The sequence below is a fragment of the Schistocerca serialis genome, chromosome 9, assembly GCF_023864345.2.
Source record: "Schistocerca serialis cubense isolate TAMUIC-IGC-003099 chromosome 9, iqSchSeri2.2, whole genome shotgun sequence".
In the NCBI taxonomy this organism is placed as follows: Eukaryota; Metazoa; Arthropoda; class Insecta; order Orthoptera; family Acrididae; genus Schistocerca; species Schistocerca serialis.
Window position 1 is genome coordinate 328938723 of NC_064646.1, and position 288358 is coordinate 329227080.

The following is a 288358-nucleotide window of genomic DNA, read 5'->3' on the forward strand; positions in this document are numbered from 1 at the left end:
TCTTGTTTATTAATTCTTGCTTCAGATTCATCATTCCCAATAAAACTTACAATCTCTCAGTTCTGAGGCAATTAGCCTGTCCATGGTATTATTACTGTTTCCAATAGTTCAGATGTTCCATCACATTTATACACATTAACATTTGTTCATAGTGTTTTGATACAGTATTAGCAGACTAATTTGCAAACAGTCGTCAGGTCCTCTTATGCTAACACCCAAATTTATACCTTTCCGTTAACTTGTGGTGGTGATGGTGGTGGTGGTAATGTTGGTGACAGTGGTATGGAAGGCAAATGCTGACTTCTTCACAATGAGTTTCTTTACAAGAAACAGTACTTATGGTTTAACAGTTACACTATCTAGGAACTTGATTTCAAAACATATTAAATAGTCTGTAACTTTGGGGCCCCTAACTACAAAAGTTCCAGTTACGGAAAGTTTATTATTTGTATCCTTGATTTCAATATTTCAAAAATCATTTTATCAACATCCTACATCTAGGAAAGCATCCATAGGAGGCATATGCTCAACAAGATAGAGAATTAAAGTTCTCAACACTTGACCTCATTGTAATGGAATAAATGTTATAACAATTACAGTTTTTTAAGTTTACACTATATGTTAAAGATAAATAACTTGTACCACTTCTTGAAAATGCGATACTGTGTATAAAACAGCTACTTCATACATACCAAATACAACAACTTTAGATTGATATTCAGTAAAAAATGAATAACAGAAAAAACAGTAAAGTGTTGCTGGGGGGAGGGGGGGGGGGAATTTTTCTTTGAGTCATAGAAATTGACATTTGAAAAAATCTGAGTGTTTTGTAAATCTGACACAACTCCCATTTTCAGATCAATAACAAACATGTGAAAGGGTGGTAAATACAAGTAGTTGGAATGACTACACAACAAGGCAATGATAAGAGTGCTGTACAGATATTCAAAAATCAACTGCATGATTACAATACAGTACCAAAGTTCAAGTTTCCATCACACAGCATACCTTTCTTTCCTTATTCATAGAACACAGCAGAAAATGGAAACTTGTACAACAGAACTGCAAACAAGTCTTTTATATTAACAGGAAAACTAAGTAGGAGTTCACAAATACTGTACTCAACAAATTGTATAAAAACAGTGCATAAGCATTGATCCAAGTGTAGGAGACCAATGAAACAGTAGGCACCTTACTGTCATGGAAACTGCCTTTACATATTGACTGACTACTCATAACATGAGCACTAAACTTCACTTACTTCTCTCATTAACAACAACATAATTTACAGTCTCATATCATAATTTACTCATGAAAATACAGTGACTCACTATTAAGCCCAACATTTGAACATTTGTTTGTGATAAAAAAACTTTTTTGTCCTGTGAAAATTTCATTTCCTTTACAGGATGTCATGATACAAGTACTCATAAAACTACAAATAATAATAAAATATATAATTGTGAAAGACGATTGTTAAACAGATCATTACATATAAATTTCTCAGTTGCCAGAACTAAGTTGAGCTGACTCAATCTTGACCAGAAACATGACTACTGTGAGAAAATCTTGAAAGTGAAGATTTAAAGTGCACTGTTTTTACACTAAATCTTGTCAAAAGTCATTAAAAAGGAAGGCATCACAGATGTCAGTTTTATTCGCTACACGCTGTAAAAGTGACACTACTGTTAGATGCAAGCTTTAAGTATGCAGAAGATACAAGAAGTTACACAGGTTATTCATTTGATGAAGGATGTGCTGATTCTGATCTGCACCACAATGTGTGACATTATGGTAGCAAATAATGAGCAATGTACCACATGCTACATACAATTAATGTGAGACAATGACTCCAGACATGCCGCACTACCAGTGTCTCTCATAAAAATAGAAAATTGAACTTTGTACACAATCTTTCAATGCAAATGGCTGGCTCTGGCACAGGGAACCATAGGATTTCTCTAAGTAGCAAGCAAATTCACAGAAAAAAATGTCCACATTAAACACTTCAATGGTTTGAACCAACAGTAACAGCAGTAATTTCATTTCCACCACTGCACTGTGCATGAGCAACTGACACTGTTGTGTTACTACCGTTCAAGAATTCTTCTCTTATTCTAAGAGCCTGGCTCATTTTGGCATCAGGTGCAGCAATAGCCTCTCCCAATGAAACATTGTCCCTTAAGCCAATGAAACTCTCCCTCAGGCAGCCGGGACCAGGAGGAGAATCCGCTGAAGAGAAATCGGGTACCTTCGAAGTTGGGGATGTTGGAGCATCTAGCAGTGGCCGGAATTCCTCTGTCGCAGCTGCTGTTCCTTGTAAATATGAACTTTCACTTTCTTCCGAACTGTCTGATGTTGTGACACAGGATGCAGGAGCTGGAGGATGTACAATAGTAACCTGCAAAGTACTGCCACTTTGGTGTATCAAAGGGGTGGGTCCTGTTGCAGCAGTATTAGCCAACAGTAAGTCAGCCTCATCGGCAATCTCCACATCATCATCATCTTCAGTTACTGGCACAGCAGCAATAGTTCTTGCAAGGCTTTCACGAGATGCATAAGGAGGTGGAGGACCTTCTCGTGGAGGTGATGCTACCACTTCACTATAGGGAGGTGGATCCACAGGTCGCCCTACAAACTGAATACCATTGTTAATATTGTATGTTACTAAGAGAGATCCTGGACCAGGTGATGAGACATCAGCTGTAGAATAAGGAGACCGATTCAAGAAGACATCCAAGTCATACAGGGGGACATGATGATGTGGATGTCCCACACCACGGAGAGGAGGAGGTGGGAAACCACCTCCTAGCCTGGACCCCGCGGGGCACCGGGAAAGGAGCGATCGCTTCATATGCACGCGACAGATGGCTATCACCAGGATACTCACGATGAACATGAAAGCTGTTGCACAACCTGTAAACAATCAAAATAAAAGATAAATATCAACAAAATAATCAATGTCTGAAAATATAACTGGATATTTAAACAAATTTACTCACTATTCAGAAGAAGGAAAAAACAAACATAAAGGATATGGAAATGCACAAACTTTCAGAGCCAGTGGTTCCTTCTCCTGGCAGAAATGTTGAAGGAAAAGGGATGAAGGAAAAAGACTGGTGAAGTTTAGGGAATAGGGACTGTTAGAGAAAACTCCCTCACAACACCCAGTCAGGGGAGGCTTACCAGACAGGATGAGAGGGAGAGTCTGATATTGTTGACTAGACTTGGATATGAATTTAAAGGTGGAAGATATGATAATAAGCAAGATAGAATACTGAAATATCATGATCCAAGACTCAATAAAAATGGAAACCTACGTACATTATAAATGATAAGACAGGTAATGGGTGTGGGGGTGGGGAAAAAAGAGAAGCTCAAAAAATAGAAGATATAGAACAATAAAAGGGGAGCAGGAAAAAAATAAAACTACAACCACAAAAATTAATGTAAATTTAGTTCAGAGGGGTGGCGAGAATGAGTCATATGCAGTAAAGCCAATTCCTTTCTGTGGATTTCTGAGAAATTGAAATCAGAAGAGATAGTTGAGATGGTACATGTGGTGAAACAGGCACCAAGATCACAAATGTCATTTTGTAGTGCATGCTCTCAATAGGACACTGTGTGTTTCCCATTCATCCTAACTGATAACTACGTGGTAATTATACCAATATAGAAGGCCTAACAGTGTTAACATAACAACTGCTATACAATGAGTTGTTTCACAGGTGGCTCTCCCTTGATAGTATATGTTTTGCCAGTTACAGGGCTGGTACATGAGATGGCAGGAGGTTGCATCAGACAAGTCTTACAATGTGGACAGTAATAGGGATAGGAGCCATCGGGTAGAGAAATGTGTGCTGGAGGAACATAGGGTCTGACCAGAATACTGCAGCCGGAGATTGAAAAGGAAAAAGGCAGTGGGGGAACAAAAGCTATTCCAGGTGGAGTGTGCAAACATGTGACCTCATTTCAGGGCATGATTTTGGGGAGTCAGAGCCTTGTTGAAGTAGCTGATTAATATTCAAGAGCAGGATAGTATTGAGTGACAATAGGTGTACCCCTAAGGTTTTTTTTTTTTTTTTTTTTTTTTTTTTTTTTTTTTTTTTTTTTTTTTTTTGAGGGATCAGCAGTACTAGGATTGGATGTGGTGGCCCATGAAGTCTGCTTTTGAATATGCTGGTGGGATAATTACGTCCAGTGAAGGATGAGGTGAGGATGGTGATGTATTGCTCTGAAGTCTGCACCTGAACAAACATGTTTGTCTCAAATGCAAAGGCTCTAAGGGAGAGAACATCTGACATGGAAAGGACCACAACTGACAAAATGTAAGTACTGTTGTTTGTTTGTAGAGTTAATGTGAAGAGAAGTGGTAGTTGACCTTCGTCAGAATGAGGTTTACATGAAGGAAAGTAGCATGGGCTTTGGAATAGGATGGTCTCTGTGGTCACAGAATTTATTTTCAGTAACTATTCCTTTTCTTCAATACCCTTTTATTATTCTGCATCCTCTACTTTCTGACCTGTCTAGTTTTCCTCATCCCAACCCCAAACCCCACCCTCCTTACCTATCTAACATGCATAATAGACTCAGCTTTCTGCTATTACTGATTCATGCATAATGTTTTTTCAGTAATCTCTGTCTGGCTTATTACCCTGTCTTCCACTTTTAAGCTTTCTGGTTTTCAAATCTCATCCCTTGCAGGCACTAACAGTCAGTCTTTACTTCTCATCCTACCTAATAACCTAATAAGTCTCCCTTGACCCAGTGTTCTGGGTGACTCTTCCATAACTCTCCCCATTTCCTAAACCTTGCCAGTTTTTTCCCTTCATCCCTCTTTCTTTCCCTTTATCCCTTCTGCCAGAAGGAGGAGGCATTTCCACATCGTTTAAATGTGTTTTCTTCTGCTGCCGCTTGGTGAATAGATTTTTTTTATCTATCCAGTTACATTATATTTTTAAAACAAAAGATAAGTAACATTTTATTTGGACTGGAAAATTTTCTTTAAAAATTAATATTTAAAATCAGTTTCTATTTAACCTAGCTGTACAGTAAATATCGGGAGAATATTAAGACAACACTTCACCAAGACAACACTTCAACACTTCATCAATGTGTCCCCCCCCCCCCCCCCCCCCACACACACACACACACACACACACAAAGGAAAGTCCGTGTACAAAGTTTACAACTGATCTATTTTTCAGTAACTATGACATGTGCATTTTTCTGTATATACTAAACTGGTCACTTCAGTATGAAATTCTGTCATTTATATACTCCAAGGAAATTAAAAATGCCCCTGAACAGGATGTATAAGCATACAAGGAAAAAACTCTCAGATTTCCTTCGATTTACTTGTTAAAAATATACTTCTGACTGCATTAAAATACACTTTTTACTGGGTTAAAATACACTTTTAACTGGGTTAAAATACAGTTTTCACTGGGTGAAAATACACTTTTCACTGGGTGAAAATACACTTTTCACTGGGTGAAAATACACCGTTCCCCTAATGAACATACATATTTTCCATGTTAAGTGACACTACACTTTCCCTGGCAGCTGTAAGACTTTGCAATCCCTTGAATGGTGAAGGTTTGTACACAGACATGGGACTTCATGGCAGTTTAGGAAATTAAACCAAGCAAAAAACAATGTGTTTTAAACAGATCTTTGATGCATGGCAACATTTACACTGCATATTTCTGTATTACGAAACTATAAACACAAATTCCACCAAATACAGCACGATAGCTTCTGAAGCACAGAGTTTGAGATCACAATGCGCTTCTGTCACTCAATGATAGCTCATTTATGTGCTCTTGCTCAGCAGATATTCAGAGCATAGGATACATGATGTAGTCAGGCAATAGCAACATCACTGTTACGTAGAGCGAACACACAAAATGGAAAAGTTGATGGTTTAGATTAATATACATACAGTATAGCTACAAGAAAAACTAGGCTGTCACATATAATATTGGTCATAAAAAAATTTCTGCTGCTTCCCCTCCCCTTCCCTGAGGGTTTGCTTCAGTTGCAGCAGCTAAATATTTCTGACAAGCACGATTATAAATTTCACTGTTTAGCATCTAACATTTCATAGGTTACCTGGCTGAATACATGTTCCCTCGAGCATTTCAACTCTTCCATAAAAAAGTCTGTCATGTGGAAAATAGCTCAAGAACTCACTTCACACATTTTTGGAAGGATAATTATACTTTTTATCATCACTATTGTATAATTTGTGATCAATGAAACAACTAAAATTGGAAAAATTAACTCTGAAGCTTAGTCTTTTTCTTTTAGCATGTGCTACCTGTTAAGATATAGCAAACCCAAATGGGTCAGTGAAATTTTAAATAATGGCATAAATGGCTGGTCTCCTGGGCCCAAAATTATTCTAAGTGGCTGGTCCTCAGTGTTAACTTTTGAATGAGAGTCTAATGCTATGTGATTTACAAAATTCATCACACATTCTTACACATAATTCATCTTGCAAAAAAGAAAATTTACTTACAAAGGAAAGCTTCTCAAACCACCATTCGCAAGATCTTCCCATGACCTGTTAGAAATGTAAACACTTGTGACAGCACGCACATCGATTCGAGGCCCACAATCTTGGGGGGCCTCCATCAAAAGCAGTTTTTTGTTATGAAGTATTGCATAGTCTTTGACACTCTTTGGTGTTGGCAGACGCTTGTGTGCGCACTGTGTTTTGTTGTTGCAAATGGCTCATTTTCTTTGCAACTAAAGTTGTATTTCAATGTTATTCTCTTGTTTATATTTTATTGGTGCAGCATTTTTCAGCAGTACTGGGCTAAAGTAAAATTCTTTGTTAGAGTACCAGTCAAAATTACAAAAAATTAAATGAAAACTAAATCAATGTAAAATTCCCAGAATTCTAAAAAATTCCCAGGTTCTTACATGATTTCTCCAGGATGAAAAAATTCTCAGTTTTTCCCAGGTTTCCCAGTTGTCTTGGGGCATATACACCCTGTTGAAGTGTTGTGCTATTCCCATCTGCCAATAAACAATCCTTTTTTTTTAATTACAAGCTTCCAAGTGCACTCCAAAAATCCCATGCAGCAGGTACACAGCATATATTGGACTGGCCTGAATATAAGCTGCATCTAATTAAACATTGCACCAGCAAACCTTCATTTTCAAGAGGGGAAAGGGAGAGAGTAATATCAGAGGAAAGCAGTAGAGAAAAATTTCTCACATTACCTATTTACAAAAACTGTTCAATATATTGTCACTCTTTAATCATATTCCTTTATGATCTGATGTAGATAAATCATACCAGCCTTCCAGTCCAGTCTACCCTGACATTACTGTTAACTACTAGTATTGTTACATCACTATCAGTATTTTCATCATTTTTATCCCAAAACAGGTTGTCCTTCCTATCAACCAGGGCACAGGACACACAGCACTTCATGAACCGTTTAATTACAGAATCTGGTGATATTGTGCACCGTGAAAACACTGTCGTAAATAAGGTTTAATTTTGGCAGATGGATGAGTGCCTCACACTCTTCTAAAAGGCGGCCGAACCTGCTCCGCAAGGGGCCTCCCGGCCAATGATGCCAAATGCTCATTTCCATCTTTTCTGAAAGTCAAGGAATAGTTTTTTTGGAGACAGTTTTTAAATGGCTTACATGCAATGGCATCAAGGGCCTTCAGTTATGAAGTCTCACCTCCAAGTATATGCAGCTCCTTTATTATTTATGTCAAGTGCGTGGTGACCTTTACACACATCCAACACAAGCTTAGCTCTCTTACTGAGAAGTACACCAGACCAAAATTAATTCTGTTGTCTTTTTCTTGGCAACAAATCACAAATGCTTAGAGGAAATTTTCTTTGGAGAAAGTTCTATGCTTCAGCAAGTGCTAATATCACAGTCAGTCTTTGTTGTTTTGAGTTCTTCTTAATGACTTACTTTCTATCACTTTACAGTTCACTTATTGGTGAAGATTAAATTTTACACCTTAATTAAAGGAAAACTCTGCCTATCCTACTGTGCAGAGTAACAGAACTGTGGGCCCGACAATAGTCAATACACAAATGTAACATCAATTAAAGATGATAACCATTCACTTGACTATTGTATTTTCAGTGAACAAGCTGAGAGCATATGAGGACACTCAGAACATAGTTTCTATCCAAGTGTTTCCGAGTCGAAACTACAAATGATGTTCGAAGTCACAGACATATGAATTATTCAACAATCTTTCTGCGTTCTGTATTGACCACAAGCTATCCACCACTGGAAATCTCTTATTTTTATATTTACAGGACAGTTAGGTACTATTATTTTCTGCGATTTCACTGAAAATAAATTATGCTTAATAACATGCATATTGATAAAGAGGCCGAATCACAACAACAATGATTAATTTTCAAACACTAGCAATACTACTGCTCCAGTCTGAACTAAGAAGCAAGCTCTACCGATGAAGTTTCTATGATGTGCAAAATATCAACATTTCCAAGGTAGCACAAATAAGCTGTACCTAATATTTTGCAGGCGAATATTTACAGAAAAAGTGTGACTTATATTTAGGAACGTATGGTACTATAAACATAACAATTTACTACTCACCAATGACTGTGTATATAGTAGTTTGGAGGAAACCCATGTCATTGAATCTCATTTCATCATACATTGATGGATCATGGTCCATAACTGAAAAAGAATGAATAAAAAAAACTTTGCAACAAATATAATCAAACAGATACAATGCATGAGATATGAAATGCAATGAATTCACATATTTACAATAAACGTCCCTGAATTAAAAAAGTCTTTCATTATATGTGAGTAAAATAAAGAAGGAAAATAAGAGCTTTGAATTACATCCATGAAGAAAAAAAAAGTACAATAACGGCATGGATGACTAACTCTGAGAATAGGTTTTGTTCTTTACAACTAAACTTTGTTTTCTGTCCCCTTTAATATCGCTGATAACAGTGGCAGCAGAGGTGTGGAGGAGGGTTTGACACTGACATTCTGGACGATCTGTAAATGAGATTCTGGCACTACATAACTCATGAAGCTGCAGTAACACACATGTAGTAGCGAGTGCAATAATTAACTGAAATTTAAAGCATGGCTGCTACACTGAATAATTATAATAAAAGAAACACCTAGCATAGTGTTTCCAGATAATAATTGTATTGCCAAGTGCAAATGTGTAACAGCAGTCACTAACAGTTATTCTCATGAAATCACAACAAAGCTGACTGGTCACTGGCATTCCTTCAAGTTTTCATTTGATTTTTTAGTGTGCAAGACTCTAGGTGATTTGGTTAAAAATATAAATGGTTTCTTTCGAGTTGCATTTATGGTAATAACAACCATAGCTCACTTATTAGAAAAGAATTCACAGTCTTGATGGAAAGATTTAGATCTGTCTCATCAACTGAGATGCTATTTAAAGGGACCAAACTTGCACATTGTTAAAGTTGTCATTAATTTCGTGCATAAGTTGTAAAGAGCAAAATCAAATGTTGTCCTGAATTGCTTGTAAACAAGTAATCTTGCATTGAGATGAAGGAATTGTATTCTGTTTTGTGTTAGCTAATAAGTATATAGTAATACTGCTCTTCCAAGACAATTGTGCAGTTTGCAGAACAGGTTGGCAAGCTGAGTCCAAACTCCCAACATACAGTAAACTACAGCTGCCAACCAGTGTATATCATATGAGAGATGTCCTCTTCAACAATCACCAAGCCATAATGCTTAGATGACGGGAAAATGGCCTTGTTAATAATGTGTTAGACTAATGTTGCTTTAACCTTGTAATAATGAAACAGTGTACCTATTTCACATTTCCATGTGGAAAAAGTATGTAAATGCTATTTTCTAGGTCATTAAAAAGAGTTCTTCGTATGACATAAAGAAGAAAATAAGTATAAGGAGAGCAATGACATAAGCATTCAATGATCTGGTAAGTAAAATGTTGTCAAGCAATCTGAGTAAAAACCCTAAATGGTTTAGGTCTTATGTAAAATCAGTAAGCAATTTGAAATCCTCTGTTCATTCACTCAGAGACCATACTGGCACTAAAACGGAAGATAACAGAGAGAAGGCCAAGACATTGAATTTGGTCTTCCAAAAAGATTTCACCACAGAAGATAATAACACAGTCCTCCTTTCAACCATCGCACAAATGTCAAAATGGCAGATACTGAGATAACCGATCACGGAATAGAAAGGCAACTACAAGTGATTAGTAGTGGAAAGGCATCAGGACCAGATGAGATAAGTCAACAATGACCATGTGAAAGAACTTGGTCCCCTTGTAGCAGCAATTTATTGTAGATCCTGCAGCAATGAAGGGTACCTAATGACTGGAGAAAAGCACAGGTCATTCCCATTTTCAAGAAGGGCCATAGGACAAATGCACACAACTATGGACCTGTATGTTGACGTCAGTTTGTTGTTAAATCAGGGAACATTTTTCGTGCTCAAGAATTATAACTTTTGGAGAACTAAAATCTCCTCCATAAAAGTCAATATAGATTCCACAAACAAAGATCTTGCAAAACTCAACTTGGTCTGTTCCTCCAGGAGGTCCATAGCATTGTAGACAACGTCCCGTACGGCTGGTTAATGCTTTCATGACTTCCTTACGGACAAAACTCGACAAGTCACTCTTAGGAGTGACAGACGTAAAGGAAATTTTCGGAGTACATCAAAGAAGTGCAATAGGACCATCACTGTTTACAATGTATATCAATGATCTAGTAGAAAGCAACAGATGCTCGCAGATGATGTGGTTGTTTATAACAAAGGAGCAATAGCTGAAGACAGAATCAATTTACAGAATGACCTGCAGAGGACTGATGATTGGTTCAGGCTCTGGTACTTTACCCATAACGTAAATAAATGTAACATATTGAGCATACACAGGAAAAGAATGCCACTACTGTACAATGACCCTATTGATAGTAAACTGCTGGAAACAGTATCTACCACAAAATATTTAGGAGTAATTATCCACAGTAAAGCAAATAGTACAAAAAGCAGATGCCAGACAGATTCATAGGCAGAATCTTAAGGAAATGTAACTCATTCTCAAACGAAGTGGTATACTGGGTGCTTTTTCAACTGATCCTTGAGTATTGTTCATTTCATCTAGCTGGGATGGTTATCAGGCACGACTGAAAGGAGGGTGGGGGCAGGGGAGAGAGAGGGTAGAGGAGAGGGGTAGAGGGGAGGGAGGGAGGGAGAGAGGGAGAGAGGGAGAGAGAGAGAGAGAGAGAGAGAGAGAGAGAGAGAGGGTCCAAGATCCAACAAACAGTGGCACGTTTCATCGCAGAATAATTTATTTAGTGGGAGAGCGTCACAGAGATGCTTAACAAACTGCATTGGCAGATGTTACAAGAGAGGCATTGTCATCACAGAGACTTACTACAGCAATTTAAAGAAAGCACTTTCCAGGAAGAGTTGGACAAAATTTTACTTCCTCTCTCATACATCTCACGTGGTGACCACGAAGTGAAAATTTGAGAAATTAAGAGTCTTATATGGTGGCTTGGCATCAATCATTCTTCCCACACACTGTTCATGAGTGGAAGGGTTACAGTTAGTGGTACCAGAAGTACCATCCGCCACATACCATTAAGTGACTCGCAGTGTCTGATGTAGTTGTAGATGAGTTAGAGTTGTTATCAAATATTTCCGAAGAGTGTAAATAAAATCTCAATGTGCATAGAATACAAATCTTAAAATCAATTCCAAAACAAAGGGAATGCTGTTACTTGATGCATCTGTACAGTTAATTATTAAATTAATAAGAAGGAAAGATTATCATTAAAAATATAAGTGAGTGCTCATAGCAGTTCTACAAATCACTGCAACGAAAAAGACTGTGTCCGTGACAAAATCAAAGTTTTTAAATAAACACACAAAAAATGAAAACAAACTGAAGCTATAGTTTGTCTGATGAGTAATTACCTATGGCAGTTATGTGAACTAAGCTTTTAAGCAGCAAAGAGAGGGAGAAAGTTACATGTTATGTATGACAGATATAGTCCACACATGGAATGTATCAGAATTACTATCTTTTGCAGGCTCACTACTTGTTACATAATTTAAAACTTCGGATATTGGCCACGTTGAAGAATATCGGACCTACAAGGAAAGCAGCCATTTATGCCTCTATTTAAAGCTTTACTGGAGCATATGTAATTGATGCAACTTCAAGAGAAATACATACTAAAAACAAACCAAGCTTCAAGATTTATTTTTCATATTTACTTTAGTTCTTTGATAAATTACAAATTTTAAAATAATGATGACAGAAAGCATAATTATCCTTCTGAAGAAGTAGTACAATATGAGTTATTGGGCAATTTCTTCTCTCAAGCAACCAAAACTTCTTGCTCACTCCACAAACACGATGTATTTGTAGCAGAATTATAGCAAACTGTGAAAACTAATGGATACATGTGCGAAATTATATCAATGCAATCATACTGCCTCAGCCATTCATGGCAGCAGCTGTTCGTTTTCTAATGTTTCTTTCAAAATAATTCCAGAAATTGACGACAGAAGGCAGCACCAGTGAAGGGACAGCAGCAAAATGTCCAAATACGAGGTGCGACAATAAAGTAATGAGACTGATGTGAAAAAAAAATGTTGCTTACCGTTTTAGTCAAGTTTAGTGTTGTCTCCTTCAAAGTAGTTCCCTTCTGATAGCACACACTTTTTCCAGCACTTCTGCCATTGATGGTAACATTACTGGAACTCATCTTCTGTAATATCCTCCAAGACCCTCCTCATAGCGTTTTGGACATCTTGTGTTGTTTGAAAATGGTGTCCCTTGTGCGCCGATTTGACTCTTGGAAATAGAAAAAAGTCACACGGAGCGATATCTGGTGAATAGGGTGGCTGTAGTAGTACTGAAATTTGTTTTGAGGTTAAAAATTGTTGTACTGACAGAGCAGTATGGGATGGAGCATTATCGTGATGCAGAATCCAATTATCAGCAATTTTGGCACAGACACGAAGAACTCTTTTACAAAGTCTTTCTAAAATTTCTTTGTAGTAATACTGGTTAACTGTTTGTCCAGGAGACACCCAACAATTCCCTTGGAATCAAAGAAGTCCACAAGCATGCATTTCACTTTTGACTTTGACATGTGAGCTTTTTTTGGTCTGGATGTTCCCTTTGAGCACCATAGCGAACTTTGGCGTTTTGTCTCTGGATCATACTGAAAAAACCAACTTTCATCACCAGTGATAACACAGCTCAACAATTCTGGATTGATATCCGTTTGCTCAAACATATCGGCTGCCACATTTTTCCGCGTTTCTCGGTGTTGTTGTGTGAGATTTTTGGGGATCATCTTTGCATAAATCTTTCTCATGCCAAGATCTTCAGTTATTATCAGAGGAACCGTTTCTCTATTGATGTTCATTTCTTCTGCAATCATTTTTATGGATAATCTTCGATCAGATCGTACGATTTCACGCATCCTGGCCAAACTGACATCCGTCCGTGAGGTTGATGGTCGTCCACTGCGGTCTTCATCTTCAACATTTATTCTGCCTTCATTAAACATTTTATGCCAACGAAAAACTTGAGCTCTTGGCATAACCTCCTCTCCAAAAGCCTTCTGAAGCTTACCGTAAGTTGTCATCATGTTTTCACCCAATTTAACGCAAAAAGAAATGGCATATCATTGCGCAATATTATGCGGTTCCATTTCTGTGATGTGAAACTCAAACACGTGACAACTTATTACAGCACAACTCACGACGAGCAGTTGCATCGATGTGCCGCTTGGACTAGATGCAGCTTATAGGCCAAGGTCAAAGATATTGTGCCTATGCAAGCCTGTAGGGTTGCCACATCTTGCAAAGAAAATCAGTCTCCTTATTTTATTGTCGCACCTCGGAATGTTCTCACATGCAATGAGTCCAGTTTCCGATGACAGATAGCTGACACATGTTTTCTTTCCCACGCACAGTTGATGTCAGACTCAAGTTGACAGAAACATTTTGCTACTCACATGCCTTCTTTGCCAAGAGTAGTTCATGCTGGCTCTATATTTCTGTATTCCTCCAATTCCAGTGGCCCACAAATTCTCACTTTTTTTAATTTTTTACAGAAACAAAAGTAGCCATCCTTCATAGCTTTAGATGCACTGAACATCAATATCGAGGTTAAAATTCTCTCCTAGCTCAGGGTTACAAGTAAATAAGGTGTTTACATCTCACAGTCACTTATGGAAGAGCTAGGCATTTGAAAGATTTCCTCTGTCATTAATTGAGTAAGGTGGGTATTCCCAGTACAATTAGGCAATATTGCTTTACACTATGACTCATGTGCGCAATATCCAGACACGTGATCATTGTAGAATGTAGAAACTAGACGTGATTCTGATGTAATTTGTCACAGCTGCATGCTCTTTTGCTGTGTTAGTTCATTTGTTACTGAAACGAGTGTCATGTCAGTTGGCATTAACGTGTGTGAAGTGAACTGTTGAATCTGAAGAATTGTGTTATTGTGGGTGTGTATGTGTCTACAAAAAAAGAACCTGTACGTGCAATAATGAACCTGGTAACTTTTGTAACATTTGTGCAGATGTTACTTGTGGTTCAAGAAGGTGGCGACAGACTAAAGCAGTAAAACAAGCATATGCCTTGTATTTCAGTTGTCAAGTTGGAGTTGGGTTGGATTGTTTGAGGGAAGAGACCGAACTGCAGGGTCATCGGTCTCATTGGATTAGGGATTAGGTAAGGACGGAGAAAGAAGTTGCCCACGCCCTTTCAAAGGAACCATCCCCGCATTCACCTGGAGTGATTTAGGGAAATCACGGAAAACCTAAATCACGACAGCCGGACACGGGATTGAACTGTCGTCCTCCCGAATGTGAGACCAGTGTGCTAACCACTGCACCACCTCGCTAGGTGTTGAGTTGGAGACTCAAGATAAACAGTGGGTTCCATACATGTGTTGCACCTTGTGTTTGTCTACAATGAATGCTCGGATGCATGGTAGAAGTGTCAGCACGGTGTGCATGCTGTTTGGCATAAATCCATAAATCAGGCATCGAATTGCTATTTTTATACGGTACCTCCCTTGAAGAAAGGAGTCAATACCAAGAGGAAGAGGAATATTCAATACCCTGACATCTGTCATTCACTCTGTGGTTCATGGTGAAGGACTGCCAGTTACTGCTTTCTCACTGTGCTGGACTGACACATACAGCAATCATTCATCAGTGACACTGATCCTACATTTACACCAGCATCATCATCTGGAAAACAACACAATATCTGCAGAGTGGAATCAGCGATCTGATTGCAGATTTAGATCTTCCAAAGTGTAAAGCAGAACTCTGGGCCTCATGACTTCAGCAGCGGAATCTCCTCGCTGACACAGTACAAGTGTCTGTGTTTCAAAATGTGAGAAAAACTAGAGTGTCACTTCAGTACTGAAGGTGGCATTATATCCTGCAGTGACATTTACGGTTTGTTGGAAGACCTGAAGATTACATACAAACTAGACACACTGAGAATCTTTATCAATGGTTCAAAAACGTGCTCGGAGGCAGTACTGTTTTACAACAGCAATGGAAGTGCATCCATTCCTCTCATTAAACTGCCTTAGCTTGAGAAAGTTTTACCACACTGAAACCCATTGTAAACTGTGTTAGTTACAATAAGCATGAATGGCTGGCATGTGGAAATGTATGTCACTGTGATGCTCTTGGGTTGGCAAGTGGGTTACACAAAGTAGTGTTGCTACCTGTGAATGAGGCAGTCGCGCAAGAGAAAAACAAAACACATAGAGGGAATGGTTTCCACGAACAGCTCTGGTGCCTGGGTCAAAAAATATTGCCGAAAGACCTCTAGTGAATCCAAACAAAATTGTTCTCTCATTGTTGTACATTTATCTGAAGCTCATGATTGCATCTGTTAAGGTGGTGCACAGGAATGAAGCAGCATTTCAGTATCTGTGTAAAAAATTTCTATGAATGAACATACAGATGATCACAAAGGGGATGTTCCTTGATCCACAGATACGCCAGCTTTTGGGGGGCATACACTTTGAATCCATTATAACCACAGATAAGCAGCATAGCACTGTTTTCATACCATCACAACACTGTTAGTAGGAAATAGGAGAGCAAAAAGTTACAGAAACCTTATGGACGAAATCATTCATGCTTATAAGGCCACTGATTGCAACATAACCTTGAAGGTGCACTTCCTTTACTCACACCTCAGCGTGTTCTCAGAGAAATGTAGTCATTCGTTATGAGCACAGTAACTGGTTCCACCAGAATACTACTTTCCAGGAGCAGCGGTACACAGGATGATGAACTTCTGCTATGTTGGCTGATTTCTGTTGGATCCTACAGAGAGATGCTGGTGAATAAACTAGTACATTCAATTAATTTAGATGTTGGGGAATAAGAGACTCTTATGCAATTTGTTGTTGTTGCATACAAAACTGTAGACTGTGTGATTTGTTGGTGTTGCGCACAAAACTGCAGACTGTGTTTTGAATTCCTTCAAATACTACTGAGTAACAACATTTTTGTGCCAAAGCACGGGTGTATATGAAGAGATTAAATGCTACTACACATTCAAGAGGAATTAACATCGGTGGAGATGATTTTGAGCAACTTAAATCTCAAAATATGGTCATGCCACGCCATGTTCAGCACACACAGGTAAGTCGCATAATTGCTGTATTAAACTCAAAAGGACATTACTGATTATTTCTGGTCACTTGGTGCATACTTTCTGGTGACAGAGCAATATTGTTTATTTCGCATAATATTTACATGGTACAAAGGGGACTGCTAAAGAATTAGTACACTGCAGCACCATACGTTAGCAAGAACAAGCATTCCTATGGGTTGCTAATGGTGAATACTGCATAGCAGCCCCATCTTTTAGCAACAGCAAACATCCTGTTTTGGAGTGACTAGCACAGACGCACCCCTGCAGCATCCCAGCAAAACACATCGTGGCAAAGGCAGCAGCCATGATTCTGTCAAAACTGTGATGCAAGCAGACCACTTTACACTCAAATGCTACAGGTTTCATGAGCCAGATAAATGCGTTCAATGTTTCTACACCAACAGAAGTAGTTGGACACTGTCAGGAGTGCCTGTAGGAAACTTAGAAGAGCTCATCACAATCAAAGACTCAATACAGGATCTGCTGGTTGACACAGAATACGAGGCCTACAAAGAGGCTTGTGAATACTTCACTGACAAATGCCATCTGAAAGGCGAAAGGGCTTTAGGAGTAGCATGTTCAGGGGTATAAAAATGCACTTGATACACATTTGCCAACCTCAGCAGCTCACCAGCACGCCTACATAGACATCAACTGAATTCTTTCTCAGGTGACACAGAAGCATGGCCATGATTCTGGGAGCTGTTCACAGCCTCCATAGATGAAAATCCAATGAGATCACTTATGAACAAGCACATATTGTTCTGTGGATATTCAGATGTGCAACCCAAGGATTTGGTCAATGGGACTGCTGTTGCAGCTGATATGCAAAAGATGAAGCAAATTTTGAAATCCAAGTATGGGGATAAGACCAGGATTACACAAAGCCACCTTGACTTCTTGAACCTTATGTTTCAACTTCAAGCAGTCCCCAGTTTCTCCAATAGCATCTACATTGAGTGCCATGAACAGATTCATGCGCTAAGAGCAGTAGGAGAGGATGTGGATTCTTATGGGAGAACACTTGCTTCCAAATTACTATGTGCATTCCGAGAAGAAATTTGCGGAAACTGGCTTATCCATCCAAGAAGGCAAAAGATCCAAGAAAGAAATCTCACATACCTCATGGAGTTTCTAGCGTTAACACGAAGGTTGACAAAAAGAAGAAACAACAAAATTCACACTCTTCCTATGCGTACTGTGAAGAAAGGGAGCACTTGGGTCAAGACTGCCGATAGGCTGTAAGCTTACAGGCTACAATAGATACCATGAAGAAACGAACAGCTGCTTCTTATGCCTTAGACATGGCCACAGCAAAAATCCGTGCTTAACCCTTTAACATAGTTTTTTTTTCCAAATTATGTTTCAAAAAACATGTTTCCATCAATGAAAAACATCCTATAATGAATTAAATTACATACAGAGAGAGCATTTTAAGCTCAAAATAATGAGTTACAATATTTTGAAGATCCCCAATAACAAAAACTCAAATATACTCAAGCACTGGTCTTTGACTAAAATATCCTGAAATCTGAAGTAGTTTCTTAATTTCTGCACAGCTATAAATCTAACCCTGTATCTCACTACGGTTTCCTGTGAAGATAAATCTTGGAGGAGCTGGCTGGAACACAGTGAATGTATTTACCTCCTACCACTGGCGAGAACTCATCTCTCAACTGACAATATGTTGTCACTTTTCTCTCTAACGAAATGACATCACATTCTTCTTCATTTTATGAGCTGCTAAAATCAGTGTCAAACTCAGAATCACTAGAGCCACACATTTTTGAACGTATTGCCCAAACAATAATACAAGAGAGAGGGTGAAAGCGCATGTTTTGTTGTTGAGTATCCAAAGCTGCACACAGTAAAGACGAAAACCAAAACACGACAGCCAGGATACAAATGTATGATCAGATGCTCTCACGCAGCCCAACACTTGACTATCAGTGCTGAAATGGATGCAAGCAGGTTTTTAGTGTTTAGAAGTTCTGTTTTTCTTTCTGTTGCCTAAGAATACACGGGATTTGAAGTTTCTGTCACAATAATAAAAATGAGACAACTGGGGTTTTATGTTAAGGGGTTAAGCAGGTAAAGGCATTCTCTGTGAAATGTAAGGGTAAGCACCACATATCCATCTGCAATACCCCATAACAGTAAACAAGATGGAAACGACAACTTCCAATTTCACAAACTTACTAACTCCTTACGTAAGTATCAGAGGACAAACTGGTAGGAGTAAACAGACACGTGCCATCTCAGACACCGGGAGTCGCTCATAGAATCTCTCGAACTCAATGTCATGGAACGGCAACTATGGAAATAACAACATCTGAGTCATCCTGTACTTCATCCCTCTCAAGGAGAAAGATTCATTTCGATATGATGGGATACTTCCACCAATGCAGACATATCATTTACAGTTTCTGAAAGCAGCAATAAATTCTCGCATCAGCCAACAGTACCACAAGATGTAGGAGATATGGCCTTGATAGAGAGTATGCAGCTGGCAGATCCAATTGGAGACACTGAAGATCTACCTATTTAAGTCCTCTTTGGAGCAGATTATTATTGGAAAATTGTTACCACGGAATGACCAATTAAGGTATCACGTTCATTGGTTCTCCTTCCAACAATCCTTGATTATGTTCTTAGTGGAAAAAGAACTGGTACTGAAGTAAAAAAGGCAACTACCAGCTTCAATGAGATATCCGAGATGAGTCAGAGCACTGCTTTTGGGATTTGGAGACAACCGACATAACAAAACAACAACGGCGAGCAATGTCATCCTATACGGCAAGCGTTCTGAGAGTCATCCTGCAAGGAGAGTCGCTGCAGAGTTCTATGCCTGACTCGGGAGGAGGATGTACTTTTCTCCAGTAATTGCACTACTACTGAAGCACATTTTTGCTCCTTACAAAATAAGTTGTAAGGTAGAAGTTGCATCTGAGGCCTACACAGCTGGAAACGTATTTCACCTGCCACACCATGCAGTGAAGAAATGCAACAATGGAAGCATCAAATACAGGATTGTGTTCAATGAATCATCAAACGAACCAGACACTCAATCTTTGAATGACATCCTTGAAACAGGACCAAATTTACCCCCAGACATACTTGTAACCTTGTTACATTTCTGCAAACCTCCAATGGGACTAGTCTGTGATGTGGATCAAGCCTTCTTACAGTTGGCCTTGAACAAACAGGACAGAGATCTCACTAGTTTATTTTGGTATAGTGTTGAACAAGCTGAGAATGGTGCCTACACCACCACAGATAACGCGATAACATATCGCTTCACATGTTTACCATTTGGTTTTGCACCAAACCCATTCCTTTCATTAGCAGCTATGAGGGAGCCATCAGCACTAAATAGTGACCAATACCAATGACTGCCAGCACTCAGTGACAATTCTATATTAATAGACGATTTTGTATTTAGTGTGAGAGAGAGTGAGGATGCTGCATCTGTTTACCACGAACAGACAGTACTCTTCCTGCAAATAAGCCTTCTCCTTTCCAAATGAGCAACTAATAAGAAAGAACTGAAGGCAATATGGTGTGCCAAAGGCCTTGGCATCAACCCCACTACATAGCCTTGGGAAACAATTTAAATGCAGAATACGATCGTTCAACATACATGGCTGAGAGGTCTTGCATGGGAGGAAGTTTTGCCGACAGATCTTGCACATAGTTGGCACTCTTGGGTCGTAAAGCTTCTATCACTTGTCCTCGTTGCACATTCGCAAATAGATAGGTATGACAGACACAAGTGACTCTGCAGAAGTGCATGCGTTCTGCAATGCATCACCAAGAGCCTAAGAGCCTATGGTGCTGTTTTATATGCATAGACAACAACTGAAGTCAATTACATAGCACATATTGTTTGCAGCAAGAACAGGTTGTCACCAGTCAAGAAAGTAACCTTACCTGGGTTGCAATTGTTTTGTCACATTGTTTGGTTCGTAACTCCTTCATTACTTCTGCCAGGATACAGTGTCTGATGGCAACAAGGCTATTTTGTGGAGTGTTTCAACAGCCATCTTGGAGTGTATACGAAATGATCCAAACAAACGGAAAACCTTCATCTGCAACTGGGTAACAAATAATGATGAACACTACACCCACTCAATGGAGACACTATCCTGGAGGTCACAATCTCGCAGATACCTCGCACGGGGACTGGAAGCAGATTTGCTAGTAACACTTGACATCTGCTGGTGTGGTCCACCATGGCTTTCAGAAGACAGGGAGTTATGGCCACTGGACATCCGAGCTCCACCTTACACTAGGCACAAATTAAGAAGCTTATAGCACGTGTGGTACGGCACAGCACGGTGTGCATTTTTGTAACTTCAAAGATTCAAATGGTACCGCACAAATTGGGACGCAACGCGAAAGGGACCTGACACGTGCCTGTGCCAAGTCGCGTGGCATTGTGTTTGTGTCACAGTTTCTCGCACTGCATGTCATGCGAGCACTCCGGGAGAAATGAGGGAGGGAGCAGGAAGGCAGTCCTGTCATATACTCACTTTGGTATGGTGCATATGTGAAAAATACAGTCTTACAGTACACTGAATTTTATTGTCACTGAGTAGTGTTTCATTTTTTACCATTTGAGCACTCCATCTCTCTTCGTTAGTACATAATAGTCTTCAGTTACATACATGTGTATAGTTTTTTGTTCTGTTTATTCTTTTGTCAAGAACAATACACAATTCAATAACTGATGAGGCATTAGCCATTCGGATTATATCTTTGGCCTCCACAATGTTTTCATCGTAAGAACAGACAGACAATTCATCATGGGGACAGTGAATAAGGAAGTAAGGAATATTATAAAGTCATGTGATCTAGAGCAAGGCACGAAAGTAAAACAAGGTTATCTACTTGCTGCCTGTTATGTTGGCGTATCTTTAAAATCTGTTACAAAAAGTTGAAAAGGGGTGATTTCCACAGGTATGACCCATTTGTGCTCCTGGTAAAAAGTGTCCCAAGGCCTGAAGTACATAAGTTTCACTGAAATTATTTGGATATGAATGTAATAAGAGACATATTATGTACATGTACATTTCCACTGCAAGCTAGAAACAGTCAAAAAGTCCTCACAAATACCAATGTTTTCACTGGCTTGTCGTGACTAGAAAAAGCATTTCAGTGGTTGCATACACACTATCAGCATTAATAAACTAATTATACAAGAGGTTACAAAACACGAGAAGTGGACGATATTATTCCAAAAGTATGAGTATCCTGAAAGAGTGTGGAGATATCACGTATTTAAGAAATGTAATGGTGACAAATGCAGATCTACTTTCCTGACAATCTTTTTCGAATGATAAGAACTCTTCCTTTCACAAGGCACACTCGGCTAGCTTCCAGATTTCTGGCATGCACATTATTCCCAGTTGCTGACAATACACTGACCATTGTGTTGTGCTATATATCACTTGTTTATTTTTCTCAATAAGAACTATTTTATTTGCGAATCACACACTGTCAGTTTGGCAAGCTGTAGGTGAGTAACCAGCATCTGACATGAGCGTGTCATTCCACCTGAAGGGCATGCTCATCATTATTTTAGTACTATTCAAATGAAGAAAAGGAATAAAATCCTTTGGTAAGTTTCCATTCCAGTCATTCAGCATTAAAAATGCGATGATTTACGGGGATTCAACCAAAATTCCAACAGAACTGGCAATTTATTTTTGTGTGAATTGTTAACCTTTTCTCATTCGAAGAAGCATCACAATTTACACGTAACGGTCACATTTCTCTTGTTGACAGGTTTAATTGTACTTCTTTTGCCAAAACACAGTATAATTTTCACAAACTCATCTTGCAGCAGCTATTGCGACAGAATTCTGAAACAGTGTGTCTCATTAAACAAGTAATTGGTGACCAGAGAGCTCAATAGCTTACGACAAACCTCATTCTATCGGTTTGTAATAACATAAGAAATTTCATGTTATCTTCATAATAGAAAACTTTTGTTTCACTAGCTGTTGATAACTTCAAAAATTACACTCACAGAAGTGAAAAATAACCAAGTTAATAAAGTAGAAAGTATAACTTATGATATATTGCCAGAGATAAAAAATGTTCCGCATGTTTACGAACTCGCAAAATACTCTCCTCCTTGTGTGCTCTCATTCACCAAAATCTCATTTCGATCTCTCAAGTGGTTTAGGAGATATTAGAGATGTTGTGAATATTTCATTCTCACGGGCATGAGATCGGGAGTGAGCGCACTAGATAGGATCCATTTTCTTGAGATCGGAGACAATAGAGGCCACCTCCCAAGTCTATAGAAAAATTCAATATGTTAGCTAAATTTCATATGCACCAACATGTGTAATACGCACCAAACACAAAGTCATAGCAACTCCTATGTTTGGCTGCAAACTTTTTGAATTCTATGCATTGTCTTAATAAAGTGTGTACTGTCACTGTAAGTATGACCATTAGGAGATGATGGGCACTTTGCCACAAAGCTGACATATAACACTACAAGTATGGTAAAAAGCAAATACTTTAACAGAATAGCTTTTGAAAAATCATTTGAGAAATATTACAGAGTGCACACGCTTCAATTCTGCATGCTCTGATTCTGCGGCACATGCAAAATCTGTGTACGCGTCTCAATATGCACAAGACTAGCACGGTACATAAAATGTAACTCAGATCAAAATTTAGTTCCTACTGGCAAATACTTCACACAACTGCCCTTGTATGTTGTTTTGTTGACAGTACAAAGAGAAAGATTAGAAATACTGGTAGCCTGAGTGTTCTGGAGTCGCACAATACCCAAACATACTGGATCAGAAGAGTTCAAGAGAAGTTATTCACTATCTAACTCCGTGCACTGCGTGAGAGAGAACATTATCCAAAGTGTGAGTGATAGCTCGATGCAATCCTTTTCTGATGGATGCCATGATTCAGCTCAGTGGTAGGCTACAAAGCACTGCATTTTCAAACTCAGAGGAGGATCCAATTATATTGAATGGAGGTCATCATTTCACGCAACTTCTCATCAAACACACAAATGTAAAGAGTGCACCATCTCGGAGTATGCATTGTACTAGGAGGACTGCTATACATTGCTCGAGAGGTTCATTCTTAACTGAATAAAACCCACTGTTGAGGAGAAGGTACCAGCTGAACATGCTGGCTTTAGGCCTAAAAGGAGCTGCAGTGATCGGGTACTAGCAGTAAGCACACGTATTGAAAGGGGCTCTGAAGAAAAGAAAAAACCCACAGCTGGATTTATTGATCTATCATCTGTGTATGACATAGTATGGCAACAAGGAATGCTGCTGAAATTCCTACACATCATATCTTATAAAAAATTGGCCACAATACTTAACAACATGCTGGCAAATAGACACATCGAAGTACACCTTAATGGCTAGAAAAGCTGCAGCTACTAACTCAATGATGGCCTTCCCTAGGGATCAGTTCTTTCACCTCTGCTCTTCAATACATACGTATCTGACCAACCAAACACCCACTCTAAAAAGTTCATTTACGCCAACAACATATGTTTAATTAGACAATCTGTTGACTTTGATACATCAGAAATTACTCTTGAAAACAACCTGAAAAAGATGGATGAATATTTCCAAGTGTAGTGAATTAAACCCAATGCCATGAAGGCAGAGACAGCCTGCTTTCATCTAAACAACAAGCAGGCACACTATGCACCCAGAATTGCTTTCAGAAACCAAATGTTGAGATACAACTCTCAACCATGAACTATATTAAGTGGCACCAATACGAAAAGTGTAGTGACGCTTCTCTCTCGTTAAAAGGGCAAAAAATGAACAGTTCTTCGTGTAGAGAATGTGAAAAGCGTGTGATAAAGGGTATTCAGCGTATCAAATGCAACTACTGGTTACACGAAAAGTGCGTGAAAGTAAATATAAAATTCGTCAGCGATTATTTTCCGTGGACACGTAACGGTTGTTTACATGACGAAATGGCCGTTCTTGTATGTGAAGTTGATACAAAAAACGAAATTATAAAGTTACTACAAAGTGAAATTGAGGCATTAAAAATTGAACTTTCTACCATCAAGGGGGGGAAAAAAAAAAAAAAAAAAAAAAAAAAAAAAAAAAAAAAAAAAAAAAAAAAAAAACGATACATTAATACAAGAAAATAAGTCCTGTGTGTGTAAAAGCCATCAAACAGAAAAGCAAGAAGATCGCAAAAATATGACTGACCAGACTTTAAAAACAACATTTCAAGTGTTCCCGTTGATGTCTCAGTAAACTCAGTAAGCCAAAAACCTGAAGATAAATATAAACGGAAGGTGGTGACATGCAGCAAAAGGAAAAACAAGGCGACAGATACGCAACAAAAGGAAAATGACTTTTTAATAATTGGCGATTCGCTGCTGAAGAAAATTGTTGTCCCCAATTGCAAGACCTGGAATTAGAATGCAACAACTCTGTAAACATTTTAAAAATATGGTAAATGCAATACAAGATACTACAGAACCAGATTCTGAAACCAGACATAATTATAAAGGGGTGTTTATACATGTTGAAACGAATTCGTTAAGGAGCAGCAGTGAGGAAGAAATAACAAACGAAACAAGAAACATGATTCGTTCTGCAAGAAATATGTAAGCAGGATCTCGGCTGAAACTTAGTGGAATCATAAACAAAGTCGGTGAGTGAAAAATATATCGGCAAAATAAACTGTGCTCTTAAAGAACAATGTGATCGTCTTGGGGTAATTTTTATAGACCCAAACAAATTCCTATGTGAAAACTCACTAGCGAAGGATGGCTTGCATTTAAATAGACTGGGGTCTGTAACATTCAGCAGAATGTTTCCAGATGTCTGCAAAATCATTAGAAGCAAGGGAAACTAATATGGCCTGTAGGGGGTGAAAAGTCATACACTCTAGCTGGAAAAGAAGAATATAAGCACCATACAAAAAAAGATGAGACTAAAGAATTTGCCTCAGAATACAGCTCACAACATGTAAACCAACAAAAGAAAAATTACATAAAAATACTTCATCAAAATATTCAATACTTTGGAAACAAAAAATTAGAAGCAGAAGTACTCCTGAGTGAAGTAAGACCAGACATATTATGCGTAAGTGAACATGGACTAATTGAAAGTAAAATACATAATGTTGCAATAAAGGACTACAAACTAGCTAGCTACTTCTGCAGATCTAAATATAAGGGTGGTGGCGTTTGTGTAAAACAGGTACTCTACTAAAGAATGTAAACAGTGAAACTGTTACATTGCCCATATCTAGAGAAAAAGACTTTGAAGTTACTGGTATAGTGACAGAGGATTTTAGAGTGTTTTGTGTGTACAGGTCACCATGTGGCAATATTAGCATCTTTCTGAAAAAAATTGCTAGCTTATTGAGAATGAATATGAAGAGAAATCTTATTATATGTGGAGACTTCAACACTGACATGGGAAAAAGACACAAAAATAAGACCGGATTTTGAAGAATTGTTAATACAGCATAACATGAAAGTAACAATAACTGCACCAACATGAGTGACTTCACAAAGTGAGACAGTTATTGAAAACATAATTACTAATATGTATAACTTTTGAGTCACATGTAGTTCATACAGAAATATCTGATCATCATGGACAACTAATCAGCTTTTGCAGAAGTAATGACACACTATCAGAACAAAAACAAACAACCAAAGAAATTAGAATAATAAGTGAGCAAAATATCAACAACTTTAGAACAATGTTAAGTAAGGAAACCTGGAATGAAACCCTACAGGCCCAGAGTGTAAATGAAAAATATGATGCATTTATTTCAACAATTAAGTACCATTTTAATGTAGCATTTCCCAAAGTAAAGAGACAAGAAAGGCAGCAAGATCAAACACAGAGGATTACCAGTGAAATACTAGAACAGCGAAGGAAGTTTCAGGATCTGAGACGGATGGGCGAAGCTGAAAACTATAAAATGTTAAAAAAGAAGTATAGAAAAACAATAAGAGAAGCCAAAGCAAGAGCAACTGACACCACCATAATGAACTCAAAAAAACAAGGCAACGGCAGCTTGGAATGCAATCAATGCTGAAAGAAAGGGAAAAGATGGGTCAAACAAAGAAGAAGGTATTAGGTCAATTAAAATAGACAACACAGTGGTCACAGATGGTATGGAAATAGCAAACACACTGAATAATAACTATATCAGTGTAGCACAAAACTTAAAATTGGAAAGAAATAGTCAAAAACAGAAGGATATTAAGGTACCAAAAAGATCATGCAGTACTATGTTCTTAAGACCAGTCACGGAAGATGAATTGCAGAAAACTATACAGAAACTGATGTCCAAGAAATCAGCTGGTGGTGATGAAATATCAAATCATGTAATAAAGCTGGTAAGTGAGCAAATAATAACACCACTGCTGAACATAGCAAACTGTTCTTTCAGAGATGCAATTTTTCCAGAAAAACTGAAGATAACGAAAGTAGTGCCAGTGTACACGAAAGGGTGTAAGGATGATTCCAACAACTACAGACCAGTTTCACTTATATCAGGTTTCTCGAAAATCCTAGAAATGCTTATGTATACCAGATTAGTTAATTATTTGGACAAACACAACATTCTCATACCCTCACAACATGGTTTCAGAAAGGATAAATCTACAGAATCAGCAATTGCCAGTCTAACAGAATGCATTTTACAGTCATTAGATGAGAAAAAGGTTGCCTCTGCAATGTTTCTGGATCTTTCAAAAGCATTTGACACCACTGACCATGAAATGCTGATACAAAAATTAGGTAACTATGGCATTCGAGGGCAACCAGGTGAATGGATAAAATCATACTTGTGCAACTGCGAGCAGTATGTATCATTAGGAAACTCATACCAATCAGAAACCAAACCCATCAAATATGGAGTGCCGCAGGGTTCGGTGATGGGGCCATTGTTATTTAATGTGTTTGTTAAAGATATAGGTGTTGAGGAGGAAGAAAAGAAAATATTGTATGCTGATGACATGACAATACTAAATAGTGACCAAAATACGGAACAGCTTGAGAGAAGAGCATACATGTCTATCTGCAAATGTCACAGCTCAATGACTGTTGGAAAATGAACTAGTTATAAATCTAAAAAAGACTATGTATGCAGTGTTCGAAAACAAGGAGAAGGCTGTAGGCATGGATTTAGAGGTTGATGGAACAAGGCTGGAAGAATTAGAATCTGCTAGATTCTTAGGTATTCTTGTGGATAATGAACTGAAATGGAAAAAGCATATTTATAATGTCTGTAAGAAGCTGAGCTCTGTCATATTCTTAATGATGCAGCTATCACAGTATTCAGACAAGAACCTTCTGTGTATAGTGTGTCATGGACTTTTCGAACCATACTTACAGTATGGAGTGACTGTGTGGGGAAACTCAAACAAACAAGAGACAAAACGAGTGTTCACATTACAAAAAAAAAAAAAGCAATTATGACCACTTTAAGAAGAAAGACCTCTGAAACGTGCAGAAACTGTTTCAAGAAGTTAGGTATCTTAACTTTTTCATTGTTGTATATATACAAAACAATAATGTACATCACAAAAGGTAGTGAGGACTGGATTACAAATGCTAGTGTACACACCCACAATACAAGAAGGAAGAATGAAGTACGGAGCATACCCCACCGACTGGCAATGCTAGAGAAAGGACCCCAGTACTCTGGTATCAGACTCCTAAGAAGTCTGCCTAAAAACCTGCAAGATAGTGTACTTGACAATGACTTTCCAAAGAAACTTAAAGACTGTTGTTGTTGTTGTGGTCTTCAGTCCTGAGACTGGTTTGATGCAGCTCTCCATGCTACTCTATCCTGTGCAAGCTTTTTCATCTCCCAGTACCTACTGCAACCTACATCCTTCTGAATCTGCTTAGTGTATTCATCTCTTGGTCTCCCTCTACGATTTTTACCCTCCACGCTGCCCTCCAATACTAAATTGGTGATCCCTTGATGCCTCAGAACATGTCCTACCAACCGATCCCTTCTTCTGGTCAAGTTGTGCCACAAACTTCTCTTCTCCCCAATCCTATTCAATACTTCCTCATTAGTTATGTGATCTACCCACCTAATCTTCAGCATTCTTCTGTAGCACCACATTTCGAAAGCTTCTATTCTCTTCTTGTCCAAACTATTTATCGTCCATGTTTCACTTCCATACATGGCTACACTCCATACGAATACTTTCAGAAATGACTTCCTGACACTTAAATCAATACTGGATGTTAACAAATTTCTCTTCTTCAGAAACGCTTTCCTTGCCATTGCCAGCCTACATTTTATATCCTCTCTACTTCGACCATCATCAGTTATTTTGCTCCCCAAATAGCAAAACTCCTTTACTACTTTAAGTGCCTCATTTCCTAATCTAATTCCCTCAGCATCACCCAACTTAATTAGACTACATTCCATTATCCTTGTTTTGCTTTTGTTGATGTTCATCTTATATCCTCCTTTCAAGACACTGTCCATTCCGTTCAACTGCTCTTCCAAGTCCTTTGCTGTCTCTGACAGAATTACAATGTCATCGGCGAACCTGAAAGTTTTTATTTCTTCTCCATGAATTTTAATACCTACTCCGAATTTTTCTTTTGTTTCCTTTACTGCTTGCTCAATATACAGATTGAACAACATCGGGGAGAGGCTACAACCCTGTCTTACTCCCTTCCCAACCACTGCTTCCCTTTCATGTCCCTCGACTCTTATAACTGCCATCTGGTTTCTGTACAAATTGTAAATAGCCTTTCGCTCCCTGTATTTTACCCCTGCCACCTTTAGAATTTTAAAGAGAGTATTCCAGTCAACATTGTCAAAAGCTTTCTCTAAGTCTACAAATGCTAGAAACGTAGGTTTGCCTTTCCTTAATCTTTCTTCTAAGATAAGTCGTAAGGTCAGTATTGCCTCACGTGTTCCAGTGTTTCTACGGAATCCAAACTGATCTTCCCCGAGGTTGGCTTCTACTAGTTTTTCCATTCGTCTGTAAAGAATTCGTGTTAGTATTTTGCAGCTGTGACTTATTAAGCTGATAGTTCGGTAATTTTCACATCTGTCAACACCTGCTTTCTTTGGGATTGGAATTATTATATTCTTCTTGAAGTCTGAGGGTATTTCGCCTGTTTCATACATCTTGCTCACCAGATGGTAGAGTTTTGTCAGGACTGGCTCTCCCACGGCCGCCAGTAGTTCCAATGGAATATTGTCTACTCCGGGGGCCTTGTTTCGACTCAGGTCTTTCAGTGCTCTGTCAAACTCTTCACGCAGTATCATATCTCCCATTTCATCTTCATCTACATCCTCTTCCATTTCCATAATATTGTCCTCAAGTACATCGCCCTTGTATAGACCCTCTATATACTCCTTCCACCTTTCTGCTTTCCCTTCTTTGCTTAGAACTGGGTTTCCATCTGAGCTCTTGATATTCATACAAGTCGTTCTCTTATCTCCAAAGGTCTCTTTAATTTTCCTATAGGCGGTATCTATCTTACCCCTAGTGAGATAGGCCTCTACATCCTTACATTTGTCCTCTAGCCATCCCTGCTTAGCCATTTTGCACTTCCTGTCGATCTCATTTTTGAGACGTTTGTATTCCTTTTTGCCTGTTTCACTTACTGCATTTTTATATTTTCTCCTTTCATCAAGTAAATTCAATATTTCTTCTGTTACCCAAGGATTTCTACTAGCCCTCGTCTTTTTACCTACTTGATCCTCTGCTGCCTTCACTACTTCATCCCTCAAAGCTACCCATTCTTCTTCTACTGTATTTATTTCCCCCATCCCTGTAAATTGCTCCCTTATGCTCTCCCTGAATCTCTGTACAACCTCTGGTTCTTTTAGTTTATCCAGGTCCCATCTCCTTAAATTCCCACCTTTTTGCAGTTTCTTCAGTTTTAATCTACAGGTCATAACCAATAGATTGTGGTCAGAGTCCACATCTGCCCCTGAAAATGTCTTACAATTTAAAACCTGGTTCCTAAATCTCTGTCTTACCATTATATAATCTATCTGATACCTTTTAGTATCTCCAGTGTTCTTCCATGTATACAACCTTCTTTCATGATTCTTAAACCAAGTGTTAGTTATGATTATGTTGTGCTCTGTGCAAAATTCGACCAGGCGGCTTCCTCTTTCATTTCTGTCCCCCAATCCATATTCACCTACTATGTTTCCTTCTCTCCCATTTCCTACACTCGAATTCCAGTCACCCATGACTATTAAATTTTCGTCTCCCTTCACAATCTGAATAATTTCTTTTATTTCATCATACATTTCTTCAATTTCTTCATCATCTGCAGAGCTAGTTGGCATATAAACTTGTACTACTGTAGTAGGCGTGGGCTTCGTATCTATCTTGGCCACAATAATGCGTTCACTATGCTGTTTGTAGTAGCTTACCCGCATTCCTATTTTCCTATTCATTATTAAACCTACTCCTGCATTACCCCTATTTGATTTTGTGTTTATAACCCTGTAGTCACCTGACCAGAAGTCTTGTTCCTCCTGCCACCGAACTTCACTAATTCCCACTATATCTAACTTCAACCTATCCATTTCCCTTTTTAAATTTTCTAACCTACCTGCCCGATTAAGGGATCTGACATTCCACGCTCCGATCCGTAGAACGCCAGTTTTCTTTTTCCTGATAACGACATCCTCTTGAGTAGTCCCCGCCCGGAGATCCGAATGGGGGACTATTTTACCTCCGGAATATTTTACCCAAGAGGACGCCATCATCATGTAATCATACAGTAAAGCTGCATGCCACTTAAAGACTATCTCATTGAAAAAGAGTTTTTACAGTGTTACAGAATACTTATGCCATTAAATTTGTAAATATTGTTATTCATTATCAATTATGTAAAAATGTAAGCTAAAGCTGTAGAAAAATAAGTGATAATGAGTGTTAATACAGAAAATGGCTGGGGAATGAATGCGATAACCCTCAGGACATCAGCCCTTGCTCTTGTGTATTCAGCAGCAGAATACGTAGTTACGTACGTAGTTAAATGTGCCCACACAAGAGCAGTAGATACTCAACTCAATAATACTATGAGGCTGATATCGGAAACCATAACTCAAAAGCAACACAGTGGCTCCCTATTCTGTCCAACATCCATAATCCACACTTACAAAGACAGCCAATGAATCCCTTTAAGGAAATTTCAAGGCGCCTTCCAGGACCTTCATTTGCTTAGAGGAGAAGCTACTGCCTGGCTGAAAGGATTGGGCATCCATCCTTGAGCATGGTCCTATTCACAGGCACCACAATATGCGCAATTCAACTGAACTTGTCACCGATACGTCCGCCAACAGATTTATGATGACCATGCAACACTCTGCAGGACACAGAAGCCTACTACTCACTGTTTAATGCTACAACATTCCATATAGCCAACACAGAACTATCTGAGCTCTTCAAAACTGTCCAGCATGGTGACATAGTGCTACTGTGCCCACCATGGAATCATCTGGATGTACATACCAGATGCTCCTTGGTGGGGAGGAGGGTGGGATCGCATGATAGGCTCTGTCAAGCGCTGCTTGAGGAAGGTGCTTGGTCGCTCTCAGGTGGATGAAGACAGCATTAACATCATTTTGACAGGAATAAACTCAAGACCCATCACTCAAGAAGAGATTGATATGCCACTGACTCCACCTCACTTCCTAAATGGTGACGAACTACTAACCATTCTATGTGGGGCAGAACCAGCAATTAGAAGGAATCTTACCAATGAGTTCTGAGTACGATACAAGAACATTTGGTGTAGGTGGAAAAATTAATATCTTCTGCTGTTAAGAAACTACCACAAGGTGAAGAGACATGCCTCAAGAAGAAGACCAGGAATTGGAGGTGTCATTCTACTCCAAGATGACATCACTTGTGGAAGAAAGCAATGCTGGAGGAGGTGCAGCAAAGCCGAGATGATAATATTAGATGGATCACTCTCCAGCAGCCAGATGGCATGAAGATCTATTGACCAGTCCAGCCCGTCATCCCCCTATAGATGGACAAGAACGGGGAGAATGTTGCAGAATAAGAGACTCTTACACCACCTGTTGGTGTTGTACACAAAACTGTAGACTGTGCTGCCCTCTGCAGCATGCGTGCATGATTGTGACTGAAGCTGTAATGGATGCTGTGAATAAATTTGTGAGGTGAAGTTACTGTGTTGAATTACTTTAAATACTAGTGAGTAGCAACAGTACAAATCCAACTGATTACAGCAGCAATATAGTGAAACGTTAAGTCCCATCTTACTTGTAACCCTGAGCTTGGAGACAATTATAATTGTGATACTCATGTTCAGTGTGTCAAAATCTACAAACACCATCTATGTTTTGTTTCCGCAAAGAATTCACTGTGGACCAGTGTTCTCCATGTCTGCCTCAGGTCGAGTCTTCAGTATTTGTAAGCCTAAAAGCTTCACATCTACAGTTTACGCTGTATGGCAGATCATCAACTTTTCATTATCCTGTGGCCAAGCTACAGGAAGTGGTCAGAATACAGCAATTGCAATCTTGTTAGCACATGCTTCCATGCCTTGCTGCAGCAGAGGCTGGGGGCTGCAATAAGGCAGAACGGTTGTAGTGAACTGTGGGAGGCAATGGCAGTTTTCAAACAATGCAGTAACAACCACGCAGTGAGCAGTTGTCATCTGTGCTACTACTAGCTTCTTGATTGTATGTACAGGTTCTTGTGAGAAAATCGATAATGTAATAAACTCCTCTGGTATAGGAAATGCCAATGTTACGGGATAAGATTACAAACACAGGCTTGCAAACACTTTCTGGATATGAAAAAGATAATAAAAATGACAACATTTAGGAAAAAAGTGACTGGCTTTATTTAAAAATAGATCGCTACTCCTATGTAAGTGGCCAGAGACAGTGGTCGTGTGTGTTGTGCTTGTGTGAACGTATGTGTAGGTTTTCTACTTTGGAAGAAGGCCTTCTGGCCAAAAAAGCTCAAATGTACAGCAGTCTCTTTTTGTCCCTATCTGCAACTCTATGTCTCCTCTATACAGCAAGCAGAAATCTAGCCTTTTCATTATAGTGTTGTTATTCCATACTTGTCTTTCCATTGTTTGATTTAACTTTATTAAGATGCAACAAAATGTATTTCAAAAATCACGTGATTGACTTAAAGAGAAATATATCTCCTACCAAAAAGGCAGTTAAGGTCATAATTAACTGTTTACAAATAGTGAAGACATCATCTTTTTAACCTTTATTCTAATATCGGTCAAAAGCCACATGCTTCATTCTTATTTCATCTTTTTTTAACTGTATAAGAGGAGTATTAAATTTCAATGCACTGCACAATTATTGATTGTCAAGGCACAGCATTGGATGTGGTTTGGCCACTATTTACTTATAATTAATTACACTGTGGAGTTTACAAACTTTCTAACTAATAACGTTTCATACCAATTGAAAGTTAAGTAAGATAAAAAAAATAGGCATGTAACTGCATAGAAAATTTCACTGGGGTGATTAAAACACTTTTAATTCTTTGATTTTTTGTAAAAAATGATATTATTAAAACACTTTTTCTTTTATCAACTCTGGAGTGGAGAGCATATACATCTTATTTCTGATTCTGAACTTCTTTCTGAACCAGCAGCACACCTATCAACATGCCCTGGGCGAGTCCTGCTTCTTGAAGGGGTTTCTCCTGTAAAGAAACCCAAGTCTTTCACTAGCTTCAAAGAGCAGCATATTGGCTGCAATAAGTTTTTCCTGCTCCCATTGCCTTTTTTGTTTAAATATTTCTTATCTTCTGGTAAACCTTCCGGGATGTAAGGTCGTGGTCCATGAAACTCTTCAGCTCGTAACGTTTCGTCCAGAGCTGCGCTGGACATCTTCAGAGGGGTGTTTCTCCTCCGGTGAGTCTTGCCGACTGACGGGTCGGACGTCTGAGAGCGACTTATATATCGTAGAAAGTGGGCGTGACCAGAGTTACACGTGATATGCAGAGGTAATCTTTGTCAGAGATAAAACTTAACTATCGATCGAGATTACGATCGATAGTTAAGTTTTATCTGTGAGAAAGATTATCTCTGCATATCACATGTAACTCTGGTCACGCCCACTTTCTACGATATATAAGTCGCTCTCAGACGTCCGACCTGTCAGTTGGCAAGACTCACCGGAGGAGAAACACCCCTCTGAAGATGTCTGGACGAAACGTTAGGAACTGAAGAGTTTCATGGACCACGACCTTACATCCCGGAACGTTTACCAGAAGATATGTCATCCGGTTGTGAAAGCTTTCATACTAAATATTTCTTCTCGTGATGAAATCTCTCTTTTCTCCATGACAAGTTTTTATTGACTTCCTTCTTCCTGAGCTGCTCTTTTTTCCTTTTCTCACTTTTGTTTTTCTCTTTCTTCCTTCTTTCTTCATCTAGGTAGTTCTGGTAATTTCCCCCCCCCCCCCCCCCCCTGAGAGTTATGCCTGGTCCTCTGTAAGATATTTTCTCAATGCAGAAAAACCCCTGTCAAACTTCATCATTCCCGTGACACAGAGCTAGTTATACCTGCCTTCATCAATGTACTTGTCGGGAGATATTATGGTTCTAATTGTCTGGGGATGTTATGGTTCTTCTTTCACACATTTCATATTGATGCATTGGTTCAGCTGTCAATTGGAGTTTGTGTTGTACTTGAACTTAAGTTGGTTTCCATCCGGAGAAGCTTCCATTCATCCACTAGCTCATTGCAAGTAATATCCAGCAGAAATGCTTCTGCATGGTTGCAATATCAATGACACTTGCTGTGAATGTTCTGACAGCAGAAATTTTGCAGATTCCTTGATGCAGCCAGGTTGGTTTGAGCAGACTGTATTTACAGGCCTCAGTAAAATACTTTTTAACATGCAACAAGCTGCCATAGTACCATTTTTGTACAAAGTAACTGTTCAGATCTTCATGTCACCTCATGTAGGTTCAGAGCATGAAAGTGAAAGCCTTTCATTTCCACATTTATGACAACATCAAACATGAGATTAATTCTACTAATCTCACCACTCAGCTCAGAACACAAGTTAATCTTACAATCCAACTGAACACTTTGTAAGATAGGTGTACCTACTTGATACTGGAGAAATACGGTTCCCACACACATCACTCACTCCACCTATTGCCCGTGCATGGCTTTTGAATTCATAGGACAGGCATATTTCACATATTACAGTTTCCATGTACTGCGAACTAGCTGCATTTCATATCTGCAATTGACTATTTCCACATACTGGCTAAGAGCTGGATCCAGCACTTAAAACAGTGACTTGGCCGACTTTTTTAACAATTTTATTTCAATGAAAGTATGTCAAATTGATACTGGTATTGGTATCTTAATAAATGCTTTATTTTTCATAGGAGGAACAGATACTTCAGCCTATTTATTATGTGCAATTTTTCACAGCACAACACTTCTCACTCGATTTCGAATGAAGTATAAACTAAAACACCTTGTTTTTTTCACATGTGATAAGTGAACATCTTAGCTTTGTAACTAACACCTTACCTGATAATTGCTTATCATGTTCTTTGTGAAATCTCACAATTAGTCAACATCAACACCTACAGTCCACAAGCCACCTTGGGGTGTATGGCAGAGGTTAGTTTGTGTGCCACTGTCACTTCCTCCCTTTTGTGTTCGAGCCACAAATAGTTTGAAAGAAGATTGATTGCAGGTAAGCCTCTGTGTGGGCTCAAATCTCTCACATTTTAACTTTATAGTATTTTACAAGACATACATAGAAGGAAGCAATGTATTTGTTGACGTACACTCTCGTAATTTTATCAATAAGCCACACTGTGATGCAGTATTCCTCTCTTGCAGTGTCTGCCATTACTCTTTTTTGAACATCCCTGTGACACTTTCATGCTTACTAAATGAAGATGCAGTGAAATGCACTGCTCTTCTTTGGACCTTCTCCATTTGCTATGAATTCCATACTGAGAAGTAATACTCAAGAATTGGTCAAATGTATCTTGTAAGCTACTTCCTTTGTTGATGGACTACATTTCCTAAGGACTTTTCCTATGAACCTCAGTCTGGCATTTGCCTTACTCGTGATTACTTTTAGGTAGCTGTTCCATTTCGAATAGCTCTGTACACATACTCCTAGATATTTTACGGAAGAAACTGCTTCTGCAAGTGTATACAGTGAAACCCCTATTTTACGTTTTCTTATGGTCCAGACTCAAAAAAACACAAAATTGAGGAAAATGTTAAAACCCCACAAAATATGAGCAAAAACACTTGCAATTGGCATATATGATTACAAATCACAATCCTCTCCAATACTTTGTATAAAATCTGTCTAAGTGAAGGAAATTAAATGTTCAGTGCAATGTCTATACAATAATATGTGGTAATGAATTTCATCAATTCTTAAAAAATCACAGATGTGTAACCCAAGTATAATCTCACCGAAAAAAATTTCTGATATGCTACGCCTACAAATTACACATTCAAAACACACATTTTTGAGGGATCATCCTTTGTGCTCACCCAGAGAAAAGCAAAAATTAATGAGCATGTTGAATTAAACCCAAAACATCACAGCAACTAAGTGGTTAAACCATAAGCATAAATGTGGACATCTGCTCAATGGCATACTTTGTCACCACTGTTATTATTCTTTAATGCTTTTCTTATGAGTCGCACTTCATATGCAAACCACTGTTAAAGTGTTATTTTAGGCTTTATGAGAGAAACAGAGACACAAAAAAGTTAGCTTACTTCCCCAATTGATGTTATAAGCTTATCAGAAGTCGGCTCAGTAAATTTTTGTACACCGTGTAAAACGTAAATTTGAAAGAAAGCTCAGGTGCTACAATTTCACTTCATACCCTCTATCACTGATGCCAATCTTTAGGATCTTCAGTGTGCGGTGTGTGTGGTGCAAAGTATACAAATGAGTAGTGTATGTAGTTGTTCCAACTGCATCATGTCAGATTTGAACACGAAAGTCGTTAAAATGTGCTATCAGAAAACCCTCATTCTACTTCCGTGTGACATCTCTGTCACAGTACATCGACAGAATTAAAAGTATATTTTCGGCACTTCACAAAATGCTTTCACCCCTACCTGCACTCCCGTCGCTGAAGGACCACTCCCCCTCTCCACACGTCCTGTAGGTGAGTTCATTTTATATGTGTTAGTGTGATGTGGAGGCTGCACTGGCTATTGGGTGACTTAACAAGTCATTGGGTGACTTAACAAGTCCGCAGCCAATAAGAGTTCACTCTCCGGAAATTGATGACATTTCCTCGATTATGACTGAGCATATTCTTCAAGACTCAGTATTTGAATTTAAAAGGTTGACAATTGATATTGTTTCTGAATACAGTACATGAGAAATACATGCAAAAAGATGAGACTGAGTTATAATTGGCACAAGAAAAGGTGGCAGCACGACCCCGTCATCATGTATTGGCTTGGTCCAGAACACTTCACATCGGCAGTCTTGTTTTTCCATTACCACTGCAATGTAGCAATAGTTGTATCATAACTGCAGGGTGAAGCTAAATGTTGCGAGCTATGTTGGCAACAACGATTGTGGATTACATCAGTTTTTCCTCCCTCACCTCTCCCCTCTCCACAATAGCCTAAAATATTCCCTTAATTCCACCACCACCTGTGGTGCAAACCATCTGTCTTTTGAGCCACTTATAACTTGTTCAACCACATCAAATGTCAATAGGAAGAAAAAGGGATGAAGTAGAGTGAGATATCGAGAAAGAACTTAGAATCAATGTAAACCTTACTAGGAAGAAATGTAAAATCGGGGCATTTTCAAAACTGATCATCTGTGTTTCTCACGGGGCTATGAAGTTATGGTGCAGAATCACGAACAACAAAAAATTGGAGAACGTAAAATCAGAGTTCCCCTGTAATCACACAATAAAAGGTCTTTCTGTCTATTATTCGCAATATGTTAGATACAATTACCAAATATGCAGCAACCTGATGCAAAATCATTTTGCGACTGGTTGCTGCATATTTGGTAATTTTATGGTTTACGGTCGCTGCATGACTTGGGAGCCACATGGAGCCCACCATTCATATGTTAGATACGTTTATGTCAAGGCTGAAGGGTCAAGCACTGATCTTCTACAAGTCTTCCTACATTTCACTACCATTTTCTAGCATTGCAAATTCTCTGTGTAGATTATCATCATATGCAAAAAGCCTCACGGAACTTCTGAAGTTATCTACTAGATCATTTATATATAATGTGAAAAGTAGTGATTCTGTAACACTCTGCTGGGGTACATACGACATAATTCTTACAACTGAAGATCTCTCTCCATTCAGATCAATATGCTGTGTCCTGTTTGCTAGAAATTCTTCAATCCGAATCTGTCTGCTGATATTCTGTACACTCATTTTTTTTTCATTTGGCAGCTACGTGAAACTATACCGACTGCCTTCCAGAAGTCAAGGTACACAGCATCTACCTGGGTACCTCTGTCTACTGCCATCTGGGTCTCATGGATGAACAGAGCATTCTGTGTTTCACACAATCACTGTTTTTGGAACCAATATTTTTGGTTCCCCAATATTTTTGGTTCCCAGAAATATCGTAACATGAGCATAAAACATATTCTACAATTCTGTAACTGATCGACGACAGAGTTATAGGCCTACAGTTTTGTGCATCCTTTTGACGACACTTATTGAAAGCAAAAATGACCTGTGCTTTTACCCACTCACCGTGAACACTTGGTTCCTCCACTGACCTATGGTACACTGCTCCTAGAAGAGCGGCAAGTTCTTTCACATACTCTTTGTAGAATTGTAATGGTATCTTACCAGATCCAGTAGTCTTCCCTCTACCAAGCAATTTCAGTTGCTTTGTATCCCATGGTCACTTATTTTGATATAAGCCACTTCGTCATTCATGTGATGATTTAAAGAAGGCCCTACAGGACAATTTTCCTCCGTGAAACAGTTTTGGAAAAAGACTTAGTACTTTGGCCTTTCTTGTGTTGTCCCCCATTTCAATGTCATTAAGGTTCAAAATGGTTCAAATGGCTCTGAGCACTATGCGACTTAACTTCTAAGAACTTAGAACTAATTAAACCTAACTAACCTAAGGACATCACACACATCCATGCCCGAGGCAGGATTCGAACCTGCGACCGTAGCGGTCAATGTCATTAAGGTCACAGAGTGTATGGATAGCTGGCTTCAATCGATTAACTGATTTAACATAATATCAAAACTTGTTAGGATTTCCTGTCAAGTGGATAGACATAATTTTACTTTTCAATTCAATGAATGCTTCACGCATGGCCAACCTTTTGCCAATTTTGACCTTGTTCAATTTTTGTGAAGCTCTGGCTATATTCAAATTTACAGCAAAGCTAGCTTTGCATTTGTAGCAGTTTTCTAACAGGGCTGTTGAAGCACAACAGGTCTTTTCATCCTTCACAACTCTGCTCGGCGCATACCGGTCTAAGTGTATTGTACAATGATTGGTAAGTTAAACTCTCCATCTAAAATTATAACATGACCAGAAAATCTATGCGAAATGTTCTCCAATTTACCCCTCAACTGTTGTGCGACTAATGCTGCTGAGGCAGGAGGATTTATAAAAACATCTGATGACTATTCCTGATCCACCTGTAACACCTGTCTTCTACCAAATTATTTTGCATTCAGGATCTATATAAATCTCACTAGATTTTATTGTATTTTTTTACATCTATAAACATGCCTTCGCCAGCATTGTTCAACCCACCTTTGCAATACATATTCCAAAACGAATTTTGAATTTCATTACTAATGACGTTTGGCTTCAGCCAGACTTCAGTCCCTAGTGCTATGTGGGCACTGTTACTATTTGTATGTGAGATTAGTTCTGGCACCTAGCAACAGACACTCCTGCAGTTAACTAGTACTATATAAACATTTTCTTTCTCTGATCTGCTATGACAAATGCTACTCTTTCTGGACTCAGAAGGCATCTGGTAAGGCCTGTGAAGGGGTTTCTTCACTCTAAAAACGCACATGTGCACACAACACGTACTCCATTACCCTAGTAACAGCTTGCTGCACACAGTATACACCTGACCTATTAACGAAAACCTTTCAATTCTACACTCAATAGTTGAGGTCAAAAAATTTGTATCCGACACCATCACTGAATTGTCTGAGCCTCTAGTTTAAATCTTCCACTCTGCCCCAAACCAGAGGGCCACTGCACATTTGATTCATAAACATTGTACTGAAAAAGGAGAATTTCTGGCTTGTGTGTTTAATTACTGTGCTACCATCCTGTAAATTTGCTAAAAAACACGAATGTATCCAAATATACCCGTGTTCAAAGTCATGTATCTCAAAATGGGCACCTACCACATTACAATCATTAACACCATTCAACAGAGCACATTTACTTCTATTAGAAAAACTTATTTTCATTTTGGTGTCTCTTTGGATAAGGTGCAAAAATGTCACTTAAAATTTGGAATTTTGTTGATTATGTTTTCATTGTTTGAATATTCATTTTGCTGTTTATTCAGTGATTTTAAACCTGTTTGTGACAGGTTCATAGCTAAATTTAACCATTTAACTGTACTAGAGACTGCTACATAATTTTTGGGAAGGTGAATCCTTATTAATTTTATTTCTTTTCTTTATTTAGGACTCTACAATTTGATTTTAGTGTCTGAAGCATATCAAGTTGTTGCTAAAATGGAAGAACAAGATCAAGTTAATGTATGCAGTTTTGGAAATACTGATTCCCCATGCCATTTAACGAAATACTGTGCCTTAAAAGAACTTAAAGCTGTAAAGCAACTTTTGTTAGAAGTACAAGAATTACTTTCTAGATGGGGTGATTTACACTCTACTGAAAATACTCAACTATGCTTCCATCATGAAGCTTTACTCCTAAAAAGATTTGAATTTTTGCAAAGATCATGCTGCAACCCATATGGCAAGAAAAACCACACTGCACGAAAAAGCTTGCGCTCAATCAACATAGAAACAGCTGACCTACTAAAAAGGATAGCCATGTCTGATATTAAACCAGCCAAAAAATGTGCCTTTCCTGTAGAAAAGAATTTGATACACTGAAATATTCACAAATGGACGTTAAATATCAGTCAGATGAAGATGATGAGACTAATGTTGGTCACAATTTGAATACAAGCTTAACATTTGTTGGAATATCACCATTAAAATTTGAACGAATTGGTGCAAGGAATACAAAAGGATATGCAAAGCACAAAATACAAGTTGTGAAGTGCAATTATTAAGAAAATTGCAGAAGTGGGAGGACATGATCCCAGTGAATTGGAGCAACCATCCACAAGCAAGGTATGATCGACTTGTTTAGATTACATTGAGTTGGTCCAAGAATTGAAAGAAAAATATACATATATCAAATAATAATGAGAAAATTCAAATTTTGACCTTTGTTCCCCAAAGCTGGTCTATCAAAAAGACTATGGAAGAATTTTGTGTTTCAGAAAGAATGGTAAGGAAGGATAGAAAGTTAAAAGGTGAACAGGGAATATTGGCACAGCCAAACGTAAATGTGCGAAAAAGCTTTCTGAGGATGTGAAGGAAAGAGTCATAGAACATTTTTATGATGAAGAGTTTAGTCGGGTTTGTCCAGGAAAAAAGGACTGTATTACTGTTCGGACAGATGGAGAAAAGGTTAAAAAACAGAAATACGTATTGCTGAGCAACTTAAAAGAAATGTATGTTGAGTACCACAATAAAAATGGGCCGGAAATTGGATTTTCCAAATTTTGTGAATTAAGGCCAAAGTGGTGTGTGACTATAGGCACAGCTGGTTCACATTCAGTTTGTGTCTGCACAATACATCAAAATGTGAAACTAATGTTGGTATATAGCCCAATAAAAGAAGATCACAAAATTTTACTGAGCAAAATTGTCTGTAATTTGGAAACAAAGGGTTGCATGCTTCATCACTGTGAAGTATAACCAGGAACAGAAGCTCTAAATGAAAATTTGGAAAGCACTTTTGCAGATATTGATCCTGAGGATACAATTCAGTTCAAACAATGGACTCACACTGATAGAGATACACTTGAAACCAGAGAAATGACAGTTGAACAATTCACTGAACTATTAGCTACAAAACTGTTGGCCTTTTCTACTCACCACTACATTGCAAGCATCAGAGCAAGCATTTGCAGTTCACTAAAGAAGGTCTTAAACCAGAAGAATTGATTACATTAATGGATTTCACAGAAAATTACTCCTTTATTGTCCAAGACGCAGTGCAGGGATTCCATTGGGAAAATAGTCAAGCTACAATACATCCATTTGTCATTTACTACAAAGGTGATGAAGACCAAAGAGTGTCAGCTACTGCATAATCAGTGATTGCCTCCGACATGACACAGTTGCAGTGCATGAGTTTTTAATGTACTTGATTAAATCCCTTAAGTGCATTTTCAAAGAAATTAAGCATATTCATTATTTTAGAGATGTTCTGCAGCACAGTACAAAAATTTTAAGAGCTTCCTATATCTTTGCCATCATCAAAAAGATTTTGGCATTACTGCCGAATGGAATTTTTTCGGAACAAGCCATGGGAAATCACCGTGTGACGGAATTGGGGGCACAGTTAAGCGTTTAGCAGCAAGAGCTAGCCTTCAACGCCCAATTGACAACCACATCTTAACACCAACTGATCTGTTTGAATATTGCAAAAAAAATGTTAATGACATTGAATTTATTTATATTAAAAAAGAAATTATTGAATATGCAAAAACTGATCAAGAGACATGTTTTGAGGATGGAGGTATAGTGTCTGGTACAAGAGACCATCACCATTTTGTGCCAACTGATGAAAAGCGACTTAAGATTCACAGAGTATCAAATGATACATTGTCCTTTACAGCAAATGTTAACCGAAATGGTAAAGTTGCTACTAAACATGTTGCCATTAATGAACTACAGCCTGGTCAGTACGTTGCTTGCGTTTATGATGGAAAAAGGTGGATAGGAAATATCTGTGAAGTTTCATGAGAAGAAAAAGATTCCTTGATCAATTTCATGCATCCTCACGGAGCTGCTCAATCATTTCATTGGCCTACTAGAAGAGACATATGCTGGATCCCAGAACAACAGATAATTGCAGTCATACCAGTCCCAGCTGCTTCAATGATGGGGCAGCAATACCGTTTGCCGAAAGCAATAGTTTTGGACATCAGCGAAAAATTTAAAACATTTAACAATTGAAGAATTCTGTATTACGTCTTGGGAACCACAGAGAGACCCAAAAAATGCTTGGGAACATGCTAGATACCCACATTCAGACTTGGGAACCTGCTAGACACCCACTTTCACGCTTGGGAACCTGCAGTAAAGAAACCCATCAGTAGCTGACCTTGTACGGTTATCGGGCGTGGCCCCTTGGCGATGAGGTCACCAGTCTTGAGATTGGTAGTGGCACAGCCACCATGGACCTACATAACAATTTTCCGAATTACCAAAAAGTCAATAGTTTAGGCGAATTTTTTGCACCTTGCCCAAAGAGACATCAAAATGAAAATAAGTTTTTCTAATAGAATGAAATGTGCTCTGTGAATGGTGTTAATGAATGTAATATGGTAGGTGTCCATTTTGAGATACATAACTTTGAACACAGGTATATTTTGATACATTCGTGTTTTTTAGCAAATTTGCAGGATGATTGCACAGTAATTAAACACACAAGCCAGGCCAAAATTTGTGATATACTAAACCCCCAGACAGACAGTAGTTTGGCAAAAGACCAGGTCCATAGCGCACTTTCTCCACTACTTATGCCTCATTAAACTATGGGGCAAATTTCTCGCAACATGATTTGTTGCCCACTTTGAACTGAGATTATGCCAAATGCATTGCTTTCTGAACTCCACTTGCAACATTTGTGTGTAGAGCACACAAAGTTCTACCACTATACCCAGAAGCAAGAGTCTAGTTCCTTCACATTAGGAACAGTTGAATGCCAAACTTGACGATTTCTTCACTACTTCTCGGTCTCTGTAAAAGTGGTCTTCACAAAAATGGCTCTAGCACCTCAACCAAGTTACAGGTGAGCCTGAAACTTTGCATAAGTTCATGTAGGGCTCTCTGAAGATGGTCGAGCTGGGATCATCTTCTAAACTGGAGCACTTGACATGGAATGATGCCATTTTAAATACTGTTGTGTAGAGTAGGCATACAGTAAAGGCTGTCCTTCCTACAAACTGCATCGATATAACATTTCTTTTATTGTTGATGTTAGAGGTAGGCGAAATGCTACGCAGACAGCGGAACTGTACAGAGAGCGATATTCTGACAAGAACCCACCTTCCCAACAGATGTTTTTTCATCTTGTTGTGATGCTTCAGGAAACAGAAGTTTCAACTCATGACAATGCAATCATCGTAGCACTCACACAGACGAAGCTGCCGAAGTTACTGTTCTCGCTTCCGTTGCTATGAATCCACATGTGAGCACACAACAGCTTGAACACAAGATTGGCACTCCTAAAACAAGTGTACATCTTATTCTTACACGTCACCAGTTCCATACTTATCATGTACACCTACATCAAGAATTGCATGGGAATGATTTCCAGAATCGGGTACATTTCTGTCAGTCGGCACAGCAGCAAATCCTTGCCAAAGAGAAACTTCATCTCCAATGTTCTGTTTACTGATGAATGTTCCTTCTATTATTGGTTCAGCGACAATCCATGATGGTTTAAACAGGTAGAACATCAGCATCAATGGAGAGATAATGTCTGGTGTGGGATCCTTGGTACTACAATTATTGGCCTCTATTTCATCAATGGCAGTCTAAACGGCATAGCATATGCCAACTTCCTCAGACAAATTCTTCCTCCTCTTCTGTATGAAGTTCCCCTAAGAACCAGAATGCTTATGTGGTATCAACATGATGGATGTCCAGCATATAATGTCTTGTGTGCACGTCGTGTTCTGAACCGAAGGTATCCTGCCAGATGTGTTGGTCGAGGAGGAACAGTTACTTGGCCTGCTACGTCTCCCAATTTAAATCCTCTGGACTTTTTCCTTTGGGGATGCATTAAAGACGCTGTCTATCGCGATATTCCAACAACTCCAGAGGACATGCAGGAACGTGTTGTGCTTGCTTGTAATTCGCTTCAGCAGGCAACACTGGAAGCAGTAAACAATTCTTTCTGTCAACAAGTGCACCAATGTATCGGTGTCCTGGGTCACCACTTTGAACTCCAGCAAGTGGACGAGTTTGTGATCCCAGGCTCAAAGTCAATGTTGTGTTATGTAAATAATAATGTTGTGTTTCCGTGAATGGTACACTGTGACACAGTTTTGAATAGGTCTTCAGGAGAAGAAATGAATTACTGAACAAAAAATACAAGGTGCATTTAAAAAAGTCGTACCGCTGTTCATATCTTTGTAAAAAACAAAAGCTACGACGACGGCAATCATGCTGACTGATGTCCCCCTGATGGCTAAAGAGCATTTGCTTGAAACATTTTGTAATTTGTATCTGGACAAACAGTTATTTAGGGTGGTCAAGATAAAAGGGACACCCTGTACATTAGTATTTTGTGTAGTGTTTGAACATGTGTTATTCTGCGTCTCTTGTACTGTAGCCTTCCTTTTGAGGTTATCAGGTACTGTGCCTCTTCAGTAATGTAGAAAATCACAACACACAAATTACCACTCACATTTTTTGTTTGTATCATCACAAAAAATTCATATGCAAATAATGCATTTGACAACAAGAATAAATCGTCAAAACAAGTTTTGCTCAGCATGAAAAAAAATATGTTACCGGCGCTGTGTTTAAACTAAAAACATTTGAGTAATGCAAAGTGAATGACTGCATCAACTAGCACTACAAGTGGCCAAATGCCGAAACACACTAAATATGCTTCAACAAATGTGTCACGATGATCACAACAATCACGAAACTCCGTTTGCGCTGTAGGGTCAGTCTGGAAATGGTTGTGGCTGGTCGTAATATCTTTATTCGAACGAACCTAGTTACTCCCATCAGCCATCAAGCTAAGTAGAGCTTGGTAGCAGCGAGAGATAAAGTACGAATTGTTTCAACTTTTATACGTTTATCATTTCAAATCCACTGAGTAGAATACCCTGGTGCGAAGAAACTTAAAACACTACTGGACGGCCAACATCATGCCAGCGTCATTTTTTTCTCCACAAACATTTTTTCATAATGCGTAAATTGTGGGAAAATTATAAACATGTTGACACGAAATTGGGTGCAAATTAACATTGTGGACATAGGAAATTTGAGAGGTACAATAAAACATGTCATAAACTGTGGGAAAACGTAAATTCTGGGAACGTAAAAGTGGGGTTTACTGTAGATTCTTCTTAAAGCCAACCTGGCAGGGTCAAGGAATTTGAAACATTTCTGGTGTCTTCATAACTATGACAGATCATCAGCAGAAAGTGTCACTGATATTTAAGTGCCTCTAAAGCATTATAGCTGCATACTGCTTTTGATCTGCTAGTCGATGAATGGAATCTACTCCAATTGGAAACCAGCATAACTTCAAGTACAACACAAACTCCATTCGACAGTTATTGAAGCAAGTGATCAGTACGAAATGTATGAAAGAAGAACCATAATATCCACAAACAAGTAAAGTGGTGAACGTAGTCCCAACTGTGTCTCATGGAAATGATGGAGTTGAAAGAGGTTATCCTGCATCAAGAGGATATCTTACAGGGGAGCAGGCATCACTCTCAGAAAAAACCATCAATTCAGTTATGACAGTGTATGATTTGTACGAACCTTTGCCCACCAACCAACCGCCAAGCCAAACCATTTGTTACCCCCATTTTGTGAATGGTTCTTCATGTACAATCAATGGTCAATATAGACCAACAGACTTAAGAATTGAGTTTGAAGTGCAATTGTTGTGCATTGCTCATGATGCAGACTGTGTGATTTTTCAGAGAAGAGCCAAAAAAACAAAAAAAAGTGGAAATTGTGTCAACAGCATACTCAGAGTAGTGTGTGTGTGTTTGGGAGGGGGGATATAAATATCTGTGATCTTCATTAACAACAGAAACAAGTAGAGAATACTTTGTAACAGGTATGTGCTTGAACAATACCTAATACATAAGGTACAAAATTTAGTCATTATTTTTACAGCTCTAATACTGAGTCAAAAGGAATTGTAAATAACCCAAGCAACATGTAAAAGCTATTAAAAAAACTGAAAGCCATTGAAAAAATTTGAAAGCCATTGAAAAAAATCAAATGTCTACTAACTTAAAAGACCTTCAGTCATTTCTTAGCAAAGTCAATTAGTGTGCCAAACTCATTCCAAAAGCTTGATCACCAGACCATTCAATAATTTACATAAGCAGGTTGCAAAATATGAGTGGTCCCAGCAGTGTTGGGATGCCTTTCAGAAGTTAAAGCACCATCTTCAATCTGCTGTGCAAATGAAGATCTAAACTTGTGTTACATTAAAGGAAGATGGACAAAAGGACATTGGGATAAACGAACACATATAAAAAATGGCTAATTGCTTTCTTAAAGGAACGTCTCCCACCCAATTCCCTTGAGGAGCCCCATACCTATTTTTCTTTTAAGAACAGAATCCATATCGACACAGTACATGCGCTATCGATGCTGACAATAGACAACTACGATGATGATGATGAGTGCCGAGCGTGTCATAAACCTCATGCACACAGAGTACTAGAGTATGGGAAGACATGCACAAATGTGCTCACAAGTTAGCATGTCTACTGACCCGGCATCCATGATGACAAAGTACACATCCCACTCCCGCATATAAAATCAGTCAGCACCACGGCAACAATTCGACGTCTGACCAAAGGTGCAGTAGCCAGGGAAGTGCATACACGTAGTTTTCACCAGTCCATTCGCACGAGAGATGTGACTCATTGTCAGCAATGCCTGTTCAAAATCCCTTTCTTTCATTTGAATACCTAATACCACAGCAAGTGAAAGTACCAACATCTTGCAGAAAACATTCACCACTGAAAAGACCCCAGAAAAAATAGTTTTGGAGAATGTCCCTCAATTTCCTTTTCACATGTTTCAGCATTTCTGTTCTCAGAATGACATAAAAAACAGCACTGTTCCACCCAGCCTCCAATGGTGGAGCCACACCACTGTCGACACCTTCAGTTGCAGATGTGAGTACCTCAGCCTCAAGTAAAGCCACTGAAATGGCACAGTTCCTGCCATACTACTGAATCACCTCAATCCAAAGATACATTCCGGCAGACCTGGTGAGTGGCCACTAACAGCAGACAATCTTTGACCTCCTGCGACCAACGAACACCCGGGTCAGTGCAGACACCACCCCTACTACTCTCTGTGGGTAGAGGTCAGGGCTCGCATCCTTGGAAGGGTACCTGTACAGCTACCCAGCATCATTAGAGCCACTCAGGGGAAGCTAATGGCACCATGCTGGTATGGCAAACAAACCAGCTGCACACAGACACCAGCAGATTCTACACTGAGGCAACCACCACCATCCCCGGAATCGGCTCAGCATACCTTCAGATGCCATATTGAGTAAGATGACATCTGTTGGACCGTCAATGTCAAAGTTGGTCCACCATGAAGTGGGGTCCTTTTCCATTTCCAGCACCGATGACTCCAAGCAGGGAGGCAGAAATCCAAACACCACCCAGCTCCAGCATCAAGACAGTGCCCTTGCAGCAAGCAGAGGACCGTGTAATTACAGACCGGCAACCGTCAATACCAATGAATTTAAAGATGACAATCAAACACCTTATGAGCTGCCAATCAACATCTGTCCCCTGCTGTTACAACAATACCACTACCAACTGGGACACATCCAGGTCTACAGGGCAATTAAAGTGGGGAGGGATGCTATCTACATCTGGTCATCTAACAGAGAAGTCAATAACCTGTGATCATGGCCTCCTTCTTCAATATTCTCAGAATAGTTAACTACACTATGGCTGAAGGACTTAGCGTGACGGCAGATCTATGGGTAACTCTCTTGGCTTGCTTTCTATGACATGACAGCTAGGCACAGATTGGTTTTTGTGAACTGTCAATTTTACTTGTGCAGTGATCCAAACTGCACAATAACGTATATCTGTTACACCATAGCAGGTATAATAAAAGTTGTTTTTTTTTTTTTTTGTCATTAATCCACTTTTCAAAATTTCATTATAAGGTAAATGAAGTTAGGTAAAATTTAGCACATTCAATTGTTGGATTCAGACTGTACCTCTAATTGTGGCTGTGTATCACATTTGCAGGCATGAGAAAAATAAGGAATGCAGGAATCAAGATTTTCACTGTGGGGAATCATGATTTGCTGTAAATAAAATCCGGGAACACTTTCAATTATTTATTGCACAAGAACCAAACATTGTACAGATATTATACATATGTCATTTTAAAAAGAAACCATGAAAGTTTCTTTCATGTATACCGCCACAGCGCAGTTTTGTAATCTGCTGAATGTCAGCGCTAGTCGCAAACATGGCGAGTTTAGGTGCGGAGCAAGCTGTTTCATGAAATGGTCTCACCGATCACCAGATCTCACTCTGTGTGACTTTTTTCTGTCTGGTGTATATACCGCCTCCACCACGTGATGTAACAGGGCTCCAGGAGAGAATACGGGAAGTGCTGCCACAGTCGACGATGCCATGCTCGAACGGATATGGCAATAATTTGATTACCGTACTGATGTCTGCCGGGTCACTCATGTTTCGCATATCGAATGTTTGTAAAAAAAATTTAAGAGTTTCTCTTCAAAATACAATATGTATGACATCTATACAGTGTTTAGTTCTTGTGCAAAAAATAACTGAAAGTGTTCCCAGACTTTAAGTGTTCCCAGACTTTATGTACATCCTGTATATTAAATATATATTTTCAAAAATCATACAAGTAGGACTGTCAGTGGCACATATAATGCAATCAATGGGGAAAAGCAGGATCATCCACGACAGGACAATATAGCAGAAACTAGGAATGAGGAAACATGGTAATGGGAATAATAAAGAAATTATGTGGAAGGTATCATCAGTTCATGATAGGAAAGAGACATACATACAATATCTTCAACATTTGTTCAAAAATGGCTCAAATGGCTCTGAGCACTATAGGACTTAACATCTGCGGTCATCAGTCCCCTAGAACTTAGAACTACTTAAACCTAACTAACCTAAGGACATCACACACATCCATGCCTGAGGCAGGATTCGAACCTGTGACCGTAGCGGTCGAATGGTTCCAGACTGAAGTGTCTAGAACCACTCGGCCACACCGGCCAGCTCCAACATTTGTTGTAAGCATATTTACTTACTGGTCTTTGGACAACATGAGGGCTTGATGCTAACATTACAGTTTGGATCTTGATATTCATCACAACACCACGCACTAGGTATGCATCGACCATCATCACACTGTTGTCTACCCTCACAAGGATCGGGACCTGCAGTATCACAAGTAACAAGGTACATTCACAAAATTAAGAAAGGTGATTATTTAAAGAACTCACTCTGAATCCTGATCACATATCAATTGATCTTATTTTATTAACAACAGGAGCCATAAAGAAAGTTTGTGAAAAAAGGGGAGGGGAAGGGGAGAATGGTACAACCAATTTACTTTATATCAACATCAGACACTGTTAAAATGTTACTGCTACAACCAACTGAAGATACCAAAGAGATGTCTCTAAGAAAAACTTATGAGACTTACACAGTGTTATGCAGCTGCAAACCTGATAAGTGTATTTATGAAAACTGATTTCCTACTTTCTTACTCCCACATTACATTCATCAGCACCTTCAAGTTTAAAAATAAAGTAACTTCGAAAACTATAATTATGCCAGCAACATTTTTGTGGCCAACTGTGATAAAAAAAACAGACATGCATCTACAAATATAGACTCTTTATGTATGAGAACTTGCTGCATGAAATGCTCAATTGTATTTCTATTCTGCAGTATACAGCTGATTAGTGTAAAAATTTCAGATCCAACAGCAGCCTGCAGTAAATGCTGCTAGTCCGCAACGGTACTGACTCAACAACCAAATCAATTTGGATTTCAAAAGGGGAAAAAAACAATAAACACCATTAGGGAATTCACTGAAAAGATAAGCTCTGCTTTAAACAAGGGTAAAAAGGTCACATGTATTTTTTGTGATGTGACCAAAGCTTTTGACTCAGTCAGTCACTTACTACTTTTACACTGGGATCGTGGATAAGGCATTGCAGTGGTTCAAATCTTATTTGTCGGAAAGATAACAGATAGTTACTCTAAATTCAAATGGAAAAAAATCATTCTCGGACTGGACAAAGATTTGTGCAGGGGTTTCACAGGACTCAATTTTAGGACCTTATCTTGTTCCAATGTATATAAATGATTCACTGGTAAACATTGATGTTCACTCAGTTTTATTCAAGATGACACCTCAGTTTTAATTGAAAATGACAATTTAGAACAAATTCACAATACTGTGGAAAACATAATGGGGAAGCTAGAATTATGATTTCAGCACAATGGATTAAAACTCAATGTCACAAAAACACAATTAGTGCAGTTCAGTGCTTAAAACATTAGCAACATCTCCCATACAAACAGTGCACGACAATCAGGAAATGACTGAAGCAAGTTATGTAAAATTTCTAGGTCTAAACCTTGACAAAAGTTTAAATTGGAAGGCACATGTAGACTTCTTAGCACACAAACTAAACAGACTAGCTTATGCGGTGAATGTCTCATCTGGTTCCACCCTTATGGACACCAGGAAGATAGTCGTCTACCACAGCTACTTTGGGACTATAATTCAATATGGAATAATTTTCTGGGGAAACTCTATAAACTGCCCAAGATTACTTACAATTCAAAACAGAATCATGAGTAACATGTGTTTCGTCCAAAAAAGAACATCATGTCACCCATTATTTAAAAAATTAAAAATACTAACCATTCCTTCTCTGTACATCTATGAAACTTTTATTTTCATATATAAAAATCAAAACACACTTGACAATTTTCATTTCAACCACAGTTACAGTACTTGCACAGACACAGCTTCCAACTTCCCTCTCATAATTTAAAATCTTACACTCAAACACCATTGTATATGGGATTAAAAATTTACAATAAATTAAATAACACAACTCTATTAAATATGCAGTTTGGCCCACTAAAAATATTGTTATTTAATATACTAGTGGGAAAATGTTATCATTCAATTGAAGAATTCATGCAGGACTGTTTGGTAATTTGAAAAGAAAAGAAACAATAAAGATTATGTATTGTATAATAAATTGTGAAAAGAAAAGAAACAATAAAGATTATGTATTGTATAATAAATTGTTAATGTAGCATATAAATTGTACTGCAAGCTGCAAAAAGACCACATGTGTTACATATGTTATTGTCAAATTGTAGATGTGTAAAAATGTAGATATGCCTGCTGAAAAACGTTAATTATTATAACCTTTTTAAGTAATCTGACATGTCTTCAGTACAAAAATCTTTGATTTGTAACTGTACATTACGAGACAAATAAACTACATTCCACATTCCGTCAACAGTAAACTGCAAACACTGCTTAAACATTGCTTACGGAATTTTAAAAACACATTGCTAAACATCTGTTTTAAAAATCACAATGTCCAAGAGTTCCAAAATCTGAAGGGTAGATAGAGGAGGACTGCAATTTATTCTGCAACAGGGTTCGACAAAATGTTTTGGCAAAACATATTCCACCATAAGGTGACTTAAGCACCAAAGTCACTTTGTACTTGCCCAATCAGTTTTATCACAAGTAATCATAATGTGTGTGTCACCATAAATCAGCTAACTTAGAATAACTTCATTTGAATTACATTTTCTGTGTGTGAATTTTGCCCATCTCCTTTCAATATCTAAATCTAATGGATTTATTGATAAAACCAATGGTTTATAAAAGAAAAAAAATGTTGTTTTCACATTCTATAATTGATTATGTAAGTATACTGACCACAATGAACTGGTGACTCATCAGCTCCATCCTTGCAATCAATTCGACCATCACACACGTATCTTCTCAGAATACACGCACCCGATGAACACAAAAACATTTTGTCAGCTGAACAGTGTGACTTTTCTGCAATTGAAAAAGAATGGATATACAAGAAGCTCCAAACTACTGTTGAAACTAGAATTGTATATTGTCAACTTAAATGGTAACATATAACAGAGTAAATTTTATAAATATAATGGCACTGTCAAGAGATCTATAAAATTGAACAAAGAAGTGAGGGAAGACCATTGGACTAACAATGGATGCAGAAACACAAACAAATCAAAAGGTTACAAAGTCAGGTCTGCCAGCCAACCATAGGTAGCCACAGACCGTCAGGGGATGAGATTATGGCAGGAGGAAACCAGACCCCAACTCTCAGGCTGGCAACACCATATTGCCTGGCCTCCAGATACAATCACACAACCCACACTGCCATACAAAATGTAAAACTAGTTTCGCTGCTTGGATGTTACCAAGTAAAACTGAAGGTAAGTCAGCTAGCTTCTAGGTTTGCTTTATCATATTTAATGGAGTCAGACACATCCTTAAAATGTGTGCCACTGATAAATTAGTGCTATAACTGCAATAATGTGGAATGGCTTTTTTAAGAATAGGATATTCTTGTGAGGGTAATGTGAAGTCAGGTTTTCTGAACAAAAACATCCATGCATGGGTTTCTTTAGCATACTTAGCTGCTTGGTGGCAGCTACAGCATATCACTTTCTATTCCAGGAGACTTGCTATCATTAGGATAGGACATCCACAAGTCCGGACCTGGTGTCTCCAATTTTAAGATATCCTTTTTGATAGCCTCCTTGGCCAAACGACCTTTGCCCTCTTTTCCTGATATTCCAATGTGACTGGGGGGGGGGGGGGGGGGGGGGGAGGGGGGAGGGGGGGGCGTAGTCCAGAGAAATACCTGTACCAGGGATAGTAGTGGGCTATGGCAATGCCATCTAGGTTAAGAAGGCCTGTGCACTGCCTGCAAGTAGAGTGATGAGTATGCAGAGAGTAGTCATAACAACAGCAAATGACTAGTGTTGTGTAGCATTGCACTGAACTTGCAAATCGGTCATTCCATGGCAAGTGGCCTGAAGGTCCCCACTCGACCATCTCCAATTTCGATGAAATTTTTACAGGATGTACATATAGACCTTACATGAAGCACTGCCAAATTACAGCCACCTTTCCGTAAAGGCTCGTTTTTTGACATTTCAACTGAAATGAATAAATGATCAGCTTTGTTTTACCACTATTCAGGATCTAAGAGACTTGTGCTGAAACTTTGTGATCCTGTTCAAATTTTTGGGTAGTACAAAAGGTCAAACTACGGTAAATTCATCATAGTGTGCAATCAAAGTGGCTCATAAATCTTATCGTACCAAATTTTGGCTATACTTTATTGCCTTGTATCTACTGAAAGAGTAATTTTCTGAAGCTAATACTTTAGTTATCTGCAGCCTGCCAGCATGTCATAAAGCTCTGCAAGTGGTACCCAGATTGCTCAAATAATAACTGAGTTATCGAAGTTCCAAGTGTGCTAAAAAAAATTTAATCAGTCAATTTTGACTCACTTTCAAAAAGGTCATCTCGCAAAAGGGGTCACTCAAATTTTTCTCGGCACCATTGAAAAGAGCTCACCTTGTTTGATCAGAAAAATTGTTTTTATTTTGGAGACTTTGCATTTAAGAACAAATAAACTTATATTTTCATTACATTACATTTCTCGACATTGCGACTTAAATGAATAAATGATCAACTTTGATTTACCATTACTCAGGATCTAAGAGACGTGTCATGTTGAAACTTTGTGATCCTGTTCAACTTTCTGGGTACAAAAGCTTAGCTGTAAAACAAAGGGTCCGACTATGGTAAATTCATCATAGTGTGCTATCAAAGTGGCTCATAAATCTTGACATATCAAATTTTGACTATACTTTATTGCCTTGTATCTACTGAAAGAATAACTTTCTGAAGCTGATACTTTAATTATCTGCAACCTGTCAGTATGCCATAAAGCTCCGCAATTGGCATGGAGATTGCTCAAATAATAACTGAGCTCACCTTGTTTGATCGGAAAAAGTTTTTTTTATTTTGGAAACAGACCAGTTTAGTGTCAACAGTAGAGTTTGGTAACACGCTTCAACAATCAGTCTGAAGCACACTGTTGTGTAGTGAAGTGTGTTCAGATGTTGTGTGTGCCTTATTAAATGATGTGAAGTGTGTTGTCATTACTGGATAAACATCTTTTTAGTAAAAATTGTTTCAAGATACAGGGTGACTCTTTAGAAATGTTTATCAGGTTATTTAATTTTTTTCTGTTGTATTCTCAAAGAAATTCCCTTTATCTATGATTGTTTAATATTTTTCAGTTGGAAATATACATCACTTCTGCTTTATCTAATATTGATACAAACAGCAAATGGGCGCTTAAATTTAATTGTAGTGTAATGGATATCAACGAGGTTTCAGTACCATGTGTCATTGGCCTTGCAGATAATTCTGCATGTCATCTGAAAACATACACACATCAACAAGGCTTCATTCTAATCAAAGAATTTTCAGTAGAGCAACAGGAATTACTAAACCAAAGAAGTGAGATATGCCTTACTGAAAATGCAATACTTGTGGACAAATATGACTTTCTACAGAGATCTTGTAATCGCTTTGGTGCACAGAACCATTCTGTTAAAAAGGGTTTATGGATTGTCAATGTTGAAACAACAAAACAATTGCAAGCCGTGACTAAGAGCAATGTGAAACCTGGTCAGAAGATCTGTCCAACTTGCAAAAAACAATTTTTAGCAACGAAAGCAGAAAAATCACAATCAACTTCAAACCAGTCAGAAGACGAAGCATATCCAGAAGTATTAATCGATTAAAGTCTAACTGCTTTTCGGGTCTCCCCTCTAAAATTTCAGAGAGCATCAGAAAGGCATGTGAAAGGTCATGCAAAACAAAAAATAAGCGAAGCTCAAGAGGCAATTGTGAATAACAATGCTGCTGCTGGAAGATTCGCCCCAAAAGATCTTCAAACACCTAGTACAATTACAAGAAATGTCCTGATTGTGAAGATTATAAGCAGCTGATTAAAGAATTGAAAGAGAAGTTGCAATTGTCAAGGCAGCCTAAGAAATTGCAAATACTGACATTAGTACCACAAAGCTGGACTATAAAAGAGACAATGCAAGAATTTGGTGTTTCAGAGAGGATGGTAGGAAGTTACAGGCAGAAAATGGTGTATTAGCTCTGCCAAAGAACAAATGTGGCAAGAAGATTCCAGATGCCGTAAAAGAAAGAGTGGTAACATTTTTTCAGAATGAAGAATTTAGCCAAATTTGTCCAGGTAAAAAAGACTGTGTGTCAATTAGAATAGAAGGAAAGAAATGATTGCTGCATATCGACTTCAGCATGGGCCTGAAATTGTATTTTCCAAATTTTGCGAATCGAGGCCAAAATGGTGCATCACTGTGGGTGCTGCAGGAACCCACTCAGTCTATGTTTGCACTTTACACCAAAATATGAAACTGATGCTTGCAAGACTCCAATTAAAGAAGATTATCAGAGTCTAACTGCTAAAACAGTGTGTGATTTGGAATCCAAAGACAGCATCCTTCATCGCTGTGAAATCTGTCCGCGAAAAGAACTACTGGAACAGTTTTTAGACAGTAGTTTTGAAGACAGTGATCCAAATGATACCATTGAGTTCAAACAGTGGGTGCACACTAATAGAGATACATTAGAAACCAAGTTGAAATTTATACTGAAGTTTGATATCATAAAGACCTATTAACTGGTAAATTTTCTGGTTTTTATCTGGCCCCCCAACAAAGCTATCGCAGGCCACAAAATGGAAAAGTTAAAAAAAAGAATATTTTTTAAAATAGTGTATTTTGTAAAGTGTAAGCTGCTCACCATTGATACTCTATAAAAAGTAACTATACTATACAGTGTAATACCAGAAAAAATATTAAAGCTGAGAAATTAATCTTTATTTGGAAAACTACAGTTCAAAAATTGAGTTTTTTAAATTTGTGGCTGATAACTTAGAACTATCAAAAATATATTAAAGAATACGTTCACCTAAGTGATAATGATGTTAATTTGTAGCCCAGAGCGTGTTGGACTAAATTCATTTTATCTTAAAGGCTTAGGACAATCCACTACTGAATAATTGTAAAAAATGTAGATGCTTGCAAATACGAAAAAACTCATGCGGCCTGGAACAAATATGGGGGAATTCACTCAGCAAATATAAAATTTTTCTCAGATAGTCAAGCAACCAGTGCTGGACCACTTGGTACAGATTGACCCTTACAACATGTTGTTTCCCATTCCATTTTAGTTGCTTGCTTGCCGTGAAAGTCAAGCTTGATATGGAGTTCACTTGACATGAAAGTGAAACCTGATACAGAGCAAGAGTGTATCACTGTGTGCTTTGGCTGCTCCACAAAACATGTTTAGAGCGACTGTTTTGTTACTGATTTAGAATGCTGCATATCTGAGTGGTTATTACTATTCCCACCGAGCTGCTCATAGAAATTTAACGAGGTGTTGTGTTTACTTGTGCTGGATTAGTGGTTTAGCATACTACTGGCAAGGTTCTAAAATCTCATTTGAAAGAAAGGTAGAAAGAGTAGAGGGGTTTTCCTCTTACCATCAAGTTATTACAGCAGCAGCTCAATTTTGGTGTTTCATTATCTGACCATTTCAGAGTAACAATCCCGGTTTTTTTTTTTAATAATGTGGCTTGGGAGAGAACATGTACCCTAATATGAATGTCCACACACAAAGAAGTAGTTAATATAATTCAACTAATAATTCATAAATTACACGAAATGTTCATTTGGGTACGATGCTAAAGCAAGAAACATATATGGACAGTATCTACATGAATCTCTGCACACGTTTTTACAATGCTAGGGGTGAAATTGATTCTAAGTCATCCTGAAAGGCAGCCACACCTTTCTTCTGGGAAAGGCAACTTCACCCACCACAAGTGCTGCTCATTTTTCAGACAGACTATACCTCCATCACATTTCCTGTCAAGTTTTCTCTCGTGAGTACACAAAATAACTTCACTCTGGGGTTTTGTTTACACAACATAGTTATTAAATGAGTAATTATTTTTGTATTAATCAGGTGTTGTAAATAAGAGAGCTTACTGTCAAAAATAAGGCCCAGTAACATGGCAGATATAAGTTTCGAAAGCATTATTGGAAAAGCAGCGATCTGATCAGATAATCTGAAGTAATAATCAGTCTCAATCACAATTTTTATTAAAAATACATGTCAGTGCTAAATGATTTCAGTTGCATCTAGATCATCAGACCATGTCTTGGGAATGCAAGAAAATACTTCTCCTTAGAGGGTAACAGGTGCAAAAATTATACAGTTCATCTACATAATAAAACACAATCCCAACAAAATGGAAAGTTTTAATACAATTAGGCACTGAGTAGAGACAATGAGCTGAGCACTGACAAGTGTCAGAGGACACCTCTGGCACACTACCACCTCCACGGCAACAGCTCGTGTCTCTATGCTTATGTTTGCTTCCACACCTTAGTTTGAATGGTCACACATCTCCCACAGATGGCACTTTAGCATTTTTACAACTAATTCCATTGGTTGTTTATGCATGTTTGTAGTTATGTTTTACAAACGTAAAGTATTTACTACTATGGACACCTTACATTTATGTAATCTTTCACATCACATTCTATTTGTATCTAGATTGATATGTTCAGTTTTCACGTGTCATCATTGTATGTTAAGTACTATTAGCTCCCAACAAAGTCATGCAGTAGGTGATGGGCAGAGCTTCCCCTTTATAATATGCAGCATTCTGACACTATTTCACAGTTGCCGGAGGTGTCTTCCAACATTTACCAGTGCTCCACTCATCGCCTCTGCTCACCACCTAATGGTGTAAAAGCCTTTTCTATTTTATTATGATCATATATCCACACTTTATTATGTAGATAAATTTTATGATTTCGGTACCTGTTACTATCCAATATTAATTATTTTTTTGCATTCCGGAGGCATGTCTGATGATGATTGTGATATGACTGATATTTGTTACCAATGACATGTGAGTTTCAATTATTAATGAAAACTGCTTTCACAACTGATAATTATTTTAAAATAGGCAGGTATGTCACACTTATTTTCAAGGCAGATCAAGGCAAATAATGTGTATCATGCAAGCATTCCTTTGTGTAAAATATCCAAATTCAATTCATAGCATCCAATTGTCTAAACTATGTTATGTGAGTTGTAACTAATGTGTTGTGTTGCATCATTCACAAATAGGGAACACTGTACTGTCTTCCTTGTCATGGAAGTTGAGACACTGACTATGCTAGTAAGTATGCAGATGTTTAGGATACTGCTCAGTGGGACACCATTCTCCTGTTTGAATCAAGACTCATTATCAAAATACCACTGTGACATGACAGACCATAAAAAGGGAGGGAATATATACTTCATAGTATCACAGGTAAAACTATCCAAGTGCATTACGCTTCCTTGCATTTTCATAAGCGTTCTCAGGATCAAGAAGCATGCCTACAAATGTTGCCTGCATAAGAAAGAATAATATACAGGGTGTACAAAAATTGTGTTACGAAATTTTAACTTTGGACAGCTGATGCCAGTAGGAACCAAAATTACTTATGTTGTGTAGGTCAACAACGCACAATTTTTAAACTACGGAAACTTGGCACCACCCGCTCTGATTGGCTGTGGGATTGCCCTGTTGCGATTTGTCAGCTGACGGGCAACACTATGGTTGTCGGTTTACACGTACAAATGTCCCTTGCCCCAACATGATATGCACACGTGTTGAATAGGTCTTTCAGTTTGTCTCCATGTCACCTCAGAGGCATTCACATGTAAGCTTCGCTTTGGAGCACACACACATCACCTGTGATGTAGTCACACAGTAGGCATGGTGGCACAGTATTCATTTAAAGAACAAGATATGATTTCTGTGTATGGACTAGCTGACAGTAATGCGCATTAAGTTCAACGGTTGTGTAAGGAACAGTACCCAGCAAGACGCCACCCATCCCCACAATCATATACAGCAATTCACTGACACCTTGATGAAACAGGCTCATTAGCGGGATATCATGGTGATGCTGGAAGACTTCGAACACGACGGGATGCTGCATTTGAAGAGACTGTTCTGTAGCTCTTCGAGGACGCACCTACAACAAGTGCTCAAGAGGTTGGACACAATATCAGTTAGTCTGGGAGGTTTTGAGGGATGACGACCAGCATCCATTTAGTTTCCACCCTGTCCAAGACCTAAATCCTGTGGCAAACTATGAACACGGCCTTTACAACACTGGAAACATTCATCACTGGACAAGGGGAAATCCTCACATCAAGTACATCCATGGACACCACGAACGATTTTCATTCAATATTTGGGCAGGCATTGTGGGTGACCATCTGATTGGACCACTCCGTCTACCACTTCAACTTAACGGGCAAAATTACCTTCACTTTTCACAAGAAACCCTACCCAGCCTCCTGGAAGATGTTCCCCTGGGCATATGGCTATGCATGGGGTTGCAGCGTGACGCGGCACCCATACGTAAGTCGTGCTGTGTGCAGATATTTAAATGAACTCTTCAACAGCCAGGTAATTGACAGAGGTGCCTGTAGGACATGGCCCCCGCGATCACCAGACCTCATGCCACCAGACTTTTTCCTGTGGGGGTTCTTCAAGGCTCTAGTTCACCCACCCAGATGCAGACCACATAGAAATGAAGAGGAATTAATGAATCGCATTCAACATGCCGCCAATCACATCAGGGCAATGCCAGGAATCTTTGAAAGAGTTTGGCAAAACATCGTTCGACATTACCAAGCTTGTGTCGTGTCAGAGGGTTGCCAGTTCGAGCACCTGCTTTAAGTAAACAATGTCCTAGCTACAAAAATGGCTCTTTTCAAGGCTGGCACAATTTGTAAAAGATTTTCTGTACGCAAACTAACAGCTGTTGACAGGTTCGTTCCTGGTATGTCTTATCATGAAACTACAATGGATGTGTCGAGACTCCGGCGGATTCGCCACCAGGCCCCCAGAGTGGAAGGCTGACGCAACCACCACTGAGCCTTGGAGACACTGCGATCTCCGGTAGGCAAAGCATTCGCGGTCATGCGTTGTCCAGAGCAACTGGCAAAAGGGCAATTCTACGGCCAATCGAAGTGTGTGATGCTGAGTTTCTGTAGTTTCAATATTGTCCACCTATACAACATTAATAATACTGGCATTAGCTATCCAAGGTTAAAATTTTGTGACACAATTTTTCTCCACCCTGTATAATTGCCTACACAAGGTTATCAATGGTGGAACAATAGAATACATATGGGAGGAACTGCCAGTGGACTACACAGAATGTACTGTGTGATCATCAGCAATAGCAAACATTTAGGTCCACAAAAAATTATCCTGAGCACAGCAGCTGAAAGACAATACAACAGCCCACGCCTCTGCCCCATCTCCAAACCCATTGCTATGTAGCAGTGAGACAATAACTGCTGCATGACTTCTGTGCTTGTCATTCCTGGCATATATTTGAATTAACTTTTCGAATCAAACTGTATTACATGGGAATCCAGAAGAGTTGCAAACAAGAGACCCATATTCCCTGATGCCTATACAGCTCCATGACTACAGAAGGCAGAGAAATATTACTAGAGGACTGAAAATCACTTATCTGGGCAGATGCATCATATATCGAACTGCATGTCCACTATTCTATTTTAGATTTCAAGATGCCTTTTGTGACAAATGCATGGTGAAAGCTTAAGGAAATTCTGATGTTCCGAGAACATTTTAATGACATTGAAAAGGTTTCTTTGGATGGGTATAAAATTTTGCTAAATCAAAAGGGCCATATCAATTTGCTACCAATGCAGGTATTCATGGTCACACATTTCTTTACAGGGACAGTAAAATTGTCAGCCTACTGAATCTTAGAAGATGACAACATTCATATCCATCACTCAGTGCATATAATTCCAAAGCATTAGAAATACTCATAAGCAGACACCTATCTTGAATGACCCACATGGATTTAAAGCATATTTTTAAATGGCAACATTTATCCTCTCCAGGAATCTTTGAACTATCACACTTACATGGTAATACATGCACTCACTGATTGTTTCTGTGACTAATAAAGAGAGTGATTTTAGGTTGAATTATGAAATACACAACCACAATACTTGAAGCAAAAATTATATCCATACTGACTATGCATTTCTGTCTAGCATTCAGAGAGAAGTCTTATATTCTAGTGCAAAACTATTGACGAGACTGCTAGGTAAACTTGGACAGGAAACTGGAAATTTCCACATATCTAAAATTAAGACTGTACATTATTACATCTGCAGTCATGTTTGGATGTCTGCTTGTGTGTGTGAATGTGTTTCCTTTACTAGACAAAGCTAGTGTAAATACTATTTTCTGCTGCATACTTATATGCCACACATCAGTCAGCTATAGATGAGAGAGGAGTTGTGTTACCTTTGTTGTTGTTGTTGTTGTTGTTGTTGTTGTGGTCTTCAGTCCAGAGACTGGTTTGATGCAGCTCTCCATGCTACTCTATCCTGTGCAAGCTTCTTCATCTCCCAGTACTTACTGCAAACTACATCCTTCTGAATCAGTTAAGTGTATTGATCTTTTGGTCTCCCTCTACGATTTTTACCCTCCAATACTAAATTGGTGATCCCTTGATGCCTCAGAATATGCCCTACCAACCAATCCCTTCTTCTAGTCAAGATGCACCACAAATTTCTCTTCTCTCCAATTCTATTCAATACCTCCTCATTAGTTATGCGATCTACCCATCTAATCTTCAGTATTCTTCTGTAGCACCACACTTCGAAAGCTTCTATTCTCTTCTTGTCTAAATTATTTATCGGCCACATTTGACTTCCATACATGGCTACACTCCATACAAACACTTTCAGAAACGACTTCCTCACATTTACATCTATACTCGATGTAAACAAATTTCTCTTCTTCAGAAACGCTTTCCTTGCCATGCCCAGTCTACATTTTATATCCTCTCTACTTTCACCATCATCAGTTATTTTGCTCCCCAAATAGCAAAACTCCTTTACTACTTTAAGTGTCTCATTTCCTAATCTAATTCCCGCAGCATAACCCGATTTAATTTGACTACAGTCCATTATCCTCGTTTTGCTTTTGTAGATGTTCATCTTATGTCCTCTTTTTAAGACACTGTCCATTCCATTCAGCTGCTCTTCCAGGTCCTTTGCTGTCCCTGACAGAATTACAATGTCATCGGCGAACCTCAAAGTTTTTATTTCTTCTCCATGGATTTTAATTCCTACTCCGAATTTTTCTTTTGTTTCCTTTACTGTTTGCTCAATATACAGATTGAATAGCATCGGGGAGAGGCTACAACCCTGTCTCACTTCCTTCCCAGCCACTGCTTCCCTTTCATGTTCCTCGACTCTTATAACTGCCATCTGCTTTCTGTACAAATTGTAAATAGCCCTTCGCTCCCTGTATTTTACCCCTGCCACCTTCAGAATTTGAAAGAGAGTATTCCAGTCAACATTGTCGAAAGCTTTCTCTAAGTCTACAAATGCAAGAAACATAGGTTTGCCTTTCCTTAATCTATTTTCTAAGATAAGTTGTAGGGTCTGTATTGCCTCACCTGTTCCCACATTTCTGTGGAATCCAAACAGATCTTCCCGAGGTCGGCTTCTACCAGTTTTTTACATTCAGCTGTAAAGAATTTGTGTTAGTATTTTGCAGCTGTGACTTATTAAACTGATAGTTCGGTAATTTTCACATCTGTCAACACCTGCTTTCTTTGGGATTGGATTCATCTTGAAGTCTGAGGGTATTTCGCCTGTCTCATACATCTTGCTCACCAGATGGTAGAGTTTTGTCAGGGCTGGCTCTCCAAAGGCTATCAGTAGTTCTAATGGAATGTTGTCTACTCCCAAGGCCTTGTTTCGACTTCGCAGTGCACTGTCAAACTCTTCACGCAGTATCATATCTCCCATTTCATCTTCATCTACAGCCTCTTCCATTTCTATAATATTGTCCTCAAGAACATCGCCCTTGTATAGACCCCTCTATATACTCCTTCCACCTTTCTGCTTTCCCTCCTTTGCTTAAAACTGGGTTTCCATCTGAGCTCTTGATACTCATGCAAGTGGTTCTCTTTTCTCCAAAGGTCTCTTTAATTTTCCTGTAGGTATTATCTATCTTACCCCTAGTGATAGGTGCCTCTACATCCTTACATTTGTCCTCTAGCCATCCCTGCTTAGCCATTTTGCACTTCCTGTCGATATCATTTTTGAGACGTTTGTATTCCTTTTTGCCTGCTTCATTTACTGCATTTATATATTTTCTCCTTTCATCAATTAAATTTAATATATCTTCTGTTACCCAAGGATTTCTATTAGCCCTCATCTTTTTACCTACTTGATCCTCTGCTACCTTCATCATTTCATCTTTCAAAGGTACCCATTCTTCTTCTACCACATTTCTTTCCCCCATTCTTGTCAATCGTTCCCTAATGCTCTCCCTGAAGCTCTCTACAACCTCTGGTTCTTTCAGTTTATCCAGGTCCCATCTCCTCAAATTCCTACCTTTTTGCAGTTTCTTCAGTTTTCATCTACAGTTCGTAACCAATAGATTGTGGTCGGAGTCCACATCTGCCCCTGGAAATGTCTTACAATTTAAAACCTAGTTTCTGAATCTCTGTCTTAACCATTATATAATCTATCCGAGACCTTCCAGTATCACCAGGCTTCTTCCATGTATACATTCTCCTTTTACGATTCTTGAACCAAGTGTTAACCATGATTAAGTTATGCCCTGTGCAATATTCTACCAGGCAGCTTCCACTTTCATTCCTTCCACCCATTCCATATTCACCTACCACATTTCCTTCTCTTCCTTTTCCTACTATCGAGTTCCAGTCACCCATGACTATTACATTTTCGTCTCCCTTTACTATCTGAATAACTTCTTTTATCTCATCATACATTTCATCAATTTCTTCATCATCTGCAGAGCTAGTTGGCATATAAACTAGTACTTCTGTAGTAGGTGTAGGCTTCATGTCTATCTTGGCCACAATAATGCGTTCACTATGCTGTTTGTGGTAGCTTACCCGCATTCCTATTTTCCTATTCATTATTAAACCTACTCCTGCATTACCCCTATTTGATTTTGTATTTATAACCCTGTATTCACCTGACCAGAAGTCTTGTTCCTCCTGCCACCGAACTTCACTAATTCCCATTATATCTATCTTCAACCTATCCATTTCCCTTTTTAAATTTTCTAACCTACTGCCTGATTGAGGGATCTGACATTACACGCTCCGATCCGTAGAATGCCAGTTTTCTTTCTCCTGATAACAACGTCCTCCTGAGTAGTCCCCGCCCGGAGATCTGAATGGGGGACTATTTTACCCCCGGAATATTTTACCCAAGAGGATGCCATCATCATTTAACCTTTATTTTACATATTATTTCACCCACGAATGTCTGTTGTTGGTGTGCATTATTAGTTATTCCTCTTATAAAGTATCTATCGGAATAGTTAGATTCCAAGATCTTAATTTGGAATTATTAAACAATGCAGTATGCACCAATAGACATCAAACACCAACAACACAGGGAAGATAAGAGCCTCAAAACACAGCCAATGGTTGACACAAAAGCATCATCAAAACAAAAACCGACAAGTTTGTTAATGGAACTTTCAAGGCACAAGGGATTATTGGGCAGGGATACTGCTGTTATTAGTACCTTCAGTTGTTGTTGTTGTGGTCTTCAGTCCTGAGACTGGTTTGATGCAGCTCTCAATGCTACCTTATCCTGTGCAAGCTTCTTCATCTCCCAGTACTTACTGCAACCCACATCCTTCTGAATCTGCTTAGTGTATTCATCTCTTGGTCTCCCTCTATGATTTTTACCCTCCATGCTGTCCTCCAAAGCTAAATTTGTGATCCCTTGATGCCTCAGAACATGTCCTATGAACCGGTCTCTTCTTTTTGTCAAGTTGTGCCAAAAACTCCTCTTCTCCCCAATTCTATTCCATACTTCATCATTAGTTATGCGATCTACCCATCTAATCTTCAGCATTCTTCTGTAGCACCATATTTCGAAAGCTTCTATTCTCTTCTTGTCCAAACTATTTATCATCCACGTTTCATTTCCATACATGGCTACACTCCATACAAATACTTTCAGAAACGACTTCCTGACACTTAAATCTATACTCAATGTTAACAAATTTCTCTTCTTCAGAAACGCTTTCCTTGCCATTGCCAGTCTACATTTTATATCTTCTCTACTTTGACCATCATCATCAGTTATTTTGCTCCCCAAATAGCAAAACTCCTTTACTACTTTAAGTGTCTCACTTCCTAATCTAATTCCCGCAACATCACCCAACTTAATTCGACTACATTCCATTGTCCTCGTTTTGCTTTTATTGATGTTCATCTTATATCCTCCATTCAGACACTGTCCATTTCGCTCAACTGCTCTTCCAAGTCCTTTGCTGTCTCTGATAGGATTACAATGTCATCGGCGAACCTCAAAGTTCTTATTTCTTCTCCATGGATTTTAATACCTACTCCGAACTTTTCTTTTGTTTCCTTTACTGCTTGCTCAATATACAGATTGAATAACATCGGGGAGACGCTACAACCCTGTCTCACTCCCTTCCCAACCACTATTTCCCTTTCATGCCCCTCGACTATTATAACTGCCATCTGGTTTCTGTACAAATTGTAAATGGCCTTTCGCTCCCTGTATTTTACCCCTGCCACCTTTAGAATTTGAAAGAGAGTATTCCAGTCAACATTGTCAAAAGCTTTGCCTTTCCTTAATCTTTCTTCTAAAATAAGTCCTAAGGTCAGTATTGCCTCAAGTGTTCCAATATTTCTACGGAATCCAAACTGATCTTCCCCGAGGTCGGCTTCTACCAGTTTTTCCATTCGTCTGTAAAGAATTCGTGTTAGTTTTTTGTGTGCTGTGACTTATTAAACTGATAGTTCGGTAATTTTCACATCTGTCAACACCTGCTTTCTTTGGGATTGGATTCATCTTGAAGTCTGAGGGTATTTCGCCTGTCTCATACATCTTGCTCACCAGATGGTAGAGTTTTGTCAGGACTGGCTCTCCCAAGGCCATCAGTAGTTCTAATGGAATGTTGTCTACTCCCGGAGCCTTGTTTTGACTCAGGTCTTTCAGTGCTCTGTCCCTTCAGACACATTAAGAATCTGAAAATACCAAACTACAGTGGGAACATTGGACTTCTCACAGGAGATGTATATGTAATGGCAGAATGTGCAATGTATTAAAAAATTATTGGTTATTGCATAGTCACTGGCTTTCTCTACTTAAAGAAATCATGACCTTCCAATGCAACACAGACTGGGGGTTATGGGTAAGCGAACTTGCAGTGTTGGAGGATTTGCACTGTGTGCGAATGATGCAATTCGTTGATATTGATACTCGTCAGTCAAGTGATAGTATACAGTAGGCAAATACACAGTAGCCAATAAGAATTGCTGAATATACCGATTTCTTTTGTGGTTCATGGTGTGGGTTCCTGTAGTCATGTCCTAGCTCATGAACCACGGGCAACGTAAGTGGTCCCTACAGTCGGGATACCAGTTACTTTGGAATAAGGCTGGGCATCTCGGACATATTCTGAGTCGTGGTCACTTTTGTGCTCATACGGCAAAGACTACCAAATCCACCGGTTAGTCCCTCAGCCGTTAGGTGTAAAACCCAATGGGACTCGGGGCAAGTAAGGCTAGCAACCTGCTTCCCTGGTACTTTAAATATGATGCTGGCAACAATCAGAGCAAAATGCCTCAGACCTTTGGAGGTGACGGAGTCCCACCTCTAACTGAAAAACCAGGGACTCCTAAGATACAACCTGGCAAACAAATGGTAATGAGATGGGGAGCTATTAATATCAATGGGGGCTACTCTGGGAAGAAGGTAGAGCTGGCAGAGGCTGCTAGTAAGATAAGGACTGGACGTTTTAGCTGTTAATGACATTCGGGTATGGGGTGAGAGATAAGAGGAAGTGGGAGAATACAAGGTCTACCTGTCAGGAGTCAAAGCAGGAATAGCACAATGGGGTGTAGGGCTTTACATCAGGAAAGAAATGGAACCCAGCGTAGTTGCAATAAGGAATGTAAACGAACGACTGATGTGGATAGATTTGACAGTGTGTAGCAAGAAAATTAGGATTGTGTCAGTATATTCGCATTGTGAAGATCAAGATAAGATGGATAGTTTTTACGAGGCACTCAGAGATGTAGTTGTTAGAGTAAAGGACAAGGACAGTGTTCTGCTCATGGGTGATTTTAACGCCAGGATTGGAAATCGAACAGAAGGGTATGAAAAGGTTATGGGTAAATTTGGAGAGGATATGGAGGCCAACAGGAACGGGGAACAACTCTTGGATTTCTGTGCCAGTATGGGCTTAGTAATCGCAAACTCCTTTTTTAAACATAAGAACATTCACCGGTATACTTGGGAATGCAGGGGAGCCAGATCTGTCATTGACTATATAATAACAGATCAGGAATTCAGGAAGGCTGTGAGGGACACACGTGTATTCAGGAGATTCTTTGATGACACTGATCATTATTTAATCTGCAGTGAAATTGGAATTGTGAGGCCGAAAGCGCAGGAGGTCAGGGCCATATGTAGGAGGATAAGAGTGGAGAAACTTCAGGATAAGGAAATCAGGCACAAGTACATAACAGCGATCTCAGAAAGGTTGCCAGTTAGTTGAATGTAGTCAATTACAGTCATTGGAAAAGGAATGGACAAGATACAGGGATGCAGTACTAGAAGTGGCTAAAGAATATCTTGGAACAGTAGTGTGTGAAAGTAGGATGAAGCAAACAGCTTGGTGGAATGACACAGTCAAGGCAGCCTGTAAAAGGAAAAAGAAAGCGTATCGAAAATGGCTACATACTAGGACTCAGGTAGACAGAGAAAGTTATGTTGAAGAAAGAAACAAAGCCAAACAGATAACTGCAGCATCCAAGAAGAAATCTTGGGAAGACTTTGGAAACAGGTTGGAGACTATGGGTCAAGCTGCTGGAAAACCATTCTGGAGTGTAATTAGCAGTCTTCGAAAGGGAGGTAAGAAGGAAATGACAAATATTTTGGACAGGTCAGGAAAACTGCTGGTGAATCCTGTGGATGCCTTGGGCAGATGGAGGGAATATTTTGAAGAGTTGCTCAATGTAGGTGAAAATACGATCAGTAATGTTTCAGATTTCGAGGTAGAATGGGATAGGAATGATGATGGAAATAGGATCACATTTGAGGAAGTGGAGAAAATTGTCAATAGATTGCAATGCAATAAAGCAGCTGGGGTGGATGAAATTAAGTCGGAACTCATCAAATACAGTGGAATGTCAGGTCTTAAATGGCTACACAGGATAAGTGAATTGGCCTGGGAGTCGGGACAGGTTCCATCAGACTGGAAAAAACCAGTAATAACACCAATCTTTAAACAAAGAAACAGAAAAGATTGTAACAACTACAGAGGTATCTCTTTAATCAGCGTTGTGGGTAAAATCTTCTCAGGTATTGTTGAAAGGAAAGTGCGAGTATTAGTTGAGGACCAATTGGATGAAAATCAGTGTGGGTTTAGGCCTCTTAGAGGTTGTCAGGACCAGATCTTTAGCTTACGGCAAATAATGGAGAAGTGTTATGAGTGGAACAGGGAATTGTATCTATGCTTTATACATCTAGAAAAGGCATAAGACCGGGTTCCTAGGAGGAAGTTATTGTCTGTTCTACGAGATTATGGAATAGGAGGCAAACTTTTGCAAGCAATTAAAGGTCTTTACATGGACAGTCAGGCAGCAGTTAGAGTTGACGGTAAATTGAGTTCATGGTTCAGAGTAGTTTCACGGGTAAGACAAGGCTGCAACCTGTCTCCGCTGTTGTTCATATTATTTATGGATCATATGTTGAAAACAATAGACTGGCTGGGTGAGATTAAGATATGTGAACACAAAATAAGCAGTCTTGCATATGCGGATGACTTAGTTGTGATGGCAGATTCAATTGAAAGTTTGCAAAGTAATATTTCAGAGCTAGATCAGAAATGTAAGGACTATGGTATGAAGATTAGCATCTCCAAAACGAAAGTAATGTCCGTGGGAAAGAAATATAAACGGACTGAGTGCCAAATAGGAGGAACAAAGTTAGAACAGGTGGACGGTTTCAAGTACTTAGGATGCATATTCTCACAGGACGGCAACATAGTGAAAGAACTGGAAGTGAGGTGTAGCAAAGCTAATGCAGTGAGCGCTCAGCTACGATCTACTCTCTTCTGCAAGAAGGAAGTCAGTACCAAGACTAAGTTATCTGTGCACCGTTCAATCTTTCGACCAACTTTGTTGTATGGGAGCGAAAGCTGGGTGGATTCAGGTTACCTTATCAACAAGGTTGAGGTTACGGATGTGAAAGTAGCTAGGATGATTGCAGGTACTAGTAGATGGGAACAATGGCAGGAGGGTGTTGGTTGGTTTGGGGGATCAAAGGGACCAGACTGCCATGGTCATCGGTCCCTTTTTCCAAAGACAAAGAACACCCACAGAGAATAAAAACAAGGAACAGAAGAGATCACAGACGATACAGAACAAGAGATACTGAGACAAAGACAAGACAAAACAAACTAAAACCACACAGAGTGTGACGGTGGTTGGCCGACCATAGACTTAAAAAAGGAAAGGCCAACCACTTAGAAACACATTAAAAAATCAGTGTAAAACCATAGGCCAAAGGCCAGAATCAACACAAAACAATAAAATAAAACAGAAACACTCAGAGTAAATGATAAAATCCCCCTGCCCGAATAAAACGTAAAACTAAGTCAGCCATAGTGGAGTCGTCTGTTAAAAGGGCAGGGAGCGTAGCAGGCAGCGCTAATGTCTGCCTGACCACAGCTAAAAGGGGGCAGGCCAGCAAAATGTGGGCCACTGTCAAAGCTGCCCCACAGCGACATAGAGGAGGGTCCTCCCGGCGCAGTAAATAACTGTGTGTCAGCCGTTAGTGGCCAATGCGGAGCCGGCAAAGAACTACTGAGTCCCTGCGAGTGGCTCGCAGGGATGACCGCCACACAGCCGTCGTCTCCTTGACAGCACGGAGTTTATTGCGCATTGGCAGTTCGCGCCAGTCATCGTCCCATAGCGCCAAGATTTTGCGGCGGAAGACTGCCCGCAAATCAGTCTCCGGGAGGCCAACGTCCAGAGATGGCTTACTGGTGGCCTCTTTCGCCAGGCGGTCAACATGTTCGTTACCCGGGATACCGACATGACCGGGGGTCCACACAAAGACCACAGAGCGGCCGCAACAGGCGAGAGTATGCAGAGACTCGTGGATAGCCATCACCAAACGAGAACGAGGGAAACACTGGTCGAGAGCTCGTAAACCGCTCAGGGAATCGCTACAGATAACGAAGGACTCACCTGAGCAGGAGCGGATATACTCTAGGGCACGAAAGATGGCGACCAGTTCAGCAGTGTAAACGCTGCAGCCATCCGGCAAGGAACGTTGTTCGGAAAGGTCCCCCAGAGTGAGCGCATATCCGACACGACCAGCAACCATCGAACCGTCAGTGTAAACAACACCAGAGCCCTGATACGTGGCCAGGATGGAATAAAAGCGGTGGCGGAAGGCCTCTGGAGGGACTGAGTCCTTAGGGCCCTGTGCCAAGTCGAGCCGAAGGCTAGGGCGACGAACACACCATGGGGGTGTATGCAAAGTAGCCCGGAAAGGAGGTGGAACAGTGAAACCCTGGAGCCCAGAGAGAAGCTCTTTGACGCGGACCGCTATTGTACAACCAGACCGGGGCCGACGTTCTGGCATACGGACGACCGACCGCGGGAACAGGAGGCGATAGTTTGGATGCCCGGGCGAGCTTAGAACATGGGCAGCATAAGCGGCCAGCAAACGTTGGCGTCGGAACCGCAGTGGAGGTACACCTGCCTCCACTAGTACGCTGTCCACAGGGCTGGTGCGGAAAGCACCAGTGGCAAGGCGTATCCCACTGTGGAGAATCGGGTCCAGCACCCGTAACGCAGATGGGGATGCTGAGCCATAAGCCAGGCTCCCATAATCCAGACGGGACTGGATTAACGCCTGGTTGAGCCGCAACAGTGTAGAGCGGTCGGCGCCCCAGCGGGTGTGGCTCAAGCATCTCAGAGCGTTTAGATGCCGCCAACACGTCTGTTTCAGCTGCCGGATATGAGGCAGCCAAGTCAACCGGGCATCGAAAACCACCCACAGACACTTAAAACAGAGCCCTGTGGCACACCGTTCTCCTGGACGTGGGAGGAACTATACGAGGCCGCGACTTGCACGCGGAAGGTACGACACGACAGAAAATTGCGGATAAAAATCGGCAGAGGACCCCGAAGACCCCATCCATGAAGCGTAGAAAGAATGTGATGACGCCATGTCGTATCGTACGCCTTCCGCATGTCGAAAAAGACAGCGACCAGGTGCTGGCCGACTCCAGACTCACCAGATTGTCGGTGGCGGAGCGCCCTTTACGGAACCCACCCTGAGACGGAGCCAGAAGGCCCCGAGACTCCAGTACCCAATGCAAGCGCCGGCTCACCATCCGTTCAAGCAACTTACAAAGAACGTTGGTGAGGCTAATGGGACGGTAGCTGTCCACCTCCAGAGGGGTCTTCCCAGGTTTCAAAACGGGGATGACAATGCCTTCCCGCCATTGCGAAGGAAACTCCCCCTCGACCCAAAGACGGTTGTAAAGATCGAGAAGGCGCCGCTGGCAGTCCACTGAAAGGTGTTTCAGCATCTGACAGTGGATGCCATCTGGCCCAGGAGCGGTATCAGGGCAAGCAGCGAGGGCACTGCGAAATTCCCACTCACTGAATGGAGCATTGTAAGATTCCGGGTGGTTGCTGCGAAACGAAAGGCTCCGACGTTCCAGCCGCTCTTTAATGGAGCGGAAGGCCTGGGGGTAATTCGCAGAAGCGGAACTCATAGCAAAATGCTCTGCTAAGTGATTTGCAATGACGTCGGAGTCGGTACAAACGGCTCCATTCAGTGAGAGCGCAGGGACGCTGGCAGGGGTCCGATAGCCGTAGACGCGTCGAATCTTGGCCCAGACCTGCGAGGGAGTGACATGGAGACCAATGGTGGACACATACCGCTCCCAGCACTCCTTCTTGCCTTGGCGGATAAGGAGGCGGGCCCGCGCACGCAGCCGTTTGAAGGCGATAAGGTGGGCTAAGGAGGGATGTCGCTTGTGACGCTGGAGCGCCCGCCGGCGATCTTTAATCGCTTCAGCGATCTCAGGCGACCACCAAGGCACAGCCTTCCGCCGAGCGGACCCAGAAGAACGGGGAATGGCAGATTCGGCGGCAGTAACGATGCCGGTGGTGACAGATTGAACCACCGCATCAATGTCATCAGTAGAGAGAGGCTCAAAAGCGGCAGTGGAGGAGAACAAATCCCAGTCAGCCTTATTCATAGCCCATCTGCTAGGGCGCCCAGAAGAGTGACGCTGTGGTAGTGACAAAAGGAGCGGAAAGTGGTCACTACCACACAGGTCGTCATGCACACTCCATTGGACAGACGGTAAGAGGCTAGGGCTACAGATGGAAAGGTCAATGGCGGAGTAGGTGCCATGCGCCACACTGAAGTGTGTGAAGGCGCCATCATTTAACAGCGAGAGATCGAGCTGCGACAACAAATGTTCAACGATGGTGCCTCGACCTGTGGCCACTGACCCACCCCACAAAGGGTTATGGGCGTTGAAGTCGCCCAATAGCAAGAAAGGCGGCGGCAATTGGGCGACCAGTGCACCCAGGACATGCTGCGAGACATCACCATCCGGTGGAATGTAAAGACTGCAGACGGTAATAGCCTGTGGCGTCCATACGCGTACAGCGACAGCCTCTAAAGGCGTCTGGAGAGGGACAGACTCGCTGTGCAGAGTGTGAAGGACATATATGCAGACGCCACCAGACACCCTTTCATAAGCTGCTCGGTTCTTGTAATAACCCCGATAGCCACGGAGGGCGGGGGTTCGCATCGCTGGAAACCAAGTTTCCTGGAGAGCAATGCAGAAGAAAGGGCGAAGGCTGAGAAGTTGGCGGAGCTCAGCTAAATGGTGGAAAAAACCGCCGCAGTTCCACTGGAGGATGGTATTGTCCATGGCTGAGAAAGGCGTGAAAGGACTGGGAAGGCAATTTACGCCGCTTGTTCACTCACTGTCACCGATTCAGTACCCGTACGAGAGGCATCCATGGCGTCTGAGGGACCAGCGAGATCAAGGTCCTCAGCGGACGCTAGAATCTCGACTTCATCCTCAGACGCAGAGCGCGAAAGGTGCGGTGGGGTTGGTGCCACCGCAAGTTCTTTGGCCTTAGAGGTCTTTCTCTTGGACTTCTCTCGCTGAACCTTGGGTTTCACCGGCTGGGAAGGCTTCACCGATTCAGTCTCCGGGACAGAGGAGGATCGTGAAGCCCTACGCCCGGCCGCTGGTGAGGACTTATGCCACTGGTGGCCGTCATCCTTCCCGCTGGTGGAACCCTGGGAAGGGAGGGTCCCAAGGGAACTCTTACGGGCGAGAGTAGTCGAAGAAGTTAGACGCTTCTCCGGCTGAGAAGCGGGGACGGACGTCCCCGACGGGTGGGAGGAGGTTGCTCCTGAGGTAGGTGGTGCAGGAGCAACCTGTTGGGTAGAGCCCCCCACGGGCAAGGGGTCAGGAGGAGTCTTACTGCTTATCGAGCTGGCTGGAAGTCTCGAAACTGATGGAGCTAGCACAGTTGTTGTAGCAGCTGCATAAGAAGATGTCATTCTCACAGGATGGAGTCTGTCATATTTCTGTTTGGCCTCAGTATAGGTCAGCCAGTCCAGGGTCTTATATTCCATGATTTTGTGCTCTTTCTGAAAGACTGTGCAGTCAGGCGAGCAAGGTGAATGGTGCTCCCCGCAGTTGACGCAGATGGGAGGCGGGGCACATGGAGTATCGGGATGAGATGGGCGTCCGCAATCGCGACATGTGAGGCTGGAAGTGCAGCGGGAAGACATATGGCCGAACTTCCAGCACTTGAAGCACCGCATCGGGGGAGGGATATAGGGCTTGACGTCACATCGGTAGACCATCACCTTGACCTTTTCCGGTAACGTATCACCCTCGAAGGCCAAGATGAAGGCACCGGTAGCAACCTGATTGTCCCTCGGACCCCGATGAACGCGCCGGACGAAATGAACACCTCTACGTTCTAAGTTGGCGCGCAGCTCGTCATCAGACTGCAAAAGGAGATCCCTATGGAAAATAACACCCTGGACCATATTTAAACTCTTATGCGGTGTAATAGAAACGTTAACATCCCCCAACTTGTCACAAGCAAGTAACCTGCGGGACTGGGCGGAGGATGCCGTTTGTATCAGTACTGACCCAGAGCGCATTTTAGACAAGCCCTCCACCTCCCCAAACTTGTCCTCTAAATGCTCGACGAAGAACTGAGGCTTTGTGGAAAGAAAAGACTCCCCATCAGCTCTCGTGCAAACTAAGAATCGGGGCGAATAACTGTTACCTCCATCCTGAGACTTACGCTCTTCCCACGGCGTGGCCAGGGAGGGGAACGTTTTCGGATCGTACTTCTGAGCATTAAATTGAGCCCGAGAACGCTTAGAGACTGCTGGCGGCTGGCCGCCAGCGAGAGATGATGTACCACGCTTCATTGCGGGTCATCCGCCCTGATGCCACCTACTCCGACCAAGGGCCCTCCCCACGGGCGCCACCCAGCCACAGCAATAGCCACCTGGCAGGATGGCCATTGCCGGGAGTCCTGATGCCCCAGGGAGATGGGCATCTACTCCTTGGCATACGTGGGGAGTGAAGGGCGCAGGCATCAGTAGAGCGATCCCTGTGTTGTCAGGGGCTACAACCAAGAGGGTACATGGCGGCCCCACCACAACGGACTGGCTACCGTGCTGGATGTTAGGTGACATGTGGTCCATGGGCGTCGTCAGTGCAGAAAATGGCCCTGCACAGTGCTTGGCAGAAAGTGCACGCAGGGGCGCATCGATGCCCAAGAGATGGAGAGCGGGCAAGACTGCAATGCAACGACGAATAAGATGGCGAAAGTTCTCAACACAACATGGACACAATGCACCAAGTAAGGCGCCCTTCCCCAATCGGCTCGCTCTTCGGAAAAATTTTGAGATATGGATGCAAACCCGACAGGGGACCATCACATAAGGCCGAAACGTTTGAGACTCCTTTTAGTCGCCTCTTACGACAGGCAGGAATACCGCGGGCCTATTCTAACCCCCGAACCCGCAGGGGGGCAGGAGGGTGTCCACAATGAGGAAATCAAAGAAAAACTGGGAATGAACTCTATAGATGTAGCAGTCAGGGTGAACAGGCTTAGATGGTGGGGTCTTGTTACACGCATGGGAGAAGCAAGGTTACCCAAGAGACTCATGGGTTCAGCAGTAGAGGGTAGGAGGAGTCGGGGCAGACCAAGGAGAAGGTACCTGGATTCGGTTCAGAATGATATTGAAGTAATAGGTTTAACATCAGAAGAGGCACCAATGTTAGCACTGAATAGGGGATCATGGAGGAATGTTATAAGGGGGGCTATGCTCCAGACTGAACGCTGAAAGGCATAATCAGTCTTAAATGATGATGATGACTAATTTCTTTGCAGAAGGTATTAATTGTATACATTTGTTTTCGATATGGAGAGTGACAGAATAACTTTTACTATGCTCATTATTATCAAATTTAAGGTTGCTTACTGATTTTTGTATTTCTCTGGTGACTGGAAAAACCAAGATGTGCTGACTGTATGATGTGTAGTGAAGCCTGAGGCCTAGGTTACTTTGGAATGTGTCAGCAAAAAATCTGGTTATTGTGACAGACTGACCTGTAGCACAGCATGAGGTCTAAGTTACAGCTTAGCTCAAAGCCTAGGCTAAGTTGGAATGCGATAATCTTATAAATTATAGAGTGCAGCAATCAGTCGTCCTTTTTAGATTTTACTATGCAAATCCAGATTTCGGCTAGTAGCTATCCATTCTCAATGTGCTATTTTTTATTCTCAATGCATGTAAGTCCCTGTTGTTTGGGCGTCAGTCAGTGCGACGATTTAGGGCGCTCTTTTGTCCACACACTATTATTTGTCTGCGCAGATGTGACTATACTACTGTATACAGTAGGTATCCGGTGTGGAGAACACATCGGTTGGTTGAGAATAAAAAATAGCACATTGAGAATGGCTAGCTACTAGACTTAATCTGGACTTGCATAATAAAATCTAAAAAGGACGACTGATTGCCGCACTCTATAATTTATAAGTCACATACAGTCACTGAGTGCATCCACTTTCCAAATGGAAGGTAACCTGATGTGATAATCTGTTTGCAAGTTGTCTAAGTCAACAAATCTCAACATGAAAATGAGAATGCCATAACAGATAGAAGTGTAGTGTAGCCCTAAACATACGTATGTCACTACAATAACCTATCTGTATGTCTTATTTTTGATCTCGTGAAAATATGACAAGGTGTTTAAATTCTAACCTTATGTAACAAAATACCAGCTAACTTTAGTTATGAACCATATGAAATCATGAATGAGAATCGTCTCACTCATGAATCATCATGTTGACTTCCCAGGATTTATTACGTGAATTGTTATCAACAGCAGCTTGCAATGGAAAATCCAGCAAACAGCATAAACCCACTTTTACCAGAGCTACACTACATATCAATACGTAACAAAAAACAGTGATCTCACTGCTCACAGCAGAATGGCAGTATCACTATCTTCAATACACTCACAATCTCAGACAGACCTTTACAGGAGTAGAATACAAACTGCCACTCTCAAAGGATCATCATCAACAAAGGTCTGGTGAATAACACTACCCACACCTCCATCCACAAGAACACCTGCACTAACCTCCATTTGCAGATCTTCCTGTATGGAATAAAGTAAAGACAGGGATTTGTGGTTGCTCAACATTACTATTTTTCAAATGGGGATGCCAAACAAAAATATCACAGACAGCAAATAAACAGCACAGGGCAAAGTTCTAACATTCAAAAACTGTCACATGCTACCTCCAAAGGTAAAGTTACCAGTTTACAAAGTAACTGAGAGAATCAAACTGAAATTGATATATCACATTACTATATGCACACTTGACAGCTCCCTAAAACATTGTAATATTAGTACAACAAACACATACAATTTCATATTTATACCAGTCAGTCAAGCAAAGTAAACTATTTCATCAAATCATAAAAAATCAACATGAAGTGCTGAGAGAGGGATGACGTATGCTTTTCTCGCACACTGGGTATTGGTGGAAATGTAACAAGTATTATGAGAATAATTTTACAATTAACCCGTAGCTACAGTATGAAAACACATAATTAAAAAAACAATACTGTGCTATAAATTTTTTTAGAGATTAAGATCTAAATGAAAGAAACACTCAAGTATAAGTTTTATTATTAACCAACTGGCTTGTACAGCCGGTCGCAAGTTTCAAGTCCATTTTCACATTGCTGGCTGTGGGACAGGCTGACAAGCTACAGATGCTTCTTTTGTGTTTCTTCTTATCTATTAATAAATAGCATGAAATGTAATATACCACTGGAAAGCTGAGAAATGCATCTATTCAGTGGCATATAAGAGACTCAATTTCTTTTGATATTAACCAAGTTACAAGCATCATTTTCGAGTTTTGTTAGGTTTAGCCCCCCCCCCCCCCCCCAAAAAAAAAAAGTCCCGTCAAGAAAGCTCACTCCAGATATTGTGTAGTGTGCAAAACAATGAAGAAGAAAAGTGATTTGCAGTATGAGTGTGAGAACTGTACTTTTCTCGGGTGTATCATACAAAATAAAAATTCTGAAAAGTATTATCTTCACTCCTCATCACGTCAATAAATAATAACAGATTTATAAAGGATTCCTATCAAACAAATATAATATTTTGAGAAAAGTATGTAAGATGAAATATGCTGATTTTCGTATACTTATATAGCAAATATAGTGTTTACTGTACGGAAAAGATATTAGTACGTCAGTGGGTTAAACAGCACCAAAATAATGACAGACTGTTGTACACAGACATAGCTGCGAAAGCAGATTTCAGAAAAGTTAAAACGTAAACTAAGGAATCAGTGTTAACGGATATCATAACCAACAATAACAACACAAGCGCATAGTTTCCTTGTACTTACTGTTCTTCACACTAACAAAGGCGAATGCACTTAAGGTAACTCTTCCTAATTCCTCGACAGCTTCGCAAGTGTAGTTACCAGTATCTCTTTCCTGCAGGTTTTGTATTAGTAAATTTGCTTCGTTCCACATTTGTTTTATTTGTACTCGATGCTTACTGCAAATTAAACGAGTACATCTACGTTTAAGAAACACTCCAATGTTATTGTTCATGTGAATTACTCAAACTACTAATTAAAAGTATACACACTACACATTAAATGTAACTACATTTAGCCTCAGAGGTAGACACCATAAGAATAACAGTAGCACCTGTTCTGTGGATTGAAGGGCAATCGCCAGGTTATGTTAAACATTGGTGTTGGTTTGTTCTCTTCAGACACAACTTTGCAGCTAATATTCAGCGTGTCTCCAACCCGTACAAAGAAACGGGCAATCTCCTGCAGCTGTGCTGGGATCACCGGCGTAGGTTGAAAAACTAACTCGTATCCTATGGAAGTTTACAAATACATAATAACTAACTCTCTTACCATTGCAAAAAAATGAGTTATTCTTGTTACTGGGCGAAAATAAATGACTTAAATTTTAAAAAGTTTCATATACTACATACATAATATTAATTCCGACAGAAAACGTTGATAATAACTGATATTTACCTTTACATTGGCAAAGTATAGAGCATGTACACAACAATAACATAAATAAGGCCATGTTTAAAATCACAGCCTATGAGACAGAGATTCTACTGAAGCTGACACAAAGATGCAGATAACATACTGATTACGCCTGAACTTTTTTGCAAATAAAACTCGCGATTCAATTATGTAAATGTTTACAGATAAGAAGCACAGAAACGTAATACGCCATAAAGCTCGGAAATAATCTGAACGCTTCCATTTACATCAACGTGAAGCTACAGCATCATGGCAAACACGTAGTAGCAGATAGTAGCCTATTTATTTGTGGCAAGTAGTTTTTTGCACCGATATGCTTGTACTTAATTCATGTATTCGTGACATTTCCTTGGCAGCTCTAATGATTAATCGTAGATGCCTAATGTAAGCTCAAAGACATGCACTAAGAATAAAATGTGGTGCTCCCCCCACGACCATCTTGTAAACATTTATTTAAGGAGCGTTACAGTACATTTATTCCTTCATGAAATTTATTATAAACAATCCATTGCAGTTAAAGAGGAACCATGATGTACACAATTACTGCACAAGAAGAAAAAATGACATTCATTACTCCACACTGAGATTGTCTGCAACCACTGAAAGACAGACAGATAAAATTTGAAGAAAAATAGAAAGGTTTATCACAAAAAACTGCTTCTATATCGTAGAAGAATATCCATTATTGTAATGCGCAAAAGGTAGCGGGTTACAACATGTAACTCGCTTCAGCAGCCTAGACTTTTTATTAAAAAATGAAACGTCTAAATGTTCAGCATGTAACCTTATTTACAAATTAATTTGTGATTCGAATGTAAAATAACTTGTTCGACGCCATTATGATTTATAGGGCAAATCATCCATGGAACATGAAACTAACTAATCACAAATTGGGCAACAGATTGCTGCATTTCACAGTACAAGACAGATCCGCATGTAACGACTTGAAAATGCCCGCCCACATGTCTTCCGCACCACAGACTGACGTTGGGTGTGGACAGGAGATTTCAGCAGATACGAGACAGACTTCAAAGCTGAATGAAGAGGTTAGCAAAACAACTCAAATACGTAAATGTAAATCGCATCTGCGCAGGCAAATAATAGTGTGTGGACAAAAGAGCGCCCTAAATCGTCGCACGCACTTTCGTTGTCGCAGAATTACTGCAAACCTTGGACGCTGTTCCTCCACCATCCCTGAGTTCGACCCAACAATTACTGATTCCATTTCGGTTCTTAGAATTGAGAAAAATCTTAAAAGGTACTAGCGATGCTGCTCCTGGATATGACAATATACACTATGGGAAAGCTAGTCGATCTGCAAGACAAAGCTTTACATAACCTGACTGACATCCACAATCAGATATGGGAAAACGGCAAATTACATGGCGACTCGCACACTTATGTAATTGATACCATACTCAAACCTGCCAAATATCCTGATTCAGCCAGTTCATATCGTTTACGCACTCTTTCTTCGTGTGCGCTCAAAACTTTAGAAAGAATCTTGAAACGCCGATTGGACGGTTATTTGAGAGTAATTCCCTTATTCAAGGTTCGCAATACGTATTTCGAAAAGTAAGAGGTACAATTAACAGCCAAAGTCTATTACTTATGGACGCAGAATACAATTATGCTTCTAATCGCTACTGTTTTCCGATGTTTCCAGTGTGTATGACAGCCTGAATTTGAACATTTTTATACAGTAGCTCCAGTCGATGGGTGTTCCATATTTCATTATCTGTAAACATTACTCCATCTTTTGGCAACATCTAATATCTGTTAGACAATAGGACAATATCTTGTACAGACCACACGAGGTCTGCAGAAGAATGCTGCAAGGCTCCATTTTGAGTCCTGTTCTCTACGCACTGTAAAAATCCTGAATTAGGTTGAAGATATCTGTCTGTACACTTTAGCTCTCAGCCTGATAATGACATTATTACAGTTAGACTGAGTGCAGATGTGCTTTTCTAGTACACATGCAGATCTGCTAGGCACCAAGTCTTCAGTGATTATTTTTATACTGCAGTGATGGACAATAACAACACCCGAATACAAGTAGGACCTTTTACTATTCACTTTAGAAGCACAATCAAAAGGACTGGGCTCGATGTTGACAGCAGACTGATGAGGGTGTACCACATATTTATTTATCCATATACAAATTTCTTTGTATCGATGTCATCATTATACATACATATGTACATTATTTTGTCACATAAGATAATGAAATACAAGCTATATATCATAAATTCATTATATATATATATATATATATATATATATATATATATATATATATATATATATTACACACACAATTTATCATTGAATTACATAATGCAGAAGAACCTGCTTCAATCAAAAGAAATAGATCACAAGACTCCTCTAATACTTGTATGGGTAAATTACAATCTAAAATGTTCACTTAATAATTGATTAACCTGATTATTTATTTATGCCAATTTTATGCTGCATGAATTCTCTAATCGAGTAAAAACTATTTTTTAATAAATTATCTTTAAGGAATGCTTTAAATTTCCTTTATGTTTTAGTTTTATTCATTCTGTCTGGGTACAGGCAATTACTGTTTCTGGTTTGGTGATCATGTATGCAGCTATGCAGGAGAGCTTCTGTAAAGTTTGGAAGGTAGGAGACGAGGTACTGGCAGAAGTAAAGCTGTGAGTACCGGGCGTGAGTCGTGCTTCGGTAGCTCAGATGGTAGAGCACTTGCCCACGAAAGGCAAAGGTCCCGAGTTCGAGTCTAGGTTGGGTACACAGTTTTAATCTGCCAGGAAGTTTCATGTATGCAGCTGTTTGCTAAATATTAGTCAATATTTTTGTGAATAAAAACAGTAGTTTGTGAGATATATTCACTTGGGTTTGCCAGAATACCCCATTTTTTAAATAGCTCACTGCAGTGTGCTCTTTTGTGACTTTTGCTCATTATTCTGATAGCTCGTTTTTGCAATCTGAACACATATTTCACATTTTGGGCATTTGCACCCCAGAATGTTATGCTGTAACTTATTATAGAATGTATGTGTGCAAAGTATGTCATTCTCTGGCATGAACTATTGCACACAGTAACTAATATTCGTAAGGCATAGCATGTTGTGCTGATGTTTTTTCTCCAAGCATCCTAATATGTTCATCCCATTTTAATTGTTGATCGACATACATACCCAAAAATTTTGTGCTGGCTACACACCATATGGTTTCATTTAGAACTTTAAGTTTTATCATATTTGGTTTTTTCTTTATATAGAAGTTTATGTTATTAATCTTTTTCACATTAAGGGTTACTTTGTTGTTATTTGACCAGTTGTTAACTGACATAAGTGCCTTTTCAGCTTTTACATTTAACACTTCTGATGTCCTGTCCGTAATTATTATATTGCTGTCATCAGCAAATAACACTGTTTCACCTTGCGTTATCCACTGTGGGAAGTCATTAATATAAATAAGAAATAGTACTGGGCCTAACACACTCCCTTGAGGTACTAGTGTTCAAATATTCTTCATCTGAAAGGTTTTTCACTAAATAATTTTAGATACTTGAAATTTGAGATATCTCCACCCTCTAAACTCTGTCCACAAGGTAAGATCTAAACCATTTAGTTACAACCCCCCTGATTCCTAGTACTTCAAGTTTACCTAGTAGTATTTCATGGTCAACTGTATCAAATGCTTTACTGAGATCTAGGAAAATGCCTGTTACTTGTTCTCCTTTATCTAGAGCTTCTAGAACTACTCTTGTAAATTTTTCTGTAGCTACCTCTGTTCCCTTTCCAATCCTTGAAACCAAACTGTTCTTTGCATAGGAGTTGGTATTTATTTAAGTAGTCCATAAGTCTGTTTTTCATAATAGTTTCCATTATTTTTGAAAAAGAAGACAGCAATGAAACTGGTCTGTAATTCTCTATATTTTCTGTTTCACCTTTTTTGTGTATGGGAAGCATTTTTGCGTGCTTGAGATAATTAGGGAAGCAACCTGATGAGAACGACTTATTTATAATGTCTGCTAAGGGTTCTTTTATGCTGCTAGTGCAGTCTTTTAGTATACACATTGGAACTTCATCTAAACCTGTGGATGATTTACTTTTGAAATGATTGCCTCTCCATTGGTGGGTAGCAGTAGCATTATGTGAGATACTTAGTTGTTTGCTATTGTGTGTTGTGTTTTAGGAAGCTTTCCTTGCAGTTTTGTTGCTATATTACTAAAGTAGTTGTTTATAAAGTTTGCCAGGCCCATGGGATTATCTATTAAACTACCTTTATTTCTACGAGGGTTGTTTTTTAAGTAAGGGCCGTTCGCGCGTATAGTCCCGCAGTTCGCGCGGACGCCGCAACAAGCCACCGCGCCACTTGCTGGCATCCTTCCCGTTCACACTGATGCAAGTTGCAGCTCTGTAGCTGACGTGTACGCATTGCTGTACTACTTTATAATGTTTACGATTATTGGATCGCCCGCCGCGTGTGAGATACGGTCAGTGATACGTTTTTGACCGCGAGAAGCCTATATCAGCTGCAGAAATTCATTGTCAGTTAACAGAAGTTTATGGCTTGAATGCAATGAGTGAAGGTAAAGTGCATCAATGGGTTAGAGAGTTTAAAAATGGCCGTCAAAACGCCTGTGACGAGGAACGCTCAGGCCGGCCCTCTGTGATCACTGATGATTTGGTGGCTGCAGTCGAAACAAAGATTCGTGAGAACAGAAGATTCACAATTTCCACTATTTCTTTGGAATTTCCACAAGTTTCAAGATCGGTTTTGTACAAAATTGTGTCTGAAAACCTAAACTTTAAGAAACTGTGTTCTCGGTGGGTACCCAGACTCCTCACAGAGGACCACAAAGGGAAGAGATTTGCCACTTCATTGGACTTTTTGATTCGCTACAAGGAAGAAGGGGATGACATGTTGAGTCAAATTGTCACTGGAGATGAAATGTGGGTATACCATATCACTCCCGAAAGCAAGCGACAAACAATGGAATGGCGACACACAACCTCACTCGTCAAGGTCAAAGCCAAACAGGCGCTGTCAAAGCGTAAGATTATGGGAACTGTGTTCTGGGACCGGCGCGGTGTTTTGCTAGTGGACTTTATGCCACGAGGAACGACAATCAACTCAGATGCCTACTGTGCAACTCTAAAGAAGCTCCGCAGAGCAATTCAAAACAAAAGGCGCGGCATGCTGACAAAAGGAGTTTTGCTCCTGCACGATAACGCTAGGCCTCACACCTCTCAAAAGACTCGGGATTTGATTGATTCTTTTGGCTGGGAAGTTTTGGACCATACACCGTACAGCCCCGACCTTGCTCCTAGCGATTTTCACCTTTTCCGGTACCTGGAACACCATCTTGGCGGGCAGCGCTTTAGTGACGACGATGAAGTGAAAGCGGCCGTGAACTCTTGGCTGTCGGAGCAGGCGGCCGAATTCTTTGAAGAGGGAATTAAAAACTTTGTTGTACGGCATGACAAGTGCTTAAATAAACAAGGCAACTATGTAGAAAAATAGGTAAAAGTGTATAGAATCAGAAAATAAAAGTTTTTTTACGAAAGTATTTCTATCTTTTTTTAAAAATAAAAACGGCCCTTACTTAAAAAACAACCCTCGTAATTTTAAGTTCATCTGCTTTGATTTTGAGTTACCAGTTTCTTGTTTTACTATATTCCAAATGGCTCTGCTTTTATTGTTTGAGTTCTGTATGGTCTTTTCATTTTGAATTCTCTTTGCTCCTTAACAGTTTTCCGTATGTCCTCTTGTACCTGAAGAAAAAACTATAAGAAGGCTGGGTCACTCTTATCATTTTTGATAGATCTAAGATATTTGAGTGTTTCAGAGGATTTTCTGATACCCTTTGTTACCAAAGTCTTCCTACTAGATCCTCCAACAGAAAGTACTACTTTAGGAAATGTTTCCTCAAATTTTAACTAGAATATATTCATGAATTTGTTGAATTTTTCATTTACATGTGTTCCTGTTTATACTTCTGACCACGTCTGACCAGTCATCTGTGTTGCAAATTCACACCTTTTTGATTTAGAAAAAACCCTTCTGTAGCTAAGCACTTTTGCTTGTAACTTTGTAGATATTTTAAGTTTTGCACTTTGACCAAAGTGGTCTGATATCCCAAGGTTTTTATCAGTTAATTCACAGCATTTGTGGTTAATATCTATTAGAATATGGTTGATTATTGAAGATGAGTGTTTGGTTACTATTGTTGCATTTGTTACCCATTGTGAGATACCATAACTGTACAAGATATTCAAGAACCTGGTGCTAACTTCACCCACTTTCAGCGTATTGATATTTAAATCTCCTCAAATAATAATATGTACTTTAGGATTACATATTTTGTCCAACATTTGTATTAATTTAGTGAAAAAGGTTTCGACATCACTATTAGGAGACCTATATAAACACAGTATTACAATTTTTAAGAATATTTTGTTCTTTTAACTCTACTACTGAAAGTTCAAAATGTTTTTCTTCACCCAAAGAAATCATATCACTCCTAACTATGAACTTTTGTCCTTTTTTCACATAAATACGTGAGCCCCCACCCCTATTTAATATTCTGCTATAATAACATGCTAATTCATGAGAAGGTAAAGCTATGTATTCAATTTCAGATCCTTTGCACCAGTATTCAGTGATGTAGACTGTCAAGCTATCTATTGCTTCTAGTTCAATTTCTAACTGTTGCACGTTGCTCCTTATTGACTGAACATTCCAGTGAAATATTGTTAAATAATTATAGTTACTTATCTTGGGCGCTTCTCTTCCTTCCTTCTATTAAAAAATCCTTTAGATGGGAAGGAGGCACAGATCTTCTTTTGTTCACACTGCTACATGAGATATATTCTACTGTTGCTGCTGCTGTAGCTGTTGCTTCCTGACCTGTTTGTGGTAATGACACAGCTCTCATCGCTACTGTTGTTCTTATGTTCACTTCACTGCATCCTGAATCTTCTGTTACTATTGGTTTTGCATTCCTTGTTGTTACTGCTGTCGTAGTAGCTGTTGATGCTGACACTGATTCCTCTTCTGCCAATGTGATCAAAGCTGCTCCATTTGCAACTGTTTCTTCTGTGGCATCTAAATACTCAATATCCTCAATGGCCAGTTGCTGTTTGGATGTTTGAGTGGAATGTCTTCTATCTGGATGTTCTGCTGCCTCTAGTGGAATTGGGTTATGTATTTCACTGTTTATGGAAATAGTTTTCATTAACTCCCCAAGCTTTTCACATAAATATGACTTGCCTTTCTTGTTTAAGTGCATTCCATGTTTTGTGAAGCACATTATTTCCAAATCAGCTGTATGAAGAAAGAAAACATTGTCCATGGAACTGCAGATTTTTTGGTAGATCCTGTTGGCTTTCTGGATCTCTTTATTTACACAGGACCATTCTGGTAGATCATGCCTGTGAGTTAACCCTATAACAATAACATTTTAATTTTTTTTATTCTGTTTAGGACTGTCTTTAGTGTTCGATTAGCTTCTCTTAGCTCGTTTTTATAGATATCATTTGCACCACCGAATATTACTATGCACTGATTTTGCCATGTCTGATTACTATAATTACAGTCTTTTAAAATTTCTTTCATACAGTTGTTTGATGAAACCTGTAGCTGTGAGTCCATTCTGATATCGTATTTTTTCTGCTAACCCTCTTCCATTACAGTAGATAGCTGATTACCAAGATTGATGGATTAGTCAACACAATATTAGCGGTTTTCAGTGTATGATGGAGAGCCAATGCTGCCATCCTATTCGCCCACTACCGTGGCGTAATTCGTTCTGTATTGGATTATGTGTTACACGTTATATGGTAGTGCCCCAACATCTGTACCAAGTAGGATCGACACTCCACAGTACCACACTACGTGGGTTTAAGTGGGAGAAATGAATTTTTCATCTGCAAATGCACTTTTGATGAAGGTAAGAGAGTTTCCCCCCAACAGTGAAAAGGAATTTCTTGTCTCAGAAATTGGTGCTTAGTAGATCAGCGATTACAGACCAGCCTCTCCTCATAATCTGTTTCATTGAGGACGATGGGCATGATGACAGAATTTGAAGGAAGACGACACCCTATTAGTTCAGAGTTATAGACAGCAAAGAAAAGTGACACCTCTCATACCAAAACATTCTTTCCACCTGCATTTAGCTTGAGATAGAAAGTATTGCATAACCAATCCAAAACCTAACAGCATAGAGGGTCAGATACATCATCCACTTTTACTACTACAATCTCCCAAATGATTATATTAACACATCACACACAGACAGTTCCACCCCAAGTGAGGGCGCTAGCTTTGCTTACTTTTTGGGGGATATACTATACCGGACTCTGTTTAAGCTATATCATTAGCTTGCATCATCACTGCTGAATTTCTCACAGTTAAGGTGTTCTTTAGATATGTGGCAAATCAGTTTGGTGAGGAGTGCACAGGAAAATCTAAAAAAAGAGAAACAGGACTTGAAAACTAACCATCATGTGCTCGATCTACTTATGTTCATCTATCAGTGTGAAATCCATCGTAAACGTATCCATTACACATCAAAGTTCACTTTGGTATCTTATATAATGAGATTGTGGACCTCTAGGGGAAACGAAGTTTGATTGATGGCCAACTTTATTACACTTGTCTGCCCTCCAGATTTTGTTGTTGGTGTTAAGAAGCAAGTCTTCTACAAATTTTCAAAGATGTGGCAGCTCGCACAACTGTCAAAAGGATGACAATATGCAGAAATACAGATGAGAATTCCACAAAAGCAAACTACTTTTCACTGATAAAGCTATCTAGGTGACATACCACGACTATAACGCATGTCTAGTTGGGTCAAGGCTGTTATCCTTCACATCTGTATAGAATGGAAGTTCAGCCATCTCCATAATGTGAAGTATATGCAACTGAGGCCGCAAATGTCAACCATGTGATAATAGGGTCACTGAAGCTTCCTGGCAGGAAGTTTCATATTAGCACACACTTCGCTGCAGAGTGAAAAACTCATTCTGGAATTGGGTAATTGTTTTATGACAGACAACGGGACAAATTTGCTACAGTGTATAATATAGCAGTAATTCCACAAAGCCTGACAGATCAGTTACAGCAGCTATCCATTGTGGACCATGTCAGTATCACACAGTTTCTTCAAGAAGCAGGCATACAGTTAAAAATCAGATAAAAAACATCCAGCATGAGAAGTTACGGACATTAAGTGTGTTAAACAATCGGTGATCAGCAAGAGAGAGTTGATATTGATGTCGTCAATGTAACATTCATGCGAATTCATATGTTCAAGATACTCAAACCCAGTTAATGCAGAAACTCCTGTGAACATTTATTCCTCATTGTTACCGTCTTATTTTTCTCTAACTACAGTTGTTCAAAAGTTAAACTGATATCATGTTACTCTGAATTCTAAAACGGTTGATATGCATCAGTGCTTACTGCGAAATTTGTTGAAAAACATCTGCACCACATACATTTGTGGAAAGTTAAGAAGAAGGACAACAAAAGTGGATATAAGAAAGCAGGCGCTTATAATTCTTTAATGGAGAAAATAAGAGTAGTTGCCAACCCCCATGAACCATGGACCTTGCCGTTGGTGGGGAGGCTTGCGTGCCTCAGCGATACAGATAGCCGTACCGTAAGTGCAACCACAACGGAGGGGTATCTGTTGAGAGGCCAGACAAACGTGTGGTTCCTGAAGAGGGGCAGCAGCCTTTTCAGTAGTTGCAAGGGCAACAGTCTGGATGATTGACTGATCTGGCCTTGTAACACTAGTCAAAACGGCCTTGCTGTGCTGGTACTGTGAAAGGCTGAAAGCAAGGGGAAACTACAGCCGTAATTTTTCCCGAGGGCATGCAGCTTTACTGTATGATTAAATGATGATGGCGTCCTCTTGGGTAAAATATTCCAGAGGTAAAATAGTCCCCCATTCGGATCTCCAGGTGGGGACTACTCAGGAGGATGTCGTTATCAGGAGAAAGAAAACTGGCTTTCTGCGGATCGGAGTGTGGAATGTCAGATCCCTTAATCGGACAGGTAGGTTAGAAAATTTAAAAAGGGAAATGGATAGGTTGAAGTTAGATATAGTGGGAATTAGTGAAGTTCAGTGGCAGGAGGAACAAGACTTCTGGTCAGGTGAATACAGGGTTATAAACACAAAATCAAATAGGGGTAATGCAGGAGTAGGTTTAATAATGAATAGGAAAATAGGAATGCGGGTAAGCTACTACAAACAGCATAGTGAACGGATTATTGTGGCCAAGATAGATACGAACCCCACACCTACTACAGTAGTACAAGTTTATATGCCAACTAGCTCTGCAGATGACGAAGAAATTGAAGAAATGTATAATGAAATAAAAGAAATTATTCAGATAGTGAAGGGAGACGAAAATTTAATAGTCATGGGTGACTGGAATTCGAGTGTAGGAAAAGGGAGAGAAGGAAACATAGTCGGTGAGTATGGATTGGGGCTAAGAAATGAAAGAGGAAGCCGCCTGGTAGAATTTTGCACAGAGTACAACATAATCATAGCTAACACTTGGTTTAAGAATCATGAAAGAAGGTTGTATACATGGAAGAACCCTGGAGATACTAAAAGGTATCAGATAGATTATATAATGGTAAGACAGAGATTTAGGAACCAGGTTTTAAATTGTAAGACATTTCCAGGGGCAGATGTGGACTCTGACCACAATCTATTGGTTACGAACTGTAGATTAAAACTGAAGAAACTGCAAAAAGGTGGGAATTTAAGGAGATGGGACCTGGATAAACTGAAAGAACCAGAGGTTGTACAGAGTTTCAGGGAGAGCATAAGGGAGCAATTGACAGGAATGGGGGAAAGAAATACAGTAGAAGAAGAATGGGTAGCTTTGAGGGATGAAATATTGAAGGCAGCAGAGGATAAAGTAGGTAAAAAGACGAGGGCTGGTAGAAATCCTTGGGTAGCAGAAGAAATATTGAATTTAATTGATGAAAGGAGGAAATATAAAAAAGCAGTAAATGAAGCAGGCAAAAAGGAATACAAACGTCTCAAAAATGAGGTCGACAGGAAGTGCAAAATGGCTAAGTAGGGATGGCTAGAGGACAAATGTAAGGATGTAGAGGCTTATCTCACTAGGGGTAAGATAGATACTGCCTACAGGAAAATTAGAGACCTTTGGAGATAAGAGAACGACTTGTATGAATATCAAGAGCTCAGAAGGAAACCCAGTTCTAAGCAAAGAAGGAAAAGCAGAAAGGTGGAAGGAGTATATAGAGGGTCTATACAAGGGCGATGTGCTTGAGGACAATATTATGGAAATGGAAGAGGAAGTAGATGAAGATGAAATGGGAGATACGATACTGCGTGAAGAGTTTGACAGAGCACTGAAAGACCTGAGTCGAAACAAGGCCCCTGGAGTAAACAACATTCCATTGGAACTACTGACGGCCTTGGGAGAGCCAGTCCTGACAAAACTCTACCATCTGGTGAGCAAGATGTATGAAACAGGCGAAATACCCTCAGACTTCAAGAAGAATATAATAATTCCAATCCCAAAGAAAGCAGGTGTTGACAGATGTGAAAATTACCGAACTGTCAGTTTAATAAGTCACAGCTGCAAAATACTAACACGAATTCTTTACAGACGAATGGAAAAACCAGTAGAAGCCAACCTCGGGGAAGATCAGTTTGGATTCTGTAGAGACACTGGAACACGTCAGGCAATACTGACCTTACGACTTATCTTAGAAGAAAGATTAAGGAAAGGCAAACCTACGTTTCTAGCATTTGTAGACTTAGAGAAAGCTTTTGACAATGTTGACTGGAATACTCTCTTTCAAATTCTAAAGGTGGCAGGGGTAAAATACAGGGAGAGAAAGGCTATTTACAATTTGTACAGAAACCAGATGGCAGTTATAAGAGTCGAGGGACATGAAAGGGAAGCAGTGGTTGGGAAGGGATTAAGACAGGGTTGTAGCCTCTCCCCGATGTTGTTCAATCTGTATATTGAGCAAGCAGTAAAGGAAACAAAAGAAAAATTCGGAGTAGGTATTAAAATCCATGGAGAAGAAATAAAAACTTTTGAGGTTTGCCGATGACATTGTAATTCTGTCAGAGACAGCAAAGGACTTGGAAGAGCAGTTGAATGGAATGGACAGTGTCTTGATAGGAGGATATAAGATGAACATCAACAAAAGCATAACGAGGATAATGGAATGTAGTCGAATTAAGTCGGGTGATGCTGAGAGAATTAGATTAGGAAATGAGACACTTAAAGTAGTAAAGGAGTTTTGCTATTTGGGGAGCAAAATAACTGATGATGGTCGAAGTAGAGAGGATATAAAATGTAGACTGGCAATGGCGAGGAAAGCTTTTCTGAAGAAGAGAAATTTGTTAACATCGAGTATAGATTTAAGTGTCAGGAAGTCATTTCTGAAAGTATTTGTATGGAGTGTAGCCATGTATGGAAGTGAAACGTGGACGATAAATAGTTTGGACAAGAAGAGAATAGAAGCATTCGAAATGTGGTGCTACAGAAGAATGCTGAAGATTAGATGGGTAGATCACATAACTAATGAGGAAGTATTGAACAGGATTTGGGAGAAGAGAAGTTTGTGGCACAACTTGACCAGAAGACGGGATCGGTTGGTAGGACATGTTCTGAGGCATCAAGGGATCACCAATTTAGTATTGGAGGGCAGTGTGGAGGGTAAAAATAGTAGAGGGAGACCAAGAGATGAATACACTAAGCAGATTCAGAAGGATGTAGATTGCAGTAAGTACTGGGAGATGAAGAAGCTTGCACAGGATAGAGTAGCATGGAGAGCTGCATCAAACCAGTCTCAGGACTGAAGACCACAACAACAACAACAACAACAAGAGTAGTTGACTACAACAAACAGATAAACTGTAATTTTTTAAAAAAATGTTGTGGATTTAAAACAAATTACTATTTCTGCCTCCTTTGAACTTATAAATCTCTTTCATTATGTTAACCAGCATATGGAATTGGTAGCATACTTTCACTCAGCACTGTCCTGTGCCATAATATTTTGAACAAGTGTTAATAAAATTAAAAAAGTATCTATTCTACAGAAGAGTGCAGTCAGAACATTGTGTAAAATAGATACAGAATATCTTGCACCAGTGCCTTCAGGGGTGTAGGCATTCTCATACTTGTGAGTCAATACGTTTATTCCCATTTACTCCTTCTTCAAGACGTGTGTATAGATTACCATATGTGAGGTATTATTTCGCTCAGTGCTCGTTTGGACATTATAATGCAGTTGAAAATTTAAATCTTTGTCACTTTTGGCTATCAGTCGTTCATGTCGTGAAAATACAGGGTGATTCAAAAAGAATTCCACAACTTTAAAAATGTGTATTTAATGAAGAAACATAATATAACCTTTTGTTGTACATCATTACAAAGAGTATTTAAAAAGGTTTTTTTTTCACTCAAAAACAAGTTCAGAGATGTTCAATATGGCCCCCTCCAGACACACGAGCAATATCAACCCGATACTCCATCTCGTTCCACACTCTCTATAGCATATCAGGCGTAACAGTTTGGATAGCTGCTGTTATTTCTCGTTTCAAATCATCAATGGTGGCTGGGAGAGGTGGCCGAAACACCATATCCTTAACATACCCCCATAAGAAAAAATCGCAGGGGGTAAGATCAGGGCTTCTTGGAGGCCAGTGATGAAGTGCTCTGTCACGGGCTGCCTAGCGGCCGATCCATCGCCTCGGGTAGTTGACGTTCAGGTAGTTACGGACAGATAAGTGCCAATGTGGTGGCGCTCCATCCTGCTGAAATATGAAGTGTTGTGCTTCTTGTTCGAGCTGAGGGAACAGCCAATTCTCTAACATCTCCAGATACTGTAGTCCAGTTACAGTAGCACCTTAGAAGAAAAAGGGACCAAAAACTTTATTGGCTGAAATGGCGAACAAATGTACAACTAAATGAAACTTTATAGCTCCCTTAATTCGCCGACAGATAGTGCTTAGCTCTGCCTTTTCTCGTTGCAGAATTTTAAATTCCGAAAGTTGTGGTATTCTTTTTGAATCACCCTGTACTCTCCTTATACATATAGTTTGCAGTATTATATGAACAGTTATAAGAGTCAGTACATGTCTCCGTTTCTATCCGCAAATAATTTCACCAGGTCGTTAGGTACACCGTGAAAGTTGTGGTGTTTTAATATTTGAAGTCCGTTGTTGCTTACGGATCCACTGTCTTGAAAATTCTTTTTAAACTAGTTTCGAACACAGACCACAGCAGAATTTCATGCCTTACGAGTTAGTGGCTTGAATTGAAATTGCGAAATAGTAGCCGTTTACCACTGATGGTACGGTCCTTGCCGACAGACATCGAGCCCGTGGTAGACTGAAGGAAGAACGTAGGAATATTAGGGTTTAACATCCTGTCGACAACGAGGTCATTAGAAGCGGATAATAGATTGAAACAGTGTCATGTGGATGCACGAGATTTGCGGTGAATTATTACATGATCAGACGTCTGCGCAGAGAGACCGTTGTGTGTGGGCTAGCGTCTAAGTTATTGACCGATTCTTTTGTAAATGTCGCTAAAATGAGTACGAATTGGCGTTGGCAGAAATCGATCGATTTCGTTGTAATGATACAGTGATCTGTAGCCGAAGATCTAGGTTAGGTGGAAAGGTGATTAACTGGTTGTGAGCTGGCGAAGGTAACAAACGTGAATGTAAAATATCAAGGGGGGGGGGGGGGGCATAATGCGTACGCAGAACAGAGATTTTTCGCCGTACTGTGCATGACGTCAGCGTCGAGAAACTCCGCTCAGTTCGCGCGCGCTTTCTTATATGTTGAAGCAAGTAAGTTTTGTGTTGTTGCTGTTTGTTATCGTGTTGAATCGAGTTTATTCTTTCTGCGGCACTTTAACAATGCCGAATTGTGCCGTGGCTGTGTGTGAAAACTATAATCAGAAGACTAAATCGAGTAGTATTTCCTATCATAAGTTTCCGAAAGATTCTGAAACATGCACTCGGTGGGTTCAGCTGTGTAGAAGAAGTGGTAGTATTAACGTTAAAAATGCTACTATATGTAGCGTACATTTTAAAGAAGACGATTATTTACGGGATCTCCAAGCTGAATTAATGAAACTTCCACCAAAGAAGATCTTAAAGCCGACTGCAGTTCCTTCATTGCACCTCATTAAAGCCACATCTGCAGCTGCTGCTTCGTCTTCTGTCCAAGAAAGAAATGACAGAAGAAGAGATCGTGAAACACGTAAACGTGCACTTAACAGACTAGCTTCACTGCCACCGAAGAAAAAAAAGTGGATCAGAGCACAGAAACTGAAAAAGACTGCATCGAGGATGAAATGAAGAGGCTTCATAAGGAATTATCGCTACAGACAGAAAAAAATAAGCGTTTGGTAGCTGAAAACAACACGCTGAGAACGAGAAACAAATTACTGGCTCATGCATTAAGCAGACAGAAAAAGCTATGCCAAAGCCTTCAGTATCAACGAAGTACTAAAGTGACAACTAAAGTACACCAAGTTGTAAAAAAAAGTGTTTACGAACGCACAAATTGAATGTCTTCTGAAATCAAAGAAGAGCACCTATTGGACCCAGAAAGATACAAGCAAAACCTTGCTTCTGCACTCTCTGTCCAGAAAAACTTATATTTATTCAAGAAATATAATGGGAATACCATTACCTGGATTTTCTACGTTAAAACGATGGGTATCCAATTCTTTTCGTTGTGGTCCCGGAATTTTGACTGATGTATGGTACTTAATGAATAAGCAAGCAACAAACTTATGTCAAGCAGAGAAGCTGTGTGTGTGCAAAGCTTTGACGAAATGAATGTGGACAGTCGCATATGCTATGATCAAGAAACTGACACCATATACGGACCACATAGCCAGGCACAGGTTGTTATGGCACGTGGTTTGTGTGGAACCTGGAAGCAGCCCGTATATTGTAACTTTGATACCACGATGAATCGGGATTTACTGATCAGTATCGTCAGAGAGACGAAGGAAGTGGGATTTGTCGTAGTTGGTATAGTGTCTGATTTGGGGGGTAAAAATGAGAAAGTGTGGAAGGAATTCTACATCGACTACACAAAGACGTGCTTCATCAGCCCAGATGATGAAACCAAAAGTGTTTGGGTATTTGCTGATGTACCACATATTGTGAAATTTCTCAGAAACCACCTTTTAGATGATGGTTTCTCATTAAGTGACGGAAGAACGATAACAAAGTGCGTAATCGAGCAGCTACTGTCGAAAGATAATGGAGAACTGAAACTGTGCCCTAAGCTTACTGCTCATCATGTGACAGTTTGTGGAAGAGATCGACAGCGCGATCATCTTGCTTGCCAACTCTTTTCCAACACTGTATCAGAAGCAATTTCTTTTGTAATGCCTGAAGAAAAAGACACGGCAGAATTCTTCAAATTGGTGAACGACACTTTTGATGTTACGAATTCGAGGGTACCTGTCGGCAAACGACCAATTTCAAGTGCTTTTGGATTGTGTAAGGAGACGCAGGAGGAAGTTCTTCGCAGATTCTACTCCGTCCGTGAAAAAATGAGAGTGGGAAATCATAAAACTTCACTTCCTTTCCAAAAGGGATTACTCACCTCGATTCGGTGGTCCTCCCTTGGTAGCTGAGTGGTCAGTGTGACACACTGTCAATCCTAAGGGCCCGGGTTCGATTCCTGGGTGGGTCGGAGATTTTCTCCGCTCAGGGACTGGGTGTTGTGTTGTCCTAATCATCATCATTTCATCCCCATCGACGAGCAGGTCGCCAAAGTGGCGTCAAATCGAAAGACCTGCACCAGGCGAACGGTCTACCCGATGGGAGGCCCTAGCCACACGACATTTCATTTAATTACCTCGATTCGGTCACTGCTGGGTTGTTTTTCGGATTTAAAACATGGCTTCGGTTTGAAGTATGTATTGACCTCAAGGTTCAATCAAGACTGCCTTGAAAACTTATTTTCCCAGATAAGAGCAATTTAGGAAATGAGACACTTAAAGTAGTAAAGGAGTTTTGCTATTTGGGGAGCAAAATAACTGACCATGGTCGAAGTAGAGAGGATATAAAATGTAGACTGGCAATGGCAAGGAAAGCGTTTCTGAAGAAGAGAAATTCGTTAACATGGAATATAGATTTAAGTGTCAGGAAGTCATTTATGAAAGTATTTGTATGGAGTGTAGCCATGTATGGAAGTGAAACATGGACGATAAATAGTTTGGACAAGAAGAGAATAGAAGCTTTCAAAATGTGGAGCTACAGAAGAATGCTGAAGATTAGATGGGTAGATCACATAACTAATGAGGAGGTATTGAATAGAATTGGGGAGAAGAGGAACTTGTGGCACAACTTGACTAGAAGAAGGGATCGGTTGGTAGGACATGTTCTGAGACATCGAGGGATCACCAATTTAGTATTGTAGGGCAGCGTGGAGGGTAAAAATCGTAGAGGGAGACCAGGAGATGAATACACTAAGCAGATTCAGAAGGATGTAGGATGCAGTAGGTACTGGGAGATGAAGAAGCTTGCACAGGATAGAATAGTATGGAGAGCTGCATCAAACCAGTCTCAGGACTGAAGACCACAACAACAACAACAACAACAAGAGCAACTGGCAGAGCCTATGATCATCCCTTACCAGTGGAATTTAAAAGCCGTTTGCGTATTTTAGTTATAAACAAAAGTATTGCTGACATCCAGTTACGCAGTTCTTGTCCAGTCTCAGCGGAAACTGATACAAATTATTTGACTTCCAACCTGTTTACAGGGCGTGTGCCAGGCATTGAGGAAGCGTTGTCAATGATAGAAGGTGATCAACAAATAAGGGACATTACACTACATGTCTTAATTGTTCCACCTTTGATAGAAGGTTCAGAGTGTTCTCTAGAAGGTCTCTGGTACATCGCTGGATATATTGCCTCCAGGTGCGTCTCCATTGACAAATCACTTGGTCGTCCTAGTGGTAAGACACTCGAAGTGTCGAAAGACCATGTAAGTTCTGGGTGGATTGAGAAACTGTCTCGTGGTGGCTTAATCATCCCTTCAGATGAGTGGTTTGATGTTGTTAAGCAGTTAGAGGTGCGTTTTTTAAATTTTCATCGCAGCAGTCTGTGTAAAGACGGCAATGTGATCAGAAACCTGACGAGACTTTTAATTGGGAAGTTTCCAACTATTCCTCAAGAGGTCATCACAGTGTACGCTAAAACCAGAACCTTCATCCGGATAAGGCACTTCAACGCATCTGCAAAGGCACAGAGGGCCAAATAGCAGCAGCAGAAAGCAGCACACAATTGGAGAGCTTCTGCAGTCCCCTCCAGATCTGATTAAGGTATTTAAATTCTTCTTAAAATTTTTGAATGTGAGTTCATTAAACCGGGCTTCTGTATCATTATGTGTAGTAATGTCTCACCTAACTAAACGTACGGTTGCTGCTTAATACCTGTATGAAAAAGATGGTACCGACTGTGATGCACAAAATGTGTTTAGTAAACTGAAAGCTCTTGTAATTGTTGCGTTTCCAGTACTATTAAAAATTGTAAAATATATAAAAAGGGACTGAATCATACCAGATTGCTGTTATCTAACAAAAAATATTTCGTAATAGAATGTAAAGTTAGGGGGAGCCACAAATCTGTAGTTTTACTTTTGTCATTACCAGAGAGACAATATAAGAGTTTCACATTCGTAGCAGGTATTAACATTCAGTCCCTGTATTGGTAAGCTTCGATCGAATCCATAATTCATTATATTGCCCTTCACTTTCGTAAATTAATGTTAGTTTAAGTGCAATAGTGCCGTATGCGAACGTCTCGCTCAGCTGGCGCTTTTCGTCAATGACGTCACACGGAAGCGCCCGATCGCTGCCAAACATATTGGCCCAGCTTTCTATGTAGCAACGTTGGTAAAATTTAGGTTGTGGTAACAGTCAGATAGACTTGTAATGTAGCCTAATGTTTACGTTTGCGCCACATTTAATCGGTCGATCTCTCCCGAGCGCCAGTTGTGCCGTACTCATTTTAGTCGCTCGTCGCTTCTGGTCGTTTCAGAGGTTGTCTATACCGAAGAACACATCGAGTTGAATCGCTGGTGGGCATCTACATATTGTTTTGTTTTCTGACTACTGTCAAACTCGAATTGTGAGGGGCAGTAGCCGCCTCTTAAGGGCGATAGGATAATGTGTTGTTAGCAAAATGGTTTTGGTATTTTGATAACCTGCGTAACATGCCGCGACCAAAATCAGCCAAGTCAGTTTTCATAGAAAAAAATGATTCTTGTGTTCCTCGTATATTTCTCGAAGAGGTGAGTTTCATTTAGTTTTGTAAGTGATGACTTCGTGGCTATATCATTGTCGGTCTCCATTAGTTTTCCCAGTAGCTACTGAAGTGGCATCGAATATGAAATTAAGATATACTTAATGCAAGATGTGACTAGTGACTTGTTGACAGTGTATCCGACGTTACATTTTATAACAGTTTATTGTTGTACCTCAATTTTCTATTCAGTCAGTTTCGGGGGGGGGGGGGGGGGCGGGGCGGGGCGGGGCGGACCTTACCACGATTTGTGTTGTTTTTTCCAGTGCTGATAGGCGACGCTCCTTAGGTCTCTTTTCCATAATATTGTTTTGTTGGTAGTTTCTTAAATTGCGGTAATTTACTCAGATCAAATGAAAATAATTTAAACGACAATTTGGATAGCTCACAAGAACCCGAGCTAATTGTGCTGTTAAAGTTTTGGTTGGAGCAATCCATCCTAGGGATATGTTGGATTAAACTTCCTGCAGTAGTAACAGCTAGAGTGTGTCTAGTCTGACTGGAACTGACAATTGTCTTACCCATATATAAAAGTGGAGGTGGAAATTCAATCCAAAATTACAGTCCTATAGCAATAGTATCAATAATATTGGAGATTATTCAACTTGTAACGAAAGACCAGTTACATGGCGTTTCCTTAATTAATCAACCCATTAAGCAGGGTGCAGTATGAATTACAAAGTAGGTTGTCAACAATTAAGACATTTCAAGAAGTTACTTGGATTTTAAAGTAGGGAGAGCACTTTCGCCACACAAATAGATCTAACCAAGGCTTTTGACACTGTCTCACTTAGTATTTGAATTAAGAAATCAGAAATACGTCGAACAACTAGAACAGTTAGCGCCACTGAAATCATATTTAACAATCAGAAACTAAGTAAAAGTTTAGATACAAAAATCTGACCTATAGTCAGTAGTCTAACGAGGCTCTTTGTTGGAACCTTCTTGTTAATTTTCTATATGAAAGATTTTCTTAATTTATTAGCATGTAAATTTGTGATGTGCATTAATGATGTAACTTTCATCTCGTAACGGTGATGTAGGCCTAAATGTTGTCAGAAAAATGAAAGAAGCCGTGATGGAAAAGGAAAGTTGGTGCTTCCAGGAAAATGTGTTGACAATAACCAACAATAAAATGGAACATATCTTCTTTTCCCCTAGAAATATTGATAATCAACTCACTAACTCTGTAAAATTGTTAGGCATCTACCTGGATATTAAATTGGACTGGAACACCCACCCAGAAGGGATTCGTGATAAATTAGCTTATTATATCTTTATTGAAACTTAAACGTTGCACGTTGTATTATATTTGATCCAGTAAGTTGCATGTATGCAGTACAGCACATTGGATAATGGACAAATCAATATTTATGACTATACCAAATGTAAATGTATTATTAGAATTCAATATCTGTAACATTTTTCAGTCTGTGTTCAGAGCACATTGAGAGATGCTGGATTAGATGAGGAAGACAGTAGAAGTAAGAGATGGGATACATGTAAGTAACATTAGGCATGCTGATGATACCATCTTGAAGGCAGAAAGTGAAGAAGGGTTAAATAATTCTTATTGAAGGTGAAGGAAGAAAATGCAAAGGGTGGTGTAATGCTGAATGTCAAGAAAACAAAAACTATGGCTACTCCAGCTGTCACTTTGACATATAGGAGGAAAAACAATGAAGATAGTTTACACGTTCTATTGTTTTAGCTCAGAGATTTCTGTTGTTGGCCACAAAATAGAGATGCTTGTTACTTGATAGAAAGAGATAACCACGTAATTTTAGCACCAAAGATCCATATAGTAAGGCCGACGATCTTTCCATTTGTGACGTATGGATGTGAGATGTGGTCATAAGATAGGCTGCACAGCGAAAAATAGAATCTCTTTGAGTTGTGATGGAGGAGGAAACTCTGAGTTCCATAGACTACAAAGAGAACAAATAGGTCAGTATTGCAGCAAATAAAATAAGATTGCACTGTGGAAGGTTTGATACTGATGCGAAACCTGATTACTTTTAATGAGAAGGTATGATTCACTGAAAACGACCTCTGTGCTGTGAAAGAAGAGCATTGCAAATAATGAGATGGATTGATGACATCACACATGTAATGGATTTCAATCTGGAAAGCTTTCAGGAGATAGTGGAGAGCAGATGAAATTGGGGATTACGGGAGTGTCAGACTCCACTCGTCTACTTTGAACCATATCATCATCAATATGGCGGAAATGGGTATTCTAAGTGTCTCCATTATGGCGCCTATGATGTCTCTTTATATACATGGCAACAAACACGAAAATACGTATAAATAAGACGATAACATCTCCCTCCAAAAATATAATCAAAGTAACGGGGCAGCCACGGGAAATTGGGGGTTTTAGGGAAGGGACAAGCTAAATATAACAGTAAAAAAGACACCACTATCCCAAAACACACAAAATGATGAGCAAAAAACAATTACAAAATCTACAGGAATCGACACTTCCCTTGACCTATATAGGTCACAACGGCTGCTGACGATACCAAAACACTCAATGCCTGCAGCAAAATCTACGAAAATTGGAATCTGGCATTTCTCTTGACCACAGCTTACGATACCAAAACACCAATACCTACATATAAAACTACGAAAATTAGAATCGGTCATCTACAAACACGACCAACTCAAACTCCGTGCCGTTATGACGTCCCACACCACAACACCCTTAAGTCTTGGGTCAAAGCAGGCAGGTGAAATCGGACACTTCCGTTGAACTGAAATTGGCATGTTTTAAATCGAGGGCCACAGAGCCAGAATCATAAGGAAGGGGGGGGAGGGGAGAAAGAGAGAGAGAGAGAGAGAGAGAGAGAGAGAGAGAGAGAGAGAGAGAGAGAGAGAGAGAGAATTTACATTTATGAGCAGATGTAGAGGGAGGTGCACCGATAGTAATGTGGCACTAACAATGTTGTGCATAGAAGTGGCACTACATCGACTTTTCACATGAGCATCATCACAGATGCATCTATGGATGGAGACTACGAGGAGGTCTAAAGCTTCGAGACAGCATTTATCTTGGGTGGGGTGGGGGGGGGGGGGGCAGGGGAGTTTTGTATAGCACATAGTCAATAATTAGGGTTCCATTCACATATGGGGTGTGGGAAGAATGATTGAGTGGCTCTGTGCATGCAGTAATTCTTCTAATCTTATCCGCGCAATACCTATGTCAGCGGTATGTATGGGGTTGTATAACTGTTTCTTGAAACTTCATTAATAGACTTTTCAGGGTAGTTTGTCTATCTTCGAGAGTCTGCCAGTTCAGTTCCTTCAGAATCTCTGTGACACTTTCACATGGGTCAAACAAACCTGTGAACATTCATGCTGCCCTTCTCTGTATTTGTTCAATATCCCATGTTAGTCCTGTTTGCTATGGGTGCCTTACACATTTGAACAGTATTTTAGAACCAATAAACCAAAGGCTGCTTCACCCACAACTGAGACTATGTGATCATTCTGTTTCATATCCGTACGAAGTGTTACACCCAGGTATTTTTAGGAGTTACTGATTCCAACAGTGACTCACTTATATTACAGTCATAGGATACTATTTTTTGTTTTGTTATGTGACATGTACAGTTTTACATTTTTGAACATTTAAAGCAAGTTGCCAGTCATTGCCCCACTTCAGAAATCTTATTGATATATGACTGAATAATTATGCTGATTCTTTCAGGTAGTAATTCATTAGCGGTAACTGTATCAGCTGCAAAAAGTCTGATGTTGCTATTAATATTATCTGCAAGGTTATTTATATACAACATGATCAGCAAGGGTCCCAACACACTTCCCTGGGGTGCACCTGAATTTACTTCTACATCTGGCAATGATTCTCTGTCCAAGATGTCATGCTGTTTCCTCCCTAGCAAAAAGTCCTCAATCACAAATTTCACTTTATACCTTATATGATCGTACTTTTGACGTTAATTGTATGTGTGGTACTGAGTCAAATGTGTTTTGGAAATCAGTAAATACTGTCTCTACCTGACTGCCTTAATCCAAAGCTTTCATTATGTCATGAGAAAAGTGATAGTTTGGTGAAACATGGTTGTTTTTCTTTTTATTCCATGATGGTTGGCATTGAGGAGGTCATTCTAATCAAGATACCCCATTACTGTGTCTAGGTCATCTGCAACATGATCACTGTGATCACTGTGCTGACAGTCTGTGGTGCTAGAGACATCTTCACACTGTATGTTATGGTACTGGTGTTGCTGCAAACAACTCCATTTCATGACCCAGGGTATTGAACACGCTGTAAAATCCTGCTAAGCCAAGCTAACAATGTTTGTGTTCTCTGAGGCAATGGTTACGTGGTGCTGTTGAGTGACGAGTATGGCCATCCTGAAGCTATCGATTAAATATACTGTTGACAGTTTCAGTACGCCGCAGTCCAACCACTGTTGAATTTCAGCACTTGCTGGCCGACATTTCTCCTCTGTGTACTAGACATAACAAGGTACTAGCATCAACAAACTACATACAGATTTGTTAATGAGAAACCTGCTGCACAATTTTTCCTTATATCCAGAACGTATCCCTGAAATGCCAATCAGTTGCATATTCAAGCATATAGAGCACTTCATGCCCATTTGACTTCTGTTGCATGCTGTTGCAGTTTTAATGGCCAGAAGAGTAATTTCAATCTAGTGTTAGGGAAAAAACAAGCAGTGAGTAACTGTGAAACGGTAAATTTGGATTGGAATAACTATTGCAAGAATGGGCTGGATGATAGGTGTGGTTGCACAAATAATGCTATTGAAGGTATTATATATCCTCAGAACATAATAATTTTACTGAAATTGAGAATCAAAAGTCGATGAAAAAATGTTAGTTAAATGATTTTGTAGATCACTTGTCTCTGAAACTACAATGGTGGCAGTGCTTTATGATAAGTTTGGAGAATCTCACATGTTAGTTTTCCTGATCATGCAATGGTATTAGAAGTTTTTAATCCTCCATCTACAGACTGAGATACTTGCATACTAAGAACAGATGAAACAGGGAATTGTTCGAGATTGTACTAAATGTCATATCAGAAAAAAATTCCTTAGCATGTTCGGGGACTAATTGATCTTCTGATTAAAGGAAGAACCTAACTGCTTAATTTAGTTAAAATAGTACGAGAAGTGAATGACTACAAGGCTGTTATTGCATCGAGTACTTCAGGTATTAATAGGAATGTTGAGAAAGGTAGGAGTGTGTTTCCACTTGGCATCTGCTTTATCAGATGACACAGATAATGATGAAAGGAAGCAAAGAGTTATGTACAATTTTTCACAGAAAACTATATTTACACAGCTACCATTACTTTTCTGTACTTAAAGAATGATTTAAAACTAGTTAAATAACAAGTAAAACAGTCACATTAAAAAGATTTCTCGTATATGTGACCTGATGGGTAACACCAGAGGCCTCATGAGACGGTTGTATGCAGGGAAGCCACAGTGACAGAAAATTACAGAAAAATGTGGGGAGCCGTATATAGCAATTAGTATTGGTGCTGGAACTGACCCTTACACTCAGCTTTAGCAATTGTAGCACCCTACATATAAACATGTGGAAGGAGCTGTTATTATTTGATTGACTGATATGCAACAGTTGCAACTGTTAAATATATTGGAGTGTGCATCAAGAGCAATCACATCAAGCTAGTTGTCGGAAAAGGAGATGGAAAATTGAGATTCATTAGAATAATAATCATGAAATGTAATGAATCCTTAGGAAATGTAATTCAGCCTCGAAGGAGGTACCTTACAGAACACTTATCTGACCAATTTATGTTTATCATGTTGCACCCAAATCTGAGAGTAGGGCTGGCAGTGAAGTACAACACTAAGGATTAAAATCATGTTTACTATGAACACTAATGGAAATGATCTTCTACTGCTATTTATACAAACATCAAATGGTCCAAAATTTGCAAACATTATAAACGTAAGAAATTTTGAGAACTTTCCAGGAATGATAAATACTAAGTAACAAATAATGTCTTTTGATTGGATTTTAACTGGTGACCCACAGAACACCAGTCTGCACTGCTAAATTCTCATTAGTCTTCTGTATGGCAGTACTGCCAGATAACATGTCTTCATTGTCTCACCCTCATTTTGATGAGCATCAGAGGTAGATCCCACGTCTCCTCCCTTCTCCCATTGCAGTTCTCAAGCAAGTCATCAGCTTCCTTGAACAAGAAGGCCCTCTTGGCAATCAGCACCTCCACGTTTTTGTAGAGCTTGATACAGAGGGCATGGGTTACATCTCAGCACTTTTGTCTTTTTGATGAAAGTTCATAATCCATGACTCCGTATTGTGTCATCCGACAAACAACGAAGGATATGGTCAGGCTTAAAGTAGAGCTTTAGTAACATTTCTAATAGTCCCGCGTACCACACTGGTGTAAAAATCCATACCAAGTCTACCATTCTGTATCTCACTGGTCGATGCTTAACATTATAGAGCTCTAGATCCTTCTCCTCGACAATCAGGTCCTGTGTGCGAGCCATCTGACTTGCTTCTTTGGTACTGGTACTGGTGTTGGTGTTTCGCTTAGTCATCCCGAGTATTGTCCAACTGAAACAAGAACAGTGTGTCCATTGTCATTTTGTCCTTGTGACTGTGGAGCAGAAAGAATGGTGTGAAGCCTGTAGTGTCTTGCTTCACTGTGTTTTATGGCAATGTCAGATGGCCTGTACTGTATCCCAGTTTCTCTGTTCACCATCAGCGTATATTGAGAGTGTATTTGTCAATGTCTTGTTAAGGGGTTCTGAGAGGCCATTCACCTATGTGTGCTATAGGTAATTGTCATCCTTTGGGTGACATCGGAGTGTGAAATTATGCCTGATACTAGTCTAGAATGTAAAACTTTCCCACAATCAGATGTCATAACTTTGAGTGCTTCACAATTCAAAATGGTGTCTTCTACAAGGAACCTTGCAATTACCAGAGCTTCAGCCATCTGCACAGCTTTGGTGACAGCGTAGCATGTGAGGTAAGGACTATTATCCATCGATTATTGTTAGTAGGCTCTGTGATCTCCCCAGGAGGTTGATTCCTTTTTTTTTTTTGGAATAGCACTGCTGCAGGCAGAACTGGCACCAAGTTCCTCAAAGATAATTGTGATATGTGCTTCTGTTGATGCAATTCCTTACATTTACTGACACAGTATCTAATGGATCAGTAGAGACCTGGTCAGTGATGCCTGCATCCAATTCTGTTTAGTCTTCATGAATCCAAGGTGACGAGACTTTGGAGCGTAGTGGGAACACTGCAAAATAGCTGGTCATAGATGAATTGGTATGATGAGCAACCATTCTCGTCCCGTCAGATTTTAGTTCCTCTTATATAACATTCTGTTTATTAACTGGAATTCTCCTTCGCTCTGTCCCTCCTCCAAGGCTTCCAGGTTTTCAGCAATGCTGGATCATCCCTCTGTTCAGTAATAGTGTCATTTAATGCAGCAACGACTGAGATTTCATCCACACCGCTGTGTTCTGTTGAAGGATTCCGAGACTGTCGGTGTCCTTATGTATGCATCAGCTTTAGCATACCATTTTGACATCTTACTCCTGAAGCCTCAGTTGCCATCTTACTATTCAGCCCAGTGTATCTTTTAGGCTTGTCAATAAGCATAGAGAATGGCGGCCCACCACATTGGTGGAAGATTTATGAAATAAATACATCTAGAACGTTTTGATGGTCTTAACAACTGTATAGTTGTAAAATATTGCATCTCTGGAAGCATAAATTACCATTTTTTTTCGGCACCTTTCTGAATTTGACTAGGACTGAGCCCGTCCATAACCTGTAGCATCCATGTGAAATACTGCCTTGGCAGTATTGTCATACAGTGCAAGGACTGGAGGTGATGTTAGCACCTTCTTAAGGACAAGGAAAGATTTTTCTTGTATCGCATTCTGGGGGAAATTTGGAATCTCCCTGTAGTTCTTGCAAGGGAAATGCCTTGGTTGTATGTGGATCACTTGTAGTATGAGCACATTCCATGAAAGTTTCCCATATCACAATGCTGAGGAGTCAAAAACAATGTATGACTGCTCTTATTGGGTAAAGTGCACTTATAGTGTATTGCAGCTCTTTTGTTGTGTAAGGTTGTTTGCAATTTGTTTTCATTGTGCATAGCCAATCAGTTGATAGGATAAGGCAGACAGTGAGAATCACTGAATATAATGATTTCTGTGGGCAGAAGATATGGGTTGATTTTATGGTGAGTGCCACAATAACTTGAGCTGATCTGGTTATTATGGATTTCAGTTGCTTGTTGATTCATGTATGATGCATGGTACTTAAAAGGGAAAGCAGGAAAGGTGTGGACAGGGGCCTAATCAGTTACAGTTGGTTTCACAGAAAACACATACACTTTATTTAAAAAAAAAAAAAAAAAAGAAAAAAAAACAACTTTCAACTATCATTTTTAAGATTTTACTACGCTGGTGGCTGAAATCCTTATTAGAAGAATTGCAAGTTATTGTCAGCTGAAGGCCACAAGCAATGTTACACACAATCAGCGGATGGAGGCCTGATTAAGAAGGTTCAAAATTACTCGTTGGCTGAAGGCCAGAAGCAATTTCAAAATGCACAACGGCTGAAGGCCTGAATTACAAATGAGGGAGGCAGTTACACATTAACAAATACTAGGATATTTTCTTCTTAACAATCAAAATAACAAGCTATAGTAATGGCTGAAGGCTTATTAAGAAAAATTGCAAATTATTGGTCGGCTGAAGGCCACATACAATGTCACACAATCAACGGCTGAAGGCCTGATTAAGAAGGTTGAAAAATTATTTGTGGGCTGAAGGCCACAAGCAATTTCAGAACACACAAGGGCTGAAGGCCTGAATTACAAATAAGGTGGACAATTACACTTTTAAAAATACTAAAACCCTTTCTAATAATCTTAATAACTTGTAAGAAGCTGTAGTGACGGCTGAAGGCCTCACTAAAACAGGATTGAAAATTGTCGGCTGAAGACCACAAGCAATGTTACAAACAATTAACAGCTGAAGGCCTGATTTACAAGTGGGGAAGGCAACATGTTAAGACATTAGGGTAAATTTTTAAAAAATTATGACAATTTGTGCAAATAAGACAAGAGTGATCCACAGACAGCACTCCCTAGATCAATCTGAGGAAGGTGACTACAGCTGTGTAAGCGGTGAGACAGGCAGCCAAGAGTTGTACTCACGTAACTGGATGGCAACTCACTCTAGGGATAGCTTAAGTTCTGACTGACAGACTAACAAATCTGCCTAACGTCCGATCACCGGTACAAAAATGGAATATTTTTAGGCAAGGGCGAAGAGATGGAAAGCACCCTGTCTTCGGAAACACACCCAAGGCCAAAGGTAACACTAGAACCAAGGTAGACCTCCTAAAAACCTATGCACAGTACAATTCAAGAGGCTGTCAAACTACACGCCATGTCGGACGGCGTCAACACGACGAGGAAAGGTACACTGCCAGAAAAGTACGCTAACCTCCAGGGCAGGTAACTGGGGCGTTAGTGACCACAAGGCAGAAAATACCATTGGTTGCATTTGACTAATAAGAGTAATACTAAATCCAAACTAACATCAAGGAGTAGAAGGTGGCAGACTCCACTTGTTGCGGTTGGTCTCAACGACCTTGGGAGCAGCAACAGGCAGACAACAACGAGTTCTCAAACAGTGTATGTTTCAGTACTGGACATGGTTTACTCAACTTCAAACGTCCTGGGTTCGGTCATCGGCTACAGCCCCTCAGTCCGACAGTGCCTGCACATCGCCGGCGGTCCCAGCCTGCCCTTGCGCTGCAGACCTCCTCGCTGCTACGTCCGAAGCCGAACTGATGTCCATCCATAACTCCTCACCAAATACCCCCCAGGGGGCCCATAGTCCTTTCATGGGTATGTGTGGCACACACAGGGCCCCGAGCTATTGCAGTCTCCTTTCCTTTCCAGGCGGCATTACCATCCCTGTTCCTCTCCTTCCCTATCCTTGCTCCTTTGTCCCTGCCTCCTCATTTCCCTCTTAGTGGACTTCATGTCGACTTGGCCATCCTCCTGGCTTCTTTTTGGTCTGTGCTATTGTTTAGTTTGCTGTTTCCATGTCCTTTTCGGCATTTTTGGTCCCCTTGGGGTTTGACTCCCATTTCCAAAATTTTCCATTCAGTGTGAGCCATTTGGGGATGAACTCCCAACCTAGCTTCCATGGTGCAGGTTCCTCTCCTCCTCCCCTCCCATTCCCCTTTGCACCTTGGCTCCTCACGTGCTAGGTCACCAGCACGGTAGCCAGTCCGTGTGGTGGGGCTGTTAAGTACCACTTGGCTGAGCCCCCTGAAACCACAGGGATCACACTACTAGTACCTGAGCTGTTAATGCCTCGTGTATGCCCATGAGTCGATGCTCATCGTTTTGGGGCACCAGAACTCTTGGCAATGGCCACCGTGCCAGACGGCCCTAGCTGTGACTGGGTGGCACCCATGGGGCGAGCCCCTGATTGGAGTGGGTGGTACTAGGACGGATGCCTCGTTCATGAAGCGACAAAAGCTTCACCATCCTGGCCATCCTATGGCCATCTCTAAGTGTGGCAGCAGACGTGACACTCCTTCTTCTGATCCTCGGCCTTCCCCTCCCTGGCCACCCCCTGGGAGGAGGGTCAGGCTCGTCGACTTGGGTTGAAACCTTTCCCTCGGTACCTGGTTTGTACCAGGACAGATGACAGTACTTTTGCCATGACCAAGCCTTTGTTTTTCATGGAGACGATTGAAGATAAGTATGGTGAAGTTGAATCGATGAGTAAAATGCGGTCCAGTGCTTTGCTCATCAAGACATCTTCAGCTGCCCAATCTGACGCCCTGCATGCTTGTGACCATCTTGGTGACGTCCCAGTCTCCGTCACATGCCACCAATCTTTGAACTCAGTACAGGGCATTATTTTCCACCGAGATCATCTTCTGCAAACTGACGAGGAGCTCCGTGCTAACCTCAAGCAGCGAGGGGTTAATTTTATCTGCCGTATGCAGCGAGGCCCTCCAAACAATCGCAGCCCCCTGCGGGTTCTGCAGTTAGAATAGGCCTGCGGTATTCCTGCCTGTCGTAAGAGGCGACTAAAAGGAGTCTCAACTGTTTCGGCCTTTAATGTGATGGTCCCCTAAAGGGGTTTGACCACTCTATTTCAAAATTTTCTGTTAGTGCGTACCATTTGGGGAAGGACGCCTTATGTGGTGCATTCTATATCCATCTTGCCCTAAGATCTGGCACACCTGATATTGTCATGGAGTTGGACTTACACCGAGCTTCCGACCACATCAGCTGCTGTGTGTTCCGGGTAGCATACATTCCCTCCCTTGTGCACTTCCATCTTTGCCCCCATCATATCCATGGATATTAGACGCCCAACATCCAGCATGGTAGCCAGTCCGTTGTGGTGGGGTCGTCATGTACCCTCTTGGTGGTAGCCCCCTGACTACACAGGGGTCGCACTGCTGATGCCTGAGCTGCTACCTCTCCACGTATGCCGAGGAGTAGATGCCTGTCCCTCTGGGGCATCAGGACTCCCGTCAAAGGCCATCCTGCCAGGTGGTCTTTGCTGTGGCTGGGTGGTGCCCGTGGGGAGAGCTCCTGATCGGAGCGGGTGGCATCAGGGCGGATGCCCTGCAATGAGGCGTGGTACATCATCTCTCGCTGGTGGGCCTCCACCAGCAGTCTCTAAGTGATCGAGGTCTAACCTCAATGGCAAGAAATATCATCTGAGATCATTTCCCTCCCTGGCCACTCCATGGGAGGAACGTATGGCTAAAGACAGCATTGCAGATTATTCACCCCGGTACCTCGTCTGTACGAGAGTTGATGGTGAATCATTTCTGTCAACCAAGCCTCAGTTTTTTGTGGAGAATATAGAGGACAATTTCGGGGAGGTGAAGGGCTTGTCCAAAATGCGCTCTGGTTCAGTTCTAATCAAAACATCATCCTCTGCCCAGTCATGGAGGTTGCTCACTTGTGACAAGTTGGGTGATGTTTCAGTTACTATCACACCCCATAAGTGTCTAAACATGGTCCAGAGTATTATATTCCACAGTTACCTTCTTCTGCAGCCAGACGATGAACTACGCGCCAACCTAGAACAACGAGGTGTTCACTTCGTCCGGCGTGTCCATCGGGGTCCGAGGGATAATCAGGTAGCCACCGGTGCCTTCATCTTGGCCTTCGAGGGTGGTGTCTTACCTGAAAAGGTCAAGGTGATGGTTTACTGCTGTGATGTGAAGCCATATATCCCTCCTCCGATGTGGTGTTTTAAATGCTGGAAGTTTGGGCATATGTCATCCCGATATACTTCTGGCATCACGTGTCGAGATTGTGGACATCCTTCACATCCCAATACTCCATGTGCCCCGCATCCCATCTGTGTTAACTGCGGGGAACACCATTCCCCGTGCTCGCCGGACTGCCGGGTATTCCAGAAAGAATGGAAGACCCTGGACCACCTGACCTACACCGAGGCCAAGCTGAAATATGAGAGGCTACATCCTGTGCCAATGATGTCAACCTACGCCGCTGCTGCAGCGGTTCTCCCATGTCGTCATGTACGGTTAGCTCTATGATCCGTCACAATCCACCGGCCCCCTTGATTGTGTGGGAGGGGGGGGGGCGGCACATCACTCCCTGTTGCTCCTGCTCCATCCACTTCAGGAGCAACACACACACACACACACACACACACACACACACACACACACACACACCCCAACCATCAGGGACATCAATTCCCACTTCCCAGCCGGGGAAGTGTAAGACTTCTTCGTCTCCTCACACCAGGAAGGGGTCCCTTGGGGACGTCCCTTCGCAAGTTCAGACCAGCGAAAAAGTGGATACCCGCAAGTGGCTGAAACAACCACCGGTCGCTGGTCATAGGGCCTCACAGGTGTCGTCCGTCCCCGAGACTGACCCAGTGAGGCCCTCCCAGGCTGAACCACCGATGGCACAATGCTAGAAGCAGAAAAAGAAGAAGGTTCCCAAGAATTCAGACATTGTGGTGGCACCCATCCCACTGCTTTCTACAAGCTCAGTGGCTGAGGATGAGGTTGAGATTCTGGCATCTGCTGAAGACCTGGATCATGCCGGACCCTCGGACGCAATGGATGTCACTCGCATGGGTGCTGAACCGGTGGCAGCAAGTGACCAAGCAGCGTAATCTGCCTCCCCAGTCCCTTCACGCCTTTCTCAGCTATGGACAATGTCATCCTTCAGTTGAACTGTGGTGGTTTCTTCCACCATTTTGCTGAGCTCCGACAACTTCTCAGCCTTCACCCTTTCTTCTGCATTGCTCTTCAAGAAACTTGGTTTCCAGCAATGCGAACCCCCGCCCTACGTGGCTATCAGGGTTATTTTAAGAACAGGGCAGCTTATGAAAGGGTATCTGGTAGCATCTGCATCTATGGCCTTCACTCTCTTCACAGCGAGTCTGTCCCTCTACAAACACCTTCAGAGGCTGTTGCTGTTAGGGTGTGGACACCACAGGCTGTTACTGTCTGCAGTTTCTATCTTCCATCAGATGGTGATGTCCTGCAGCATGTCCTGGCTATGCTGATAGCCCAGTTGCCGCCACCTTTCCTGTTACTGGGCGACTTCAACGCCCATAACCCTCTTTGGGGTGGGTCAGTGGCAACAGGTCGAGGTGCCACCGTTGAGCATGTATTGACACAACTCGACCTTTCCATTTTAAATGATGGTGCCTTCACACATTTCAGTGTGGCGCATGGCACGTACTCAGCCATCGACCTTTTGATCTGCAGCCCTATCCTCGTACCGTCTGTCTAATGGAGTGCGCATGACGACCTGTGTGGTAGTGACCACTTTCCTCTCTACCTGTCACTGCCACAGCATCACTCTTCTGGGTGCCCTCGCATATGGGCTATGAATAAGGCTGACTGGGACTTGTTCTCCTCCATGGCCTCTATTGCACCTCTTTCTAATGAAGCCATTGATGTGGTGGTTCACTCGGTCACCACCGGCATCGTTACTGCCGCAGAATCTGCCATTCCTTGTTCTTCTGGGTCCCCTCGGCGGAGGACTGTGCCATGGTGGTCGCCTGCAATCGCCGAGGCGATTAAAGATCGCCGGCAGGCGCTCCAGTGTCACAAGTGACATCCCTTTAAATGGCTGCGTGCGCGGGCCCACCGCCTTATTCGCCAACACAAGCAGGAGTGCTGGGAATGGTATGTCTCCACCATTGGCCTCCATATCTCTCCATCGCAGGTTTGGGCCACGATTAGGCGCCTCTATGGGTATCGAACCCCTGTCAGCGTCCCTGCGCTCTCACTGATTGGGGCAGTTTGTACTGACTCCGACGTAATTGCAAACCGCTTGGCAGAGCGTTTTGCTCTGAGTTCCACTTCTGTGAATTACCCACTGGCCTTCTGCTCCATTAATGAGCGGGTGGAACGTCGGAGCCTTTCATTTCACACCTGCCTTCCTGAATACTGCAATGTTCCATTCAGTGAGTGGGAATTCCTCAGTGCCCTTGCCGCTTGCCCTTATACAGCTCCCGGTCCAGATCGCATCCACTGTCAGATGCTGAAAAACCTCTCAGTGGACTGCCAGGGACGCCTCCTTGACCTTTACAACTGTATCTGGGTCGAGGATGAGTTTCCGTCACAGTGGCGGGAAAGCATTATTATACCCGTTCTGAAACCTGGCAAGAGCCCATTGGAGGTGGACAGCTACTGCCCCATTAGCCTCACCAACATTCTTTGCAAGTTGCTTGAACACATGGTGAGCCGTCGGTTGAGCTGGATACTTGAGTCTCGGGGTCTTCTGCCTCCGTCTCAGGGTGGGTTCCGTAAAGGCCATTCTGCTGCCAACAGTCTGGTGACTCTGGAGTTAGCCATCCGTATGGCCTTTGCCCGCCGTCAGCACCTCGTCGCTGTCTTTTTTTTGACATGCGGAAGGCGTACGATACGACATGGCACCGTCACATCCTCTCTACACTTCATGGTTGGGGACTTCTGGGTCCGCTGCCGATTTTCTTACGAAATTTTCTGTCGCATCGTACCTTCCGCGTGCAAGTCGCGGCTTCCCATAGTTCCCTCCCCCCCCCCCCCCCCCCCCCCCCCCCCCCCCCCAGGTTCAGGAGAACGGGGTACCACGGGGATCTGTCCTAAGTGTCTGCCTGTTTTTAATTGCAGTTAACGGGCTCACTGCGGCAGTGGGAACATCTGTCTCAGCTTCCTTGTATGCTGACGACTTCTGCCTCTACTATAGCTCCATTGGCATTGCAGCTGCTGAATGTCAGCTGCAGGGCGCTATCCGCAAGGCGAAGTCTTAGGCTGTAGTGCAGGGCTTTCAGTTTTCGGCTGCCAATACCTGCATTATGTGTTTCTGCCGGCGACGCACTGTTCACCCTGAGCCGTGGCTTTATCTTGATAGCGAACCTCTTGCTGTGGTGGAGACACATCAATTTCTGGGAGTGGTTTTCGATGCCCGGTTGACTTGGCTCCCACATATTCGGCAGCTTAAACAGATGTGTTGGCGGCATCTTAATGCTCTGTGATGCTTGAGCCACACCAGCTGGTGCGCCGACCGATCTACCCTCTTACGTCTTTACCAGGCGTTAATCCAGTCCCGCCTGGATTATGGGAGCCTGGCTTATGGTTCAGCATCCCCATCTGCGTTGCGGGTGCTGGACCCAATCCTTCACAGTGGGATCTGACTTGCCACTGGTGCTTTCCGGACTGGCTCTGTGGACAGCATACTTTTGGAGGCAGGTGTCCCTCCACTGTGGTTACGGCGTCAATGTTTTCTCGCCGCTTATGCTACCCATGTTTGTAGCTTGCCTGGGCATCCTAATTATCGCCTCCTGTTCCCTCAGTCGGTCGTCCATCTCCCAGAATGTCGGCCCTGGTCACGGTCAGCGTCAGAGAGCTTCTCTCCGGGCTTGGGGTTTTCCCTCTTCCATCTACTTTCTGGGCCTCTCTGCATACACCCCCTGTGGTGTGTGCCCCGCCCTTGCCTTCAGCTCGAATTGGCACAGGGCCCGAAGGACTCAGTCCCTCCAGAGGCCTTCTACCGCCACTTTCTTTCCATCCTTGCCACGTATCAGGGCTCTGGCGTTGTTTACACTGACGGTTCGATGGTTGCTGGTCATGTCGGTTATGCTCTCACTCTTGGGGAGCATTACGAACAACATTCATTGCTGGCTGGCTGCAGCGTTTTCACTGCTGAGCTGGTCGCCATCTTTTGTGCCCTAGAGGATATCCGCTCCTGCTCAGGTGAGTCCTTCGTTACCTGTAGTGACTCCCTAAGCAGTTTATGCGCTATGGACCAGTGTTTCCCTCATTCTTGTCTTATGCTAGCTATCCAGGGGTCACTCCATACTCTTGCCCATTGCGGCCGCTCTGTGGTCTTTTTGTGTGTACCCCAGGCCATGTTGGGATACCAGGCAATGAACATGTAGACCGCCTGGCCAAACAGGCCACCAGTAAACCATCTCTGGACGTTGGCCTCCCGGAGACTGATTTCCGAGCATTCTTACGCCGCAAAGTTTTCGCACTTTGGGACACTGAATGGCGTGATCTGACCATACCCAATAAACTCCATGCAATCAAGGAGACGACGACTGTGTGGCTGTCATCCATGCGAGTCACTCACAGGGACTCAGTTGTCCTTTGTCGCCTCCGCATTGGCCACACCCGGCTGATGCACAGTTATTTACTGCGTCGTGAGGACCCGCCTCTATGTCACTGCGGTGGGGCTTTGACAGTGGTCCACATTTTGTTGACCTGTCTTCGTTTAGCTGTGTTCAGGCAGACATTTGCGTTGCCTGATATGCTCCCTGCCCTTTTAACAGATGATACTGCTATGACAAGCTTAGTTTTGCGTTTTATTTGGGCAGAGGGCTTTTATCACTTAATCTGTGTTTCTTTTATTGTGTTGAGTCTGGCCTTTGGCCTACGATTTTAGACTGAGTTTTTAATGTGTTTCTTGGTGGTTGGCTTTTCCTTTTTTTGTCTCTATGGTTGGCCAACCACTGTCACACTCTGTGTGACTTTAATTCCTTTTGTATGGTCTCTGTCTAAGTCTTTCTTGTCCTGTGTCATCTGCCGTCTTTTCCATTGTTCATTTTTATTCTGTGTGGGTGTTTCAAATTTTGGAAAAAGGGACCGATGACCATAGCAGTCTGGTCTCTTCAATCCCACAAACCAACCAACCAAACAATCACATTGCTACAGGTGCCTCTATCCTGGCCTTTGAGGGGGATGTGCTCCCAGAGGAGGTCAAGGTAATGGTGTATTGATGTGATGTAAAACCTTATATTCCACCACCAATGAGATGTTTTAAATGCTTAAGATTTGTACACATGTCTTCCTGTTGCACCACTGATCCCCTCTGTGGTGACTGTGGGTGCCTCCTCCATGAGGGGAGTACCTGTGCTTCCCTGCCAATGCCCCTCAGGGGGTCAGCAATTAGTTGCTGTGTACGGGCTTGGCGATCATGGGGTCCCTGAGCTGGGGACTGGGAAGCGCCACCAGTCCTCAATACCGTAAGCTATGAGCGTGATTCAACGACCACCGTAAGGCGCGATGGTGGAACGTTGTACGGTACAGAACCTGGGGATCTTGGCTTAACTGCCTGGGTCGCGAGGATGGTACAAACCTCTATAAAAAAAAAAACTTCAATCTGAAGGTGTGCTGCGCACCGAGGAGACACATGGCTGTTGAGGCAGAACAGTTGCTAGCGGCCGACCTCTGGGGATCCTGCCGGCCCCCGCTTACCCAGGCAAGTGGGGCTCTGTCTGGGTGGACATTCCTTCCCCTAGCTGCTCGTGGGACCACCATGAAACGAAATACGAATAGTGCGCAAGCATGAGTCTCTAAGACAGGAAAGTTCAGTGCTTTACGGTATGACCCCCAATCGTTCCCTTCCCTGTCCACACCAGGGGAGGAACGGTGGTCTAAATTACCTGGTGCGACGTATTTTCCTCGATTTCTGGTTTGCAGCTGAGCAGGTGGGGACTCATTTCTGACCACAAAGCCTCAGTTTTTTGTGGAAAATTTAGAGGACAAGTTTGGAGAAGTTGAGGGTATGTCTGAAATGAGGTCTGGACCAGTCCTCATACAGACAGCCTCCCCAGCACAGTCACGGGCATTGCTTGTTTGTGACAAGCTCGGTGATGTTGTAGTCTCCATTACGCCTCATAAGAGCCTCAATATGGTTCAGGGACTTATTTTTCATCGTGACCTGTTATTGCAGTCCGACAACAAGCTCCGTGCAAATCTGGAACGCCGCGGTGTCCACTTTGTAGGACGTGTCTTCAGGGGACCTAAAGATAGTAGGGTCGCCACCGGCGCCTTCATCTTGGCTTTCAAGGGTGACACCCTGCCCGAGAAGGTCAAGGTGATCATATGTCAATGTGATGTTAAACCTTACGTACCTCCTCCCATGCGCTGCTTCAAGTGCTGGATGTTTGGGCATATGTGATTGAGATGTGATGCCAACCCTACGTGTCGGGATTGTGGACGTGCCTCCCACCCCAACGTCCCATTTTCGCCACCCCCTGTTTGTGTCAACTGCGGACAGAAATATTCACCTTGCTCATCAGACTGTGCAATTTATCAAAAAGAATGGAAAATTATGGAGTATAAGACCTTGGACAGGCTCACTTACACAGAGGCTAAACGCAAGTACGACTGACTTCACCCTGTGCGCATTTCATCGACGTATGCTACAACAGCTTCGATGTCACCATCCCTGGCGATGAGCCCCCAAGCTCAGCTGCTTTTTGTGGGCCCTCCAGCCCAGCCGTCTATTCCTGCCCAGCTGGCAGTTGGGGGAACACCCTCTTCCGTTGCTCCCCTGTTTTCAACATCGGGAGTAACAACCCCTCCTTCTTTGGGGACTTCAGTCCCCACCTCTGAGCCGGAGAAGTGCCCGCCTCCTCCGGCTCCCCTCACGTGGAAGAGATCGCTTGTTGCCCTCCCTTCGATGGTTACTGCCCCCCCAGATGTCAGCCAGTGGCTGAAAAAGCCACCACTTGAGGGCCATAGGGCTTCCAGGTCTTCCTCGGTCCATCAGACTGGGTCGGAAAAGCCCACTCAGCCTGATAAACTGAAGGACAAACGGTACTCTACCAAAAAGAAGGAAAAGCAAAAGGACAAGGACATAAAGACAGAAAAGGGGTTCACCACTGCATGTGAAGATGATGTGGAGCATCTAGCGTCCCCTCAGGCGTTGATCAGGCTACTTCGCAATCGGTGGCGGCGAGTGCTTCTAAGGCGTAACCCTTCCCCCCCACCCCCCACCCCCCACCCCCCCCTGGGTCTTTCATGTCTTCACAGTCGGATACCATTATCCTTCAGTGGAATTGCCGTGGTTTTTTCCACCACCTTGCTGAGTTGAAACAGCTTTTGTGCTGCTTCCCTGCCACTTGTCTGGCCCTACAGGAAATCTAGTTTCCTGTTCAGCGGACCCCCTCTGTCTGTGGCTACCAGGGTTACTATAAGAACCGCATAGAATACAGCAGGGTGTCTTGTGGTGTCTGTGTTTATGTTCTTGCCATTGTTCCCAGTGCCCCAGTGCCACTTCACACGGCTCTCGAGGCTGTGGCTGTTAGAGTCCGGGCGGGAAAGGAATTTACGCTCTGTTCCCTCTACCTTCCACTGGATGAGATTGTCCCTCTTGCTGACCTAGCTGTCTTGTTCGCCCAGCTCCCCCCGCCGTTCCTCATTTTGGGGGACTTTAATGCCCACCACCCTTTATGGGGTGGGGCCCAGATCTCGGGCCAGGGTAGGAACGTTGAGGCTCTCTTGACGCAGCAGGACATTTGCCTCCTTAACACTGGTGCTCCCACATATTTTAGCTTGACTCATGGCACATACTCGGTCATTGACCTCTCTCTTGGTAGCCCAGGTCTTCTTCCATACCTCAGTTGGAGGGTCCATGATGACCTCTGAGGTAGCAACCACTTTCCTATCCTGGTTTCTCTTCTTCAATACCAACCACCTGACCAGCTGCCATGATGGTATCTTCATGAAGCTGATTGGGCAGCCTACACCTCAGCTACTATGGCCATTGCTCAGCTTCCTGGTGACACTGATTTGGCAGTGGATGAGGTCACTATGACCATTGTTTCTGCTGCCGAGGCAACTGTCCCCTGCTCTTCAAGTACCCTAAGGTGTAAGTCAGACCACTGGTGGACATCAGAGATTGCAGAAGCTATCCAGGACCGACGGTGAGCGCTGCAACGACACCAGCATCATCCTTCCCTAGAGAATCTAGTTGCCTCTAAACGGCTGCGGGCCCGGGCTCGGCGGTTAATCCGGTGGAGCAAACAGGACTGCTGGGAATGATATGTTGCCACCATAGGTTCTCACACCACCCCATCTCAGGTGTGGTCGCGGGTTCAGCGCATTTTTGGCTTTCGCCCTAATGCATCTGTCCCTTGCCTTTCTCTTTGGGGTATACTTTATATTGACCCAATCACCATCACCAAACATCTGGCAGAGTACTTTGCTCGTATTTCCGTGACAGCAGGTCTACAGCATAGAATTCCGTGCCATTAAAGAGCAGGCTGAGCGTACGCAGTTGTCATTTTGCACGCACTGTTGGGATCGATACAACACCCCGTTTAGTGAATGGGAATTCCAAAGTGCCCTTACAGCTTGCCCCGATACCTCTTCAGGTCCAGACCGAATTCACAACCAGTTTCTTCGTCATCTCTTGGCACACTGTCAGGGTGAATTACTCGCCCTGTTTAACCGCATCTGGATGGAGGGAACAACTCGTTGGCAGGATAGCGTTACCATCCCAGTGCTGAAACCTGGTGCAGATCTGCTGGTGGTTGATAGCTGTCACCCTATCAGCCTTACCAACGTTATGTGCAAACTCCTGGAACAGATGGTGAGTCGGCGACTCATGTGGATCCTCGAAGCTCGGGGCCTCCTAGCCCAGCAATAGGGGGGCTTCCGTCAGGGCCGCTAAACGATTGACAATTTAGTCTCGCTAGAGTCGGCTATTCGTACAGCTTTTACTCGGCGAGAACATCTAGTTGCTGTTTTCTTTGATCTTCGGAAGGCGTACGATACCACCTGGCGCCATCATGTCCTGGCTACGCTGCACAAATGGGGCTTCTGGGGTCCACTTCCGATTTTTCTACGGAATTTCTTCTCCAATCGCTCCTTTCGGGTTCGAGTTGGCACATATTTTAGCTCTGCTCATATTCAGGAGAACGGTGTACCACAGGGCTCGGTTCTCAGTGTTCCTCTCTTTTTGGTGGCGATTAATGGTCTTGTGGCTGCGGTGGGCTCATCGGTCTGTTCCTCTCTATATGCCGATGACTTTTGTCTTTATTACAGTTCCCCAAGCATCAGAATCGCTGAACGGTGGCTGCAGGGAGCTATCCGTAAGGCACATTTTTGGGCATCCAACCATGTTTTTCAGTTCTCAGCCTCCAAGACCCGAGTGATGCATTTCTGTTGTCATCGCACGGTCCACCTCCATCAAGAGCTCTACCTTGCCAATGAACTCCTTCATATTGAGGAGACCATCCCTTCCTTGGCGTGCTGTTTGATGCTCAGCTCACTTGGACACCTCATCTTCGCGAGCTTAAACAACGGTGCTGGTGGCACCTCAACAACTTTCGCTGCCTCAGCCACACCATTTAGGGGGCTATACGAACAACCCTCCTACAGCTCTATAAGGCCTTATTCCAGTCCCGGCTTGACTACGGGAGTGAGGTGTACGACTCAGCGGCACCTTCAACATTGCAGATCCTCGACCTGATTCTCCATTGTGGTGTCAGACTGGCGACAGGCACCCTCCGCACTAGTCCGGTGACTAGCCTTCTTGTAGAAGCTGGAATCCCTCCCCTACGATTCCACCAACAACAGCTGCTTGCGTCATACATCGCCTGCGTCCATGCCTCACCCAACCACCCAAACAGCAGGCTCCTTTTTCCATCTTCTGCACTCCCCTCCCCACGACAGCGACCTAGGTCGGGTCTCCCAATCGCGGTCTGCGTTCATTCCCTTCTCTCGTCACTTGAGTCCTTTCCCCTTCCTCCATCCTTCCGGCCCTCTTCTTCTACCCCTCCTTGGTCCCTCCCTCGCTTGCAGCTTTGCTTGGATTTGTCCTGCGACTCTGTTCCACCTGCCAGTCTACGTCAACAATTCCTGGCTCTTCTTGCCTCGTTTCGCGATGTAGATGTAGTCTACACTGATGGTTCTGTGGTCGATGGATGCACTGGGTTTGCTTTCATCCACGACAGCTACGTTGAGCAGCATTCCCTGCCTTGTGGTAGCAGTGTTTTCACTGCAGAGCTGGTTGCTCTTTATCGTGCACTCGCTCACCTTTCCTCCTGCCCTGGGGAGTCATTTGTCATATGCAGTGACTACCTGAGTGGATTACAAGCACTTGACCAGTGTTTTTCTTGGGACCCTTTGGTGTGCGGTATTAAAGATGCTGTTTTCGCTCTCGCAGAGTGTGGTCATTCAGCAACGTTTGTGTATACCCCGGGCCACATTGGCATCCCAGGAAACGAACGTGTCGATCGCTTGGCCAAGCAGGCCACCACTTCGCCACCCCTGGAGCTTGGTCTCGTGGGACGAGACCTCTGGTCAGCCCTACATCGCAAAGTCCGTGATGTTTGGAGCTTTGAATGGTCTGTTTTGAACATGCCAAATAAGCTCCGCATGGTCAAGTTGTCCACAGCCGTATGGAACTCATCCTTGAGGGGCAGGCGTAGGGACTCAGTTGTTCTCTGCCGTCTCCGAATTTGACATACGCAGTTGACCCACAGCTATCTCCTTCATCGTGAGAACCTGCCCAAGTGTCGCTGTGATGCAGGGCTGACAGTGGTCCATCTTCTGATGGACTGCCCCCTTTTTGCCCTCTTGCAGTAGTCCTTTAATTTACCAGTTGCACTTCCTTTAATTCTAGGTGACGATGCCTCTATAGCTGACTCAGTTTTACATTTTATCCGTGCAGCTGGGTTTTATCACTTGCTCTAGTGTGGGTGCTCTCGCATGATTTCTCAGGCTACATCCACTCCAGCGACTTGTAATTGTGACGTGGATACCAAAATAGTGTCTTTTATGGTACAAAGTTGTGTTGGTACCTCTATCAACGCTTTCCAGTTGGAGGTTCTTCATTTGTAGTTGAGAGGTTGACCTTTTACCTGATCCATCAACCACTGTAGTCTGTTTTACTCCAGTCAACTATTTGCTCTGCTCCTTTCAAGTGTCCTCTATTTTGTGTTACTGCGGTGTTCATTTTAGCTCTGTACCCCTTGGTGTTCCCTCCCTCTGGGCGCAGAGATTACGCTTTTACTGTATAGGGCTTTTACAAATATGTCTGTTTGGAAGTGGGGACTGATGACCTCTATGTTTAGCCCCCATCAAACCCCAAAACCAACCAACCAACCCCCGCCAATGTGTGTAAATTGTACTGGACAACATTCTCCACACTCGCCTACATGCCCGGTGTTTGTGAAAGGAAGGAGGATTCAAGAGTACAAAACCTTAGATTGGCTCACCTAGATAGAGGCTCGTCAAAAATATGACCGGCTCCATCCAAAGTCTATGACCTCTACTTTTGCTTCAATTACATCCATTTCCCCTCCTACCCCCTCCTCTTCCCAGCCACACCCCATTCACCCCATGCCTTCAGCCTCCTCCTCCTCTCCCCCCCCCCCTCCCACTCCCCCTCAGTACCCATACTCACCCCTTCGGATGCTGCTCCCCATCCTCCACTGGAGAAGTGCTCCCCTCCTTCGGCGGCTGCCTTTACTGTGCTCCCTCCTGGGAAACCTCTTCTCGGCACCCCCCTGAAAGGCGGTCTACTGCTCCACATCGGCAGCGTGATCTGCCGCCAGTGGGCGCCAAGATCGCCCAGTGTAATTCCGTGCCTGCCCTTGCTGAAGTCTGTCCTTCTCTTCCTTCCCAAGAGAAGAAGCAGAAATGCAGTAACAAGGGCAAGGCCCCTCTGGTACCCTCTGAGATGCAGCCTTCCCCTCCTACAGTCAATGAACCAAGTGTGTGACCCCACCTATATGAGTATTACCCCATCCTTATTGGTGACGGATAGTGACTCGGTGGAGTGACCAACTCCGGTCCATTCACTTCCACTTTGGACTCCGGCTTGAGAATCCTCCTGTGGAATTGAATGGATATTTGCGTCACCTTCCAGAGTTGCAGCTCCTTCTTTCCTCAGCTCTGCCTCTTTTATTGTGCTCCAGGAGACCCATTTTGTCAGTTCTTACTCACCCACCCTTTGTGGGTTCCACGCTTTCTGTCGGAACCAAATTGGCCCCATGTGGGCTTCTGGTGGTGTTTGCACCTTGGTCTGCAAGGACATTGTTAGTAAATGGGTTCCTCTCCATATCACTCTGGAAGCCATTGCTGTCATGGTCCATCTAGCCACTCCAATCACAATCTGTAATCTCTACCTGCCACCTGACAGGCCACCCACATCCCATGCCCTCTCCATCTCACCACCCTTCAACTCCCTTCTCCCTTCGTGTTATTAGGGGACTTTAATGCCCACAATCCTCTTTGGGGTAGTCATAAGACTACTGCCCTGGGCAGGACAGTTGAAGCTGTTCTGGCAGGGCTTGATCTCTGTTTACTGAACACAGGCGCTCCCACACACTTTAGTGAGGTGCACGGCACTTTCTCAACCATTGACCTCTCCATCTGCAGTCCCGGCCTTCTTCACTCCATTCAGTGGGGCATCCACGATGACTTATGTGACAGTGACCATTACCCGATTGTTTTGACCTTCCTTCAGTGTCTCTCACTCAGATCAGATACATAACCAAATGCTCCAACACTTATCGGTGGCTGGCCGCCATCGTATACTGACCCTCTTAAACTGTCTGTGGGGTGAGGGAGTCTTTCCTACCCATTGGCAGGAAATCATTGTTGTTCTGGTGTTGAAGCCAGGGAAGCTGCCCCTTCAGTTGGATAGCTACCGTCCAATTAGCCTTACTAACACCCTCTGCAAGCTCCTTGAATGCATGGTGAGTCAGCGGCTGTTTTGGATCCTTGAATCCCGCGACCTTTTGTCATCGACTCAAAGTGGTTTTCGCTGTGACTGCTCTACGGTGGATAACTTGGTCCACCTGGAGTCTGCTATCTGGTCGGCTTTTGCCCATCGGCAACACCTCCTTGCAGTCTTCTTTGATTTGCATAAAACATATTACACCACCTGGTGCCACCACATCCTCACCACCCTTCACGAATGGGGCCTTTGTGGTGCTCTGCCCGTTTTTATCCCTAACTTCCTTTCTTGTCACTCTTTTCGGGTCCAAGTTGGCTCCTCCTACAGCTCTCCCCCATCAGCAAGAAAATGGGGTTCCACAGGGTTCCAAGCTGAGTGTCTCTCTCTTTCTCAAAGCCATTAATGGTCTGATGACAGCTGTTGGGCCGACAGTGTCCCCCTCTTTGTATGCTGACGATTTTTGTGTCTACCTCGCCTCCTCCATAATGGGCGCTGCGGAACGCTGTCTACAGGGGTCAGTCTGTCGGGTGCTTTCATGGGCTCTCTCCCATGGCTTTCAGTTTTCGGTGGCCAAGGCGTTTCATGCATTTTTGCTGTCGCTGCACAGTCGATCCCCATCCAGAACCCCCCTGCGGGTCCAGGGTAAGAATAGGCCCGAGGTATTCCTGCCTGTCGTAAGAGGCGACTAAAAGGAGTTTCGACCGTTTTGGCCTTTCATGTGATGGTCCCCCTTGGGGTTTGACCTCAATTTTTCAAAATTCTACAGAAGTACGAGCCTTTTGGGGAAGGACGCCTTACGTGGTGTCTCACTGGTCCTCAGTGCACGAAGACCTTGGCACTCAGCATTGTAACGGCATTGTAACCACACCCACTATTCCTCAAATTGGGGCTAAACGCCTGATGGGTTGCACAAGTTACGCCCATAGTGCATCCCCACCTGCACCTACAATCATGATGGACTTTCCATGGCACCCGAAATCCAGCACGGTAGCCAGCCCGTTGTGGTGGGGTCGTCATGTACCCTCTAGGTTGTAGCCCCCTGACAACACAGGGATCGTACTGCCGATACCTGAGCTCCACCCTCCCCACGTCGGCCAAGGAGTAGATGCCCATCTCCTTGGGGCATCAGGACTCCCGGCAACGGTCATCCATTTACCTCAGCTCCACCCTCCCCACGTCGGCCAAGGAGTAGATGCCCATCTCCTTGGGGCATCAGGACTCCCGGCAACGGTCATCCTGCCAGGTGGCCCTTGCTGAGGCTGGGTGGCGCCTGTGGGGAGAGCCCCTGGTCGGAGTGAGTGGTATCGGGGCGGACGTTTCGCAGATGAAATGTCAACATGTATCGGGTCGCTCTGCGGCAGAGTCTTTTAAAAAGAAAGGTACTGTCTCTGGTTCTGGTTCTCCTGCCCTTTCCCCCTTGGCCACTCCCTGGGAGGAAGGACAGGCCCGCCGGCTTGGGGTGAAGTACTTCTCTCGCTATTTAGTCCGTTCTCGGACCGATGGGGGGATGTTCGCCACCTCCAAGCCCATGTTCTTTGTCCAGCACATCGAGGACCTCTTCGGGGAAATCGAGGCTCTCAGTAAAATGCGTTCGGGGACCGTTCTTATAAAGACCACCTCCGCCACTCAGTCGGTGGCGCTCCAGGCGTGTGACCGACCAGGGGACATCCCAGTGTCCATTGTCCCGCATCTTGCACTGAATAGGACACAGGGGGTTATTTTTCATCAGGACCTCCTGCTGCAATCTGATGAGGAGCTCAGGGCCAACCTGGAGCGCCGAGGCGTGCATTTTGTCCGGCGAGTCCAGCGTGGCCCCAAAGACCGTCGCATCGACACCGGGGCCTTTATCCTCGCCTTCGAGGGGGACATTCTCCCGGAGAAGGTAAAGGTGATGTGCTACCGGTGCGACGTGCGACCTTACGTCCCGCCTCCTATGCGCTGCTTTCGGTGTTTGCGCTTTGGGCACATGTCGTCGCGGTGTGAGGCTGAGCCCCTTTGTGGCGATTGTGGACGTCCTCTTCGTGAGGAACATACATGCACCCCACCACCTCGGTGCGTCAATTGTCCTGGCATCCACTCGCCTAGATCTTTAGACTGCCCCGCATATCAGATGGAGAAGAAGATTCAAGAATTAAAAACTTTGGATCGCCTCTCTTATTCTGAGGCCAGGAAGAAGTATGACCGCCTCCATTCCGTGACGTTGACAACTTCGTTTGCCTCAGTCGTGTCCACTCCTTCCACAGTATCCTCACCCCTATCCCGTCCCCCCTCCACCTCCTCACCCCATCCGGGGTCTATGCCTCTGCCTCCCAAATCCCTCCCTACCAAATCCTCCTCCTTCGCGGCCCCTGCCCCCTCTGCCCCGGGGGCGACCCTTCCTCCTCCTCCCCCTCCGCCGCCTGTGAAGCGATCCTCTTCTCAGGCGTCCATCGAGGAAATGTTCTGGACCCCGGCTTCCGAGGTCCGGCGTTCCTAAACGGATCCCGTGCATGAGGACCTACTTCGGGTCCAGCCCACCATCCCCATGCCTCATCGTACTTCCCAGAAGGCCTCCAAGAAGAAGTCTTTATCCCCCTCTCCACCCCGGCGCGTTTCGTCTGACGCTCCATCCGTGAGTCACTGCTCCCGGCCGTCCTCAGTTTCGCCGGGACGCTCTGCTGCCAGGCGCTCAGCTGGCCTCTCGTCGGCGAATGATGCTGCCCCTCCTACGCAACCCGGGAAAGCGGCCGCAGCAGGCGACGACTCGATGGAACGGGATCCGCCTCCCGCCGGTTGTAGCGTTGTTCCCTCGAAACCTGGCCCTCCACAACCGTCGAGGTGACCAGCTCTTCACCCGTTTCGTTCCCCCTTTTTTCTGACTAGCAATGGCTTTGTTACATTGGAACATCAGAGGTATTCGATCTAATCGGGAGGAATTACAACTGCTCCTTCGCCTGCACTGTCCGCTCGTCCTTGGTCTCCAGGAAACCAAGTTGCGCCCAACTGACCGTATTGCTTTTACCCACTATACCTCGGAGCGGTCTGACCTCACCCCTGTGGATGGTATTCCAGCTCATGGTGGGGCCATGTTGCTCGTTCGGGACGATGTCTATTACCATCCCATCCCATTGACCACCCCACTCCAAGCAATAGCTGTCCGTATTACTCTTTCTGCCTTTACTTTTTCCGTTTGTACCGTCTACACTCCATTGTCATCCGCAGTTAGTCAGGCTGACATGATGCACCTGATTGTTCAGCTTCCTCCGCCATTTTTATTGTTTGGCGACTTCAATGCCCATCATCCCCTTTGGGGCTCTCCTGCATCCTGTCAGAGAGGCTCCCTCTTGGCGGATGTCTTCAACCATCTCAATCTTGTCTGCCTCAATACTGGCGCCCCGACTTTCCTCTCGGACTCTACTCATACCTACTCCCACTTGGACCTCTCGATCTGATCTACCACTCTTGCCCGTCGGTTCGAGTGGTATGTCCTTTCTGACACCTATTCGAGCGACCACTTCCCCTGTGTCGTTCGTCTCCTGCACCACACCCCATCCCCACGTCCTTCGAGCTGGAACATACCGAAAGCTGACTGGGGACTTTACTCCTCCCTGGCGACCTTTCCGGACCGCGATTTTCTCAGTTGTGACAGTTGTAGAGTCATCAAAGACAGCAAAAAAGCTTGTTGGGCCTCTTTCACCAGATCCTTGAACAGTTTTACTCCTTCTTCTGCCGTCTGGAGTGGCCTGCGCCGGCTGTCGGGCATTAAGGCCCACTCCTCGGTACCTGGCCTGACTTCAGGTAATGAGATCCTTGTTGATCCTGTGGATGTCTCCAACGCCTTCGGCCGCTTTTTCGCGGAGGTTTCAAGCTCCGTCCATTACCACCCTGCCTTCCTTCCCAGGAAAAAGGCAGAAGAGGCTCGGTGACCTTCCTTCCACTCGCTGAATCTGGAAAATTATAATGCCCCCATTACTGTGCGGGAACTCGAACGTGCGCTTGCACTGTCCCGGTCCTCTGCTCCGGGCCCAGATGCCATTCACTTTCAGATGCTGGCCCACCTTTCTCCGGCAGGCAAAAGCTTCCTTCTTCGTACCTACAATCGCGTATGGACTGAAGGTCAAGTCCCCATGCATTGGCGTGACGCCGTCGTTGTTCCTATACCCAAACACGGGAAGGATAGACACCTTCCTTCTAGTTACCGCCCCATTTCTCTTACAAGCTGTGTCTGTAAGGTGATGGAGCGCATGGTTAACGCTCGATTAGTTTGGATTCTTGAATCTCGATGGCTACTTACCAATGTTCAATGCGGTTTTCATCGCCGCCGCTCCGCTGTTGACCACCTTGTGACCTTGTCGACATTCATCATGAACAACTTTTTGCGAAAGCGCCAAACGGTAGCCATGTTCTTCGATTTGGAGAAGGCTTATGATACCTGTTGGAGAGGAGGTATCCTCCGCACTATGCACAGGTGGGGTCTACGCGGTCGCCTGCCCCTTCTTATTGATTCCTTTTTAACAGATCGAAAGTTTAGGGTACGTGTGGGTTCCGTATTGTCCGACGTCGTCCTCCAGGAGAACGGAGTGCCTCAGGGCTCCGTCTTGAGCGTAGCCCTTTTTGCCATAGCGATCAATCCAATTATGGATTGCATTCCACCTAATGTCTCAGGCTCTCTTTTTGTCGATGACTTCGCGATCTACTGCAGTGCCCAGAGAACATGCCTCCTGGAGCGCTGCCTTCAGCGTTGTCTAGACAGCCTATACTCATGGAGTGTGGCAAATGGCTTCTGGTTCTCTGAAGAGAAGACGGTTTGCATCAACTTTTGGCAATATAAAGCGTTCCTTCCGCCATCCTTACATCTCAGTCCCGTTGTTCTCCCATTCGTGGAAACAACTAAGTTTTTAGGGCTCACACTGGACAGGAAACTTTGTTGGTCTCCGCACGTCTCTTATTTGGCTGCCCATTGTACACGTTCCATTAATGTCCTCAGAGTTCTTAGTGGTTCATCTTGGGGAGCGGATCGCACTGTCCTGCTTCGCTTGTATCGGTCCATAGTCCGATCAAAGCTGGATTATGGGAGCCTCGTCTACTAGTCTGCTCGGCCATCCCTCTTACGCTGTCTCAACTCCATCCACCATTGGGGGTTACGTCTTGCGACCGGAGCATTCTACACTAGTCCTGTCGAGAGTCTTTATGCTGAAGCTGCCGAATTACCATTGACCTACCGGCGCGACGTACTGCTTTGTCGGTATGCCTGCCGGCTGTTGTCAATGCCCGACCACCCCTCTTATCAGTCCTTCTTCGCCGATTCTCTCGACTGTCAGTATGGGTTGTATGTGTCTGCCCTGCTGCCCCCTGGAGTCCGCTTTTGTCGCCTGCTTCAACAATTGGATTTTGCCCTCCCTACCACCTTCAGAGAGGGTGAGAGCCCAACACCACCATGGCTCCAGGCTCCGGTTCATATCTATCTCGACCTCAGCTCGCTCCCGAAGGAGGGTCCTCTGGCTGCAGTGTATTGCTCACGGTTTGTCAAACTTCGTGCGCGACTCACCAGTCACACCTTTATTTACACTGATGGCTCCAAAACTGACGATGGTGTTGGCTGTGCCTTTGTCGTCAGGGCCAGCACCTTTAAATACCGGCTCCTCGACCAGTGTTCCAGCTTTACGGCCGAGCTTTTTGCTCTCCATCAGGCTGTTCAGTATGCCCGCCGCCACCGCCATTCATCGTATGTACTCTGCTCTGATTCACTCAGTGCTCTTCAGAGCCTTGGAGCTCCATATCTGGTCCATCCCTTGGTGCAATGGATCCAGCAGTCCCTCCATTCTTCTGATGCTGATGGCTCTCCTGTCAGCTTTCTGTGGGTTCCCGGCCATGTAGGAGTGCCTGGGAATGAGGCTGCTGATGCTGCAGCCAAGGCTGCAGTCCTCCTGCCTCGGCCAGCCTCCCATTGTGTCCCGTCATCTGACATTAGTGGGGTTGTTTGTAAGAGGCTTGTGTCTTTGTGGTGGGATACTTGGTCATCACTTCAAGGAAACAAGCTCCGGGCAGTAAAACCGTTCCCAACTGCTTGGACAACCTCCTCCCGACCATCTCGGCGAGAAGAGGTCCTTCTGACCAGGTTGCAGATTGGCCATTGCCGGTTTAGCCACCGCTACCTGCTCTCCGGTGACCCAGCCCCGCAGTGCCCATGTGGTCATGCTTTAACAGTGCGCCATGTTTTATTGTCGTGTCCCCGTTTTAGTCAATCTCGTGTTGTCCTGTCTCTGCCATCTACTTTCCAGGATATTTTAGCTGATGACGCTCGAGCAGCTGCTCGTGTTCTTCGTTTCATTACTTTGACTGACTTGTCCAAAGACATCTAACTCCATTTATTTTATCTGCATCTTTGTAAGAACTTTCTGGTGCCCCCCCCCCCCCCCCCCCCCCCCCCCGAGTTTTACTAGATTCTATGTGCTCTAACAATTGTGACTGGGCGCTAATGACCTCAGTAGTTGAGCGCCCTTAAACCTCAAAAAAAAAAGAAAAAAAAGAAAAAGCCCATCCGGAACTATTCCTTGATGGCCAGCCCCTTTAGGTGGTGGACACCCATTGCTTCTTGGGTCTGGTCTTCGATGCCTGGTTGACTTGGCTCCCTCACCTTTGCCAGCTGAAGAGGACGTACTGGTCCCATCTCAATGTTCTTAGGTGTCTGTGCAATACCACCTGGGGTGCAGATCAATCTGTTCTCCTGTGATTTTATCAAGCGTTGGTCCAGTCTTGTTTAGACTGTAGAAGTCCTGTCTATGGTTCTGTGTCGCCCTCAACACTGCAGATACCAGACCCCGTCCACCACTGTGGGGTCCGACTTGCGACTAGCGCCTTCCGGAATAGCCCCATACTTAGCCCTCTCGCAAAGGTGGGTATTCCACACTGTGAGTTTTGCGCCAGCAACAGCAGATATCTTATGCGCTCCGCATTCGCTGCACCCCAAAGCACCCTAATTATGGTCTCCTTCACCCTGCTGCAGTGGCGGCCGCAATGTGGGCTTATCATGACTGTCCGTATTCAGTCGCTGTTTTCTGAGCTCCAGCAATCGCCTTTACCACCTCTCTTCTCCGCTCACGTATGTACCCCTCCATGGTGCGTCTCTCAGCCGCAACTATGTCTTGATCTCTCTGTCGATATAAAGGATTCTGTCCCTACGCTGGATCTTCGCCACCAGTTCTCCTGTCTCCTCAGTTCTTTTCAGGGTTCAGAAGTGATCTATACTGATGACTCCATGGTTGCTGGCTGCACTGGTTTTGCTTACACCTATGCACGACGCACGGAACTTCGTTCCTTGCCAGATGGCTGTAGTGTTTGTACTGGACAATTGGTAGCCATCTTGTGTGCACTGGACCATATCCGCTCCTGCTCAGGACTATCCTTCACTATCTGTTGTGACTCATTGAGCGGTTTGCACGCTATTGGCCAATGCTTCCCTCGCCACCCATTGGTCATCGCTATCCAGGACTCCCTTTCTCTCCCCACTCAACATGGATTCTCGGTGGTTTTCATTCGGACCCCAGGCCATGTTGGGATTCCTGACAATGAACTTGTCAATCACTGGCTAAATTAGCTATTACCAGGCCGTCTCTTGCTATTGGCATTCCGGAAATAGACCTTCGCGCGACATTATGTCGTCAGGTTTTGGGCCTTTGGGATGCAGAATGGATCACTCTGTCTTTGCCGAACAAGCTCAGGGCAATTAAGGATTCTATAACTCCATGGCAGTCCTCCTTACGGGTATCTTGTAAGGCCTCTGTCGTCCTATGCCGGCTCCGCATTGGCCATACTTTTTTGACTCACGGTTATCTCCTCCATCGTGAGGACCCCTCTGTCATTGTGGATTGATGTTGACTGTGGCTCACATCTTATTGGACTACCCCAACTTAGCCACCCTATGACCGACTTTTAGCGTTCCAGATTCGCTAGCCCTAGTGTTGGCTGACAGTGCCTCGGCGGCGGATCTCGTTTTACGTTTTATTCGTGATTTGGGTATTTATCGCTTTATTTAAGGGAAGGACCTTCTTCCACCTTATCGGTGAGTGGAGGGGATGGCAGGCCCTCTTGCTTCCCCCTTCACCCCAAATGGGCTTCATCTGGGCTTGGTGGTTCACCCCAGCCCTCTGCCTTTCCACTCCTTCCGATACGGGGTCTGTTATGTCTTGAGCGTCTCTCTTGTCTCCTGTGCTTCTTCCTTCCCGCCCCTGTCATTAGTCACTTTCTTTCCCTCTCATCTTCTTCTGCCCTTTTCTGTCCTTCCCTTAGTTTCTCATTTTATGGACATTGCAGTTGCCTCTCTTAATGTGGGATTTTATTGGTTTTAGTTAATCTTAGGTCGGAGGGATTGATGACCGCATAGTACGGTTCCTTCTACACCCAACCAACCAACCAATCCTCGCCAAATCCAGTACTCGGACAGTGTTAAAATAACTTCTCAGTCAAAACCACAAGATACACACTGGTCCAGGAAAACAATTTCAACAACAACCCACAATACTGAAATAACATGGACGAATTATAAGTTGGCACAAACACAGAGAAGCCAGAAGCAACAACGTCCTTCTGTCGGACAGTGCATGTGTGCCACCAGCGGTCAGGCGAGTACTTGCTGTTCGGACCTCACTGCTGCTCCATCGCAACTCAATTCACTCGGCACACGATGACCGAGAAATACTAGAGGCCGGTCCAAAGATGGCACGACAGTACATGCTATCGATAAGTGCTGGTGCTGCTAGTCACGGACAGATAGGGCGAGCAAATGTAGTGGCGCTAGTGAACACACTAAGAAAATGAGACGCCACTATCACTATTACAAGATGCCAAGCTATGAATGTCATCAACGCGAGCAGCACACAGCTCAGTGTATTTCTTTGGTGATTGGAAAAAAACTAAATATGCTGACAGACTGACCTGTAGCAAAGCCCCAGGCTAAAAAGTTAGGTCAGAACTGGGTTATTTCATGTCAAATGAACAATTGCTACAATCAGACACTCTTAAATTTATCTGAAATCAAGTGTGCATGTAGTGCCCAAAAATCGTAATACAAAACATTTTTCAGATTCTTCTGATGAAGGATTATTGAGCAATGGGGCACAAAAATGTAAAAAAGAAAAAAATCAAATTTTTGACTCGCAGAATGCTATTGATTTGTTCATAAAGGGCTTTCATATGTGTGTAATTTTTTGTAAAAAGATCATTACTGTATTGAATTTACTAAATTTTGAAAAACTGTAATTTTTAAAATTCTAAAAAAAATTTGCGTGTGTGTGTGTGTGTGTGTGTGTGTGTGTGTGTGTGTGTGTGTGTGTGTGTGTGTGTGTGTGTGTGTTTTCAGATACTGTTTTCCTCTATATTGTGAAAGTTGCAACTTGGGGTGATTATGGGATCACTATCAAAAGTAATTTTATGTTCGTCCCTATCTGTTGATCATACGTCTCTAGAAGCAATTGAAAAATCCTTAGACGGCTTTACTGAATTTTTTTTTACAAATTTAAACAATTTACACAATATTTCTTTGTCGTCAGCCAACAAACACTTTCCAAGACAGAATGAGAAATGAACTTAGGCAGGAGAATTCCTGATTTGTGATTTAACTGCAGATCACACCTTAGTTATACAGGACCAACACACAAGCAACAGTTCATTCCTTTGTAGTTTATTGCAAGGATGGCTACAAACACATACACAAGTGTATATACAGAAAGCCTCACTTATGAAACTGTTGTTGCACATCTGTTCCAGATCTGCTTGATTGACTTTCTGACCAAAAAGAAAGTAATACAAAAAAAAGTAAATATATTACTCTCAGATGGAGCAGCAGTTTGTATAAAAATAGAAAGAACTTCATCAACCAGTGCTATAATGAAGATGATTTCCATATTGAAGCCCAGTGGAAGTTTTCAGCACCTCTCGTACTAAAGGAATTAACACTGGTATTGGTGGAAACGTCAAGTGACTAGCTGACTGAGCAGATCTGCAATGCCCATATACACTGATTGACTCATGACACCCAAACAACTTCATGTGTTTGCCAAGTATAATGCAGAAGAGATCAATTTCACATATGCTACTATGGAAGATCATGAAAATAAATAATTGAAACTTAGAGAGATTTGAAAGTGCTGTACAATTGCAGGGACACAAAGATTTCACATCTTTATTCCTCTAAACACAAACAAAATAAAAAACTATAGTATATGAGTGGTGTTTGAAAAGTCCGTACAAAGTCAGAGAGATGGCACCACTGGCACGTACTGAGGTCATGTTTAGTTAGTAGCATCTTTGGAAAGAACACACACAAAGTTTCAGCCATATTGGTCTCTTTCTTTGTGTATGGCATTCATGTGAATCAAGGAAGTCAAGTGATTGTCAAAAAAATGGACGAAAAAGAATTTTGTGTGGTGATCAAACATTACTTTATGAAAGGCAAAACGCCTCAGGAGGCTAAAGAGGAGCTTGGTAAACATTACGGTGACTCTGCACCTTCGATTAGAACAGTTTATAAGTGGTTTCAAAATTTTCAGAGTGGCCATATGAGCACAAGTGATGCTGAACGTTCTGGACCCCTGTGGAGGTTACGACTCCAGGAATTATTGATAAAATCAATGATATGGCGATGGATGACAGAAGAGTTAAGGGTGTGAGATTGCTAGTGCTGTGGGCATCTCGAATGAACAGGTACATGATATTTTGCATAAACATTTGGACACGAGAAAGCTGTCCGCAAGATGAGTTCCACGATTGCTCACACTCGACCAAAAACAGAATCATGTGAAGTGTTGCAAGGATGGTTTGCAGCTGTCCAGGAAGAATCCGCAGGACTTGAAGCGTCATTTTGTCACTGTGGAGGAAACATGGATGCATTACTATACTCCTGAGAGCAAAGAACAATCTAAACAATGGGTTACCAAGGGAGAATCTGCACAAAAAAAGGCGAAGACCATTCCTTCGGCTGAAGAGGTTATGGCGACTGTCTTTTGGGATTCGCAAGGAATAATCCTCAACTAGAAAAGGGTAAAACTATTACAGATGCATATTATTAATCATTATTGGACCATTTGAAAACCGAGCTGCAAGAAAACGCCGGTGATTGGACCGCAAAAAAGTTCTTTTCCATCATGATAATGCACCAGCACACACCTCAGCAGTTGTGGTCCCAAAATTAATGGAAATAGGATTCCAACTCATTTCTCATGTCTCCCCTAGTCTCCAGACTTGGCTCCCTTGGACTGCTATTTGTTTCCCAATTTGAAGAAATAGCTGGTGGGACGAAGATTTTATTCAAACGAAGAGTTGATTGCAGCAACTAATAGCTATTTTGCAGACTTGGACAATTCCTATTATTCAGAAGAGAGAAACAAATTAGAACAGCATTGGACGAAGTGTATAAGTCTAAAAGGAGACTATGTCGAAAAATAAAAAAGGTTTACCCCAAACACATAAGTAGTTTTTATTTTTGCACGGACTTTTCAAGTGCCCCTCGTATACTCTAATGAAAACAACATTGATCTAGTGACAGATGTTGACAGTGATCCAGTATCATTTGATACGAAAGGATGTATTGTATATGAGTATAATGAACACTGGTTGTTAGCCTGCGTAGATGGAAAAAAATCGGGAAAAGTATCAAATCACATTCTTCTTGTAAGCAGCAGGGAAATAAAGGCAATCTTGAACCCTCAAACTACTACATGGAAAACATACGTATTGTCCTACGCAGAAATGGCGATGTGCACTAAGCTGATTGGCTAGAAGCATGATGAATTGTACTGATTTGACTTGAGTCAGTAACAAGCACTAATAAATGCTGATTGTAAGACTGTCCCTGCCATTAAGCTGTATTCAGTTTTTTAAAAGATATGTAACTTTTATTTTCTAATTATACATTGATAAGGCAAATATTGATGGTTTTTTCCCAACTATCCATTATAAGCTATTTTATTTTGATTCTACGTATATAATATGAAAGTTCTTGTAAAGATATTTCAAATGCACTCAATTTCATTTATAGATTGATTAGAACAAAAGTTGTGAACAAATCAATATTGTTCTTAGAGTCAAAAATTCATTGAGTTTAACATTTTTGAGCGTTCTTTGCTAGCAACCTTTCATAAGAAACATTTGAAAAAAAATGTTTTGTACTGCTATTTACGAATACTATATACATACGTAATACAGGCCAACAAAAATTTTTTGAAAAACTTTTTTTACTTTGATGGCTGATCTCTGTAGATTTTTATAAGCTGAATCCAAATCTAGCCTTAATATTTTGTTTCACCCATAGTTTTTGAGCAATATGCTTTTTATTATACAGTGTGTCCCATTTATCATGACCACTCTAAATAACTGCTTGTCCAAATGCAAATTACAAATTGTTTCAAGCAAATGTTCTTTAGCCAACAGGGGACATCAGTCAGCAGGATTGCCTTCATTGTAGCTTTGATTTTTACAAATATATGAACAGCAGTACGACTCTTTTAAATGGCACCCTGTATTTTTTGTTCAGTAATTCATTTCCTCCCCTAAAGACGTATTCAAAAATGTATCACAGTATACCACTCACTGAAACACAATGTTATTAATTTTATGACGCAACATTGACGTTGATGCTCCTAGTGCTGACATCCACATGCTGACATCCACATGCTGACATTGACAGAGGACAAATGTAAACATAAGTAGCATGCACACCCGTCATTCCGTCAACCATAGTCAGTTGAAGAGTTGTGTGAATAGAATGTACACCAACGAAGAGAAGGTAGAAATGCTACTCATCTATGGGTGATGTAAGTTAGCAGAACAGTAATTGCAATACTGTTTTCTTATGTACAGGTACATACAAACTGCATCGACATAACGTTTCTTTTATTATTATTTTTGTTGTTGTTGTTGTTGTTGTTGTTGAAGGTAGGCAAAATGCTACATAGACAGCGGAACTGTACAGAGAGTGATATCCTGACAAGAACCCACCTTCTCGACAGATGTTTTTTTTTGCCTCATTATGACGCTTCAAGAAATGGGAAGTTTCAACCCACGACAATGCAATCATCATAGCACTCGCACAGACGAAGCTACCAAAATTACTGTTCTCACTTCCATTGCTGTGAATCCACATGTGAGCACACAACAGCTTGAACCTGAGATTGGCATTCCTAAAACCAGTGTTCAGTGTATCCCTGCGTGTCACCATTTCCATCCTTTCCATGGACACCTACATCAAGAATTGCATGGGAATGTTTTCCAGAATCATGCACAGTTCTGTCAGTGGGCACAGCAGCAAATCCTCGCCAACCGGAACTACTTCTCCAGTGTTTTATTTACCGATGAATGGTCCTCCTCAAACAAAGGACAGGTAAATACAAGAAACATGCATTATTGTTCCAGCAACAACCCATGACGACTTAGACAGATGGAATATCAGCATCAATGGAGAGTTAATGTCTGGTGTGGGATGCTTGCTACTACAATTATTGGCCCTTATTTCATCAGTAGTAGTCTAAACAGCACAGTGTATGCCAACTTCCTCAGACAAATTCTTCCTCCTCTTCTGCATGAAGTGCCGCCAAGAACCAGAATGCTTATGTGGTACCAACACAATGGATGTCCAGCACATAATGCCTTTCGTGCACGTCGTGTTCTGAACCAAAGGTATCCTGCCAGATGGATTGGTTGAGGAGGAACATTTACTTGGCCTGCCAGGTCTCCTGATTTAAATCCTTTCGGGATGCATTAAAGATGTTGTCTATCGTGATATCCCAATAATTCCAGAGGACATGCGAGAACGTATCGTGCTTGCTTGTAATTCTCTTCAGCAGGCAACACTGGAAGCAGTAAATAATTCTTTCATTCAAGGAGTGCACCAGTGTATCGGTGTCCAGGGTTACCACTTTGATCACCTTTGAATGTTCTACTGCTTGGCAATGGTACAGGAGAGTCAATCAATTTTGTGCGGTGTTTTTACTTGGTTTCATTTGTTTTCTGTCAACTCCAGCAAGTGGAAGAGTTTGTGATCCCAGGCTGAGTCAGTGTTGTGTTATGTAATTAATAACATTGCGTTTCATTGAATGGTACACTGTGATACATTTTTGAATAGGTCTTTAGGAGAGGAATTGAATTATCAAATAAAAAATACAGGGTGCCATTTAAAAAAGTCGTACCGCTGTTCATTTCTTTGTAAAAAAACAAAGCTACAACGAAGGTAATCATGCCGTTTGATGTCCCCCTGACAGAGAAAGAACATTTGCTTGAAACACTTTGTGTAATTTGCGTCTGGACAAACAGTTATTCAGGGTGGTCAAGATAAAAGGGACACCCTGTATAGTATAAAAATCCTATGCTAATCCGTAAATGGGGAAATTATAGAAACACTTTGTTACAACACCAGCATGGTTTGTATTTACAGTAAGCTACTTAAAATAATGATATGTGTCAATAGAGATTTCAATTGTCAGCTGGAATTGGTTTGTATTTTCTTTCTGTTTTTTCTTTGAAGCTTCTTCTGTGGCTACAATTCTGTGGCTACAATTAGTCACTTGCTGAACTTCTCGGTGATGTGACCAACAGTAGTCCCCCCATAATGTTGGTGTTCCAGTGGCATTGGTAGCCTGTTCCAGTTGCCTGGGTAGCCTTTTTCCAATACTCCAGCATCTGGTGAAAATCTCCTTGCTCCTCGCAAACACCCATATTTTCCGAGAAGTAATCAAGATGACCATTCAAAAAGTGAACTTACATTAAACATCCTAAAGTTTTAAACTTCTCCAACATTGTAGCTATAATAGAAACATATTCTGGGTCTTTTTCATGTCCTAAGAACTTTGTAACGACTGGCTTCAATGATACCCATACTTCTTTCTCATTTAAGGTCATTGTGGATTCAAAGTTAAGGTAAAACATCAATTTTCTAATGTCAGGTCCGGCAAAGACGACTTCTTTTAGTTTAGCTTCTGAAAGGTGTGGAAACTTTTGGCAGAGATACTCAAAACATGGTCCATCTTTAGGCAAAGCCTCTACAAACTGTTTTGTTTGGCCTAACTTTATATGTTTTTTGGATCTACAAGCTTTTTGCGTAGAATGTTCTTCTCACCAGGTTTTAAAGTCTCCTTCACAGGCCAGTTCTTTCTGCACCAGTGTTGATCCCTAGCCCTACAGTCATTCACACAAGAAACATGGAAATTTGGCAAAGTCACCTTGCTAACCAAGGAGCATACGTGTTATTTTTAGATTGCCACATATCATCCAACCATGAGCAGAATAGCCTATTTTATTTAGCATTATTTCTAGGTTTTCATAGCTTTCTTTCGTATGTACAGAATGTCCAATGGGTATAGATGCGTACATATTACCATTGTGTAATAAAACAGCCTTGGATGAATCAATAAACATCCTCCAGTCTTCCTTTTTGTATTCAATACCAAACTCATTCATCAGACCAGGAATGTCTGAGCAGTACACTAAATCACCTTCTTGTTCAAAATAAATAAATAAATAAATTTTCTCTTAATCTAGAGCCAAGCAATTCAGCTTTTTCTTTCGTTAAGCCCAGATCCGTAACCAAATCGTTAAGCTAGGTCTGAGTAAACAATTTGGGCTCTAGACTTTCTGCATTACAATGGAATTCATCATCTGGTTCATCTAAATCACATTGTACATTAGAAAATACATCTTTTGGAATAGAATGTAAATCATCTGGTGGTTCAGGAGCCGGCAAATCTACACCATGCCCTACTAGTTGGACGGACCTTCTTGTTTTTCGAATTATGACCAGTAATATAAACACTGCAAAAATAGCAATCATCAGAATGATTTCTTGACTCCTTCCATATCGTAATAACAGCAAATGTAAAGGCTTTTTTTCTCCTTTTGGGACCATTTTCTCATATCTTCAACACATACATAACATACCTTATGCAGTGCCCAAGATTTATCTTGATCACAAAGTTTAGATCCAAAGTATGATAGATAAACCTTTTTCACAAAGTCTGTAATGTTTCTTTGGTGTTTTTCTTTAATCACAAATTCACCACAAATATAACAAACTGTCAGCAGAGTTTTTACAACCACGATTAATCATTGTCCTGAGCACATGTACAGGAAACAGGAAAGTGAAGTTAGGTTGACAGTTAACAAAACACCATCTGTTAACACAAAAATAGAATCAACCTTTTTTTGCCAGCAAATGTTTTTCAGCAGTGCTACCAATGTCATCTACATTCATTACACCTCCTTATTAAATTATTTTAACTATATAAAAGCTGTTAAATTCTTTTTAAAAATCACTTAATTTAAAATATTTAACTGTAAAATGTGAAGAAATGGTGGGTGATACAGTTTTTTAAGTATCATATTTGGGTTTTCCACCCTAAAAAACATAATAAGGTATTTTCAGCAAAAAAGTTTCTCCATCGTTGGTCTGTGTAATCAGTACAATATAAAAGTAAGTGTACAATGTGTGTGCCAGTAAAACTTAGAAACAAATCCTGGTATGATCAAGGGAATTATATTGTGTGATAGACCTGTATCCCCTATCCATGAAGGAGGTTCCCATTTTTTGCCTGGAGGACATGCTTTTGAAAATATAAGGGCTGTGAAGTTTTGCCCTCTAGAAATTTTTAGAACATTCCAGAGTATTCAAGAACAGCATTCCAGAATGTTCCACAATGATCCAGGATGTTCTGGATTGCTCGGAAATAATCTGTAACATTTGGGAAGATTCCAGAATGTTCGGAAACTTCCCAGATCCTTGTGGAACATTACAGAACACTCTCGAATGTTGTGGAATGTTCTGAAACATTGTGGACCATTTGAAGCCTTTTAGGTATGTTCCGGAATTAGCCACTGGTGTGGCTACCCATTGGTAGGTGGTCTATAAAGCAAGACCGGCCATGGGCATGAACATCAGTTTCTTATCAGTGATTAAAGGAGGAACTCAAAAAGTAGTGCAGCGATTCACTAAAAACAAACAGTGAATTTTGAGTAGTCACAGTGATACAGTGGCGAAATAGAAATCAAAAATAAAATGTGAGAAGTGAGTCAAGTGTACTTAGTTTATTTGTTAATAAAAAGTTGATTTGATTTATATTTTAGACAATTCCCAAATGTAAGAGAGGAGCAGATCTTACCAATTCTGAAGCAAATCGGTGAAAACAAAAAAAAACAGCGAGAAATGAAACAGACGAGGAGTGCGAAGCATGTTTAAGTTCACAACGAACAAGAATGAGCACTGAGAGAGGCAGAGAAACTGAAGAGCAACAAAACGAAAGGATTGAAATTTCAGTTGTGACACTTTCTTATAATAAGACTGCAAACTCAAACCAGCCATGAAAATATCACCCTATGAGAAGAGTGGACTAGGGCAAGTAAACAGTACAATGTAAAAAATGGAGCATTTCACTATGACCCGATGAAAGAATATAACAAACAAAAACACATCATATTTGGAAAAATGGATAACATATGCCAGTTTTGCAATGCCAAAAAAAAATCAGTAGAGAAACACCAATGTTATGGCATAAAGCCAAGTGCCGGCACGCCAGTTGGGAACAACAGGGAAGAGTTGGCTGTGATAAGAGATCAGCCAATTGCACACTGACCAGACCTTCCTCCAGGATCACAATGCAACCACAGTGGCCCCTATGTGAAGAGGATATAAGCACCACAACTGACAGGTGATGCCCCAATTCAATAGCAGCTATACTGAAGAAGATTATTTTGTATGTCGCCATTTACTTGCGTCACATGTGTGTTATTGCAAAACTTGAGTATTGTAAATCTAATTGTGTAATAAAACTCATTAATACAATTTGTTTGAATGTTTGTCTAGTGACCCGCGTAAGCAGGCTTCCTTGACACCACAACCAGGACTGTGTTGCATGAATGGAAAAGTTCCATTACCTCCACTGAAAGCACCTTTGCAGAAATTTTTAGTTTACGTGAACAGGAAAAGATTTCCTTCAAAATATAAAAGTTTACAATGCCTGCATCAAATTTCTTTTTTGTGAAATCGATTATGTTTAATTTATGGATATGGTATCTGTTCTTTCGGACAAGTAGTGCTTGGACACATAAGGTGAGAATGTGGGTCTCGCGGGAGGCGTGCACAACATAGTCCCTGCGGTCGCACTATCCTCTGTGCCCTCGGTGGCTTAGATGGACAGAGCATCTGCCACTTAAGCTGGAGATTCCGGGCTCGAGTCCCGGTCGGGGGCACGCATTTTCACCTGTCCCCATTGATATATATCAACGCCTGTCAGCAGCTGAAGGTATTAATATATAATTCTAATTTCAGTTATGTTTGTTTCAATCAAGGGACAAATCTATCTCAACATGGGATCGTTACTATGACTACCCAACAAAGACCGTAAATTTCTGCAAGTGTGTGTAACTGGAAATGAAGAAATAGAAATTGATCAATGATGCACAAATATCAGTGGATTCAGACAAGTAGTAGTCAAAGATGTACGGAGGATCTTACATGAATACCATCATCTAATTCACATATTCAAAACAGCACTAGACAAAATGATTTCTGATGACTGCAAAGACCACTTGGAGAACATCAAATTTTGTTTTGTGCACCTCAAGATATACAAAGTTGCCATCATAATTGTGGACATTGAAAACACAAGCCATGACATAATTCTACAGCTACATCTACATCCATACTCCGCAGGCCACCTGGCTTTGAGTACCTCTATCGGTTCTCCCTTCTATTCCAGTCTCATATTGTTCATGGAAAGAAAGATTGGCGGTATGCCTCTGTGTGGGGTCTAATCTCTCTGTAGGAGATCACCCAGGAATCATGAAAACTGTTGCACTAGGCCAAGTATACACCATGCATGCGAATAATGCCAAATGTTTCTATCTGTGGATGTTTTACACAAACTACAGGGACCAACAAGTTTCACGGATCTCAAGACTGTTGACTGTTACATATGCCAGATGCTCTGAGAAGCATGCCAATGCTTAGGACTCCTAGAAAATGACAACCACTGAGGATTCACACTACAAGAAGTCTCACTGACAGCCTCATTTGACTTATTCGCCATGACTCTAACAACATGTAACCCATCAATTCCAAAACAGCTGTAGGAAACCTTCAAAGAGAGTATGAGTGATCATGAAATGAAATGTATCAAACCCAACAAGCTCATCCTGAACTGACTATCAAATTCAACAAAGACATCTTAAATGAAACACTCATATGCCTAGAAGATAAATGTTCATCAATAAACAACCAGATCATAGCACATTTTTGGATTAATGCACCACGAAAAGATGCTGTCAGTGTGCTAAAACTTGGAAATCACAAAGAAAAAAGTTACATCAACAAACTACTTAAATACATTGGGCACAACAAACCATTCCTGAATGATAATCAAAAGGAAATTTATGAGATTATCATGGACTGGATCAATGATGACACTGGCTGAATTATTTACTTGTATGCACCAGGCAGCACTGGGAAAAGTTTTGAATAAACCTATTGCTGGTAGAAACATGTGCTAAACACCACCTCATTTGCACTGGCATCATCCAGCATTGCAGCCACACTTATGGAAGGAGAATGAACCGTCCATTCCACCCTACGACTACCACTGAATATACCTGAAGAACAGTTCCCGGTATCCAAAATCTCGAGAGAATCTGAATGGCTTGAACTTCTAAAGCAAGCTAAAATTATTATCTTCTGGGATGAATACACAATGGCACACACAAAATCACTTGAAGCCTTAGACAGAACTTTACCAGACTTGTGAGGAAACACTGAAATGATGGGAGGAGCTCTCGTCATACTCTCAGGAGACTTTAGATGAACACTTCCAGTTACCACCAAGTCAACACCAGCAGACAATATCAGTGCATGCTCAAAAAAAAAAAAAAAAAAAATCACATCTCTGGCCATACCAAAAAAGACTGTGACTAACAAAAAATATGAAAGTTGAACTATCGAAAGACAAAACAGCACATTTTGCTGAACAACTTTTACAAGTAGGTGAAGGCACATATCCTACTGACCAGACAACTGCCCTAATTAACCTCAACAGTGATTTCTGCAACATTGTCACTGCTGAAACTGAGCTCATCAACCAGATTTATCCAAACATTGTCCACAAAGGTACCAATCTGAACTGGCTATTTGAAAAGGCAATTTTAGCAACTAAAAATAGTAATATCAATGATATCAACTTGAATATTTGAAAGAAAATTCCCAGTGAAGGGAGAATACACAATGGTAAATTTTGAAGAAGGCATCAAGACTCCTTCTCTTGAGGTTAACTATATGTAGTGTGCTCTTGGGTAGGAAATTTGAAAACTTTGTACATAAATACCCTGGATAACAAAATGAAAAATGTTATTTACAAACAAGTATTGCAGATAGTTAGAATATGATTTCAATAAAAATGTTTACCTCTTATACTTTAAAGTTTATCTTTTTATTCCATCTACCAGACAATCTCAACAACTCCCTGAACAAAGCCAGGTATCCCAGCTAGTGCCAAAAAAATTCATACTTTCATTTGTTGATTTCACTTGGAATGACCAAATGTAGCAATTTGATTGTGAGTTGGTAAATCCAGTGAATGTGAATGGAAGAGAATTGATGTGCTATAGACTGACCAGTAGCACAGTCTGAGGCCTAGGTTATGTTGAAATATGATAATTTGCTTGTGGGTTAGTGGAGCCAACGAATCTTGACATGAAAATCCGATTGTCATAATAGATTGATGTATAGCATAGCTAGAGATGTACATTAATCATTGCAGTAACTTGCTTGTATGTCTTGTTTCTGATTTTGCCAAAATTCTTATGATTTGGTTAAATTCTGTTCTAACAGAGCAAAATACCAGCTAATACTATCTAGGAACCACAGAAGAATATGAACAAATCTCATTTCCTATTTAACACCTGACTTACGATTCACATTGTCCATTTCTCATGATTCATTGCACAAACTGTTACCACAGGAGCCACAATGAAATAACTGCAGTACACTGTAAGTGCACTTTTAACACTTTATTTTCTTTGGATTGAGGTAGATTCCTTCACCATTAACTAGATGCTCCAAGATTTTTATTTCTCATGCAATGGAGAGCACTTTTATGGATCGAGACAAAGGCTTGCAACCCAAACAACATGTCAGCATGGTTGTAAGGTGGTGTTTGAATGGTGTATAGTACAAACGACATAACTTTAAATTTATACAGGCTGTCAGGAGTTACGAAGGCAGTATTTTCCTGGTCGGCTTGTCAACTGTGAGTTGCCAGCAGCTTCTGTGTATGTCCATAGTTGAGAAGTACTTTGCTTCTGTCAAGCATATAGGGTGTTATTTAGCATTCTGTGGTGTTATTTATGTGTAGCAATAGGTTGACATTTTTCTTCATGATGTTATTCATTTGTCAGTAGTCAGTGATGAAATGCAATGTGTCATCCTTCTTCACAAGGGCCACAGGAGAGGACCACGGACTGCCCAACGGTTTAGTGTTGTCATCTTGTAGCATCTTAACCCTCACCTACAGCTTTCATAAACCATTGTTCAGAGTGTGATGGAGGGTACCCTATACCACTGCTAGCCATTTTCTTTCCTGTTCCACTTGCAAGTAGAGCATCTTCTCCAGCTCCTCCCAGATTATCCAGTGGTCAGTCAGGGACACTCTACACTAGTGTTGTCTAATTGGTGGATGATCCCATGTTGATACAGTGTTTTACCATTGGCCAGTTGGTTTGCTTTTTCTCCAGTCTGCTTCCTCCCTTTCTCCAGCAGAAACACTGAGTTGAACAGACCCCCCTCCATTTCATCCCACACCACCTTGAGCCCTACAGTGCTCCTTTCACTGAATGGGAATTGGTGCAGACTCTTAGCTCAACACGAGACACAGCCACAGAGCCAGACTCCATTCACTATCAGGTGATTCAACACTTGATGTTCCCCAGATGCAACAGCTCCTCAGGATCTTCAATCACATCTGGCTCACGGGTGCTTTTCCGTCACAATGGTGAGGCAGTATTATAGTACTTCTGCCTGCCACTGTAATACCATAACCTCAAAGCTGGAGGTAGTTCGTATGAATGAAATCAGTTTTATTAAAGCAATTGCAGTATAAAGAAGCAGAGTAGTGTTACCCTCTGAAAGGAATTAAGTTGTGTTGACCGTGATATGCCCAATGGATGTGGCTTATCAGAAGTGAAAGTTAGAATTACGTAAATATTTAAACAGTAACAAACAATAATTTACCTATCCAAATGATAATAACAACAGTTGCCAGCCTAGTTAGGCATAAGAATGAGTAACATTCCTGTTCAAGAAACTGAATATAAGTAACTTCAATGGACAATCACAGCCTATACTTTGTCACATGAGAGTGTAATGAACTCTGGCACGTGCATATGTTCACGTTAAAGTTGGAGCTGACAGAGCTGAACAAACTATTTGCATAAATATAACAGATAATGAAACACAATTACCTTGAGGACTTAATCAAACTGAATGGTCTCAATAATGTTACTATTAATATTCACTGTAGAATTGTAAATTGGACATAGGTTCAATATTACTTTTCAAACATATTCCTATCTGACATGAAATATGGATATGGTTCACAGCAAAATTAGTTATTGTGCATAGATTAAGTCTCTCACTACTAAACACCTTTCTACTTAGAATTAAAATTAAATGGAATTCACTAACAGATTACTTCTCACTGTCTTTTGAATAAAGAAGTTACTGTTTTCATAGATAGTGGTCTGTCTATTAATCGTTATCTAGCATGAGCATGATAGACAAACTGTGGATCCTGTTACACCATTAATATGCACTTGTACAGAGATTGACTTGAATAGCAAGAGTAATTAAAATTTTCTATAATTAACTAACTTTGTGCATTTGAACTACTTTCAATGGAGGGGGGCCCTTCATCTTGACCACTGTAGCATAGCAAACTAAACACAATTTCAATACACTAGAGAAACAAGTACTTAGCAAGCATGAACATATAACTCTCAATAGTTGCAGTTCTGAACTTTTACTGCAGTGAAACACAAAATTGAGATATTTGTAAGATGCTTTCAACAAACAATATTAATTTTATCACACTCTATTGCCATATTAATTTTAATATGCACTCAATAAAGGACACTCGGTGAACACTTTAGCGTGGGAGGGACCCTGAGTGGATATGTGACTGAGGATAAATCACGATAGGTACAAGAGTTCAGTCAAATTTTACCTTATATTTGGGTATACTATAACATCCTATGAGCTGATCCTTCACTGTACATTACTATAGTTATTCTGTTCCATTACAGTGATTGCACATTGTGGTGGCGATTGCATGTTGGTAGGTGGATTTGCAGGTAGGATTGCTGGACTCTGTCATTTCTTGGTGGCGATGATAGACACCAATTCCAGAATAGTTCCAGCTCTTTATCCATCCATCTGAGGCATTGGAAAGCATCGGGAAAAGCCTCTCTTGGAACCAGCACACTACACAACTTTTACATGAGCAGTTGGTAGTTTGGTAGCTCATCCCCGACTGACTCTTAATCCACCTTTCTATCCATGCCAACCACATTTTGCGCATGCTGCGTGCTTCCGCTGCTGAGGGGAACTAGAAAACCTTCTACATACAAAATAACTAAGAACCCTAAGTGAAGGTCAGCAGTTTACATAACAGCAACCAAACATATGAAATAAAACAGAACATTTGCACATATTGACATGTCTACAAAAAATTATTTAAACAAAATTACAATTATACATATTAAGTTTTGTTCCCTCCAAATGAGACAAAGAATTTAAATGATAGATACACTACATTGCATAGAATCAAACCATGACATCAAAGTTTTTACAAATTAAAAAAACGAACACTCTCGTGCTATCAATGCAATCAAAACATTTACAGAAACTCAACGTTATAACATTAAACATCAAACAAAAGGTAAAATAAATCAGTACAGCATTAGGTCTATGGTGTTACAGTATAGTTATCCCCATCCTTAAGCCTGAAAAAATCCCAACGCCTCTTGACAGCTACTGCCCCCTTAGCCTTAAAATGTGCTTTGTAAACTGCTTGAAAGGATGGTCAACTCCAGATTATGTTGGGTACTCAAATCTCAGGTCCTTTTGTCACCATATCAGTGTGGCTTCCGGGCAGGGCGATCTCCAACTGACCATTTACTCCAATTGGAATCAGTCATCTGACAAGCTTTTACTCACCACTGGCACCTTGTCACAGTTTCTTTGACCTACATAAGACTAATGACATGGCTTGGTGCCATCACATTTGTTACCCTCCATGACTGGAGCTTCCATGGTACCCTTCAGTTTTTTATCTGCAAGTTTTTATCTTACCAGCTCTTCTGTGTTCGAGTTGGCATTTCACTCAGCAACCCTCATATTCAGAAGAATGGCTTCCCACAGGGTTCTGTGCTAAGTGTCATGCTCTTCCTCATTGCCATAAATGGACTAGTGGCCTCTGTTGGGCCTGTGGTTACACCGGTGTTATTCATTGACAGTTTTTTTTGCATCTGGTGCAGCTCCCACTTGATGGCGTCTGAGTGCCAGCTCCAGGGCTCCATCCGACGAGCCTCTACGTGGGCCACCACCCTTGGCTTCCAGTTTTCATCCTCCAAAATGCAGGTTATGCATTTTTGTCGTTGACTCGCAGTACACCCTGATCCAGAACTTTACTTAGGCAACCAGCTTCTTGATGTTGTAACACAGTCCTATTTCTTGGCCCTTGTTTTTGATAACAAGAACCCATGGCTGCCCCACATTCGCCACCTAAAGACTACATGCATGCAGAAGCTTGATGCTCTCCACCTCCTGGCCCACACATCTTGGTGTGCAGACCGTTCCACTCTTCTTCATCTTTACTCTGCTCTGGTGTTGTCCAGGCTCGATTATGGTAGTCAGGTTTATGGCTCAGCAGCTCCTTCCACTTTGAAACTTCTTGACCCTGTCCATCACTGTGGGGTGCATCTAGCTATTGGTGCCTTTCACACTAGTCCTGTTGATAGTCTCCTCACAGAAGCAGAGATTCCTCCCCTACACATCCGACGGAGCCAACTCCTTGTTTCTTACGCAGTCGCCATTCACCAATTCCCTGACCATCCTGTTTACCCTGTGCTCTTCGCCAATGAGGTATGTCTCCCTCCTAACACCTGCCCATGGGTGGGATTGCCGGTTGGCAAGATCTCCATCTGCACTCACTGGACTGCACCCTGTGTCTTTCCTCCCATACCCCCTTTTGGATGGTGCCTAGACCACGGATTAGGACCGTTCTCATCCAGGGTCCTAAGGTCTCTGTTGCTCCTATGGTTTACCAGCATCTTGAATGTGCCATCCTTGCAGAGTTCCAGGTTGCCACCATCTTTTACACTGATTATTCTAAGACTACTGATAAGGTGGGATATGCTTTCATGTCTCCTACCAGCTTCGAGCACCATTTGTTGCCAGGATCGTGTAGTGTATTTACAGCAAGAGCTTCTAGCCATTTACAGGGCCTTCCTTTTTGTTTCTCAGGCCTTCCTCCATAGTGTTTTAATTTGTTCTGATTCCATGAGCAGCCTTCAGGCTATCGATGGATGCTACTCTCGTCACCTCTTTGTCTCTGCCATCCATGACCTTCTCTCTTCCCTTGAGCATGCTGCCTGTTCAATTGTCTTCCTCTGGGTTCTGGGTCCTGAGTCATGTGGGAATTCCAGGGAATGAATTGGCTGACCGTTTAGCTAGAGAAGCAGATACTTAACCCCCCTTTTCCTTTCACGATTCCAGCTGCGGATATGTGGATCTACATCAAATCTCTCTTTGCCCAACAGTGGAATGCCATCTGGAGTGCTACTATTCATAGTAATGAACTCCGCACAATCAAGGAGTCTACTGCAGTTTGGGGCACTTATTTCCACCCCTCTCTGAAGGAGTCCACTGTTTTATGTTGTTTACCCATTTGCCATACTTGGCTCATCCATTGTTTCCTCCTACGTAATGACCCACCTCCACAGTGTGGTTGTGGCACCAGACTGATATCATCTCACATATTGGTGTCATGTCCCCTTCTTTCAACCCTTCGTTGTAAGTATAGTCTTCCTGCTTCCTTAAATTTAATATTAGCGGACGATCCACGGATGGTAGACCTGGTCCTGGGTTTCCTCTGTGAAAGTGGTCTTTATTTCCAGATATAAGGTTCTCCTTTCGTCTTGGATCTGTGGAGGGTTGGTTGTGATTGGGACTCCTTTTGCAGTCTTCACGGTCTGTGACCCCTTGACCGCCCCCCCCCCCCCCCCCCCCCCCCCACCTCCCACCTCTTTCCAGTTTTTAGATTTGGTCTCACCTTTTATGTTTATTCTGTGTGTGTTTAATGTTCATTCTTTTATATTTTGACTCCTCTGACTGAATCTGTTCACTTTTAGTGCTGTCATCACCTGATTAATTGCTCAGTTGTTGCGGCATTCTTTAGCAGAAGAGCTTGGTGCATGTCTTCTATGACTCCTTGCGTCAAGTGAGAGATTTTGTTGGCTTCTGTCATATTCGGATTCACAATGTAGCGTAGGGCAAAAACTGTATGTAAGACCTGATGTTGGTCCCTGTTCTTCAGTTGTTCTTCGGCTGGAAAAAAAAAGAAAGAAAAAAAGAGCTTCTCTTTACTGTTCTCAAACCATTGCTGGGCTGTGCTGTCAAAGTAAAATACACATTCGCCAAACATATCCTGTCATCCCATGTGTGGTATTTGGTGATTCAGTCAAATCTTTTCAGCCATTGCATCATGTCTACCTCTACAATCTGTAAACTACTGTGAGGTGTGTGGCAGAGGCTATATCCAAATGTACTGGTCCCCCTGTGGGTCCGGGGGTTAGAATAGGCCCGAGGTATCCTGCCTGTCGTAAGAGGCGACTAAAAGGAGTCTCTCACATTTCGGCCTTTATGTGATTGTTCCCTGTAGGGTTTGACCTCCATTTTTCAAAATTTTCCCATAGAGGGAGCCAGTTGGGGAAGGACGTCTTACTTGATGCATAGTGTCCATCATGCACCGAGACCTCTCGCATCCTTCATCGACACGGATCTTCACTTCAGCTCATTCTCCAATTGTTGGGCGTTGTCACCCTCCTGGGTGTGTTTTCCTCCATCCTCTGTGCGGTGTCACTTTCTGCCTTGTTGACGATAATGGACTTCTTAGCTAATTTGTGCCTGATAACCAGCACAGTAGCCAGTCCGTTGAGTTGGGGCTGCCATGTACTCCATTGGTTGTCGCCCCCTGACAACACAGGGCCCTCTGCTGATGCCTGCGCCGTTAACTCCCCATGTGTTCCAAGGAGTAGATGCCTGTCACCCTGGGGCATCAGGACTCCTGACAATGGACATCGTGCCAGGTGGCCTTTTGCTATGGCTGGGTGGTGCCCGTGGGGAGGGCCCCTGGTCAGAGTGGGTGGCATCAGGACAGATGACACGCCATGAAGCATAGTACGTCATCTCTTACTGGTGGTCTGCAGCCAGCAGTCTCTAAGCGGGCACAGCCTAACTTCAATGCTAAGAAATATGACCCCAAGTCGTTCACCTCTCTGGCCACACCATGGAAGGTACGCGAGGCTTAGGATGGAGGTGAAGCTTATTCGTCCTTGTACCTCGTATGTACGAGAGTTGATGGGGAATCTTTCATGTCCATGAAGCCTCAGTTTTTTGTGGAGCATTTGGAGGACAAGCTGGGGAGGTGGAGGGCTTGTCCGAAATGCACTCTACATCTACATGACTATTCTGCAATTCACATTTAAGTGCTTGGCAGAGGGTTCATCGAACCACAATCATACTATCTCTCTACCATTCCACTCCCGAACAGCGCACGGGAAAAACGAACACCTAAACCTTTCTGTTCGAGCTCTGATTTCTCTTATTTTATTTTGATGATCATTCCTACCTATGTAGGTTGGGCTTAACAAAATATTTTCGTATTCGGAAGAGAAAGTTGGTGACTGAAATTTCGTAAATAGGTCTCGCCGCGACGAAAAACGTCTTTGATTTAATGACTTCCATCCCAACTCGCGTATCATATCTGCCACACTCTCTCCCCTATTACGTGATAATACAAAATGAGCTGCGCTTTTTTGTACCCTTTCGATGTCCTCCGTCAATCCCACCTGGTAAGGATCCCACACCGCGCAGCAATATTCTAATAGAGGACGAACGAGTGTAGTGTAAGCTGTCTCTTTAGTGGACTTGTTGCATCTTCTAAGTGTCCTACCAATGAAACGCAACCTCTGGCTCGTCTTCCCCACAATATTATCTATGTGGTCTTTCCAACTGAAGTTGTTCGTAATTTTAACACCCAGGTACTTAGTTGAATTGACAGCCTTGAGAATTGTACTATTTATCGAGTAATCGAATTCCAACAGATTTCTTTTGGAACTCATGTGGATCACCTCACACTTTTTGTTATTTAGCGTCAACTGCCACCTGCCACACCATACAGCAATCTTTTCTAAATCACTTTGCAACTGATACTGGTCTTTGGATGACCTTACTAGACAGTAAATTACAGCATCATCTGCGAACAGCCTAAGAGAACTGCTCAGATTGTCACCCAGGTCATTTATATAGATCAGGAACAGCAGAGGTCCCAGGACGCTTCCCTGGGGAACACTTGATATCACTTCAGTTTTACTCGATGATTTGCCGTCTGTTACTACGAACTGCGACCTTCCCGACAGGAAATCACGAATCCAGTCGCACAATTGAGACGATGCCCCATAGGCCCACAGCTTGATTAGAAGTCGCTTGTGAGGAACGGTGTCAAAAACTTTCCGGAAATCTAGAAATACGGAATCAACTTCAGATCCCCTGTCGGTAGTGGCCATTACTTCGTGCGAATAAAGAGCTAGCTGTGTTGCACAAGAACGATGTTTTCTGAAACCATGCTGATTACATATCAATAGATCGTTCCCTTCGAGGTGATTCATAATGTTTGAATACAGTATATGCTCCAAAACCCTACTGCAAACAGACGTCAATGATATAGGTCTGCAGTTCAATGGATTACTCCTACTACCCTTCTTAAACACTGGTGCAACCTGCGTAATTTTCCAATCTGTTGGTACAGATCTATCGGTGAGTGAGCGGTTGTATATGACTGCTAAGTAGGGAGCTATTGTATCAGCGTAATTTGAAAGGAACCTAATCGGTATACAATCTGGACCTGAAGACTTGCCCATATCAAGCAATTTGAGTTGCTTCGCAACCCCTAAGGTATTTACTTCTAAGAAACTCATGCTAGCAGCTGTTCGTGTTTCAAATTCTGGAATATTCCGTTCGTCTTCCCTGGTGAAGGAATTTCGGAAAACTGCGTTCAATAACTCCGCTTTAGCGGCACAGTCGTCGGTAACAGTACCATCGGCACTGCGCAGCGAAGGTATTGACTGCGTCCTGCCGCTTGTGTACTTTACATACAACTAGAATTTCTTCGGATTTTCTACCAAATTTCGAGACAATGTTTCGTTGTGGAACCTATTAAAGGCATCTTGCATTGAAGTCCGTGCCAAATTTCGCGCATCTGTAAATTTTAGCCAATCTTAGGGATTTCGCGTTCTTCTGAACTTCGCATGCTTTTTCCGTTGCCTCTGCAACAGCGTTCAGACCTGTTTTGTGAACCATGGGGGATCAGTTCCATCTCTTACCAATTTATGAAGTATGAATCTCTCAATTGCTGTTGCTACTATATCTTTGAATTTGAGCCACATCTCGTCTACATTTGCATAGTCAGTTTGGAAGGAATGGAGTCTGTCTCTTAGAAAGGCTTCTAGTGACACTTTATCCGTTTTTTTAAATAAAATTATTTTCCGTTTGTTTCTGGTCAATTTGGAAGAAACGGTATTGAGCCTAGCTACAACGACCTTGTGATCACTAATCCCTGTATCAGTCATGATGCTCTCTATTAGCTCTGGATTGTTTGTGGCTAAGAGGTCAAGTGTGTTTTCGCAACCATTTACAATTCACGTGGGTTCGTGGACTAACTGCTTGAAATAATTTTCGGAGAAAGCATTTAGGACAATCTCGGAAGATGTTTTCTGCCTACCATCGGTTTTGAACAAGTATTTTTGCCAACATATCGAGGGAAGGTGAAGTCCCAACCAACTATAACCGTATGAGTGGGGTATTTATTTGTTACGAGATTCAAATTTTCTCTGAACTGTTCAGCAACTATATCATCGGAGTCTGGGGGTCGGTCGAAGGAGCCAATTATTAACTTAGTTCGGCTGTTAAGTATAACCTCCACCCATACCAATTCGCACGGAGTATCTACTTCAACTTCACTACAAGATAAACCACTACTGACAGACACAAACACTCCACCACCAATTCTGCCTAATCTATCTTTCCTGAACACCGTTTGAGACTTCGTAAAAATTTCTGCAGAACTTATTTCAGGCTTTAGCCAGCTTTCTGTACCTATAACAATTTCTGCTTCTGTGCTTTCTATTAGCGCTTGAAGCTCAGGGACTTTCCCTGCACAACTACAACAATTTACAACTACAACTCCGACTGTTCCTTGATCCAAGCACGTCCTGCATTTGCCATGCACCCTTTGAGATTGCAGCCCACCCCGTACTTTCCCGAGGCCTTCTAACCTAAAAAACCGCCCAGTCCACACCACACAGCCTCCGCTACCCGTGTAGCCGCCAGCTGAGTGTAGTGAACTCCTGACCTATTCAGCGGAACCCGAAACCCCACTACCCTATGGCGCAAGTCAAGGAATCTGCAGCCAACACGGTCGCAAAACCGTCTGAGCCTGTGATTCAGACCCTCCACCCGGCTCTGCACCAAAGGTCTGCAGTCGGTTCTGTCAACGATGCTGCAGATGGTGAGCTCTGCCTTCATCTCGTAAGCAAGACCGGCAGCCTTCACCAAATCAGATAGCTGCTGGAATCCAGAGAGAATTTCCTCAGATCCAAAGCGACACACGTCATTAGTGCTGACATGTGCCACCACCTGCAGCTGGCTGCACCCTGTGCTCTTCATGGCATCCGGAAGGACCCTTTCCACATCAGGAATGCACACGGAGTGCACACTGGATTTCTTCCCCTCCTTAGCCGCCATATCCCTAAGGGGCCCCATTATGCACCTAACATTGGAGCTCCCAACTACCAATAAGCCCACCGTCTGCGACTGCCTGGACCTTGAAGGCTGAGAATCATCCTCTGAAACAGGGCAGGCAGCTGCATCTGGCTCAGCCAGAGACAGTGCCTCAAACCTGTTTGTCAGACGCACCGGGGAGGCTTTCTGATCAGCCTCCGGGGACGTCTTTCGCTGCCTGCCACGCCTTGGAACGACTTCCCAATCAACCACAGGCAAGGGCTCAGCCCCACTGCTGGCAGCAACCAGGACAACCACAGCGGCAGACCGATTTGGGGACAGACGGGATGAGGTTGACATCCCCGTAATACCCAAGTCCGGCTCCCCACAGTGGTGCCCATTGGCAACAGCCTCAAGCTGCGCGACCGAAGTCAGCACCGCTTGCAGCTGTGAGTGAAGGGATGCCAACTCAGCCCTCATCCGAACACAGCAATCACAGTCCCTGTCCATTCTAATCGATGTTGAACAACAGTTACTGAAACACGAGTCCGTGCCTAGATAACACAAAGGAAACACACAAAGAATGTATTTACTAACCGGTACAAATTCCTAACGACTGCACTACAATCTGCCTGAATTTACGATTACAGTAACAAACTCAAAATTACACCTCCTATATGAAACTCACACGCAATTTAAGTAAGAATCTATGAAGTAAACACTAAAGCACGATGCTGCATCTCTCAAATACTATAATACGCCCGAAATTTATGAATTAAACAATGCAAGTACCCAAAAACACGCAAAGAAATTAATAATTAAACTATGTAACAAATAAGTAAGCTAGGGGTCAGTTTTGATAAAAACAGCATCCCCTTCCCAGTCCCGGACATTACTCACTTGTGGCAAGTTGGGTGATGTTCGTGTTACCATCACGCCTCATAAGAGCTTAAATATGGACCAGGGTATTATATTCCACAGAGACCTTCTTTTGCAGTCTGACGAGGAGTCCATCACGTCCCGATACTCCATGTGCCCCACCTACCATTTGTGTCAACTGCAGAGAGCATCATTCACCTTTCTCGCCAGACTGCAGGATTTTACAGATAGAGAGGAAAATCATGGAATAAGACCCTGGACCAACTGACCTACACTGAGGCTAAGAGGAAATTTGAGCACCTACGTAGCCATGACCTTCTCATATGCTGCCGCTACTAGAACAGTTGTCGCCCCATCAGTTCCTCGAATTCATGTCACCTCTCAGAACCAGGAGGCTACACCTGCCCCCTTGATGGTGGGTGTCGCTTCCCTCCCTGTTGCTCCCGCACCACCTATTTCGGGAGCAACACCCCCTCCTCTCCCCCCCCCCCCCCCCCCCAACCATTGGGGATTTCAGTCCCCACTTCTGAGCCAGAGAAGTGTAAGGCTTCTTTGGCTCCTCTCGCTAGGAAGGGATCCCTTGGGTAACTCCCTTCCCAGGTTTCTGCTAGTGGGAAAGATGACACCTGCCAGTGGCTGAAGAGTCCAAAAGCAGCTGGTCATAGGGCTTCATGCTCATCCTCAGTCCCGAAGACTGATTCAGTGAAGTCCTCCCACCCAGGGAAACCCAAGGAACAGTGCGAGAAATCGAAAAAGAATACCCCCAAGAACAAGGAACTTATGGTGGCACCCACACCACCACCAGTACCTACAAGCTCTGAGGATGGAGTGAAATTCTGGCATCTGCTGAGGACCTGGATGTCGCCTGACCCTCAGACACAATGGATATAGACTGCTTAGGCAAAAAGTCGGTGGCAGCAGGTGACCCCGAGGTGTAAACTGCCTCATTGAATGTTCCATGCCTTCCCTGTCTCATGATGATGTCATCCTCCAGTGGAATTGCAGCGGATTTTTCCACTGCCTGGCTGAGCTGCGTCAACTGTTAAGCTTTACACCTGCTTTCTGCATTGCCCTCCAGGAAGCCAGGTTCCTGACGTTGTGGACCACTGCCCTCCGCAGCTATAAGGGATATTACAGGAACCGTAGCGACTGTAATCGAGTGTCAGGTGGAGTTTGTGTTTATGTGGCCGTCAGAATATGGATGACGCGGAGAATAACTGTTTGCAATGTATATCTTCCTCCATATGGTGCAGTACCCCTGAATGTGTTAGCTGCACTGATTGATCATCTCCCTAAACCTTTCCTACTTTTGGGAGATTTTAACACCCCTAATCCCTTGTGGGGTGACACCGTGCTTACTGGCCGAGGCAGAAATGTCGAAACTTTACTCTCTCAGTTCAACCTTTGCCTCACATGGTAACATTGACGTGATGGTTGAGCAGGTGACTACCACAATCGTTTCTGCGGAAGAAAACGCGATCCCTTGCTCTTTAGGGTGCCCCTGGTGAAAGACAGTCCCTTTGTGGTCACCAGAAGTTGCTGAGGCAATTACAGTGTGTCGGTGAGCTCTACAGTGACGTAAGCGGCACCCTTCCCTAGAGCATCTGATAGCCTTTAAGTGGCTCTGTGCCCGCATTCACCACCTTATCAAACAACAGAAGCAGAAGTCTTGGGAGAGATACATCTCGACCATTGGATGCCATACATCACCTTCGCAAGTCTGGACAAAGATCAGATGTCTTTTTGGGTATCGGACCCTAACAGGTGTCCCTGGCGTTACCATCAATGGTATGCTATGTACCGACACAAACGCGATTGCCGAGCTCTTTGCCGAGCATATTACACCAACTGGCGACATCATATCCTTGCCACATTATATGGGTGGGGCCTCTGAGGCCCACATGCACAATTTTATCCAAAATTTCCTGTCGGTCCGTACTTCTCATGTCCAAGCCCCCCCCCCCCCCCCCCCCCCCGTATATCCAGGAGAATGGGGTTCCGCAGGGCTCTGTATTGCGAGTATCACTATTTTCTAGCAGCTGTATGGCCATCTGTCTCACCCTCTCTATATACAGATGAATTCTGCATTTCGTACTGTTCCATCAACAATAGTGTTGCTGAGCGGCACCTACAGGGAGCGATCCACAAGGTGCAGTCATGGGCTCTCGCCCCCCAGCTTCCAGCTTTTGGCCGATAAGTCGTGTGTCTCATGCACTTCTGTCGGCGTCGTACCGTTCATCCGGAACCACAACTTTACCTTCATGACAATCCACTCACTGTAGTGGAGACATATTGATTCTTAGGGCTGGTTTTTGACGCTCGATTGACCTGGCTACCTCACCTTCATCAGCTTAAGTGGAAGTACTAGCAGCACCTCAATGCCCTCCGCTGCCTGAGCAACACCAATTCGGGTGCAGATCGCTCTACTCTGCTGCAGTTCTACAAAGCCCTTGTTCAATCCTGCCTTGACTATGGGAGTCTGGTTTGTGGGAGTCTGGTTTGTGGGAGTCTGGTTTGTGGGAGTCTGGTTTGTGGGAGTCTGGTTTGTGGGAGTCTGGTTTGTGGGAGTCTGGTTTGTGGGAGTCTGGTTTGTGGGAGTCTGGTTTGTGGGAGTCTGGTTTGTGGGAGTCTGGTTTGTGGGAGTCTGGTTTGTGGGAGTCTGGTTTGTGGGAGTCTGGTTTGTGGGAGTCTGGTTTGTGGTTTGGCGGCGCCCTCAGCGTTCCGTGTACTCGACCCAGTGCACCTCTGTGGCGTTCGCCTAGTGACGGGAGCTTTTAGAACGAGTGCGGAGACCAGTGTCCTGGTGGAGGCCGGAGTCCCCCCATTGCAGATCCAAAGTGCATAACCGCTTGCCAGTTATGTGGCACACATTCGTAGTTCTCCTGAGCATCCAAATTACCATCTCCTTTTTCCACTCATGGCAGTTCATATCTCGCATCAGCGGTGCAGGAGAGGGCTAACGATTGCCGTTCGCGTGCAATCCCTTCTGTCTGAACTAGAGTCATTCCCTTTACCACCTCCCATCCAGGTCCGTCCACCTACACCTCCATGGTGTACACCTAGGCCACAGATTCGTCTGGACCTTTCGCGTGACCATAAGGACTTAGTTACTCCTGCCGCTCTCTGCTGTCACATCCTATCGATTCTTGACGTGTTCCGGGGCTCTGAGATGGTTTACACCAACAGCTTGATGACTGATGGTCATGTTAGCTTTGCCTATGTCCACAGAGACCAATTTGAACAGCATTCCTTGCTGATGGCTGCTGCAGTGTATTCACTGCAGAGCTGGCAGCCATCTGCCCTGCACTTCAGTATATCCATTCATGCCCCAGGGAATCGTTTCTTCTGTGTACTGACTCCTTGAGCAGCCTACAAGCTATTGACCAGTGCTACCCTCGCCATCGTTTGGTAGCGTCCATCCTGGAGTCCATCTATGCCCTGGACCGGTTCCGTTGTTCAGTTGTGTTTGTGTGGACCCCAGGACACGTCGGCATCTCAGACAACAAACTTGATGACAGTCTGGCCAAACAGGCTAAGCGGAAACTGCTTCTGGAGACGGGCATCTCTGAACCTGACCTGCTTTCTGACTTATGCCATAGGGTTTTTCGGTTTTGGGAAAGGGAATGGCATAACAGTACACACAACAAACTGCGTGTCATTAAGGAGACTACGAATGTGTGGAACACTTCCATCCGGGCCTCTTACAGGGTATCAGTTGTTCTCTGCTGGTTCCACATTGGCCATACTTGGGTGATCCACAGTTACCTCCTGCATAATGAAGACCGCTAAAGTGTCGGTGCGGTGCCCGGTTGACAGTGGCCCATATTCTGGTGCACTATCCCTCTTTGACTGCCCAGCAATGAAATCTTGGGTTACCTGACTCATTGCCGCTAATGTTATCTGACAACACCTCACCGGATGATTTAGTTTTACATTTTATTCATAAGGGTGGGTTTTATCGTTTGATCTAAGTTTTAGTGCATGTCCTTAGTCCCTGTTTGTCCCCCACCCTAGTGTTTCTAGGTTTTAATGTGTTTCAGAGTGGCTGGCTTCACCTTTTTTATTCTCGTGGTCATCCAACCATGCTAATGTGCTTTATTGTTTTAATCTCTTCATCCCATTTCTTGTGTTTCTATTGTTTTCTTGTCCCCTTTTGTCCATTTACATGTTTGTTGCCCTTCATCGTTCTTGTGATTTTTCCTTTCATTCCGTTTTGTGGTGTCTGTCTCGTTTGTTTTATTCTCACTCTTGTGGCGTTGTTTTATTCGGAACGAGGGACTGATGACCTCATAGTTTGGTCCTTTTCCGCCTCTTTTAATCTCATTGTACTGGTTTCTTCCCATTCCTTTCGCATGTGGAGCAGAGGAAGAATGAAGGTTTGAATGCCTCCATGCTTGCAGTAATTATTTTATTCTTATTCTCGCAATCCCCGTGTGAGCGATACATAGGGGATGGTAGTATATTCCTAGAATCATCATTTAAAACCAGTTCTGGAAACTTTAACAGACTTTATCTGGATGGTTTAAATCTACGTTCTAGATTCTTTCAGTTCAGTTCCTTGAGCATCTCTGTGACATTCTCCCACAGATTAAACAAACCTGTGACAATTCTTGCTGCCCTCTTCTGTATATGTTCAATATCTCCTGTTAGTCCTATCTGATACGGGTCCCATATACTTGAGCAATGTTCTAGAACAGGTCGCACAAGTGATTTGTAAGTGTTGTCCTTTGCAGAGTGATTGCATCTCCTCATTAGACCACCAATAAACCAAAGACTACCACCTTTTTTACCCACAACTGAGCCTATGAGAACATTCCATTTCATATCCCTTCAAAGTGTTATACCCAGGAATTTGCATGAGTTGCCAATTCCAACAGTGACTCACTTATTTGTAGTCATAGGATACTATGTTTTTGTTTTGTGAAGTGCACAGTTTTACATTTCTGAACATTTAAAGCAAGTTGCCAATCTTTGCATCACTTTGAAATCTTATCAAGGTCTGACTGAATACTAATGTTGCTTCTTTAGATGGTAATTCATTACAAATAACTGCATCATCTGCAAAAAGTGTCAAGTTTCTATTAATAGTGTCTGCAAGGTCATTAATATACAACATGAACAGCAAGAGTCCCAACACACTTCCCTGGAGCACATTGAAGTTAGTTCTAGTACGTATGGTGATGACTCTGTATCCAAGGTAACATACTATGTCCTCCTTACCAAAAAGTCCTCAATCCGGTCACAAATTTCACTTGATGCCCTATGTCTGGCCTAGTGTCTCTGAATACTCTGATGAATGCCTGATGTCCAGCTGACTTGCTGCTGCTTTGGAATCCATTGGTTTCCTGAAAATATGGACCTCGGGAATTGTCCATTTTGAAGTACCCTGCATTTCCACCAAAATGTGTCGTGTCATAACCACAGTCAAGTCCAAATCCAAAAGCAGGTTCATCAGCAGTGTACTGGATTTAGCACTAAAAACGTGTATATTATGAACACCAAGATACAGATAGAAAAAAATGCTGTTGGTTGTGTTTGAATTGGTAACCCGCAGCCTGCCAGCCAGTGACACCAAGCACTACAGCACACTGCATACAGCATAGCTCATGGCAGTATTGCTCAGTAGAGCCTTACCTGATAGGATTAATAAATGATATGTAGTTGATACAAAGAAGTTTAGTGTATTCTGTATCAAGATTATTAAATAAGTGTGAGGTCACCACAGAATTACTCATCCAACTTTTGTAGCACAAGCTACAAAATGGCATTTTGCAACACAGAGAGGTTTACTATTCAAATTCTGAGAGTATATGTTCAAAGAATAATCATGCAACATAGTACTTGCTCTTACATATACACTGAAGAGCCGAAGAAACTGGTACATCTGCGTAATATCATGTAGGCCCCCCGCGAGCACACAGAAGTGTTGCAACACGACTTGGCATTGACTTGACTAACATCTGAAGTAGTGCTGGAGGGAATTGACACCATTAATCCTGCAGGGCTGTCCATAAATCAGCAAGAGTACGAGGGGGTGAAGATCTGTTCTGAACAGCAAGTACCAAGCCATCCTAGATATACTCAATAATGTTGGTGCCTGGGGAGTTTGGTGGCCAGGGGAAGTTTTTAAACTCAGAAGAGTGTTCCTGGAGCCACTCAGTAATTCTGGATGTGTGGGGTGTCGTATTGTCCTGCTGGAACTGCCCACATCCGTTGGACACAATGGATATGAATGGATGCAGGCGATCAGACATGATGCTTACATATGTGTCACCTGTCAGTCATATCTAGATGTATCAGGGGTCCCATATCACTCCAACTGCACATGCCACATGCCTCCACCAGCTTGAACAGTCCCCTGCTGACATGCAGGGTCCATGGATTCATGAGGCTGTCTTCAAAGTCTATATCGATGATGTATTGCCGGGCACAGGCAAGGCATAAAGCTTTGTATCGTGCAGTCATCAAGGGCACATGAGTGGGCCTTTGGCTCCGAGAGCCCATATTGATGATGTTTCGTTGAATGTTTCGTGTGCTGACACTTGTTGATGGCCCAGCTTTGAAACATGCAGCAATTTGCTGAAGGGTTGAACGATTGTCTTCTGTCGTCATTGGTCCCGTCCTTGCAGCATTTTTTTCCAGCCGCAGCAATATTGGAGATTTGATGTTTTACCGGATTCCTTGAAATTCACGGTACATTCATGCAATGGTCGTACGGGAAAATCCCCACTTCATTGCTTTCTCAGAGATGCTTAGTCACGCACTCGTGCGCCACCTATAACACCCCGTTCAAATTCATTTAAATCTAGATAACGTGTCATTGTAGCAGCAGTAACAGTTTAACAACTGCGCCAGACAGTAGTTGTCTTATATAGGTGTTGGTGACAGCAGTGCCATATTCTGCCTGTTTGCATCTCTCTGTGTTTGAATATGAATGCTTATACAAGTTTCTTTGGTGCTTCAGTGTATGTCGTGGAATGACGATGAGAGCAGAAATTGGAAAGAAAGTTGAGTGTGTATGACGGCTTCCCAACAGCTGTTCTTTCTGCATATCATTTGCAAATGAAACAGCAAAGAGGCAGAGGAAATGACTGCCATAGACAGAGAAACCTCTATCATATGCTATGTGGCTTGTAGAATACAGATATAAATATAGGTGTAGTATTTTGTTCTTAAAAATTTCCTTTACGGGAATGTCATTGAAATCATAATGGTGGTCCCGTACATTTTTCACTGATTGTTTACAGAGTATCCACATAAGACTTTCTTACCAAAGAAATTGATGCAAACTGCATAACTACCATGTCTGCAGCATGACACATATGAGATATGTATGGGCTAGATAGTCGCAGCTCAAAGAGCTCGGCCAGCAATAGACGGATTTAAGTTTCATGAACCTGGGAGTTTTGCTCTGGGGATTAGTCAGTGTTGCTAGTCTTTTACATCTGCTCTTTTAATCCTCATGGCCTTTAACTGTATTTAGTTGAGAGTATAATCATTTAACCACACTTCTTTTTCCAGTCGCAAATGTTGCACAACTGTCAGTAAATCTCTGTACAAAGTCAGATTTCTCTTATTTTGTTGCCCTGGTTTTGTTGTGAGCCACAAGTTACAGGAGGTCTTCTGCTGCTTCATTCTTCTTTGAATATGAATTCCTGAAATTTTAACAGTAAACTTTTCCATGATACACAATGTTTCACTTGCAGCACCTCCCATTGAAGTTGAATGAGCATCTCTGTAACACTGTCGAGCTCACTAAATGAATCCATAACAAAATATGTTTCTCTTCTTGAGACCTTTGCTATCTTGTTAATTCTATCTGGTAATCGTTTCAGACTGTCAAGCAATACTCAAGAATCAACTAAATGCATGTTCAGTTATAATGTCTTGTTTAACTGATTCTTGAGGATTTGTGTGTGATCGTAACCCCCCCTCCCCTGTCTCCTACCACGCTCTTGAAATCTTAAGTGTGGTGATTGACTGACCTTTAGTGTAGCTGACACTGTAGGTTTGGTTGAAAGAGACATTTGGTTGAGATCTGGAAAAGCCAATGGTTAGGGATGTGAAAAATAGTTTATCCAAAGTATTCGAACAATGGAAAATCCAAGATGACACAGTGACAGTGTATGGAAAGAATAGATTGCTACTCACCATATAGTGGAGATGGTGAGTTGCAGATAGGCACAACAAAAGACTGTCAAACAAGTAAGCTTTTGGCCAATTAGCACGTGCATGTTCTCTCTCTCTCTCTCTCTCTCTCTCTCTCTCTCTCTCTCTCTCTCTCTCTCTCACTCACTCACGTGCACACGCGGGCGCCAACCACACTGTGTCTGGCTGCCAAGGCCATGGTTATTAAAACTTTAAAGATCACCAGTACCCTCAATACCTCCACAACAAACAATAGTCACAGTAAGCCATCCAGTACCATGACTAAATTTATCATCCTGCAAAAGAGGAAAAATTCAAATTACCACCTGCAAACACACAAAGACCATAAAGGTACCACATGGGAAGCAGTATCTTTCATATTTGCTTTAGTCCTCTCCATTGCCCAAGTAGTGATTTCAGTATTGTCAATGGTATTGTAAACAGTTGCATGTGAGTGCCGAACACACCTAAAATGACGTATCTCGTGAGTCGTTCAAAGCAGGTGCCTGTGCAGCAGCCCAATCCAGAATACCAGTGTGCACTGATATCGTGCACTTAAAATAACCTTGCTTGGCTTTATTAAAACCACCACTCCCGGCTTCAGCGAAACACTCTCTCTCCCCCTCCCCTGCCTCCACCCCGGTGACGTGTAAAACTAGTGTTGCAACAGGGGCAACTGCACATAGGGAAACTGCGCAGCCTGTTTGGCACTACAGCTCTGTGTTGCTATAAACAATTGATCTGGGACTCTGAGATGCACAGGGGTGCCTCACACAGAGATCATGCCAGGGTGCCCCTGGGAGATACAACACCAAGAATCGCTTCTCGGTAGCCAGAAATTGTGTGTGTGTGTGTGTGTGTGTGTGTGTGTGTGTGTGTGTGTGTGTGTGTGTGTGTGTGTGTGTGTGTGTGTCACATTCAGAAGAAGGCCTTTGCAGTCGAAAGCTTACTTGGCTTTTTGTTGTGCCTATCTGCCTCATTATGAAAAGTATTTAAATTCAAAATGCAAATACTTGGTCATTTTTTTTCTGTTGCAAGTGTATATACAAAATACGTATTTACACAATAGCTTTATTCAAATAAAAAACGTTTGGCTAGTGAACATTTTACATACTGTTTAGTTCACTGATTTTAACAGCAGTGATTGTTCATGTCTTTCATCTTTCTAGTTCCACCTATATGGCTTCATTATCATTCCACCAAAGGTAGGTTGGTTGGTTGGTTTTTTGGTTGAGGGACCGAAGACTGGGGTTATCAGTCCCATTGGATTATGAGGTCATCAGTCCCATCAGATTAGGGAAGGATGGTGAAGTAACTATCCCGGCATTTGCCTGAAGCAGTTCAGCAAAATAACACATTTTGCTGCATGGTAAAAATCTCATTCTGGAAGCAACCCCTCACCCCCCTCCTCCCAGGCTGTGGCTAAGCCATGTCTCCTCAAAAACCTTTCTTTCAGGAATGTTAGTTCTGCAAGGTTCCCAGAGGAGCTTGTGTGGAGTTCGGATGGTAGGAGACAAGGTACTGGCAGAATTGAAGCTGTGAGGACAGGTCGTGGGTCGGTCGTGGGTCGGTCGTGGGTCGGTCGTGGGTCGGTCGTGGGTCGGTCGTGGGTCGGTCGTGGGTCGGTCGTGGGTCGGTCGTGGGTCGGTCGTGGGTCGGTCGTGGGTCGGTCGTGGGTCGGTCGTGGGTCGGTCGTGGGTCGGTCGTGGGTCGGTCGTGGGTCGGTCGTGGGTCGGTCGTGGGTCGGTCGTGGGTCGGTCGTGGGTCGGTCGTTCAGTAGAGCACTTGCCCGCAAAAGGCAAAGGTCCCCAGGTCGAGTCTTGGTCCGGCACACAATTTTAATCTGCCACTCGGCTGCAGAGTGAAAATCTCATTCTGGAATTAGTCTCAAGGTTATATTCACGTGACAGATATATGCACCGAAGGTATCCATCTTGGAACTATTTTTGTTTAAAGAAATGGCTCATTAAATGAATGAAAACTGTGAAGTGTGAAATAAAAAAATTAAGAGAAGCATTTTGCGATTTACAATTACAAAATATGTATATTGTAAGTATTTCAGATGCCTAATAAAAATATGCATTTTGCATTTTGTATTTGCATGTGAAATACATGTATTTCACATAATGCTTATGTCTGTGGTACATCAAATATGAAAAATCCAAAGCGAGAGGGGGCACACTAAATATGTATGGTTATATGGGCATATACTTCCATAAAGAAAAGGATAGTATGTTGCCATCTGTGTCAACTAAACAAGTAGACAGATTGATGGTAGCTGAGAGAATCACGTGCCACAGAGATATATGAACTTTTCCAGTTAGCCTGCACAGACTTACGACATTCTTAATCAGTTGGAGAGAGTGGAAGTGTCATGGCATGCCATTTGTTTTAGTTCTGGTCCTCTAAAATGAGTTAATAGTGGTAATGTTTCTAATCAACAGTACTGTGAGACACATCCCTGAAAGTTTCAGTATTTCACTGAAAAGGGTCTGCCAACTGTTTCACAAGACTTAGACGATGACATTGAGAGGAGAGTTAATTACATAAAAATTTACATGAGCCTATGTCATTAAGGTCCCCAAAGAAGTTCTTGTACTCCTGAGGACTTACATCCATGGCAAGCACTCTTGTTGGCTAAGAATAGTTAAAAGAAAATTGAGAGCATATGAAACAAAAATTCTCTTGACCTTATGGCCCAATTGGAGGTAGCATTTACCAGAGAACCAGCGTGATCTACTTGAGAGATAGTAAATTTCATTCGCCAGTATCCATCAGAAGAAAGGAAAGTCAGAGAAGAAAATTCAAGTTCTACATAGAATAATTTTAATTTTATTTGAAACACAGGACAAATGTCAGAGAGATACAAAGATGCAGTTTTGACCCCCAACCTGAAATCTGGGAATATCCTTATGTCCTGCATAATGTTTCCATGCTGTCTGCATAGAAATTCTTTGGTGCAGTCAAATCACCATTTTTTCTGGCTCTTAGAATCTGTTTAAGGCTGTGGTCAGTGTTCCTGTCAACTCCAGACAAATGCCGAGGATCGGTATGCTGTTCACTGGGAACTCCAATGTTGGGCGGGTAATGGAGCTTCCCAGGAGAGTAGTAGACAGGTCAGGAAAGTGGGCCAGTGCGCATTCAGCATGTTAGCTGTGAGGTCTTGTCAGAAATTCAGAGGAGACTTTACTGGCAGCCAGTGAAGTCATGGGGAGCAACTAGCTTGCCACCTTGGTTTTCGGGGCCATCTTTGATTTCTTTAAGCAGTTGGCTGGATTGGTGAAAGCAGCTAACATTGCACTTGGGATGCAAGCATGGCTAACTGCTGTGCCATACCTAGAACACTAGGTGCCTATTGAAAGATCTAAATTAGAAACTCAGATGATATCTGACACAAATTTCTCAACCATTACTACTTGATGGAGAGTAGTAGTGCCCCCTTTTCCCTTGTGCAATATGTCAGGGGTGAGTGAATAGAAGCAAAATCCTAAATTTAGATTAGAAAACATATTGCAAAGGTAAGTAGAAATCAGTGATGTCAGTTTATTTACTGCTGTGTATAAATCAATAAGGGATAGTGAAATATATAATAAAATGTTTTCTGAACCACTTTAATCAGGAGCTGCAGTGGCAGAGCATTTTAGATTTTCCTGATCTTGTTGTTGTTGTATTTGGCGAGGTGAGGTGGGGGGGGGGGGGGGGGGAGGCAACATAAATAGACCTGCTATAGAATGAGTGTCACCCAATGAAACCTGCTGTCAGAGATGGATTATATAAGATTGTTCTGCATATCTTGTGTGTTTTGCCTAATTATTTCAAGCAAATTGATCGAGAACTGACTTGGGAGTTTGATGTCTTACATGGAGAGGTCTGCAGTGCTTGACTTGACTGCAGTCTGCTTGACTTTTTGAAACCATCTATACGGTGATGTAGGTTAAGATCCCAGGTATCACCACCTGCTGCCATTCACACTTGGGTGACCTTGTTGGTGAGTAATAGATGGAAAAAAATTCGGAATTTTATATGGTGCTCAATAGTGTTAAGATTTAAGTAGACTGGCTGTGTGGTGTAATGACTATAGTAAGGCCTTCACATGCTGAAGGTGCAAATCTCATGATGTGCCTTAAATCTTTTTTATTTTTAAGTCTTTATCGAAATGACAATGCTCATTATTTTTATTAAGTTAATTGCTTTAAATGTAATTTTTTATTTCTATTCCTTTGTCACATTTCAGTCATTGTATGAATTTTTTCATTTGTTCCCATTTTTTCTTTATATTATTGAAATTATTGTGAATATGAATTTAATTATATTTATCTGTTATAATAATTAAATATTTGAAAATGCCGATCTATTGGTTAAAAAACAAAAGGCATTTAATCTATTTATCCTGACTGTGCAATAGTGTCAAACATGTACTTTTCATTGAAAGATGCACAATTTTTTATGGTAATCATTGTACAAACATTTAAAACATAGCCTAAATTCACTCAACACCATTACAAAATAGTGGAGATGAAGATTTAAACAAAAGAAGGGATTATAAGTAAAGCCAAATTCAAGAAAAATGAGGAATAGAAATACTGACTGCAAAACATGAATGAAAAAATAGGATGATAAAATGAAAGAAATTAAATCAAAATGAATACTTAAAATCATGTGAACGCAGATTTCGAGTGGAAAAAAAATAATAGGGAGAAAGATGAGAGCAGATAGATGAAGATGCTGATGTGATGAGTAAAATGATGTGATAAAGGAATAGAAATATAAAATTACGTTTAAACCAATTAATTGAATAAAAGTAATGATCAAAATAATTTTGATAAAAATTAAAAAAAAAAAAAATTAAAAAAAATTAAAGTATCTGACGAGATTCGAACCCACTACATTCCTCCATGTCAAGGCCTTGCACTATCCATTACACCACGCAACCAGTAAATAAGAAGCTACTATATTAATGGTATTGAGTATCAAGCAATTCAGATTTTTTTTGGTCAATAACTCACAAATGAGGGCCTATCAGGATGAGTGGCTGTGGTACGTGATAGCTGGGATATTTACATCACAGTATAGATGCTTTCAAAAAGTCAAAAGTCAATCCCACCACTGAGGACCTCTCCTTGTTAGACCACCTAGCAGCAGTCATACCTAAATTTTCAAATCACTCAACATAGAGGAGGCCATCAGTGATCTTAAGGCTGTGAGAACATCAGTGACTACAGGTGTTACAAGGAATGTTGAACGAACGTAGGAAAATATCTTTGCTTAACAAGAGTAACAGGATACAAATTGCAGACTATCTGAGTAGTCAACCCTGAACACAGATGGAGAAAATCCAAAAACATTTTCAGATACCACTTCCCTAAGTCTCTCTCTCTCCTCTCCTCTTTCGTCCTTCCCACCCACTGTAAATCTTTCTGACTCTGCACCTAGCAGCCAGCCATATCCTGTCCATACCATGCCCCTGCATACTCCCACAAGCAACACATCATTTTTCTCCCTTCCCTACCCTGCTATTGCACCTCCCCCCCACCCCATGCCTCCTCCCTCCCCTCCCCATGCCCTACCCCAAATTGCTGCTCTCGTCAGCCACAGTGAGATTTGGGCCACAGCAACCAGAGAAAGTAACAATGTGTTTGCATGTTGTTCTTTTGTGAATGTGTTTCAGGAGGGGACTTTTATCCAAAAGCTTAAATATTAAGCAGTCTTTTCATTGTGCCTTTCTGTGTCTCATTGCCACCTCTGTGTTATAATAGCAATCAATCATTTCCATATTGTTTTAAAAATAAATGATTGTGTAATAGGAAAAAAACTCAAAATGCTCAGTAGTGGAATGGCGTTTGCATAGGATGAGATACTTTGAGATTCTCCATAGATTATGCAAAAGAACTTGCTCCAATTGTACCAGTAGTTTATCATAGGTCGTTGGAGCAACAAAGGGTACCCAGTGACTGGAAAAGCGCAGTTCATTTCCATTTTCGAGAAGGGTCCTAGGATAGATGGACGTACTTGCAGACTCATAGTGCTGAAGTTGGTGTAGTGTAGAATTGTGTGAGGTGTCTGATTGTCACATATTATGACAATTTTGGAGAACGAAAATCTTCTGTAAATATCAACATGAATTCTGCAGGCAGAGACCTTGTCAAACTCAGCCTGCTCTGTTCGTTCATGAGATACACAGCACTGTAGACATAGGCACCTAGGCTGATGCTGTTTTTCTAGGCTTCAAGAAAGCATTTGGTTAAATTGCGCCCTCTCACATACTCAGCGAAATATGAACTTAGTGAATATTGGACTTACCTTTCTTTTCAAGAGTACAGTAGTTTTCCTGTGTCACAAGACGTTAAAAGTGTCATTATCATTTTCACAGATTCCTGTCATTCACCTATTCCTGTCTCACACCCTCGTCAATGTTACCTACTTTCATCCCCACTCCTTTTATTTATTTCATATTGTCTTTTCTACTTGTTTACAGGTGACACTGCCTGACCTGGAAAAAAACGGGATTCTTATCGAAGTAAAAGCATGTGGCCTGCCTGATACTCAGTTTGACCACATTGCTGTAATGCAGATACTTGCAAGAGCAAACAAGAAACAATTCATGGGTTTGGGATTTGACATCTCGGGTGTTGTTCAAGCTGTTGGGTCTGATGTGACTACTTTGAAAGTTGGTGATCAGGTTGTTGGAGTTGTACCACTTGATTATGAACAGTCTGGTTGCTCAGAATATGTTGTTGTACAAGAATTTGATGTTGGTATGTATCTTAAAGTTTTAATTCTAATCTCTGGTTTGAAAATACTATAATATTCCAAATACTGCTGTTTGTTTTGTTTTAATTTATTAGTGGTACAGTGAATAAGCAGAAGCTAAAGTTGTTATAGTAGTGCGTTGGTGAGAAAATTGGCCAACAATAGGGAACTACATAATAGAGATTTTAACAACTCCTGATAGAAATAAAATAAATAATGTGACACAATTAAGTTTTAGAACAACTAAATTACACTAGTGCTAATTTAAAAAAAAAAATTGGAAATAAAAGAAATATTGAATCATATCCATAAGAATTAAGTTAAGAAATAAATGGAAAGACAACTCAATACCATTCAGAGAGGATGGAAGTTTAAATTATGAAAGTAAAATGGAGGTGTGACAGTGAGATGACATATCTGTTTTTGACAATGTCATTCTCATATCTGCTGGCATTTGATAAGTATAGGTGCATTGTGTCCATATTCACAATGATTCTATGGGATGCTTTACATACGTAATTGCAGTGAGATGGAAAAGACACACTGTGGTTTAGTAGTTGTATTAGAAAGTTACATATGCGGTGAGATTTTTGGCACAGATTTAAGCGAAGTTAAACACTTGTTAACAAAAAATATCTGAATGACACCAAGTGATCTTAAAGTGCAATGTGAGAAGGGTTCAGTTGGACTAAAAATAAAATTTTGCCAATTGATCTGACAAATGGATATTAAAAAAATTTTGGTCTTGTGTAAATCAATAAACCATTTAAAATCATCTACTCAGTAGCTTAGTGCTCTAATGGAAGATCACAGAAAGGATACTGCAATACTGAATTCACTATTCCTCCAAAATTATTTTACTACAGAAGATAGTAATCGGGTTCCTTCTTTCAATCATTACTGTATGCCAAATTGATATAAGCCATTGCGTAGCAGAAAATTAACGAAAATAGCTCAACAAAGAAACTATATGTGGACCTGATGAAGTAATCTATGTGACTCTATATGGAGTACTTGAAAGAACTCTCGCCTCCTAGCAATGGTTTATCGTAAATGACTGGGACAGTAAAGTGTACCAAGAAAATGGAGAAAAGTGCATGTAAGTCCTGTTTCCAAGAATGGTCATGGGACATAAGCTTGCAATTATTGTATAAGACTATATCACTGACATCAGTCTTGTAGTCTTATGGAACATATTCTATGCTTGCTTTTATCACCTTTTTGGGGAACAAATATCATTTTGGTAGAAATCAACATAAAGACAAGAAACAAAGTTTTTGTGTACTTTGGTCACTCTGTCCGCAACGTCCAGAGGACCATGGATAATGATGCCCATCTTGATGTCACGTTCCTTGGATTCTGGAAGGCATTTGACATAGCTGTGCATTCTGGCTGACTGAGCAAAATACAAGCTCACTGAAGAATATTTCATCCATAAAGGACAGCATTATATGAGGGCTGTGGCTGTTGATAAATACAAGTAAAACAGTTTTCTACAGCAATCCCTTATTTACTTTGTCACTATGCATTTCAGTGGTTCACATCATCTTCATGTGGAAAATTGTTTTCATAGCTGGTGTTAGTGAAGAGCAGTGAAGCATTTTCACAGCAGCAGACAAAGGGCAATATAGGTTATGTTATGTCTTTTACTAGTGATAAAAACTGTGCTTTAGGAAAGGTGCTTTTAAAGTTTGAAAACATTAACTTGTGACAGTAAGTTGTACTTACAGGGACAGTAGCATCATAAAAAGTGCATATTGCAGCTTGTTGTATGACCTCCTGTGTGCTATGCGTACACTATCACGTCAAAGATGACATACATGTTACAAATATGCTTGCTACATTAGATACAAAGCCGGCCGCGGTGGTCTAGCGGTTCTGGCGCTGCAGTCCGGAACCGCAGGACTGCTACGGTCGCAGGTTCGAATCCTGCCTCGGGCATGGGTGTGTGTGATGTCCTTAGGTTAGTTAGGTTTAAGTAGTTCTAAGTTCTAGGGGACTTATGACCTAAGTAGTTGAGTCCCATAGTGCTCAGAGCCATTTTGAACATTAGATACAAAGATGACTGAGAGTTGCCATACCTAAAGCTAGGTTATTTGTTACTCTACACTGCAAATCGGTTATTATATTAAATGGTTAAGTACAGAAATGGTTTTCTTTCATTTTAAAAAGATGAATGGGCTGCCTAAGAATATGATTATGTGCATAATTCAGCTATTATCCTAGGTGATTATACATACACAAATGTGTTTTTCTTCTACTTTATAAATATGACTGGGCTGCAACAGAATTTGGACATGTGCACAATTCTGTTATATTAAATGGTAATATTATGTAAAAAAGGTTACAACATATCGTACATATTTGTTGTAGGTTAAACTTATTGGGAAATGAAAGGGATTGGTTATGTAAATTGCTGTGCATTGAAATTGTAGATTGTGAGAATGCTTTAAGTACTTTGTCAAAATTTTGGAAATGTTGGTTGAACCTGTTCCACTATTGTTGTTGAGTAGGTTTTCCCCAAGTTTCTTTCTGTGGATATCAGTTTCTAGTTCCTCTTACAAGCCAACATGCATTCAAAAGTTAACTTCTACAGAAGATGATACATTTCTAATCACTGACGGGGAAAACAAAGGTGATGTTCAAGACATTGTCCAAACATTCAACAACATTCAGCATAGCACATAGAACTCCACACATCAAACTGTCAGACATGCAGGGACAGACATAGGTGATTGACACTTAACATAAGTAAATCTAATGTGTTGTGCATAAATAGATGAAAGGATGTGTTGCCCTTAGATTTCACTATAGACTATAAACCACTGGATGTAGAAGTTACCACCAAGAGTGGCCTAAAATGGAATGATCATATTAAGAAAAAATAGTTGCTACTCTCCATGCAGTGGAGATGATGTGTATTTCTGTAAATTTTTTCAAACATATTTCTATGTTGTTTATGTATTTTTGTGTGTTTTTACCCTCCACTGTGGAGCCTTGCTCCACAGTGCTCTGTGTTGGTATCGAAAAGTTTCCTTACACATTCTCAGAACCCAGTTCCACATAAAGAAAAATCAGCATCTCTGCTAAACGGTGAGTAGCAATTATCCTTTTCATAATATACAATATATATAATATTGAATTGCAGATACCAAGCTGAGATTCATGGGAAGAATACGAATGATATGTAATTAATCAACAATAAAAATGGCTTACAATACACTGGTTCAATCAGTTCTCGAGTACCCTTAGCAAGTAGGATTAATGGAGGAGGTAGAGAATATCCAAACAACTGTGATGTATGTTTGCCACTGGTTCATTTAGTAAGTGTGATAAGATATGGAAATGCTCACCAAATTCCAATTGAAGTTACTAAAAGAGAAGCATTGTGCATCACAGAGAGATTTACTGTTAATATTGTTCTGAGAAAGACAGACAACGTATTAATTTCGTGTACATACATCTCATGAAATGATCGTCATGAGAGAACTGGAGGAACTAGAAGTCATACTGCTGCGAACTGTGCTGTGTGCAGTGTGGACTAGCAGTAGTGTCACTGGATGGCATGCTTTGGGTCACCAGTTCAGATCTGATCACCAGCCATAATTTATCATTCGTGGATGGACCTTAAATTTCTTGTGTTTGTGCTGTTTGCATGTTCTGGAATATTTAGTGTTTGTAGAAATAGCAGCAGTTGTGTTCTCTCTGTACATTGGAGTTTCAGTGCCAAGTGTTTTACTACTTTGATGACCCTGCTTTCAGATTTTGGCTTTATTGTAGTTACAACACAACACTATCGAGGTTTCCTGACAGTCATGCTTTCCACACACCATTAGTGGATGGAACAGGAAAGGGCAGAAAATGGTGCTGTTACCAGAATTATCCTCTACCACACACAGTTAGGTGTTTTTTGGAGGATAGCTGTAGATGATAACAGATTCTCACTGTCAAAGAAGAAAATGTATAGTTGTTTGTCAAACAATGGAAAATTGGTGATTGAATAACAGTAATACGAATTATGATACATTGCTACTCAGCACATAGACGAAGCGTTGAGGTGCCTCTTATGGCTAACCCCCCCCCCCCCCCCCACACACACACACACACACACACACAAAAGGAAAAAAAAAACACTGTCGGTTCCAGACACTGCAACCCAACTTCACACACACACACACACACACACACACACACACACACACAAAAAAGGAAAAACAAAAACACTGTCGGTTCCAGACACTGCAACCCAACTTGAGGAAGGACTTAGTCCAATAGCTTGATAATATCCAAGAGCCTACTTTTAAATGTACGTGTCTGCTGCTCAGTGTATCTCCTCTATGTAATGTGTAGCAATCCATCGTAATTCATGTTGTTGTACTTTTAGGTCTGGCTGTTAAAAGTACAACCTGTTTAATATAGGAAGGAGTAAAGGTAAGAACAGTCCCTGTAGTTGATGTTTTTAACAGTCGACAGGCATGTAAGCGAGATGGAATCTGGAATGGTGACAGGAATGTGAAGGGTAATGTCCAGGTGAGCAAGAGGGAGCAGTGGAACAAGATAGCCCTGTGGCACCAGAGATTTCTTTGTGTTGAAGGAAAGTCCCATAAGTTACTTGTTATGAGGGAGCAGGAGAGATCACAGGAACAGGTCAACTGCAGAGGTAACAGTGATGGTGGTGAGTACCTGTTGGGAAGTGGGTGGAAAGGAAAGGCATGGTGACAGGGGTGGAGGAAGGTATTTGACAGCCTAGTGGAATCAGACTCCAGTGGGTTTCAATGATTAAAGGGTGTGTTGGATAGACAATTATCATCTATGCTATGCAAACTGAGAAACTGGTATTTGGAAAAGAGGGGAGGGGGGAGGAGGGGGAATCAGGTGCACTATGTGACAGGGTGTTTCAGTCTGGGGTGGTACTGCAGAATTAGGGTGATGCTTCTGAGCATCTAATAAATTGGGATGATTGAACAATTAGGAACATGTGGGAGATCAGTTAATGAACTAAGATTGGAGGACAGTGCCTGTTTATGCCTTAGCATACTGGGCAAGGCTGGGGAGTGCTTGTTGCTCTAGATGTGGTTACACTGTATGGGAGAGACTTTTTACTGTGGAAAGAATGGCAGCTGTTGAAGCTACAAGTTCAATCTTATTTATGTGACTGCCTGTGGCTCAAAACCTGGAATTGTTCTACGTATGGGTTTTTCACAGGTGAAAGACTTGGTGGTGGTACTGGAGGGAGCTGGAGTGGCTCAGGGGTTGAGTTGAAGGGTGCATGTTTTTCTTCTTTTTATATATATATATATATATATATATATATATATATATATATATATATATATATATATATATATATATATATATATAATATAGACACACACGAGGGTTATTCCAAAAGTAAGGTCCGATTCGCCGTAACTATTGAAATTTGGCGCCAATGACAAAACACGCATGCGCCGACTCCCGGCAAGCCTTGCGCGTCAAATGCCGCCATTCGCTTTGTTACTGTTGCTGAGTGTAGTTCACAGTGTCACTTTACAATGTTTAAGACAATTGATCAGCCCGCCGATTGTGAAGTAAGGGCAGTGATACGGTTTTTGTCTGCAAGAAACAATTCAGCGGCGGAAATCCATCGGCAGATTACTGAAGTGTACGGTCCTAACATAATGAGCGACAGTAAAGTGCGCAAGTGGGTGCGAGCTTTTAATGAAGGACGGGATAATGTGCACGATGAACCACGGTGTGGCCGACCATCAGTGATTTCAGACGATTTGGTCAATGCGGTTGACAAAAAAATTCGTGAAGATCGCCGATTCACTATTACAGACGTAGACATGCATTTTCCGAATGTGAGTAGAACAACTTTGTACAGAATTGTGTCTGAACATTTGAAGTTTCACAAATTGTGTGCCCGTTGGGTTCCCAGGCTGCTTACTGAGCCCCAACGAATGAAAAGAATGGCTTTTGCTCTTGATTTTTTGGAGCGATATCATAAGGAAGGTGACAGTCTTTTAGACAATGTTGTCACAGGGGATGAGACATGGGTTTCTCACATCACTCCAGAGTCTAAACGTCAGTCAATGCAATGGCGTCACACGTCATCGCCAGTCAAGGTCAAGGCAAAGCAGACAATCTCAACACGTAAGGTTATGGCGACTGTGTTCTGGGATAGACGTGGAGTATTGTTAGTCGACTTTATGGAGAGAGGAACAACGATTAATAAAGCCGCCTACTGCGCTACCCTGACTAAACTTCGACGTGCAATCCAGAATAAGCGACGTGGTCTTTTGTCGTCTGGAATCTTGTTGTTGCATGACAATGCCAGACCCCACACTGCAAATGAAACGCAAGCTCTGATCAAGAAATTTGGATGGGAACAGATGGACCATCCTCCTTACAATCCGGACCTGGCGCCAAGTGATTTCCACCTGTTCCGTTACTTAAAGGAGTTTCTCGGCAGCAAGCGCTTCGACACAGATGATGAAGTGAAAGAAGCAGTTAAGGACTGGTTATCGTCACAGGCGGCCGATTTCTATAACATGGGCATTCAAAAGCTTGTTGAACGATGTGACAAATGTTTAAATAAGTATGGAAGTTATGTAGAAAAATAGATAAAGATGTAAGGAATGTAAATAAAACAATTGTTTTGAAAAAACATTTTAGTTTTGATTTTTTTTTTATAACCGGACCTTACTTTTGGAATAACCCTCGTGTATATATATATATATATATATATATAGAGGGAAACATTCCACGTGGGAAAAATATATCTAAAAAGAAAGATGATGAAACTTACCAAACAAAAGCGCTGGCAGGTCGATAGACACACAAACAAACACAAACATACACACAAAATTCTAGCTTTCGCAACCAATGGTTGCCTCGTCAGGAAAGAGGGAAGGAGAAGGAAAGACAAAAGGATGTGGGTTTTAAGGGAGAGGGTAAGGAGTCATTCCAATCCCGGGAGCGGAAAGACTTACCTTAGGGGGAAAAAAGGACAGGTATACACTCACACACACACACATATCCCAAGTGTGTGTGCGAGTGTATACCTGTCCTTTTTTCCCCCCTAAGGTAAGTCTTTCCGCTCCCGGGATTGGAATGACTCCTTACCCTCTCCCTTAAAACCCATATCCTTTTGTCTTTCCTTCTCCTTCCCTCTTTCCTGACGAGGCAACCATTGGTTGCGAAAGCTAGAATTTTGTGTGTATGTTTGTGTTTGTTTGTGTGTCTATCGACCTGCCAGCGCTTTTGTTTGGTAAGTTTCATCATCTTTCTTTTTTTATATATATATATATATATATATATATATATATATATATATATATATATAGAGAGAGAGAGAGAGAGAGAGAGAGAGAGAGAAACATTCCACATGGGAAAAATATATCTAAAAACATAGATGATGTGACTTACCGAACGAAAGTGCTGGCAGGTCGATAGACACACAAACATACACACGAAATTCAAGCTTTCGCAACAAACTGTTGCCTCATCAGGAAAGAGGGAAGGAGAGGGAAAGAAGAAAGGATGTGGGTTTTAAGGGAGAGGGTAAGGAGTCATTCCAATCCCGGGAGCGGAAAGACTTACCTTAGGGGGAAAAAAGGACGGGTATACACTCGCGCACACACACACATATCCATCCACACATATACAGACACAAGCAGACGTATTTAAAGACAGAGTTTGGGCAGAGATGTCAGTCGAGGCGGAAGTACAGAGGCAAAGATGTTGTTGAATGACATGTGAGGTATGAGTGGTGGCAACTTGAAATTAGCGGAGATTGCGGCCTGGTGGGTAACGGGAAGAGAGGATATATTGAAGAGCAAGTTCCCATCTCCGGAGTTCGGATAGGGGTGGGAAGTATCCAGATAACCCGGACGGTGTAACACTGTGCCAAGATGTGCTGGCCGTGCACCAAGGCATGTTTAGCCACAGGGTGATCCTCATTACCAACAAACACTGTCTGCCTGTGTCCATTCATGCGAATGGACAGTTTGTTGCTGGTCATTCCACATAGAATGCATCACAGTGTAGGTAGGTTAGTTGGTAAATCACGTGGGTGCTTTCACACGTGGCTCTGCCTTTGATCGTGTACACCTTCCGGGTTACAGGACTGGAGTAGGTGGTGGTGGGAGGGTGCATGGGACAGGTTTTACACCGGGGGCGGTTACAAGGATAGGAGCCAGAGGGTAGGGAAGGTGGTTTGGGGATTTCATAGGGATGAACTAACAGGTTACGAAGGTTAGGTGGACGACGGAAAGACACTCTTGGTGGAGTGGGGAGGATTTCATGAAGGATGGATCTCATTTCAGGGCAGGATTTGAGGAAGTCGTATCCCTGCTGGAGAGCCACATTCAGAGTCTGGTCCAGTCCCGGAAAGTATCCTGTCACAAGTGGGGCACTTTTGTGGTTCTTCTGTGGGAGGTTCTGGGTTTGAGGGGATGAGGAAGTGGCTCTGGTTATTTGCTTCTGTACCAGGTCGGGAGGGTAGTTACGGGATGCGAAAGCTGTTGTCAGGTTGTTGGTGTAATGGTTCAGGGATTCCGGACTGGAGCAGATTCGTTTGCCACGAAGACCTAGGCTGTAGGGAAGGGACCGTTTGATGTGGAATGGGTGGCAGCTGTCATAATGGAGGTACTGTTGCTTGTTGGTGGGTTTGATGTGGACGGACGTGTGAAGCTGGCCATTGGACAGATGGAGGTCAACGTCAAGGAAAGTGGCGTGGGATTTGGAGTAGGACCAGGTGAATCTGATGGAACCAAAGGAGTTGAGGTTGGAGAGGAAATTCTGGAGTTCTTCTTCACTGTGAGTCCAGATCATGAAGATGTCATCAATAAATCTGTACCAAACTTTGGGTTGGCAGGCCTGGGTAACCAAGAAGGCTTCCTCTAGGCGACCCATGAATAGGTTGGCGTACGAGGGGGCCATCCTGGTACCCATGGCTGTTCCCTTTAATTGTTGGTATGTCTGGCCTTCAAAAGTGAAGAAGTTGTGGGTCAGGATGAAGCTGGCTAAGGTAATGAGGAAAGGTTTTAGGTAGGGTGGCAGGTGATCGGCGTGAAAGGACGTGCGGAATATTTGTGTACAAGGAAGTGGCATCGATGGTTACAAGGATGGTTTCCGGGGGGTAACAGATTGGGTAAGGATTCCAGGCGTTCGAGAAATTGGTTGGTGTCTTTGATGAAGGATGGGAGACGGCATGTAATGGGTTGAAGGTGTTGATCTACCTAGGCAGAGATACGTTCTGTGGGGGCTTGGTAACCAGCTACAATGGGGCGGCCGGGATGATTGGGTTTGTGAATTTTAGGAAGAAGGTAGAAGGTAGGGGTGCGGGGTGTCGGTGGGGTCAGGAGGTTGATGGAGTCAGGTGAAAGGTTTTGCAGGGGGCCTAAGGTTCTGAGGATTCCCTATGAAATCCCCAAACCACCTTCCCTACCCTCTGGCTCCTATCCTTGTAACCGCCCCCGGTGTAAAACCTGTCCCATGCACCCTCCCACCACCACCTACTCCAGTCCTGTAACCCGGTATACACGATCAAAGGCAGAGCCACGTGTGAAAGCACCCACGTGATTTACCAACTGACGTGCCTACACTGTGATGCATTCTATGTGGGAATGACCAGCAACAAACTGTCCATTCGCATGAATGGACACAGGCAGACAGTGTTTGTTGGTAATGAGGATCACCCTGTGGCTAAACATGCCTTAGTGCACGGCTAGCACATCTTGGCGCAGTGTTACACCGTCCGGGTTATCTGGATACTTCCCACCAACACCAACCTATCCGAACTCCGGAGATGGGAACTTGCTCTTCAATATATCCTCTCTTCCCGTTACCCACCCGGCCTCAATCTCCGCTAATCTCAAGTTGCCACCACTCATACCTCACATGTCATTCAACAACATCTTTGCCTCTGCACTTCCGCCTCGACTGACATCTCTGCCCAAACTCTTTGTCTTTAAATATGTCTGCTTGTGTCTGTATATGTGTGGATGGATATGTGTGTGTATGCGCGAGTGTATACCCGTCCTTTTTTCCCCCTAAGGTAAGTCTTTCCGCTCCCAGGATTGGAATGACTCCTTACCCTCTCCCTTAAAACCCACATCCTTTCTTCTTTCCCTCTCCTTCCCTCTTTCCTGATGAGGCAACAGTTTGTTGCGAAAGCTTGAATTTTGTGTGTATGTTTGTGTTTGTTTGTGTGTCTTTCGATCTGCCAGTGCTTTCGTTTGGTAAGTCACATCATCTTTGTTTTTTGATGAAAAAAGAGAGAGAAGGAAACTGCCATATGATTGTGAATTACTAAATTTATCTTCTCTACTATCTGGATTTTGGCTTTTCTGCTGTTATCAAGTACAATGCTAAAAGTTGTTTGACCATTTGTGGATAAGACATCTGTTGTCTCAGGGTAAAATAATAGATAATGAAAGCCATGTCAAGGGATGCACTTATTTTTTCCAATATGTAGAAGAAATATAATGACAAAGGAATACTGATCAGTGGCTGGTTTGAAGTGTCAATGGATTTGTTGGGTCACATTGGAAGAAATGGTGCGGGAAATCTGTTTCTTGCACAGCCTCTGTAAGGTTATCTAGCTGTAAAGTTTCTGGAAAGGTTAGTTGTCTGCTTAAAAAACTCCTTTCAACTACAGATGCTGCATCGGCAGGTGCAAGGACTGTAGAGGAGGGACTTTTTGATGTGGAATGTGTGATAGGTGGGAAAGTTAAGGTACTGTTGGTGGTTGATGTGTTTGGAATGGCCAGAGACTTCTAGGGAGATAGAAATCGGTATTCAGAAAGGTAGGCCATTGAACTGATAAAGGATGTGTGAAGCAGGCTCAAAAGTTTGTAATATGATACTGATGGAAATATACTGTCCTTGCCATGTGCCTAGGTTATGATGTTATCAGTGAATCTGAAACAGATGAGAAACACAAGGTGTTGAGGGACAGGACTGATTCCATTGGGGATGCATATGCGGTTCTGCAGGTTTATGTGTAAATTTCGTCTTAGAAAAAATAATTATGAGTCAGAAGGCATTCAACAGGAAAGATTTGGTAGAAGTTGATTTGTTTGGCATGAGGAAAGTAAGTAACAATCGAAACAGTGGGTTACTTTCCATGCATCTACTCCAAAGAAGTGAAAGACAAGACTGTCTGCACACCTGGAAGTAATGTTCAGAGTGCCTCAGAAACATGTAGTAGGGCCATAACTATCCCTGTTCTATATTAATATGCAGGTGATGACTTTGTCTCTGAAAAAGTGTTATCCTATAATAGTTATCCAGTCAGACTTTCATAAAATATTGGTATAGTTATAAGACTTGCAACTAGCCATTTATGCAAGTGTTAAATTGCAGATTTTGAGGAACAAACATTTCCTGAAACAATTCATAAATTACTATAGGAGTTAGTCGCTTTATGTAAATACATGAAGGTTGTAATATATGTGACTACAAAGAGGAACAAATCTGTAGGATCATTTGTAGACAAATAGTGTGGCAAGTTTCAGTTGACTTGCTGGGAGCTGTAATATACCTGTAAAAGGGATGGCTTACCTTTGTATGACACATAATGGAATACTATTAAATTGTGTGTAATTCATATTGACAATTTGGAAATAAATGTAAATTTTTAAGGAAAAAAAAACCATTCTCATTAAATACAATAAGTAGTTGTCTTATTTCAATAGAAGTAAATAGTAATTTTTTGGTAAAGTTATAATAATTTGTTGGGTTTCCAGTATTGAAGCCAGATGATGTAAGCTTTGTTGACGCTGCTGCCTGCATTGGGGACGCCGTAAAAGCCTACACTGCACTTCATTACCTTGGGAAACTGAACTCTGGAGACACAGGTGAGACAAAATACATGTTTCACTGTTCAGCAGAATTTTAAATGCAGTTAATGGTACAATCAGCATTTTGGAATGTAATTTTAGACTGGCAAATAATTACATACTTTCGGTAAGCTCGCTTGAATTAACACTGATACAGTCATGCTTGTTCCTTATCCTTTACTCCTTCCCTTATTTCTATTCCATCGGAACATTCCATTACCATATTTATATGGATGATATTCCTTGTTATGCAGTAGTATCATACATGCTAACAACTCAACACAACATTCTGAGATGAATGTATGGACTTAAACCAACATCTGACATGTCCAGAGCCATGAGAGGTGCATAAATAAATATACTGGTGAACTGCCCCACACAGGCCATAGCCTTACTAATTCACAGTTTTGCTTTATATTCATCAAATATTGGTTTGCCCCTGTATACAACATACATCAGTAGGTCTGTGTGGATGGGATTGACTTTCTAAAACCATCTATACCAATGGTTCCCAACCTTTCTCTGACCATTACCCCTTTGCGTAATGAGATGTTAGCTAGTAACCTCCCACCCTTTCCCCACCACCATCATTGTTAACGCCTAACTACACTTTGGAATGAAAAAGAATTTTTGTTGCATACTTTTATTTTTAAAATGATAAAAGATATTTAGTTTTTGTAGATGTTTTACTGAAACACAAACTAATGAGCCAGCGACACATCTGGTACTGCTTATTTCTAACAACTCTTTTATAGAATGATGAAGCAATCCTGAGTGCACTGCGAGTGGTACCTACAACTCCTCCTCCAAAAAGAAACGTAACTATCCACATTGAGGACAGACACTTGATGCAAAACATGCTTCCTCTGCACCAATCCTCTTCCTAGGGATCCTTGCTGCAACCCATTTAAAATCAATCAAGGTAAAATGCATTCTCTATACTTATCATTTGTAAATTACTTAATTGCTAGACGCCTTACTTCTGAAATGACCGAAATTGGAAGGCCTCAGGCTGCTGATGCTTTGTGTCTGACCACTGCCAATAATAATAATAATAATAATAATAATAATAATAATAATAATTATAATACTGTGTAGACAGTACAGCAGTGAAGTAGTCACTACAAAGTTATTGTTGTGTTGTGCTGTCAGTGTGTTCCTCTGTTGGAAGCAAATAATGAAGCAATTTTTGAAACATTGCAGGAACTACCGACAACTTAGAGAGAGAATTTCCATAAGATATATAAGCATATGAGATGTACATGTCGCATTCTATTGAGACAGGTTATGGTACAAAGTACGTGTGTAGTGGGTGGACTATTTGAAGAAGACAATATTCGTGCATTTATTTCACAAGCTGTAACCTCCACTACATTGTGTCACATGTTGATGCTAGTAATTGGAAAAAAGGTGGTTATTGGTAACACATGTACTGTAAGCAGTATTACAATCTTATGAAATAGTGGTAAAAGTTATGATCTTTTTAAAAAAATTGCATTCATGGCCAAAACACAGTCAACCCCTTTTCTTTTTTACCCCTCATAAAATTTCCTTTTATCCCCCAGGGGGTTATTACTCCCAGCTTGGGAAGCGTTGATCTGTGAGGTGGTGTAGGTATCACATCACACCCAAGTTGGCCCTCATTTGTAAGTAATCAATGAAAAAGTTTTACATCATACTCTAGAGCCTTAAAATTCAGTGTAGCACAGTGGTTAAGATGTACAGAGAGAGTCAAAAAGGAGTTCTTTACGTTGGAATGGTAGAGAAATTCCTCTCGATAACTTACAGAATCGGTAGCAAACAACCTCATGTTTGATTCAAGTAGTGGATCAGTACCCCATTCTGTCACCAGCATAGTGCACAATTCAAATGGCTACTTTCACTAGTGTGGAATTTGCTCACTGTGTGTTTTGGTTTAATGAAACGAACTCTGCAACAACTGTTCAATGTAAATTTCACACCGAATACACTAAAGAACCTCCTAGCTGGCCTATAATGTACTTCTGGCACAAGAACTTTGTTAAGACTGGTTGCTCACTACAACATGATAATTCACTTGCTACTTGATGATTATGTCGAACAGGTTAGGGAGAAACTTCCTGGCGGATTAAAACTGTGTGCCAGACCGAGACTCGAACTTGGGACCTTTGCCTTTCGCGGGCAAAGCTGTGTCGACGGGGCGTGAGTCATGCTTGGGTAGCTTGGTTGGTAGAGCACTTGCCCGCGAAAGGCAAAGGTCCCGAGTTCAAGTCTCAGTCTGGCACACAGTTTTGATCTGCCAGGAAGTTTCATATCAGTGCACACTCTGCTGCGGAGTGAAAATCTTATTCAGGTTAGGGAGAGATTTGCCTGGAGTCCACAAAAGTCAGTGTGATTTGTTTGGTGAGTACTGCATAGGTGTTTACTCTTGAAACCGTACTGAGTCATAATGGCACAGAACATTGATGAGTCATATAAGGTTGCTCATGGAGAATTCTGTGCAGAGATGTTGCATTGGACAGAGGATGTCCAGACATTCCTGAATACAACAATCTTTAGCGATGAGTCAACATTTCATATCAGTGGCATGGTGAACACTCACAACTGCGTGATATGAGTCAGCAAAAATCCACATGGAACACATTCGTGACAGCCCTAGAGTTAATGTGTTTTGTGCCCTTAGAAAATTGAAAATTTACAGCCCTTTCTTCTTCAAGGAGAAAACTGTCACTGGTATTGTGTATATGGATATGCTTGAAAACATTTGAATGCCACAGATCAGTGAAGGTGACGGAGATGGGATGGTTTTCCACCAGCAAGATGGTGCGCCTCATTTCCTCACGGAAGTTCAAGGTTTCTTCGCTAATTGCTTCCCAGGTTCGTGGACTGGCTGTGAAGGAAAAATTGTGTAGACACATTATTCCCCAGACTTGACACCACTGGATTTCTTTCTCCTGGGTTTCATTGAAGACCTTGTGTATGTTTCTCCCCTACCAAACAATTAAGCCTACCTGAAAAATCGAATCTATGCTGCTGTTGCACAAATTATGCCCAATTTTCTGCAACAAATGTGGGAAGAAATTGACTACCAGTGAGATATTTTCTGCATCGCAAATGGTAGTCATATCAAACCAAAATGACACATCTATCAGTTCTCTAGCTTATCTCAATAAATTTCTATATCATTCCGAAGTTGTGAAGTCCTTTTTCTCTCACCTGGTATTCTGACATGTAGAAGTTGTGGGTTCGATTCCTGTCAGATGCATTACAATTTGTATTTTTAAATGTTTATTGAAATAACTTTGATCATTATTTTTATTCATTTAATTAGTTTAAACGTAAATTTTTATTTCTAATCCTTTCCCATGTCATTTTAATCATTGTAATTAATTTTATTTGCTCTAATTTTTTATTCCTGTCATTCTTTTTTTCATTTGGAATCTGTGCACATGATTTTAGTTATTTCTATTTGTCTATCAAATATTTAAATGTTGGAAAATGCCAATCTGTTACAAACGAAAGAAGAGAGAATTTTTTTATCTTAGCTGTGCAGTGGCATTAAAAAATTATTTTTTGTTACAAGACTTTTTTTTAATTCTCAATCAAACATTTAAAACATAATTTCATAAATAAAACTAAATTCAAGCAATATTGTGAATAGAATTAATGAATGCAATAATGTGAATGAAAATATAAAATAATAAAACAAGAGAAATTAAATCAAAGTTAATAACGATGATGATGATGATGATGATGATAACAAATAAAAAATCTGACAGTGTGGCAAAGCATTAGAAATAAAGACATTTAGACCAATTAAATTAATAAAAATAAAGATTCAAAAATAAAAATTTTGATGCATCTGAAAGGATTCGAACCCACAACCTCTAACATCTGTGGAACATATCTTAACCATTATGCTATGCTGCTGCTCAAGGTAAGATTCTAGAGTAGCAATATCAAAGTGTGTTCTGCAGAGCCCTGAGGCTCCACAAGGCCTCTGTGAAGGCTCCACTAAAATAATGTCGACCTTCAGAATAAAGCACATAAAGTCTTGTCACGCACTGAGAAAACAACTCATAAATATCATATCAATATTGCTGTTATGAAGTTGGTTTTTCTCTCCGTGCTTAACAGGTGAAAATGAGGTGACAAGCAACATAATAAATCTACAGACAAAAGAATTTAGTTTGTAAGAGTAGATATGTGGTGATCCATTACTCGTAACTAAACACGCACACAGGAGCCGTGCGAACCCTTTCTCCCGTCCTCTCTCCCACTCGCCACAAGCATTCCACTACACTCTCTCCATCTCCATCTCTCTCTCAACCACAAATACCTGGAACTGCCTCAAAGGATTTCATCGCTTCTTCACGCTTCACTGTCCGGGTTTTATATAGCAAAAGGTGTTGACTTTGTTTTGGCCATGAAATTATTTTTTTTTTTAAAGATCATAACTATTACCACTATTTCATAAGATTGTAATACTGATTACAGTACATGTGTTACCAATAACCACCTTTTTTTTCAATTATTATCATCAACATGTGACACAATGTAGTGGAGGTTACAGCTTGTGAAACAAATGTATGAATATATAAACCCATTCCACGCAGTACAGAGTACAGTTCCAACTCAATTGCAATGTGCAGTCTAGTTTGGCACGGTGAATCCATGCACTGTTCTCAGACCCCAGTACATTTGGTTCATGTTTTTATTGACCACAGTCATAAAATTCAATGTTTGTTTGTTCTGTTGTAAAATTAAACTGTTGAACTTAAAAGATAGAATGGAGCATTGGCTTAAAAATTTTGTAGCAAGATCTTGCATCGAAAGTTCAAAGGCGATTGTCTGGAAAATGCAGCATCAACCTGCAAGATTTCTGATCAAGACTATAAGATTCAAGATGATAATGTAATGACATTTATTTCCATGGTTTCAAGCAGTGAGATATGAAGCAAGTCACTAAGGATGAAGAAAAGAAAATTCATGAATCTTATATCAATCTTGGATTTGTTGTTCCTAATGGCTCGCCTCTTTGTATTTTATGTAGTAACTCTGAATACTTCCACAGTGCCTGCTACGAAGTGCTACCGTTTAGAAACTATAAACCCTGATTGAAAAGACAAGACTGAAGATTTTTTTATATGTAACAAAGAACAATTACTAAGAAGTCAGATACCTATGAAGTGAAGTGTGCAAATCAAACGCTCAATGGAAAAGCCATGAAGACATCATATTTGGTCAGCTATCACATTGCAGAAGCAGTCCAAGCACACACTATCACTGAGAATTTAATAAAACCATGTGTGGTAGACATAACACAATGATGCTCCATGAAAATATCTTCAAATCATGAAGTCAAATTAATGACCTAACAGGCTATATCAAACAAGTACTCCAACCCAACAAATATGTCTCGCACATAGAAGAGTTGACTGATGTCGCTGGACTGGCGATCCTGGTAACTGTATGATATCCATATAGACAATCACATGGCATCGCTGCCAACTAACACTACTGTATCTTTCTTTTTTCTGTGATTAACTTCTCTCACTCAATTGTCATGATTGTGTTGATATTTGTACAGATGGGGGCATGGCAATGATGTCGAAATAGCAAGAGTGGTAGAACTAATAAAAAGTAAAACACCAAACTCAAGTTCCAGCCATTGTATCCTGCATAGATGATCACTTACGATGAAGCAGTGAAAATAATTAATTACTTTAAATCCCCTCTTCAATGTTGATTGTTTTCATGGTTACATGAAGATCATAGAAGCAGACATAGAACACTACTGCTATACACCAAGGTTAGATGGTTGTTTTGTGGTAAAACCTTAATGAGATTATATGAACTAAGGGCTAAATTACAAGCTATTATGACCAATATTTCATTCACGTTAAGACTGTTTGAGTGATGCAATTTAGTTGTTCAGACTATCTTTGTAGGCTGAGATGTCTGGAAAACTTAATTTATTAAATCTATGTTTACAAGGAAAACAGACAACAGTTTTCTGTGCTTGCAACAAAAAACTGCCATAAAAAATTATATTTTTGGATGGCATGTGATGACAAGAGAGAACTAGAAAGCATTTTAACACTGAATTTTTTCATTTGTAGTAAAGTAGAATTACCAAATAAAATATTTGAAGAATTCGTCCAATGTCTTCATGATATGCGTGCATCTTTTGAGATTTATTTTTCTGATGAGTGGATCACAAAACTGAAAATGAATTCATGGATTCACAATGTTGTATTCTCCTTTTGTACACACAGTTGGACATGGAGAACAGTCAATTGATTAACACACACATAGTGAATAAACATAACTTTTTATTTATTAATGATAGAACACTATCTTTTATAGTTCTCCTACCTGCTAGGGCTGAAGTTATCGCGTGTAGGATTATGTGTAAAATTCGTGGTTGTCATAGAGCACAAAGAAGAAGCCGAAAACACTGGGCAGTGAGAGAAAGCAAATCTGTAATTCTCAAACTCTGAATATTCTCAGTGCGGTTACTACTAACTCACACAAGCAGAACACAACTCAACACTCAATATACCCTAGTCTGGCATAAGCTCAGCAGAGTGAGGACCCAACAAGTCCATCAACTGGAAGCAGAAATGGAACTCTCCTTGCTTGTCCCATGCAGCCATGTCATTCCGCTGCACGATGGTGGCACATTGCCTTGCCTGCATTGGTGTTGACATCAGCATCTTTGCAATGGTAGATGGCTGGTGTGAAGTTACTGATGATCAATGACACAGCTGTCCTCTGGCCCTCCCCCTCTCCCCCTATTCCACCCCAACCACACACACTAATGCAACTCCTTCATAGGATGCAACATAGGCTGCAGCACAGACTGTCAGCATGGCAGCAACACTGTAAGTTGTTCCAAGTTAACATCCATCGACATCCCCAATCGAGGAGATGACTGTCCTGCAGGAGAAGACAGTTGCACCAGTGATGACAGCCGCTGCAGGCTCTGGTGACAAACTGGGTCTGTGAACCCGAAAGGAGGCAGCAGTATATCACAAGAAGCAACAGGGCAAAGTTGGTTTTGGTGCGCTGGTGCAGTCCCATCAAACTTTCTATAGTGTAAGTGGATTGCAAAAGCACCATTTTCCAATCTACAACGCTTGCAATAATCTACAACGCTTGCAATAAACTGCAAACAGAAACAGTTGCTAAGCTGAAACATAGGCATGCATGGTAGGGCATAGATCCTCTGAGGTGGATGCATACTGTGAAGTAATGTGCTATGCCGACGACCGTGAAATGTTCCACTGGCAACTTGCCATCCCTAGACAAGGAGCAGTATGATGGTAAAAACACTTCGAAGGCCTGTTCCCACAAGTGGATGGCCTGTAATGTGTTCATCTGAGCCCTGAAGATTCTAACAAAATGTTCCACACCACTACTGAAAGGACGCCGTGAGGATGTGAGCTGTCGCCCATTGCCAGACACAATGACTTGTGACAATCCTTCAATACAAATAAAGGTGAGACTAGATACGTGTCGGGAACATCATATGTATATGACAAAATACTGAAGTCAGATCGGCCACAGTATTCACGTATGTCATGGGGGCAATGAAGGGGAACTTGCTGTAAGCTTCCACCACCAATAGCCTTTCGGTACTCCAAAATGGGCTATCAAAGCCAATGTGTAAGCACTGCTGTGGTCCAGCAGGATGTGGCCAAGCAAAGTATTGCTGAGGGGAGGAGCAGCCTCATGTTCCACACACTTGGTACTCCGCACAGCTCAATACTCAGTATATTCTAGTCTGGCGTAAGCTCGGCAGATTGAAGACTTGACAGTTCCATCGACCGAAAGCAAAAGTAGAAATCTCCTTGCTCATCCCTTGGTGCCATATTTCATAACCACTGTGCAGTGCTGGCACCCTGAGGAGCATGGCAAAAGGCTCATCCAGATGGGTGCTACCAGTGATGCAGCATTCACATGCAGCATCTTTGTGTAGGTAGACTGCTGGCGTGAAGTTATCAGTGAAGAAAGACAGCACACACAATCCTTTTGTACTGAATTTACAGAAGCCAGAAAATATGTCCGACGAAATCCATGAATTGTTTTGAAAAATGATATCAGATTCAAGCACAGAATCATTGTTGATGATTTTTGGAACAAGGTTCATGATGAATACACACTTCAAAAAAAAGTTTTGCTTCACTTCAGTTCCAAGAGTTCCGGAACATGTACAGAAATTTGGAATAGAGATCAACATAAACATAATTTCCACCCTTTTTATTGCTCATGAAAACCACATATTGCATGTTGTACCACCATACAGTGAGATCTTCAGAGGTGGTGTTCCAGACTGCTGTACACATCAATACCTCTAATACCCAGTACCACGTCCTCTTGCATTGATGCATGCCTGTAATCGTCATGGCACACTATCCATAAGTTCATCAAGGCACTGTTGGTCCAGATTGTCCCATTCCTCAACAGCGATTCAGCATAAATCCCTCAGAGTGGTTGGTGGGTCACGTCGTCGATAAACAGCCCTTTTCAATCTATCCCAGGCATGTTCAATAGCATTCAGGTCTAGAGAACATGCTGACCACTCTAGTCGAGTGAGGTCGTTATTCTGAAGGAAGTCATTCACAAGATGTACACAATGGGGTGCGAATTGTCATCCATGAAGATGAATGCCTCGTCAGTATGCTGCAGATATGGTTGCACTATCGGTCGGAGGGTGGCATTCATGTATCATATAGCTGTTATGGCACCTTCCATGACCACCAATGGCATACGTTGGCCCCACATAATGCCAACCCAAAACAGCAGGAAACCTCCACCTTTCTGCACTCCCTGGACAATGTGTCTAAGACGTTCAGCCTGACTGGGTTGCCTCCAAACACGTCTCCAACGATTGTATGGTTGGAGGCATATGCGACACTCATCGGTGAAGAGAATGTGATGCCAGTCCTGATCGGTCCATTCGACATGTTGTTGGGCCCATCTGTACTGCACTGCATGGTGTTGTGGTTGCAAAGATGGACCTCGCTATGGATGTCAGGAGCGAAGTTACGCATCGTGCAGTCTATTGTGCACAGTTTGAGTTGTAACACAGTGACCTGTGGCTGCACGAAAAGCATTATTCAACATGGTGACATTGCTGTCAGGGTTCCTCCGAGCTGTAATCCATGGGTAGCGGTCATCCATAGCAGTAGTAGCCCTTGGGTAGCCTGAGTGAGACATGTCATCGACAGTTCTTGATTCTCTCTATCTCACCCATGTCCAAACAACATCGCTTTGGTTCTCAGAGACGCCTGGATACTTCCCTTGTTGAGAGCCCTTCCTGGCACAAAGCAACAATGTGGATGTGACTGAACTGCGGTACTGACCATCTGGGCAGACAACATGAGCTGTGTACTTCCTTCCTGGTGGAATGACTGGAACTGATTGGCTATCGGGCCCCATCCGTCTAATAGGCACTACTCATGCATGGTTGTTTACATCTTTGGGCAGGTTAAGTGACATCTCTGAATAGTCAAAGGGACTGTGTATATTCACAGTCAACATCTATCTTCAGGAGTTCTGGGAACCGGAGTGACGCAAAACTTTTTTTGATGTGAGTACATTCACAACTTGCCAACGGGCTGTTACTGTCCTTTTCCCATTCCCAACAATATACTTGGGTGAAATAAGATTGTTGGCATATGCTGCTACATATTACTAAAGTAGACTGGATGCTGAACCTAACATATGCCTTCAACTCTCTTCTGTTAAGCCTGACATTAAACAGTTCATCAAATAAAACAATTACTTCATACCTCCCTTTAAATGGAAACACTTTTATCAATTTACGGTGGAATGAATACAGTGTTATTTTGTGTAATGTATTATTGTGTTTTGTTTTTGTATATTGTTGTAGAAGTCAGTGGTGTACAATGCAAATATTTTTATATGATTTTCGCTAAATGATTATAATTAAAGGGTGCAAATAAAACCAGGTTTTGGTTATTTTAGGACTTCATAAAATATTTAGTATTTCAAAAGGCTTCAGTCACTAAAAAAATTTGAACCGCTAGTCTACAGTATCACGTGAAATTCTTATTCATGAATTACTAGCAGCCAAGGGACCACCTGAGTGAATGGTTGCAGTGTGTGATACAAGGGACCCTAACCTACACCACTGTACAGATGGTTGCAAAATGCCAATTCCACCCCCCACCCCCCCTGGGACCTCTCCTTGTTAGAGAGTAATACTGCATGAATGGCAGACATGATGATGTAATGTTCCTCAGTAGATCTCGAGTCACATGCAGTAAGCTGCACAAAGTAAAGAGAACTATCCAAGTCTTCACTAGAAGTGGGTCTCTCTCATCCTGGGTCTGAGTGACGTGCCCTACCTTTTCAAGCTTTGTCAAACTATCCCCCCTCTCCTACCCAAGGAAGGTAGTAATAGTTCTGCAAGCTAAAATAGTGTCATCACATTAAATTTTAAGTCTGTGTTTCACTAATGCCAACGTTTCACCTTCTGGATCAATTTTCTTTCAGTTTGTTTTCTTGACTGAATTTTTGTTTGATACAAAGCTAAAGAATGAAGTGCTTCCTAAGGACATATGTAATAATTTAAATATATCTTTGAAAGAAAAAATAATTAATTGTAAATAAATTGATACTGATAATATTTATTTGCAGTTCTCATTATTGATGGGGCCAGCTCATTTGGCAGCATCTGTGTGCAATTGGCCCATCACTGGGGTGCAAGGGTACTTACTACAGCCACGTCAGATGACGAGAAGGCATATCTGCAAGGCCCTGGCCGGGGCATTGCCCATGTTGTTGAAGTGGGAACAGGTGGACTTACAGGACAGGCCCAGAGAAGCAGCAGTACCAGCAGCCTTCGGTCTGGTATTATGCTCGAAACTGGCAATTTGGGTGTTGACATAATAGTGGACAGGGGTGGATTGCCATTCCTACCAGAAGATCAGCAGGTAAAGGCTGTCTGTTGAAGTTCCTTTGTAATACGATACAAAAGAGTCATGGTCTCATTAATATTATGTTTTGTCACACATAATGAAATATTACATGGGAAAGAACAAAAATATACTGCTATAAGTGTTATAGAAAGAGGATTGGTGTTTACAGCTGTAGTCTTCTGTGAGTTATATTTTCAGATTAATGAACAGTTGATTTTGCTTAATCTCTCCTGCTGTTTGTTCTAAATGATTTGCTTCTCATCAGTGGCCCTAACATTATCCTCTTCTTTTCTTTTTAGAATATTAATAATAATGTTTGCGACAACAGATGGAACTCTACCACAGCATATTCACCAACAAAACATGAGATAATTTCTTGCCTTGGGGTTGGGGGACGCTGGGTGACATCTAAAGCAAATCTTCAGGTAATGGTATATCTTCACTTTCCACTAACTTGACAAAAAACACACCTTGTATATGTTAATGAATATTGTAGACCTGAAATTATATACAGGGCAGAGTGTATAATATCTAGTGTGTTCTACAATAGCTTTATATTTGTGTCTACTTTTTCAGTTGGATCCACCTTATTCAAGGATGCTGTATTTACGTTGTGCTAGTGTTGGTTTTCTGTTTGAGCAGTCATGGATTTTGTCAAATGCCCAGCAAGGACGTTATCAGCATATACTGATGGACATTGTAGAAAAGATAAAAACTGGTATTGTACGGTGAGTGATTTATTGCTCAGTTACTAGACCTATTTTGATGGCAGATCTGGTTCCCTCCCTCGGCTACCACATTGTGTGTGTACTTTTTCATGTTCTTTTCCCATTTTTACTTACAGAAATATTTTAAGGATTTCACTCAGAAAATACTGAGCATTAATGAGACTATATTCATGCATAATTCACTCTTTATACATCACCTATCATGGTGAGTTGGAGGAAACCTAAATAAGAAATTAAATGGCCAGTTATTTGGATGTGAGAAACTTTCTCCAGTGCTTACACTGGGTGTCCCAGTTGGAATGGTAAGAACTCAGGGCAATGACAGGAACAATCATTCAGTACAAGAAAATGTAGTAAACATTGGCTCTATAGTGCATCTTAAGAGCTGTGAGCATGTCTTCGTCTTCAATACTTTGAAACAACTTTCTGCTACGGCAGACTCTTTGCTTTCCATATTTTGAGATATGGCAATATAGATCAAAACAAGTTAAAAATATCCAGTAAACGTGGGCTCTGAAGTGCATACCTTAAAAGCAACAAGCACTTGTTCATCTTCGGTGATGTAAAACACATCTTCCACTGAACAAGTTCTCATAGCTTGTAAGCTATGCACGTTAGTGCCCACATTCACTGCACGCTTTTTCCATACTATTTTCTTCCAAGATATGGAAAGCAACGAGTTTGCCATAGAAGGGATTTGTTTCTTAGTATTGAAGATGTAGTAGTGCTCATAGTTCTTAAGGTATACATTTTAGAGTCCATGTTTACCAGACTTTTTTTGCAATGAATCATCATTCTTTCCACATCCGTGAATATTGACCATTCCTACTGGGATGATCTGTATGTGCGTAGACAACCAAGAAGTCGTATATGGAGGTTATCAGTGTCATTCAGAGTGTAGAAACCATCTTGTCTGTAATCAAATGTAGCTAATTTATTTATCCACTTCATAACATAAAATTTTATGAACATGACATGTTAGAGAAAATATGGATATGTCAACCCATATGTTCCCTGCTTCCTGGTAGTGCACTGCTCAAGGTTATGGAAAAACGCACACAGAGGATTTCAATAAAATTTTAGTGTTCATAGTAATTTAATTGTGAAATGCGTGTGCTCGAACTGTACAAATATTCCCCTTATACTTTCCTCTCAAAGGAATTATATTTTTCTTTTTATCCATATAATTTTAATAGCCTAATTGACGCTAGTTTTCTTTGTGGCTACTTAATGAGATTAAGTTAATTTTATTTTTATTCAACTTGCCACTACTGTCTTATTTCTGACTTATTTTATCTTTTTAAATTTTTATCTTCTATATCATTTTTAACAGGTGCTTGGGCACTGTTAGTACTTACACCAAAGTACGTAATTTTCACATTAATTTCATATTTCGGCAATGTACATTTAACTTTCTTCAATTCAGTTATATACTACATATTCACCTTTTATTAATGTTTGGGGTAGTCAGTCACCTCTTACGCCTTCCACATATGACATCACTTCCTCTTGGAACATGACGGTCGCTAGTTTTCATGCGAGGTTACCATCTGCCATTGCATCATTTCATAACTCGAGTGCAGCTGTCATGTGCCTGCAGCCTAGTGTTCGGGTGTGATGGCCACGAGCCTCATGGTTCTTGTACTCCTGAAGGTGGATATAATTTCCCAAAACTGGTTGTGATTTTGAACCAATAAATTGTTTACAACTGAAGTGGTTAATTGACTGATTCTACTGAAATAATAACTGCAGTTACCTGCTTTAACATCTTCCTGGAGAAAGAAAGAACAATAGTCAATGACCTATATATCATACTGTGTGACAGTCTGCAGGATATATTGCAGATAGCGGGATGCAGAAAACGTAAGTCTAAAATTTAAAGCATAGTTAACATATCAGCATTTGAAATATTGTTAGTACGAAACAGTTGGTAGTATTAAGTTTTAACATTTATTGTTGCTATTAAATTACATGACCTGCTCTGTATTTGCTGGCACTAAATTAAGCATAACATTGATTTGTATTTCTGTCATGCCAGTTCTAGTGTTACATCCTTGCACTACCTCTATTAAGCCACTGACTTTGTAGTTTTAGAAGCACTGACATTTCTCATATGGACTGCATTCTGTTCATTATTCACCAACATAGTAATAAAGTGAAGTGCATGAAGGTCTTAAAGTAAATATACTTTCGGACTTCGTCATAAACTACAGGGTGTCCATAATTAAAGTTACAGTTTCAGAACACTGTAGGAGGAGAACCACTGCTCAGAAGATGTCAAATTGTAACAGCTTAAGAATTGATGCAGGGCGAAACATCCTGGAACAAAAAAGGACAAAAATTTTGTGTTGGGCCCAAAAAGTGCATGAAAAGCAGAATATCAGTTTTTAATTGTCCTGGGGCCAAAATCCACGAAGAAAGCAAAATGACATCGGTTTCTAATTGTCATGGAACTGGGGCAAGGCATGTTCAGTATGCTGTCGCACTTCTCTGCCACAAGTTGAAATCGAAGAAACAGCATATTCGACAATAGACTGGTTTGTCTTGGGGGTCATGTTCAGAATGTGTTGTGAAATGTCTGCCTTCAGTTCAGCTACATTCTTAATTGGAGCACCGAACATGACATCTTTCAGATAACCCCACAGCCAGAAGTCACACAGATTTAGATCAGGTGATCTGGACAGGCAGGCTGTGGGGAAATGATGACTGATAATTCTAGCACATCCGAAATTCCTGTACAGTAACTGCTTCATTGGCTGTATAATGTGTTGAGAAGTACCATCTTAAATAAACACGATCCTATCCACACTTACTTACTATTGAAAGTTGGAATGATAATGGTGCATTCTGAATCCCATGCCACTTTCCTTAATGTTAATCTAGTGTTCACCAAAGGCCAGTTATACACTTCTGTCCACATTAAACCTACCAACAAATAACAGTACTTAAATTTTGACAGTTGCCATCCTTCCCATGTCAAACGTTCCCTCCCATACAGCCATGGCATCCAAGGCAAATGTATTTATTTGGATGCAGACTCTTTACAGCAATACACCACCATTCTCACCTTACCCTTGTAACCCCACCAGCCTAGCCAAAAAGCGTATTTCCCTGGCCATCACATCCTATGGTGTACTGCTGACAAGTCCACAAAACAGCTTCGGAGCACACCATTGGTGACCCAGTATTATCCTGGTCTGGAATTTGTCAATCAGCTACTTAGACAGGTCCATGACTTCCTAAAATCATGCTCTGAAATGAGATCCATTGTGTCTGAAATTTTGCTCACTACACCTAGAATAGCTTTCCGCCGCTCTACCGATCTCCGTAATATTCTTCTATGCTCCTTCTGCACCTGTCTACTTACCCTATGGCTCCTACCCCTGTGACTGTCCCCGCTGCAAGACTTGCATTATGCACCCTCCTACCACCACCTAAAATAGCCCTGTAACTCGCAAAACATATAATATCAAAGGAAGAGCCACTTATGAAACGACACTTCACGTACCAGCTATTATGTAAACACTGTTTGGCCTTCTACATCAGCATGACTACCACAGGCAGAGGACGTACATTGGCACCTTGCAGTATCCTATTGCAAAGTGTGCTCTACAACATGACGTTCGTGATCACGGCACCTGTTTCACCACACCCGCCATCGGGATTCTTTCTCCAGACACCAGATTCTCAGAACTACACAGGTGGGAACTAGAACTTCAACATGTCCTTGGTTCTCGCCACTCACCTTGCCTTAATTTACGTAATTTCAACCGTCTCAGCATTTCTTCACTCCGTTTTAGTTTTCTACATCTTTCATTGTCTTTCCTGTCTATTTTTCACAGCCCCCTCCCACCTCTGTTACGTACAATGCACTTAGCTTTTCACTCTTATTAACCCACACATTATGTTTAAGCAGTAATCTTTGTCTGCATACTACCCTGTCTTCCACCTTTAAGCTCTCAGGTTTTCAAATCTTGCCTGATGCAGTCCACAATACTCATTCTTTCCTTCTCATCCCATACGGTAAGTCTCACCTGACCCATGGTTGTGGGTGAATTCCCCAAAATCTATCCATTTTCCTAGACCCCTCCAGTCCATTTCCTTCACCCTTCTTCCTTCCCCTTGAACCTTTCTGCCTGGAGGAGGATCCATAGTCTCTGAAAGCTTGCCAATTATGTGTTTGTTCTGCCACCGCTTGGCGAGTAGATTTTTTATCTATCCAATAAAATAATTTTGTCAGTAATTCATTGTTTACATTGTTATGTTTAAAATTTTAGCTACTTAGTTGTCCATCTCTCTTTCCATACGAATGTAGTAGTATTTATCTAGAGTCGTCCGGCAACATTATGACAGTTAACCCCCATTACATGATATATCTAAGGTTACACCTATGCTGCAGCACGCCAAGGGTACAAGTTTGGGATTGCAGTCTGGTTCTGGTAAGCCTACTATATTACACTATTTGCACAGAATATACCTTTTGAGAATCAGCGCATGCGCATTAGATGGCAGTTACGCATGGAACCCGAAGGAGACTGATTTGCTGTAAAGTCGTTCATATAGACTAAAAAAAATTTGTAAAATAAATTATTCAGTTATCAATATAATAGAGGGAAACATTCCACGTGGGAAAAAATATATATAAAAACAAAGATGAGGTGACTTACCGAATGAAAGCGCTGGCAGGTCGATAGACACACAAACATACACACGTGTGTGTGTGTGTGTGTGTGTGTGTGTGTGTGTGTGTGTGTGTGTGTGTGTGAGTGTATACCTGTCCTTTTTTCCCCCTAAGGTAAGTCTTTCCACTCCTGGGATTGGAATGACTCCTTACCCTCTCCCTTAAAACCCACATCCTTTCGTCTTTCCCTCTTCTTCCCTCTTTCCTGATGAGGCAACCGTTGGTTGCGAAAGCTAGAATTTTGTGTGTATGTTTGTGTTTGTTTGTGTGTCTATCGACCTGCCAGCGCTTTCGTTCGGTAAGTCACCTCATCTTTGTTTTTATATAAATTATTCAGTTATATATTGAGAGAGTAATCTGATTGCCATATTAAAGAAAGATGCATGTTAAATGAAAAATACATTTATTTTTCTTTATACCGTATTCACAGTGCACTTGGTATGCACAGTTTTTTCAAATCGACACTTCGATCCAACAGCAAGCAAATGCAACAATGTTCTGTGGAAGGGACAATACAGGCAGGAGCGTTGTCTTGGCCACTGATGTCACCTCTCTGAAACCAATCCCACCAAGTGACACTTAACTCTTTTTTCAAGTTACTGAACTGGTACAAGTGTACTAGTCTTTTATCTCTGAATATATGGTTGTACCAGTTTCAACCATACATACTAAAGGAACCCCAGCCTATGGTAAATCAGTATACAAATACATTTCTTGGTGTATACTGATTTACCATAGGCTGTGGTTCTTTTAGTATTTATGGTTGAAATTTTTAAAAAAATTCTGTCATGTTTAATAATAACGCAGTCTATTCGCTATATATGCTGACATTGAGTACTTTAAGTACCCTACTGTACTTATCAATGTATTTAGCAAAAAATGTTTTTTAGATCATCATGTCTGGAGGACCCTCAAAAGACAGAGACATAGGGAGAAAATGGGAATCTGGTGCATGAAAAAGAAAGGCTGAGTCAGTTCTGTCCAACCAGCCTCTGAGTTAGAGTATGATGAAATTTCTGAAGAAAACGTCAGGTGTAAATGCTCCAGAGGCCTCTGATGAAGCTTCAGGATTGAATGAATCTGTTACCCTTTCTGATACAGCAGCAGAGTTGTGTGAAACTGCCGTGATCGAAGATTGTGAGCCGAATAAAGACTTCAAAAGTGATAATCAAGAGCAAATTGTTCGTATAAGAGTGTCATTTACAGAATTAGATCCGGAAAAGTGCGTATTTCCAGACTTTGCATCGTCATGATTTAATTCAAAATGGCTCCCATCAAAACCTACAGAAATCTGATGAAAGCTACCCCAAAGATGCATATAAGACATTTTATTAAATTTTATTTTATTAGAAAATTGGGTAACAGCAAAAAGCAACATCGCAGATGATTAGCTTACTCCATATCTCAAGGTAAAGTTTATTGCTTTCCATGTCGACTTTTTTCACATTTGCAGGCACAGATGGTAACAGAAGGATGCTGTGACTGAAAAGATCTGAGTAGGGTATTGCAAAGGCATGAACAAAATCAAGGACATATGGAGTGCATGATTAGATGTATGGAATTCTGTAACTGAACCAAATACAGAAAAACAATAGATAAGGATTTTCAAACAGCTTATGGGAATTCAGCCAGATAAAATTTACAGCGACCGCCGATATTTCAGCGGGAGTACACGCCCCATTTTGAAGGCACAAACTGCAATGGACAGGCGATGTACAGTCAAATTCAAAACCTCGGTTCTCGAAGTAATTCTGGAAAGATCGATCTCTCTCTCTCTCTCTCTCTCTCTCTCTCTCTCTCTCTCTCTCTCTCTCTCTCACACACACACACACACACACACACACACACACACACACACACACACACTGAACAATAGTGCCACCAAAGAGGACCAAAGTCAGAGATATCGATAGAAAGACTACGAACTAGCAGGTGAGATAACATTAACTCTGTCCCTCTGTTTTTTGACAAGGGAGAGAGCAGGATTCCAGGCAGAGTTTAAGTAAAAACCTCCATCCCTGTTTTCAAGGTTACTCGCTAATTTAGTCTCAACTGCCTCCTTAATAACACTGTCCCAGTAGCTGGACGTGCATGTCAATATCTAAGCATTGTTGTATAACATCGGGTGACCCGTATCCAAGCAATGTTTGGTAACAGCAGACCTACTTGGCTGCTGTAATTGTGTGTGCCGTTTGTACTTAGTACATCGGTCCTCCACGGTCCTGATAGTCTGACCAACATAAGCCATGCCACAGCTACAAGGAATGTAGGCAGGTGTTTATCACATTTCTTCTACAACAGCTAAAATGTTTTTTGCCTTCATCAGTAAAGTTTGTGTGTCTTTTTTTACAAAATCAAGCAAGCTTTGTGATCTTATAAAAACTAAATTGACATTGACATTGAAACCTCCGTCTGATACACGATGGGAAAGTAGAATCCGAGCTGTAAAAGCAATATTTTTTTTTGCAATTTGATGATGTCATCAAAAGCATGAGTGACCCGAAAAATAGAACTGGTGATTTTGAAACTTTTAGTGACTGTGAAGCAGTCTTGAATGATACACTAACTTTTGAGTTTATTGTTGCAATACACGTGTGGTATGAGATTTTACTACGTGTCAACAATATAAGTAAACTATGACAATAGGTTCAAGTGAACCTGAAAATCACTATTGATACTTTATGTTCATTTCGTGACAGCTTTCAAGAATTCCATTACACAGGATTTGAAACAAGTGTTGCAGTAGCTTGATTGTTTGTAGAAAAAAGTAATTATGAAATTGTCAGTTTAAAAGAAACAGAATAACACAGAAAAACAAATATTCGGTTATGAACAAATTGATGAACCGAAACAATCTGCTGAAATGCCATACAGAGTTAGCTTTTTTAGCAGAATGATAGACGCTATAATAGTTGACAGTGAATGTCGATTCAAAGTGCTTAACAAATATTTTGAATGATTTGGTTTTGTTTGTAATATGAATTATTTGAAATCATTATCCAAGGATGACCTTCTCAAACTTTGTAATGATTGAGGTACAATACTTCAAGAAGGCGAAAATAGTGACATACAGCCTTTCAGACTTCATGAGGAACTCCAACTTTTAAAATCCAAACTACAGAACTCAATCTAAGATGCAAAACAACTTACTCAGTACATATTAGAAAATAATTTGGAAGAAGTATATTCAAATCTTTACATAACAATCAGATAAATGCTCACAGTTCCGGTCAGTACAACTTCTGCTGAGAGAAGTTTCTCAAAGTTAAAATTACTTAAGAAGCATGTTGTGCCAAGAAAGGCTATTCTGTGTTGTCAGTATTATCAATTGAAGCAGAAATAGTGGCTGGTATTAATTGTGATATAATCTTAAAAAAATTCAGTGAGGCAAAAGCTGTGGGTGTTACCTATTTGAAATTGACCATAAGATCCAAATTGGAGTAGTGGAATTTTAAGAAATATACAGTCAACGGTGAAAATTAAGTCTTTCCAAGAATTTTATGTAACTGTGAACTCACAGCAAATATAGTTGTATAGTACATTACTGCTGCCAGCAGCCTGAGTGTGTGCACTAACATATACACACACGTTTTACAGTGGATTCACAAAAAAGGGACAAAAAATTACTTGCAAGCACAGCAGCAGTAGTCATGTGCATATCAGGATAGTGCCAGGTAAAATGATAAATGCCAGGATTCATGGAAAAGATTAGTTCTATTGTGAAGAACAACCGCTACGGGATTCAGTGCTCACGAAAACTGGCTACAGTCATGGAGTGAACTGCATGTCGTACGGAAAGAGCATTGTGCCCTCCATAGGAAAGCCTGGCAAACACGTCCAGAGGGTAAGGAAGCTGACAGGCAAAAGAGCAACCTGCTGTTGCGGCCGCTACCTCACTGACTGCTCGTATACCTCACATGATGGCACCCATTCCTCCCCTTGGCAGGTTTGAGGTAGGAAGTTGGCATCTCTGAGTCAGCAATACTGTGGTGGCATCCTTTGCTCAGCGTAATAGCATGGGAGCCAGCCACAGGTACTGCGGAGTATTGTACATGACAGCTCACACCACTACCTAAAGCTAAATTAAAATGATGGAAGTAGAATACAATAAATTTTTTTACCGTTTTTAGTTACCATGTCGTCAGTAAAAGCAATAAAACTGACATGACTATCTAGTCATCATCTCAGCCTTAATTGTGTACACCATCTAAATAAAGTCTAAAATGCACCAATATGCTACAAGAATGAATCACAAAACATGTAAATAAGTGAAAAACGCTTCACAATTTTACCTTTATTGTGACATACAGGAAAAGAACATAAGAGATAAAACATCTGCTTACTGCATGTCAGCAACTATTAGTGTACTGATCAAAAACAGGTGGGAAAGAACTCCAGTGAATTTACTCCATCTTCAGGGTCTACACTTAGGACACACACAGGCATCCTGATACACAACCTTTGCCAGCATAGATAAGTATACTCATAGGTGCTAATGTTATGACAATGGGAAGCTGAGGCCAACCAAACTTTGTTAACAGTGGTAAAATACACTGGCAAGAAATGCTCGTATCCCTAATTTAGCAAGTACCTTCAGCAGTTCATGGTCACAGGCAGTAACAAGGCATAGTTACACAAGTTCTTGGCTTGTGTACTTACTGATTTTTACATAATATCCAGGCGACACACCACAGCGACACCAAGCAGTGCAAATACATTCTTGTGTGTTATATACAAAAGCACCACCATAATACGAGGGTTGGAACTTAAATAGTGGCAACACTACTGTGGAGACACTATGCAATGGAATCTACTATTGTCGCTGATAGCGCATGTTGTTGACATACCTACCTTACCTCCGAGCAAATGGACTCGCCCATCCCCCGTCACTAGTGTCCACACAATCGAGAGAAACACAGACTCTTGTGAACGGGTGGTCTAACATGACGGTGTCACTATGTTTTTGAAATGGGAACAATGGAGTTGGATCACGATTGAATCTGCCATCAATGCACAGTATTACTGTTCATTTTTGGAACATCACCTGCGACCAGCTTTGCGAAAGAAGCGGTGGCACTTTCTGTGCAACCCCCCACACTTGTGCATTATCTGGGCAACAAAACGAGGCACCAAATGTCATCGACATACTGCTGGGCTATAATGGTGTCCCCGTAGATGACAACGAAAGGGGTCCTGCTATGAAAGGAAGTGGCACTTCACGCCATCACTTCTAGTTGTTGGGCTGTATCGCAGCCGATAATCAGGGTGGTATCCCACCACTTTCTAGGGTATCTCCAGACGCATCTTTGCTGATCATTGGAGCTCAATTTGAAGCTCATCACTCAAGACAAGTCTGCTTCAGTCAATCAGATTCAGGGCTGAAGACATGTCTAGAGATGCCCCAGACAGTAGTGGGATACCAACCTGATGGTCGCCCATCATATGGCCCAACCGTCAGGAGAGATGGTCGGGCACGCCATTCATTTTCATAGCAGGATCCTTTTGGTTGTCACCTACATCTGCATCTACAGCTATGCTCTGCAAATTGCCATAAGGTGCATAGCAAAGGATACCCCCCATTGTACCAGTTTTTAGGATATCTTTCTGTTCCATTCATATATGGAGTGCAGGAAGAATGATTGAATGCTCTTGTGTGTGCAGGAATTATTACAAATCTATCATCATGGTCCCTGTGCGAGTGATACGTAGGAGGTTGTAAGTATATTCCTGGATTAATCATTTAAAACCAGTTTTTAAAGCTTTGTTAATAGACTTTCTCGGAAAAATTTACATGTACCTTCAAGAGTCTTACAGTTCAGTTCCTTCAGTATCTCTGTGAAACTCTCCCTCAGAATTAAAAAAAAAACCTGTGACCATGTGTGCTGCCCTTCTCTGTATACGTTCAATATCTCCTGTTAGTCCCATCTGATACAGGTCCCACACACTTGAGCAAATTCTAGAACAGGTCACACGAGTGATTTGTAAGCAGTCTCCTTTGTAGACTGATTGCACTTACCCAATATTCTACCAATAAACTGAAGGCTACCACCTGCTTTACCCACGACTAAACGTATGTGATCATTCCATTTCATATCCCTACAAAGAGTTACACCCAGGTATTTGTATGAATTGCCCTATTCCAACAGTGACTCATTGATATTATAGGATACCATGTTTTTTTTTTTTTTTTTTTTTTGTGAGAGTATGAAGTGCAAAATTTTACATTTCTAAATGTTTAGAGCAAATTGCCAATCTCTGTACTACATTGAAATCTTACCAAATATTTATGCAGCTTCTTTGAGATGAGTGGCAATGGTCCAACACACTTCCCTGGGGTACATCCAAAGCTACTTCTACACCTGATGATGACTCTTCATCCAAGATAACACACTGTGTCCTCCCTACCAAGAAGTCCCCAATCCAGTCTCAAATTTCACTTGATACCTCAAATGATCATACTTTTGACAATAAGTGCAGGTGTGGTACTGAGCCAAATGCTTTTCAGAAATGAAGAAATAGTGCATCTACCTTGTTGTGTAGATCCAAAGTTTTCAGTACGTCATGTGAGAAAAGTGTGAGTTGGGTTTCACATAATCGATGTTTTCAAAATCCATGCTGGTTGGCACTGAAGAGGTCAATCTGTTCAGTATATCCCATTATTAAAGACTGGTTTATATGCGTCACAAAAACTTAAAATATGCATGAAAAATGCTTAAAATTGCATGAAAAGTGTTGAAATATGCAAGATCAAATAATAATAATAAAAAAACTATGGTAGCTACTGCGTGCATTATATCTCAAATTCGAATGTGTGCATATCAGTTACGAGGAAGAGTGCTGGCCATGCGAAAGCTGATATCATTTTCTGAATACTTTCTGGTAGAGGTTAGCAAGGGGGCCTTTCTGGGATTATTTTCTAAAAAGTTGCAAAATGGGGACACATACTGTGTTTCAATAATTGTTTCTTCTTTGCTATTGTTGTTTGGCAACAGGCAGATGCAATGTGAGTGAGTCGCAGCGAAACAATCAATATGTACAGGACCAACTTAGAGATATATCGCATACAGAGGGACATGCCCAAGAAATCCATAATGTTTTATTTAAAAAGCAATGAATTTTTTTAACAGCATTAACTTTTAATTAATACTATTGGACCAAAGCTTCATTTACAATTTATTTTACATTTTTCTGCTAATGTAAACATAAACAACCAAGTGTTGTTCCAAATATTCGGTAGTAACATTGTGTCTCTGATCACTCAAAACATTTATATAATCAGAAAAGGACCATTCTACATCAACTGAGGTAACTGGGCAGTATTTGAATTTGAGTGCTATGTTGCCACTTACTGTTTCTGGTTAGAGTTCACCTGTCCCATTAATAAAACTTGGCACAACAGTTCAAAGCCTGGATTATTGTCTAAAATGTTTTCAAACTTTTCTTTAACTTTTCTTGGGAATACCTCCGGCAGTGAGGAGTTCACTAGAATAATTTTATTCATTAACTGAATAGATTCATTCAACGCCAAACCTTGAGTTTCAAGCTTTTTAACACTTGCAGATTTATGGGAAAAGAGAGTGCTAATCACAGCAGTGTCTTTTAATACCAGAATCATTAAAAGCTTCCTTGCACTGGCAAACTGCCAAATCCTCTGCACTATCGAAGTTGTTTACTACCCCTGTAATTGCCTTGAAATGTTCAGTGTAAAAAAACAGCTTCAACCCACGTACCCCAATAAGTTACCACTGTTTCAGGAGGTACCTTTCCTTTTTAGGTCCTGATGCGAGCAGGAGCCTTTAGAAACACTTTTTTTGTGGATGAAATCCGTTTATGTGCATACATAAATGTGTAACATACTTCTTCAGCAAGGCTTGTACTTCATGAGCAAAACATGTCACATGAATCAAATTGGAATAAAATACCCGGAGGGCTTTTCCTGCTATGATCATATAGGGAGCAGCATCTGAAATAAACACAAACACCCTTTCATTAGCAGAAGATTCTGGAAATATTTTTCTAATACTGTCATTCACAAATATGGTGATCGTAGGATGAATTACTTTTTCAAGTTCCTTGCAGGCCGCTAAATAGGAAGAAGAAGGCTCTTCTTTTAAAGCATCAACAATTAAATTTGCTATGTGATTTCCACAAGTGTCTGTAGTTTTGTCAACTGAAATCCAGAAAATGTTGTCCTTGAGTTCACTGCGTATTTATTCCGGAACATTTATGTAAAATTGTCAGAATGCAATTTTTATGCCATGTTGATTCATCTGGTGTATTTTGATTCAAGCAATATTTGCGCAGGAAGCCTTTGAGGATAGGTTTTGTAAGTTTGTGAAGAGGAATATTGCTTGCAGTGAATGCTTCACATAGATCCAAGTTAAACTGACTTTTGGTTACCTTTGGACAAATCCGTGCTGCTGCAACTTGCTGTTGTCAGAAGTTGTTGTCATGGTCCTTTCTTCTGCATTCTTGCGATATGAAGACTTGTCGTGGCATGCGGTTCTATTTAAAACTTTCTTTTGCACAAAATGTTTTTCTCGCAAACTCGACAAGATAAAACAATTCTGTCATGTGTAAATGTTCCAGAAGTGTCATATCCACAAAACGATTTTTTTTTTCTTCTCTCCAAGCGGTATGGCGCACAAGACATTACACACTACATGTCGTAAACATATTCAACTGTGTACAAGTAAATAGAAAGCTAAACTGAAACAATGGACTTGCAACTAAAAGCTTGCGTGGTTTAATTTAATTGTTGCTGATGGGTATGGTATGACAGCGGAGGGGATTAACCAGGGATGCAGGTGTAGGAGCATTGATGCCTGTTTCTGTTCCTCTTCTGTAATGACTTCACTAGACAGTGGCCTCTCAGTTAGCGATTGTATGCAGTTCTGGGTCGCGGTCAATCTGCGAGACATCAAAACTAAATTGAGCTAGAGACCTTGCATCTAAATTTTTAAAATATTGTAAACATCGAGAAAAAATGGAGTTAAAATATGCAATAAGTGTTGAAAAGGAGCCAAATATGCAAATGCAGATGCAACATGCAAATGCATATAATGCGGTCTCTATTCATTATGTTTGAGCTCAGAGTATGTTCTGAGATTCTACAACAAATCAATGTCAAGAATATTGGACAGTAGTTTTTTGGATCACTTCTGCTGTTCTCCTTGTAGACTAGTGTGACCTGTATGTTTTTCCAAGAACTGGGCGTGGTTTTTTGTTTGAGAGATCTATGATAAATTAGGATTAGAAGGGGGCTAACTCAGCTGCAAACTCAGTATAGAATCTGACAGGGATTCCATTGAGGCCTGGGCTTTGTTCAGTTTTAATGATTTCAGCTATTTCTTGACACCACTGGTGCCAGTACTTTTTTCATTCAAATTTTCAGTGGCACAAGGATTAAATTGGGGCATTTCTCCTGGGTTTTCCTTTGTAAAGGAACATTTGAAAACACAGTTAAGCATTTTAGTTTTTGCATTGCTACACTCTTTTCAGTTCCTGTCTCATTCGCTAGGATCTGGACACTAACTTTGGTGCCACTAGCAGCCTTTACATACAACCAGAATTTCTTTGGGTTCTGTGAAAGATCACTTGACAATATTCTGCTTCAGCAGTCATTGAAGGCATCGCGCATTGTCGTCTTGAAAGCCAAACATGTTTCATTCAGCATTTCTCTGTCCATAGCCCTACACTTTGTTCTACACCTATGATCCAGTAACTTCTGTTTCTTTAAAAGTTCCCTTACACTGACTGTATACCACGGAGGTTCCCTCCCTTTATGAACTGTTCTAATGGGTACGTACCTATATCTAGAGTTGAGCCAGAGTTACTCTACATGCACCTGTCTTGCGCTGAAAGTTTCAAGTTTTGTGTTGAGATGTGACACTACTGATTTTTTATCTAGTTTACTGAACATATATATCTTTCTGCTTGTTTTAGTTGTCCTATGTACTGTGGTAATCATTGTTGTCACAACCATGATACCAGTTTCGATGTGAACATCCACAGAGAGATTAGGTCTATTTGTTGCCATTAGATCCAATATGTTTCCATTAGATCCAATATGTTTCCATCATAAGCAGGGTTCCTAACTGTTTGGTCTAGGAAGTTTGCAGACAAGGCATTTAGTAAAGTTTTACGGGATGTGCTATCATGCCCACCACTAACAAAACTGTAGTTTTCCCATTAATTGTTGGATGATTAAAGTCTCCACCATTGATTACAGTATGATTGGGGAACTTATATACGGTACAAGTGAACTGAGGTTTCCTCTAAGGAGATGATCTGTTGGGTGATAGAAGGCTCCAGTTATTTTATGCCCACCCCTGATACTGAGTTTTGTCCAAACAATCTCACATGCAGCTCCAGTCTCTCTCTCTCTCTCTCTCTCTCTCTCTCTCTCTCTCTCTCTCTCTGGATTTGAGTTTCTTGACTACTGTGACAAATACACCACCTCCATTCCTCATTTACCTATCCTTTCCATATACCCTTACAATTTCCCCAAAAATCTCACTGCTATCAATTTTAGGTTTCAACAATTATGTGAGCTTCGCTGCTTTTCATGAGTGCTTCAAAATCTGGCACTTTGTAGGGGCAGTTTTCCGTTAGGATTTTAATACTCCCACCCATGGAAGGCATCTTAGGACTGATACTGCTGAGTTTCCTATAGCTATCATAATCTAGATTGGATGGAGAGTCACCTAATCCAAAAAAAAAAATTGTGCATGCCACACACAGTCAGCTACCTGAGCAGCAGCAGCTGCTGATGTATATGTGATCTATTTAGGGAGACCCTGCAGTTCTTAACCCTGTGGTGCAAGTCCAGGAAGTTGCAGCCTAGCTGGTCACAGAACCTTTGAAGTCTCTGATTCAGTCCTTCCACTGGGCTTAAAACCAAAGGGCCATGATCAGTTCTGGGGACCATGCTGCAAATTGTGAGCTTTGTTGAAACTCCACACACAAGGCTATTCTTCTACCAGTCGCTGGAATTGCCCAAGAATGCTCTCAGAAAGCAGTCAACAGACATGATATGTTCCAATGTATTACCTCAATTTGCAGTTGATTGTGCACTCTGTTCCTTCAATGGCTGCTAGAAAAGCCTTTTCAGCATGTTGAATGAGGTTCCCAGGCATACCCACAGAGTGCACCTGGTGTCCTTTCCTGTCCCTAGCTGCAATTTCCCTAAGGGCTACCATCATTCACCATACGTTTGAACTGCCGACGATTAATAGACCCTGCCCTTTTGCATTTGCCTCCACCTGACATTGGGCAAAACAGGTTTCCTCAAAACAGGTGAAGTGAGTCCCACTGGCTCAGTTTTAGTTTCAGTTTGAGTGAGTCCCACTGACTCAGTTTTAGTTTCAGTTTCAGTGAAACGCAGCACCTCATACTTATTGGTTAGGGGAATCAGTACAACACGTTGAGTTTTGCCTGGTCTCTGTCCCAACTGTACAGGACACCTAGATCTACCACTGGCATGCCACTCACAGTCAAGTGGAGGGTAATGACAGATCCTGTACTTCCTACAGCAGAGACGGGTTCCACAGGAGAGGATAGTACTTGAGATACCTCTGGTACAGGTATATCACAGGTACACAACTCTCGGCCGCTCTTCCAACACACTGATTTGCAGCAGCCACCAATCGTTTGACAGTAGACAGGGCGATTTCCAGCTGCTCACGCACATCAACTAAATCATCCTGTGTTCACAGTGATGCTGCATTTTATCTGGTCCAATGCATTACAAGACAGTAAACAGATAATTTTAAATTAAGATTGCTGACTATCTTTTAATCTGTTGAGGTAAAGATTGCTAATTCCCTATCAGAATTGAAGCAAATACACAAAACGAGTTTTCTGTTAAGGCAACACACAAACCTGTGGTAAAAATTACTAATTTTCTAAAATGTTGCGATGTTAATTATATTTGTTAGCAAACTCAAAAATGGAGTTAATTTATGATAAATGCAGAAAATATATAGAGCTACTCCTCTGTAAGGGAAACCTAGATGTAACACAATATGTTAGATAGAAAATCTGCTGCAGTAACTAAATCATTATGCCTATTTGCTACAGATTGCTCATAGGTTATGCAAAGGACAATAGTAGCTTCAAAAAATTCTCAAAAACATACTTGTTTGCAGTGATGTTCAATGAAATTCAGGGGGGATGTATTCTTTGGCTGAACTGTGAACCACTAATGTTGATTTGCTGCAAAATAAATTGCATATCCAAAATACTTGTAATAGTAACTTGCTAAAATATAGTTTTTTAAGCATAAAATTCTGAAACTAAACTATTTCTCATGTAATTGTACAATGAAATTAGAGAATGATCGTTTTGAATGAGGATAGGCCTACTATTCTCAAAAATATTAAGAGCACAATTTAGTTTAAGCCTAAAATTGATGGTAATAGTACTAGTTTATCGCGGCACTCATAAATGTTTGAAATTTCATGATATATCATGATACAAACAAGTATTGATACAGTCAATGAAAGGTTATGCAGAAGTGATGCGAACAGTAAAATATGCAAATCTAGAGCTTTAAATTGGCACGCAGTCTTGTACATACGGTCTCATGGAAGAGGAAATTCCTGAGTTGTCTCTTATTTATAAATAAATGTGCATATTGCAGGGAATTTTACATAGCTGATTATGTGCACACTTCTACAATGGTGTGCCAAAGAACAACACTGCTGTGTGAGTTTATCTTGATCAAAATTGCTATAATGTCCAACACCAACAAAGGCACTGTTACAGCAATGTATTATGTCAACAATATCCTATGCCCCATTTTCTTACTGTCCATGGCAAGAGACCGTGGGCTTACATTTTAGGAAGATAATGTCTACTGCTGTGAGAGTTTCTACTGCTTGTCTTTGTGCTTGGCAAACCCTATCTTGGCCAGTGATGTCGCTGAATCTCTCCCCAGTTGAGTATATTTGGAGCATTATTGGCAGGGTCCTCCAGCTGTCTCAGAATTTTGAGGATGTAACACATGAGTTGGACAGAATTTGGCACGACATCCCTCAAGAAGACATCCAACAACTCTATCAATCTGCACCAAGTCAAATAACTGCTTGCATAAGGACCAGAAGTGGACCCACACGTCATTGACTTTACCAGTTTGTGAAGCTCATTCTCTTGAATAAACTGTCCAATTTTTCTGAATTTGTAATCATTTGTTTGTCTATACATGTACATCAGATGCACCGATTTCCACCGGATTCAGATAATTCCTTTGTGGTGCATGCTTTTATTTTCTTGGGAAGTATTTGCAGTGTTTGCTTTTGCTGCTGCATGTCTCCTGGATATTCTGTAAAAATCAGATAACTATGTAAAATGAGAACATTTTGTAACTGTGCCTTGTTATTGTGTGTGTCGTAACAACCATGTAGTGTTGAGGGTACTTGCTAAGTTAGGGATATGTCTGTTTCTTGCCAGTGTTAATAAAGTTGATCAACTTCAGCTTCTCATTACCAAAACATTAGCACTTAAGGGTACACATACCTGTGCTGACAAAGGCTGTGTATCAAGACTCCTGCGTGCGTCTTAAGTGTAGTCTTTGGAGATGGTGCAAATTTGCTGAATTTCGTTTTCAACTGTTTTTGACAGGTATGCTGTTAGTTAATGACATGCAATAAGCTCAAGTTTTATTTTATGTTATTTTCCTGTCTGTCACATAGTAGTAAATTCAGTGAAGAGTCTTCCGCTTAATTGTGTGGTTCATTCTCGTAACATATTGACATGTTTTGAACTTTATTTAGATGGTGTTACAGCTGAGATGAGCACTAGAGGCTCACATAATTTTTATTCCTTTTACTGATGACTATTGCTGTGCCTGCAGCACATAAGTAATTTTTTGTCCCTTCTAATAAAGATTTTTGCGCTACTTCATTGTAAAACATGTTTATTATGTTAGTACTATATCTAACCCTGTGTGTACCCATCGTTTGCAGCTGCTACCCACTTGAAAATCACCACAAGGTTGAAACTGCAGTAGTGGATGGTTAATAAACATGCAGTCAATGTCAAAAATTAAATTTTTCAAAGATAATATACTACATCTGCTGCATATATCCTTTCATGATTGCTTCCGGGTCTTTGGTGTTGTGATTATTGCATTCTGGAAAGTTCCAAAAACTAGCATCTGACTGTGTGAAACCTCAGAAAGAAATCCATTATCTGCTGCTCCACCACACATGTAATCGCCAGATTTTTGCTATTGTTATTGATAAGAGCATGAGTTTCCATGTTCGCTTTTGAGATATGATCTAAAACCAGCTTGGTAATATTATAATAGACACCCCTGTAAATCTGAAAAATTATGAACATTTCATAGATGCTTGTGTCATACAAGAAATGTACAAGCTTAGCCAGTCAGCTTAAGTTGAATGCATTTCCTAGTTGGTAGCCTCCGAACCATCCTAGCTCTGCTGCAGTTTGAATGTTTCCCGTAAATACTGTAATGACTTGCCTGGCTTTCCAGAATGGGGGTGGGGGTGGGGGAGGGGTATAAACTAATGTGGATATGCCAAATTCCATTGCTGAGTTTGGCAGAATGGGATTACAAATATTTGCAGTTTTCCCATCTGAGGCACTCTCTCTCTGCTTCCCTGCAACATTCCATGTTATCTGCATGCAACAGTGCCACTGCCAGCAACAAGTGCTTTATTGCTTCCTGTATTATTACTTTGCTTGTTCTCATTATTCTCATTATTTTGCTGTCACAAGTCTGGACGAAACAATAGATGAAAAGTAAAAGTAGTAAAAATTGGGACCTGCATTGTTCTAGGGTTTGCCGCTGCACTCAGCCGTCGGCATTCCAGTGGTCTGGTGTTACTCAGATGCTGCCTCTGAAGTGGATGGTCACAGCATTGAGACCACCATGTGGTGCCTCTCACTATTCTGATATGTCATTAGAGCTGATTTTTGGGCAGCATCAGTGCATTGGATTAACACATCAGGAAGTCTGTCTGAGACCACATCTTCAGGCTGATGGGGTCACTGTATATAGACCAGCAGCAGACAATTGATGTAGCACCAAGACAAGGCAGCTGGCCAAGAAAGTTGCTTGAATTATGCACGATGGAAAAGTGGTTCCATCTTAGTTAAGATGGCAAATCCTAACCAGTCCTGTGTTTTACTATCTGTAAACAACTTCCTGGTGTATCTATTACTATAACTCCCCATAAGAACCTAAACATGGTACAGAGACTGATTTTTCAACAAAATTTAATGCTGCAAAGGGATGTAGAACTGCATGAACACTATCAATCCTCGGAAAGACCAAGGGATCCCCTGCATACATCGTGTACGTCGAGGAGCCCCCCTCCCCCAATGCAACAAGTTTAGCACCAGCACATTCATCCTCCCTTTTAAGGGATTCACTTCTGGAGGAGATCAAAACTCATCAGTTACTGCTGCAAAGTGAAGCCGTACTTCCCACACTCTTTGCAGTGCTTTAAACACCAGTGCATCAGGCATATGTCTTTCAGTTTACATGTGACTCAGTTTCTGCAGACACTGGTTGGCCTTTTCACCATGTATGTTACCACCTGTCTGTGTCAAATGCGAGAATGCCTACCCTCCCTGATCCCCAAAATGTTCTAGCCTGATCAAGGAACACAAAAATCCCAGAACTGGAGGTAGGTCACCAATAGCCTCTCATATTTTGGAGCATGTAAAAACATGAGATTGTTCCTATTAGTCCCAACGATATCGACTTTTGCCACTACTGTGGCTAGGTCATTGGTCATTGGCAGTGTTTGTTGTATTCACTCCCTCACCATCAACCCCTGGTACTCGTGCAAATAAACTTGACCTTGGGAGTGGCTCCACACTCGGCTGGAGAAGCAGCACTCTCTTCCAGCATCACCAGTGACAGTCTCCCTTTCTGGAATCTTCTCCCTGGAAATCTAAAGACCAGCAATCCTACATGAGCCAGTGGCTGAGGGGGATACAGGCTGTGGATCTCCAGACTGCCCACTCTTTTTCCATTCCTGTGCCCATAGCAAATAAGCCCTCACAAGATTTTCGGCCACCAAAAGTTGTGAAAGAGACAAAGAAGAAATTTTGGAAGAAGGCTATTTCCAACTATCCCAGAGCCACCAAATCCCCTCATGCCATCAAACTCTGAAGTAATGTCTATTGATGTTGTTCTGCCCCCACTGGTGACACAGTGATTCTGGGGCATGACCTGTCCTTTTGGCCCCTTCACACCTAACTTTAATTCCTTTGATAGTTCAGAGCTATGGCAACTGATTTCTTCTTGTTACCTGATCTGCATTGCTTTCCAAGACAACCAGTATCCAACTCATCAAGATTACAATGCATGCCATTGGAACCGCACTGGCCCTGAGATATGTACATTGGTTTGCACAGATGTCATCAGTGAGTACGTTCCCCTTTCTAACACATTGAAAGCAATATCAGTGAGAGTGCAAATGATATCAGCAATCACCATTTGGAAAAATATATTTACCTCCAGGCAGGGCATGTACTTGAGATGAACACCATGACCTTACTCCAGCAACTGCCCTTGCTTTTCACCTATTTGGGGATTTCAATGAGCGTCACTTTTTGAGGGTAAGTACCACCTTATCTGGTAGAGGTTCTGATTGACCAGCTTCTTTCCAATATTGATTTATGTGTCCTAAGTGACTGTAATCCTGCCCATCCTAGAACCGCCCACGTCACCTTTTCAGCTGTCAATCTTACTGTCTCTTCCCCCAATCTCATGGCTTCACTGCAGTGATTGTTACTTGATTACCCCTCTGACAATGACCATTTTCCAGTAATCCAGTGACTTTTTGTCGCTGCCCAATCAAGTAGTTACCGCATTAGGCTATTCGAAGGGCCAGCTGTTAGTTGTACACTGCTGTCACCTTTGTCCCCCAGCCAGATTGCATCAATGAGGTTGTGGGAGATCTCTGGTGAGACTACCTGTATCACTGGAAATTCCCCTTTCTGAGGGGCCCACTCCACTGCCTGCCAGTGCACAATAAAATAGACATTGCAACAGCTGTTGTGGATCATCAAAGGGCACTGCACTGCTCGTAATGAATCAGTTCATGATGAACTCCTCATGTCCCACTCTGCAACAGCACTGGTGCTCTCTTATTACCTAATTACATTTAAAATATGTGACAGACAAATTGAAGACATCCTCCTATCCTTTACCCCCCCCCCCCCCCCCCCAAACACTGAATCACATAATGAATCTTGACGTGTCACATGATACAGGCCCAGGCCCTGATTCAATTCCTAGTCAGATTATCCAACATCTTAATGTTACTTGGTCTCAATCTACTCAGGGTCTTTAGCTGTACTTGACTAGAAAGTGTTTTTCTGTTACAGTGGTGGGATCATATATCATCATCCCAATCCTCAAACCAGGCAAAAACCCAATAACCATCTGCAGCTAATGACTAATTAGCCCCACCAGCATGCTTGAGAGAATGATAGCCAGCTGATTATGTAGGGTTCTCAAATTTAAGCACCAGCGTGGTTTCTGTGAGGGATTATCCACAACTGACCATCTTGTTAGGTTGGAAACAACAATCTGACAGACATTTTTATGAATGCCAAAATATCATTGCAGCCTTTTTTGACCTACATAAGGCATACAACACTACTTGGCATCTCAGATTTTACTTATCCTCAATGACTGGAGCTTTTAACGCTCCCTAGTGATTTTTATTAATCAGTTTTTATCCCATGAGCTTTGTTGGGCTACAAGTGATACATTTCTCAACACATCACAAGCCCAAGAGAATGGTGTCCCATAGGTCTCCATGCTGAGTGTCGCACTCCTCATTGCCATCAATGTGCTAGTGACCTCAGTCGGACCAGTGGTTGCCACTGTGTTCTATGCTGATAATTTTTTCATTTGATATTGCTCTGTCTGTTGCCTTAGCCAAACAGTAGCCTCTGATTGGACTCTTTCCCATGGATTCCAATTCTCTATCGTAAAAACTTACCATGCGTTTCTGTCCACATATCATGGACTGCCCTACCCCAGAACTCTACTTGGGTATCCAGGGCTAAGAAGTGGTTGCACTGTCTCAATTTTTGTGACTTATCTTTGATTAAAAAATGACGTGGCTCCCCTATACTCATCAACTAAAGACAAGCAGCATGTCAAAGCTTAACACTCTCTGCTTCCTTGCTCACACTGTGCGTATTGTCTGTCTAGTCTCAGATGGACTACAGTTGCCAGGTTTATGGCTCAGTGGTACCTTTGGTTTTGAAATTATTGGATCCAAGCCACCATCATGGTGTAAGAGTGGCCATTGGCTCCTACTAGTGTAGGCCCATAGACATTCTCTTTGCCAAAGCGAGGATCTTACCTCCTTAGTTCTGATCGTACCAGCTCTTGCTCGCTTACACAATCACAATCCTACAATTTCCTAATCATTGGTCTTACCAAATTCTTTTTGCATAAAAGGGGCTTCGACCTCCTGACACCAGGTCTTAGGTGGGATTAAGAGTTGGAATGTCCCTTGAGGCCCTTAACTGGGGCCTCCACCTAACTTCCTTAGAATGAGTCCATGTCTTCCTACAAACCCTCAACCTTTATTAGTACCCAGACGACGAATTGTGATTGATCTGTTGTGAGGACCTAAAGTTTCAGTTGTCTCCATGACCTTTCACTGTCTGTTCCTCCCATTTACACTGACAGCTCTAAATCCAAGAATAGGTCGGGATGTGCTTTTACTTCTCCCAATGGTCAGGAACAACATTCGTTGCCAAGAAAAAGTAGGGGTTTTTTTTTTTTATTATTTTTTTTACAGCATACCAGATAGCCCTCAATTTTATTAACAGATCTTGCAACAGCATTTTGATTTGTAGTGACTCAGTGAACACACACCAGGATATTGATTGTTGTTGTCATTGTGTGATACCTGCTACCTCACAAAATTCTATCTGACCTTTGTTGTATTGCCTGCTCAGTTAGTTCGCCCCGTCACCCTAACTACTGTCTCGTTTTCACTAATGCGGCAGTTCATATCCCACACCGGCGGCCACGATCAGGCCATACAATTGGGATCCATGTTTGGTCACTCCTTAGTGAAGTCTTTGCCTCTTCCATCTGCTTTTCAGGTCCACCCACAGACACCACCTTGTTGTATTTGTCGGCCGCAGCTTCGGCCGGACCTCTCCTGATGGCAAAAAGATTCACTTCCTCCTGCAGTCTTGCGCCGCCAATTTCTTGCTCTCCTAGACGCATACTGTGACTCGGAGGTTATCTATACTGATGGCTCGATGGTTGATGGCCGTCTGGGGTACGCTTATGCTCATGCGGACTATGTTTACACTGCAGAGCTAACAGCCGTTTTTCGTGCCCTTGAGCGTATTCGTACCAGCACTGGAGAGACCTTTGTCATTTGCAGTGACTCTCTCAGTAGTCTACAGGCTCTTGACCAGTGCTACCCATGCCATCCCATTGTTGTTGCCATCCAGGAGTCCATTCACACTCTTGAACAGTGGGGACGTTCGGTGGTGTTCATATGGACTCCGGGACACGTTGGGATAGCGGGAAACGAACTCACCGACAAGTTAGGCAAAGAAGCTAACCGCAAACTGACGTTGGAGATCAGCCTCCCGGCAACTGATCTCCGATCGGTGTTGCGCCGTCGGGTCTTTGGGATGTGGGGAGACGAATGGCGCACTCTGTCTGCGCCCAACAGGCTGCAGTGAGTAAAGGAGACGACGACTCTGTGGGGTTCCTCCATGCGGGCCTCTCGCTGGGATTCTGTTGTGTAGGCTCTGCATTGGTCACTCTTGGCTGACGCATGGTCATCTGCTGTGTTGAGAGGACCTCCCTCATTGTCGCTGTGGTGCAAACATGACGGTGGCCCATATGTTGTTGGAATGTCCTATTTTAACTGCCCTCAGGCGAATTTTTAATCTCCAGGGTGATTTATCATCTCTTTTAGTGACAATGTCTCTATGGCAGATAGGGTTTCAAGTTTTATTCATGCAAGCGGCTTTTATAGGTCCATCTAATTTTATTGCATCACCCTCTTTTGTGCTGTATCTTTTAATTAGTTTTGTGTTGTAATTCGGCTCCACCCTAATCTTTTAGGCTGGAAGTTTTAACGTGTTGCAGAGTGGCTGGCTCATCCTTTTATTTTCGTGATCAGCCAGCCACGATACTCTGCTGTACAGTTTTAATTCTTCTGTTGCCTTTCTTCTCTATGTTGTTATTGTTGCTGTGCTCTGTTTTCCATGTTGCCTTACCATTGACCTTGGGGCTTTTCTTCCCCCACAATTTTTTCTTTTAGTGTTTAGAATGACTGGTGGATGGTTTCAATGTGCTCTGTGTGTTTATGAAACAAGGGACCGATGAACTTTGCGGTTTGGTCCCTTTAATCTTTCAACCAACCAACCAACTAACCTGCTCAGTTATCTTTCTGTGGGTCCCATGTCATATGGGTATCCTTGGTTGGTTGGTTGGTTGGCTGGAGAAATGGTTACTAGCCCAACATTTGCTTTGATGATCCTAGGTGCAAACTTACAGATGGAAATAACCTGTCCTGACCCGGAGATGGAACAACATATTGGGGGCTTCTACCCCATCTAATAAACAAAAAGACCACTGCTGCATTGTGCTTCTTCTACTCTTCTCAGAAGAATCCACCATCATGTGCCACATCTGCATCAGTCTTACGAGATTGGCCCATAGTTTTGTCTTAGTTACTGAGTAACGCGTTTTTGTTTCGGAGCCTTACTGAGAGTTGTTCACATCCTCTTCACTTTCCGTGATAAGCATGGTCTTCTGGATTTCTTGGCCCTAATATTGGCAGGTTTTATTTATTTTTATTTATTTTTATTTTTTAAATCTGAATTGATTAGGGTCATCAGGCCCTCTCTTACATTGGACAAGGGTTTTACGCATACAGTACCTTATGTACATTATAGTTCGCTAAGATATAACAGTTTTAATATGATAACTAGTATTAAAATGATTTGAATGTATGAAGTGGCAGTGTGAATAAATTATACTGACTAAACTAATAAAGTTAATACCGGCAGTACAAGGTTTTTATAATTGATTGAAGTGAGTGTTTTCATAAATTCACAGTAGCTGGCATTAATGGACATATTGTGACATAACTCAATACTTAGGTACACAAATACAAAAAGTTTTGTATCTTGCATCTGCAATTCACATATCTGCCACAAGAGCTCAGCAGTGAGGTAAGATGGCAACAGGCACTGAGAAAGTGCATGTTGTACTTGAAATGAATTTGCATCAATCTGGCCTAACAATACCCATGTGATTCTTTTTGTGTGGAGATTGTGTGAAAAAATCAAGATTTACACCTCCTTCACCAATAACCTACCAGAACTTCAAGCTGCATCAGCTATGCTTTTGAACAAGTTGATGAGGACATGCTGTGCCGAACGTGAGGAGAACTTTATTATAAGCTTGATGTCCAAAGAACCAGTAGGTGGTCACATATTTCTTCTTTCTTTTAGTGTTCAGCCCTGAGGTTGGTTTGCAGCAGAGTGCCATTCCTCTCTTCCATCTGCCTTCCTCTTCATTTCCACGTATGTGTTACATCCAACGTCATTCATGATCTGTTGCATGTATGATATCCTTGGTTGCCCCCCCCCCCCCCCCTGCCGATTCCTTCCCTCAATAGCTCCTTCTACTATTGTTCCAATTGTTCCAGTGGCATTGAGTTGTGTCGTAGGATGTGCCCTACAAGTTTGTCTCTTCTTGTTTGGATGTGCCTCCACAGAGATCTGGTTTCCTGTACTCTTCTAAGCACCTATTCATTTGTTACTTTGTCTCTCCAGCTGATCTTCTTCATCCTTCTATAGCACCACATCTCCAGAGCCTCTAGCCATCTTTTCTCTTCTCTTCCAATTGTCCAAGTTTCACATCTGTATAGGGCCACACCTTTCAGGATATGTTTCCTTATTTTCAGACTGATTTTGTTGCTGGTGAGTAAGTTCCTTCTCTGATTAAATTCAATTCTGGCCTTTTGTATTCTGGTCGCAATTTCTTTCTGGCTTCTGCCAGCTCTTGTGATTTTGCTTTCCGGGTAAGTAAATTCCTCTATCACTTCCAGCTCATCTCTTCCAATTCTCATTCTCAGAGGTTCATATTCTGCTCCTGTACTGCATACCATAACTTTAGTATTTTTCTTGTTTATTCTCATTCCATACTGATTGCATTGAATTTTTTCCATTGTTCTGAGGACTTCCTCTCGATCGTCTCTTGTCTCCATGACCATAGCAATATCATCTGCGTAACGTAGCATGTCTATCTACTGCCCATTAATTTTGATCCCCACCTCAGTAGTTTCTCAAACATGGTCTATAGCTTCCTGGATGTAAGCATTGAATATAAGAGGGGAGAGAGCACATCCTTGCCTTACCCATTTTCTAATATTTGCTTCTTGTTCCTGGTGACAATTCCTAATCATTGCCACCTCATTCTTATAGAAACTGAGTATCACACGGATGTCTTTGTACTTTATTCCAATTTTCCTCAGCACTCTGAACATCTCTTGCCAGATAACATTATCAAATGCCTTTTCCATGTCTACAAAGGCAATATAAGTTGGTTTATTTTTATGTAATTGCTTTTCGATAGCGATTCTCAGTGCCAGAATCGCCTCTATTGTTCCCAATCCCCTTCTGAAACCAAATTGATCTTCACTCAGCATATCCTCCACCTTCTCTTCAATTCTCTTCAGAACTACTTTTATGAGAATTTTTGATGCACATGATATTAGGCTTAGAGTTCGGAACTGTTAGCATTTTGTAGCTGCTGCCTTCTTTGGCATAGGAACAATGATACATTTCTGGAAATCTGTCGGTATCTCGCCTGTGTTATAGATGGACCTAATAAGTTTAAGCAGCATCATTTTCATGCTGTCATCAGCATTCTTTATTAGTTCTGCAGGCATGTCATCAATATCCGTTGGTTTGTTGTCCCGTAGTTCTTTTAGAGCTCTGTCAAATTCTTCTTGCAGAATGTCATCTCCCTTGTCATCTTCGTCTACTTGCTCTTCTCTTCCTATTACTTCCTCCGAAAGAGGTGTTCCGGCATACAACTCCTCTGTGTATTCTTTCCATCTCTTCACCAATCAGCATTTTCCCCTGTTTGTTTTCTATTGTGCCTGAGAGTGTTGTTTTACATTTTACGTTTGTTTGTCACATATGGTCGACTTGTAATATGCCAAGAAAAAAGATTTTGAGTCTCTCTCTCTCTCTCTCTCTCTCTCTCTCTCTCTCTCTCTCTCTGTGTGTGTGTGTGTGTGTGTGTGTGTGTGTGTGTGTGTGTGTGTGTGTGTGTGTGTGTGTGGGCCCGCATGCGCGGGTGCCCCTTGTGACAATATGTCAAATAATATAGCTACTGCAAATCTGTGAAATCACCTGAATCATTTATTGTAATAACCCCGTACATGTAGTACTGCAGCTTCTGCCAATAGTAGTAGCAGTAAGCAGCAGGAGCAGATATAAGAAGAATTTATAGATGTACCAAATAGATGTTTTCTGATATAGCAAGTTCTGGGGAAGGGAAATTTAAGGAGACTGCATCAGCTAAGAATACTTGGAAATCAGGGAGACCATGATGGAAAGAAGGCTGCGGAGGGTAACAAGAATGTACAGGAACAATAATAATCATTATTGTTGTTATTGTAGATACATTGTTAACTGTCTTCTGAATCTGGAGATGTAGTTCATTTCTCTAACATATTGTGAGAAGTTATTCCAGAGTCATTTGCCTACTGATGAGATGAACTTCGAGAAAGTGGCTTAATGATGGAGTGGGACAGAAAGGATTTTGGTCTGATGGGAGCAGATGTTTCTTCCATGTTGTTTAGACAAGATTGTTAAGATCGAGGAGAGATATGAGGGACAGTGTTCATTGATAAATCAGTAGAGAAGACAGAGGGTATGGAAATCTCTGCATATGTCTGCACCCAGCAAATGGTAGAATGTAATCAAAGAGTTGAATATCAAAGATGTAATGAACACACACATTCATAACTAGTTACAGGTGCCGTGAGCTTTCCTGAAAAAGGCCATGAATTATGGATGGGTGAATGTGTTGTTCTTTTTCTTCAAGAGTGTGGTTTTATTCTCAGAAATAACTTTTTAAACTACTTTCATGGTGGGAGTAGGTTGGGGCATCTCCTGCCAGATGCTGGGCCTGGGGGGACGCTTGACCCTACCAGCTCTGCCCAGCCGCCTTCGTCAACTGTCTCTACGGTGTGGTTGGCCATTTTTACTACTACACCCTATTTTACAGTTTAGGAGTAATGCTCTGAAGAAGGCTAAACCTTAAAGGTTCATTGTCCTTGATACTAGCTGATGATGAAAGAACAGTTGACCAGGTTTTTATACTTCTTGCAGGGTAATGGGTGGTGTTCCTGTTAGCTATAATGGATCAGGGATAGGACGACTGTCGGAGGGATGCCCCTATTGCATGCTTGAGTCCTGGAGGACATTTGCCTGATGCCCCACCCACCTACTGACCTAATTATTTCTTTCACCTTATTTTATTCTTGTTGGTCCAACAAATGTTCATTATATATTTAGTCTTCTCACGTTTACTATTATGAATCATCCTGCCTAGAAAGCGTTTCTTACTCCGTAACTGTCTTAAACCTTAATTGAGATGGTGGGGACAAATGCAGTTGAGATTTCTCGTGCCACAGATGTGTTCTCTTATACTTGTACCTCCCTTAATTATTTCTGAGCTGTAGCACCAATATTGCTTTCAGCGCCTTGATTCTATCACTCCTACATATTTTCAAAATTTGATCAGTTTTCTATAACTAACTGCAGATTATCCATCTCTTGACTGAGGGACTGAATCCCTTAACTCACCAGTTAGCCAGTAACCGTCCACACACTCAGCCAAAATGAATGAGTGCTCTCCACCGGAGCGTGTAGGTACTAGACTGCCAACAGTTGCGGCTTCGGGAGGCTGTGAGGCAAGGAACTCGGGAGGGTGCGTGGGAGGAGTGATGAGGGAGAGGAGCTGGGATGGGGAAAGTCAGGTAGGTGCATTGGCAGAGGGCAGCACACACAGAGGGTGACGCGATGAGAATAGGGAGGAGTTGATAGGATAGAGGGGGTGGAAACTGTTGGGTGGAGGGTGTGGAGACAGTGGGTAACCATAGATTGAGGTCAGTATAATTTCGGGAATGGAGAATGTGTTGTAAGGATAACTCCTGTCTGTGCAGTACAGAAAAGCTGGTGGAGGGGAAGATTCAGATGGGTTGAGTAGTGAAGCAGCCACTGAATGTTATGTTCAGCTGCATGTTGTGCCACAGGATGGTCTGCTTTGCTCTTGGCCACAGTTTTGCTGTGGTCGTTTATGTTAGTGGACAGCTGGTTGCTAGTCATACCAATATAAAAAGCTGTGCAATGTTTGTGGCAGAATTGGTATATGACGTGACTGCTTTCTCGGATGGCCCAGACTATGATGGGGTACGGTAAGCCTGTGGCAGGACTGGCATATGAAATGCTGGGTGGGTGGGTTTGGCAGGTCCAGAACTTACCATTATGAGACCACTTGCCAATATGATGTTACGCCCACTCTTGCGTGGATGGATGCATGCACTGATTCAGTCACAGGAAGGGAATCATAAAACTCTTCTATTCTCTCTTGAAACAAGCTGGCCCACAACTGTTGTACCTAGTCTTTGATAGCCGGGATCCTGGCTTTGGGATGGAATTGATGTCCAAGCTGGTTCCATACATGTTCTATTGTGGATAGATCTGGAGGTTGTGCTGATCACCTGAGTACCTCAACATTATGCAGACAGCTCATAGACACCTGCCACATGTGGGTGACCAATGCCCTATTGAAAAATCGCAGCGTGATACTGTCACATGAGAGGTAACACATAAAGGAAGAGAGATGTCATTGGCATTCTGTTGTGCCATCAGAGTTCCCTCAATCACTAGCACTAGTGACCTGAAGTCATACCAGATGGCTCCCTACACTGTGACACCAGGAGAAAATACCACCTTTCCTTTGCAAAATATTGGAAGAATAAGACGTCTCCCCAGGTTTCTGGCGATGACCATCTTGGTTAGTGCAGAATCTTGATTTATCACTGAACACAATAAAATAAGTTTTAGCGTCCCAGTCATGGCACCAGTCCATGCACAGTTGTTTCTGTTGTGGTGTTAATGGCAGCCTACGCATGGGATGGTAATTCCAAAGTTCAGCAGCTGCTATTCTCTGACCCGTAGTGTGGGATGAACACAGAATGTTGCAGGGAGCTCATTACTTGTTCTTGGATGGCAGGTGCGGATGTGAAGGGGTCATAATGTACAGAGCACATAGGGCGATCCTTCTTTATGGCAGTCCAACATCGGGTCACTGTCAAATCTGAATGCTGCACAAATCTGGGTATTGCATGATTCAATGAGCTGGTCAAATAGGGACTCACTATGAAGTCCCTTTCAGATCCTGATAACATTGTCTCACACCTTTACGTAGCATCTCTGTGTGCTTCACAATGATCACTCAACATCTGTTGCTTTTTGCACCACTTACTACACTGTGTCAGACTTGGGAACAGCAATAATATGAACAACAACAGTGCATTATATTGCCCATTCTACCTGTCCCAGATAATGGCAACTTAAACTATTTACACACCCACCAGTGGTGTGTACGTGCACACACTTTTTTTGTCAGGCCATGTATGCACTTACATGATCCTAGCTTTCAGAACTATTAGTTCTTACCTCAGGGAGTTTCATATTACTTCATTCACTTTTGGTTAGTCATCATCCAACCATCTGTTGTATCACCTATACCCCCCTCCCCCACCTACACCCCTTCTCTTAATTACTCATAATTACCCATGGGTTAGCACCTTCACCTCCACTCCACCCTTCCCTCTCTCCCCTCCCACTCCCCCTCCCCATCCCAACCTCCCACTCCCCCCTTCCTCCTCCCATACCCCCACTCCCCCCTCCCCCCTTCCTCCTCCCATCCTCCTCCCATACCCCCACTCCCCCCTTCCTCCTCCTATACCCCCACTCCCCCCTTCCTCCTCCTATACCCCCACTCCCCCCTTCCTCCTCCTATACCCCCACTCCCCCCTTCCTCCTCCTATACCCCCACTCCCCCTTCCTCCTCCTATACCCCCATTCCCCCTTCCTCCTCCTATACCCCCATTCCCCCCTTCCCCCTCCCATACCCCCACTGCCCCCTTCCCCCTCCCATACCCCCACTGCCCCCTTCCCCCTCCCATACCCCCACTGACCCCTTCCCCCTCCCATACCCCCACTGACCCCTTCCCCCTCCCATACCCCCACCTCCCCCCTTCCCCCTCCCATACCCCCACTGCCCCCTTCCCCCTCCCATACCCCCACTGCCCCCTTCCCCCTCCCATACCCCCACTGCCCCCTTCCCCCTCCCATACCCCCACATCCCCCCTTCCCCTCCCATACCCCCACTTCCCCCCTTCCCCCTCCCATACCCCCACTCCCCCCTTCCCCCACTCCCCCCTTCCCCCACCCCCCTCCCCCACTCCCCCCTTCCCCCACCCCCCTCCCCCACTCCCCCCTTCCCCCACCCCCTCCCCCACTCCCCCCTTCCCCCAACCCCCTCCCCCACTCCCCCCCTTCCCACTCCCCCCTTCCCCCACCCCCCCTCCCCCACGCCCCCCTTCCCCCACTCCCCCTTCCCCCTCCCATACCCCCACTCCCCCTTCCCCCTCCCATACCCCCACTCCCCCCCTTCTGCCTCCCATACCTCCCCCTCCCATACTCCCCCTCCCATACTCCCCCTCCCATACTCCCCCTCCCATACTCCCCCTCCCATACTCCCCCTCCCATACTCCCCCTCCCATACTCCCCCTCCCATACTCCCCTCACTCCACCCCTCACGCAACACCCCCCCCCTCTCTCTCTCTCTCTCTCTCTCTCTCTCTCTCTCTCTCTCTCTCTCTCTCTCTCTCTCTCTCTCACACACACACACACACACACACACACACACACACACTAATATTTACACGCATCAGGCCCTCCCTGTTAGTCAAAGCCTTAAAATATATTTTTGATTTGTTGTAGTAGGTACTGGAGGAACAAAATTGCAAAAAAATAAGGTAAGTGTTTAAATTGTTGGCTAATCTCCAGAATTGCAGAGCTTGACAGCTAAGTTATAAACTCTTTAATGTTTCCAACACTTCTGTTACTTATTGATGTAATACAGAAAATGTATAGAATAGGTTTTTTGTAGTTATCTATTTTTTTGTCTACTTGTATGAGGTGTTTGTTTACATATTGTCTTTCTTACAGTCCAAATATCCACCATACAGTATCATTTGAATCTGTTCTGGAAGAAGTGAAACTAACTGAGGAACTCAGAGTTGGGAAAGTTGTCATGACAAGGTCCTAACACACAGAATTTCACTTCGCTCTTTCATAAGGTGTTACAGCTGTTTTTGGAAATGTCAGAAAGAATGCAGATTTGTGATCTCAGGGAACCTACATTGTCATCCAGAAGTTGGGAACAAAGGAGTGCTGAGTGCTTATAACTACATCAAACACATGTCCTCCAAAGCTAATATTGAAAATGTCCAGTAAATATTTAATAACCATTAATACTAGTTGTCTGTGTGCCTACAGTTTGTGGAGTGACTGTTTATAGTAGCACACTGCCTGCAATCAATGTATAATGAGTAAAGAAAATTATGTATGTCGAAAAGTAAGTGATCTTTGTAAAATTAATTTACACTTGTTAGTGAACATTTAGCTCTCAGAGAAATAATTTTACTTGTTTTTGGATTGTAGATGAAACTGACAGTCAACATATCAACATAATTTTGTCCTGTTTGTGACAGTTTTGTGTTCATTATTACACTTAATCGCTGAGTGTTGATGCTGCACAGTATATTTTTAATGGAAGAAGTAAATATAACTACTATACACCAATTAAATGTATACGGTGATCTTTTAGAATGGCATTATTAACTAAAAATTCAGAATTCTTAATGACATTTATTGCATGGGTATATATTAGCTTGGTTCCAATAGTGAAAGCATGCCACTGGGCTCAAAGTTTGAGCTGTATATGCATTTTGTTTGATTAATGGCATCACATGTATACACATAATTGGTCTATGTTATAGCTAGATAGTTGATTGTTGAATGGTTATGCTATAGTGTCCATTCAAAAAAGTTAATGCAGATTCTGTCCATTGTATCAATCCAGTATCTTATTTCAGATCAGAGAATATCATCAGATTTGTATACTATCTGTAAGAAAATTACAGTTATGTAAAATAAACTATTTTTTTGTTTCTGTTGTTTTTACTTATTGTGTCCCAAAATCCAATTCCTTATCAGAGCAGTAGGAGACAAGTGGTGGTCCGAGGTAAAATGTTGCTCATAAAGTGAAGTAAAAAGGGAATTCACTGTGTTAGGGCTGACCGGCCTTGGTGATACTCGGCAAGGTGGTTTGTTAAAGTGGGCATTCAAGCCAGAGGAAAACCTTTAAAACATCAGTAAACTGCAAATGATTGATTATTGACACTACACCTACACCTATAACCAAATGACCACCAATTTAGAGTTGGCACTGTAAATATCCTGAAACTGACACACAAAACGGAAGAACTGATTGATTGTTTGTATGGAAAGCAAGCAAATTCGTATGGAAATCAATGAAATAAAATATTAAGAAAATTGTAATCTAAAAATTAATTTAATCCTTTCAGAATTCAGTATTTGCAGTGAAGTTAAGTGAATCAGTGATAGAATAATTAAACACTCAGCATTTTGAAATGGGTAAAAAATCTGTGCAGTCAGATTGGTTTTTCATAAGTGAAGCTTAGCTTTTCATAGAGGTTGGTTTGAAAACTGCAGTACTTTCCTTAGCATACTCTTATTGGAGATGGTATGCGCTTGCCTTCCTCTTTACGTTTATACTATTTTCGTAGCCAGTTACAGGGGCACTTAAAATTTAATATGTTATGGAACGATTGCGCGACTAGCTAATTTTCATGTGTGCAAATAATTGGTAAAGGTGAAAGAAAAGGTAAGTGACAGAAATAAGTTAATGCTCAGAGTAGGTCTCTACTCAGCCTCAGGCACTTACCCACAGAACCACTCTTTCCACAAATTTTTAATGATGTAGGGGAATATTTGGATCATGAAATATTATCATTATATGATGTTGACTGTTGCATGTTTAGTGATGGATGCTTTTCTGCCAGATCAGGCATATGGTGTGTGGTGTGAAGTGCTTGCCTGTGGCTTGTGATTGGCCACTTGATGCCAAGTGTGTGGTTCTGCTGTGGTCTCCAGCGACCACATGGCATTCAACGTGTTAAATTCTTAGTTAGAATCACAGCAAATTGTATGAGTCTTTACTGGAATGTCATAGGTATGACGGAAGATATACTTTCAAATTTTCACATATAGTGTGATTGTAGGAACCTCCTAGAACAAGGGGAGAAATTCTCCAAAAATTGTCGCAGTTTGGATGACAAGAGAAACAGTGACAATTTTGTAGTAGTAGTAGTAGTAGTAGTAGTAGTAGTAGTTTGAAACACTGTTAATGATATTAATGCAATCCAAAATGAACGCCTTGACTGAAGATTTGACTGTGCAAATCTCTCATTCTGTAATCAAAGAATATAAAAAATGATAAAAACAGACTCTTTTAACCAAATATGAAAGAATTAATCAACATGCACAGACTTGTGATTAAAAAAAGAATGGGATAAGATACCCAAAAGACATTGCATGATGAAGTGATAAAATTACCATTAGAAATGAGAGTTGGACAAGAGCTGTGAAAAAGTTTAGAAATCGAAGAGGTATAAGTAAAAGACTAATTTTCAATTTGTAGAAAGAAAAAACCTACGTCAAAGGATATATCTAAAAACAAAGATGATGTGACTTACCAAACGAAAGCGCTGGCAGGTTGATAGACACACAAACAAACACAAACATACACACAAAATTCAAGCTTTCGCAACCAACGGTTGCTTCATCAGGAAAGATGAAAGGATGTGGGTTTTAAGGGAGAGGGTATAAGGAGTCATTCCAATCCTGGAAGCGGAAAGACTTACCTTAAGGGGAATAAAGGACAGGTATACACTCGCATACACACACATATCCATCTGCGCATACACGCACACAGAAGCAGACATTTGTAAAATGAAGCAACCGTTGGTTGCGAAAGCTTGAATTTTGTGTGTATGTTTGTGTTTGTTTGTGTGTGTATCAACCTGCCAGCGCTTTCGTTTGGTAAGTCACATCTTCTTTGTTTTTAGATATATTTTTCCCATGTGGAATGTTTCCCTCTATTATATTTATGTCAAAGGATAATTTGAGATGCAAAACAGAAACACGAATATGATGTAAAATAAGCTTTACATTAGACCAAGAAGAAATGGAGCGGCAGTGAATCAAACAAGTAGGTAGAACTACCAGATCAAAAGGTTACAAGAAATGACAGACAAGTAACAGGAAATTGGGGCATACTTTGATGATGATGATGATAGCCATCAACTACCCCCAATTTGATGATGATCAGAAGGGGAAACCAACAACAGTGCAGATGGGAAATGTGACAGAACATGAAAGCAATACGTTGAAGCTGAGTAAGTTGATGGCATGCAAACTACGGCAGGAGAGTGGAACTTGAGTATTCACCCTAAAGAAACGGGAGCAAAATACACAAATGAAAATGCCACTTGTGATATGGATGAATGTGTTTTTTGACAGCAATTTTTAAAATATTATGAAAAATACAGTGAAATACCAACCTTGTGAAACTTCACAGCTTTTGTTCTAGAGAACTGGACTTCTTTGCTTGCTGCCCAGACAATGGAGGGTGTGGGATCAGGATAGGTGCTCAGAGAATGGACTGAGTGGTTCAAGCTGCACTGTGTCTTACCTTAAAACTGTTCAAAATAAATTTCATTGTGATCCATTAAAATGATCATAGGTTGCTTAACAGAGCAATTGAGTAGTGGTTAGAATTGTTAGGTATCACACTGGGGGGCATGAGTTTGACCATGCTATAAAATAAACTTTCTTTTTCTTATCTCTCTTTCTTCATCCTTGCTTGACTATCACTATTGATAACAGTTGAAAAGTTTCTTTGTTATGTTAGTTATAAAATAGATAACAAAAATAAAATATACAATTTATTGGTTACTTAATATGCAGCAGGTGCATACAAATTTATTTATCGTTAGGATTTAATTTTTAGTGGTCCTTGTCATTGAAACATTGGCAAGACAAATGATTCTCACACCATGAACATTGCATGAAAGACACCTTCCCACAACAGGATTTAATTTTCATTAAATTGAAGGAAAAACTTACATCACAATGAACTGAATACTCCTAGCTGCATCCAGGCATAAATATAAGTCATCGGGGACAGTTGAAAATGTGTGCCCCGACTAGGACTCGAACCTGGGATCTCCCGCTTACATGGCAGATGCTCTATCCATCTGAGCCACCAAGGACTCAGAGGATAGTGCAACTGCAGGGACTTATGTCTGGCATGCCTCACGTGAGACCCACATTCGCAACTTACTGTCACACACTATGTTCGTAGTGCTGCTGCCCATTATACTCATTACTCACGGCTTTACTGCCAGTTCCCATAAGAGTTCGGGCACTGTTTGTGCATCCAGACAGAAGGACATGGTCAAATGGCCGGTAAGCCTTAACTGTATATATATGAAGATGGTATCTGTTCTTTCGGACATATCCAAGGAACATATATAATATTTACATCTTTAACATTCTATAATATTTGTTTTCTATATTAACTTTACAGCCATAAACAAGTATTTTACTCAAATTCTACTTTCTTCTGCCTTATTATTGGCCATATACATCAACACATTTTGAAACAGTCAAAAATTAAATTAACATAAAGCTAACATTGAACCAACAAGCTACAGCATGCAGAGCTGATGCTATACATGCTCAGCTAATTAACCTTTCTCAATATGGGCATTATTTTAATAGACAGTAAGTAAATTGACCTCATCTTATTACCAGGGATCTCTCCTGTGTGAAGATACTCCAGTGCAAATGACTCAACTGTGAAATAGCTGACACCTTAAACTGCATCATCATTCAGTTCATACTCTAATCCCCGTGCCTGAACCGCATCCTTCCTTTGTGAGAAATACTGTTAGAATAAACAAGTTATTATGCATGAATGGGACACCGCAATTTCAGAAAAGTGTGATCACATTACATATTTATGAAAATAAGAGGCACAAGAATTAAAGTGACCATTGGTTTATTAAGATGAAACATGGATTCATACATATTATTCTGTAAATAAATGCTCACAAAGTGATACTGTCCAATTGTTCCACTCTGCTTCTTATTGTTGTGCAGGGCATTGATGTACAGGTATGTGGCAGTACCCCATTTAAGAATGCTGGAGTGTGTGCTCCCCTACCTGTTTCTCAAGCATAAAAACAATTATGCCACCACCCTGTTGAAGTCTTCAGTTCAGTTTGGAGTATAAGACTTGACTGCAGTGGTATTTTTCAAAAAAAAATACGTACCTAAATCTGTAAATACAGAGCCCTATTTACAGTACTTCTACTACTTGCCATGCAGCCTTATAACAAAAACAGTTACATGCCAATGTATTTAACAGAATGTTCCAATCCATGACTAGATCTTCAGATAATGTATTGAAACATTTTTTAATGAGGCATATTTTTCGTTTTCTTTTGAACTCGTACAGATTCCCAATTTCTTGCTTGTGACATCAGCAAACCTTACATTTGTTTGGAAGATCATTTATGTAGGTTAAGAACAAGAGCGGATCCAATACTGATCCCTGTGGCACTCGTATTCTGTCCCCCCAATTCTAACATCATTTTTGTTCCTGAGATAGTCTGTGAATGAAATGAAAAGATAAATAGTTTAGTGGTGGAGACAAGGATCATGCAAACACAAAAACATGAACTGTAAACAATGAGACGGGGATACATTCTCGATCATGGAATTATGAGAATTTTGGCTTAGGTTCAACAAAAAGTTCAACTACTTACTACAAACAACCAAATAAGAACAAATACAATAAGCATCAGTTAAGAATTTAACTTGAAAAATTCAACATTTCATAGTTAACTCTTTGTAGTCAATTGGGGAAACTTTAAATAAACATGAAATATTGTGATTGTGTGTTTTCAAAAATTAAAACCAGATTTTCAACAATTGAAAATACTAAAACAATTAAATGAAACTGGAAATACAATTATTCAGTCCTTGTGGGGGTTCATTGAGGTTAACATGAATACAAGAATTCGGCACATGCGATGCGTGGAAAACAATCACCCCAGTTCTTGCTTGCTTGGCTTGTGTTGTGTCCTGGTCAGTCATAGTGTCTATCATCCGCTACTTGTTTGTCTGTCCTGTCTGTTTGTTGTTAGCGCTACCTCCAGTGGCTCCCCTGCTTGGAGGCTTCACACCTCTGTTCTCTGCCATGCACCACTCACTGGTCACTCGTGATGATAACGTTGTCAATGACGTAAAAGGTTCAGTAGCATGGAGGCTAAGTTGGTTTGTCTCCTGGAGCAAAAGCAGCAGCTCATGCAATGGCAGCAGCACCAGTCAGATGTCTTACAGCAATCCTTGCAGTTGCTGACTGACAAAGTCATGGCACAGGACACCCTACCGCACCAGCCCCCGTGTCTCCTAGTTTCTGATGCTTTCCCACGTCCGTCATCATTTCCACCTTGTAACGACACTAAGGGAGACTGGGAAACATACTTGCATCATCTAAAACAACATTTCACAGCGTTTCAGGTCACGGATGACTCTCTACAATGGTCGTTATTCGTGTAATGGGCATCTCCAGACACACTCTTTCTGCTCCACAAGTTGGCACCATTGTCAGACCCCATGGCTCTCTCCTTTGATGAGATATGTGTGCTGCTGATTAGCTACTATTCCCAGTGATATCGTGTTGTGATGTCTCGGCTTGAGTTCCACCAGCACCATCAACATCCTGGTCAGTCATACCATTCTTGGGTTATGGACTTGCAGGGTCTCAGCCAAATATATGACTTCAATTGCATCAATCAGCATTGCATAGGGGTCGTATGCAGATTCGTTGATTCTCAGTGTTGTCATTCAACTGGCTTCCAACCCAGAGGTCCACACAGCTGTGTTGAAACTCAATAACCCATCGCTGGAAGACATTCTGCGCATAGCCCACTCCTTTGAAATCGTACAGCTTCCCCACGGCTAACTCCCTCATGCCATCTGTCAGCGTGGTACAGCCCACAGAGAGCAACGTCTTTGAGACTCCTCCTTGTCCGAAATTCTGTGGCGTCGTCCCTCGTCGGCGGTTGCGTAGGTCGCTTCTGTGTTGCCCACAGTGCCTTTCTGCTGACTCTAACGCAGACTGTCCCCGTCACTGGAAGATGTGCATGCTCTGTCAGAAAGACAGCCATCTCCAATACGTCTGTCGCAGCCGCTCAAACCACTCCCATGCCTAACCCACGGGGCATCAGGATACTGTGCACATATCGCAAACAGTCATCCCACTGGATATGTCATTGACGTGGAAGTTGTTCCTCACGCCCCACATTTTTAACATAGATGTTCGTTTCCAGGTTGATATAGGGGCCACCATCTCCTTGATCAATCTGGCGATGTATACCCGCCTGAGTTACCCAAAGCTGTCTCCCACCTATCAGCAGTTGGTCACATACGATGGTGGTTCTATTGCCCTCCGTGGGCTGTTCTCAGTCCTGGCCACCTATAGACACGTACGGTGATGGTTCTATCACCCTCTGTGGCAGTTCTCGGTCCTGATCACCTATAAACATGTTCCCTGACTCCTGACCCTACTGGTGGTTGACCATCCCTCAGCTTCAAACAAATGGCTCTGAGCTCTACGGGACTTAACATCTATGGTCATCAGTCCCCCAGCTTCAAACATTTTTGGACTCAGTGCTTTCACACTGTTCGAGTTTTCGATTTCTGATGAAGTTAAGGTCATTTCCACTGCTGCCACCCTGTTCGAAGATCTCAGTGATCTGTGCTCAGCCTATGCCTCTCTGTTTCAGCCTGACTTAGGGTGTGCTTCGGACTTCCAGGAGCACATTACTCTCCGGCCAGATGCTCAACTGCAGTTCTTCCAGGTTCAACCCACTACAGTGGCCTTATGTCCAGCAGTCAAGGAAGAGCTCGATGGACTTCAGGCTGCTGGCATCATCGAGCCCGTGAAAGTGAGTGCTTGGGTGACGACATTAGTGGTGATCAGGAAACCCCATGGCTACCTTCGCCTATGTGGGGATTTTTGAGTTACAATCAATGCACAGTCCTTTGTTGGAACTTATCCCATTGCTCGGCAGGAAGACCTTCTCACCAAACTTGTGCATGGTGAGTACTTCTCAAAGATCGACCTGGCAGAGGCTTACCACCAATTACCCTTAGATGAGGAATCCCAGAACATCGTTGTCATCAACATGCCTCTCGGATTATATAAATACAAGTGCCTTCGATTTGGTATTTCCTCGGCGCTGGCCATTTTACAGAGGTACATGGAGCAGCTCACACTGCCCAACCCAGCTTGTGTCAATTACCTTCATGACATCACCAGCCGTACACGCCATGAGCATTTGCAAAACCTCAGTACCTTATTTCATGACCTGCAGGCTGCAGGCTTACGCTGTCAGCTGGAAAACTGTAGTTTCTTTCAACCGGAAGTCAAATATCTGGGCCACTAGCTCAGTAAAGATGGCCATCAAGGCCATCAACACCCTTCCCTACCCCAAGGATTTATCTGACCAGGTTTTTTTGAGCAAGGTTAACTACTACTTAGTTTTATCCCAGGCTGCTGACAATGCACAGCCCCTTAATTGCTTGCTTCACAAAGTTGTGCCTTTCAACTCGACTCCTGCCTGTGATCAAGCTTTTCTCTGCTTGAAAACTATGCTCGAGTCTGCCCCTTGCCAAACTCTCTCCTCTCTGGACTGCCCCATGGCAGTTGCCAATACTTCGCCTATGGTATTGGGGCAGTCCTGGCTCACAGGAATGAGGATGGCACAGAACAGCCCATTGTGTATGCATCCAAGATGCTATCCTCAGCAGAGAGGAACTATTCTCAGGTTGAGAAAGAGGCTCTGGCAATTGTGTCTGCCATTAAAAAATTGCACATGTACCTTTTTGGGATGAAGTTCACTCTCCCCACTGATCACAAGTCTTTGTGTACCCTATTCGACCTACACATACACACACCACCCAGGGCGAACTGCTCAATGTCTCCAGCACTGGATGTTGTTGTTACGCAGTTATGCTGACGATCACGAGTTCAACCAGCATGAAGTCATCAGCTTTCACATTGATATGGCTCGCCAAGATACACTAGATGGATTTCCCGTCACAGCTGCACGTTGCCTCTGCCACATGCCAGGACCCCATTCTGCGGCAGTTTCTCCACTACATGACCCATGGTTGGCCCATCTGTCTGACTCGCCAGCTGACAATGGAATTCAGCCTCTGGCGGCACCTCTCACCCAGGCTCTCGGTTGTGGTGGATGTCCTTTTGTTGGTCGTGGAGGCTGATGTCATCAAGTGATCATCCCATCCAATTTGCGCCACCATGTCCTACGCTTGCCGCACTGTGGACACCGGCAGATGTCCTGTATGAAAGCATTGGCTTGCCGGTATGTGTATTGGCCCGGCATTGATGGTGACATCAAATGTTTGGTCCATGGGTGCACAGAGTGTGTGCGTCACCAGATCAGCCCTTCACAATCATTTGCACCCTGGCCCATGCCTCAGCAGTCCTGGGACCACATCCATCTTGTTTTGCAAGCCCATTCTTGGGATCGGTGTGGCTACTCATTGTGGATGCATACTCTATGCTTACACATGATGTCCACCACAACTGATGCCACACTCACAGCCTCGGCTCAGATTCTCGCCATCGAGACCTGGGTCTCGAATAATGGCCCCCAGTTCATGGCAGTCTCCTTCCACACATTCTGTGAGGCCAACAGTATGAAACACATCTGCACCCCTCTGTCCCATCTGTCCTCCAATGGCACATCAGAACGACAGGTCAGGACATTTAAACAACAGCTGACAAAAGCGGTCAAATCCTTTGCCACCGTGTCGGCCCTCACCTTATCCCTGAGCACTTACCACACCATACTGATTGATGGTCATAGTCTGGCCAAACTCCTCCATGTGCGGCAACCGTGGACCCTGCTCCATCTGCTGACGCTGTCGCCTTCTGAGCCCTACTTCGGACTCTCTCAGTGCTACACCTCAGGCATGACCACGTGGGCCCGCTCGCATATGGGCAAGGCCGCTTGGACTCCCACCACAGTAGTCGTGACCCACGGGCGGTGTGTGATGCTGGTATGGACACGGAAGAGGCTCAAGCACCACCACCATAAGCAACTCCAGCCTTGTACCCCTTCATGGCACCCCATGACCCCCAATCCCCTGCGTCCTTTTGGTGTGCAGGATCCCCTTGATTCGGCCCCACTACCAACGGCCGATGGCTCCACACAGGCATGCTGACACTCCTTCCCACATCCACGAGGATCAGAGATCCCATGCAATGCCCTGCCCTCAGGTGACTGGTGGTTGATGACACAGGGTCTACTCCGTTCCCTCCTTCCACCCACCACAGCATCGTCCGTGGCATTTTTGTCCCTACACACAGGTATCGGGGGGAGGGATCTGGTGTCAGAAGGTGCAGAACGTGAATGCGTTTCAGAGCGTACCGACCTGGATATCCACTAGGGATCTCTGTGCTCCAACGTGCACCTGTGCTGTGAGCCTCACTGTGTGAGTGCGCCATTCTCCATACCAAGTAAAGTGTGCGGCCAATCGCACTTCCCGCGGTCATGTATTTAGGCGGCCACACGGCACTACCCCAGCAGTCTGGTACTCACCATAGTTCGCGTGTGCATCTCAGCCATACTGCATTCCAGTTCTGTGTGTTGCTGTTGTCTCACCATGTTTATTACCTCAGTTCTTGCTTGCGTACCTCATGTCACGTTCTGGTCAGTCACAGTGTCTGTCATCCCCTACTTGTTTGTCTGTCCTGTCTGTTTGCTGTTCGTGCTACCTCCAGCAGCTCCCCCGCCTGGCGGCTTCGCGTCTCCATTCTCTGCCATGCAGCACTCGCAAGTCACTCGCAGCTATAACAACAGGGAAGATATAGGGAACATGTCTGCAAACAGAAACTTGGAAAAATGATCTCCAGAAAGTAGTGACATTATAGTATGTAACTTGAAAAAGATTTGCTACAAGAAGAAATGGTACAGGAAGAACTCAAAAGTATGGGAGTCTATTATTATTACAGTCTTACGACAAACTGCATATGACACGGGACAACTGGGAAATATGGGAACAACCTGGGAATTTTTTCATCTGGGAGAAAACTGAAAAAACCCAAGAATGTTTTGGAATTCTGGGAATTTTTCATTGTTTTAGCTTTCAGTTAAATTTCTGTGATTGTGGTTGGTACGAAATGATTCTCTAGCAAAGAATGTTACTGTATCCTGCCACTGGAGAATGATACTGCAGCAATAAAATATAAATGACAGGAAAAAAAATAAAACTTTAGTGGCAAAGGAAATGCGCCATTTACAACAACAAAACACTGTGCACGCACAAGCATCTGTAAACAGCAAAAATATGTCAAAGGCCTTAGAATGAGGACTATGTAACACTTTGTAACAATAAACTGCTTTCTATGAGCATGACATCACAACTGTTTACATTAGGTTCATTTGACCATTTACCAGCGGGCTCATGCACATGCGCAGTTGACTCGCATATGAGCAGGACCTTCTCTTGCTTCCCGCTACTTGAAGTGTGGCTGCTAGCAGTTTTGGCAGTAGCAGCAAGCCGCCAGATGCTAGCAAGAAAAATTTTTCTCGCGCGCCCTAGCTGCCAGATTTGTGCATGTGCAGAGTTGTCTGAGTTGTGGGGAGGGGATTAGCCTACACCCAACCCATGTTTGCATTAAGTGATTTCACTGTTTCCTCTTCGTTTACAGCTCCCACATCAAATGAAAACAAAACTGATTTCTGCAGCTGGGAGCTATCAAGTGAATTAAAATACATTCACATAATTAGTGAGGGCAAAAATATATTATTAGTTTCCGTTTTCTGATTTTATTTTATTTCCAAGTTATTATCAGTCAAGCATTAAAGCCTCGCAGAACAATGAAGTTATTTTTGTCAGTATGCTAAAGAAATTTGGCTTTCTCAATCTTTCAACTGAGGCAATCAATTTATTTGAAATGAAGTGTTTCATTCCACAGTATTGGCTAGTTCCAACTGTTTGTGAATTTCAAGTGCACGTTTTCATTATGCCATAATAAAGAACCAAATTTGAGGTAGCACAGAACTGGTACTGCAAGAAAATTTACATCCCAAAAACCACACTGAAAAGCTTAACATCAGATGGGACCTACTTCATTGTGAATCTGGAAAAACTAATGTGTACTTCAAGACAAATTATGCGTTTTAGTATGGTTTACGAAATTCTGATGCTCTTGGAGTCCTGTTTCTTTTATGGCATACTGTAAGCTCTCTAGTACTCTATACATACGTACATGCGGGCTTCCTACACCACTGCAGCTGCACATGTACAATAATGCCTGTTTTCTGGCATTCTCTGGCAACTGCTAAATCGAACCTATTTCTAACAATCTCAGGATAGTATTGCGAATGATGGTTGAAAAATTGTTACTTTCAAAGTAAATTTCTTTTTCTGCAAGATGAATTATGTTACATGTGAGAAAGTGGGATGAAACACAAAGTGTTTAAAACTGAACACATTGAGGATCAGCCACTTACAAGAATTTCGAGCCCAGAAGACCAGACATTTATGTCGTTATTTTGACTTTACTGGCACAATTGTGTGATGTATCTTAAGGTATAACACATGCAAGAAAAGATCAATATTAAATGTGAAGCTTAGCTTCTCTTCTAGCATATTGATCTTCGAGACCAATGTTATATATGTAAACTTAGCTTTTCTTGTAGCTATACTATGTATATTAATGTAAACCATTAACTTTTCCTATTTGTGTGTTCATGCACCATAACAGTTATCTTGCTATTGGCTGACTATAACGCGTGTCCTTTGCTCTGAATATCTGCTGTGATCAGCCGGCGAGATCACATGACATGATATATGACTGGCTTACAAAAGGACGCCAGTGTATAAAACGTTAACCATTCAAAAGATTGATAAGTTTCACAACTCCAGGGGAAAAATCTGCAGAAAGCCTACTGACACTTAGCATGCAGAAACTGTATTTTCGCCTGGAAAAAAGTATGTTTTTTAAACGGGATATCCAGGAATAATCTGGGAATTTTTTTTCCTTGTCCATATATTAACATTGTATGAGCATAAAGACTGACCAAATTGGTTGTCTCAGGAAGCAAAATAACTGCTATCTCAGAATCTATGTAAGAACTATTCAAAAACAAAGAAAAAATCAGTAGAGCACCCGTTACTGGTATAAAAATTATAGAAGATACTGGTAAGTCAAACAAACCTAATAGGAAACAGCTCTTCATGGAGTTTATGTTAGCAGATGAAATAATAACTACCACAGAGAAGGAGGAGTATCTTAGTGGAGTGTTCCTTGATCTAGAAAAAAGCTTTTGATTTTGTCAACATCACCATGTTACTTGTCAGGCTGTGGAACATGGTTATTAGAGGAACTAGTCGCAAGTTAATGAAATCAGAAATAAGCAACAGGAAACAGGTTGTGTTGCTTAAAACAAACCAAACAGTGGGTCTTTGAAATTCAGAATGACTGAGTGTGTTGAAGTTCCGCATTGAGGCACCTTTCTTTTTTTTTAATTTATGTTAATGATGTCAAGCACTGTAAAGCTCCTCCTGCTTTTGGTTATTTCAGATTAATTTTGCACGTATTGGACTCAAGTATGGGAGCTTTACATAGAGAACACACTTCATTATGAAATAAACTTGACCGTGTGCCTAATATGAACAATTGTCTCTTATACATTTCAAATATTTAAGTTACATTTACATGGAAAAGATGACTTTGAATTTTGTTTTATTGTCTCTTTACCATTAACATACTTCTCTAACAATGCCCAAACTCCTACAGCCTTGTGTTAACAGTTAAGCTTGTTTCACATTCATACTTAAGTAACCACTGCTACATTGTGTTTCCACATTAATTAAACAGATAATCACTGATTTACATTCTACTATCACTATGTTGCTCCAAAATAATTACTGATTCACAAACATGAAACTGTTCAACCATAAGCCTTAAAACTAATCCTGCACAGCTTTCCATGAAATAACAGGTTTACTCAAATGCTTTCCTGCTATGAACTGACAACACTTTCAATTGTTAGTTATACTGTGTAGCAAATTCTTCATACTGTTTATCCATGACACAGCTCCACATGACTGGTCCATGCTGAAGCTGAAAAATCATTCCACTGCACACACAATGATGGCATGTGACCATTTGCACTGGGGCATTATTGCCGTTATATGGCAAGCCAATGCTCCCTCCATGGAAAAGGTGTGGTGAGCTTCAAAAGTTCCAGAAGCCAACAATAAGTAAGGAGCACAATATCAATTTGTTACAACATCCTAAAAGTACTATTCTCCTAATCCTGAAACAAAATCATGTATGCCAATGACACATCAGTTGTGTATAAACATGAACACTATGACAGTCTGGTGGTGCTGTGCAACAGTGTTAAGAATGAGATAGTCAAGTATTTTAATGAAAGCCATCTAAATGTAAGTGCTTCAAAGACTTCAGTAATTGAGATGATCCATAGGAAACAATGTCACAAAAATGGACAAAATTTGTGGGAATCTCATTCCTGGACAACTGCAAATGGGACGTGTGTATAGATTTGTTAGCTTGTAAGCTTACTAAAAACATGTTTGTCATAAACATGAATATCAAATATTGTAATGATGTATGTGTACTAAAAACTGCTTACCATGCATAATTCTCATCAAATTTAAACCATGTCGTATGGGGCGCAAAAGTGCAGACCAACCTAAGTGCATCATTAAAACTAGAGAAAAAAGCTATCAGAATTATTTGAGGTGCCAGATGTAAAGTATCATGTTGGCACCTGTTTCCAAAATTTGGTGTGTTAACCATTATTGGTATATAGGCAGAAAATTAATTCTGCTTCTGAAAACAATAAATCCAAACTTAGCCAGCATAATACCGAGCGGGATGGCGCAGTGGTTAGACACTGGACTCGCATTCGGGAGGACGACGGTTCAATCCCGCGTCCGGCCATCCTGATTTAGGTTTCCCGTGATTTCCCTAAATCACTCCAGGCAAATGCCGGGATGGTTCCTCTGAAAGGGCACGGCCGACTTCCTTCCCAATCCTTCCCTAATCCGATGAGACCGATGACCACGCTGTCTGGTCTCCTTCCCCAAACCAACCAACCAACCAACCAACCAGCATAACACAACACAAAAATTAAGATGCTATGTAAACAGCCACCGAACATCATTATATTAAAAAAAAAAAAAAACTTTACGCTGAGCTGAAGTTAGCCAATGCCAGCCCTTCCTATTATCAAATTAACAGACCAACTACAAAGAATTTTTACTGAAAATCCTTTTATTTCCTATATGAGTTCTTTATCTTTATGAAAAGTACTTCACAGGTATGTCAAGCTCACAGTTGTAGGTAAATCACAAGTGATCTAATGATGATAAAAAATATCGGTAACACAGTTATTTGGATATAAACAAATGTAATATGTATTAAAAGATAAAAATCAATCAGTATGATGTCCCGAAACTGTATTGTTTCTAGAGTTTGTATTCCCTTATTTGACATTCAATAAATATTAGTATTAGAAGGGGCAAGTTTTGAACAAGTATTTCTTAAAGGTCTTCATCTCAGTAGGAATTTACATTTAGGAAAAGACTAGATGTTGAAGTGTAAAGTTGGAATCAACTGTGAGAAATGTTATTTACAAGTACTAAGGAAGAGAAGTAAAGCAATTACTATTTCCAAAGAAATGTTGATTAATGATGGGTTGGAGGCAAGAATACATGTTCTAAATTTGTTGTTAGCAAATGGGACAGAAACAGAAGGAGATTATGATATTTGCAGGAAGGAGAAATCAATGCCCAATGCAGAACTGAGTAAAGAACGGTTTAACAATTTGGGGAATATAATACAGGAAAATAAGGTGTGTTCTCAAATAGACTTGATCAGGTAATGAATTATTAATGTAAACTTAGCCTGAAATGTCATGAGACTTTCAGTCTGAAACCTTACCCTTTTGCTATCACCAAGAAGGAGAAGCATCTAGAAAATTAGGATTAAATGGAAAAATGAGGTGCAGTATATCAGAGTGGATACTTACCAACAACTACTTCACCTTTGAGGGGCAGACATACAAACAGATCATGCGTATGGCCATGGGAACCAGGATGGCTCCTTCCTAAGCCAACCTTTTCACGGGTCACTTGGAAGAGGTGTTCCTGGGATCCATAAGTCTTCAGCCCCTGGTTTGGTTTAGGTACATTGATGAAAACTGGACTCATGGTGAGGCTGACCTGCTAAAATTCCTGGAATCTCAGAATACCTTCTCCCAATTACATTTCACATGGTCCTATTCTGAACCCCATAAAACTTTCTTTGATGTTGAGGTACTCCTCACCGAAGTGCAGCTACACACTTTCGTTCACATTAAACCTACCAACAAACAACAGTACTTAAATTTTGACAGTTGCCATCCTTCCCATGTCAAACGTTCCCTCCCATACAGCCTTGGTATCCGAGGCAAATGTATTTGTTCAGATGCCAACTCTTTACAGCAATACACCACCATTCTCACCTCAGCCTTCCCTCCACATAATTACCCCTCCAGCCTAGTTAACAAACAGATTTCCCAGCCATCACATCCAATCCTGGTACTGCTGATACCTCCATAAAACAGCTTCAGAACACACCATTGGTGACCCAGTATTATCCTGGTATGGAATGTGTTAATCAGCTACTTCGACAGAGCCACAACTTCCTAAAATCATGCCTTGAAATGAGATCCATTCTGTCTGAAATTATGCCCGCCTCACCTAGAATAGCTTTCCGCTGTCCTCCCAATCTCCTTCTGCACCCATCTTCCTACCCTATGGCTCCTACCCCTTTGACTGTCCAGACTGCAAGACTTATCTTTTGCGCTCTGCTACCACCATCTATAATAGCCATGTAACGCAAAAGGAAGTGCAACCTGCGAAATGACATGTCATATACCAGCTAGTATGTAAACACTGTTCAGCCTTCTACACCAACAATACTAGCACCAAATTATCAATTAGGATGAATGGGCATAGGCAGAGAATATATACTGGCAACTCGTAATTGTTGTTTGTTGTTGTTGTTGTGGTCTTCAGTCCTGAGACTGGTTTGATGCAGCTCTCCATGCTACTCTATCCTGTGCAAGCTTTTTCATCTCCCAGTACCTACTGCAACCTACATCCTTCTGAATCTGCTTAGTGTATTCATCTCTTGGTCTCCCTTTACGATTTTTACCCTCCACGCTGCCCTCCAATACTAAATTGGTGATCCCTTGATGCCTCAGAACATGTCCCACCAACCGATCCCTTCTTCTGGTCAAGTTGTGCCACAAACTTCTCTTCTCCCCAATCTTATTCAATACCTCCTCATTAGTTATGTGATCTACCCATCTAATCTTCAGCATTCTTCTGTAGCACCACATTTCAAACGCTTCTATTCTCTTCTTGTCCAAACTATTTATCGTCCATGTTTCACTTCCATACATGGCTACACTCCATACGAATACTTTCAGAAATGACTTCCTGACACTTAAATCAATACTGGATGTTAACAAATTTCTCTTCTTCAGAAACGCTTTCCTTGCCATTGCCAGCCTACATTTTATATCCTCTCTACTTCGACCATCATCAGTTATTTTGCTCCCCAAATAGCAAAACTCCTTTACTACTTTAAGTGTCTCATTTCCTAATCTAATTCCCTCAGCATCACCCGACTTAATTAGACTACATTCCATTACCCTTGTTTTGCTTTTGTTGATGTTCATCTTATATCCTCCTTTCAAGACACTGTCCATTCCATTCAACTGCTCTTCCAAGTCCTTTGCTGTCTCTGACAGAATTACAATGTCATCGGCGAACCTCAAAGTTTTTATTTCTTCTCCATGAATTTTAATACCTACTCCGAATTTTTCTTTTGTTTCCTTTACTGCTTGCTCAATATACACATTGAACAACATCGGGGAGAGGCTACAACCCTGTCTTACTCCCTTCCCAACCACTGCTTCCCTTTCATGTCCCTCGACCCTTATAACTGCCATCTGGTTTCTGTACAAATTGTAAATAGCCTTTCGCTCCCTGTATTTTACCCCTGCCACCTTTAGAATTTGAAAGAGAGTACACCAGTCAACATTGTCAAAAGCTTTCTCTAAGTCTACAAATGCTAGAAACGTAGGTTTGCCTTTCCTTAATCTTTCTTCTAAGATAAGTCGTAAGGTCAGTATTGCTTCACGTGTTCCAGTGTTTCTACGGAATCCAAACTGATCTTCCCCGAGGTTGGCTTCTACTAGTTTTTCCATTCGTCTGTAAAGAATTCGTGTTAGTATTTTGCAGCTGTGACTTATTAAGCTGATAGTTCGGTAATTTTCACATCTGTCAACACCTGCTTTCTTTGGGATTGGAATTATTATATTCTTCTTGAAGTCTGAGGGTATTTCACCTGTTTCATACATCTTGCTCACCAGATGGTAGAGTTTTGTCAGGACTGGCTCTCCCACGGCCGTCAGTAGTTCCAATGGAATATTGTCTACTCCGGGGGCCTTGTTTCGACTCAGGTCTTTCAGTGCTCTGTCAAACTCTTCACGCAGTATCATATCTCCCATTTCATCTTCATCTACATCCTCTTCCATTTCCATAATATTGTCCTCAAGTATATCGCCCTTGTATAGACCCTCTATATACTCCTTCCACCTTTCTGCTTTCCCTTCTTTGCTTAGAACTGGGTTTCCATCTGAACTCTTGATATTCATACAAGTCGTTCTCTTATCTCCAAAGGTCTCTTTAATTTTCCTGTAGGCGGTATCTATCTTACCCCTAGTGAGATAAGCCTCTACATCCTTACATTTGTCCTCTAGCCATCCCTGCTTAGCCATTTTGCACTTCCTGTCGATCTCATTTTTGAGACGTTTGTATTCCTTTTTGCCTGTTTCACTTACTGCATTTTTATATTTTCTCCTTTCATCAATTAAATTCAATATTTCTTCTGTTACCCAAGGATTTCTACTAGCCCTCGTCTTTTTACCTACTTGATCCTCTACTGCCTTCACTACTTCATCCCTCAAAGCTACCCATTCTTCTTCTACTGTATTTATTTCCCCCATTCCTGTCAATTGCTCCCTTATGCTCTCCCTGAATCTCTGTACAACCTCTGGTTCTTTTAGTTTATCCAGGTCCCATCTCCTTAAATTCCCACCTTTTTGCAGTTTCTTCAGTTTTAATCTACAGGTCATAACCAATAGATTGTGGTCAGAGTCCACATCTGCCCCTGGAAATGTCTTACAATTTAAAACCTGGTTCCTAAATCTCTGTCTTACCATTATATAATCTATCTGATACCTTTTAGTATCTCCAGGGTTCTTCCATGTATACAACCTTCTTTCATGATTCTTAAACCAAGTGTTAGTTATGATTATGTTGTGCTCTGTGCAAAATTCTACCAGGCGGCTTCCTCTTTCATTTCTGTGCCCCAATCCATATTCACCTACTATGTTTCCTTCTCTCCCTTTTCCTACACTCGAATTCCAGTCACCCATGACTATTAAATTTTCGTCTCCCTTCACAATCTGAATAATTTCTTTTATTTCATCATACATTTCTTCAATTTCTTCGTCATCTGCAGAGCTAGTTGGCATATAAACTTGTACTACTGTAGTAGGTGTGGGCTTCGTATCTATCTTGGCCACAATAATGCGTTCACTATGCTGTTTGTAGTAGCTTACCCGCATTCCTATTTTCCTATTCATTATTAAACCCACTCCTGCATTACCCCTATTTGATTTTGTGTTTATAACCCTGTAGTCACCTGACCAGAAGTCTTGTTCCTCCTGCCACCGAACTTCACTAATTCCCACTATATCTAACTTCAACCTATCCATTTCCCTTTTTAAATTTTCTAACCTACCTGCCCGATTAAGGGATCTGACATTCCACGCTCCGATCCGTAGAACGCCAGTTTTCTTTCTCCTGATAACGACATCCTCTTGAGTAGTCCCCGCCCGGAGATCCGAATGGGGGACTATTTTACCTCCGGAATATTTTACCCAAGAGGACGCCATCATCATGTAATCATACAGTAAAGCTGCATGCCCTCGGGAAAAATTACGGCTGTAGTTTCCCCTTGCTTTCAGCCGTTCGCAGTACCAGCACAGCAAGGCCGTTTTGGTTATTGTTACAAGGCCAGATCAGTCAATCATCCAGACTGTTGCCCTTGCAACTACTGAAAAGGCTGCTGCCCCTCTTCAGGAACCACACGTTTGTCTGGCCTCTCAACAGATACCCCTCCGTTGTGGTTGCACCTACGGTACGGCTATCTGTATCGCTGAGGCACGCAAGCCTCCCCACCAACGGCAAGGTCCATGGTTCATGGGGGGGGCAACTCGTAATATCCTGTTGAAAAGCATGCTCTACAACATGACATTCGTGACCTCAGCACCTGTTTCACCACATGTGCCATCTGGATTCTTTCCCCAGACATCAGTTTCTCTGAACTACACAGGTGGGAACTAGCACTACAACACGTCCCTGGTTCCCACCACCCAACTTGCATTAATATATGTTAATTTCTTCCACCTCAGCAACTTTTCTTCACTGTAACTACTCTTTGCTTCACTCCATTTCAGTTTTCTACATCTTTCATTGTCTTTCCTGTCTATTTTTCACAGCCACCTTTCACTTCTGTTACATACAATGCACTTAGCTTTTCACTCTTATTATCTCACGCACTATGTTTAAGCAGTAATACCTGTCTGCATACTACCCTGTTTTCCACCTTTAAGCTCTCAGGTTTTCAAATCTCACCTGATGCAGTCCCCAACGATCAGTCTTTTCTTCTCATCCCATACGGTAAGTCTCCCCTGACCCACGGTTCTGGGTGAATTCCCCAAAATCTACCCCTTTTCCTAGACCTCTCCAGTCCATTTCCTTCACACTTCTTTCTTCCCCTTTAACCCTTCTGCCTGAAGAAGGAGCCACTGGCTCCAAAAGCATGACAATCCCAACAGTCTTTTATGTGTGTGTTCTGCTGCCACTTGGTGAGTAGATTTTTTATCTATCCAATTAAGTATGAAATTACTCTGTATGAACAGAAAATTTAATGCTCTACTATTAATGATCAGTGAGGTCTGCAGATGCCAGCAGTCATAGTTCAGCTGAAGTGTACAGTACAGTCCCACTGACATCGTCTTCTCCACAGTACCGTTACTGCACCTCATAGCAAATCCGTTCTCCAAGTTCACACAGAAATGTTGACACTCACTATGCAACACTATCTCACTTGGTCAAGGCAGCATATGGCAAAGAGATATTCCACTGCTTTGCACAAGGCCTATCCACGTGTTGTTTGCTGAAGCAGATGGGTTCGTTGTAGTGTGTCACCACAGTACTGCTGCTAGGTAGAAGTCATGGCAGAGGTGTAGGACCTCAGTTATAGGAGAAACTAGGGGAATAGTATCAAGCTACCAGCATTTTCAAACCAAGTGCTGGGCTGAACCAGGTGATTGAAGAATTACAGGCTTTGTGTAAGCATTTCATGAAATAGTGATGGTGGAGCAGGGAACAGTTAGGATAGGGACAGGGCATATAATGTAGGGGTGACAGAGCAAGATACCTTACCTAATTGGTAACATCAATGTGCCCATGGTTATCTGTTCCAGCAACACGATTGGCCACTTGTTGGCAGCACTGTAAAGTGAGTCACTGTGGGGCTGGAAATTGTGCTGACTCCTGGCCAGGCACACATTGCACTGGTACTGGTGGAGACTATCAGGAGATGGGGTACACAAGGCATGACCTGCACCTCAACAGAACTGAAAAGGGAAGATTGATGGATTAATTGGTGAGAGTATAGCAACTGGGTATTGGACCACATATGCTCAAACACTTGTTGTTGTAGGTAAAAGGCCTAGGCCTTTTTTAGCATCATGACTATAGGCTTTCCTCCCTTATAGATGCCTCAACCATTTTAGAAATTTCTTCAATGTGTACACGGAAGGTAGAATATACTTGAGTGTACAGTCACCTGGTATTAGAAAAGAATCAAAATCATAAGGACAAACATTGCAGAAATATCCTCAGAATTACCTATTTTTCATCAAAATATGCACTCTATTAAAAACAAAATTCACTGGCTTGAAGACGTATTACAGGCTTTCATCAGTGCAGTGGTATGAATAACAGAGCACTGATGCAGAGACACTGAAATACAGCATATAGTGCTATTTTCATATGAATGTGTAAGTTGCAACTGCCGAACTACCTTAAAGGTTGGGAGATTACGTATGTTTTTTTTTTTTTTTTTTTACAATTAGTGTAGAAAAACATTTTGAATTTGCAGCCGTTGAAGTAACAAACCTCGGAATTCATAAAAAGTTAATCATTCTGAGTGTGTACCACTCACTTAGCGTAAATGTGAGCATTTACTTCAACAAATTAAGTGAAGTTTTGGAAAGAGCTCAGCCTCCAAAGCTGATCTAATAATATGAGGAGACATGGAATATTAATGCAGGATTTAAGGGTGAAATTAGTAATAACTTCCTAAACCATAAGAAAAATTTTGGGTTATCACAAATGGTAAACACTGCTACCAGGGTATCAAGCAGTTCACCATCAATTTCAGACCACATACAGGGTGCCTGTAGCTAAAGTTCCAGTTTCAAAATGCTGTAGAGAGAGAACTGCTTCTCAGAATGATGTCAAATTTGAACAGCATGTTATTGACTCAAGGGGGAACATCATGGTACTGTAAGTGTCTTAACATAAATGGACTTTGGTACAAATGATAGATAAATCACAATACAATGGCTATGGTTTGAATTGCATGTTACAACATCTGTACTGTTCAATGTGTCTGACTGCACAAGTTAGGCAGTCGACAGTTATGGCACTATTAGTAAGGTAAGCCCATCCATTGTGGCAAAAGGTCTTACCATGTTGAATGAGAAAAGTCAGTTTTTAATTGCCCTGAGGCCAAAAACCATTTTCTGCCACAAGTTGAAATTGAGAAACAGCTTGTTTCACAGCAGACTAGAGTGTCTCAGGGGTCATGTTCAGGATGTGTTGTGCAATGCACGCCTTCAGTTCAGCTTTCTATCAGATAATCCCACAGCCAGAAGTCACACAGATTAAGACTTGGTTCTCTGGACAGCCAGGCTGTAGGGAGGTGACGGCTGATAATTTTAGCATTTCTGAAATACCTCTGCAGCAGCTACTTCACTGGCTATGCAATGTGTGGAAGAGTGCCACCTTGCATAAAAACGATCCTAGTCACATGTCCACACTTTTGAAGGGTTGGAATGATGATGTGCAAAACACTGATAGCGTTTACTAGTGATGTTATAGGTAACGAGACTCGCAGGACTCATCTTCTTGTGAAAAAAACAAAGCTGTCAACCTACACCACACAGTCACCTTTTCAGAATGAAGTGGTACCAATTGATATGCATGTGGATTTTCTATTGCCCACATTCTGCAATTATTCGCATTGACATGTTATTTGAGATGGAAATGGGCTTCGTCTGTTCACAGAGTGTTCCATGGCTATTCATTGCCCACTTCCAAGTGAGCAAAAAATTCCAAAGCAAACGTTTGTCTTGCTGGCAGTACAGCAGGAAGCAACTCCTAAACATGGGTGATATTGTATAGATAGCAATGCAGGATGTGTTGTAGGATTTTATGCACCATGCTTGCAGGCATGTCAAACATGCACTGCATGTTTGCACACCACCGCTCAACCCCTCCTACAGTGCTGTGGCCACATATCTTCAGCAGATGTCAGATAAACTGCTTTCCTCCCTGTGCCACATTGCACTTCAAAAATCCCGTCTTTTCAAATTTTGTAATCATTCACTCTAGACTCTTGGCAGATATTGGACCAGTACCTTTTCTGTACTCTTGAGTGCCTGGATCTTCTACCAGGCTACTGGCACACAGTCACAGTTCTTGTAAAAGAGCTTCACCAGCAATGTGCAATCCTCCATGGAGAGAGTCATGTTGTGCATCTCAGCTGCAAAATGAGAAAAGCTGTGTGCCACACGTCTGTTGATGTGCATATTCTGACACTTAAAGCACCATCTGTTGGTCAAATTTTGGTAACAAAATTTTTTCCATGGCGTTTCTCTCTGCATCAATAATATGCTCTTCAAATCTGACATCATTCTGAGCAGTGGTCCTCTTTCTACATTGTTTTGAAACTGAAGCTTTAATTATGGATATACTGTACTTGCAAATATCAACAAGGAAAACTGTAAAGTATTTATAAAATATCTTGGCCTCTCTGATCATTATTTGAATACCATAAAAGTAAAACGAACCAGGGATAAAGTGTCTACGAAAAACGATGTAGCAGCTGATTTTTTTAAATTCTGCGCACTGTTTAAATTAATTTTTGAGGAGGTAATTTCAAAAGTGATCACTTCAACAGCCGCAGCTAAAGAAATATAGATGGATAGCAGCAGGTATTAGAAAATCCTCCCAGACACAAATACACTACCGGACATTAAAACTGCTACACCATGAAGATGACGTGTTACAGATGCAAAATTTAAATGACAGGAAGAAGATGCTGTGATGTGCAAATGATTAGCTTTTCAGAGCATTCACACAAGGTTGGCGACGTGCTGACATGAGGAAAGTTTCCAACCAATTTCTCATACACAAATAGCAGTTGACCGGCGTTGCCTGGTGAAACATTGTTGTGATGCCTCATGTGAGGAGGAGAAATGTGTACCATCACGATTCTGACTTTGATAAAGGTCGGATTGTAGCCTATCGCGATTGCGGTTTATCGTATCGCCACATTGCTGCTTGCATTGCTATAGATCCAATGACTATTAGCAGAATATGAAATCAGTGGGTTCAGGAGGGTAATACGGAATGCCGTGCTGGATCCCAATGGCCTCTCATCACTAGCAGTTGAGATGACAGGCATCTTCTCTGCATGGCTGTAACAGATCGTGCAGCCATGCCTCGATCCCTGAGTCAACAGATGGGGTCATTTGCAAGACAACAACCATCTGCACAAACAGTTCGATGACATTTGCAGCAGCATAGACTATCAGCTCAGAGACCATGGCTGTGGTTACTCTTGATGCTGCATTACAGACAGGAGCGCCTGTGATGGTGTACTCAATGACAAACCTGGGTGCACAAATGGTGAAGCGTCATTTTTTCGGATGAATCCAGGTTCTGTTTACAGGATCATGATGGTCGCATCCGTGTTTGGCGACATTGTGGTGAACACACATTGGAAGCGTGTATTCATCATCGCCATACTGGCGTATCACCCAGCGTGATGGTATGGGGTGCCATTGGTTATATGTCTTGGTCACCTCTTGTTCACTTTGAACAGTGGACGGTACATTTCCAGTGGCTCTACCCCTCATTTGATCCCTGCGAAACCCTACATTTCAGCAGAATAATGCATGACTGCATGTTGCAGGTCCTGTATGGTCCTTTCCGGATATAGAAAATGTTCGACTGCTGCCCTGGCCAGCACAGTCTCCAGATCTCTCACCAATTGAAAACGTCTGGTCAATGGCGGCCGAGCAACTGGTTCATCACAATACGCCAGTCACTACTCTTGATGAACTGTGGTATCGTGTTGAAGCTGCATGGGCAGCAGTACCTGTACACACCATCCAAGCTCTATTTGACTCAATGGTCAGGCGTATCAAGGCTGTTATTACGGCCAGAGGTGGTTGTTCTGGGTACTGATTTCTCAAGATCTATGCACCAAAATTGCATGAAAATGTAATCACTTGTCAGTTCTAGTATAATATATTTGTCCAATGAATACATGTTTATCATCTGCATTTCTTCTTGGTGTAGCAATTTTAATGGCCAGTAGTGTATCTCAGTTCCTTGCAAGAGTATCACATTAAATTCACAGTTCCAAAATAACTATCAGAGATACAAAAAGATGTACAGGAGGGTACTGTTTGCTACAAAAAAAAATCATTCATTTAGAAAATAATATATAATGCTCAAAATTAAAGCAAAGTAGTGTGGGAAGTTATAAAACATGAAATTGTGAAGTTCCTCTTCATTGTTCACTTTGTTGATAATTACTCATCTCCTTGTCAATAATGGATTATTTCACCATCAGTCTCATTTGATGGTCAACTGAGTGAAGGCCATTATGTACAATGAACTGAGATGCCACTCTTAGCTTATTATAGCCTTTGTCAAAAAGTATAACTGAACTGTAGTAACTAAATTATGCCACAGTATTTGTATTCAACTTCAGCTTCCATTACTGCTTCAGTCTTGCATTGCAATTCATTGTTCTACATTCTTCTGACAAACATTCAAAAGGTTCCGTGCACTATTTAGCTTACTTTCACATACTTCCTCCAACAGAGTATTTGTGACGATCATATCTTAAGACTACATATTAAAGACTGCTGAACAAATATTCAGTCAAACTTTGATAAGATTTATAATGGTGCAATGGCTGGCAAGTTGCTTTAAATGTTCAAAAATATAAAACTGTGCACTTCAAAAAATGAAAAAGAATAGTACCTTACGAATATAATATTGTTACATTCCATCCTGGATTTTCCACTATTTGAATATAATATTTGTGAGTCAGCTGGAATCTGTAAACACTTACAAAAACTTGGGTGTTACACTTGGTAGGGACATGGAGTGGAATGATCATATAAGCTCAGTTGTGGATAAAGCAGGTAGTAGGCTTTGGTTTATTGGTAGATCGCTAGGGAAATGCAATCAGTGTACAAAGGAGATTGCTTACAATTCTCTGCAATTCACCTATTAAACAACCATTTCGGCTAGTTCTAACAACTTTCGCTTTATTTCCATTTCCATTTTTCCCACATCACTGATAATTTTTAGCCGCTTCCCACAGGTTTTAATGTCACTATTTCTTCGTCAGACAATTGTTAGCCTCATTTGCATAGTCTGCCACCACAAAACCACTCCTTTTAATACATTTACACGCAGTTTTTTTGAAATTTTCCCAAATTTCTCCACCCTTTAACGTGTTTTGGCGGCAACACAACCACCTAACCTTTGTGCACATCGTTGTTTACCAACCCAAGTTCACCACAGGATCAACATAGCTCAGCTTTAACCAACACTTTTTCGACTTTTTTCGCACCAGACACCCCAGTTGCTTTCTAGTCCACCCTTATCTCTTCCCATATATTTTTATATTCATTTTCATTTCAGCCTCATATTACACTTTCCACCTTCTAATACCATATCACAATCACAACATCCCTACAATGACCCCATGAAGTTTTATTTACATTCCCTCCGCAAACATGCCTTCCCCTAGCCAGATTACACTCCCATATTTTATTTACTCAGGCTTGTCTGACATTTGGCATTGCCCCAAAGGCCTCACACTTAAAGTTCCCATCTCTGGGTGTAACCCTTCTTTCCATCAGTCCCTATACCAGTTCCAAACTGAACAATCCATAGCCCTCACCCACCTAATCCTTCACCTACACATCAACTCAGCCAATGAACACACCCGTCAACTCCTATCCTTAATAAAAGTCCTCAATCTTTCCTCTCCCACATCCACACCGGCTGTTCAGAGAATCCTCCTACAGGCCAGCCGTAAATTAGAACAGCATGCCACCCTCCACCTCAAAAAACTATCCAATCTCCTGGTTTCCCACCTCCGGAAAGGCAACTCGCAAACCCTCCACAACCTTTCCAGCAAACCTCAACCTCCTCTAATTGCACTCAGACCCAGTCTCTCCCATCTACTCAATCTCCCACTTCCAGCTCCACTCCCCTCAAAACCTCAAAATTCTAATCAACACAATCTGGAACCACAAAACCCTAATTCAGTAGTTAACCTTTCCTCCAAACCTCTCTCCCAATCCGAAACCTCTGTCCTATCCAAAGGCCTCACCTTCAGCCTTACTCCCAGATTCAACCAAACAGCCCTCATCAAAGATTTACTGTCCTACACTCGTACTCTCTGCTGGAAATATCACTTTACCACGAAGAAAAATAATCCTAATCCTACTCCTAATGATCCAACTCCCCAAGACACTATCGAAATTGAACCCTGCCTGGAACAGTTCCGTCCTCCATCACAGTGGGACGCACCTCCTCTTTCTCAAAATCACCCTCTCCAAACTTTCCAGGAATTTCTGACTTCCAGCCTTGACCCTCAATCCTTCTTAAAAAACCTTAATCCTACTCCCAACATCACCACTGCTGAAGCCCAGGCTATCCATGATCTGAAGGCTGACCGATCCATTGTCATTCTTCCGGCGGACAAGGATTCCACGACCGTGGTACTTGATCGTTGGGAGTATGTGGCTGAGGGACTGCGTCAGCTTTCAGACAACACTACATACAAAGTTTGCCAAGGTAATCCCATTCCTGATGTCCAGGCAGAGCTTCAAGGAATCCTCAGAACCTTAGGCCCCCTACAAAACCTTTCACCTGACTCCATCAACCTCCTGACCCCAGCGACACCCCGCACCCCTACCTTCTACCTACTTCCTAAAATTCACAAACCCAATCATCCCGGCCACCCCATTGTAGCTGGTTATCAAGCCCCCACAGAACGTACCTCTGCCTACATAGATCAACACCTTCAACCCATTACATGCAGTCTCCCATCCTTCATCAAAGACACCAACCACTTTCTCGAATGCCTGGAATCCTTACCCAATCTGTTACCCCCAGAAACCATCCTTGTAACCATTGATGCCACTTCCTTATACACAAATATTCCACACGTCCAGGGCCTTGCTGCGATTGAGCACTTCCTTTCACGCCGATCACCTGCCACCCTACCTAAAACCTCTTTCCTCATTATGTCTGTTTTTGCAAATGTCAGTTAACTTGACAGGCTAAGAGTGTGGATGGACGAGGACTCGACCTTGAATCCAGGACTCCTGTGGGAATTGCTTCTGGGAGTCCAAGTCATGCAGCAGGAGAACTTCATCCTGATTCACAACTTCTTCACTTTCGAAGGCCAGACATACCAAAAATTAAAGGGAACAGCCATGGGTACCAGGATGGCCCCCTAGTACGCCAACCTATTTATGGGTTGCATAGAGGAAGCCTTCTTGGTTACCCAGGACTGCCAACCCAAAGTTTGGTACAGATTTATTGATGACATCTTCATGATCTGGACTCACAGTGAAGAAGAACTCCAGAATTTCCTCTCCAACCTCAACTCCTTTGGTTCCATCAGATTTACCTGGTCCTACTCCAAATCCCATGTCACTTTCCTTGACATTGACCTCCATCTGTCCAATGGCCAGCTTCACACATCCGTCCACATCAAACCCGCCAACAAGCAACAGTACCTCCATTATGACAGCTGCCACCCATTCCATATCAAACGGTCCCTTCCCTACAGCCTAGGTCTTCGGGTCAAACGAATCTGCTCCAGTCCTGAATCCCTGAACCATTACACCAACAACCTGAAAACAGCTTTCGCATCCCGCAACTACCCTCCCGACCTGGTACAGAAGCAAATAACCAGAGCCACTTCCTCATCCCCTCAAACCCAGAACCTCCTACAGATGAACCCCAAAAGTGCCCCACTTGTGACAGGATACTTTCCGGGACTGGATCAGACTCTGAATGTGGCTCTCCAGCAGGGATACGACTTCCTCAAATCCTGCTCTGAAATGAGATCCATCCTTCATGAAATCCTCCCCACTCCACCAAGAGTGTCTTTCTGCCATCCACCTAACCTTCATAACCTCTTGGTTCATCCCTATGAAATCCCCATACCACCTTCCCTACCCTCTGGCTCCTACCCATGTAACCGCCCCCAGTGTAAAACCTGTCCCATGCACCCTCCCACCACCACCTACTCCAGTCCTGTAACCCGGCAGGCGTACACGATCAAAGGCACAGCCACGTGTGAAAGCACCCACGTGGTTTACCAACTAACCTGCCTGCACTGTGAAGCTTTCTATGTGGAAATGACCAGCAACAAACTGTCCATTCGCGTGAATGGACACAGGCAGACAGTGTTTGTTGGTAATGAGGATCACCCTGTGGCTAAACATGCCTTGGTGCACGGCCAACACATCTTGGCACAGTGTTACACCATCCGGGTTATCTGGATACTTCCCACTAACACCAACCTATCAGAACTCCGGAGATGGGAACTTGCCCTTCAATATATCCTCTCTTCCCATTACCTACCAGGCCTCAACCTTCGCTAATTTCAAGTTGCCGCCGCTCATACCTCACCTGTCATTCAACAACTTCTTTGCCTCTGTTTCTCCACCTCGACTGACATCTCTGAATTCTCAAATGAGAAGAACAATGTGAAATGCTGGATGCACTGTTCCAATAATTAAGAAAAGGTACTATGGCATGCGAGTGGAACTCTTCCAACTTGTGGAGGTGGAAGCAAAAGAGCAACATAGGATAACTGACTTTGCTAACAGAATATTAATGAAGCATGAAAAGAACTACATAATTTCAGAAAGAGAGACTCAGTAGTGGTATGGGGTTTCCAAAAATTTAGGAACTGTGTACATGGATGTATATATGGATCATAAAGCACTTAACTTGCAATGTCAGTTAATATAATGTTACTTATAATCTGTCTTGATTGCAAATTTTTTATTCATATCTGAAGATGGTTCTGAATGAACCGAAACTGGTCATATGAATAAAAAATTTGCAATCAAGGCAGATTACAAGTAACAGTATAAAATCACTGATTTCTGATATCCCATCAGACATTATGTCTGTTTTTGCAAATGTCAGTTAACTTGACAGGCTAAGAGTGTGGATGGACGAGGACTCGACCTTGAATCCAGGACTCCTGTGGGAATTGCTTCCGGGAGTCCAAGTCATGCAGCAGGAGAACTTCTGTGAAGTTTAGAAAGTAGGAGAGAGATACTGATTGAACTGAAACTGTGAGGGTGGGTCATGAATTGTGCCTGGATATCTCAGTCAGAAGAGCCGTTGCCCACAAAAGGTGAGGTCTCAGGTTTGAGCCCCGTCTCGCACACAGTCTGGTGCCGATTGGAAGATTTATTCTAAGAACTTAATGTGTGCAATTTCTGTTCTGGAACACATGCCTGAGAAGCAGAATCAGATATCTGATGCTTTGCTCACATTGCTAATTGGTAGAACAATAATGCACATATTTATTATAAGAAGGAAACTTAAAAATGTGAAATGAAACATGGGCAGAAAGGAGAAACAAGAACATTGTAAATGTCGATGTGCAAACAAAGCCAGACTGGAGTAAAAAATACCACACACACACACACACACACACACACAGTGCGGGGTGGGGGCAGTGTTGCGTGCAGTGGATAGAGGGAAAGAGAGGTGGGAGGCAGGAAGAGGGTTTGGGGTGGGTAGCTATTGGCTCAGAGGGAGGCAGCAGGTCTGTGAACTAGGAACGCAGGAGGGAAGAGTGACAAGTGCGTGGGCTAGGCATGTGATACACGGATGCGGGAGCTGATGTGATTCCAGCATTGTGTGTCCAGCTGGCACAATTATTTTGTGTGTGTGTTTTTTATATTTATGCTGTCATTTTCAGTAAGCTGGAAAAGAACAATTTTCTAAACTATGTATACCTTAAAAAAGTTCTGCCAGACAATAGACCTCAATTAATTTCCAAAGTCCAGAAGGAAAGAAAGGAACAGACTAATTTAGAAGTGGTATGGTCAAAGAGTACCAATTTCATGCCACAACAGATAATAACAGGAATGAGAAACTCCAATTCAGTCAAAAAATTGGTGTCATTTCCATCCACAACAGAATATAGTACAAAAGAGAAAATAAAATTAGTAAAGAGGAACATCAAGGACAAAACTAGGGAGAGAAACAACTGACAGAATCGAGATCAAGATGTTTAAAATGGAAGACTGGGTTGTGATAGGGACACAGGGCAAATCAAATAAAGCTGATGCAAAGATTCCCAATTTATTTTATATTTATAAGAAAACTTAGGCCTACAAGATAGCAAGGATACCACACCAAAATGTGTAGTTTTCAGTTTGTCCTAAGTCAAAGAATATTTGGGAATAATATTGTAAAAATGAGAAAGTATAATTTGAGAGTGAGAACAGAGAGGAAAAAATTAGCAAGCAGGCTGCAATAAATTCCATTCCACACAAATGTCCACATCAACTTGCAGGAAATCAAAGAATGTTCAGTCACGATAAACTGACATGTTTAAATTAATGTTGATAAATTTGTAAATTTGTGAACTAGTATTTATAACAAATTTTGTTTGCGAAGTAACAGTTTTCAGTGAGTAATGAAACCTGCCACAGAGATGCTGCAACTAGAAGCACAACAAATACAAGCTGTAAAAAGAGGTTATTCATGGAATACATATACAACAGCTAAATGAAATCAGAGGAGCTGAAGGCAATTATCTGTTTGTGTGTCAGACATGATGCATTTAATATTTTGTGAGAAAATTGTTATATATGAAAATCGTGAAACATGAAATCATAGCCGGTTGATGTGGCCGAGCGGTCCTAGGCGTTTCAGTATGGAACCGCGCGACCGCTATGGTCGCAGGTTTGAATCCTGCCTCGGGCATGGATGTGTGTGACATCCTTAGGTTAGTTAGGTTTAAGTAGTTCTAAGTTCTAGAGGACTGATGACCTCAGATGTTAAGTCTCATAGTGCTCAGAGCCATTTGCATTTTGAAATCATACTACTGGCTCAACTAATGGTCAAGATAATCAGTAAAACTAAACTAAACTCCATCCAAGCAGGCCTTGGAAGGCCCAGTAGTACCAACCAGTCACCATGTCATTCTCTCAGCCCAGAGGTGTCACTGGATGTGGATCTGGAGGGGCAGGTGATTAGCACATCGCCCTCCCAGCCATTGTCAGTTCTTGTGACCACACTCGCTACTTCTCAGTCTAGTAGCTCCTCAGTTTGCCTCACAGGGGCTGAGTGCACCCCGCTTGCCAACAGCGCTCAGCAGACCGGACAGTCACCCATCCAAGTGCTAGCCCAGCCTGACAGTGCTTGACTTCAGCAATCTGACGGGAACCGGTGTTACCAATGCGGCAAGACCGTAGGCAATAATCAGTACAAAACCTCACAAAATTCACAAGATGAAGAATGAGACTTTGCAATGAAATGAATCAAAACTCTTAGAAAATGACTTCATAGTGTGCTTGAATTTTTCCAAAAACAATGTAACTAATGCAAAAGGATTTCACTGGCATACAGAAGAAGAGGCTGGTAATTAAAAGCTGCCTTTTAAATGAGGCATTCATATATCATTCCATTTACTAATCATTGATGATTTCTCAATGGATCAGACAAAGCATGGTATTTCTCCACACCTAACAAAAGAATTTAATCAAGTGTTAACATATAAATTGATCATAAGGAAATGATATTACCCTTTTCATGCACTATGAGTACAAAGCTCATCTTAAATGATTAAAGGTTGATGAACTTTCTGCCCATAGGACTCTGAGGAGAGAAACTAATAAACTGCCTACTTAGAATATAAGAATTTTTAGCATATTGCAGCCCTGTCAGCAACTGTGAAAGACTAATATTTGTATGATCAGCTTCAGTTGCACATTCAAATACTACTTAGAATATTTGATCAGGTGTGGGGCTTCACTGGAAACACAATGACTGGGTGACTGATATGGTGGAGTATTTGAATCAGCATAATCTGAAGGCGCAAATTGATTGAAGTGAATTCTTGAGTACTATGGACATATTAAGTCGCATAAAAATGACATCTAAAATTCAATCAGTTCCTGTGAAAGTTTCAAAAGTCAGTAGCCAGATAAAACCATTTTTAAGGTTAAGATAATATTACCACTGATATATCAACAGTTGCTGTTTATCACAGGACTATTGCATGTCTTTCTAACTGTAAAAACACTATATGTTAGGGAAGAAATATTTCAAATAATACTCTTGACATTCAGAGAGAATACAAATCACATTGTGACCAAAAATCAGGAGTGATCCCTCATCTCTGTTAATTAAGATTAGAAAGAAGCTTGATGAGCACTGTGTTGATATCCAGTACTGCATTACAAAGAAAAACTGTGGCCCAAACGCATTATCCTAAATTCACTAACTTGAGCTAATCATTGTCCACACAGCTGATCACAATGATATCAAGTCATCTCACAACAGGAGTGGGCAAATAGAAGCACCAATATCTGATCCTAGCACCAAACAAAAGCAAATTCAACTGCAGCAATATCACGAGTCACCATAGAATTACACCAGAGGATATGTGCATACTGCTCATGAATTTTTGTCTCATTAAAAGTTGCAAAAAGTAACATTTTCATTCTCACATCGATGCTTGCATCTGCTACTGGCAAATCACAGTAGTCTGTCCTTCCCTCCAGCAATTGCTACTCAGTGGACATATGTTTAACATTACAGAAAGAGATATTGATCATTGATGGTGCTAAGTGATGTTAGAATCATCTGAGCACAAGACAATTTCTATCTTGTGTCCTAGGTCACACTATAATTTTACAAACAATAATTTGTGTTTTGTACAACTGGTCAGCTGGAAGCTGGCAAAACTTTACTGTTGTATGCTGCCAGGAGAGTTCCCAATGACTGCAGTAAAAGGATTAACTAGCATTGCCACAGGTTATGACTGGAGCTCATCCATGATCCCTGAAAAAGAGGTTTTCAGATTACAGTATGAATGATTTTGACATGCCATGCTCCTCACAAGAACAAGATAGTTATGCTTGTTTAACTACTTTCAAAGTTGCAAGGCTTGAGTCTACTTGCAGATGGAGGGCTCATTGACGTGACTGTTGCACAGTGATGGTGTAACTTTGTGCTGAATCTTAGTACCAAATATGCTCCATTGACTCAGGTCAGAAGAAATATTACCATGCTTAACAGGGAGCCCATAGAACCAGTGGCACCGTGCCAACTATCAGACCTGACCTGCCTAGATAGCTACTATATGAGCTTTACACAAGCATTCCAACCAGGGCACAGCACAAACAGCTGAATTTCTAAAAATAAAAATTATCAGTCCAAATCTCTCAGGCTTTCTCACCACAACCGATTAATAGTGTACTTCCAGGTGTTCTGCCAAGTTGTGGATTCCATTTTTTGCATAATATTTTGGCAACTGACACAGTCATTTTCTTCAGGTGTAATGAGTTTTGCTGTTATGTGTACTCACTGCCTGGACTTCAAACGAGTCCAGGTAGTGAGTGCACATAACAGCAAAACTCGCAGCACCTGAAGAAGATGGCAAGGTCGGTCATCGAAATACTGTGCAAAAAATGGAATCAACAACTTGGCAGAACATCTCTAAGCACATTATTAATTGTTTGATTTTATTTATGGTAACCAGTTTGTTATTTAATAACTGCCATCAGATCAATTAAGAACCTGTGCACAGGGCCACTATTACTATCACATGATATCCATCACCAAGCAGTTGGTTGCACAATAGCTCCTCGTTTAGCTGGTGTAATGATGGTTATTAAATAACTGAAGCTGATTACCACCAATAAAATTAAGTGATTTTCACTTGCAACTTTTGTAGTAATTGTTAAGTCATAACCACACTCGAGTCAAAAACCCAAAAGCAGAGTTGTAAATTAAGTACATTCAACATTTAGCACTGAAAGTACAATTATTGCAAACATCAACATACACTCAGAACAGAACTGACCTCCTGGATGGAGAATGCAGCTGTTTATACACACATTGACTATTGCAGTGCATACGAACATTAAAAAATGTAAGGTACTTCAAGAACCTTTCAGAAATGATAAACAGTAAGTAACAAATTATTACTGGAGGTAGTATGAACTGGTGACTTATAGCACAAATGCCAGCAACACTACCTGCTAGACTACACTGCATGTACCACATTCTGAAATTGCTCTCTCCTGCAGAATCTGCAACCATTTGTTTCAGAAATTCTCAATTGAGCACCTTGGATCTATATCTTGTAACGCTCCTCTGTATGACTACACTGGTGCATCCTAACATTCTGGTCATGTTGTTACACCCTCTTCATTGCAGTGAGTATCAAAGGTAGCACCTTCCATTGAAATTTCATGATCACTGAGTGGGTCTTCACTTTTCTTGAACCTCCTATCATGTATTAGCACCTCTGGACTGTAGCAGGACTTTATACAGAGGACATGGATGATGGTGTTTCTGAGGTTTTGTGTTCTGATGGTCATAAAACTCAACTTCATTTGTAGCATCTGACAAGCAACAAAGGACATGATACAACCCAAAATGGGACCGATGACCATAGCAGTTTGGTCCCTTTAATGCCCCAAACCAACCAACCAACCAACCCAAAATAGCATTTTGTAGCTTTTCCAATAATCCCACTTACCACACAGGTGTAAATGTCCATGACAAATCTCCCATTCTGTATCTCACAGGCCAGTACTTGGCATTATAGTGCTCTCAGTTTTTCTCCTGGGTATCCAGGGACCATGTGCAAATCAGGTGCATCACTTCTTTGGTCCTTGTGACAAGGTATTTCACATAGTCATTTGATTCCCATTTGTTGACTCCAGGAACCTCCCCAAAAGGTTGACTTCTGTTTGATGGAATGATACTGCTGCAGGCAGGATTGGTATCATATGCTCCAGAAGTAATTGGGATAACTGCATCCATAACTGGCATGCCTTACAGTGGCCTCACAAAGTTTCTAATGGCTTGGTAGGAACCTGGCCAGTCCCGGACTGGATCAGATTCTGAATGTGGCTCTCCAGCAGGGATACGACTTCCTCAAATCCTGCTCTGAAATGAGATCCATCCTTCATGAAATCCTCCCCACTCCACCAAGAGTGTCTTTCTGCCATCCACCTAACCTTTGTAACCTCTTAGTTCATCCCTATGAAATCCCCAAACCACCTTCCCTACCCTCTGGCTCCTACTCTTGTAACCGCCCCCGGTGTAAAACCTGTCCCATGCACCCTCCCACCCTACTCCAGTCCTGTAACCCGGAAGGTGTACACGATCAAAGGCAGAGCCACATGTGAAACCACCCACGTGATCTACCAACTGGCCTGCCTACACTGTAATGCATTCTATGTGGAAATGACCAGCAACAAACTGTCCATTTGCATGAATGGACACAGGCAGACAGTGTTTGTTGGTAATGAGGATCACCCTGTGGCTAAACATGCCATAGTGCACGGCCAGCACATCTTGGCGCAGTGTTACACCGTCCGGGTTATCTGGATACTTCCCACTAACACCAACCTATCCAAACTCCGGAGATGGGAACTTGTTCTGCAATATATCCTCTCTTTCCGTTATCCACCAGGCCTCAATCTCCGCTAATTTCAAGTTGCCGCCACTCATACCTCACCTGTCATTCAACAACATCTTTGCCTCTGCACTTCTGCCTCGACTGACATCTCTGCCCAAACTCTTTGTCTTTAAATATGTCTGCTTGTGTCTGTATATATGTGGGTGGATATGTGTGTGTGTGTAAGTGTATACCCGACCTTTTTTCCCCATAAGGTAAGTCTTTCCGCTCCCGGGATTGGAATGACTCCTTACCCTCTCCCTTAAAACCCACATCCTTTCGTCTTTTCCCTCTCCTTCCCTCTTTCCTGATGAGGCAACAGTTTGTTGCGAAAGCTTGAATTTTGTGTGTATGTTTGTGTTTATTTGTGTGTCTGTCGACCTGCCAGCACTTTCATTTGGTAAGTCACATCATCATTGTTTTTAGATATATATTACCTATGTGGAATGTTTCCCTCTATTATATATAGTTATAATAGAGGGAAACATTCCACGCGGGAAAAATATATTTAAAAACAAAGATGATGTGACTTACCATACGAAAGCGCTGGCAGGTCGATCGAAACACAAACAGACACATACATACACACAAAATTTTAGGATCACAAAGTAATTCTTCTGGACATCCTTTCATTTTCCAAAAGGTATTGATTTCGTCCCTCAAAGAGAAAAACCAGTGAAGCGCCTTCCCTCTGCTCAGCCATCTTGCTTTGGCATGGTAGGTGATGTCTGGGTATTCCAATTTGACAATTTGATATCAGCCAGAAATTCTTTAAATTGGCAATATGTGAGTCTATGGGAGCGAAGATAATTTACCGTTCAAACAACTGTGTCCATTACATTCTTTATGTTGACAATTTTCACACACAGTGCATCCTGGTGTATAGGAAAATGGATTGCTGTGAATAAGGAACACCCAACTTCAGCCATTTTTGACCTGACATAACCCAGGAATCCAGTGTGTATCCCTCGTAGTACGAGGCTCCATCCATTGTTACGCTGGTCAGGCGTTGCCATTTTATACCCATTGAATTGAACATGTTTTCCACAGCTAAAAAAATATCCAACCTTTTGTTGTGTCTTTTAATGGTACACAGTCAAGAAATTCTTTGGTAAGATTCAGATTGTTGTCAACACTCCAAATGAATATGATGTGCTGAGACATGTCTGCAGTGTCCATGGACTCGTCAAGAGTGATAGAAAATGAAACAAAGTTTGCCATTCTCTCCATTAATTGCTGCTCCATATCTGAGGCCATATCTTTGATTCGGCAAGCAACAGTTTGAGGCAAAAGAGCTATTTTTTCTAATTTTTCTGTGAGGTCTGCTGGACAAATACAAGCCACCGAGTCGACAAAACCATCCTTGATGAAATTCCCAGCCACAAAGCATTTCCCTGCTTTTGCAATTCTCAGCAAGCATTTGTAACTTGCGCACAAACTTTGCCGATCTGCTTCCTGCTCCCATCATGGTAAAGAAAAAAACACCCTTACAATGAATTTTGGACAATACTGTTTTTAAAACACTTTTACCATTTTAACAATTAATTGTTTCATTCATTGAAACTCAAATAAAAAACTAACAAGAAAATATTGGTTTTTGGTGTGTCCCCCAGTTCCTCTGAAAAGTGGTTATAGATACTAGCAAGAACAGCAAAATCTGGTCGCAAAGTAAATTTTTATCCATTGGAATATTCTGTTTTAATTAACTGAAAACACAGATCAAACTACAACATATGCTTTCCCATCCATCAAAATAAAAATACGCAAAAAAAAGAATGACTCTTAATGACACTTTGCTGTCTGAGAGAGCATTTGTGATGGCTTTTCAGAAAGTGGCAAAAAATAACACACCTGAAACTTTTTGCTACTTTTGTGAAACGTGATTTAATGCAACCCAAATATGAAAATTAACTGAAAAGAAATGTTCCTGGTTGCTGACAATCTAATATTTGATAACTGGCACATTGTTAGTGACAAATCAGATTATAAAACATAGTTTTATTTATCATCTTTATAAATAATAAAGAGTCATACAATAGGAAAACACTTACTTCAATGTAATGCCGCTTGAAATTTTCTTTCAGTTCTTCAAACTTGGACTGGTATTCCTCTTGCGACAAATTTTTGAATGATCTTTGTGACAGGTATTAAAGTGCTGTCCAATTGAGTACTTTTTTAAATACATGAGATTCCAATGACATACTAAACGTTTGGCATGATTTTAGGCAGCAGTACAAAAGAAATTAATTTCCCAGTTGAGTTTAAATAGTGTGGACGAGTTGCTCCTCCTTTTTTTTTTTTTTTTTTTTTTTTTTTTTTTTTGTCTGCTGCTGTTGACCACCCATTTCAATCCACTGTAGCCTTATGTCTGTTGACTAATGGCTTTGTGTCGTATCAGTGCTTTTGACCACTGCTGATGTGGCAGTCTGTCTTCCGTACAAAGTGTGCATACAGCAGCATGGTGAGGAGCAGTGGGTGGACCGCATGGTCAGCTAGGTGACATGGCTTGGCCACTGCAACATCATACGAATTCGCCCTGGGTGCTGGCCTCAGGTGATCGTGGGTGCTAGAGCCTCAGCAGCACAGTTTGGATGAGCCTGGTTTAGAGCGTTCACTGCTCACAGATGACCAGATGGAATATCATGAAAATACTTCAGGATACCTGGCCATAGACAAGCAGGAATGACGCACATCCATTTCCATCCTACAGAATCATAGTTACTTTGATACAGTGCTTTGACTATTTACTGGAATTCTCTTTTGGTCATTGTCTCCTCTTTCAAGGCTTCTGTGGTTTCCAGCAGTATTGCATCTTCCATCTATTCTGCACAAATGTCATTTAATGCAGTGCTGTGTCCCACCAAAGGATTCCATGTAAGGCAGTCAGTGTCCTTTTGTTTGCATTGTCTTATGTATATCACTGTTATGTCATACTCCTGATGTCTCAGTGCCCATCTTACCAGTTGATGTGACAAATCCTTGAGGCTAATCAGCCAACATAAAGAATATCAATCCACCCCAACAGTGGATGTTTTCCCAAATAAATATGGTCTGAACTTGGTGATGGTTCAGGAAACTGCAAGAGACTCTTTCTCAGTTGTAGAGTAATTCTTGTCAGACGTGGAGATTGCTCTAGAAGCATAAGCTCTCACCTTTTTAGCACATCCCTGAATTTGCACTAAAACTACACTTTCTCCATAACTGCTAGCTTCAGTATGAAATTCAGTCTCAGCATTCTCGTCATACAATGTTAAGACTAGAGAAGATTTGAGTGCCTCCTTCAGGTCAAGTAAAGGACTACCTTGCACCTCCTTCCAGGAAAATTTCGCATCTCCTTCAGTACTTCTTGCAAAGGTTGTGCCTTGCTACAAAAGTACTTCATGAACTGCCAGTAATATGAGCACATTCAGAGAAAGCTTCTTAAATCATGAATGTGCCAAGGAGTCAGAAAATATGTGGCTGCTCTTACTTTCTCTGTGTGAGGAATGACTCCATTGTTTTTACTAGATGCCCCAAGATTTTATTTCTTGTGTGGTGAAGGGGCATTTTTTCAGATTTAGGCAGAGACATGCTGTCTGAACACTCTTCAGCATGGTTCTCTGGTGGCTTAGATGTTCTTCAAATTTCTTTGAAAAACTGCCAATGTCATCCAGACGGCAATGTCATCAATTTAAGGTGTTGTAGGAGGTTGTCCATCATACTTTTGAAGGTGGTAAGAGTGTTACACAGTCCAGAGAGCATAACTTTAAACTTAGTGAGGCCATCAGGATTTATGTCAGCCTCATCAGCCTCAGTTTGATAGCTGTCTGTATCTGTGTCCAAAGCTGAGAAATTCTTTGCTCCTTTCAGCTAATATTTTGTTCAGTCATCAGTAGTTGACACAAAAATGTCAAGTGCCATCTTTCTTTTTCACATGGAGCAGGAGAGGACCATGGACTCTCTGAAGGTTCAGTGATGCCATCTTGCAACATATCCACTTTCTCCTGCATTATCCATCACTCAGCCTGGGACCCTCTATGTGAGTGCTGTCTAACAGAGGATAATCCCAGGTGCTGATACAGTATTTTACTGTGGGCCATTTGGTCTGTCTTTTCTCAACTTGGTATTTGGAAACATCCAAAAACTGATGCAGAATGGCTGTCACTCAGTGACATTGTTCCTCAGTCAGACCAGATCCTATTGGCAGTTTGATAATAGCTTACTCTCCCGCATTTTCTGTCCTACACATGTAGGGACAATTTGTGGTTGCTTATGACAGATGAATGATTTCTGGCTGCTTCAGCACAACATCTTCAGTGGCAGCAAATGCCTAGAACAATCTTTGTTATGTTTGCTTGTTGAAATAGCTTCATCAGACTGGAGTGATTATCTTCTGAGTCTATGACTGCTTGTGATGTCTGTAAGACATCCTATCCAAGAATAGCATTATGACTACATTTTGTTGAAGGGCTGCAGTCTGTCATTGATAGTTATTGTTATGACACGTGTTCCTGTCAGGTGATTGTATTTCTGTTTACAACTTTCAGCAGAATCAGTTTCATATCACAGAACACAGTTTTCTTAGCTGATGACAATAAGCATTAAACATTACAGAAGGAAGCACCTAAGTCAACTAGCTCCCCAGGTTGGCCATCAACAATGACAGTGAGATTTCCTGACATCTTTGTGGCTGTCGTCCATGGAGAATTTGAATCTGTGGCAGCCTCACTTCTGTATATGCTCACTTCAGTTTTCCTGAAGTCGGTGGATAGATGGGATGGCTGGTACCAATGTATGGTGGCAGTGTATGGCTGCAGAATATTGAGGAGTGACCTCTTCCAGGACACAGTGAATGACTTTGTTCCAAATGTTGACTATAATCATCTTCTGCTGACTGCCATGAACAGAGTTGTTATGATTATTTGTAGCAGATAGTGCAGTGCACTCTAAGAAGAAAGGAGCACAAAAAGAAGATGCACCACAAAGGAATTATCTGAATGGGACAGAAATCAGTAGATGGGATGTACATGCAGAGACAAACAAATGGCTACAATTTCAGAAAAATTGGATGCTTTATTCCAGAGGAGGTGCTTCACTAATTGAACAAGTCATTAATGCATTGGTGCACCTCTGGCCCTTATGCAAGCAGTTAATCGGCTTGGCACTGATTGATAGAGTTGTTGGATGTACTCCTGAGGAATATTAGGCCAAATTCTGTCAAACTGGCACATTAGATCATTAAAATCCTGCAGTGGTTGGAGATCACTGTCCATAATACTCCAAATGTTCTCAATTGGGGAGAGATCCTGGTGACCTTGCTGTCCAAGACAGGATTTGGCAAGCATGAAGACAAGCAGCAGAAACTCTTGCTGTGTGCTGGTGGGCATTATCTTGCTGAAATGTGAGTCCATGATGGTTTGCCATGGAGGTGAACAAAATGGGGCGCTGCAGGTGACAAACAAAGGGGTCCTGTTATGAAAAGAAACGGCTCCCCAGACCATCACTTCTGGTTACAGGCAGCAGTCAGGTTGGTGTACCACTACTGTCTGGGGTGACTCCATACATGTCTATGTCTTTGCTGGTCATTGGGTCTCAGTTTGAAGTGGGACTCATCAGTGAAAACAGTTCTACTCCTGTCAATGAGATTCTAGGCCAAAGTCATTTCCAGAGATGCAGTGAACAGCAGTGGGATACCAACCTGTCTGCCACCACCATACCCACCATATAGCCTGACAACCAGGAGTGATGGTCTGAAGTGCCATTTCTTTTCAAGCAGGACCCCTTAGGTTGTCATTTGAGGAACCTTTACAGTACAGTGGTATGTTGACAATATTATATGCCCCATTTTGTTGCCCTTCATGGCAAGCAACCCTGGGTTTACATTTCAGCAGGATTATGTTGCCCAAACACAGCAAGAGTTTCTGCTGCTTGTCTTCATGTTTGCCAAACCCTCAGCCAGCTAGGTCTCTGTATCTTTACCCTGTTGAGAACGTTGGGAGCATTACAGGCAAGGCCCTCCATGTTGCTCAGGATTTTGACACTCTAATGCTCCAATCAGATAGAATTTGGCACAATATCCTTCAGGATGACATCCAACAACTCTGTCAATCAATGTCAAGCCAAATAACTGTTTGGATAAGGGCCAGAGGTGGACCAACAAGTCATTGACTTGCTCAATTTGTGACACTCTTTCTCTTGAATAAATCACCCAATTTTTCTGAAAGTGTAATCATTTGTTTGTCTGTACATGTACATCACATTTACCAAATTCCATGCCATTCAGATACTTTCTTTGTGGTACATTGTTTGTTTTGTCTTACAGTGTAGTTGTTGAAAACTCGCCTTCTTTCTCTGCACTAGTGTACAATGTGAACACAGCACCCACAGTTAACACCCACTGGTATATTCTCCTCTGTCCTCCAAATCTCTGTTCTTCTATGGTGCATTGTATTTGGCAAAAGAGTTGGTTGTACCTGCGTTGGATGGGTGATAGTTTGTCATTTGATAGATGTGACATGTCTAACATGGCCGAATCCATTCTTCCTAGCACATCTGGCTGGTGGTGAAGATTCTTCTACATTCTCTATAATTTCCTGACATACTGGATCAACATTCATTGCTGCTATCTTTTACATACTTGGTCCAACAGTTCTAGTTGCCATAGAATGTTGCATCTATTCTCTCACTACCTAGAATATGAGAGAAGCAATGTTTAGATGGTCTTCCACAACTGCCATAGGGCCCACTTTCAGGAGTCAGTCATACTGGGTGGTTACAATTAAACAAACAGTATTCCGAGTGCTGCAGTGTCAGCTGTATACATTTCAGGATGCTGAACCATTGTAAGTGTATTCATTAATCGTAGCATTCATGGTGTATCCTGAGAAAAATAATAATTCCACTTTCTGCCACCAGTTGAAAATAAGCAGTGTGAACAGTCGTTTCCAGTTTTGATGTCAGTATGCTGTTTGTTACTTGGTGACATGTTGATTTCTTTTGTGAAATGACTATTGGTGTAAAGGGCTAAGAAGGTTGAAGTTTTCTGTACAAAATGCAATGGCTATTAAGAAGAAAGAGCATGCACTGCTGGTAAAGTTGCTTAATCAGAATGACAGCAAGAGAAATGCTGCATTGTAGGATTATCACTGACAGAATCAGCTGCGAAGAGGCCCCATGTCAATAAATGTGCTAACGAATATGATGAAAAAATTTGAGGAAAAAAAAAAAAAAAAAAAACCAGGTCAATTGGGTGCTGCAGCAGGGAAAGGGAGGCAGCCCACTCCCATGGCAGTTGTTGATGAAGTTCCTGTAGCTACATGCTTCAAATTCTGCAGTCCACAGCTCGTGGTCTAGTGGTTAGCATTGCTGCCTCTGAATCACAGGGACCCACATTCAATTCCCGGTTGTGTGGGAATTTTCTCTGCCTAGGGACTGGGTGTTTGTGTTGCCCTTATCATTTCATCATCATTTGAGAAAGTGGCGAGATAGGACTGAGTAAAAACTGCGAATTTGTACGGATGCTGATAACTGTATAGTTGAGTGCCCCACAAATCAAATATCATCATCATCATCGAATTCTGCAGCCAGTACTTGAACTGTGTCTTGGTTCCCAGGTCAACTGTTCAAAAGATTTTGTGGTGCATTTAACACTGGTATCCCTACATGATTCAGAATGTGCACCAAATGAAGCCCCAAGATAGCCTACAGCACCATGACTTTGCTCTTTACTTTTTGGCATGCATGAGCGGGGGATATTCTTTGGATGGATGAGGCACATTTTACTCTGTGTGGGGGCATGAATGTACAGAAGCATCACATACGGGTTTCTACTCTCCTACATGCTGTGTAGAAACACCCACTGCACTCAGCTTATGTGACTGTGTGGTGTAGTTTCACAAGCTCCTTCATTCTCAGTCTGTTTTTCTTCAAGGATTATGACTGTGTGGTGTAGTTTCACAAGCTCCTTCATTCTCAGTCTCTTTTTCTTCAAGGATTATGACAGCTCTCAGGCCTGTTAGGTGTACAGTAGAAGAAGAATGGGTAGCTTTGAGGAATGAAATAGTGAAGACAGCAGAGGATCAAGTAGGTAAAAAGACGAGGGCTAGTAGAAATCCTTGGGTAACAGAAGAGATACTGAATTTAATTGATGAAAGGAGAAAATATAAAAATGCAGCAAGTGAAGCAGGCAAAAAGGAATAAAAATGTCTCAAAAATGAGATTGACAGGAAGTGCAAAATAGCTAAGCAGGGATGGTTAGAGGACAAAAGTAAGGATGTAGAGGCTTATCTCAGATTGAAACCCAGTTCTAAGCAAAGAAGGGAAAGCAGAAAGGTGGAAGGAATATATAGAGGGTCTATACAGGGGCGATGTTCTTGAGGACAATATTATGGAAATGGAAGAGGAGGTAGATGAAGATGAAATGGGAGATATGATACTGCGTGAAGAGTTTGACAGAGCACTGAAAGACCTAAGTCGAAACAAAGCTCCGGTATTAGACAACATTCCATTAGAATTACTGACAGCCTTGGGAGAGCCAGTCCTGACAAAACTCTACCATCTGGTGAGTAAGATGTATGAGACAGGCGAAATTCCCTCAGACTTCAAGAAGAATATAATAATTCCAATCCCAAAGAAAGCAGGTGTTGACAGATGTGAAAATTACCGAACTATCAGTTTAATAAGTCACAGCTGCAAAATACTAACGTGAATTCTTTATAGACGAATGGAAAAACTGGTAGAAGCCAACCTCGGGGAAGACCAGTTTGGATTCCGTAGAAATATTAGAACATGTGAGGCAATACTGACCTTATGACTTATCTTAGAAGAAAGATTAAGGAAAGGCAAACCTATGTTTCTAGCATTTGTAAACTTAGAGAAAGCTTTTGACAATGTTGACTGGAATACTCTCTTTCAAATTCTGAAGGTGGCAGGGGTAAAATACAGGGAGCGAAAGGCTATTTACAATTTGTACAGAAAGCAGATGGCAGTTATAAGAGTCGAGGGACATGAAAGGGAAGCAGTGGTTGGGAAGGGAGTGAGACAGGGTTGTAGCTTCTCCCCGGTGCTATTCAATCTGTATATTGAGCAAGCTGTAAAGGAAACGAAAGAAAAGTTCGGAGTTGGTATTAAAATCCATGGAGAAGAAATAAAAACTTTGAAGTTCACCGATGACATTGTAATTCTGTCAGAGACAGCAAAGGACTTGGAAGAGCAGTTGAACAGAATGGATAGTGTCTTGAAAGGAGGGTATAAGATGAACATCAACAAAAGCAAAACGAGGATAATGGAATGTAGTCGAATTTAAGTCGGGCGATGCTGCGGGAATTAGATTAGGAAATGAGACACTTAAAGTAGTAAAGGAGTTTTGCTATTTGGGGAGCAAAATAACTGATGATGGTCGAAGCAGAGAGGATATAAAATGCAGACTGGCAATGGCAAGGAAAGCATTTCTGAAGAAGAGACATTTGTTAACATCCAGTATTGATTTAAGTGTGAGGAAGTCATTTGTGAAAGTATTTGTATGGAGTGTAGCCATGTATGGAAGTGAAACATGGACGATAAATAGTTTAGACAAGAAGAGAATAGAAGCTTTCAAAATGTGGTGCTACAGAAGAATGCTGAAGATTAGATGCGGTAGATCACATAACTAATGAGGAGGTATTGAATAGAATTAGGGAGAAGAGGAGTTTGTGGCACAACTTGACAAGAAGAAGGGACCGGTTGGTAGGACATGTTCTGAGGCATCAAGGGATCACAAATTTAGCATTGGAGGGCAGCGTGGAGGGTAAAAATCATAGAGGGAGACCAAGAGATGAATACACTAAGCAGATTCAGAAGAATATAGGCTGCAGTAGGTACTGAGAGATGAAGAGGCTTGCACAGGATAGAGTAGCATGGAGAGCTGCATCAAACCAGTCTCAGGACTGAAGACCACAACAACGACAGTGTAATGGGTGCAAGATATGAATGTTCCACAATTGCATCATCCATAGTCCAGCTGATAAAAACACCTGCTGGAAGGTATGACTTTTTTGCAGAATGGTGCCCCACCCCATACTGCTATAGGTCCCTTGTGCACATTGTATGGTGAGGATTTCATGTTATTTGTTTGGTGAGGATTTCATGTTGAGCTATCACTTCCATCATGCTTTGCCTCCCAGGTCCACAGATCTCAATCAGTGTAGTTATTGGTTGTGGGGTTACCTGAAATTGAAAGTCTGCCATGATCATCCATCCTAATTAGGGATGCTAAAAGACCACATATGAAGGCAGTTCCTCACTATGATAACTGATATGCTGTAGAGTGCTTTCCACAACATTGCCCCTCACTACAAGTATTATTGATACATGATGGCTGACACGTTGAGCATTTGCTATAAAGAAAAATGTCTTTGCTAAAAATCAGTTGTTATACTAATTATTACTTTTGTATCATATGAAGCATCATCTGTTGGTCATTTTGTGTTCTTTCTTTGCTTTCAACGAAACGTGCATCAATATTTACCTCTTTTACATTATTCCATGACATATTGAATTTTCAAAGTTAATGTATTGTTGAATCACCTTGTATAATTGTATACAGAGCAATATAGACTTCACGCTAACATCTGAGTTTCTCTTCCCTTTCCTCATTCCTGAAGCTAAGCCCACTACCAGCTGCCACTATTCAGTAGCAATCTACAGTTTCAGTCTTTTAACACTTTCATATCAAAATCTGTTAGGTTCTCCATTTGCTGTAATACGCTTTATTACCTTCATATAGTGTTTCATTCAGAACTTGGCAGATTAATAACTATCTCTCAAGTCAGGAAACATGAACACATTCCAGAGACTTGTTTCAAAGAGTTATGTGACCACAGTGAAGATTATGAATACATTTTCACAGCTGTAATAAATTTCTCAACAATATATAAAAAATGTGAAAACCTGGAACAAGCAAATCTCAAATACATTTACTGTGTACATCAACGAAACAAGCAGCTACTTGTCAGATCTGCAGTGCAATACAACAGACAACGAATCTTACATGATAACTCCATATTATTGTTAACACGAAGTGGCTCAAGGTTGTGTGCCACATTCAGGAATGTTTTAATAGCTTATGAAAGTGTGCTGGGCAATTTAAGACAGAAGTACAGACTCTCTCAGATTTCAAATGAGTATGCCTACTACAGAACCAAATTCATTGGTTGTATTTTCACACTCCCAACCTTTAGTCCAACTGCTATTTAAATTCAAATGGTACCACATTGCTTTGATGCAAGATGTATGTCAATTTATTCCCAAAGGCATCACAATAAACATAATAAATGTATTCTCATAGGAAGATGGCTTTATTATAGTAAAATATTTGATGTGACAACTAACAAAGCATTATGAATTTGGAATTTTGTTATTACAGTATAGTTTCACACAAATTTTTATAGTAATCTGCAAAAAACTAACTTTCTTCTTAGCCACAAGTATCTTTATTTTCTGTTACAGCTCTGAAGCACACTTTCCTCCGATTAACATTCTAAGTGTATTGCAAGAGCTATGAAAACATTTGTAGACTATATCATTGTCAGAAAAAAAAACATTTCTATCTAAAGTTTCTCACAGTAGAGGCAGTTCACTGTTGTCAACAGATGTTGTGTCAGATTCCTTGATGACACATATTCTATCATTTTCTGATATTACTGTGTGCTCCTTCAATTTAAGTCCTGGGATCACCACATCATGTTTATCCATATTGTCACTGTGTTTAGCACTGTTTTCCTGTTGACACAACAAAGGTTGTAATGCATCTGGAGTGTTTGTATCAGGTCCTAACACAAAAGAATTGTCACCACTACATGTCAATCCAGGATTTGGTATTCCATAATCAAAATAAGTATTAGCTGGTCTGCTGGTCCAAGGATCAATTCCTCCAGATGTGTAGTAAAAGAGGCTTGGCCAATTAGAAGGAGAGAGCAGCATGTCAGTTGCTTCCAGTTTCTCATTTGTTGGAGGTGCAGGTGGAGGGGAAAAGGTGAAAGGAGGTAGCCCATTATAGTCATCATGCAGTGGAGCGGACAAGGATGATGTCTTGTTGGTGAAGAGTGACTCAGTTTCATCAACCTGTAATAGAAATAGCTCACTTCTTAAACAACTGTATAAAAATCAGAATACTTCTATCATACTGTGCAATTTAAATTATATTAAAAAGTTGTAAGAATGATGCTACTGATTATTATTTCTGTGAAAAGTAACAAACTCTAATATCAGATGTTAAAAGAGAGGTTTTGACTATAATGGTGACACTTGTTATAATTACATGAATAGACATTCCAGTAAGGACATGCAATATATTACTTCCTTTCACTTATTATATTTCACAGTATAACCAATATGGTGAAATAATAGAAACCTAACTTATTCAGAGGCTTACCAACAACGGTAGACTGGAAATGGGAAATAGTGAGAGTATGAAATGTCAGAATGTAAGAAAAAAAGGAAACAACCATGGTAGATTCACATCACCAATAGTTTTGTTTAAAGAAATGCAAATTATGATAGATTCACATCATTTGTAATGCCTGACAGAAAAGTGTTGCAAATGTCAATAACCTTAGAATTAAAACATATGTGGAAATTACAACAATCGAAAGTCCATGTTGGAATATCAAACAACATTATGAAAAGGATAAATTGCAACTCACTGTAAAGATGACACACTGAGTTGCAGGCAGGCACAATCAAAAGACTGTTACACATTGAGCTTATGGTCAAACCCTTCTTCAGAAATGAAACACACAAGGAACCACAACTCGTGTACACATTACTGCTATCTCTGGCTAGAGTGGCCAGAGATAGCAGTCATGTGTACATGAAGTGTGCTTGATCATGTGAATATGTGTGTGTTTTCCTTTCTGGAGAAGACTTTGGCAGAAAGCTCAAGGAGTAACAGTCTTTTTGTTGTACCTGCCAGCAACTCCATGTGTCATCTGTAGGGCAAGTAGTAATCTATCCTTTTCATAATATTATTGTATATGAATTAAAACTTAGTTAAAGATGTGTCATGTTTCACTTCCAATACATTCCTGAATGTGCACACCATAACCTCATATATTTCTGCACAGTGACAAAGAATACAGTATTGATATTGCCGACACAATGAGAAATAAAATTCCCTGCCTTTCACTTCAAGAAAATCTGCCATGGCTATTAGATTGCTCTTTTTTTCAGCAGTTAATTTTTTGACCAATGGATGGCAAGGAATACTTCCCAGGATGGAAAGACCATGCATCCTAAACACCAAAATTACACAATTTTTTATTCATTTCATTGTGCTGCACAATATGCAGTTCAATTTTAATGATTTCAACTTACACCATATTGTAGTAGCTCTTTTCTTAGCCACAGCCATCCCTTTGTTTGTTACATATGGCTTTCCTTGAATTCTTATCTCAGTATTCTTCATTATGTTTATAATTTTGTCTTCCTTTCTATTATAAAGCACTGGACACAAAAGATTTACTTCAAAAATTACTGAAATGAAGGAAAGTGTACCATTGCTTGTTGCTTGTAGGAAAGCAAGTGAGAAACATCTTATAATATCCAGAATGAATTTTCACTCTGCAGCAGAGTGTGTATTGTTTTGAAACTTCCTGGCAGATTAAAACTGTGTGCCGAACAGGGACGCGAACCTAAGACCTCTGTTTTTCACAGGCAAGTGCTCTACTGACTGAGCCATCCAAGAATGTCGCATGACCCGCACTTACAGCTTCACTTCCACCAGTAACTCATTTCTACATCTACATCTACATAGATACTCCACAAGCCACTGTATGGTGCATGGTGGTGGGTACCCTGTACCACTACTAGTCATTTCCTTTCCTGTTCCACTCACAAATAGAGTGAGGGAAAAACGACTGTCTACATGCTTCCATATGAGCCCTATTTCTCGTATCTTATCTTTGTGGTCCATATGTGCAATGTATGTTGGTGGGCAGTAGAATCGTTTTGGCAGTCAGATTCAAATGCCAATTTTCTAAATTTTTGCAATAGTGTTTCTTGAAAAGAACATTGCATCCCCTCCATGGATTCCTTTTTCAGTTCCTGAAGCATCTCTGCAACACTTACATATTGTTTGAACCTACCAATAACAAATCTAGTAGCCTGGCTCTGAATTGCTTCAATGTCTTCCTGCAATCCAACCTGGTACAGGACCCAAACACTGAGGCAATACTCAAGAATTGGTCACACAAGTGCCCTAAATTTGGTCTCCTTTACAGGTGAGCCACTCTTTCCTAAAATTCTCCCAATAAACTGAAGTCAACCATTGACCTTTCCTACCACTGTTCTGACATGCTCATGTCATTTCATGTCATTTTACAACATTGTTGTTGTGGTATTCAGTCCAGAGACTGGTTTGATGACACTCACCATGCAACTCCATCCTGTGCAAGCTTCTTCATCTCCCAGCACCTACTGCAACCTACATCCTTCTGAATCTGCTTAGTGTATTTATCTTTTGGTCTCCCTCTATGATTTTTACCCTCCACGCTGCCCTCCAGTAATAAAATGGTGATCCCTTGATGTCTCAGAACATGTCCTGCCAACCAATTCCTTCTTCTAGTCAAGTTGTGCCACAAATTTCTCTTCTCCCCAATTCTATTCAATACCTCCTCATTAGTTATGTGATTACCCATCCAATCGTCAGCATTCTTCTGTAGCACCACATTTCGAAAACTTCTATTCTCTTCTTGTCTAAACTATTTATCGTCCACATTTCACTTACATACATGGCTACACTCCATACAAATACTTTCAGAAACGACTTCCTCACACTTAAATCTATACTCGGTGTTAACAAATTTCTCTTCTTCAGAAATGCTTTCCTTGCAACTGCCAGTCTACATTTTATATCCTCTCTACTTCGACCATCATCAGTTATTTTGCTCCCCAATAGCAACACTCCTTTACTACTTTAAGTGTCTCATTTCCTAATCTAATTCCCTCAGCATCACCCGATTTAATTCAACTACATTCCATTATCCTCGTTTTGCTTTTGTTGATGTTCATCTTATACCCTCCTTTCAAGACACTGTCAATTCTGTTCAACTGCTCTTCCAAGTCCTTTGCTGTCTCTTGACAGAATTACAATGTCATCGGCAAACCTCAGAGTTTTTACTTCTTCTCCATGGATTTTAAAACCTACTCCGAACATTTCTTTTGTTTCCTTTACTGCTTGCTCAATATACAGATTGAATAGCATCAGGGAGAGGCTACAACCCTGTCTCACTCCCTTCCCAACCACTGCTTCCCTTTCATGTCCCTCGACTCTTATAACTGCCATCTGCTTTCTGTACAAATTGTAAATAGCCTTTCGCTCCCTGTATTTTACCCCTGCCACCTTCAGAATTTGAAAGAGAGTATTCCAGTCAACATTGTCAAAAGCTTTCTCTAAGTTTACAAATGCTAGAAACGTAGGTTTGCCTTTCCTTAATCTTTCTTCTAAGATAAGTCATAAGGTCAGTATTGCCTCACATGTTCTAATATTTCTACAGAATCCAAACTGGTCTTCCCCGAGGTTGGCTTCTACCAGTTTTTCCATTCGTCTATAAAGAATTCACGTTAGTATTTTGCAGCTGTGACTTATTAAACTGATAGTTCGGTAATTTTCACATCTGTCAACACCTGCTTTCTTTGGGATTGGAATTATTGTATTTTTCTTGAAGTCTGAGGGTATTTCACCTGTCTCATATATCTTGCTCACCAGATGGTAGAGTCTTGTCAGGGCTGGCTCCCCAAGGCTAACAATAGTTCTAAAGGAATGTTGCCTACTCCCGGGGCCCTGTTTTGACTTAAGTCTTTTAGTGCTCTGTCACACTCTACACACAGTATCATACCTCCTATTTCATCTTCATCTACATTCTCTTCCATTTCTATAATATTGTCCTCAAGAACATCGCCCTTGTATAGACCCTCTATATACTCCTTCCACCTCTCTGCTTTCCCTTCTTTGCTTAGTACTGGGTTTCAATCTGAGCTCTTGATATTCATGCAAGTGGTTCTCTTTTCTCCAAAGGTCTTTTTAATTTTCCTGTACGCAGTATCTATCTTACCCCTATTGAGATAAGCCTCTACATCCTTACATTTGTCCTCTAGCCATCCCTGCTTAGCCATTTTGCACTTCCTGTCAATCTCATTTTTGAGACGTTTGTATTCCTTTTTTCCTGCCTAATTTACTGCATTTTTATATTTTCTCCTTTCATCAATTAAATTCAATATGTCTTGTGCTACCCAAGGATTTTTACTAGCCCTTGTCTTTTTACCTACTTGATCCTCTGCTGCCTTCACTATTTCATCCGTCAAAGCTACCCATTCTTCTTCTACTGTATTTCTTTCCCCCATTCTTGTCAATCATTCCCTAATGCTCTCCCTGAAACTCTCTACAACCTCTGGCCCCGTCAGTTTATCCAAGTCCCATCTCCTTAAATTCCAACCTTTTTACAGTTCCTTCAATTTTAATCTACAGTTCATAACCAATAGATTGTGGTCAGAGTCCACATCTGCCCCTGCAAATGTCTTACTATTTAAAACCTGGTTCCTAAATTTCTGCCTTACCATTATATAATTCATCTGAAACCTTCCAGTATCTCCAGGCCTCTTCCCTGTATACAACCTTCTTGAACCAAGTGTTAGCTATGATTGAGTTATGCTCTGTGCAAGTTTCTACCAGGTGGCTCCCTCTTTCATTCCTTACCCCAATTCCATATTCGCCTACTACATTTCCTTCTCTTCCTTTTCCTACTATCGAATTCCAGTCACCCATGACTGTTAAATTTTCATCTCCCTACATTATCTGAATAATTTCTTTTATCTCATCATACATTTCTTCAATCACTTTGTCATCTGTGGAGCTAGTTGGCATATAAACTTGTACTACTGTGGTAGACATGGGCTTTGTGTCTGTCTTGGCCACAATAATGCATTCACTATGCTGTTTGTAGTAGCTTACCCATATTCCTATTTTTTTATTCATTATTAACCCTACTCCTGCATTACCCCTACTTGATTTTGTATTTATAACCCTGTATTCACCTGACCAGAAGTCTTGTTCCTCCTGCCACAAAACTTCACTAATTCCCACTATATCTATCTTTAAGCAATCCATTTCCCTTTTTAAATTTTCTAACCTACCTGCCTGATTAGGGGATCTGACATTCCATGCTCTGATCCGTAGAACGACTGTTTTCTTTATCCTGATAATGACGTCCTCCTGAGTAGCCCCCACCTGGAGATCTGAATGGGGGCTATTTTTCCTCCGAAATATTTTACCCAAGAGGACGACATCATCATTTAACCATACAATAAAGCTGCATGCCCTCGGGAAAAATTATGGCTGTAGTTTCCCCTTGCTTTCAGCCATTTGCAGTACCATCACAGCAAGTCTGCTTTGGTTAGTGTTACAAGGCCAGATCAGTCAATCATCCAGACTGTTGCCCCTGCAACTAATGAAAAGGTTGCTGCCCCTCTTCAGGAACCACACGTTTGCCTGGCCTCTCAACAGATACTCCTCCATTGTGGTTGCACCTGCGGTACGGCTATCTGTATTGCTGAGGCATGCAAGCCTCCCCACCAACGGTAAGGTCAATGGTTCATTGGGAGGGGGGTTACTACAACTAGTGTCCTGCTTGACAAAGACAGAGTCTAGTCATTTACACATATGGGTGTTGTTTTCAACATTACGCCCAGATATTTAAATGACTAGACTTTGTCAAGCAGGACACTAGTAATACTCTATCCTTATTAACTTACATTTTCCCACATTCAGAGCTAGCTGCCATTCATCATACCAACTAGAAATTTTGTCTAAGACATCTTGTATCTTCCTACAGTCTCTCAACTTTGTCACCTTGTCATACACCACAGCATCATCAGCAAAAACCACAAATTGCTGCCGCAGCTGTCCACCAAATCATTTACGTATATAGAGAACAACAGCAGTCATTGATAAATGCAATCCATAGGGTACTCTTTGTAAAACTGAATTGGGATGCCATCTGGACCTGGTGATTTATTTGATTTCAAATCTTTCAGTTGTTTCTCTATGCCAGGGATGCTTATTACTAAGTCATCCATACAGGAGTCCGTCCGATGGCCAAATGATGGCATGTTTGCATGATTCTACTGTATGGACAATGTCTTGGATGTGAAATTTAAAACTCTGGCTTTCAGTTTTGTCTTTAACTGGCACACCAGACTGGTCAACAAGGGACTGAATGGAAGCATTAGATACGCTTAGTGATTTTACATATGACCAGAATTTTCTTGGGCTGTCTGCCAGATCTTTTGCTACGGTGTGACTGTGGTAGTTGTTGTATGCTTTGCACATAGATCTTTTCACAGATGCACGAAGCTCTATTAACCTTCACTTGCCATCATTTGTGCATTCTCTTTTGAGTTTCTGCTTCCTCAGCATCTACCAAATTTCATTATTAAACCATGGTGAATTCTTGACATCCTGTATCCACTTACTACACAAATAATTCTTCAGACCACAGTCTCCTTAAACTTTACCCAGAATTCCTCTACACCCATCTTACTGGAACTGTGTGACGTCAGTTCACTGTCTAAGTAGGATGCTAACAACTGCTTATCTGCTCTGTCTAGCAGAAACACTCTCCTAGCCTTCTGGACTACAATAACATCATGACCGCTAATCCTCATTTCTGTATTGACATTGTCCATAAGGTCCAGCCTACTTGTAGCTACAAGATCTAAGATATTTCCATTGCGTGTGAGCTGCTGAGATAGCTGCTCAAGACAGTTGTCAGAAAACAAGTTCTAAAGTATTCTGCATGACTCTCTGCCTGTACTCTCCACAAGAATCCATAGACAAACTAGTCTATACTCGGTAGGTTAAAGTTGCCTCCAATAAGTATGCATGATCTTGGTATTTATGCGCTACTGACTGAAGATTTTCTTTGAATGACTCTAGAACTGTCACAGTAGAATCAGATGGCTGGTAAAAACATCCAACAATTAACTTGGTTTCACCTACACCTGTTATACATGCTTATATAACTTCACTGTCACACTCAGCTTCAACCTCAACAGAAACAATATTTTTCTCAACTACAATGAACACTTCCCCTCCTATGGCCTCTACTCTGTCTTTCCATGACTTGCTAAATACCTCAAAGCTGTCCACCTCATGTTTCAGCTAGCTCTCAGTCCCAAGAATAATTTGAGGGCAAGAACTTTCCTGGAGGGCAGTAAATTTGACAACTTTACCATGAATATTTTGACAGTTTACTGTTAAAACTTTGACAGTCAAAATGTGTTTATTCTGAACACCATCTGACTTCCCTTGCTGCATGTCAATTGGTGAGTGTTCATCAGAGCACCATCTTACCTACAAAACCCTCATGCACACACCACAAGTACTCTGCTACCCAAGTAGCTGCTTCCATTGTGTATTGCACCCTGATTGATCAAGGGGAGTCCCTCAAATAACACAGGTCTATAAATCTGCAGACAAGACTGTCACAGAGTTGATGAAGCCCTTGGTTGAAACCCTCCACTTGGCTCCAAGCCAAAGGATCCTGATCAACTCTGGCAACAATGCTACAAATGGCCAAGTTCTGCTTGCACCCATACATGAGGCCAGAAATCCTCACCACTTCCACCAGCTGCCTGTATGAATTGAGGATGGCCTCAGAAACCATGTGACAAGCATTGATGGTGCCAACGTGAGCCACAGCTTGCACGCTCGATAGCCACAGGCAAGTGCTCCTCCACGTCTCACATGAGACCCTCTGATAGATATACCTAGTGCACATGGCTTCTTTCCAGCCCTGAAAGCTATCTGACTAAGGGGCTCCATAACATGCCTAACATTGGAGCTCCCGATATCTAGTACATCCCTGCCCCCTTGTGTGCCAGCTCAGATAACACTGGGTGAATGGGTGAGGTCAGACAGCTAGTCTCCACATTGGCCTTCTGCCTCAAGCAACGCGAATGCATTACAACCTGCCACTCACCGTGCTGTGAGGGCAGATCCTTTGCATCTGGTGCACTAGAAGGTGCTTCGGAAGTAGAGCCTATGAGCAAAACAAGCAACACCTGAGGTGTCCCATGTGGTGTGCCAGATTCTCTGCCACCACTGCACCCCAAGGCAGCAACCTAAAAGTGACTGACCATAACCAAAAGCACATTCCATGGAAATAAACTACAAAAGCCAACATAATCCTAGATAAGCAACTTGCTACCCTCCTGATGTGTCACCAATGCGTGCTGATGGATTAATGAGCAATATAGTAAGCTTTTCAGTGAGCAACTACTGCACAAGAGAGTGAATGAATTTGCATTTACAAAAACATGAGATTAAAACTCTTAAACAGAAAACACACACAAAATTTAATAAATATACTATGAAAAAACAAGGAAAAAGGTAACACCTAACTTGCCAGCCTGTATACATATATCAGCCAAGAGCTGGAGCCTGACTGACTTGCTTACTAAACGAATGGGCAGTTACTTTCAAAACAAAACAAATGAGTTCCTACTGTGCCACAGAGTCAATGAACTTATGCTTATGAAAACACGAGATTAAACCTCTTAAACAGAAAAACATGCACAAAATTCAATAAATACACTATGAGGAAAAAAAAACAGAAAAAGATAACACTTAACTTGCTGCTCTGTACATGTATATCAGCTGAGAGCTAGAGCCTGACTGACTGTCTTACTAAACGAATGGACGGTTGCTTTTAAAACAAAACAAATGAGTAACTACTGTACCACAGAGTGAATGTACTTATGCTTATGAAAACACAAGATTAAACCTCTTAAACAGAAAAATAATGCACAAAATTTAATAGATATACTATGAGGAAAACACAGAAAAAGATAACATTTAACTTGTTTAACATCAAAACTTCACATATATTCTCCTGCAGACCCTGTAGGATCAGCACACTTAGAAGAAAGACTATTGGAAGACACTGCATGGCCACAGCCTGGGAGATTGTTTCCAGAATGAATTTTCACTCTGTAGCAGTGTGTGCACAGATTTAATCCTTCTTGGCAGATTAAAACTGTGTGTCAGGTCAGGACTCGGTGCTGGGATCTTTGCCTTTTCTGGGAAAGGGCTCTGCTGAGGTCCCTGATCCCAGATTTGAATCCCAGTCCAGCACACAGTGTTAATCTGCCAGTAGGTTTCAGGTCAGCCCACACTCTGCTGCAGAGTGAAAATTCATTCTGATAACAGTTCCCCAAGCTGTGACTTAGCCATGTCTTTACAGTATCCTTACTTTCAGGAGTGCTAGTCTCTCAAGGTATGCAGAGAACTTCTGTGAAGTTTAGAAGGTAGGAGATAAGGTACCAGTGGAAGTAAAGCTATGAGACTGTGTTGTGAGTCTGCTTGGATGGCTCAGTTGGTGGAGTACTTGCCTGTGGAAGGCAAAGTCCCATGTTTGAGATCTGCCTAGCATACAGTTTTGATCTACCAGGAATTTCAGGTTAAAACATATTTAGCATCAGGGTCAGACATGTTCTTCACATTCAGTGTTCCTCATATCACAAACAAAGAAACTTACACACTGTTAAATCTAGTAAGTACAAGGAAGCTTCTCTGGTTCTTCCAATCTATCTCAAGTTATTACACATGGCATGTTCAGCAGCTTATAGGGAAAAAAAATGAAAATATCCAATCTTGGCACTTTCCATTTCCAGTCTTCAATCATTCTTGCTGTGTGCACCAAGCACAGATGGAAAAGAAAAGCAAGGGGGGGGGGGGGGGGGGGGGGGGAGTTGATATTGGTTATTGGTACTGAATGTGCCCTCTGGTCCACAGTGAAAGATGGTTCGTGGTGTGCAAATGTAAATGTACATAAAGAATCATATCAATAATGACTGTTTTTTGCTGTACTTTTTACCATCTCTAATGACTGTGCTGTTGATGGACTGTTAAATTCTAATCTTCCTTCCTTCCTATATTTCAGAGCATATCCTAAGACTAAAGTAATGACATGCCTTGAGAGAAAAAAGCCTCTCACAAAGATTCACCATGGACTCAAGAAAATACCACCTCTATCAAACCGTTTGCTTATTTTTAAACAGTATCTTGAAAACAATAGATGCAGGCAGGTTGATAAATTCTGTCTTCCTAAGATTTCAAAAACATCTGAAACTGTACTACACAGTCAACTGATAACAAAGATATGATTATATTTGGTATCTACTCAACTTAAAAAGGATAGTTGAGACAGAAGACAGAATAGAATGCAGTAATATCTAGTGTTCACCAAGGAGATGTTATAGGCTCTCTGCTGTCCCTGATCTACATAAGCCTCGTGATGACTGGGTGTTGTGTGATGTCCTTAGGTTAGTTAGGTTTAAGTAGTTCTAAGTTCTCGGGGACTGATGACCATAGATGTTAAGTCCCATAGTGCTCAGAGCCATTTTTTTGATCTACATAAACGACATTGGAAACAAACTGAGTAGCTACTATAGATCATTCACAGGTGATGCTGTCACTTACTGTCTTGTAAAGTCACTAGATGATCAAATACAATTGCAAAATGATTTAGACAAGATATCTGTAAGTGCAAAAAGTGGCAATTGACTCTAAATAATGGAAAGTGTGAAGTCATCCACATGAGTACTAAAAGAAACCCAGCAAATTTT

General features: G+C 41.6%; 2 protein-coding genes across 2 annotated transcripts; one reads left to right on the top strand and one right to left on the bottom strand.

Annotated features, from left to right (window-relative positions):
* Nucleotides 1-851: 851 nt before the first annotated feature.
* Nucleotides 852-80835, bottom strand: LOC126419892 (uncharacterized). The gene is made up of 7 exons (XM_050087156.1): nucleotides 80759-80835; nucleotides 80415-80592; nucleotides 80105-80259; nucleotides 53751-53876; nucleotides 51076-51204; nucleotides 8613-8696; nucleotides 852-2916 (listed from the first exon to the last, which is right to left on the bottom strand). The coding sequence occupies exons 1-7, from the start codon at nucleotides 80811-80813 to the stop codon at nucleotides 2009-2011; spliced, it is 1635 nt and encodes a 544-aa protein (XP_049943113.1). The 5' UTR covers nucleotides 80814-80835; the 3' UTR covers nucleotides 852-2008.
* Nucleotides 80836-99886: 19051 nt separating this feature from the next.
* LOC126419894 (quinone oxidoreductase-like protein 1) lies at nucleotides 99887-229469 on the top strand. Its single transcript, XM_050087157.1, has 7 exons — nucleotides 99887-100117; nucleotides 171718-171997; nucleotides 183728-183838; nucleotides 194471-194766; nucleotides 195051-195176; nucleotides 195328-195479; nucleotides 228466-229469. Exons 1-7 carry the CDS (start codon nucleotides 100040-100042, stop codon nucleotides 228563-228565), a joined length of 1143 nt encoding a protein of 380 aa, XP_049943114.1. The 5' UTR covers nucleotides 99887-100039; the 3' UTR covers nucleotides 228566-229469.
* Nucleotides 229470-288358: the final 58889 nt, after the last annotated feature.

Excerpts from the sequence above, each read along its gene's own strand:
- LOC126419892 (XM_050087156.1), bottom strand. The coding sequence starts at position 80,813 with ATGGCCTTATTTATGTTATTGTTGTGTACATGCTCTATACTTTGCCAA. Across the intron at positions 80,593-80,758 it reads TATACTTTGCCAATGTAAAG|GATACGAGTTAGTTTTTCAA; the intron begins GTAAATATCAGT and ends AAACTTCCATAG. Across the intron at positions 53,877-80,104 it reads CTTTGTTAGTGTGAAGAACA|AAAAGTCACACTGTTCAGCT; the intron begins GTAAGTACAAGG and ends TTTCAATTGCAG.
- LOC126419894 (XM_050087157.1), top strand. The coding sequence starts at position 100,040 with ATGCCGCGACCAAAATCAGCCAAGTCAGTTTTCATAGAAAAAAATGAT. Across the intron at positions 194,767-195,050 it reads TCCTACCAGAAGATCAGCAG|AATATTAATAATAATGTTTG; the intron begins GTAAAGGCTGTC and ends TTTTCTTTTTAG. Across the intron at positions 195,177-195,327 it reads CATCTAAAGCAAATCTTCAG|TTGGATCCACCTTATTCAAG; the intron begins GTAATGGTATAT and ends CTACTTTTTCAG.